The 285,977-nt window shown below is 49.5% G+C and overlaps 3 protein-coding genes and 2 non-coding genes across 14 annotated transcripts; 3 read left to right on the top strand and 2 right to left on the bottom strand.

The window, feature by feature from the left end:
• The first annotated feature begins 131,057 nt into the window (after positions 1 to 131,057).
• LRRN2 (leucine rich repeat neuronal 2) lies at positions 131,058 to 134,171 on the top strand. The gene has a single exon (XM_045536074.1). The coding sequence runs from the start codon at positions 131,339 to 131,341 to the stop codon at positions 133,475 to 133,477; it is 2,139 nt and encodes a 712-aa protein (XP_045392030.1). The 5' UTR covers positions 131,058 to 131,338; the 3' UTR covers positions 133,478 to 134,171.
• A 15,686-nt stretch (positions 134,172 to 149,857) lies between these two features.
• Positions 149,858 to 208,559, bottom strand: MDM4 (MDM4 regulator of p53). Of its 8 annotated transcripts, none has more exons than XM_045536524.1 (11): positions 208,416 to 208,539; positions 204,028 to 204,140; positions 201,897 to 201,971; positions 198,614 to 198,747; positions 197,039 to 197,094; positions 193,005 to 193,072; positions 192,176 to 192,275; positions 189,467 to 189,627; positions 185,985 to 186,134; positions 184,461 to 184,541; positions 149,858 to 149,998 (listed from the first exon to the last, which is right to left on the bottom strand). In XM_045536524.1, the coding sequence occupies exons 2-11, from the start codon at positions 204,103 to 204,105 to the stop codon at positions 149,984 to 149,986; spliced, it is 918 nt and encodes a 305-aa protein (XP_045392480.1). In that variant the 5' UTR covers positions 204,106 to 204,140; positions 208,416 to 208,539; the 3' UTR covers positions 149,858 to 149,983. The 8 variants fall into 8 exon arrangements, with proteins under 8 accessions (XP_045392480.1, XP_045392477.1, XP_045392473.1 ...); XM_045536521.1 differs by lacking the exon at positions 149,858 to 149,998 and adding an exon at positions 166,131 to 166,324; XM_045536517.1 differs by lacking the exon at positions 149,858 to 149,998 and adding an exon at positions 179,886 to 181,325 and having other exon boundaries at positions 208,416 to 208,559.
• A 4,788-nt stretch (positions 208,560 to 213,347) lies between these two features.
• TRNAK-UUU lies at positions 213,348 to 213,420 on the top strand. The gene has a single exon. It is a non-coding gene; the product is annotated as a tRNA-Lys (tRNA).
• A 474-nt stretch (positions 213,421 to 213,894) lies between these two features.
• On the bottom strand, positions 213,895 to 213,967 carry TRNAK-UUU. The gene has a single exon. It is a non-coding gene; the product is annotated as a tRNA-Lys (tRNA).
• Positions 213,968 to 224,976: 11,009 nt separating this feature from the next.
• PIK3C2B (phosphatidylinositol-4-phosphate 3-kinase catalytic subunit type 2 beta) lies at positions 224,977 to 285,526 on the top strand. Of its 3 annotated transcripts, none has more exons than XM_045536044.1 (33): positions 224,977 to 225,383; positions 244,411 to 245,434; positions 248,761 to 248,861; positions 249,463 to 249,617; positions 249,920 to 250,040; positions 252,649 to 252,760; positions 252,911 to 252,990; positions 253,331 to 253,394; positions 254,813 to 254,959; positions 255,586 to 255,619; positions 256,729 to 256,924; positions 257,979 to 258,101; positions 261,625 to 261,792; positions 262,349 to 262,460; positions 263,591 to 263,733; positions 264,930 to 265,118; positions 266,330 to 266,423; positions 266,591 to 266,685; positions 267,201 to 267,381; positions 268,156 to 268,263; positions 268,948 to 269,040; positions 269,866 to 269,995; positions 270,845 to 270,981; positions 275,195 to 275,364; positions 275,827 to 275,983; positions 276,372 to 276,481; positions 277,403 to 277,604; positions 278,029 to 278,153; positions 279,152 to 279,269; positions 280,601 to 280,682; positions 281,084 to 281,190; positions 282,797 to 282,925; positions 283,453 to 285,526. In XM_045536044.1, the coding sequence occupies exons 2-33, from the start codon at positions 244,499 to 244,501 to the stop codon at positions 283,639 to 283,641; spliced, it is 4,908 nt and encodes a 1,635-aa protein (XP_045392000.1). In that variant the 5' UTR covers positions 224,977 to 225,383; positions 244,411 to 244,498; the 3' UTR covers positions 283,642 to 285,526. The 3 variants fall into 3 exon arrangements, with proteins under 3 accessions (XP_045392000.1, XP_045391999.1, XP_045392001.1); XM_045536043.1 differs by lacking the exon at positions 224,977 to 225,383 and adding an exon at positions 242,109 to 242,235; XM_045536045.1 differs by lacking the exons at positions 224,977 to 225,383; positions 244,411 to 245,434 and adding an exon at positions 246,836 to 247,258.
• The last annotated feature ends 451 nt before the right edge of the window (positions 285,527 to 285,977 follow it).

Below are 285,977 nucleotides of genomic sequence, written 5' to 3'. Positions count from 1 at the left end.
GCAGATTTCCGAGTCTTCCTCCTCTTTTCTCCAAATTTCTGCCCACTGTTTATGTCTGTTATCTTATGCATTTCTTCCTTGGGTCTAACTGATGCTGAAGATGAGGTTACATTACTGTCTGATTGTGAACTAAATAAACGCAAGGAGTCACTTTTTTCTCTGCACATCAATTTTCACACTTGTAAACTGGAGAGGAGAAGGCTCAAGCAGAGTAGTGAAAGTTCTATTAGATGATTTCTAAAGCCCTTTACGATCTAACAGCCAATGGACTGAAAATTCTGTCTCCCTGAAGAGGAGCTTGTGTGTTGGGGGACCCATCTGTAACAAGCTAAGGACCAGGTAGGCACAGAGGAGTGGGCAATAAGCTTAGGAACAGAAAAACATGTGGAGGAGAGAAAGGATTTGGGTTCCCAAGCAGCTGAGGAGGGCCAGGAAGCAGAATGCACGTCTACCTGCAGAGCAGCACTAGGACGGAGGGAAATTCACGAGAGCAGCCTGGCAATCTGGCCTCCTCACACCTGGACTCCAGGTGCCTGCGCATCACGCTGGTGCCAGTCTCCCTGCAAACAGGCTAGATGTGTCGTGCGATTGTGCATATGGTCTAGTGGGTTTCCCCGCACTTAGAAAGCCTAGCTTCACACTCTGTCTGTAGTCCAGTGAAACCAAGAAGCAGAATTGCTGATCCCCTCTGGGGATAGAGAAGGTGGGACATCACAACCCAGGCAGCTCAGGGCCAGATGCCGAGTGAGCACAGCTGGAGACATTACACCTGGGGTGGGGGTGGGGGGACAACGAGAACCTCAGAGTCCATCAGCAAAGCAGCCAAAACAGGACCAAAGGAAAAGCATGCAGCGGGTGGCCCAGTAGACAGTCTTAGGGCTCCTTGCTTTCAAACACAGCTAGACCCAGGGCCGTGGTTTCCTGCGAGGAGGAAGGTGGAGGCAAAGGACACCCACATTCCTGAGGGTGAGGCCACCAAGCAGAGCTCTGCACTGTCTCTCTCGGCTCCACAGTTTCAACAGAAAACCTGAGCAGGATGTGGACTTTGGTGGCACAGAGCGGGTAAATGGGGAGCCCCTCTGACTCTCTGGCAGAACTGGGACAGCATGTCTAAAAGTGTGAGACGAGAATCGCTCATATCAGAATAGCCTGAATAGCCTGGCCTGCTAATGTAAAAGTGTATATTCCTGGGCTCTTGAACACTGAATCTGAATCTTTGGGGGAACTGGCATATTTTTAGCAAGGTATCCAGTGTGATCCTTATGCCCAGCGGTGTTGAAAACCACAGGAGCTCTTTAAGTTCCTGACACATTGTAGATACTCAGCAAAAATACATTGGAAGAGTGAATGCGTAAATCAATGTGTGTGAGAAAGTTCATTCCCAGTGAACCAGGAAGTAGCAGAAGTGACTAGAATGAGAGCCAGGGTTTACTGGACCTGAAAATGGGTGCAAAGGCGTCCAACAAGGTCAACATTCTCCTGTACCACGTCTCCCGGGCTGCACGCTGGGTTGTTGCTTCAAATCGAGCCAATTCTTTCTTTGGCCTTGAAAAGGCTACTATTCATCCTTGCATTAAATTTTTAAGTTTTGACTATTGTATTTTTATTTCCAGAATTTCTATATGTTCTTTTTGACAATTACATCTTTTGTTGTATAGTCGTACTCATATCATCCTGGTGTTTATTTCTTCTTTAATGCTTTAACATTTTAAATGTACTTATTAAAGTTTCTTCCAAATTGTTTCATTATTTCTGGATATTAGGGTGCAAATTCTTTGATTTGATGTGTCTTCTGACTATCCCTTATGGTGGTTTGTTTTCTTCTGTGATTTAGTATTTGATGGTAAGCCGCCCTTCAGTGGGAATTAGCTTCCGTGGGATTCCTGTGTGCCCCGGGCTGTGGAAGTATCTGGAAGTGCCCCTTCCCACAAGGCATCTGCAGGACCCTACAGGTTTCAAAAGTTTCTGGCTAGTTTTTATGTTAATTTCTCAACTCAGGTGCCTATACATGTGAGTAGAAGGAACTTAGAACTCAAGCCTGCCAACTGGTGCAGGGTACCCATTTTTTAATAATAACCCTTTATATATCCATGGCCAGAGAGAACATCAAACTTTCCTCATCAACTTCCAAGATGGTTTGTAGAGCTTTTATTACTCTTTTTTTGTGGATACACCAGCTCTCGGTTGATTGCTCGATTACTCTGCACGGGGCCTGCAGCCAAGACTCGTCTCCCCAGTCGGGTATCGGAACTCCAGCCCCAGCTGATTTGAAAATTCCAGGAGCCGTTCTGGCTTCAGCGACCGCTAACTACCCTGACTTTGAGTTTCCTCTTTGTTAGTCTAGCACCGGGGATTCTTCTGTCTTGATTTTGAGCTTGGCTGTGCTTTCCAATTTGCTTTAGTTCCTTTGTATCCAGCACTTCCATGTGTTTGGAGAGGGTGGGGGCTGGGGGGCAGAGTGCTGGCCGGAAGTCTCAGCCCTGGCTTTCACAGGGCACGGCTCCTTCTTCGGGCTGGGAAGAGGCTCAGTTAATTCGTGTTCTGTTTTGTTTGATGGCTGTTCAGAAGGAAGCAAGGCCCAATTCCCTTAGAAGTCAGATGATAAAACGAAGACTTTTCTCATTGAAAGGAAGGAAGCCAAGTGGGCAAGGGTAGACAGAGCCGAGGAAGACTGGCAGGAGTACCTCTTCTAAAGGGAAGTTCAGAGCTACCTGGAGTAAGTTGAAAATGGAGCCGCTGTCTGAGGCTGGGGCCGTGAACAAAGGCAGAGGTGCGGAGAAGATAATTGGCATCAGCAATCACAGGAACCGAATCTGCCCGCCCCACGCGGTGAACAGGCCTCAGGCTGCCCGGAGGTGGCGGGGAGAGAGAAACAAATGCTCAGAGAAAGGGAATTTATAACAGTTTTGTTAATGACAAAGCATTCTATTTGTACTGCGGAGGTTTCATTTCTGTTAACCCTCCTCTGACAGGAGTATCTCATAGCTTCTAAGAAGAAAAGTTTTGCATGCCATTAGCTAATTGAATAAAATCGAAAACAAAATAATGTATCCAATGTTCTATCCTTTCTCTTTTTTAAAGAGACAGAGCTTCGCTGTGTTGCCCAGGCTGGACTTGAACCCCTGGGCTCAAGGGATCCTCCCACTTCAGCCTCCCCAGTAGCTGGGACGAGAGGCACGTGCCTCTGCACCCGGCTTGTATCCTTTTTTCCATCACCTGTGCCCGAAATAGTCCAACCACTCCCCTTGTGCTTCCCTTAATCAGGCCACATCGATCACTTGGAGGTCTGTCTCTAGGGACAGGAATTAAAGAGCAGCCGTTGACCTTTAGAGGAGGCCGGTCCCCCTTGAATGGTGGGAATGTCACAGAAATCGCAATGGAGACTCCGAGCCAGCAGGAGTGGAGTCTATCTTGTACAAACAAGGCCAACGAGGTAGTTTCTGGATCCTTAATACTAAGGTGGGTGGGGTGAGCTACTAAGGCAGACGCTGGAAGAGTTCAGGAGAGGGGTGAACCCCAAACTCCTGCCCGCTCGCCCTCCCCACGCTGGCGGCCGTTAGCAGTAGTAGTGAGCGAGGTTTCTGAGGGAGCTAATGACTGATTCTATTCTTACCCAGTTTGTATCACTCCAATCACCGCAGCACAAGCAGCCTGATTATGGGAGCTAAATAAATGCCAGGGACACAAATATGCTCAGGGGGACGGGGTGAGGGGAGGAGAGAAATGCTGGGAGAGAAGGTACCCCACCCACTGGCTTAAAGCAGGCAGGAAAGGAGAAGATGCTTTCTTGGGGGTGACAGGAGAACGGAAGGAGCTTGTGAATCCTGCTCTGCAGGGGCGGGGTTCAGAGGCTGTCAAAGCAGGGAGGAGGGTCCACTCACTCTTTATGCTGGGAGGCCACGGGTTGAGCAACTGTTGTGATGCCTGGTCCCCAGGGCTGCTGAAGGCCAGGGGATCCCGGGACTCTGTCCTGCTCCTGATGATGATGGTGATGATGATGATGATGATAGCAAACGCTTCCACAGTGCTTACCATTTGCCAGGCACTGGCAAAATTACATTTTACATGTAATAACTCATCAATCCTCATAACAGCCTTGCAAGTCAGGTACAGGGAGGCACAGACTGAGTAAGAAACTTCCCCAAGTTCACACAACTAGTAAGTGGTGGAGCCGGGTGGAGCCTTGGCAGACTGGCTCAGGTGCCCGTGCTCCTAACCACAGAGCTCTGCCGTGTTACATACGGAGATATGCATCAATATGTATGATAATATCAACAGCAATAACTGCTGCTGGGTGTTTGCTCTATGCCAGGCGCCGTACTAAGCATTTTATACGTGTGCGTGATCATGTTAACCCTTAGGACAACTCCAGAAGGAAAGTAGCAATATTACTCCAACTTTGTAAATGAGGCAAGACAAGAGTCTTAATGGTTGAACAACCTAGAAAAAGTCACCTAGTTAATCAGAGGCAGTGCCAGGGCATCAGCTCTTGTGTCTAGGGCACATGAGCCCCTCTGGAAAGAAGAGTGAGGTGGGACACCTAGTCAAGGGCCAGGGAAAGAGCTTGGTTGATGGTGGAGGAAGGTTCCCCTCCGTATTCAAACACATGCCCACGGCCATGTGAGGCTACACTAATCCTTCCCGAGTTACTTCTGGAAGAGAATGGAAGGCACCAAGGAAAGCTGTTTTTCTCAGCACTATTTTTCTTTTGCTAACCCCCAGTTTTTTGGGGTCTGCGAATTGGACCAAATCCCATTCTTACCTGTTTTTGTAAATAAAGCTTTATTGGAACATAGCCATGCCCACTCATGTATGTCGTGTCTACGGCTGGTTTCCTGCCATCATGGTAGAGCTGAGTGTTGTGGTGGAGACCACATGGTCCACACATCTACAATATTCACCCTCTGACCCTTTGCAGAAAGAGCTTGCTGATCCCCGTCTTAGAGGTAAAAATTGAAGGGATCTGCTAGTGGATTGGATGTGGGAGTAACAGGAAAGGGAGGAATCCAGAGTGACTTGTAGGTTTGGGAACATGCAACAATTCATCTGCCTTTTTTGAGCCCTCCACCCTGCATGTGCCAAGCATTGTGCTGCCACATGCTGGGGACCCTGACATGAGGAGTACAGTCTTCAGGAGAGAGTGCATATAAACATGAGGGCAGATGAAATAAATCCTGGCTGAGCCAGGGGAGCTCAGTACAGCAGCCATGAATGGTGAAGACAGCAATGAGCTTGTTTTTATTTCTTATCTCAGATACTTAAGCAACATGATAGGGTCTTCCTCCTTCCGCTCCAGAAGGTTATAAACAATTAAGAGCAAGCCGATAAATCAGGAAAGGATGGAGTATTATTTGCCCATCAATTTTGAGAGCACTTTATGTGCCAGGCACTGTGCTAGGCCTTGAGGACAAGACAGACACGGTCCCTGCCCTCATGGCGCTTTCTTGATGGCAATGGGAGGGCAGGAGAAAGAGAAGAGTGGATAAAGGGGAAGAAGTTTCGAAAAGATGAGGGAGTGTATGTCTGTATTCCTCCAGGAGAGTAAGTGGTGACGGAGCAGGTGTGAGGGACTCGGAATGAGAAGAAAAGTCATCACATAGTCAGCTCCTGTAGCCATAAACTTTTCCTAGGAACATAAACGTAGTGAAATCGCCAGGCAGTATTGGATGCCGACCTAAGGGCTGAAGTCATGAATTTAAAGTAAAAGCAGGTTCAGTGTGAGGTTTTCTTCCAACAACATTGCAGTGCTCAGGAGTGGGCACCAAGATGGCCACGTGCGGTGACAGTTTGAGGGGAGGTACCCTCACAGCCGGGAACGCCATTAGGAGTGCAGGGTGTGAAGTCTATTACGGAGCATCAGCATTTGTTAGCTGGAGGAAGGTCATGGGTCATGATATTGGAAGTATTGATTAAGTCCAGGGCTGCTGAGTAAAAAACCCTGTTTCCTGGTGGAAATCTTAAACCCTTATCTCTCAATGACAGGCTGTAATGATTTTAATGCAGCTAAGACACTTTAGTTCACAGAGATGATTAGCATTGTCAATTAGGGCTGGGTGCATTGATTTTCTCATTAGCCTTTGGGGTTTTGGTGGCCTCTTCCCTTGTCAGGCTCTGTAGGACAGCCTGCCACCCACAAAGGGGAAACCCTCATCCAAGTGGGGAGTCAGACAAAATATTATCTACCTTAAAAATTGCCTTGAGCATTATAAACGGACATATGCTGATTTTTCGATGTAAGACCATGACCTTTTTTGTAAGCATAGATCCAGTTTTCTTCCCCTCATCTTTCTTTCATAAACCACATCCATGAGACATCAGCTAAGATTTATTTTTATTTTACCCAACAACTTGAAAACACTTGTGCAAGCTAAATGCAGAGTCCTTGGGATTTTTGTAATTTCCTTCCCCACCTTACTCCTGCTAATCGTTTACAGACAACTCAGCCACGCCTAGAGAGAAAGCATTTTTTTCTTTTTTCTTCTTTTTTAAGTAAACTGACTGTATAGGCTCTTTCCAAAGTAGACAACCTAATTTTTATAGAAACAGCCTTCTTTTTGTTTTTTTACTCGCCTTTCCTCAGTTTACATAGTATTTAATTAAAAGTATGTAATTACAAAGAGTACAACTGGCATAAACAGGGCTTGGACCAAACACAGCTGGCTCTTGGAGGCAGGCAACGGGGGGGACGGGGAGAGGCCCAGCGCCAGGCCCTCCGGGGGCCGCAGTGACCTGTCTTCTCTGAGGGGCTGAGGGACCCAGTGAGGGGTGACCCGGGGAGCTTCTGCTCAGTGCGCTCCACACCGGGAGAGCCCGAGCCTCTCAGACGGGGCCACGTCGGCAAGTGACTGTACGGTGGGATCTAAGCGGCACAGAGGACTCCTGTCCCCAGGCCTCCCACGGTCGTGCCTAAATGCCGACACAGTGGCTTTCTCTCTCGAGGCCTGGAATCGCCCCTTTTCTTGGGCATCTTTCAGACTATAGGTCGCCCTTGGGTGAGCCGGGGGACGCGTTAAGTTTCCAGCTTATAGGAAGAGTTGGTCAGATTAGCTTTCTTCTCGTGGAGGAAGCTGGCAGTGCTAAATGTCTAGAAACACGGCCTTTACTAAATAACCAGCTTTTATCCACGGGTAGAGGCTGGCTCGGGGGCGAAGCCGCGCTGCTGCGGGCAGAGCCGGCCTCCCGGGCGTGCAGCCGGGCCCAGAGAGGAGCGCCACCCGAGGGCCGCGGCGTTTAGGGGATGAGTAAGCCCTGTTGCTGTGGCCCTTGACTGCAGCTGCTGCCAGAACTGGAGACCAAGCTGCCCATCTAGGCATGCCCCCGGCACCCGGGCATTAATTAAGGGGGCTGGTGATACTGGATCTCTGCGTAAACAGAGGGGCAGATTTCTGGCTCCAGTCTGCAGGATTCTGGCAATGAGAATCTGCTGCGGGAGCAGGGCCAGTGGGCCTGGACGTCGCCTCTTCCTGCACGGGGACCTCAGACCTCCGGCTTCTGCATCCTGGGGAACCCCAGCTTTATGGCAGGAAATGGAGATGTCCAGGTACCAGGGAACAGGCGGTGGAACGGATGTCATTCCAGAAACCAGAACGTTCTGGAGGTGGGAGAATGGAGGGACTAAAAACATTAGTTTTGTGGTCAGTCATACTAGCTTAGAGTCACAGCCCTACCTGTTAGTGTCTGAATAACCCTGGGCTACTTAGACAGCATAACTCTTTATAGCTGTGCCTCAGTTTCCTCATCAGTAAAATGGGGGAATCCACACCTACCTTAGTGGGTTGCTAGAAGAATAAAATGACATCAAAACACTTAGCACACTGCGGGCACGCTGGAAGCTTCCCATAAATGCTAGTTTCTTGGAGCATCAGGAGAGAGATCTACGGTGTGGAGAGGAGGGGTACATAGGTCAGTGGTCAGACTCAGGGTCCTCCTCACTGCTGCCTGTGCCTTGCTGGAGGACTAGAAACCAAACCACTCGGCCCTCCAGGCTGTTTCCCTTTCCATACCCCAGGAAAGCACCTTCCAGTGAGAAGCCATAGCCCTTGGCAGCAACACCGATTGCAGTTTGGGGGCTTTGGGGCATCAGCATTACCAAATAGAGACCTTGCTAGGACAACATTAGAGCCACCTGGCATTTGGAAATTTCTGGATTAGCACACAGGATCCTCCAGTGACAGCCCAACCCAACATGACCTTCCACAGTTGTCTTGAAATTCCTAGAGGCTTGAGGGTGAGGTTTGTAAGTCTCCCTTTTGGTTCTACCTTTGGCCTCCTTCATCCCAGGCTTCCCCAGGTCTAAGCCCTACGTTATGGTTTTAAAATATTTCTGCAAACTTTGTTATACTCTTTCCTTCAAAAGGTGGAGCCTATTCCCCTCCCCTGGAACGTGAGCAGACTCAGTAACTCTAATCTAAAGAGCAGAAGGTGGTGGGAGTGATGCTATGTAACTTCCAAGTCCAGGTCTTAAAAAGGACAGCATCTGCCCAGCTCTCTTTCTCCTGGGTCTCTCCCTCTGGGGGAAGCCCGTGGCCACGTCATGAGGACACTTGAGCATCCCCAGCAAAGGCCCACGAGGAGAGGAACTGGGTCTTGTTGCCAGCAGTCGGCATCATGGTGCCTGTCATTTGGGTAAGCCACCATGGAAGTGGCTACCCCGGCCCCAGTCAAGCCTTCAGATGGCTGCAGCCCAGGTCAACATCTGGATTGCAATGTCTTGAGGGACCTTGAGCCAGAACTGCACCCCCCACACCTCTCCTAGATTCCTGACCCACACGAACTGTGTTTATTATTTTTTGTTTTTATTATGTATTTTTTTTATTCTTGTGTTAAGCTGCTCAATTTGGGAGTAAACAGCTATGCAGCAATAGATAATGAATACACCCATCTCCCTGCAGTTAAATGTAGCTCAGATACCCTGCGTTTACCACCCTGGCCATTCTGTCTGCTGTCCCGGGTGAAGGCAGCAGGGGCTGCCAGGTCAGAAGCAGCTCTGAGGACAAAGAATTTCAGTTCCTGGAGAAAAGCTGGCCCAAACTTTTATCCTACAGGGGCTCGGCAGAGAGGCTGCCAGTGATGTGGGCGAGTGGCTGCCTCTTCTCAAAGGAGGGGGATGCTCCTGGGATCCAGAGCATAGAAGTGGAACACCCAAAGCAGACCTGGTTTCCAGAAGGGTCTCCGATTGGATGCCTGCTCTGCATCAGCCACAGCTGGGATGAACACTGGAACACCCATGTTAGAGCCCCTCCTCTCTCTGCCTATGGGCAACAGTCTCAGCCCACCCCGCAGTCCCCATGCTTAGCCAACTCGCTTGTGCAGAGTAGAGGTGTATTCAGTAAACGTAGCCAGGAAGCTGAATGCTCTGAGTCCTAGCCAGACCCATCCACCCTTCTTCTCCCACCTCCTCTCCGCCAGATGTTGGCGTTCTCCAGGGTTCTGACTTCATTTTTGTTTGGGGGGGGGTGGAGGGTGGGGAAGTACAAGGAGAACATTCCTGAAAAGTGGCATCTTTCATTTTTGAAAGTAATATATTACATGTCAATGTGAAGGCTGATGGAAATCAGAACAGATTTCACATTGTTGCAAAAACAAACAAACAAAAAAAGCAACACTGTGAGATGTGGAGAGACCGTTATCAAAGGATGGGTCCTTCTTCACATACTTGCCCTTCACCAACCAGAAATCTAACCCCTGCCCCAGGCAGGCACCCTCTGATGTTAGAACCTGAATACTCCTCTTTCTTCACCCCTCTTCTCACTGGACCTGTGATACTCAAACTCCCCCATGGCTCCAAATACCACCTGCATTCTGGTAACGCCCCAGAAAATATCTCCAAGCTCATTTCCCTTCTGAGGTTTCCGTCCCATGCATCTGCTATGGATGTGGACAGCAGCCAAGGCTATCCACAATTTGGTCTGAGCCTCATCTTCTACTCCCTAACCCTAAATCCCTGTTTTAGAGCCCAATTATTAGAGATTATCTATTATTCCCTATGGCAGCAACCCCAAGTTGCCAATCAAAATTCATCTCCCTCTTTCTTTCTAAGAGAATCCAGCTAAAAGACCGTGATTCCAAGCCTTCTTGCAACATGCAGCCATATCACTAATTTCAGGCAGGGATCTCTAAGCAGAAGTGAAATGTGGAAATTCTGCAAAACTGTTTAGAGGAAATCGACTCAGTTGGAGGAAGGAGCCCTTGTCCTCCTCCCCTTTCTTATTTCTGCTGCCGAGAGTTGTAGAATTGGGATGTGATGTCTGGAGCTCCAGCAACCATTCTGGATGATGGGGTGACCTTGAGAATGAAAGCCATGTGCTAAGGATGGCAGAGCAGAAAAATAGAATGTTAAAATATATATGGCACTATTGTGTACCAGGTTCTGTTCAAAACATGTTTCCTGTATTAAATCATTTGATCCTCACAGCACTTCTCATGGAGAGGTAATTTTATTATTCTCATTTTACAGATGGGGTAACAGAGAGGAAAGGTAACTTCTTGAAGGGCTCATGGCCTGAGAAAGAAGTAAAACCCAGGCAGCGTGACTCGGAGTCCACGTCTTGCACTGCCTGGGTTCCTGATGGCTGAGGAGTGACCACACCAGCCCTGGGCTGCCCGGCCCTGCACTTCTTTTATGTGTGAGAGAAATAAACCTCAGGCTTGCTTAAGCCACTGCTATTTTGAGTTTTCTGTGGTGTTGGCTGCTAAGCCTCTGCCTACCTGATTCATTCTCCAAATTGATTTTCATGCCTCCGGGCCCTTGTTCAAACTGTTCCTTCTGCCTGGAATGCCCTTTCCCTTGTACACTCCTCTGTTAGCACATCTCTTACGCAGAACAACAGCACAGTTGCTTGTTTACCTGTCTGTCTCCCAGCTAGACGGTCACCTTCCAGAGTGTAGGGACACTGTCTCAGATTTTATACCCATAAAATTTAACCTGGTCTGGCACATAATAAGTGCTCAATAAATGTTCCCTGAATCTCACTCAATTGGAGAAAAACCCCAATCTTATACCAAAGAGGATAAAATAGTGAGACATCAGATATGTTGGGGTACACTACTCCCCTTCGCCTTCCCCCACCAACCAGTGCTGCCCAAAATCCTCTTCCTCGCTTATTGGTCCTTGCATAAAGTTTGCCTTTGACTCCACAGTGAAATGAAACTTACTTTTAATGAGTGCTCTGTGTATGATGGACATTGTAGGTGTCATTTGATTTTCTGCAACACTGAGAGGTGCTTCGGAGATGAGGAAACTGAGGCTCAGAGAGGCTAGGTGATGCTCACAAGGTCACAGAGCTGGTAAGGGGGAGACTTGGGCGAACTCAGGACCATCCTATGTGATACACCCATATTAGTACAAATGATAGCCTGTTGTTTATATATTGCATGGCGGTAAGAGTACTAGGCTGGGATTCCACAGGCCTAGTTTCTCAAACTCCTGGCCTCAAGAGATCTTCCCTTCTCGGCCTCCTGGAGTGCTGGGATTACAGGCGTGAGCCACCGCACTGCACCGACACAGGCCTAGTTTCTAATCAGGCCTCTTCACTCTCTGGTTTGGCCTTAGTTTTCTCAGCCGTAAATCGTCGGGTGATCTCTGAGAATCCTTCCAGCTCTAACAGTGCCTGACTCTATGACTTAAACTAACACTAAGTTTAAGTGATTGAGAGTCTTTTTTATATAGGAAAGTGAAGAGGGCACGAGGTACACAAAGGAAGCACCTGAATATGGAGGGAAGCCTGGTGCTGATTCTGCGAGACGCTGACTCTGCTTGGCTGCCTGGATCTCAGAAGTCATCTAGCCTGTCCCTGCTCCTCGTATCATATCTGACATGTCACCTACCTATCTGAGCCAGAGAGAGGACAGCAAGAAGGGCATCTGCTAGGAGAAGCCCGAGTGTGTAAACAGATCTCTGTCACCAGAATCCCTGGGGACAGAGGGTTCGTCCATCCATCCATCCCTAGGATGGCAGTGGGCTCCCACGGACCTGTGTGTATTGACATTCACCAGCGAAGCTCCTGCTGCATCAGGAATTCCAGGGAGGCTGTCACCTTGGGAGTCTGGGAGAGGTGTAGTGAGTGTGAACAGATACAGTGTGTGCTCTTGGAGGAACCAGAGTGCTGGAAAAATCCCCAAGGGGGTTCTAAAGCCACAGAATGCAAAATGCAAACAGGCGGACAGACAAGAAGGCTGCTGCTTCTTTCTGATCCACAGCGCTCTACAGCTGCAGTCCCCACCCCTGGGCCATGGTCTGGTACCAGCCTGTGGCCTGTTAGGAAAACAGGACCGGGCATCACAGCCTGAATTCCACCTCCTCCCACCCCCTCACCATGGTGCACCCCCCTCCCATCTCCCTCCCTGTCCCTGGAAAAATTGTCTTCCATGAAACTGGTCCCTAGTGCCGAAAGGTTGGGGACCGCTGCTCTACAGGACATCCCTGAGCTCCTCCACTGGCACAGGGGCCCACTCGGACCCATGGGGCTTCTACTGCAAGAGTCCTGAGTTCAAATTCTGCTTTGATGATACCTGTCATCAGGATTTAAAATTTACATTTGTTTCTCCAGATTGCTATTATACACGCAGAACTAAATGAGATGATTCTTCTACTCAAATATATCCTCTCTAGCTTGCTACGCATATCTCATAATAACCAACACTGACATCGCACAGCCGTTTACAGCTTATAAATCTCTCTCACATCCATTACCTCATTTGGGCTTCCCTCCAGCTCTAAGACAGAAGAATTATGTCAAATCATGTGAAATTGCTGATAGGCAATTGTTCTTGACCTACAGAAATGACACTCGTATGGCTCCTGTTTGTGCTGTCGTCCTCGCTTCGCAGATGAGGAAACCGAGGCTTTTAGTTGCTGTGTAACTTGTCCAAGGGACTCTCTCTGATTCTGATCCCAGACATCCTCTGTTCATCCCGCAAGTGCTTATCGAGAGCCTGCTCTGTGCTGGGCACTTGCTGGGAACTAAATACACACAGAGGGCAGAGCACGCTCACCCTGTCTGCGTGGGCATCTGCACAAAGTCCCGGGCTGGGACTGTCACCAGAGAAACGGGCACTCGCAGTGGGAATGAGCACGTAGTGGGCAGCCACCACTTGCCAGGCCTGCTTCCGCTTCTGCATCTCTGCTTACGTATTATTTAATATCTTAAATATTTACATTTTATTATTTTAAAACCTAATTATTGAACACCTCTCACAAAAATCAAATCACGGTAGATAACAGACTTAAACCTTAGGAGTGAAACTATTAAAATTCTAGAAGAAAATATGGGAAAGACTCTTATAGACATTGGCCTAGGCAAAGAATTTATGAAGAAGACCCCAAAGGTAATCACAGCAACAACAAAAATAAATAAATGGGACCTGCTTAAATTAAAAAGCTTCTGCACAACCAAAGAAACTGTCATGAGAGTAAATAGACAACCTACAGAATGGGAAAAAACTTTTGCATGCTACACATCTGATAAAGGACTAATAACTAGAATCTATTTAGAACTCAGGAAAATCAACAAGAAAAAAATCAAATAACCCTATCAAAAAGTGGGCAAAGGACATGAACAGAAATTTTTCAAAAGAAGACAGAAGAATGGCCAACAAACATATGAAAAAATGCTCAACATCTCTAATCATCGGGGAAATGCAAATCAAAACCACAATGAGATATCACTTAACTCCAGTGAGAATGGCCTTTATCAAAAAGTCCCATAACAACAAATGTTGGCATGGATGCAGAGAAATAGGAACACTCATACACTGCTGGTGGGACTGCAAACTAGGGCAACCTCTGTGGAAAGCAATATGGAGATACCTTAAACAGATACAAGTAGACCTACCATTTGATCCAGCAATCCCATTATTGGGCATCTACCCAAAAGAACAAAAGACATTCTATAACAAAGATATCTGTACCTGAATGTTTATAGCAGCACAATTCACAATTGCAAAGATGTGGAAACAACCCAAGTGCCCATCAATACATGAGTGGATTAATCAAATGTGGTATATGTATACCATGGAGTGCTACTCAGCTATAAGAAACAATGGTGATATAGCACCTCTTGTATTTTCCTGGAAAGAGTTGGAACCCATTCTACTAAGTGAAGTATCCCAAGAATGGAAAAATAAGCACCACATGTACTCACCATCAAATTGGTTTCACTGATCATCACCTAAGAGCACATTTAGGAATAACATCAATCGGGTGTCAGGCAGATGTGGGGGGGAGGGGATGGGTGTATACATACATAATGAGTGTGATGCGCACTGTCTAGGGGATGGATACGCTTGAAGCTCTGACTCAGGGGGCGGGGTGGGGGGGGCAAGGGCAATATACGTAACCTAAACTTTTGTACCCCCACAATATGCTAAATAAGAATAAAAAAAGATATATTCAGGCATTAGGGGCTCAATAATAAATAAATTATATTTTAAAACAATACTTATATGTTAATTAATCCTCACACCAACCTCCTATTTTACAGGTGAGGAAACTGATGCTCAGAAAGGTTAAGTTACATGCCCAAGGTCACACAACGGGTAAGTGACCAAGCCAGGTTTGAAGCCCAGGCAGTCTGGCTCCAGAGTCTGTTATACAATAGCAAATATCCTGCACCTGCCTGGGTGCATCTGGGCAGACATCTGGGAGGAGGTGGGCTGTCAGCTAGGACCTGGAGGGTACATAGGGCAGAGTCCATTTGGGCAGAGGGGGAAGGAAAGACATGCTTTTGGGAATCAGCCTGGAGCACAAAATGTTAGGGAAGGAAGTGGCAGGAGAGGAGGGTGAACAGATAGGCAAGGGACGGGTTATGTAAAGGGTTTATATTTTATCCTGTAAGCAATAGGGAGCCATTAAAATTCTGGTCAGGGGAGTGACATGATTAGATTAGCCTGCTAGCAAGATCACTCGGAGGGCAGAGTGGGGGACGTACTGGAGGTGGGAGGGAGACTAGAGGTTACTGTGATTTGGGGGTATGGGTCCATCCACAGACCCCTTCTCCAAGCCTGCTTGTCCCCAGTTCTCCTACCTCGTCTCCTCCAAGTCCCTGGCCATCTGGCTAAATCATCAGCTGCCGCTCGCGGGTCATTTAGATGCTTACCTCAGGCCATCTCTTCTCCTGGGAAGAGGAGTCGCCGCACGCTGCTGGAAGGACGTGCCTGCCCTGCTGTCTTCCCAGGCTGGCCCCGAGGGCAGCACTAATGCCACCGCAGTCCACTGCTGTGTGATGTCGGCATGCTGTTCAGAGCTACCTGTAGATCAGGTTCCAGTTGTCCCTCCACAGTCAGCAGGCCATGGGGGACTCTCCATGAAGCCACAGTCTGTGCTGAGGGGAGGGTGGCAGTGTAGCAGGAGTAGCTGTGTGGGGAGGGGAGCCACGTGCCCCTTGCTCGTGCCTTCAGGGCCTGCTTGCCCCAGTCCCGACTAGCCTGCCTCCACCTGGTCACACGGCGGTGCCGGGCGTGCCCTTCTTGGCTGGTTGGTCAGATCACACCTGGTTCTCCATGGGCCACTCGGGCTGCGTGGTCATCAGGTGTCCAACGTTCTCACGTTCAGTCTGTGAGGTCCAATAGAAAGTCGAGAGCTGTTTCTCACATGAAGAGTGACACGGCAAAGGGGTGACATCGTTATCCCAAAACCCCAGGGTCCCCCAGCTCCATGATTCTCCCGTTGGTGCTTCCCAATGGCTCCATGGCGAATCCTGACCGCCACAGACAGTGATTGTCATGGCATCTGCGGGGTCCTGAGAGGCTCAGGACAGAGCTGCTTGCGTTGCGACATGACAGAATCTTCTCTTGCTCCGGGCTCCTCTCAGCGCAGAAGCTGTTGGTGGTTGCATTGATCTCTGCAATTCCCCCATAGCAGTGGGAGGACTCCAGAGACTTCCGCGTGGTCCTTCCTATGGGAACAGCCCTTACTTCAAGGATTAGGAGCCAGGTGGGGACTCTGCCGGTGGCCGAGGTTATCTATTCCAATTGTTTAGTCGGAATCTGAGAAAATAGCCAAGGGATGGGGTAAGTGCAAAGACTGAGGCAGAAATCTATTTATCACCTGGCCCCCAAAAGCCTCACGTTGGCCAGTGGACAAAGGGGTCCTCTGGGTCCCCAGAATCAATGTTCTACCAGAGCCAGTGTCCAATGATCCTTGAAAGATCTGGGTAATCCAGGGGCCCTGATCAGTGTACCCTGGTGAAGGGCTGCAGGTCCCTGTCGGGAAGGCGAGGACCACAGCGCATTCTTGTGCTGTTGTTCCAGGTCCTTCCCTCGGGAGTACTTGTCCCTGCCACCGTCAAAGTCTCCACGTCTATGAACTGATCAGGGATAGGAAGAGACCAGGGGCCACGGTCCTCCTCCATATTTGCCTGTCCTGGAGTTTTCAGCCGCTAAACAAGTAGTCAAAGAGGAAGAAGAAAGAAAAGGGCAAACGTCTCCCTTCTGCGCAGGGCGAGGTTGCAGGCTTCCTTCTGTCACTGCTGCTTCTCTGGACGGTCTTCGAGCCCCCGTGTGGCGCAGGCACCAACGGCCAGGCCTCTGTGCTGTACGTGAGCTCCTGGTGGACTCTGCGGGGACCCTGCATTGCACATTTCCCGACCCAGGGGATCTGTCTCTGGCTTGCCTTATCTCTCCACCACCCCTCAGCCCCCACCAAATGTCCTCAGCACGGGGCCTGCAGCTGCCAGGACCCCTCGGTGGGCAGGCAGCCTTCCCTGTGTGGGGTCTCTGACAAGGCAAGGTCAGACCAGCTCTCTCTGCTTTGTCCAACCAGCTGTCAGGGAACCCCTGGGTTGTCACCGCGCCAAGGGGCGGGAGTGGGCTGCTTTACTGTTCTCTCCCGCCCCCCTCCCCACAGCTCAGCCCCTCACCTTTCTCCAAGTCTCCTCTCCCTGGCTCAGACCGGCTAAGCAGACACTCAACCAGGACGTGCAGTGGCTGTCTTGTCTGCTTCTGTCCCTACAAGTGACTCCCTTGAGATGTCCCTTCTCCTTCCCCTCCCATGCGGGTGTGAAGGGGTGAACAGCTTCGCATCTGCACTGCACTCCCCAGAGGCTAACAGGTCTCTCTCAGGCACCCACCATACACCGTGGGGACAGGTGGGGTGTTGTTGGTACCCCTCTGTATGCCCTGCATATAGGTAACTCTAAATTTAGAATGCGTGACACTCAGCATCTTCTATTCTAAGCTTTGACCTTCACTATAATTCCAGACAGCGGGACATGCCGTATTAGACATCCTGATGAATACGGGAAAAGTAAACTCTTCTGGGTCTTCTCAGAGTAAATAGGTAGATCTCACATAAACCCATTTCTGTCTCCCGAGTTCTACGCGTCCCTTCCCCACATCCAAGGGGTTTCTGGCTTCTCAACTCCCTTTAGTGGGAATCAGCGTGAAGCCTGTGCTTCAGCCAACCGAACGCAGCATTGAACCATTCCCAGTGACTTAGGAGGGGACATTCAATATACAAGCTCTAGCAAATGTCCCTGTATCCTCAAACACAGGCACTCTAATACTCTATTGTTCTCTCCTTAGTTTTATTCTTTCAGAATTCATTCCTACATGAATTCCCCAGATTTTTGGTGATTCAAATTAATAGCATCATACAATACTTTCAGTTGTACGTTTTCTCCTCCAGAGTTTAACTATATAATTCACCACCACCACCCTGTATGCTGGGACTTGTCTCTAGTTATTTTTTCCAGTCTGAAGGTAAAAGGGGTAGTGGCTCCTCCCCTTGCAAGGTAGCTCCATAAGGTGGGTCCGTGTAGAGTTTCCAAGCAAGGCAGGAAGCAGCCTCATCAGAGGGGAAGGAGTCTCGCTTCTGGCAAGAACTGCTCAAGGCAAGAAAAGTTCAAGGTACTCTAAGCCTACAAAATCTTTCCATATATCCTCATTCCAACTGTTGGGACCCAGCTCTTTCCTGATCAATACTGTATCTTTCACATTAGAAGTGTGGAGAAGCTGTGATTTTTAACTAGGTTTATAATTTGCCCACCTCATCAACACTTAAGTGCACATGTAGTAGTAACATTCATCAGGTGTCAGGCAGGTGGGAGGGGGGAGGAGGGGTTGGGTATATTCACACCTAAGGGGTGCGGTGTGCACCGTCTGGGGGATGGACACGCTTGAAGCTCTGACTCGGGTGGGGCAAAGGCAATATACATAACCTAAACATTTGTACCCCTGCAATATGCAGAAATAAAAAATAATTTGCCCACCTATAGGATTGAACTTTGTGATTGGTTTTGGCTATCTCGGTCCTGCAACTGTGAGCTGTAAGAACACCATTCAGCCATAGAAAGTCCCTGCGTTTCCGCCTGTGCCTTGGGCTGAAATTCATGAATTTTGAGTTTTCCATTCTCTCCTTAAGCTTCCCAGTGCTGGCAGAAGCAACTCTACTGCCAGCCCTCCGTCCCCCATCCCACACCTAGTCCTTTATCTCCTCTTCTTTTCACACTCTGCCAGGTCCAAGCTCAGGCTTGGCTGCAGGTGGTTTACCTGGGGAGTCCATCGGGAGCAGAGGACAGAGCAGGGAGAGCAAAACAGGAAAGGTGAAAAATAACAAAATTAACAAGATAAAGCTGCTTACCACAGTGGGCTCACTCCCACGGGGGGTCTTCTGAAAAGTGTTGCAGAAGGTGCCCCAGAATTGTTGTTGGAAGGAGAGGAACTCGAGTGTGTACCCACTGCACCATGAGGCAGGAGAGCAGAGAAACACCGGCACATGCACAGAAATCAGGAGGGCCCGGGGACAGGGCGCAGGCACCTAGAGCACGTGCCACAGGGCGTCCACATCTCCACACCCCTGCCCGCAGGGGGCTTTCCAGCCCAGGGACCACTAGCGATAACATAAGGAGCTGTTTTGTCACTTGAGCCGCAGGCTGCCAGAGTGCCTGGCTGGGTTTCCACTGCCTTCAGCTCCAGCCAGGCAGGTAACGAGCCCTGACACCCCGACATTTCTCCCAGGGTCTGTTTCTGCCACCATTTAAGATACCAATTTCTATATCTGTTCGGGTTCCTGACTGCAAACATCAGGGCTGACTGAGACTGATGTAATCTGAAAAGGGAATTTATTGAAAAAGCACCGGGTAGCTCATAGAACTGCTGAGAAGACCAGAGAACTACGTTCAAATAACAGGCAGGAGAGAGGGCAGCAGACCTCGGACAAGCCAACCCTCCATCCAGAACTTACTAAGGGTCTTCCAGGGACTGGCCTGGGGTTGCTGAGACTTGGGCAAACATATCTGGGAAGAATTGAACAACCAACCACTGAGTGAGAGAACAGAGAGCCCCGGAGGGCTGGAGTCCTCATGGAAGGGGGGTGCCAGCTGGGCAGGTGGGGGAAGGAGGCCTAGGAAGCTCACCTGCAAGTGCCCTGCATGCACGTCTGGCCGCTCTTACCACGGGGAGGGCTCCTCTTCCTTCTTGGACCTCCGGCCATAGCCCCATCCTCTCATACACTTCTGTTCCAAAGGAGGTTAGTAGAATTAATAAGCTCAGCCATTCAGACTATAAACCTACTTTGCTACATGGAAAGAAAATCTTTAAAACCTGAGCACATTAAAGCCAGTGGAGTCATTTATAGGTAACAGCCTGATCCTTGAAGCCAGCCTGCAACCACATACTTTCTCCATTAACGTATAATGCCTCCCCGTCCCCTGAAGCCCCTCCTTCCCACTCGAGGCACCTGGGTCCCATCTGCTGCTCAGTCCTGCCTCACACTGGGGACTCCACCTGGCCTCAGTCAGAGCGAATTTAAGGAGCCCTAGTCCCAGAGCTCAGCCAGGCCTCAGTCACCCAGACCTGCTCCGACTGCCAGGGCCTTGTTTGTGTCCAGGTTCTCACCAAACGCCCCTACCTGGGCCTGAATATCTGCCTGGAAAACCTGGCAAGAACCCAGCTCCTTCAAAGTGGAGACCCAGCCTCCCTCCCACGCATCCTCCCAGGAGTCTTAATTCCATCATTCTTTCCAGAAATCTTGCCCAGAGCCCAGCCTGCTGCTGGCCACCTACCCCTTTGGCTCCTCCTACAGCACCCCCACCCTGCCCAGCCCCACACCCCCCACTCACCACGGTCCAGCACTGCTGGGCCCCTCCCTGCCTCCCTGTGCGAAGCTTCCCTAAAACCACCCCATGCCCGTGCAGCACACTTGGGGCACCCTCCCTGGCGGGACTCCCCCAGAGCCTACAGCAGGGCCTGTCCACCTCTCCCCGCAAGGAGGGCTGGCTGCTCTCTTCTGACCACTCCTGGTCTGCCGCCTCCCACTGTTTACTGAGTTCTAGGCTCCCATTTACAACACAGCTTGTTTCTTTCCTGGTGCCTGCCTGCTTAGAATTCATGCTGGCCCTAGATAATGGCTCTTTTGTGCTGGTCTCCAGGAATGAACAATCCATTGATTTCAGGTAAAAGCTGCTCTCTCTACAAAAGAATGGCTTCCATGGAGTTGTTTATTCATGTGAGAAAACAGCCTTTCTCTTTTCTGTATGTTATTACATTTTGTTCATTCACTTAATTCATATTTATTGAGCAACTATTATATAATCAGGTGCTGTGTTAAGTGCTAAGACTACAGAGGTAATTAAGGCACGGTTCTGACCCTCAAAGAGCTTGTAGTCTTGAGGAATAAAGTCTTATATCAAAAGAAGTACCAAACAACATGCCAAGTGCTATTTTTATTTCAAGGACAAGCAGAATATGATTAATTTTTAAAATTATTTTTATTATGGTAGAGGATATTTGACTAGGATCACATACCCAGAAAAGATTGGAACCAGGTCCTAGGAAGGCTGGAAAATGCTCTAAGTCTCGGCCTCCTAAACAGCACCCAGAGGTGGGCAAGGGGGGCAGGTCCCTCATGAGGGCAGACCTGATAGGAAGGAAGCTGAGAAGCCTCCAGAAGTGGATGGAAGTGAGAATATGGGCTCAATAAAAACAACTGAGCCCAGGGCATGTCAATCATCACTGTTCAGCAATGACCTCTGTCATGGAGAATTACTCTAGGTCTCAGAAATGCATTTTCTATGATCAGAAACTGAATGCAAGGAGAGAGTCCGAGAAGTTAAGGAAAAGGTAGTTGGTTAATTCCCTGATGTCTTTAGAAGGAGTATAAGATGAAGTGGCAGGAGCAGGCCAAGGTGATGTGCACCATCTTATGTGACACAGACCAGAAGAATTAACATCTTGCTCAGACAGACCTACTGTCTGGGGCTAGCGCGAGGGACCAAAGACAGGGGAGAGGCCAGAAGGCAGCTTGAGCCTGGAGTGACTTGAGCCTATGACCCTTCTGGGTCCCACCCAGAGAGAATTCAGAAACTGGCCTCTGGCAAGCGTAAACATTCTCCCAGGACAGCGTCAGGGCCAGCCGGAACCCTGCCTGGCTGTGGTGCCCTTAGAGTAGGAAAAACAATGAGGCCTCTGCACCCAGCAAATTGTTTCAATCAGGAAAACTGTGAGTTAAAAAATAAAAGTGTTTCTGTGACTAGACTAAATAAACTTGAGCTTCCTTAGACTCAGAAATCTGTTGATGTTCTTCTGTTTTTATGCTTTGTTGCTTTCTTTGATAATTTCCCATCTGTCTTCTCTTAGTTTCTTAAGAAAGTTGCATTTGAAAATTCCAGATCAGAGAGAGGCTGATAGGGGACGGCCACGTCGGGGCAAAGTCAGGCCAGCCCCGCGAGGAGAGAAGAACGCCCCTAGAGGCGAGGTGCAGTAGTGCAGGAACTAACCTTTCCCCAAGAACTCCCGATTCTTTGCATCCCTGGCCCTGCCCCTACATGGCATTAGAGCCCCCGTCACTGTGACAACCAAAACTCCCCATGGGCATTTCCAAACACACCTAGGCAGGAACTGTACCCCACCCCCCAGGTTGAGAACCACTGAATGGAATGTGAAAAAATCAGATAAAAATAGAAAATTTAGAAATCTAAAGAAAACTACAAGGAACACTGAAATCTGACCTGCCGTCTTCATAGCAGGGCTGTTTTCCAGCACCCTCGCGAAGACTCTCTCCCTCTTAGGTTTCTGTCTGGACCACTCCATCCGCCTGGTTGTTCACTCAGCCTCCAACCAGTTCTTCCCCCTCCCCAGTATGGATCAAAATTGTCTGATTTTCATTTTCTCAAAAATGTGTTTTTTTTCCCTATCAGTGTCCACATTACACCTTAGACCTTCCAGGTGTCCTGCCTGCTTGTCGTCAGTTCTTGGTCCATCACATGATCCAGTGTGTGTCTAAAGCCCACCTTGTTTCCTCTCCAAAGCAATAGATTGGAGTGTCGGTCAGGAGCACCAAGACCTTGAAGGCTAGAACAGCAAAGTGTGGGTCAGGAGGAAGCCTGGCATGCTGGAGGGACAGTGACAGGCAGTTCGGCCGCAGGCTTCACTGGGTTGCACTGGGAGAGACGGTGGGAGAGGCAGGCTGGAGGCAAATGATGATGGTCTCACTCATTCCTCACCTGGACAGTGGGCAGCAGGAGAATGTCCACCCCTTTGCGGTAGAGCTCGGAGGTACGGGCCTCTGGCGATGGTGACACCAGAGGAGATATCAATCCCTGGGGAACGGAGAGGAGGAACTTAGCTCAGAAGACAGTGCCAGATGAGAGGAGATGAGGGTATTTTCTTGTGTGTAAGTTCTTCTGGAAGTCACCTGGTTAGAATTGGATGCCTGACATGACAATGAACACGAGGAGCTACCCTAAGGGAAGGGGCCCTGGAGAGCCCGTGCTAAGAGTGGGGCACAATAATTGGACTCAAGGTGACCGAGTCATTGGCTACAGTGCCCACCAACACACAGAAATCCTCACCTAAAAAAATTCTCTCTCAGAGAATAGACCACGGAATCATACTAACTGCATTTGCTGATGAATTCAATCAGGCAATTGGTTTGACTATCTCCCAATTACCATTTTCTCTTAATTATAATATGCATCTCTCCCCTTTCCTACACACATTTTAACATTTCTGAAACAAGGATGTGTCTTAAAATAGATCTGCATGTTTATTGTAAAGTTTCTCTTTTTTTGAGGCAGCTATTAAATCAATGATGCATCTTATAATCAATGGCATATTAGAAGGCAGGAAATAGTGTAATTACCAGAATTGATTTCCCATTTCGATGTTTATAAGATCAGATCACTCACTGGGCACCTGGAAATACCTGTGCATGCAAACCTGTTAGTGGACAGCCTCAGCAGACCCTGCACCTACACACATGTGTGCTCGCCACCCACTCCCACCTTGGCGGCGTCAGCCGGCTGTGGGGTTTGGATGCCATCAGACCCTCAAGGAGCCCAGAGAAATGCACAATGTGCTAAATCCCACCCTCCCTTTGTAAATGTCACGGAGAAATTGCTTTTGGCCCACTCTGCTGCTGGCTGTGCTGCTGATTGGTCTCAGTGAGGGGCAACGATGCTGTACCTGGCAGGAGACAGGGCCTGGCCAATGAGATTCAGGCAGGCAGATTTAATGATCGCTGCCAGCACAGAAGCATCCTGGGAGCTGGGCTCTCCCCATCTGGCTCACCAGCCCCGGTGCCCTCAGGGGCTCGGCCGCTGCAGAGCGACGCAAACTGCTTAAACGTCTGCTCTCGCTTCAGGACCTGGCCTGGTTATCCTCCTGTGATGGCTGATTTTCTGTGTCATCTAGGTTAAGGGATTCCCAAAGAGCTGGTAAAACATGATTTCTGGGTGTGTCTGCGAGGGTATTTCCAGAAGAGATTAGCATGTGAATCAGCGGACTGAGCAAGGAAGACCCACCCTCACCAATGTCAACGGGCACCAGCCCATCTTGAGGGCTCAGATAGAACAAAGAGGCAGAGAAAGAAGAAATTTGCTCTCTCTTCTTGAGCTGAGACATCCGTCTCCTGCCCTCGGACACTGAAGCTCCTGGTTCTTGGGCCTTCAGGCTGAGTCTGAATACCTCACTGCGTTCCTGGTTCTCCAAGCTTAGAAACAGCACATCACGAGACTTCTTGTGTGAGCCAATTTCCATAATGAATCCCCTCTTATCTGTCCTCTGCCCATCTATCTATATCCTATTGGTTCTGCTTCTTTGAATTAGTTCTTGACTAATTCCCTTCCTATCCCTTTTCCTAGAAGGAGGGAAGGATGTGGGTGACGAGGTGGTCAAGACTCGTCCTGGGGAGGAGAGACAGGATGATGGATTGTCATTTAGCCCCGTCAGCTAGGCTAAGGCAGTGGAGAACGTGAGCGAGCGGTCTGATGAAGCAGCAGGGCCTCTAAGGGGAGATTGCAAGAACTTTCCAGCAGGGTGGGCTCCCTGCCCCGAGGTTGGAGTTGAAAGGAGAAGTGGGACCCATTGGATGAGCCCCTGTTCTCCCTCTGAGGCCTGTGGAATTCTAAAGCAACGCAGGCTCAGGCTATGGTGGAAAAAAGAACGTCCCTCCCAGCACAATTCCGCTCCGGCCCCTCTGCCCAGGACATCCGCTCCAACCTAAATTTTGTGGCCAAGGAAATTTCTGGGACAGAGCATTTTGCCTCTGCCCAGCTTCCCTTTGAGGGGTGGCTTTTGTGTGTTGGTGGGGGGGAGGGTGGGGTGAGATGGGCAAGGAAGGAGCTTTGACCAAGATGCAGACCTGCTCACTCGGACCCCTGTCCTCCAGGCCAGGGAGGAGGGAAACTGAGGAAACGGAGCAAGCACTGCAGCAGCTGGCTGAGAAGTGGCAGCCACACCCCGCTGCACAAAGTCTGCAGAGAAGCCCCAAGGAGATTGATCAGCCAGCATCTCTGATTTGTAATTTCACTTAATGCTATTAAGGGGGCAGTTTGGGCCATTTGCTGGAGAGGACTGGAGAAGTTCCAGAATCCTTGGCTAATGAATCCCTAGTATTAATCCCATTAGTCGTCTACTGTCTGCTACGTCTGACCAGGTCTCTCCTTCTCCCCTTCTCCCTTCAAGCTCCCTGCCCGTGGAGAAAACTCCCTGACCCCCACGCTCATGGCGTGTTCCCATAACCCCACACAAGCCTTGCTCACCAAGCTAGTTTTACCAGAAATTGAACAGGCAGCATAGGCTGCCAACCCATACAGGGCAATTGGGGTGATGGCTTCAAGAGAATCATAGAGTCTCAGTTTGAAGAGCTCCAAGAGGTCATGGAATTCCTTTTTTGCCTCTGCAGCAGTGTTAATAATCTTTAAAGGGCACACACACAAAAAATCACCTTCTGCAGAAGGAGGGTAAGGCTGAGGTACCTGAATGGCTAGCAGACATGCTTAACATTTTTATCCAGGTGGGCCACGAGCCATACCTTTAAAGTTCCTGTTTGACAGCATCTCTGACGGGTGGTTCTTGCTCTCTGATAAGAAAGCTCCGCCCTCTGAACCCACAAGAAGTCAGTCTAACCTTTATCTCACATGGACACTCTTCTCACATTTGGACCTAGGCTCCTCAGGCCTATGTGGCACGGGAGACAGATCACCAGCTGTAGAGTCACACAAATGTGAGATGACATTCCAGTTCTGCTACTTAGCTGCTTTGTGATTTGGGGCATACAACATCCTGTGGATGGTTGGGGCCCCTCCCGCTGGCTGTTATGGGTCCGAGCCCCCTGGTTTCTGACAAGAGGGAAAGCTCCATGGTAATCAGTCTGTAGCCTGCTCCAAATTTAGGACACACATAAATGACTCTGTTTCTTCATTTATGCAATGGGAAAAATAATGGATTGGGGACTTCTGCTTCTGGGGCAATGGAATAGACATACTTTCCCCTGTCCCTCCTGCTCAGTGCATCTAAACACCCTGGGCATTACCAATGACACAGACCCAAGAAGACTCTGAAGGTGGAAGGCAAAAGGAAAGCCAGCAAGCGACCTTGGAGCCTGAGCAATGACACCACAGTCAGGCCCCTGGGTTTTCTTTTTCCTCATACATCCCATCAACAAACAATAGGAAAACATCTGGACAAATCACCCCCATCCCCAAGGAAAGGACAACAGGGAAAAAGAGAAAAATGAGGGAACATGTAATGAAGAAAAGCGAAAGAAAACTTTAACAATTTTTTAATATCTTTAGAAATGTAGGAAAATATGTTGCATCTATGAAACGGAAATAGGATTCTATAAACGAGAACATTCAGAGAATAAGAAAGCATTCTTGGAATTAAATATAAAAGTTTAAAAGTGGGTTGGAAAATAAAGTTGAGTAAATCTCCTAGGAGTCAGAATAAAAATATAACAGATGGGGGGGAGGGTAAATAGAGAAGAGTTAAGAAAATTAGAGGATTAATTCATGAATAACAGGAGTTCGGGAAGGAAGGAAGAGATGGTGACATTAGCAAAGAGATAATAATTAAATAAAAAACTTTTCCTGAACTACAGGGATATGGATTGCCAGGTTGACAGTTTTCATATTGACATATTTCCCCGTATATGAATAAAAAAGCAATAGGGTACCTCTTTGAGAAGCTTCCAGAAATAGAAGAGTCTAAATGCTTCCAGAGAGAAAACAAAGCAAAACAACAACAATAAAGCTTACATAGAAAGCATGAGGGGAAAGACTAGGAGAGACTAGAGCAATACCTTCAAATCCTAAAGCAATTGGGTTGGCCAATTATGGCCTGGGAGTCAAAGCCAGACTACAGCCTGTTTTTCTAAGGCCCCTGAGCTAAGAATGATGTTTTAATTTTTAGTGAGTTATACAAAGAAAAACATGAACAAAAACAAAGAAAAATATGTGACAGAGTGATGTGTGGTCCCCCAAATCTAAAATATTTGCTATCTGCCTTTTTTATGGAAAAATTTTGTTAGCCTGCATTCTAAAGGAGAATTCTTTTCAAATCAACCAAACTATTAAACAAGTATAAGAATACATAAAGCATACTTCCCAACTTGTTCTATGAGACCAGTATTACTCTGATACCAAACTAGACAAAGACATCACCAAAGAAAGAAAACTACAGATCAATATCCTTCATGATCATAAATGCAAAAATACTTAACAAAGTACTAGCAAACCAAATTCAGCAACATGTGTAAACGATTATACTCTGTGACCAAATGAGATTTATCCCGGGAATGCAAGGTTGATGTGATGTACTAAAGTCAATCAATGTAATATGTCATATTAATAGAATAAAAGATAAAAACCCTATGATCATCTCAATAAACAAAGAAAAAGAATTTGACAAATTCAACAGCCTTTCATGATAAAAACACTCAACAACCTAGGAATAGAAGGGAAATCCTCAGCCTGGTAAAGGCCATCTATGAAAAACTCACAGCTGACATCATACTTAATGGTATAAGACTTGATGCTTTCCCCTTAAGATCAGGAACAAAACAAGGATGTCTGCTCTCTTCACTTCTATTCAACATTGTACTGGAGTTTCTGCCAGGTCAATTAGTTAAGAAAAAGAAATTGAAGTAATCCACATTGGAAAGGAAGAAATAAAACTATATTTGCAAATGATATCTTATATATTTTTTAAAATCTGAAGAAATACACTAAAAACTACTAGAAACAACAAATGAGTTAGCAATGTGTCAGGATGCAAGATCAATATGCAAAAAAAATTGTATTTCTAAACACAAACAATGAAAAATCTAAAAATTATGATTTTAAGAAAACAATCACATTTATAATCACAGCAAAAAGAAGAAAATGCCAAGGAATAAATTTAACAAAGAAGTGCAAGACTTGTACACTGAAAACTACAAAATATTTTTGAAAGAAGTTAAAGATCTAAATAAATAGAAAGGCATCTCGTGTCCATGGATTAGAAGACTTAATATTGTCAAGGTGGTAATACTCCCCAAACTGACCTACAGATTCAATGCAATCACTATCAAAATCTCAGATTCCTTTTCCATAAATTGACAAGCTGATCCTAAAATTCATATGGAACTACAAGGGACCTAGAGTAGTTAAAACAATATTTAAAAAGAAGAAGAAAGTTGGAGGACTCATACTTCCCAATGCAAAACCTACTACAAAGTTACAATAATCAAGAAAATGTGGTACTGGCATCAGGATTGACATATAGATCAATGGATTAAATATTCAAAAATAAACTCTCAAATTTATGTTTAATTGATTTTCAAAAGGTGTTAAGACAATTCAATGGGGGAAAGAGTAGGGGGTTTTTTGTTTTTTGTTTTTTGTTTTACCAACAGGCCAGAGAAAACTAGATATCCATATGCAAAAGAATAAAGTTAAACCTTTATCTCACACCATTTATAAGAATTAACTCAAAATGTATCATGTACCCAAATATAAGAGCTAAAACTACAAATCTTCTAGAAGAAAACATAGGAGTAAATCTTTCTGATCTTTGGTTATGCAGTGGTTTCTTAAATATAACATCAAAAACAAGTGACAGAAGAAAAAATAAAGAAATTGGACTTTATCAAATTTAAAAACTTTTGTGACGTCAATTTTATTTTGGGATATTGGTATTTTAAAAGAATCAAATTAGTTAACAACATTAAGGAGGATATGTTCTAAAACTACTGTATTTATAGAACTTAAAAGATGTTACATTATTCAGAATAGCAAGTCTTACTAGAATATTTATGTTTGTAATTTTGGCAGGTTTTTTAAGTTTAAAAGTAGTGCTTAAACTTTATATTTTGATTTTTGGGGGGTCTATGTTGTAAAATTCATTTCCTTCTCTTTTCTCCCACCTTTGTTTATAAAAATATGTTTAGATATTAAATTTATTTAAACATTAATGACCTTGTTAAGGGCACAATTAATCACATTTGCTATATATCTAATAGTCACAGGCTATCAAAATGGTTAACTACACTGCTAAAATAAATTAGGCAAATGTAAATGAGATAAGTATAATGAAATTGCAAGGCATTTTCTGTTAAAAAAAAAAAACCTTTGTGCATCAAGGACACTATCCAGAAAGTAAAAAGACAATTCATAGAATGAGAAAGCAATTGCAAGTCATATGTATCCAAAATATATAAAGAACTCTTACAACTCAATGATAAACACACAAATAACTTAGTTAAAAAACTGACAAAGGATTCGAATAGACATTTCTCCAAAGAGAGTGTCCAAATGGCCAGTAAATACAGGAAAAGATGTTCAGCTTCATTAGTTATTAGGGAAACGCAAATCCAAACCATGAGATACCTCTGTATGCCCACTGGGATGGCTAAAATAAAAAAGACAATAACAAGTGCTGGTAAGAATGTAGAGAAACTAGAACTTTCACACATTGCTGGTGGGAATGTAAAATGGTGCAACCACTTTGGAAAATAGCTTGGCAGTTCTTCAAAATGACAAACATAGGATTCCTGTAAGACCTAGCAATTCCACTCCTAGGTATACACCCAAGAAAAATGAAAATATATGTCCACACAAAAACTTGTACATGAATGTTCGTAGCATAATTATTCAAAATAGCCAAAAAGTAGAAACAACCTAAATGGCCATCAACTGATGACTGGGAAAACAAAATGTGCTACATCCATGCCCTGGAATATTATTCAGCAATAAAAAAATGAAATACTAACACATGCCCCAACATAGATGAACCTTGAAAAAATTATGCCAAGTGAAAGAAGTTAGTCACAAAAGACTGTGTATTATTATACGATTCCACTTATGTGAAATGTCCAGAATCAGCAAGTCCATAGAGACAAAAAGTAGATTAGTGGCTGCCTGAGGCTGGAGCAGTGGATTGGGGGAAGAGGGGTGAGCAGAAATGGTGAAGGACTGCTAATATGTACAGGGTTTCTTTTGGGGTGTTAAAAATGTTCTAAAATTAAACTGTGATGTTGCATAACTCTGTGAATATACTAAAAACCACTGAATTATACACTTTAAATGGGTGAATTTTATGGTATGCAAAATATGCTTCCAAAAAAGCTGTAAAAATACATAAAAAACATTTTCAGATATGCAAGATTTAAAAAAATTAACCTCTCACTTATCTTTTCACAATAAACTACTTGCAGATGTATTCTGCCCAAAGTACTGAACAAACCAAGAAAGGGGGATACGTGGAATCCAGGAAAGAAGAGGTTTAACACAGGAAACAGGCAAAGGGAATTCCCAGATTAACAGTGAAGAAAAGCTCCCAATGACAGTTTGTAGCAAGATTAGAGAGCTACATGTAACAGAAGGAAAAGGGGCACCAGGAGGAAATCCCCAAGTAGAAAGAAAAGAAAAAGAAAAAGAAAAAAGAAACAGATAAACTACCTGATGTTTGCACATATTATAGTGACTTTTATTGTTCTTCCAGGAAGTTTGAGAATGAATTTGTGACAGGTACATGGAAAACTAAGCAAGCAAACGAACGAACAATGAGGCAACTATTAACTCCAGGTAAAACATAAAGTATTGAATAGTTTTATTGTACCTCCTAGACTGATAGTGAATTACATTTTTACGATCATGACATCGTAAACACGGAGCATTGATTTTACCCGTAAGGTGACAATACTGTATTGAGAGGATGACGAGAAGCAATGGAGTGAATACATTAGGTGGCAGGAGAGGAGGGTGTCATGTAAGACAACACACCCTTCATCTTCCATATAGGAACAAAAAACAACTGAAAAACCAAGTAATAGCAGTCTAAGCTGGGGAGTGGGGAGGAGAGAGAAGAAACAGGAAAGAGTTGAAAGCAGTTGTTTCTGAGAAGCAGGAATTCAAAAAAGTAGGGAATAGGATTGCAATTGTTTCATTATAGGTGTAGTGATACTATTTAATTTAAAAAACAAAACCAAAAAATGATACTCATGCATTAGTTTGGTTTAAAGAAAAAGGAGAAATCGTTTTTCAAATAAGGTAGGTAGCGAAACCAGCGCCAGCCTTTGCCGAGGAGCCCTCGGCTGCAGCGCTCCCACCTGCTTCCCCTTTCCCCTCGGTCCTCAGCAGTTTCTCTGCTCAGTAACTGACTTAGCCCCAGAACCGCCTGCTCCTGTCCGCCTCAGGATGGTACGTTTTGGCATCTGCACGGGGTCCTCTTGCAGTCATCCCGGTCCATCCCCTGTCTCTCTTGCCTCTTCCTTCTGCTTTAGAATCCTGACATGTGCCGGGCCCAGCCAATGAATCTGCTCCAGCCCGGCCCTCTTGGCTGCCCCACTCCCCTCGTAAGTCCTCCGCATGCATCCAGTGGCAGCTGCCAGCCCTGCCTCCCCCTGCGCCTCCGAGTGGGCAGCACTGAGCACGGCTGTCCAGGGAGTGGGATGGCAAGATGGCACGATGTCCTCTCCTGAGATCTGAGTGCTGCATCTGCGGATGAAGCTGAAGCCACAGACCACTTAGAAGCCACCAGGTCACTCCCTTGCTCATTCTGAGTCTTCTAAAGTCGTGGGTCTCTCTCAAGCCAAGTCTCCCCATTCCTGTACTGATATCACTGCTATTTTTAGCATGAATGCAGCATGTTTTGCTATATAACATTTTATCTTGTTTTTTTTTTAATCTTTTTTTAACTCATTTGTAAATCGAGGGCCAAGGGTAAACACTCTGAATGACGTACAATGTAGACCCAAAGCAGAAGTTCTCAGGTGCAGGCTGCACCCTGGCTCCCGTGGAGAGGCATGCTTGGGCTGAACACGGCTTGGAGTGCCATGTGTGTGCTGTGTGAGCCAGGAGAGGGACCCTGGTGCCTCACTGTCTTGCGTATTAATGATGGATGTGGGAGGGGACAGATATTTGGCTTTACAATCCGGTTACCTTGCCAGCATGAGAATAGCCTGTTCCCCCATGAAAATCATGTGAGGAGTTTGCATGTCAGTATTGGCTCCAAGCTGAGTTCTTGAAGCCCTTCCTGTGGTGCCAGCATTTTGCTGGGGTGCCCGAGGGAGAGCCTGCAGGGTCATTCAGCAGCCAATCTGACCTGTCTCTCCTCAACCAGTCTTTGCATATCTGATTTTGTTGATCTTTCCCTCTTAGCTTTGTGTCATTTAGTCTTCATCCCAGCCACTGATTAAGACACTGAAAAGTCAAGGCCAATGCAAAAGCCCTGTTGTATGCTGCTTGCCTTCAGGATGACAATAACCAATGCTGTTCTGTCTATTACATCAATAAGGTCTCCATCTAACATACTGTCATCTGGCTTATTCTTCTAGTTTGTCCACAAAGATAGTTATGGGAGCCTTTGTCCATTCCTGCTAAAATCAAAGCCCTACATTCATCAGGTCTAGCCACAAGGCCAGGACATGGCAAGTAGGGACTGGGCTAACAGGCAGGAAGTAAGGAAGGGGTTCAGGAAGCCATGTCAGGCTGTGTAGAGATGGAACTTTTTGTAAAAAAAAAATTTTATAGAGATGGGGTCTTGCTATGTTGTCCAGGCTGCTCTTGAACTCCTGGCCTCAAATGATCTTCCCACCTCAGCCTCCCGAAGTGCTAGGATTACAGGCATGAACCACTCTGCCCACCCTGAGATGGAACTTTTTTTTTTAAGTTTTTATAGAGATGGGGTCTTGCTATGTTGTCCAGGCTGGTCTTGAACACCTGGCCTCAAATGATCCTCCCACCTCGGCCTCCCAAAGTGCTAGGGAGGCATGAACCAGCCTGCCTGGCCTGAGATGGAACTTTTAATTGCCCCAGGAGTTGCATCAAGGGAAAGAAGAAAGCATAGCTGTGAGGAGAGCCCAGATCATTAGCCTATTAGGGTAAATTTGTTTATTAATGTGCTTATCAAATCGTTCCCTCTAGGAGTAGAGAGAACCCCAGACAGCCTTGGCACCTAAAAATAGAGACCACTAAAAGTGGAGAGGGGACAGAGAACAGAGAACTGGGGGATGAAACCCCCCAACTCCTTTCTCTCCACCCCCCACCCCACCCCCCCACCCCACCCCCGGCACCTAGTTTCCTCACCTGTAAGAAGCTCATCTCAGGATTGTGTGGTACGTTAGTTACTTTCTTGGGAATATCAGTTATTTTCAGGCCAAAGGGAGAGGACAGTACTTAACACATACAATTGAATTCCTCATTCCAGGCTCAACACGAAAAGGATTTGGGGGCACTTCAAACCAGACACAAGGTGACACAACGCTCCACTCTCATTCAACTCAGGCATGACTCACCTGTGAGATCTTCCCAGCCCGCTTCCTTGTGTCCCCTGTATACATTGTCATTGTACTCATCGCAGTGGATTTGCAGACGTTTGTTTACATGCCTCTCACGTCTATGACAATGTCAGCAACTTGATTGAGTGCAGGGACTGTGCCGCTCGTCTTTGTATTCCAGGGCCTGGTGTGCACCTGGCATCTGCTACCCACGAGCACAATGAAGCCTGGGACCTGGAGGGCCCGGATAGAGCTAGGGTGACATCATTCCAACTGCCCCTCCCTCTTTCACTCAACCCAAGTCAGTAAGCCCAGAGCAGAGCATATAGTAGATGCCCAGAAAGCAAAATATCCACCTGCCCGTGAGGAAGGTCCAGGAATAACGCTTATACCAGACTCTGCCTGAGCGGCTCAGCCCTGCTCTCAGCCGACCAGGCCCAAGGAGCCCTGCGGCACACCACCACAGCCCTGCCCTCGCAATGACAGTCATCAGCACGGGTCAGAAGGGGCTTCCTTCAGTCCAGGAAGTGAGGAGCGACCCTTGCAAGGCTCCTCGGCACCCCGTGGCGTGGAGGGCACCCTGCCCACTTCGCGCTCACCAGCGGTTCTGACATTCGGCCCTGCCGATGGTGATGTCCCTGCCTTCACAAAACCCCCGTCCTTAGGGAGGCAGATGGTAGCAATGACACAGAGTGCACCAGAGGTGGGGAGGGGCGGCGAGGGGAGCAACGAGGGTGAAGACTGGGGAGCGCTGGGGCAAGGGGGGCTGCGCTGTACGGTGGGATCACAGGAGCCTCCGTTGACACCAGCTTGACCCACCCCCCCACCTCCGCTCCTCCCTGGTCCCATCTGCTCCGCTCACCCTGCTGGGCACGCCAGCTTTCACGCTCTGTCTCCAGCCTGCCTCAGGGCCTCCCCCACTGCCTGCAGTGCTTCCCCTTCACCTGCTCAGGTGCCACCTTCTTGATGACACCTGCCCTGACCACGTTAAAGTTGCACCCCCTCCCCCTCCCCCTTACCCTGCTCCGTGTTTTCCCAGGACACTTAACACCAGACGGTGCACATCAAGTGCTCGCTACTGTGCGGTCGCTCACTGCCCTTCTCCCCCTGCCTCGTGCAGGACCCCGTGCTGCTTTGCTTTGCTCGTGCATTTCAAGTGCCTGGAATAATGCCCAGCACAGGGCGGGTGCTCGACGGGCACTGTAGACATCGCACATCCACTTGACCCTGAAGTGCACACTCTGTACCAGACGCTACCCTCCGTGGGCAAAGAAGACCCTTTAGAATGGTGGGAGGGGAGGGGGAGATGCCACCCAGCTGCCTTGGGAGCTGTTTCGGTCTAGAGCTGATGGGAAAGGGAGGGGGTGTGGTCAGTTTGGGATTCTCCATTGACCTGCCACCTTGCCCTCTGCCCTCTGCCCTCTTCACTCCAAAGGGCACAGGGTTCGGGGCCTTTCTCATATCAGGAACCTGGAGTGGGACCCAAACAGGGAGGGCACGACCGGAGACCTGGGGCAGAGTCAGAGTGGGGCTGGGAGCCACGGCCAGCAGCCGGGCGAGGGAGCGGGCCTGCGGGGTGGGTAGGAAGTGAGACGGGCACAGAACCTCCTGCAGAGGCCGAGGGAGGGGAAATCCCTGTCCTTATCCACTCCCTCGGGGATTTTGTAATGAGCCTTGTGATGCCATCCCATTTTCAATTCTACAAGGCTCCTGGCACTCTCAGCGGTGTGTCTGGGAGAATTAACTGCCTGAATGCCTAATGACAGACAGGAGGAGCAGAGAGCCGGGGTGTGTGTGTGTCAGTGTGTGATGGTGGGGAAGAGGCAGTGCCGTTCTCTCTCTGCGACGCCTTGTGACTGCACCCCCAGCTGTCCATCGTCAGAGCCACCATCTTCCCGGAGCGTCATCCACACCTCCGCCGTTCCTGAGTCTCTGGCCAGGACTCTGACCTCTTGGTTTTCCCAAGCAGGGCTTTTGCAATCCCTTTTCCTCAAGCTTAGCACTCATGCCTGCCATGCCCGGGGTGTCCTTGACCTGCTGTGACCCACTCCAGGCTGACAGTCACTTCCTCTAAGGGCCCCAGTCACTCTATCGCCGACACGTGTTCCCTGGGGCTGGTCAGAGTTAAGTCCAGCGTGGGGCATTTCTTCCCTGTTTCCTCTGCTTCTGAGCTCTGAAATTATCCATTGAGCAAATCAATAATTCATCAGATTATCCATCTTTAGTCTGAATTAGAGCTCATTGCCGCTGGCTAGACTTTGAAGTCCTGCCTCACCTGACTCCACCCCAGCCAGCTTTCCAGTGGAGTCCAGCCCGCCGGCTCCCGCCCGATCATGCCGGGCCCTTCTCCCCACACTGCCGCCCTGCCCCCAAGTCTTAGTGCGGTCTGGTCCCTGTTCAGAAGCCCCGTCCTTCTCTCTTTGTTGTGCTCCAGGTCACTCTTCAAGGTCCCATTCCAAGCCCAGGCTTCGCCACGAACGTCCCTGGGCTTCTGCAGCAGACAGAAGTATTTCCAATGAGGAGCACACAATTTTGCATCTACTCGCACTCGATCTGTTCCCTATTTGCAAACTCTGTCTTCCTGCAGAAGAAGACAACAGAAGGGCAACACGAGGGCAGGACGCCAGACTCCTGACGTCCCCTCACCACACCAAGCCAGCACACTCGGGGAACACTTGGTGAAGTGGTGCAGCCTCGTCTCCACACTTCTTTCTCGCTCTATCCCTTTCTCTGAATCCAAACTCCCTTTAGCCCGTCAGCCCTCAATCTCACTTTCCCTCTGGGCCTTGGGGATTAGACATCCCAAGGTATATGATCAGACTCTGGGTTCTAGAAGGTCCTGCTGGCTGCAAGCCTGCTGAAGATGTCAATACCAGTAAATACCGACCAAGTAGTAAGGGGCCACTGCAGCAGCCCAGGGGAGAGGTGGCAGGAGCTGCTCCGCGGAGCTGGTGACAGAGACAGAGAGAGGTGGGTGGACAAAGAGACCATCAGAGGGTGAGCAGACGACCCATTGTCCAGCCCGCTACAGTTTGCAAAGTACTTTTGCATCCACCACCTCCTTTGCCTCTCAACTGCCCGTGAGATGTGCTGAGCAGGTGCAGTTGTCTCGGCTTTATGGTGATGAAATGGGGCCGTGGAGAGGGGAGTCAGCGGCCCAGATTCACACAGCTGCTCAGGACAGGGCTGGGTCTCACATCCAGATCCTCCGACACCACACCCGGGCCTCCTTCCAGCCTCCTGTCACCAGGACTCATGCGGGCCCTGCCATGGGAGGGCCTGGAGTTAAGCTGGGGAACCCTGACTCGTTACCTGCCTGAGGCTGTTTACACAGTTCCAATTGATTCGTTGTAACCCGTAATTATTTTTGCTGAATTTTTTTTTCACGCCCCATTTGTTTTTTACTCTCCAGCAGACAGGCTACAAGAAAAGCAGCTTGGAAGATACGTGGGAGCAGGAGAAACTGTCTTTACTTCTGGGGTAGAAGGTGAGGGGGTTCTAGATGCTGGTTTCCCGGCTTGCACTGCACCCCCCACACCCCCGCATTGGTTGTAAATCCCCACTTGTCCTTGCTGGAACTGGAGTGGAGCCCAGTCTCTTTCCCCCCACTGCAAGACCCCATCATAGCAGTCCCTATACCCATTGCCATGCCCCCTCCTTGAATAAAGTCTGCCTTTCCATCTTTAACATGTATTTGAATAATTTTTTTTCTTTAACAGGGTTGGTCACTCAACTCAGAGAGCTTGGGGAAAGGCTTCTGCCCATCGTCTGATCTACAGCGTCCCTTTGAGAAGGTCAAGGCTGCTCAGTGTCTGTTCCCTCCAAGCCAACTTGCTCGTGGTCAGAAGAGGTCCTGCTATGTCTGGGTGGCTGTGTGGGTGTGGAGTGCAGGTCTCCACCTTGGGACCCTTCACTCACTCCCCTGTACTCTCCCCCAGGGTTCAAACACTCCCCAGTGCCAGCTGGGCAGAGCCAACCTCCCCTCTCTTGGGAGCCAACTCCTTCCCAGCGTTGGTAAGGGGGGTTTTGTTTTGTTTGTCTTTTACAATCACAGGGGAAACACATAGAAGCTGTTAACCCCACCCCTGTGAAAGAAGCCTCAATCCCAGTTCTCAGCTTGGATGGCCTTCCCTGAGCGGAGCTGGGGCAAAGCGGGAAATAGCTCTCATCCTTTCGTGACAAGCCTGTAGTCAGGAAAACAGACGCAGTTAATTTCTCAATCTAGCTGTCCTACCCCACTGCCACTTATAGGTAACTCACAATTTGTAAACCTCACTGTTGGTAGTCCTCACTCTTGTTATCTCAAGTTAGTTATTATCAGCTACATTTTACATGTGAAGAGGCTCGGAGAAATTAAAAAAACAAAAACAAAAAATTTACCTAAAGACACACAACTATTTGTGATCGAGTGGGGAGGGATTCAAACCCAAGCCTGACCAAAGGCTATTTGCCTCTTGCAGCCACCACTGGCTGGAGTTAAAGAGTGATCTCCACCAAAGGTATCCGCATTGTCAAAGCCTCGGAAAGGCTGTAAGGAAAGACATGCCCAAGGAAAGTCTAAGAAGGTCAGTGGACTGGGGCACTATATGCTGGAGGCAGCCTCCAGCGTCTTTCAAACCTACACCAGGTCAAAAAATAAATAAACAAGAAGCACAAAGAAGTATTGAACTCTAGTTAATGATATGACACTGAAGCATTTAGAGGTTAAGTGTGTAAATGTCTGCAACTTCCTTTGAAAGGTGTCCAAACATAAGAACAGCCTGGTGAATGGATATGGGATATGGGATATGGGGTAAAGCAACGATAGCAAAATGGTACCTACAGAATCCAGGTTGTGGGTATGTGCGTGTTCACTGTGCGATTCTTTAAACTCTTCTGAATGTTTACATTTTTCAGAATAGCACACTGGGGGAAATAAATCCCACAGGGGGTAGTCACAGCCACCTCCTGTTGCACACGACCCTGGCTGGAGGGAAGCTCAATCATCAGTCACAAGTTCTTTCCCAAGTCTCCTGCCGGAAGAGTCCTGCACTAGACACTTAAAGATGCAGAATGATGAACAGGCAGTCCCTCCCTGCTTTGTGGAAATTTAGGATACCTGGGAGGAAATAGGACAGAATCATAAAGTCAGCAGTCGTAAGGACAATGAGCTCTTTATTTTCTCCTTTCATGGACGGAGAGCGGGAGTGCAACTTGCCTGAACTACACATGTCCAAAAGCCTTTTCTATTTGACTCTGATGCACGGGAAGGCCACCATGGTTAAAGAGACAGAACTGGGCAGTAAGGGAAGGTGACCCGGGAGCCCCTGGCGGATTACAGAAGATCCCACAGTGGAGAATCCAACTGCAGGTCCCTGAAGGTGTGTTGCAGAGCAGGAGTGGTGCCTTTCAGTGGCCGGTTGGTTCAGCGGCAGCCAGGCCCAAATCTGCCAATTCCTGTCAACTTGCACAAGCCATTGTTCTCTTTGAAGCTTCATTTCCTCTTTTGTTAAGGACCCTAAACTATTGCCTGCAGGCCAAATTTTGCCTAGGGCTTGTTCTTATATGGCATGTGAGTTAAGGGTTTTTATATTTTTAAATGGTTGGGAAAAAATCAAAGGAAGAGCAACATGTTGTGAGATGTGAAAATTATATATAATTCAAATTTCAGTGTCCAGGAAAAAAGTTTCTCGGATAACAGCCATGCTCGTTTGTCTCGGCTACGACAACTTTCAACCTGCAACAGCAGAGCCAGGTAGCTGCAGCAGAGATGGTGTGGCCTGCAAAGCCCAAAACATTCCCTCTCTACTTCTGTACAGAAAAAGTTTTCCAACCTGGTGTGTGAAACGATCCACCTACCTCACTTCACAGAATTGCTATGAGAATTAATGAGATTTGGGCTTAGTAAACTGGAAGATTCCCTAAGATGCAAGGTGTTACTACTGCCCTGATTTCATTTTCCTCAATACCATCCTTACAAAGGAGGGAGAATCTGGAAGAAATGTCTTCTATAACAGAAACAGAAACTAGCGTTGAGAAAGGGAGGCATGCAGAAATAAATGCCCCTGTTTTACCCACCAGGCTGCCCACAGCAAGGGCCTTCGCTATGCACTCCTGCCAGGCTGCAAATCTGGGGGTGTACAATCCTGTCTGAAAAGGTCTGCAGGAGAGGACCAGGCATTTTTGAGGAATTTAGTGAGCCAGTTGTTAAGCACACCATTATTAAAATCAATTACATAAACTTAAAATTCAATAAATGATATTAAAAGAAAAGGTAATAAATACTCAAATTTCACCACTACCTAATTCTTTGACTATATTTTATTAATATTTATGCTCTTGAGGTTATTTATGTCTATTCTATCCACATGGTGAAAATATTATACTATATAATGGTGTGCTACTGTGACTCTCTTCCTGGCTCTGCATTCAACAATGTCATATTTAGTATCTTGGAATTAGTCGTGGTGGGAGTATTTACACCTTGGCAAGTGGCAAACCCTACAAATCAGGCATTTGCCCACCTCAAAGGGGCTGTTAAACACTTTCACACACTGCTGGGACCGGTGGCTCCATTTACAGCAGATTCACAAGGGGGAGAGTGAGGAGAAGTGAGGAGAATGACGGGATCGAAGGCAGACACTATGGGGAGCAGAAGAGGAAGACTAGATCTTTGTTCCAAGAAACCTTTGAACCAGAAGAGGAGTACTTGGGGACCAAGGCTCCAGAACTTTTCCTGGGGAAGCCCAGAGCCTTGACATGTGCAACATTACCATCCACATTCTTTGGTTACACGTCCAGAATGGTGACGTCTGAAAGAATCTGGTTGCATAAAGATGGGGACACCAAGCCTCGGGGACATGAGGACTTACCTGCAGTCCACCAGTGTCTCAGAGCCACTTGACTCCTCCCAGACTAGGTGTTTCCAGGACAGTGATGGTATTTTACCAAAACCAGCTGGTGACAGGAAAGGGACACATGAGGAGGCCCTGCATTGCTGCTGTCCTCCTATCCGTGAGAACCTGTCTCCCTCCGTCCCGTCAGCAGGTGTCTGGAGGCTTTGTCAATCCAGAAGAGCCTGACCACCCGCACCCTCAGCTCGTCGTCCCTCATCAGCCCTCTTCTCGCAGCCCTTCAGTCACCTCCCTGGGCCGGCACAGGCTCATGAAGAGCACGGGGAGTGTTTGGCACATGGGCGAGGTGACTGACTACAGCTTTGGGAAGCTCAGATAGCTGTCTTGTCAGGCGAGCTGTCAAAGAGTGTCTTCATTCTCTAACGAGGGGACTTTGCCTCTTGACTTTCTGTACTCCTTCCGGAGCAGACCAACAGAGATGTGTACAAGGAGACAGAGGTAGCAGCATGCTGGGAGTGGTCCACTTGGTAAGCACATGAAATAACTTTAGAGCATCACTTCCCTTCGGTATCACGTAAAGGAGTAGACTTTTGGAAAGTCATGTTTAGAAGCAACCCAAGAGGTCCTCACATCCAAAACTTCATTTTACAGATGTAGAAACTGAGGCCAGGAAGAGGAAATGATAAGAGCAAAATTCCATTGCTAATACGTGCCGGTGTTGGATTCAAACCCAGGTGTGATATTCTGATATAACAAGAAATACACATTTGGTTTCTGCCCCTGGTTCCTGGTACACACTTCCTAAAACTTTTGGAATCTCTGGCGTGATAAGAGCATCTCCTGTATGCTAATGAGAGAACTGGTGGCTGGGGGCTCCCAGGTAGCTTCAGCATGGGGGCTGGTCACCAGGAAGACCAAGCCCAGATGAGAACCTTTGGAAAGGGGAGGACGCTGAAGGTTGAGTAGGTCACTACTGGCGATGACGTAATCAACCACACCTATATAATGAAGTCTCCATAAAAGCCCAAAATAACTGAGTCCAGAGAGCTCCCAGACTGCTGAGCACATGGGCGCCTGGCGGGCAGTGCACCAGGAGAGCACAGACGCTTCACAATAATCCGGGAAATGTAAGTGTTTCCCCGAGTTCTGTGAGCTGATCTAGCAAATTAACTGAACCCAAGGAGCAGGTCATGGGAATGCCCAATTTATAGCGGGTTGGTCAGAAGCACACGTCACAACCTGGGGCTTGCAACTGGTGACTGAAGGGGGAGCAGTCTTGTGGGACTGAGCCCTCAACCTGTGGGGTCTGACACCGTCTCCAGGTAGATGGTGTCAGAATGGAACTGAATTACGGGACACGCAGTTGGTGTCCACTGGAGAGTTGCTTAGTGGGTGAGCGAAAGTCCTCACGCATCGGTCACAGAAGTGTGCTGTAGCGAAAACAATGTTTTTCCTTCAGACCAGGTCAGTTTGCAGTCTGTTCTTTTCTAAGAACCAACCTAGAACTTGGTTCTTGACATCAGATACAATGTGAAATTCATGGAACCATTACTTTTTTTTTTTTTTAAAGTAGTCTATTATATATATTCCTGGAAGGATGCTGAACACTATGAAATGAATCTGATGAACACAGTTCCGGGCATTTACAGCCTGGCTTAACAGTTCAAAGTCGACAGATGGACATAGACAGAAAAGGGGGTGTATGCTTAGACAACAGATATATGGGCAGAATTTGCATTCCACGGTGGTGAGAAACACAAGCTTGGTAGCGTGAGAAAGGCAAGGGCTTGGGAAACCGAGACCTGAGTTCAAATCCTACGTCTGCTATTTATTAGCTGTGTGACCTTGGGCAAGCTACTCGGCCTCCCAAAACCTCAAATTCCCTGACTATAAAACACAGACAGTAATATTCACTTAACACGGGTGTTATGAGGATTGAATGGGATGTTTATAAAGTACTTAGGGGGGTTCCTGAACACCTGCATCCCCCCTCCTTCACAAGCAAAGGCTGGGGGAAAATTCAGTAGCCCAGACTCTGACCCTGGGTGCTCTGAGCCGCTGTCTCTTGCAGGCCTCACTTATTCTTCTAGCTTGGGAAAGGCCTTGAGTGCCAAAAATGACCAGAATTTTGAGAAGAAAGGAAGGGACGCAAAGAGGATGCCATGTGCTGGCTCATCTCGTGGCTCTGGTGAGCACTGGTGAGGAGTGGGTGTCGCCTACAGTGGCCTGTTTCCTTGATGGTCCTTCCAGAGTTGGCATGCACCCATTTCGGGCTTGTGGAGGTTCATTCCCACAGGACAATTGCTTCTGGGCTATTTCTCTGGGCTCTGTGCCAGGCAGACTCTGGCATTCAACCCAGTTGAAGCCGGAGCGCAGAGAACTAAAGACAGGACAGGTGCTGCATGTCAATGACCAGAGGGAGATGGAAAACACACTCTGCTCGTCCGTGTAGACACTGGCTTGGCCTGTTGCAAGCCAGCTGGAGAGAGATGCAGAGGTGTACACACGCAGAGGATGGGCAGGCATCTGATGACCACGTCTGGTCAAGAGCTTTCGTCCATGGCAAAAAAGAGAAGAGGCATGTATGTTTGGGCAAATGTGACTGCAGCGTGTGTGTATGTGAATGTGTTTGTGGCACGGGTGTTTGAGTACGTGCTGTGTGTTGTGAGAATGGTGGGTGGGTGTGAATGTGTGTGTGAGCGGTAGAGATCCAAGATGTAAATAGAAAGCAAAGATGCCATAAGCCACAGGCGAAAACCGTGTAGACGAGTGCTTTTAGCGTGAACCTGTGTGTGTGCCTGTATGTGAAATTGGCATACATGTTTGGTCTGGTGTTCTCTGTGTTTAAAAATATATATGAGTAGATGAGTTAGTGTTGTATGTATTTGCACATGAGCTTGTATGTGTAAGTGTTGGGTGTTGCTATGGTCTGAAAGTTGATATCTTCCCAAAATTCATATGTTGAAACCTAACACTCAATGTGATCATATTAAGAGATGAGGCCTTTGGGGAAGTGATTGAGCTACGAGGGCTCTGCTGTCATGAATGGGACTAGTGCCCTTATAAAAGAGGCTGAAAAAAGATGCCTTGTCCCTTCTGCTGTCTGAGGACACAGCAAGAAGCCACCACCTTTGAAGCAGAGAACAAGCCCTCGCCAGACACCAAATCTGTTGATACCTTGATCGTGGACTTCCCAGATGCTAGAGCTGTGAGACCTAAATTTCTGTTGCTTATAAATTACCCAATCCAAAGTATTTTTGTTACAGCAGCCTGAGTGAACTAAGACAGGTGTGTTATGTGTGTATCTATGGAAATGTATGTGCTTCTGGCCGGGGCTGGGAACATAATACTAGTGTGAGACAGTAATGGATTCCTGTCTTCTTACAGGCCCACGATTCTATCTCCTACGGTCTGTTGTAATTTACCCATTGTGAGTGAGATCCTCAAGGTCTCGGTAAGTCTAGTAAGGCCTGGACCCTGACACTGTATCCACTTGCCACTCAAACCCAAGCCACCCAGAAACACCCCTCCTGTTAGGCCCCAGCACTGGGAGGAGCCTCCGAACCGAAGGCTGAAGGATCCAAAAGACAGTCCGCCTCCCCTCAGTCTGCCCTGCAAAGAAGAGGTCCTGCAGCTGAACCTAGACAGTCATACCAGCTCCGTTTTCAGCTCCGCAGAGCCCCCAGTTTCCCACCTAGGCCCTAAAGCGGCTGGTTGGAAGGCCCAGATAATTTCTCACTACCTTGTCATCTCCTGAAAGCTGCTTACTCTAACAGGCACCCCCTGCTCTGGGGATGACGTTCCTTCTTTGCTCATTTCTCTCTGCTTTTGTCTAATGAGGTGCAGGAGGCTCTGAAACTGACAATAGAATTACCTGGGACTCCAAAGTCTGTCAATCTCCATTAAGAACCCAGGGAGAGAATAGTCAAAGCACTGGGACACCTTGGTGCTGTTATCGCATCGGGGTTCACTGAGAGAGCAAACAAACAACCTTCCCCGACAGATGCTCACCCTGGGTGATGAGTCACCCTGGCTTCCAGCCCAGGCTGAAGCCTCCACCTTACCCCCCAACTCCGAGGGGCCCGAGCCCCAGGATACGGGTGCACCTCACTGCTGGGCACTGGGACATCAGCTAGGCTCACTCCTTCCCAGAAGACCTGCCTGAGTTTGGCTCAACAGCCCTCTCCCCACTTTAATGACTTGTGGAAAGTGCAAAGCTCCCTTAGATTTCCATGATTTTCTGGGTAACTTAAACGTCCTCTTGATCACATCTGGTTTTGAACTGCTGGTGAATTATTCGGTCCATGGACCATCTCTCTGATCCCCCACCCTCCATGTGCTTTTTTCAGTTCCCACAATTCCAACCCACTGTGGAACTCAGTCTTTTTCCTTAACTGATGAAAAAAGACCACTCAAAGGTTAGTCTGTTCAATAATGGTGCTGGAACAATTGGACAAACATATGCAAAAAACGAAACTCAGCCTAAACCTCCCAACTTATACAAAAATTAACTCAAAATTAACTTTAAATGGATTATATGGATCATTTTACATGTGGATCATATGTAAAACATAAAACATCAAGAACAGGCCGGGCGCGGTGGCTCACGCCTGTAATCCTAGCACTCTGGGAGGCCGAGGCTGGTGGATCACTCGAGGTCAGGAGTTTGAGACCAGCCTGAGCAAGAGTGAGACCCCATCTCTACTAAAAAAAAATAGAAAGAAATTATCTGGCCAACTAAAAAATATATATATATAGAAAAAATTAGCCAGGCATGGTGGCACATGCCTGTAGTCCCAGCTACTTGGGAGGCTGAGGCAGAAAGATTGCTTGAACCCAGGAGTTTGAGGTTGCTATGAGCTAGGCTGACGCCATGGCACTCACTCTAGCCCGTGCAACAGAGCAAGACTCTGTCTCAAAAAAAAAAAAAAAAAATCAAGAAGAAAGCATAGGATAAAGTCTTTGTGACCTTGGTTAGGCAGAGTTTTTTGATGAAATACCGAATGCATTATTGATAAAATTAAAAAAAGATAAATTAGATATTATCAAAATTTAAAATTTTGCTCTGCAAATGACACTGTTATTAATAGAATAAAAATACGAGCCACAGATGGGGAGAAAATATTTGCAAATCACATTTTTGACTAAGGATTAGTATCCACAATATATCAAAAACCCTCAAAACTCAACAATAAGAAAACAAACACTCATTTAAAAAAATGGACAGAAGATTGGAACAAGCAATTCTCCAAAGAAGATATAGGAATTAAAAATAAGCAAATGAAAAGATGTTAAACATCATTAGTCATTAGAGAAGTGTTACATTAAAACTATAATGAGATATGACTACAAATCTATTAGAATAGCAAATAAATAAATAAATATGACTGATAATACCAAGTGCTGGTGCAGGTGTGGAGCAACTGGAACTCTCATTCATTGTTGATGGAAATACAAATGGTACAGCCATTTGGAAAATAGTTTGGCAGTTTCTTATAAACTTAAATATACATCTACCATATGACTCTACAACCCCACTCTGCTCTTATCAAGAAAAGTGGAAACTCATGTTCATATAAAAACCTGTACATAAATGGTTATAGCAGCTTTATTCATAATTACCAAAAACTGGAACAACCCAAATGTTCTTTAACTGGCAAATAGATAAACCATGGTACCTCTATAGAGTGAAATACCACTCGGCAGTAAAAAAGAACAAACTACTGCTTGATGCAACATGGATGAATCTTAAAGGCATTTTGCTAAGTGACAAAAGTCAGATCCAAAAGGTTGGCATATTGCATGATTCCATTTATATGACATTCTGCAAAAGGCATAACTGTAGTAACAAAAAAATAGATCCGTAGTTGTCAGGGGCTAGGGGTGGGAGAGTGTCTGACCATAAAGAGGCAGGTCAAGGTCATTTTGGAGTAATAGAATTGTTCTTTATCACGACTGTGGTGACAGATTCATGACTCTATGCTTTGTGGAGACCAATTGTACTGTATACCACAAAAAGTACATTTTACTGTATGCAAATTTTAAAAAATTGACCAGAATGTTGGGGGAACCCCACGTGGAATACAAACTAAGAAATAAGCCAAACTGTATTACAAGTGAATCATAGAATTATACTGAAAGACATAGAAAATAACCTAAGTAACTTTGGAAAGCAATTCTGAGTGCGTACTGTAAGACTAAGGACAGGTACTGTAGTAAGTAAATTTGCTCCTCACAGAGGTGGGGCTTAGTAGTTCTGAAACTGCTTGATGTGGGTACATACTAGGGTTGAAGAACAAGTAATTCTCATCAATCGCAGCAGGTATATTCTATAAATCACTGTAAACACTGAATTAGCGAATACCGAAAAATTGCTCCTAGAGGAAATACAGGGTTAGGGTCCTGTGAGCATCTGGTCACAACATTTTTTATCAATCAGTACATAACCTCGTGTGTATTTCTGTTTAAAGACACCTTATTTATCATATATTGCTGATTCATTAACACTGAACTCACACCCGGCAGTGCCATTACTCACGCTTGAATGAAGCTTCCCTAACCCAGGTGTTTCACTGTAAGACACGTCACGGCCTTCTTGTGCTTAGGAACATTAGACAGCTCTTCAGCACCACGCATGGGGCTCATTTTAAATGGCAAAATCACCAACAGAAAGCAAAAAAAGTAGAAAACGTGACACTAAATAGACTGCGAAGAGGACACTTTACAGTATGACAGCTAAAACAGGAAGGCAGAATGGAGCCCTGTTTGACCTCAGCTAGGAACAAACACAGTGGGCAGATGTTTTTGAAGCTCTGGGCACATCTCCAAATGACCACCAAAGTGCCATGAGTATTGATTTTGGGGTTACAGATTTTGATTAGTAGGAGAATTTGCAAATAGAGAATCCGTGAATAAAGAGAATCAACTGTATGCTGTGGATAATGAATCAACTGTATGCTGTGGATAATGAGAGCCAGATGAGGGGGACGGGATATCAACCCAACCACCTCCCTGAGGTCAGTTAACGTCTGCTGAGGGCACTAGACTCTCTGGAGTCAACCTCATCAACCAAGCATTCCCCACTCCTTTTACAAAGGCAAAAAGTGAGACCTGGGAAGCAAGTGACTTGTCCGGGTCACCCCTTAGACAGTCCTTTGTCTCCATTTCCTATAAGGACTCTGGGTTGCCTAGTTCACCTCTCCAGGATCTAGGGCCCTGAAGGCTGAGTAAGGGTGGGGATGAGGGTGTTAAGATGCTTGAAATCCAGTCCTCAGTTTACCCAGATGGCACGCTCTCCTACACTACCAATCGGCCAGAAAGAAACTCTAAACAGTGAGTGCAGGGCTGTCTCAGGCCTCTTCTCCTTTGCCAGCATTCACTCTCCAGGTAATCTCATCTATTCTCATTACTTTAAGTACCATCTATATGCAAATTTGTATCTCCAGCCAAGACCTCTTCCTCTGAACTCCACACTCCAATTTCCAGCTGCCTTCTTGATGCCACCTGGATATCTAAGGGGCTATCAGACCTAACATCTCTCGAAAGGAACTTTGATTCCCTCCCCAACCCTAATCCTTCTTCTTTCTTTCCCAGCCTAGTAAACGGTGGCTCTACTTGCTCAGGCCAAACCTGGGGCGTCTCCTTGATCCGTTCTTTCTCTCACATCCTATGTACAATCCAAGGACTTCCTGCCACCTCCATTGTGCCACTGCATTTGCAAACCTCCTGAACTGGGTTCGCTGCTTCCAGCCTTGCCCTGCACAGCCTGCCAAATGACAGCTAGAATTGTCATAAAATGTCATGTTGTGTCACTCCTCTGCTTAAAACCCTCCAAAGGCCTCCGTCTCACTCAGAGTGAAACCCAAGACCTGTAGACAACCCCAAGGCCTCAGCGAGCTCTGATCTCTCTGATCTCCGACCCCACCCCTCACCCTGCTCCAGCCACTTGAGCCCTGGCCGGTCCTGAGCAGCCAGGCACCCTCCCACTGGGCGTGTGCCCTTGGGTTCCCTCTGCCTGGGAAAGCTCTCTCTCCAGAGAGCAGGCTTGTGGCTTTTCAGCACTTTCCTACCTGATTCTGGACAAGCAGGAGAAGATCTGGGTGGGAAACCTTGGCTTGCCAGGGGTAGTCGGGCCTGCGCCTCCAGCCTCACGCTTTGCTGAGCTCTGCCTGAACGTCCCTTCCTCAGAATGCTCAGACCCCGTCGCCAATACTGCACCATCCCCGTCACTCTTACCCTCTCCTCCTGGTTGTTCTGAACGCTCCTTGCCTCCTTGCCGCCTGCTATGATATGTGTGTGAATTGTCTGTCTCCCTCCACTAGGTTGGAGGCTCGTGGCTAGTGTGTCCGCTGCTCTGTCCCCAGTAGCTGGCATGCTGCCGGGCACGAAGTCGGCTCTCCCAGGGAGACGGCAGCCAAGGAGGACAGCCCTGGATTTTCCCCAGGGGTGGAAAGTCTCGGCCCTCTGAGGGCCCCCAGAAGCACCCACCCCACCGCCAAGGCTGTGGGTGAAACAGGCCAGACTGTCCTAACAGCCTCGACCCAGAAAGGGCCCCGAAACTTTTAACGCGACAAAATGACAATGCAGCGGGTTGGGGTTTGGCACAGCTTCCGGTTCCCCCACCCCCCCATGGAATCAGGGGCCCCTGAGGCTGCAGAGGATCCTATTCCCCCCACCCAGACTCTGCCCCTCTTCCTGGAGCCAACTTCCTCCCACCCCCCACACATGTTCCCAGAGCTCATCTGGAACCTTCTGATTTGCATCTCCAAAGAAATAAAATACATTCCACTAAACGCTGTTTATTTTCCTCTGTTTGCCCGGGGCGGGCCTGTTGTGGCTTCCCACGCAGAGTGGATAATCAAGGCGGTTTCCGTGGCTGGGGAGCTGGGGACCTCAGGGGCCTCCACAATAAGAAAGAGGGGACCGCAGCTCCAGTTTGAAAGGAGAAGCGGGGAGAGGAAAGATAAACCGACAACAAAACCTGCCTGACACAATTATAGCCACATTTGCATAACAGAGACCGAGAGCTCCCTAGAAGGAGCGGTAATTAGATTCTCCAGTGATTAGGGACACTTTCCAGCCGTGGGGAGAGGAGATGGAAATCCAACCTTGAAGTGGAAAAAGAATGCACCGAATTCGGGATCGCTGGCGGGTGGCGGGAAAGGAGGGATCACAGACTGAGAGCTCATGGACTCTGGAATGACCCACAGACCTGCGGGGGAGTGTGCAGGCTGTACCCCAAAACAGCCGTGCCACCTCATGCCCCCGTAACCTCCCCATACCTGGTAAATGGGGGTTGGATGCTTAAAAGCGCCACCACTGGGAGCCGTGTGGAGGGAACACATGGGCAGGATGCTCACCTGGAAGACACCTTCCCCAGTTCCCTTCCCAGGGTGGGTCCTACAACGCCTGGCTGTGTCCCGTGGGAATCTATGGTGCGAAGTCGACCCCTGCACAAGCAGGTAGCTTTGGCGTTGAGGAGGCAGTGACCCTGGGGAGGGACAGAGGTGGGCAGTCTTGTGACTGGGGCGTATGAAGCAGAGGGAGGCCCAGGCGTGTGAGGAGACATGGTCTTAGGTCAGCTCTTTCTCTGCCAAGCCCCGATTCTCACTGTCGCCCCTTAAGAAAGTGTGACATCATAGGGTCACCCTGGATGCCATACTTGTGCATCTATAAAAACCATTTGCAAATGTGCACTCCCTATTATTAGCAACCAGTCATTGGTATTGTACCTCCTGCTGTCCGGGTTACGAGCTCCTTGATGACAGAAAGCAGATTTTTTATTATTTTTATTATCATTTTTAATTCCCGGCACTTGGCACATAGTGGATGATCAGGAAATGTTTAATGCATGACAATCATTCTGACACTTCCTCTCCAGTGCTGTGGGATTGGCTAATGGCAGGGGAGTCTTTCGAATCAGACAATTGCGGTCTAGGGCCATCATGACTCAGCAAAGGATTAAGAGACTCGGGGCTGTAATCCTCCTAGATGACTTCTGGGCAACGTCAGGATGTTGGAACCAATGCCCTGGGTTTCCAAAAACAGAGTGAATTGCAAAGAGGTTTCTTTAAAAGAAAACAGATTCATGTCATCCTTACCTCTAATCTGGACTCCAACATTAGAACCTAATTGCTATGATTAGAGAAGAATGAGTCAACATTTATTCTTTTTTTAAAGGGATGTGTTTGTGTGTGTGTGTGTGTTTCATTTAAGTTGTGGCTATGGAAGTATTTTTGCAAGTCAAGTACCAGCTGAAGCTAAGAGTTTGTGTTCAGCTGGTTTCCATGGTAATCTGTCAGCTTCCTTCACTTCCCTCTCTCCCCCCCTGTTATGGGGATACTCCTTTTCTAAGCAGGAGGGCCAAGATTGGTAGAAGAGAGAAAGCGACATTATCCACACCAGCCTCAACTGCTCCCAGACCCTGCAGCTGAGGGGTCACTGCAAACCCCGCGTGTCCATCACTGGGGAGCAGCGCTCGGAGCTGGGGGACAACGGGCCGCCCGCTCCCAGGTCACCTCCACCCCAGATTCCTGTTCGGCCCCGCCCCACCCTGACAGCCAGGCTGATGCTGTAGGCACAGCTGTGCCCAGGGACTTAATTACATGCTTGGGATTCTGTTCTCAAAGACCAGGTATTAGTTTTTAAAATAGAAAGCTGGCAAGGGGTTAAAAGGAAGACAAGAGCCGGGGAGAGGGAGAGAGAGGGAGAATGACAGAGACAGAGTTGGAAAAAGAGAACAACCTTTTGTTGTTTGGAGCAAACAACAGAGAGGACAGGTAGAGGCACAGGTCAGCAGACTGGGACTCGGGCTCAGAACAAACGTGGGTTTGGCCTAAACATTTCCCACTTTGCAGCTGACCCATTTGATAACACAAGGCGTATAAACTCATAAAACCTCCCCCTTTCCCCTGCAATATATAAAAAGAGGTCGCCAACCTTCTCTCTTAATAATTCTGATATAGTCAGTTATCTTCTTAGAGCAAGAAAATACATCTGAAGAATCACAGACTTCGGTTGTTTAAGCTACACAGCCAGGAACTGCTCTAAACCCATTTTGTGTTGATTAACTCATTCCATCCTGGCAAAAACCCCATGATGTGGGTACTATTAAGAGCCACCATGTTACAGAAATGGAAATGGAAGCACAGAGAGGTTAAGTAAATTGTTCAAGGTCACACAGCAAGCAAATGGTAGAGCCAGGATTCAAAGGTTCTGGGGTTTGTGATTGTAAATGTGACACTAAAGTGGCTGGAAGAGAACTTAGCAAACATCTCATCCACCCATCTCATTTAACTCAGAGGAACCCAAACCCCAGGGTTTGTGACTTACCCAAGGTCATACAGCTTGTGAGCAGCACATGCCATGGGCAAGTGCCCAGGTGATTAAGCCACAGCGGCTCCCACCCCTTCTGGAAAAGGTCAACGGGGGCAAAGTTCTTGCCTCCACCCCAGCTGCTGCCCGGTCCCGAGTTCCATGGCCCTTCCTGTCTTCCCTGTGAAGTGCCCCTTCCCAGATGTCCCCTGTCAGCCTGTCTAAGTCTCACCTCCCTGGGTGAAGGGGAGGAGGCTCTGCCCAGCAGTCCTGCGAAGAGTGACAGTGCCGCCCACCCCCCTGTCATCTCTGCCTCGCTTGTCCCTGTCAGACGCCTCCCAGCTCCCAGCTGTCTGTCAGCAGCTGCTCCGGGATATAAATAACCAGCCGTTGGCAGAGGTGCCCTGGCAGGGGGGGAGGGAGGAGCAGAGGGGGCTGGTGACAGGCAGTGAAGAGACACGAGGGTCCTCATTGGGCCTCAGATATTCCAAGCTGCTCCTCAGAGGGGTTATTTGGGGCCGGGAGGAGGAAACGGAATCTGGGCTTAGCAGGAAGCAGCTGAGTACAGGGGTGGAGGCCGGCGGGGCAGCCCTGTCATCGTGGCCCAGGCCTTCCAGCCACCGGGAGCTGGCGCAGACCGCGCTCCAGTCCTTCCCCCCATCCCGGGCTTCTCGAGGAAGCCTGTGGGGGCTCCTCACCCACAGCGTTTGCGGGGTGTGAGGATGCTAATTCTGCAGAGAGAAGACAACGCTGGAGAGGAGAGGGCCCCGGAGGCCCCGTGTGAGCACAGAGTGGGGGCAGAAATAAGAAGGAAAAGGAAAGTTTTAGCAGAACTGGAAGGATCAGAGAGTAATTTCAAATTCAACTAACATTTATCAATAATCAAACTAACATTTATCAGACCTCTCCCAGATGTTGGGTGTTTCCGTGCACATCACCTCATTTCATGGCCGCTGTAATCCCAGGGGTGGGGTCAGCCTGTTTTACAGATAAGGACCTAGGAGTGATAAGGAGAAGGAGAAAAGGCAGGGCTGCAAGACACCCTGGAGACCATCAAGTTCAGTCCCCACCTTCTGCTGCGGAGGCACAGAGAAGTTCGAGACAGGCCCAAAGATGCACAGCCAGGCAGTGGGGGGGGCTGGCGGGATGGGACTTGACAGCATCCCTAGGCCACCAGCCCCCGCTGCCCTCCTCTCGTTATGTGGTTGACAGCTGCAGGATTGCTACGGCAAGTCACCTTTGGAAAGTCACCTGAGTGCCCCTCTTGCTCAGGTAGAGTTAGGGGAGGGACCTATTTTCCTGGCTCCTCGGCGGCCACCCTGCTAACACCTCTTGAAATAGTGACGGTTTTCACACTGCAGTGTGCATCACAGTTGCCCGGAGGGTTGCTCAGAGAGCCGAGCCCTACCCAGAGTTTCTGAATCAGTAGGTGTATTGTTTGTATTTTTAACTTTCTCTATATTATGATGTTTTGATGTTTAACAACTTTTCTGGCTGGAGAGACTGCTCCTCCCTGAGCTAGGCAAATTCTAGGAGAGAGCAGAGGGCTCAGCCTTGGATATGCGAACTGGCCAACCCAGAGCTGGAACCCCTCTGTCTGACCCTTGTACCCCAGGAAGCGGCATTCCTCTGCTCTCACTTGAGTTGGGAGACCAGCCTGAGCAGGAGTAAGATCCCTCCCACTCCCCATCTCTATTAAAAATAGAAAAAAATTAGCCAGGCAACTAAAAATAGAAAAATTAGCCGGGTGTGCTGGCACGTGCCTGTAGTCCCAGCTACTCAGGAGGCTGAGGCAGGAGGATTGCTTGAGCCCAGGAGTTTGAGGTTGCTGTGAGTTAGGCTACACCATGACACTCTAGCCCAGGCAACAGAGTGAGACTCTGTCTCAAACAAACAAAAAAAAATTCCTCTGCCCTAATCACGCCAGGGCCAGTACCAGGCACCTAGGGACCACTTCTGTAGCTTAGAGCTTGTTGAAATTATCCACAGCGAAAGCCAATCCTAAGCTACTCGCCCTGCCCTGCCTCGCCCATGGAAACCCCAATACAGGCCAGGGCTCCTGCCCCTTCTGCCCCTGGACCACCCTGAAATGTCCCCCTAGGTCCCGTGTGCCATGCTGCGTCTCCTGTCTCAGGGACCTGTGAGTGTGGCAGACTTGGCCTCTCCGCGTCTCCTCTCGTGGCCGCACCTGACCGGCTGTCACATAACAGAGCACAGAACCGTAGGTCTGTGTGGAGCCCGAGGATCTGCAGTTCTAACGAGTTCCCGGGTGACGCTCCTGCCGCTGGTCCGGGGACCCTGCTCTGAGAACGGCTGGCACAGAGGGTTCACAGGTGGATGGGGAAGAAGAAGGCAGACTCGCACAGGGCCCAGGGAGCCCCTCGAAAAGAAAAGGATCCAGACACTGATCTCTTACTTACTCTAATTCAGGAGGGCCCGATGGACTGAGCTGGTAATGACCTTAGACTTCACTGTTGAGAACAGACACCAGGAGGCCCCGAGGGAGCTGCATCCTGACGGAGCCTGTAGGCAACGCTGAGCCAGGTGTGCTCCACAGACCAGCGGCACCAGCATCCCACGGAAGCTGCTAGAAATACCAATTATTGGGCCTCACCTAAGACCTACTGAATGGGAATGTCTGAGGGTGAGGCCCCCCAATCTGTGCCTGAAGAAGCCCCCCAGGGGGTTCTAGTACGAGTAGACCGTGGGCAGCACAGCCCCGTCATCTGTCCTCACACTGGAGCCCACATCACCTCGGGCACAGAGCGGGGCTGTGGCTAGAAACTCTCCCAGACTCAGCTGCTGAGCTGGTGACCTGTGGGGACAGTGGCGGAGCAGGTGAGTACAAGCTCATTCACAGGACATGGGGGCCCAGGGGTGGCACGTCCCTGTGTGGGCGTCTGACCAGCGAGGGCACGGAGACAGTAACGGGACAGCCTGTGTGAGCCCAAGGTGGAGCTGACATTTCGGGAGCAGTGATGGGACCGGGGACGGGGCAGGCTCTCCAGTGACCGTTCACTGGCCCCTCACACCGCACAAGCCCTGGGGCTTATCTGTCCATTGCCAGGGGACACGCTGGGGGGGGGCAGACATCTTGAAGGGCATCAAGAGAGATACTGGACTTCCTGCTCCGTGGGGCAGATGGTTGCTTAAAGGACTGATTTAAGTCTCAAAGATCTGTGACCTTCTTTGTACCCTAAGCTGACGAAATATGTCACACTGGTTATCTTTCCATAAATTTCGTGTTTTATCTGGGCCTCTAACAGAGAGTCGGCTCCTGGTGGTTGCAACTGAGCATTCTGACTGACGGTGACCCGCGGGTGAGGGCCGAGGAAGGAGGTCACCGTGGACAGGGGGCCCGGTCCAGCATCGTCACCCTGCCCTGAAACACTGCAGATTCCGAACCCAGAGGAGTGAAATGGAAGACGCCCCCGAGTACCTGGGGGTGACTGAGCCTCCCTCTCCCCACACCTGGCACCCACCTGCAGTTCCCAAGTGCCTCATGCCTCTGCTGAGGCCACCGCCCCAGTCTGGAACACCAGTGTCCACCCTGCCCAGATGACAAACACCTGTGTCTCTTTCAGGACTTGGCTTGGGGTCTTTCCTCTGACGATTTCCCAGACCTGCCCTCAGCCGGTGCTGCTCTTTCTCCCCATGCCCAGCTCGGCCCGCCTGTGCTCCTGTCACAGCACGACACATTCTGCTGCTGAACCGTGAGCTCCCTGAGGGCAAGGGCTGCCTCCTCTTTCCTTTTAAACTCAGCACCTCGAACCCTGAGCAAGACAGATACCACCCAGGTGGAGCTTATAATCAGGTGATTTTTTTAAATAACAATATCCAAATAAAGCAGTAAGCCCTCAGTGATGAGCTTTAAATGCCTGATAGTTTACCAATCACACTACCAGGACTTTAGCACCTAACCTGCTTAAAACAGACACTCGTGCCTGGGGGAGCTCCCGCCCCCAGGGAGTTCCAGTCTGGCAGAGGTGACACGTCTCTTGCCCTCGGGGAATTCCCAAAAGGATGGGTAAACATAATATATCAGTCATGACACTGTTTCCTGCCATTTATTGGTTTCTTTCTGTGTGATAGGAAATGTGGCCCCTGAAAGCCCAAGCCTAAATTGTCCTCCAGGGCACAGTGCAGAGAGAGTCCCACATCCTAATGTCAGCCAAGCCACTCCCTGTAGGCAGGTGGGACCCGCGGGAGAGGGGAGAGCAGGCCACCCCTTCGATCTACACAGAACGGGTTTACCAGAGGACAGAGTGCTGCTGGCGGGGGGGGGGGGGGGGGGGGGACAGCAAGTTGTGCTGGACAGAAAAATGCCACCCCCAGGGCTGCTGAGGAGGCTGGACCCATGAACCTGGCACAGAACACAGACGGGGGGGCACCACAGAAGCCAGTGCAGATCAGCACTCCTGGGGGTTCTTAAATGCTGAGAGGAATCCTGGTGTGTGAGGTCACATGGCGTTAAACCGGGAAAGCTCACAGGCAGAGAGAATCTTGACCAGGGATTGGAAGACAGAGAGCAGCAGGTCTTTCGGGGAGAGGAGGCTGATGGGTCCTTGCTGATGCAGGGGACAAGGACGGGGTGTGTCGAGGGAATACCTGGAAGAAGGAGAGGGCGGCTTCTCTCCAAGGGTGCTGGGACCTGAGCCCCCACCACTCCTGAAGACCTAGCCCGAGGCCCTTCACCCCCCTGCCCCAGGGACAGCATGGGACACTCCCCCTGCCCCAGTGGTTGCTCCCAGCTCTTGGGAACTTGCAGCCTTAGAAGAGAAACATGCACAGCTTTACTCCTTCCAGAGGGAGAAACAGAGAAGGGGGGTTTCAGTCCCATGGAAATTAGGAATAATGGTGGAGGGAGTGGGGAGGGAGGGTCAGGGGAGAGGGAGAGAAAGAGAAAGTGTCAGTGTATGGCCTGGTTAGTATTCGGTTGGGCGAGGGAGACAGACACACAGGTTTTCAGCCTGTGAAAGGAGCAGAGCATGGGGTGGAAGCGAAAACAGGGGCTGCCCTCACTGTTGTCATGGCAACACAGACAAATCCAACAGTGCCCGTAAACACCACTGTGTGTAAGCCTTTTACTAAGCCCAAGCCCCAGGACAGAAAGGGATGACCAGGGACAGCAGAGCCCCAGGTGTGAGGATCACCCCCAGAGAGCCCGCCCCTGTCCTGGCTGGGCACTGCACTGAGGCCCAGGGCCACCTGCCAGGGCTGAGGATGGGGCTTCCTTCCAGAGCGCCCCTCTGGCTTGGAGCAGACAGACGGAAGCTCCTCACACCAGTGCCTCATCCACGGAGAGGAATGCAGCAGCAGGCACGCGGTCTGCGTGCCAGGCGTGGCGGCCGTGGGCAGCAGGGGAGAGGTCTCCAGCAGGTGGGGCCACGAAACCCCAGGGGCTTGCCGCAGGACCACGGGCACAGCCTGCGCCATCCTTCCCCGGATGGGGTGTGCTGGGCTCCAGATGGACCCCAGGGAGGCAGATCTTCCCTCGGCTGGGGGAGGAGTCTATGCCAAGCACCCGCAAAGCCGAGCCTCCCCCGCTCGCCTGGCCCCCACTTCCTCAGCTCATCCTTGCCTCTCTCCCCGCCCACCATGTCCCCCCTTCCTCTTCCTCTTCCCCTCTCTGCCGTAGTCTGCCTCGTGTTCCCTGGGTTGCGCTCTTCTCCCTCTTCTCCCTCCCCACCTGCCTTCTCTCTGTTTAAATCAATACTGAAGCCAGAGGAGTAGGTGGAAAAATACTGCGCTGGGGACAGCAGGGAGGAACGTTTTGGCGTTAGGCCTTTGTCTTCTGCCACAGCACAACCGGAGCAGAGATCCTGGGAACATTAGCGCAGGGTACAAGTCACCCACGCGCCGGCACTCACAGCATGCACGGCAGCCTGACCACCCTTGCCTGGGCGGCAGGAGAAGAAAAGTCAGGGGACGGGAGAGGGGTCACACCCCTCTTGTGTACCACCCTACAGCTCACTGTGATTCCAGGCCCACAAGGAAACTGGAACTTTCCTAAGTTTGTTTCATCTTGGGATCAAGGAAACCCTAGGTATTCTGCCATTTGTAGTTTGACCAAAGCCAAAACTGAGTTATCACCCCGACTCCCCAGTTGAATTGTGTACTGATTGCCATGGGGAGGGGGAGGAGGGCTGGGTTCTGGCTCTTAGGGAGCTCCCACAGTTGCCAGGACACCTGCTCCAGGCCTGTGTGCTTGATGGCCCCCAAGCTGGGGCTGGAGGGGAGGACACGGGTCAGTCTCACATCTGGTGCTATGTGGGTTGGTAGGGAAGACTTTCTTTAGAGTTGAAACTCAAGATCAGTAACCGGGAAGGGTCCTTTGACTCCTATCCTGCTAAGACAGGAATCCTTCTCATGTTGTAAACCTACCCAGGGAGATAGAAGCTATTCCTAATGGCCCATAAACACTTTACTGAAGCTCATGGACCCTTCTCTTAGGGGAACAATTACCCACTGAGAAGTTCCTGTACCGGGGACAGCTACACTAGGCACAGGCTAGCTGAAGGGTGTCCCAGAATGTCACCATGGCCCCCCAAAGGGAACTGTTGACTCAGGAGACTCCTCCAAATAGACTCAGATTTATGTCTAGTCACCTTCAAGTCTCCTGGGTCCCAGAGTATGGGCTGAGGGTGGTAATGAGTGGGGCTGTCCCCCCAAGACAGTCCTGCTCCAGGGCCCCACTCTGTGGGGAAATATGGGTTCCTGGGCCCCCTGGACAACAGGGGTAGGGTGACTGTCAACCATTAATTAACAGCACTTGAGGCTGCATGTGCTGCGTGCATGTGTACTGTGTGTGCATGCACTTGCTCTCACTGGCTTGCATGTGATTAAAGGATTCTTTGTTTATCTGTGCATGAACGTCCATGGGTGGATTTTTTTTTTAACAGACAGGGTCTCGCTCTGTTGTCCAGGCTGGAGTGCACTGGTGCAATCACAGGTTACTGCCGCCTTGAACTTCCGGGCTCAAGTGCTCTTCCTGCCTCCGCCTCCCGAGTAGCTGGGACCAGAGGTGCACACCACCACGCCTGGCTACCACAGGTGTTTTTTATCGGCATGGCAAGGTGTAGCTGTGTGTATGCTTTGCATATTCGTGTTTGGGGAACTCTATGTAGGTACAGATGGATTCTGGACAACTGTGTCTGTGTGTGTGTAGAATGACTGAAACCCATACCTGCTACACAGAGAAAGAGAAAGAGAAAAGCAGGCTGGCCGGCACGGGCCGTGAGAGCATAGCCTGGGTAAGGCCTTATGGAGTACCTGGCTTCCTGCTCGTGTTCAGCGTGGTCTATCCCTGCTAATCATCATGATTGTGGTCGTTATAAAATCCTAGACGTTCCAGAGCACTTTCACTTTTCAGAGCTCTTTCTCATCTATTATCTCATTGATCCTCATAACGATTTCACGGAGATGCCTTTCCTGACTTCCAAGATAAAAGCTCTGAACTCAGAGAAGTTAAGTGACTTGCCTAAAGTCACAAAGCTCATTAGATTTGACAAAGTACTTCCTAGATGTTTCCAGCGGGTCAGATGTCATCTTTATCAAAGAGAAATGCCACACTGCTTTGCAGCTCGCTTATCTAATACATAACCGGTCCAGCGTGGTTCTAATACAGCCTGGAACTTGCCCCGAGCTCGGGCCAGGGTGAGACGTGAGTGCAGCTGCCATGCAGGATAGGGGAATAAGTAAAAAACTAAAATGCCTGGGAAGAACCAGCCCCCACAAGACTTGTCTCCTGCACCTCAATGTGAATTTATTTGCATGTACCCTCTCCCTGGGTCCCCTGGGTGTCCTTTTCCTGCCCATTAGCACCCTTGTGGCCGGGCCTTCTCCCAGAGCTAGAAGAGGGAGCAGGCCCAGTTCCTGCTCTCCACGCTCTCCTCATGTGGGCACGATACACGTACAAAATGACTTAACACAAAGAAAACACAGAAACAAACGCAGAGTAGTAACCCAGCTGTAGTAGCTTTACACAGGCGTGCAGGGGGCGGACAGAGGAGCAGAGAAACAGGGCCGGGGTGCTGAGTCAGGGCAGCGGTGTTCCTGGTGTTCCATGTCCAGGAACTGGACCTACGACCCCAGGCCCTCGCATGCAGTGAGGCACTGTGTGGATGCCTTAGGCCCCACGGACTTTGACCCGTGGCCTGAGGCTCCCGTGGGGTCTAGAGCAGGAAGGTAAAGGGGCAGGAGACCAGACAGATTGTCCCCGAAGAGGGCCAGAACAGGCGCTTCCAGATAGGCCTTGGGCCAGCCACCTCCCGTGGCCAGAGAAGCAGTCAGTGGCTGCCAGCAGGCTAGGCCTGCCTGCCAGAGCCTCACGCTGCACCAGGACTCGTCCTCCGTTCCACAGAGCTCTCTCTCCCTTAGATCAACTGGCCCCCACGGTACGAGGGGGGACACTGAGCCCAGAGCACGCGGACCCGTGTGGGGCCACACTGGACTCCTGGTAGCCGGCCCTCTTGCCTCCTCCTTGCAGCGCTCCCGCCCCACTGGCCTCATCTGAGGTCTTCTGGAGGTTGATTTAAATCAAGCTTTTATAATAATAATAAAAAAAAAACCCATCCCTACCTTGCATCCCTCGGTTTATTTTCCCCGGGCTCCAGTTCCCTGCTTGTAATTTGGATCGCCCCGAAAAGATATAAACATCTCTCTGCTTGAAGAGCCTCCGAGGAGCCAGCGGCTCTCTGGCCCTGCCGTGGTCAGAGAAAGCACGTGGGGGTGCAGGGGAGAACGCAGCCCTCCCAGCCCTGGCCCTGAGTCCGAGTGTCCCCACGGCAGGACTGAGGCCCAGGGGGCTGGAGGGGATGGGCCCTGACCGGCTTGGGGGCCTGCAGGGGCAGAGGATAGAAGCCCTTCTGCTCCCTGCCCGTGGCTGTTCCTGCAGTTTATAGCCGAGCACCTAATTTATAAGCTGTTTTTACTGCTGTTGTCAAACAGCCACAAACCAAAGAAATAAAGTAGCCAGGGGAACAATGTCTCCCCTCCACCTCGGCCCTCCCAGCCTGTCTGCTCTGTCAGGGCCTCTGGGGGCTGGACAGCCGAGGTCCCCAGTGACAGAGCCCCAAAGTGATTCCCTCGGGGCCCTGAGAGGCGGGTGGGGACACCCAGGGAAGAAGCTCCCAGGTTCCCTCCAGAGAAATGAGGACGTGTTCACACCTCGCTGCCTCCTGGCTGGGTGTACCTGGAAACTGCTCGGAGAAATTTATGTGGCTACCTCGCTGACTTCTCCCTGGTGCCGAGGGAGAAGGGCCGAGGGTGATGTCCGGCGGAAGGAAGCAATGACAACATCATCACCCCGGGGCTGCGTCCTGCCCAGGGGCAGCCCAGCCGTCACTCTGCCCACCCAAGCCCTCCTGGCCCCTCCTGCACATCAGCTCCTGGTGGCCAGACTAGCACCTGGCCTCGCGGTGCTGTTCCCTGTGGAATGGTGCCTGGCTCGTGTCTTCTGCAACACGATACCTCAGGGTGCTTTGATGTCCCCCTTCTCCTCACTGCTGGGCCAGGCCCACAGCTGGCAGGTGATCAATGAATACATGAGCGATTGAACTGAGTGATTCTGGGAAGGAAACGGGGCAAGAGCACAGGAAGGAGGCAGCAGGTGGGCAAGAGGGTGGCACCCCAGGTACCCCTGGTGACACCCATGACACTAGGGCTGGAGACGTTAGCCATTTCTGACAGTGACTCGTCTATACTCTGCTTCTGTGGTGGGCCTGGAACACGTGGTGTGTTTGGTCAGGCGTTGAGAGCCCCAGAAGGTCCCTCTGCAGTGAGAAGTGTCACAGTGCAGCCTCCTGTTAATCACACTGGAGGACCACAGAGGAGAGGGACCACAGAGAAGAGGGACCCAGATCTCCAGGAATGCGGCACAGAGGAGGCAACGCTTTGAGCTGAGCATAGAAGACTGGGTTTCCTGGCTAGAGAATAGGAGGCAGCTCTTTCAAGCCATGAAAAGCAGGGTAGGTCATGGTTACTCTGCCGCTGAATCCCGTTTGCTATGGCTCACACGGATAACCAGCTCTAGCCACAGCTCGGGATCAAGACCGCCCTCTCTCCATAGCCACTCAAGGCTCATCTGGATGCATTCAAAAACCCCTCTCCCACAGGAACACTCATACACTGCTGGTGGGACTGCAAAAGAGTGCAACCCCTGTGGAAAGCAATATGGAGATACCTTGAACAGATACAAGTAGACCTGCCATTTGATCCAGCAATCCCATCATTGAGCATCTACCCAAAAGAACAAAAGACATTCTATAACAAAGACATCTGCACCCGAATGTTTATAGCAGCACAATTCACAATTGCTAAGACGTGGAAACAACCCAAGTGCCCATCAGTACATGAGTGGATTAATAAAATGTGGTATATGTATACCATGGAGTGCTACTCAGCTATAAGAAACCATGGTGATATAGCACCTCTTGTATTTTCCTGGATAGAGCTGGAACCCATTCTACTAAGTGCAGTATCCCAAGAATGGAAAAATAAGCACCACATGTACTCACCATCAAATTGGTTTCACTGATCATCACCTAAGAGCACATTTAGCAATAACATCAATCGGGTGTCAGGCAGATGTGGGGGGGAGGGGATGGGTGTATACATACATAGTGAGTGTTAAGCGCACCGTTTAGGGGATGGACACGCTTGAAGTTCTGATTCGGGCGGGAGGCAAGGGCAATATATGTAACCTAAACTTTTCTAGCCCCATAATATGCTGAAATTAAAAAAAAAAATCCCTCTCCCTGGAACTGCCAGCCTCTGGCACTCTCCTCTCCGCATTCTTTCACCCAAACACAGATGGACACAGAACCCCTCCCCCTCCTCCTTCTAGCCCAGGCCTCCTTCTGCTGACAGGACTACACCGGGTTCCCCCCATCTCTCTTCATTACAGCCTTTTGCTCTTAACCAGCGTCGCTCCCCACCTCTCCTACCCATCCACCGCAGCCCCCGTTAGCCTGACACTCATCCAACAACTCTGTGTGGGCCCACTCCGTATAAGGAGAGGTGCTGACGAGGTAACCTTGACTGACATGTCATCTCTGTCCTTGAGAAGTTGAGTAGAAAAATCATGGCATGATGACCAAGAGTGATATCAAAGACCCCATATCTGAACCACCTCGTTACAAGGAAACCGGGAGAGGTTAAGTGACTTGCAGCCTCTCAGAGCAGCACAGCAAAGCGAGGGCTAGACCGTTGCAACCTTCCTAGAATTATATTGTAATAGGTATGGATTTGGTGTCAGATAAGACAGACCTGGGCGTGACTCCTGGTGCTGCCATGTCCTGGCTGTGTGACGCTGGGGATGTTACCCAGCGTGTCTGAGCCTTAGTTTCTTCCCATGTAAAAAAGGAGCCGATGCCTTGCTTATAGGCTGATTGTAAGCATCGGGGTAAGATGAGGTAAAGCGCCGGGCACTAGAACGAATTCGGTAGATGGTAGCTTACAGGAGTGGAAGAGAAAGGAGAAGGAAAAACAATAATAGTAACTATTAATAACATTACTGTGTCAGGGACTCTGCATGTGCTTTCTCACTCAACCCTCTGAAGCAGGCACTTTCCATTTTTAGAACAGTTGCAGAAAATGAGAGTCAGAGAACGCAAGGAACTCGCCCAGGGTTACCCAGCTGAGCTGGGGAGAGGCCCTGCCTGTGCCACCTTGGCCCACTCTGCCTCCTGTGCAATTCCTCCGACTTTCAACATAGAAACATTTGTCGAGTCCCTGAGGTTTACAAAGCACTCTGGGAATACGGAGCAGAATAAAGCAAAATCCTTGCTCTCTAGGAACTTGCAGTTTAAGGAGAAAGGACATAAATATTAAAAGATAACTGACAGTCCAAGTCAATGCCAAATTGGTCCCATGTGAGTTCCAACCCAGGAAGGATCACAGGAAGTTGGAGTAATCAGGGAAGGCTTCACAGAGGAGGCAGGGACTCCAGATGGGCTTTGAAGGATGGAAATGTTGGAGAAAAATGGGGATATAGGGATAGACAGTCCCGCAGGTAGAAATGGAATAAGCAATGGCCCTGGGGCAGGATTAGTCTCAGTATGGAGAGGGGTTATTGAGTCCCACATTTCCATAACCATCTTTTCATTCACTTGCTCATCTCTTTACTCATTCATTCATTCAACAAATATTTCTCGAGCACCTACTATTTGTCAGGCATTGTGCTAAACCTTGGCAAGAACACAATTCTCAACTCAGCCTAGTTGGCAAGAGCAACAGTGCGATGTGAAAACACTAAGAGAGAAGAGTACAGGGTGCTAGACAAGTACAGGAGGGGCCCTTCACCCATCCTTGTGGGGTCAGGCAAGGTTTTCTAGAGGGAGTGGTGTCTAAGCTGAAACACAAGGGACACATATATGGAATGATTTTAAAACATTCATAGTCACCACCCTCATGATCAGCATTGTCAAAATAACTTCCATTTCTTGGGGCCTCTCTGAGTGTCAGGGACTGGATTAGGTACTTTACATGTATTCTCTTCTGATACTCGTGGCAACCTTATGAGCTAGGGGCCATTCATTACCCCTATTTAGAGATGAAGAAACGGAAGTTAAGAGTGTTTACAAGACTTGCCTGCAGTCACATGGCCAGGAAGTGGTGGGGACAGGCCTCAGCCTCTGTGTCCTTAGCCACCCACCGGGCGAGGGGCCTGGAGAAGTGTGCTCAGTCCCGCTGGGTGAGTGCGCGTGTGTTGGGAAGGTGTGTGTTTAACCCACTGACAATGTTTCCAGTTTGAGTACTCCCCGCATAATGACAGCTGCCACACCCGCAGAGGCTCCGCCTTCCTGCCCCTGGAAGGGGCTGATCCTTCAGAGTGGGAAGCTGGTGTTCCAAAATGCCAGAGCACCGCAAGGCAAAGAGCTTTAGAAGGGCCAAAGACATCTCTCTCTCTCTCTCTCTTTTTAGCATTTGCTACCCCTCAGCCCCTCCCGAAGACCTGGTGCCGTGGGAAATAGAGAGTGGAGGCACAGACCCTAAGTTTTTGCCAGGACAGTTCAGGGGAAGTCCCACATCCTATAGTCACCAAACTCTCCCAGTTAACAAGCCAGAACTGCCAACCCGAAATCAACTTACGGAACTCGTGCTCCAAGAGAGGCAGCGTGAAGTAGCAGGCTGGGTTGCAGACAGGTCTGCCCTTGGCCATTGTGGGGTCTCAGCATCCTCACCCACAAAATGAGGGGCTCTGTCCAGGCAAGTCTAGTCTGTTTGTAAGGAGATGGGGAGAAGGGTGAGGTGCTCTCCTGGCTCATTGTCTGCCTTCCCGGGAGCCCCACAAAATCAGGTTGCAAAAGATGGGGTGAGCCTAGATGAGGGGACAGCGAAGTGTGATAGAGCAGGAAAAAGCCCATGTCTTTCCCTTCCAGAGATTAGCGGGGGAAGAGAGAGCTGAGCTCCTGGGTTGTAGGGATGGGGTGAGGGTGACTAAATGAATCAAGTCTTGGAATGGCTCTTGCAGCCGCCTGGGAAGGAAGCATTATGTACTCCATGCCAACTGCAGGGCGGGGCCCGGGTCACCAGGAGCCACACCACGGGTTCAGGAAATGCAGACTTGGCCCCAGAATAAAGCAACCACAGAATGAAAGTCCTATGATAATTGAATTCAGGATTGTCCTTAAACTTGAAGGCGAAGCTGATTAGGCTTAGGATAAACAAATAAACAAAATAAGTTTATAGTCCTACTTCCCAGGGAAGATAATCCACTTAGAATACATCCCCTAAGAGGAGGCACAGGCTAGAAATATACAGAGCTCCAAAACAAGATTATGATGATTTGGGAAAATGGATTCATTGTAGGTTAGAATAAGAACTAAAGTATTTTAACTAGATTCCGAATACTTGAGAATGCCAGAAGAATCTTGCCCTTCCAAAACCACCCCGAACATCATGCCAGAGATCAAAGGCAGACCGGGGGCTGACAAACAGTGCTAACATAAAAGCTGAAGTTTCTTTTTTAAAAAAAAATATTTTATTTTGAAATAGTTATAGATTCATGGGAAGTTGAAAAAATAGTAGAGAGAAATTCCGTGTACCCTTCACCCGGTTTTCCCCAATGGCAACATCTTATATAACTATAGCACAAGAAATAACAAAGCTGGGAAACGGACATTGGAACAATCCACAGATGTCACCAGTTATACATGCACTCATTTCTGTGTGTGTATGTTTTCTATGCAATTTTATCACATGTAAAGATTTGTGTAATCACCACCAAAATCAAGACGCAGAACTATTCCATTCACAAAGATCCGCTGCGCTATCCCTTTATAGGCACACCATACCGTTGCTCCCCAGGCCCTGGCAACCACGAATCTGTTCTCCATCTGTATAATTTTGTCATTTTGAGACTGTCATAGGAATGGAATCATGCAGTACCTTTGAAATTAGCTCTTTTTCACTCAACATAATGCCTTTGAGATAGATCTGTCCAAGTTGTTGGGTGTGTCAATGGTTCATTCCTTTTTGCTGTGGAGTAGTATTCGGTGGCAACAATGTACTACAGTTTGTCTAATCGTTCACCCACTGAATGACATTTGGGTTGTTTCCAGTTTAGGGTCATTAAAAATAAAACTGCTATGAACAATCATGTACAGGTTTTTGTGTGAACATGTTTTCATCTCTTTGGGACAAATGGCTGGATCATATGGTTAAGTAAGTGTTTAGCTTTTAAGAAACTGCAGCTGGGGGCAAAGGGACAGACTGGAATACCTGGGAACTGTGGGGGTCTCCATCGCATGGTCAGAGGTGTCTGCTAAGGCTCGGCTGGGGCCCGGCGGGGAAAGGCACAGACACTTACTGCCCTAGAGAGACTGAGGCTGACACAGGTGGGAAATGATCGCCGGCAATTGGAACGAAGAGTGATCTAAACTCCAAAGCTATTCAAAGCAACCCAGGGAGAACTCAGAAACACATTTTAATCAGCAGAGTGATACTGGCCTCCAATAAACCCCTAGCAATGCTAGAAAGATGGGCTTCCTGGAATGATTTTCAAGCCATAATAATGTGCTGGTAAATCCGAATCCTGCACATAAAGAGCACAATCGAAGAGGCCTAATTGTTCACTAAGGAGTTCTGTGGTCCAGCCCAGCCCCCCGCCCCCCCCCACCCCCGACTCTGCCTCACCTGACTGGAGGAGCTGCCACGTGGAGGGCACTGGCTCATTCATTTACTCCCTCAATAAACATTTGTTGAAGCCCTACTATGTGCACAGCACTGTGCTAGGCCTCCGACCAGAACAAAAGAAGCCCGTACCTGGACAGGTGGTCACATTTGGAAGTGAAACGTAAGTTCCGCCAAACAAGAAGACATTGAGGGCTGAGGTCTTGCCAAGTTCTAGGATACCCTAAGAAAATGTGCATCTCACCCGCTAGGGTTTTAACAGAGGGCAGACCACAGGGTATGCTGACAAAGCAAGGGTCAGGGACCTTAGGAACAATGGCTAACACCTATTGATCACTTCGTCAGGTGCCAGGCACCTGCTCTGTGCCAAGCATGGTGCAATGATTTAATACCCTAAGATTTATGCAACATTTACTCATTAATTTCCTACTATGTGCCAGAATGAATACAGAAAGCCCTAATTTCACGGAACGGGGAGTGCTACTTGGACAAGAGACAAAAGCTTCCTTGAACAGTCCCAGCTGACATGGCCAACGCTCTTCTGACTTCCTGTGCTAGACACTGGGGCAGCAGCTCAGTGACTCTCCAATGGGGAGGGTTTGGGAAGCTTAATCTCCAATGTGGGACTTACGTAGCATTTGAAAAAGTACATTGAAAATGATACTATTGTTCTATACTTGGAAAATAAAAATTGTTTTATTTTCATAATAAAAAACTAGAGTAAGTTGGGCTTGATAAAATGGTCTAGTGCAGATACAGAGAAAAGCACTAACTTTCTATTGAGAACAAAGTTCTGGAACAAAATGCAGCAGAATCTCTGAAACGATGTGTGGTATTCTATGTTTATCACAAAGAGAGTTTGAGTGAAAAGAAAAAGAAACATTGGTATTAGGGGGCTATCATATTCACCCTGACCCTACCCACTTTCTCAGATGATAGACCCTCTCCCCAAACAAAGTCAGAAAGCACAACCTTCAGAACCCCAGGCAGGGGGCCTTAGATGCCTCTTGCCCCGTTTTTCTTTGATTAACACCGTCCCCTTCCTCCATGAAATAAATTCTTTGTGAATTTCAGGTTGTTCCCCTTTTCTCTGAAGGTTGTGCAAGGAAGAAAAGCACATGTCGTTTTGGAAACCGCCTGGATCCAGACATGGCTGAAAACTCCCCTGTGTGGGTGGATTTGTCCGAGGGTCTGCCTGGCTGGCAGGGGTCCCGCAGCACAAAGCAGCCCCTTCGGCACACGGCACATGCCGTAGTCGGTGAGCAAGAAGGTTAGGTAGTGGGCAGCATAGGGTCTCCATCCTGAAGCACCCACAAAACAGCATCTGGCAGCCCCCAAAATGTTCTGAACTTCAATCAGTGGAAAAGGAGCAAGATCAGCTTCTTCTCTTTGTCCTTAAGAAAAAAAAAAAAAGATACATTCCAGATAATTTCACCGTGATGAAAGAGGAAGAAGCGCTGAAGTAGCAAAGGAAATAAATTAACGCCATCTCAGCTAAAATCACACACAATTAAAACCTGGATCTGAATGTACTTTCCTGTGCAGAGAGAGCAGCTTGAAAATGACATGCATTAGTCATTCATTCCAGCCACCCGACTCAGTGTGTGGGGATACCACATCATCTCTGAAATGGCAGGGCGGCAGGGAAGGAGAGGGGGGCTGGGTTCCTGACCCTGGCCCTCAGCTTTCTGTTCTCCCACCTGGAGTCTGAAAATCCCACTGCTCTGTGGCGAAGGCATCCCGGTGAGCCGGGTGGGCAGGTGGGAAGGGGTCTCTCTCCAGAGGCCATTTCACCATCTTCCCTTCCAGGGTGGGGTCTGTCCAGGCAACAGCAGGGGCCTGGGGCCCATGAAGGGATTTGGCCCAATAGCCACTCATGCAGAAGGCACAGCAATGGCCCCAGCTCCTAGATGCTCTGTCCGGGGTCCTGACCTTCAAGAAGGTGGCCCAGCGTTTGGGGTTCCCCCATCTCCTGCCCTCAGTCTCCCTCAGCTCAGGAAGATGGGAGTTTCTCCCCTTTTTATTCCCACTTTTTTTCTTCCTCTTTTCTTTTTTCTTCTTTTAGAAAAGAAAAATCTCCAGCAAAGGAGATGGATTAATATACCTGAAAAAAAGGAGACAGAAAAGACTTCACAAACCAAAAGGTCCCCAGGTGGCCGCATACAGAGGCTTGTGACCAGAGATGGGCTGTTCCTCATCTCCCCTGGGGTTGACGCAGGAAGGAATGTGATTCGTGGCAGGAGAAGCAATAAGGATAAAATACAAGGATGAGCTTTCTGACAGTCAAGATTTTAATCCCTTTGACAAGTGGCTCTCAGGGATTGTGGGATCTCTTTTCCAGGAGAGGCGGGAGAGTCATGGGAGGGAAAAGAAAGGGAAAAAAACCCAAACCGAAACCAGTGGACTTGGAGTCAGAGGACACACGGCTGAGTCTGGTTCTGGCCTCTTGCTAGCTGGGGAAGTGGCCCCTGGAAGCCTCATCAAGAGGGAATGAGACCTCCAGACCCTCCCAGCACAGAGTCAGGGCTCAGTTTTACCCAAGTTGCTCATCATGCAGGCCGGCTCCTACGGACAGGGGAACGGACCGAGCTGACCTCTGCCTGAAGAAATGCTTCATCTGGGAACAGGACTGTGCTCAGCCCTCTCTCCCTCTGTCCATTCTGTGGCCTGTGTGTCAGGATCCAGGCCCCAGGACGCTTGCCTTAGGCTGCCCAGCAGGGCTGGGACTAGGGTGAGGTCAGGGAGGCGCTCACTCTCGGGTCCTGCAAGTGCAGAGTCAGCACCTCAAAGTGAATGCTTAAATTAATGCCTACGTGTGTGCCCCAGGCATCTCGTTGGCGTGGTTGAGTCCTAGCCCTGCTGCTCAGCCCTCAGCCTTTACTGTTCAATGTGTTTCTGGACAGGAAGAATGCCACAGCTCCTGATAAAGCTACAGTCCCCAGGGGGTCACATGGACTCAGTTTTTACTGATTCACTTCTTCCTAAGCCTACAGAGGTGAGAGGAGAGGACAAGGCGAGACAAGCCAAAGGCATAAAGTCAACAATTTTTGATTGATCCAGGGACACTTCACATGTTCACCCCCTGCCCTGAGCCCTCCTGGGTGGGGACTGGCATCCAGGGGATAGGGGCTGGGAGGGGGTGGGGGGATATATGGGAGGATTCTGCCCTATGCAGAGAGAGTTTATGGGAAATCTGTCCTGCATGGGACGCTCTGGGGAAATAGCAATGAATGATACAGTTCCCATGGAAGTTTATCACTTGGAAGCAGGAGACCCAGGGAAAGTGACTTTTCAGGCAAAGTGCAAATGATTACAAATAAACATAAAGTATTAATAGCATAAACCAAGGCTGTTCTTGCAGAAGGGAAATGGAGTGGAGTGATCAGAACCAGGAACAAAGGATGGAAAGGTTTCTGGAAGGAGATGAATTTTCTCCACAGTTTGTAGCATTCCTCGAAACGTGGTCTTTGGACCACCTGCCTCAGAATCACCTGAGGAGATGCTCAAAAATGCAGTTCATGAGCGGCGCTCGGGACCTACCCAGGAATCTGCATTTTAGTCAGTTCTTCAAGTGTCTCTTCGGCACACACAGTTTCAGAAACACAAGTTTAGAAAGTGAAAACAGACCGCGGTGGTAGCTGCCGGCACAGACCGCAGGAAAGATCTCTGGAGCCCCCTGCGAGCTCTAAGATGTATGTTGGAATTAATTCAAATATTGGAAGGAGGACCATAAAGACATCTTTCTGTGAGAGAAAAATACGAAGGGAACTACAGGGGTCAGAGACAGTGCAGAGAGGACAGGATCAGGGTCCACAGAGTGCCATGTTCTCTGTCATGGGAACCATTTCTGAAGTGAGATGTTCAGAAATGAATAGAATCTGGTTGGAAAAGAAGACAATCAACAGATGTAATGTATTCTAAATGTGGGATAACCCATGTGTATTTTATTTGTAGGCTTTGGAAATAAATATTCAAGGTCTGATAGTGACCTCTGTAAAGATACACACTGAGCACCATGACTCAGTACACACACATATGTTTGCATGAAAATGGAAGAAAAGTATTAATGAAATATGTTCCTATTTCATTTTAATTTCAGTTTTTAAATTTTATTTAAAAAATGTATTTATTTTAAAAAGCGCCTCCTGTAACCCACTAATGGGACTTCACCTGCAGCTTGAAAACCATAGAATCAGATGGGAGGTGGGTGACGAGCACTTAGGGACAACGTCTGCTTGACAGCTTGTGAGTTACAGTGAGGTGGGTCAAAAGTCAAGTCAAAAGGTCTTTGAGGGTCCCTGGGACTGACCTCTCAGGAAGCCTAACCGTTCTTTCCTGGATCAAGTATCTTCTAGCAATTTCCTCCCTCAGAAAGCCTTTCTGGATCCGCACTCCAAGAAGTGCTCTCCAAGCCCTGTCAATGTCCCCCAGTCCTGGCTGGTCTGCTTTCAAATGTGCCATGGGGCACAAAACACTTGTCCCAGCTTCAGACCTCTGAGCGTCTCCCTCTTGGCAGGTACAGGTTCTGGGTGGAGGAAGGGGCACCTCCCCAGTCCTTTCCATGGCTGTCTCTCCCCAAAACAGCATTTCCCTCAGGAATCTTTTGAATATGTTAAATTAAGCAGAATGGGATTTGGTTACCCTATTGCCTGGTTTAACTGTTTTAGATACTCAGATTCAGTTTAAGAAATACAGAGTACAGGTGTATCATTTGCAGTGGATTAAACACGGTGTCTATGCTTATGCCTATGAAAAGTTGGGCACCGGGACCTTGGTGAGGAATGTAATTTCCATTATCACGTTGTTTCTGGGCAAAGACAGATTCAACCTCCATCACTGTCACCTGCAGTCCCTTTTCCAGGAATATAACCCAAGATAAACTTGGGGACTCCTGCAGTTCCACACAGCTCTGCCATCTGCAGTGTACGTCCTGCGGCCTTTCTGGTTCTCTGGGGTCCAAGGGTATTTGTGGATCCTAGGAGCTCCCTGAGGGCAGGGGCTCAGGGAAGATCCCAGTTTTGTGGGGCCCTCTTAAGAAAAAAAGCACAAAATTACAATTACAAAATTAAGTTCACTGGTGATATTTACTTAGAACTAGAAAGAAGATCACAACCATTTGCACGAGCCTTGGAAATTCAGGTCCCTTTCTTCTGACATTTCTTCATTCAGTTTATCAGAAATGCTTACATAAAAAGGCTTCCTGTTTATAAACTGGCTTCCCCTTCCCATCTAGAACATTCTACAACTCCCAGCTCTCGTAGCCCACTCTCTTCCAACTGTCCTGTAAGTTGAGGAGCACTAAAGCTAAGCTCTGTAAGCTTCACCTTGAATCTGCCTCTGGTAGAGACCCTGTGTTCTGCTTTCACTTGTCGTTCCCCAATAGCCCCGAGTACAAGGCTGTGCACGTGGTAAGCACAGGCACAGGTCAAAGAGCAGTGGACACACCCAGGCCAGTGTGCCGCAAAGCAAGGTCCATCCGGTCACCCAAGCCAGAATCACCTAAAGCCTTCATCCAAAACGCAGACTCCAAGAACTACAGAGTCCGACTCTGGGGTAGGACCTGAGAGTCTGCATTTGTACACATGCTCCAGATGATTCTGAGCACCCAGGCGCTCTAGGGTCACACTCTCTGCCTGGTGGGGTCACTGGTGGGACGACAGTCCTCAGTGTCTCCCAAGGTCCCACTCTGCATCTCCTGAGGTGGGGGCTGAGCAGGGACTGTATCCAGCAGTGGAATGTGGTACCACAATCTCCCGCCTCCCTTCTCTGACTTGGCTCATGTGACAGACTCCAGGAGGAGCCCTCCTCCCCTCCCACCCACCCCCACCAGTTCGGCATCCCAACCCCTACCCGAAAGAGCCACTGGGAGCTGAGCCAAGCATCTTTTCTAGAGGCATGTAATCCCAGCACCCCTCTCCCCAGATGCTCTGATGTCACAGGGTTCCAGGCTTCCTGGTGGAAAATTGTGCATGTCCAAGCCCAGAGATTAAACTTAGAGGGTGAAAGGTCAATAACAGGATCATTAAATCCTCTGGGTAACTACCTAAGAGCTTCCAAAAGACTGTGAATTGAGTCCCCAGCCTTTTCCAGGAAAGTATCTGACTCAGAATGGCATACCATTTACTGAGATGCATTACATGCCAGACATGTGCAGTCCCCATGACATCGCACAACAATCCTATGACTATGAATTAATACCCTTATTGCTATCCTCATCCTAAAAAAGTGCTAGGGGCAGTTGGCTTGGTGTTTGGACTCTGCCACTGGATGACCCTGAGTTCAGATCTCAGCTCTGTTATATACTAGTTAGGCAAACATTGGACCTTATTTTTCTCCAGAGTCCTACATGGAGGAATTTTTGATGACATGATGCATAAATGTGCTTAGCACCCTGCCTGGCATGTAGTAGGTGCTCAATAAGTATTAACTGCTATTCTTGAATTAATATTTTTACCCAGGAAATAATCAGAGCTCAGGAAAATTCAGTACGCTTCCAGAAGCACAGAATAAGTGGACAGAGTAAGTCGACACGCAGACTTTCAAACCCAGATCGCTGGCTCTAAAAGCTATGTTCTTTCCTCAATCCCATTGGGTGGTAAGAAATTCAGAGTCAGCTCAAGAGAAGGCTTCCCCCACTCTCTCCCAGCTGATGCAATTCCTTTATGCCTCACCCAGCTTGTCTTACAGGGTCTGCATTCAGGGATCAGCCACTAGGCAAATGTTACTTGTTTTCGTCCCACTTATCCTTTCAATAATCGGTTATTGAGCACCTACTGTAAGGCACTAGTCTTGCCTCGATGCTGTGTAAGACCGTCTTAGCCTCTAGAAGTTTGCCCTCTGGTTGGGAGGCATGCACACAGGCAGCACGCATAGGTATCCGGATGCTGGGGCGCGGGCTGGGTGCTCGCTCAGGCCGTGAAGCTGGTAAAGGACTGGTAACATTTCCCCCTTTTCACAGTCTGTACACGTTGACATTGGCCCTCAGGCTGGAAAGGTGGCTCCACTGACTTGACAGGGGACCCAAACACTCAGGCTTAAAAGCCTGGAGTCAAGTGGTGACCCCTTTCACCCAACCAGTCAGTCTCAACGTTCTGCCAAGTCTTCCTTACAAAGGCCCACGCATTGACTCTCCACTCTCACTGCTCCCATTGCCTGGGTTCCTGCAACGGCCACCTCCACTAACCTCCCATCTTCCTGCCTCTTTCATCCCAAATCACCAGAGTACTGGGCCACAGCTACACTGCTGAGCCTGGCAACTCAGGCCCTTCATCAGCGGCTCCCACTCTGCATACCCAATGTAGCATCGTGTAAAGATGAGGGTTCACATTCTGCCTGTAGATCTTGGGCTCCATCCTTAAACTTCCCAAGCCTCCATTCCCCTGTCTGTTAAATGGGGGTATTAGTCAACTCAGAGGGCAAGATGAGAGATAAGCGAAAATGCCTAGCATCCAATAGTAGTTCTATAAATTTCCTCCCTTGCCCCCTACCCTCCAGATAGCCCATTCTGCTCTGCTTGTCTCCACTTTCCTGCCTTTGCTGGTCTCCATTTTCTCTTCCAGTTCAAATCCTATCCCTCCAGCTGGGCTCAGCTGGAAACCCCACTCCTCTATAAAACCTTCCATGAATAACTCTAACCTATGATGGCGTTTTCTTTTTTTTATTTCTATGGCACTTCCATTGCCTTGAAATGTTAACATTTGTTTCATACAGTTCCAACTTGTCCCTTTAAGCTCCTTGAGGCCATTATGCTCCACAGCAGGGGTGGAGGGTAGCGACTTGGGGGTGGTCGAGTGGGAACTTAATACATGCTTATTGAATATATGAAGGGGAGAACCCCCTCTGTGCATTCAGAACACACAGACCTTCAAGTCAACTTCCCAAAAGCCTTCAGGCATGGCAGGAACCACTGGCTATACCCTTGGAAAAGACAGAGCCAGACAGCTTTGTCCAGGTTCTGTCTGGAGCTCAGCTCGAAGGAGGCACTGAGCTCAAGCACTGGATGAAGGAAAACAGCCCAGGGAAGCCACACCCAACACCTGGGCCTCCACCTCATCCCTTCCCCTGGCAAGGCTCTGGGCAAGACCCATCAGTGGCGTGGGGACCATCCTGGAGCTAAGCTTCAGCTGTCCCTTCTGAATGGTCCAGGCTAAAGGACCCACAAAGGCTTGGCCTTGGGCTTTTGTCCCAGAAGGAGACCCACTCTCCTAAGCCCCCACTAGTGGCAGTGACCCAGTTTTTTTAAGCCACCAGGCAGCAGCCTAGCACCCACCTTCAGCACCCTCTTACTTTCCTTCTCCACTCTTCATGATGCCCAGCCTGCAGGGTGGGGGACCCCAAAGCCAAACCCGTGATGGGCCTGCCAGTTCCCACCCAGTCTTACTGAGACTGACCTCCTTTACTGAGAGTCAGGATGGAATCTTCCAGAATGCTAGAGCTGCCCAGCTCAGGATGCAATGCAGGAAAGGCCTGAGAACTCACTCAGGGGGTGTTCCACTCCATTCTTTAGAGTAAGAGGTTCCTGTGCCCATGGACAAATTCTAACCCACCCTACATTCCGTAGTCCACTGTTAACGTCAGGAGGGTAGCACTATGCAAAGCAAAAATGACATCTTAGGTGCATGCTGAGCCTATGAGCTGCACCTGTCCTCTAAAAGCTGCTGAATTTACCGTCTGTCCCCCTGGCCTTTGCAAGACGGTCAGAGGCAATTATCAGAAGAGCCATCCCCTCTGTCCCCGGGACCCAGGTACTGCGTCTCTTCTTCTCTCAGCCAAGCCTTGTCTCTAAAGGCACAGGGACAGCTCAAGCTTTAGCATCTGGCCCCACCCAACTCCTTCCTCTGGGGCTTGCGTGTGTTAGGCAGAGGGGGCCTCTGGCCACTCAGGAGTTAAAATGGCAGCGGGACTGGAGGGGGTTGGCGTGGCTTGCAGACTGGGAGGAGGCGACCGGAGTGGGCCGGGGAGGTTGGGAGAGCGGCGGAGAAGCGTGTGAGGAGGGCGAGCGAGAAGCCGGGAGGAGGGGCGCGCGCGGAGGGGGCGCCGGGCGCCGCGCGGGCCTGCTCGGAGCGCTTGCAGACGCGCGGCGCGCACGGGGAGCGCCCGGCTCTCGCCCGCCAGTCTCCGGCCACCGCGCGCGGAGGGCGCGGGGAGGGGGTGGGGACAGATTGTGATTCTGCCGTCGCCCCCGCCGGCTGGGCCCGCGAACCACTCCCAGGATAACTCCACGTTGGGGAAGGCGCCCACCGAGCCTGCCCCGGCCTGTGCGGGCGGCGCGCGCGGCGGGAGGGCGCGGACGAGCGTCCCCCAGCCCGGCCCCGGGCGGAAGGCGAGCGGTGCGCAGAGGCGCGGACGGCGGACGGCGCCCGCGGGGTGAGTGTGCGGCTCCGGGGCTGGCCCGGGCAGCGCCACTGAGGCCGCTGACGAGGCTGCGGGGTCCGCGGCGGGAGCGGCGGGAGCGGCCGCCTGGGGCACCCAGCTCCTGCCCCCGCGGCCCCGCGGCTCCCCGGACCCGGTGGGGGGCGGAGGGAGGGGGAGGGGCGGGCCTCTGCCTTCCGCCCAGATGCCCGCAGGGGAGCTGGCGACTTGGGAGAGGGGGGAGGCAAGGACAGCTGGAGAATGCAAAGAAGGCGGCCGACGGCACGGGCTGGATCCGAGCGGCAGGGGAGGGGGCGTCTGGGCCTTCCCCCGAGAGCCCCGAACCTTCCCAAACTGTTGCTGGGCAGAGCGGGGCCCTGGAGATGTCGAGGAGCCGAGAGGTGGCAGAGAGGTTAGGGAGGGCGTGACAGGGGCGGACTGGCAGGCTGGAAGCGCTCCAGAGCCTCGGGGACTTTTCCCTTCTTTGGAGCTTGGGTGTCTGTGCGGTGGGACAAGGTGGCTTTGGGTCTGACCGAAGTATCTGGAACCAGGAGCCAGGCTCCCTCCTGGCCGACTGGCTGGGGTCTGACCGCAGCCTGGGATGGGACATTTGGGATGGGGGATGGGCCGGCCTTGGGCTCAGCCTGGGAGCGCTGGGAGTGGGAAGCGGAAACGGAAGGGTGGCTCTGAGCCCGGCGCAGCACCCAGGAGACCGGATGGGTTGGCCAGCCACAGGTGGGCCGTCTGTCCTGCCGGCGAAGGGCAGGGCGGCTCGCAGCTTCTGGCTGCCCGGCCAGCGAGGAGCCCGGGCCCGGGGACCTGAGCTCCGTCTGGGGCTGAGCTGAGGAGCTAAGGAGGTGCAGGAGGCCTGGCCCCTGGGCATGGGCCCTAGGGGTGTCGCTGTGCTCCCCCTCTGTCCCTGTCCTTCTTCCCCCACCAAACGAGCAGGAAGGAAAATGTCAGCTGGGCTTTGTGCTCTGTTCCTCAGGCTGCCGCAGCTCCCATCTGTTGGAGCCAACGCAGCTTCTAATTGGGCGAATGGCAGGGTTGGAGGGGGTGGGCTGGGCACAGCGCTCCGTTGCCAGAGATGGACTGGCATGCCCTCTGCTTGAAGACCCCAGGAGGTGGGTAGTGGAGAGAACAGCCTCCCCGGGTCAGGGCAGTAGAGGTGGCTCCCTGCCAGCGTGGCCACCGTCACTGGGGGAGCTCTAGGTTTCTCCACGCACCTGGGCTGATGGCAGGCTCCGTGCCCCGCTCCCCACCAGCCTGGGATGGGCTCTGGCCCCGTGTTCTCTCCCTGAATAAGGCCAGGACCTCCTCCCACTGCCCACTGCTCTTAAAGATCCCTCCAGAAAAGAGCACTGGGCATGGGCTGGCCAGGGCCCTGCACAGGGCACCGAGGTCCCCTTGCCTGTGGGCTCTGTTGCTACCAGAAGTCACATGTGGGTGGCCTGACCCACTTTCCTGGCCGGGTGCTATTGTGGGCACAGGATGGAAAGAAGGGCACTGCGAGGGGTCCCACCTCCTAGGCCTTTTTCCTTCCCCTGGGCGGGCTCAGACTGAGTCTCCTCCCTCCTGCCTAGGGGTCCCTCCGAACCTGGGATGGGACCTCATTATTTAGGAAGGATGGACTAAAGGCCTCAGTGCCTCAGGGATTGAGAAGTGTCCAGGTATGGCACCTAGGAGACCCCCAAATCCATACCCTAATACAGCCCACCTACCCCCAGAGAGACGCGGAGTGGCACTGAGCACGCAGAGATCAGCTAAGACAAATGTCACCCGGACTAGAACAGCAGTTCTAATTCTCCACAGTTCTTCCCCATGCTCTTTTTCCTGTGTCGTCGCCCTCCTCTTCCTCCTCCCTCTCCCTCTCTCTTTCTCCTTCACTCCTCACTCTCTTTCCTCCTCCAACATCTCTTCATCTCCTTTTCCCCTCACACAGCTCTCCCTCTTCTTTCGCCCTCCTTCTTCCCCAGACATATCCCTCCCTTCCTTCCAGGTCTCCGTCTCCACCTTTGCCCCGCTCCTCCTGTAAACTGCAGCTCGAAGCTCTTCCTGACAGCGGGAGCACACGGGAGCACACGCACTGTTGGCTTTGCTGCATCCCCTTTGCGGAGGAGCCAGGCTGGCGGGCCTGGCAGCTGCGTTTGCCTGGCCCCCGTGTCCCCTGCACCCCGGCATTTACTCACTTGCTCCCTACTCCCCACCCCCTTATTTTTTTTTATTTGAAAGGAGAAAGAAAAGCCATTGCTTTTTTTAAAAATTCATTCATTCAGCAACTATTTACTGAGTGCCCACTATGTGCCTGGCACTATTTTAGGAGCTGAGGATACAGCAATAAACAAACCTCTGTGTCTCAGTCAGACCACACTTAGATCTGGCCTTGCTAGCTGACTAGTTCTGTGCCCACCAGGCTCTTTCAAAGGCCCACAGCTTGGGGGGGTGGCGGAGGGGAGGGGAGGAGTTTGAGCAGTGCTAGTGAGTTATCGTCATTGTCACACTGAGTGACCTCTCACATGCCAGGCCCGTCATCTCCTTATGATATACCAGGCACTGCTTAAGTCATACTGTCCTTAAGACATTTCTGACCCCAGAGGGTGGACCAGTTCATATGGCACCATTCATCTGAGAGGGCAGGGCTGAGAAGGCTAGTGCTTCAGAGAAGGGAGAAAGAAACAAAGTTATTATTGAAAATCTACTATGCACCAGCCGTGTTGGGGGCTTTACAAAGGTTGTTCTGTTCAATCCTGACAGCCTTCTAAAATCTGCACTACCTTCCCCTGTTTTCCAACTGAGGAAATTGAGGTCTGGAGAGGATAAACCACTTGCCCAGGTCACATAAGTCTCCGTTTTAAAATCACTGATTATCTGCAGTACATTTGGTCCCTGTGATGACTGTGACATCTGGTAGCTTCTACGGTTATACTGCAACTTACATTTTAACCTAAGTTTTCAGCAGTGGGCCTCATCTCCCAGTTAGAATATTAGAATAGATAAGGATTTGCTGAATGGTTGCATGAATAAGCTTTCTCAAGTGATCAGGGCAGGCTTCCTGGAGGAGCTGGGATGCTGGAAGGGGAGGTAGAAAGGGCAGTTACTCTTCCTGATCCCACACAGGTGTGTGAGAAGCTGTAGGCAGGCAGCGCCTCCCACCTGCATCCAGGTAGAGTTGGTGGGAAATTGCTGTTTTCATTCAGGGTCAGGGTGTAGGAGCTCGGTCTATGCCAGCGTAATGAATCAATGTCACTCACGTTCTTAGCCTCCTCGAATAAGTCTGGACTCTATAAAAGCTCTGAGGCAAAAGACGGGGGCCGGAAGCTTTCAAGCCTGTGAGGGCTGGAATGGGGCAAGAATGGGGAGAGTAGCCAAGGAACAGAAGGGAAGGAAGACAAAGGCTGAAGATGAACTGAGAAATAAAACACAGAAGACAAGGGACATACAAAAGAGTCACAGCCAGATAGGACAGACAGCAGTGTGTGGTTGGATTGCTGAAAGAGGACAAATCAGAAGGATGCCTGTATCTTCTATTTCCCTGGGGCCCTGGGTCTTGCTGGTCTACATCTGAGAGGCTGAAATTTCACTGAGTTAGCTGCAATCCGGTGTTTGCTTATTCAGTTAGCCCATCTTTTCTAACCACCTACTATGTGCACGGCCCTGTGCTTGGTGCTAGGAACAAAGAGACAGATCAGATGTCCCTGCCTTCAAGGAGTTCACAGGAAGAGTGTAGATGCTAGAGCCACACAGCTGGAATTCAAATCCAGGCTCTGCCACTTCTAGCAGAGTGACATTGGGCAAGTCATTTCACCTCTCTGTGTCTCCGTTTCCTCATTGATAAATAAGATAATAATAGTACCTACTTCATAGAGTTGTTATGAGGATTAAATAAGTTAGTCCACGTAGGGAGCTCAGAACAGAACAGGGTCTGGCACATAGTAAGTGCTATGTGGGCATTATCGTCATTATTACTGTTTTTAGATGGGGGAGTCAGTGCTGTAGACAGCAATGAAGCAAGTGTTAGAATACAGGGATAAGCAGATAAAGAGGTGACTATCTCTGTATGCAGATTAGGAAAAGGTTGCCAAAGGACATAATATTTGGGCTAAGACTTGAAAAAGAATCAGCCAGGCGGAGGTGGTGGGCCTGGGGACACTGGTGCTGAGGGTATTTGGGGCACAGGTTTCATGTATGAAAAGGCACCACGTGTATATGTGTTTTCCTTTATGGATGTCACTGTCACCCCTGACATGTCCCCTCAGCCTTTTTGCCTCCACTGCTGGGAGCTGGGCTTCCAGTGGGGCTGGCCGGCTGCCCAGAACATCCCCAGTCTTTGGTCTAAAACTGTCAGCCTCTGGGCAGGGGACCTGGTGCATCCCTACTGGGGTTGGTCTCATGACCTTGGCCTCCTACACGTCCTAAGCCATCATCAAGCAGACTCTGCTCCAAACCCGGAGCTGCCACAGCCTTGCTCCCTGGCTTCTGGCACTTTCTGGGAATTCGAGAGACACGGTGGTCTGAGGGAGCTGCCTTTTAGGAGGTGAGTTCCACCAGATTTGGTTTGGAATTCAGTTTTTCTCTGTATGTTTCTTCCACCCACACCTTCCCTGCTGCTAAGCATTTGATGGACTTGAAGTGAGTTCCAAGATGAAGCTGCAGGCAGAGGGTTCCTGGGGCAATAACTGTTTCTCAGCCTCCACCTCTCACGTTGTAATGACGCTAATTATGACACCTACCACTTATTGAGCATTTACTATGGGCCAGGCACCGTGCCAAGTGCTTTTCCTGCATCATCCCATCAGGCCTGCAAAACTACCCCTATTAGGTAGGTAGGTCCTCTCATTATCCCTAATTTAAAAGTGAGGAAACAGAGTCAGACTTGCTCAAGGGCGTATAGCTAGGAAATAAACCAAAAAGTAAGGTGAGGGATTTAACCCTTCTCTCTGACTTCAGGACTTCTGCTGCTTCACCCCTTGGAATATAGTGTTCCCTGGGCCCAGCGGGTGCTCTGGGGTCATTAGTCCATTCTCCTCCCTCCCTATGGTAAGAAGTTCCCCAAGCCAGCCCTGTCCAAGCCAGTGGCTGCCTTTCCCCTTCTTGGGATCTTCCGAAAGGGTCTCCCTGAACCCCCTTTTCCTCCTGCTCCTGCAGGACATGATATTTCAGATCCAACATTGTTTCCTTCTGTCTCAGCTAAGTGTCTCCGGGCTGCACGGACCCAGTGGCCTCAGAGAAGCTGGGCCTTAGGAGTCAGTGCCCACGGACGTATGTGGGAACAAGGCAAGGGTGACTCGCTGGCAGATATGAAAATGGCGCACAGACCCCAGCGAGGGCAGAGGGAAGGCTTGAAATTCATGCTGTCGGTGGGATGTTTCTAGCAAGGCAGGCTCGTGTATCTTGGGAAGAACAAGGACAAGTGTCCCTATTTACAAACATCTCGCAAGGCAGATCCTTCACGAAAAAAAAAGAACACATGGAAGAAAGGGACGGTGATTATTAGGCAACCAGCTTGGGTACCCCAGGAAAAGTAGGTCTGTCTTATCTGATCCTTTCAGGGGGAAAGAGAAAGCAGGAAGAGAGAAGAAAGGCAGGAAAGATTATGTTCCTCTTTCAAATGTTCTCAAAATGAGCCTTCCGCGGTGGCTGATGGAAAGTGTCTGTCTTTGGCCTGGCAGGGCAGAGGTGGTGATGCCCAGAGGTGGAATGACCACAGAGGGGCAGCTGGTGGGCACTCTGGGCATTTAAAAGCTAGGCAGGAGGAAGGGGGAGGGGGAGAATGGGACGCTTTCCCCATCCTCCCTGGGAGGAAGTTAGCCCAGACAGCTCCAGGCCTCTGAGCTTCAGAAGGTGCCGCCCCAGACTTGGGCCCAGGGGTTGAATGGTGGAATCGCGCGTCTCAGGGGGACCTACAGAGGCGTCCTGTCCACTGCTCTACTCTGAGCCCACGGTTGCCTCAGCCGTCCCAGACACAGGGTGGGGCTGGGCCTCTTCATTCAGCGAGTATTTCTGAAGCACGTTGCCAGGCACTGGGCTGGAGACACCGTGCACAGCAGACAGACCTCTGCCCTGCAGGAGCTTTCCCTTCACTGTCTGAAGATACATTAATATAAAGTAAATGGCATTATAGAGAGTGGTGAGTGCCAACGAGAAAAATAAAGCAAGGAAGGGAAACAAGTGTGTTGGGAGGAAGGGAGTGTGCCATCTTGTGCAGGGTGGCATCTGAGGAGAGATGAGGGACAGACAGCAGTCAGGGCACGAGAGCAGAGGGAGCAGCTGCCCAGTGGGTCTGTGTGTTGGGAGGAGGGGAGTGTGCCATCTTGTGCAGGGTGGCATCTGAGGAGAGATGAGGGACAGACAGCAGTCAGGGCACGAGAGCAGAGGGAGCAGCTGCCCAGTGGGTCTGAGGTGTCCAGGAGGCTGTTCTGGCTGGAGGGCGGCAGGAGGGCAGGTTGGAGAAGGAGGAGGCGGCCTGGCCTGGGAGAGCCCTAGAGCCGGGTGAGGAGCTGGGTTTTTCCTCTGAGTGAGCTGAGAGATGGGCCCTTGCAGGGCTGGAGCATGGGGTGGAAGCCCTGGGGTGTCGGCCATGCACTCCGGCGTTGGCCCCCTGGCTAGCCAGGAAGTGCTGGCTGACTGAAGCTGTTTCAGTGAATCCGTATGTGCCCCAACCGGGTATTTTTTGAGCATTGTCCTAAGCAGTGCGGGGTGTGGGAGAATATAAAAAAGCATAAGACACGGTCTTTACTGGGAAGGAAACCTACGGATCAGTTGTTGGGGAGGCAGAACTTATACTCACAAGAAATAATGAGGGAATAATACCAGACAGTATTTAAAACGAGTGCTAAACTGTGTGATTTAGACTATAAATGTTATCAGAACTGTGAGCTCTGTGTGGGAGTATATAGGGAACGCTTCCTCAGGGGGGTGCAGCGGATTTGGGCCTGGAAAACAGAATGGGCTCCACTCTGCAGAGGGGAGGGCTCTTGCAAGGACTTGGAGCTGGTGCTGGAGCGGGGGGAGAGGGCGGCCAGGCTGGGGGGGAGGGCACCCAGGTGGGAGTAAGGCTGCCAGCCTGGCCGCTCCCAAGCACAGGGACTCCTGTCTCTGGAGCAGTGCCTGCTCCCCCATCTGGGTTTCTGATGCGCCCTTTGTTCTCCCAGGGGACAGAGAGAGCAGCCCTTCACAGAGGGAAGTCCATTACCCCGGGTTCTTGTCTTCTCCTGCCCAAGGCCAGCTGATCTCTGATCTTGAAAGTCCTCTTGTTTTGAGAGGGTCCCTTTCCGGCTCTCTAAGCGTTTCCCTAGATCTGGGTTCTTGTACTTGGTTGCCTTCCACCGCCCCGCCCGCTGGTGTCTGGGGCCCAGGTCTCTGGAATCCCCTCGGGCTCCATGTGCCTACCCAGGCTGCAGTCAGCCTCTCTTCTCCCTCCTCCCATTGCCCCGGCTTCTCTTTGGTAAGTTACTCCTGGAACATTCCAATTAGTTTCATAGATAGTGAACTGGAAATGAAATCACGCCCAGATGAACAAACTTCTTCCCCCCACATAAAGGGTGTGTCCTCTCCCTGGAGTTTGAGGGTGTGAGCTCAGCTCCAGCCGTGGGGAGAGAGGTCCTGGAGCGGGTGGACTGGCATCTGTGGGTGCTGCCCTCACCCACCCAAGACACGGGCGGCGACGCTCTCCTCCCTGCCCCCAGCCCCCAGGCACGGAGCAGCAGCCGGGAGGCCCATGGGCAGAGGGTCACTGCTCACAGCCTGCTCCCCTCCTCTGGGCCCTTGGGACCCCGAGAAAGGAGGGCACACTGGCTCCACCCAGGGACCCTGGCACAGCCACCTCCAAGACACAGAGGCTGAGCCTGAGGCTTTTATCCTCCTGGCTCAGAATCCTGAGGAACTGGAGCCAGTTGGAGCTGGGTTAGAGTCCTTGTTCCCCAGCCACCTACCCCTGGGTGTTGTACATAACCCCTCTGAGCCTCAGTTTCCTCATATTTAAGCCTGAATTACTAACAGCCACTTCATAGGATTGCTGATAATAGGAGCTAACTGTGTATTGAGTGCTTATGAGGCGCCAAAAAAGCTTTACTGCATTTATGTCATTTAATCCACGTAACGCTGTGAAGTAGGTATTATTTTCCTCCATTTTGCCGTTGAGGAAACCAAAGCCCAGAAACGTCAACGTGCTAGAGGCCACACAGCCAGCAAGTGGCAGAGCAGGGATTCAGCCCCAAATCTTTCTGACTCCGGAGCCCTGGTTCTGCACCACCACATTAACTGAGCTAATCTGTGTCAAGTGCCTGCTACAAAGTAGAAGCTCAATAAATGCTCCTTCCTCTTCTCCTCAATGTCCCCAGGGCCACTTCTCTGGAGAACAGCTTCCCCTACTGCATCCCGTTTCTTTCCCGGGATCCCCTGGGACATGTGATAGCAGTAGGACTGGGAATGAGCTGCCAGTTTATACCAAGGAAAAAAAAATAAGGCTGAGAGAGGTGAGTAATTTGCATAAAATCAAACCTGCCCGCCCCCCAGCCCGTGCAGCATTTATCACCCCTAACAAGCTGCAGGGCCGTGATTAATACCCAGGGCACCTTTCTCGTGAGAGCTTTGTCATTCAGCCCCCCTGGGGCCCAGGCGGTTGGCAGAGGGTGTCTTGCAGAGATGAGAACCAAGGTTATGCAGTACAAAAGGCGAATGGTAGGTCACCACCTCCCCGGGCAGGGGAGGGCCTGTCTTACCTGCAAATGCTGCAGTTGGTCGCTGTGGGCCTGGAAAGGTGCTAGCAGGAAGATTCTGAGATCTGGGCTTTCTGAACTCAGGTACTGTTTCTGGAGTTTGTAATAAACAATCTGGGACTCCTCTGGATGGATCTAGAAAGAGGACAATGTTGAAGGTCAAGGTATGAGAAAAAAGGATGGTATCTGAACTTTATGACTGTTAGATTGGTATGCCTTTTGTGACAGGTAAAGTGTTCATGGCTGGGAAGACACGCACACATACATACACACACACACATACACACACACACAGAGCTCCATTTGACCTTACCTGGAAATAAAAACAAGAACAGATGCCTGCAGGGTCATCTGAGTTTAGGGATATATAGGAAATGGAGAAGAGGGAGCTGAGACAGGACAGTTCCCCCAAAACAGTCCTCATTCTTTCCTCCCTAAAGACCCCTTTTGTGGTGGACATAGAGACCCATCTCTGCACAGCCCACCAGAACAGCCTAAGCCTGCCAACATTCATGCTTGATGGGCAGACCCCAGAGTTCCTCTATGTTTGCTTGCAAGGATCCCCCAGGGAGAAAATAAGTACCTAGGTCATAGCACTTCAGAACTGGTGGGAGCCCTCAGGTCATGCAGCTTTCAAACATTTATAGAAACTGATCCATTTTTCAAAACAAAACTATGTACATGTATGGTAGGCAGCATAATGCCCCCAAAGATGTCCATGTACTAACTCCTAGAACCAGTGGCTATGTTATGCTGCATGTCAGGGAGGATTAAGATTGCTGATCATCTGGTCTTAAAGAGATTATCCTGGAGTATGTGGGTGGGCCCAGGCCCAGTGTGGTCCCAGGGGTCCTTTCACTGTGGAAGAGGGAGGCAGAAGTGAGAGTCAGAGTGACGCCACGTGAGAAAGCCTGGACCTGCCATTGCTGGTGTTAAAGAAGGAAGGGGCCGTGAGCCAAGGAGTGCGAGCAGGCTCCGAAGCTCTCCAGGCAAGAAAACATCCCCCGCAGCCTCGGGAGAGGAGCACAGCCCTGCTCACACCTGCTTTTAACTCAGCGAGACCTGTTTTGGACTTCTGACCTCCAGAGCCATAAGATAATAAAATCGTGTTGTTTTAAGCCACTGCGTTTGTGGTAATTTGTCACAGCAGCGTCAGGAAACGAAACCCCAGCCAAAAGCCAGCGGGTAGACCAGAGCCCCCTCGGCTGCCTCCTGACCTCCAGTGGCCCTGGAGGGGTCACTTCCTAGCTCGGTGGCTCTGGGGAACCTGGTTCGAAACTCGCTGTCTGAAATACAACCTGCTTGTTTTCCGGACGGTGACATCGAGGCCCAGAGCAGTGGCTTTGTCTGAGGTCGCACTGAGTTACTGGATGAGCTGGAACTCCAATCCAGGGCGCGCTCCCGGCTGTCAGAAATCCCGTGTGCTCACAGGAGTCCTCCCATCTGCTCGTGCACACAGTAAACGTACGCGTGCAAAGGCCGAGCACCACGCCAAGGGCTGAGCAGAGGCAAGTGAGCTCCCGCTCGGGAAGATGAGACAGCACTGCTTGAATTCCGGGCCTGCCCTCAGCTCCTCACTGGGCCTCAGTTTCCCGCAAACATGGGGAGCCAGCCCAGGCTGCTCAGGGCTGGGCCCCGGCACCACCCCCTCTGGGCGGAGACACAGCTAGCTGCACCTGCCCTCCCCAGCCCGTGCAGCATTTATCTCCCCTAACAAGCGGCAGGTGGGCCGGACCCCTGGCCTTGGGGAAGGGAGAAAGGAGGAGGCGGAGCCCAGCGCCGTGCCTGAAATCAGCACCCCAAAAGTGCGTTATCTCCCCTCTGCCAGGCGTTTTGACCTTCCCAGCTCTCCTCGCAGCACACCTGAGCCACCGGCTGGCCCCCAGGGCTGCCAGCTCCCCTGGTGTTGGTCTCCATGGCAACCCACATTTGCTGTTCCGGTTTCTAATGACTTATTGGCATGTGTAGTAATTTGCAGAGCTTGGCAGGCAGAGCTAGGGGAGCCAGTGAGGAGGAAGGGGAGGCAGGGAGGGAACTTGGCAGTGGGGAGGGGGGCTCAGGTTTTGGGGACAGAGGCACACTGCTCCTGCCCCGCCCAGTCCTAGTCCGGGCTGAGTAATAGCCAAAGGAAGGGGGCTGCTTTAGGTCTAAGGGCCTCGCCGCTCTGAGGAGCGTCGGCTCCCTCCACACCCCTGAGAGGGAGACAGATGGACAGACAGATGTGCACAGCTGCTCACCTGGCAGGCAGACTCGGGCTTGTAGGGGTGCTGAGCTGCATTCAGCCGTGGCAGGTCAGACAGCTCATGTTTTCTACCACTCCCCTGCCTGCTCCCTGGGCCCCGAGAACAGGGGTACCTCCTGGGCCCAGGAGTAGCTCGGTCTTGGGGCGGGGATGTGGATAGCATGTCCAAGGACAGGTCCCCTTGTGGCTTCTGGGCTTCTCACGCTCAGAGAATCGAGCAGGGCAGTGCCGGATGAAATGCCACATTGCACAGGGAGTGGGCACGGGGAGAACCAGCCTAGCAACCAAAGGGGCAGAGAGGGGCAGGGGCCTGACTGCTCCCTGCTTCTCTTCAGCAAAGCTTACCAACCTCCAGACTACTTCCCCAGGGCAAGGCAGTGGCTGCCTCACGCTGTGTTGCTGCCGTCTTCCTGTACTCAGCTTCCCTGCCTCTGTCTGTGCCTTGGTCGCTCTCCATGCTGTGCTGACTGGAAGGTTGTGGAAGGCAATCTGTTGTGTTGAAAAGAGCACCCTCTTTAAAGTTGGATCTACCTGAGTTAGAGTCCTGTGCCCGCTGCATATCAGCTCCATGACCTTGAACATGTCTCTCAATCTCTCTTTGAGCTTTAGTTTGCTTACCTGTAAAATGAGTTTAACATACCCAGCTCATACTTGTAAAATGCTTGGCATCTAGTAGGCACCAAGAAATATTCAAGAACTTAAAAAATTATCTTTTACAGCTGGGTGCGGTGGCTCATGCCTGTAATCCTAGCACTCTGGGAGGCTGAGGCCAGGAGGATTGCTTGAGGCCAGGAGTTTGAGACCAGCTTGAGCAAGAGTGAGACCTGTCTCTACAAAAAAAATTAGAAAAATTAGCTGGGTGTGGTGGTACATGCCTATAGTCCCAGCTACTCGGGAGGCTGAGGCAGGAGAATCACTTGAGCCCAGGAGTTTGAGGTCGCAGTGAGCTATGATGATGCCACTGTACTCTAGCCCGGGCCACCGAGTGAGACTCTTTGTCTCAAAAAAAAAAAAAAATCTTTTAATTATCTACCCAAATAAACAAGAGTAATGTGATTGATAATTTAAAGAATTCTAGTGGACTTGGTAGGTTTTCTTTTTTAATTATTTGAGAATCATCGTCATTTGTTCAGTAAGTGTTCATTGAGCATCTACTATGTGCAAGGTGCGGGGTCTGTCCTGGTGTTTCATGAGCTTAGGTTGCCTTTGCATTCTCTGAGCTTACAGCGTCTGACAGAAGGAGAGGGAGGCCCCAGGAGAGCTAGGAGCAGAGAGAGGGTGGCCCTAGGTCAGCCATGTAAGTGGATCCTAGGTGGGCATCTGAGACGTGGCTGGCCCCACCAGAAAGGGCTGCCTTGTGCAGGCTGTGTCTGGGTGGTGCTCAGCGAGCTGCGCTGCCTGACTCGTAAGAAACGGCGAGTCTGTTTTCAGAGCTGGATGAAGTGGACAAAGGAGCCAGTGGGTGGTCGCTCCTCCGCTCTCATAGCTGCTGCGGAGGCTTGAGGGGGACACCAGTGACCACCCCACTGCCAGCTGGAAGAGGAGCAAGGTGCACCTGTTCTCACCTGGGCATCTGAGCAGATCATGGCTGCCTCAGCCACTGCTGGGGGGCCGGGGAGGAGAGTCGGGGTGGGGGAGAGGGAATTTGGCTTCCATCTCTGCCAGCAGATGGACTTCTGCCTGCAGCCAGAGTCCGTCTGCTCTCCTGTTGGCCTCCCCGCAGCCTCCTCCAAGACGGGGCGCCAGAGATGGGCAAGCAGAACGTCAGCGATGGCTGGGCCCTGGAGAGCATCTGCCGGTTGCTTTCCTACCCTGCTCATTCACATTATAGCACATGTATGTGATGATAATGACTTGGGGACTCTAACTGACCAAGGGCTTAGGGGTCACCAGTAACCCGTCTGTGGCTCCCTGACACCAGCTGGGAAGCTCTACCTTAGCCAGTTCCTCCAACCTGTTCTCATCGATGAGAAAGTTAAGCTCCAGGGAGGCGAAAGGACTTGCCTGAGATCACAGTTAAGCTCCAGGGAGGCGAAAGGACTTGCCTGAGATCACACGGTGTGTTTGTGCCACTGGGACTAGATAGAAAGATCCTAACTTCTGCCCTCGTGCTATATCTGTTACCTTTTCTCAGAAGGACTCTTTCCACTGTCTTTCCTGATCTTTCACCCTGGAGCACCTACTTCCGGTGCAAAGGAATGCAATTCCTCTAGGCTGTGATTCTCCAAACCTCGTAAAGTCGGGCTGCATCTCCCTGCCCCTGCCTTCCCATTGGCAGCTGTCCTCTTCGTTCTGGGAAGCCTTTGGCATCTGCCTGTAGACATCCTCCCGTTCCGAGTCTGCCCGTCGTCCTGGGTGAGATCAGTGACTGCCCGGACAACTCGTTCCACCCCCCAGACCCACCAGCCCCTTCCCTGGCTCCCCTACCTCCACCACTCACCCCCAAGGTCACACTCTGGATCTTACCATCACCTGAAAATCACCCTGCTCTCTGGTCACCCCCTCCTGGCCTCCCAGCCTGCTGGTCTAAGAACCCCCCACACCACCAGGCTTTAACCTCACTGGGCCTTTGGTCCAGCTCTACTCTGTTGCCACCGGTTACCCTCCTCTGCCTCCCCTTCTCTCAGTCCAGACAGACTCCCGGGTCCATCATTTTAAGAATCCTCTTGATGATATCTTAAACTGTCTCGGCCCTCTGTCTTTTTATTGTCCCAGTTTGGCAAAGTCCCAGTTCTGCATTAATTGCTTTATCTACTTCTTCCCACCTACCTTCAGGAAGCTGAACCTGCTGGGGATAAACACACCAAAGGAAGCAGATTGGTACTTGTACACACTCACCATCACCAACCCAACTTGCTCTTCCCCGAAGCGTCTAGTGTGCCTACCACATCCCTCTGGCCCGTCTCTCCTGACTCCCCACAATGACTACTTCACACCTTCCTCCCCAAACCTCCGCCTCCACCCTCACGCTCAGCCGGGGACCTCACCTCCCACTTCACGGAGAAACAGAAGTCATCAGGCAGAACTCCCCAGCCTGTCCCCGCCAAACCCGCAAACTACCTGCCTCTGCACAGCCCTCTCCTCCTTCCCTCTTGCTTTAACAGAGGCTACCGGGCTGCCGTTGCAGGCCGATTCTTTCAGCACCTGTGTTCTAGATCCTTCTACCCTCAGCCTTCTGGGGAGCACCCTTCCCACCGTGCTCCAGTTTCTCCCGTCTTCAGCAAACAAAACACGAACAAGAACCTTCCTCCAGCCCAGCCCCACTTGCTGCCACCGCCCCATCTCTTGTCCTTGCGAGCCGAATGTCTTAAAAGAGTCGGCCACATCAGCTCCCTGCGTTTCTGCACCACCCACTCCTTCCCCGGCCCCTCTCCCGCCTGGCGTCCTCCCGTCCCTCCCCTGAAACAGCTCTCCAGATCTCTAAAGCCGGGGAACATTTTTTAGTGCTCAGAAGCATTTTCCACTCCTTTTTGACACTTTCTTTTCCTTGGCTTCTCCAACCTCGTATTCCTGGCTTCTCTGGTTACTCCTAAGTCTTCTTTGCTGACTCATCCTCCTTCCCGTCTCGATCTTTAAATGTTGGCGTTTCAAGATCTTCTGCCTGAATACTCTGTCCCTGAGCCATCTCAGCCACATGCGTGGCTTCCGTTGTCGTCCACAGATGACACCCAAACCTCTCATCTGCTGCTTTTCTTCTGAGCTCCAGATCGTTTTATTCACCTACCTATGACTAAGTTGGATGTCGCAAGAAACCTCAGACTTGGCATATCGAAAGCCAGAGTCGTGATTCTCCTCCTAAATCCCAACTACCTCCCCACCCTCTGCTGGACCCTGCTTCAGTGTAGCCTGTTTTGTGAATGGTGCCACCTCAAACCAGTCCCGCCTGCCGTAAACTGGGTGTCATTGTCGTCTCTCCCCTTCCCTCTGCCCCCTTACACCCAGCCCACCACCAGGCCCTGTCTACCCCCGAAACAGCACCTACGTCCCTCCACCCCACTGCCCCCGTCTCACCCGCCTCCTGGACCACGGAATCATCGTCTCATGGGTATGGCTGTATCCACTCCTGCACCTGTCGGGTCTCTGAATTGCTGCTAGAATGGCCTTGTAAGGACACAGATCTGGCCTAGTCACATTCTCCCTACTCTGAAAACTCGTCAGTGATTCCTGTGCTCCTTGGGATGCCCAGCGGGGCAGCCCCTGCAGCGTCCACCCCCGTCCTCGTGCTCTGCACGCTGCACGTTGGCTTCTTTCAGTTCCCTGACTGCTGGGCTCCCTTTGGCCTCATGGCCCTCACATGTGCTGTTCTCTGGCCCTTTGTCACCCTTCCCATCCCGTGCTCCCCCTCCCTAAATCCTAGTTCCCTTCAGATCTCAGCTCCAGTAGCCCTTCCTTAGAAAAGCTCCCCTGCACCTCCAGAATGTAATCAGGCCCCAGTTAAACACTCTGACAGTGTCCTCCACGCTTCTTTCATGACACATCATGACATCTAGTTACATACCTGGGTGCTTATTAGATAAATGTCTGTCTCTGCCACCGAGCTGGGACCCCACAGGGGCAGAGACCCTCTCTGTTGAGTTCGCCACTGCATCACTGGTGCCTGGCACATATTCAGCACCCAGAAATTCTTGGGAGAGTGAATTCGTCATCGGTGCGAGGGCTTTACACACAAAAGGGATCTCAGAGAAACCTGCAGGGAAGGCCACTCCCCGAGTGTGGCGTTGGTGGGGCGGACGGCCGTGCCCTGCCAGGTCAGCGATAGGAGGAAGCCAGGCTCCTGCTCCTGCTCCTCTGCCCTCCCGGTGCTCCCCCCACTGACGACCTTGCTCATGTTCAAGGCAGAGTCACTGGTGCAGGCTCCTCCTGGCCAATAGCTCTTTCAGGAACAATAGCAATAGTCTCTCACATTTGAACAGCTCTGCACAGCCTACAAAACTCTTTCACATACACTGTGGTGTCTGATTTTTTTTTTTTTTTTTTTTTTTTTTTGTCCTTTGAGCCACCCCTGTGAGGAAGCTGGGGGTGCGTTCTGGTCACCTGTTTCCCAGCAGGGGAAATGGCAGCGCGGAGAGGTTTGGTGGCTTGCCCGCGGCCCCAGGGCTGACAACAGAGTTAGACTTGAGCCTGGTACGCAGGGCCACCTTCCTACGGCTGCATGTCCGTGCTCGTAGGGAAGAGGCTGCTGCAAGTTCAGGGTTATCCGCAGCAGTGGAAGGAGGAGTGGCAGCAAAAACAAAACGGCCCACACGGGGTGTGAAGAAGAAGGTGGGCCTGGAATGTGCTGCGCAGTTTGGTTTGGAGCAGACCTGCCTCCTGTGCTGATACGGCCAGACCAAGTTAGCTTTGCGGGGCCAGCACCGGGCCTCTCGCTCTTCTCGGGGCCTCACAGGACTATGAGGATTCACTCAGTGCCGGGGACAGAGTGCGCTGGGATCCCAGGAGCAGGAGTGCCCACAGGATCCACGGAGCAAGGACAAGGGTGGTCGATGCTGGTGGAAGACAGACAGTGGCTCCTCGCCCCAGCCTCTCAGAGGATAACATCCGAGCTCTTGAGACAAATACGCCCTCCCTGGCTTGGGTCTGCCTACTGTGCCAGCCCTTTCCCCTACCCCTAACTGCCTCCCAAGTGCCCAAGTAAAACCAGCTGCCCCTGGTTCCTCAGCCATCTCGTGCTGCTTCACGCCCCTGAGCTTTGCTCACTGTCCCCTGTGCCTGGGTGCCCGGCATAGTAGTCTCCTCCCCTGGCTGGCTTCGCCATGCTTCAGTGCCCGGCTGCAGTGGTGTCTTTTCCAGGAAACCTTCCCTACAGCCCAGAGAATTCCTCTGCGTACTGAGCACACTCAGCATGTTCTATTAAAAGTCTCTCTGTGCTGGGTCTTCCTGTTCGCTGGATTGGAAGCTCCTCAAAAGCAGAGACTGTGAGTTATTCCTATTGGTCCTCCCAGTGCCTGGCAAGTAGTAGTAGTAGCAATAAAATAATAACATATAGAGGAGGCTTATTACATACTAGGTGCTATTTAAGTGCTTTATATGAATTCTGAATGCTCAAAATAACTATATGATGTAGGTACTATACCTTATTTTCATTACTGTTGTTTTTAATTTTTTTTTAAGTATCGATTCACTGGAGATGCAAAGAAATATGCAGAGAAGTCTAGAGTACCTGTGTCCAGTTTCCCCCCATGTTAACATCCTGTATAACCACAGTGCAATGGCAAAACTAGGAAGCTGACATTGGTATAATCCATAGAGTTACCCAAATTTCACCAGTCGTACACGCACTCATCTGTGTGCATGTGTGTAGTTTGGTGTAACTGCCACCATATTGGGATGCCTATGCCATCACCCTGTGTTACCCCTTTCCAGCCACACACCCCCACCCCTAACCCCTGGCAACCACTCATCTGTTCTTCATCTCTATAATTGTGTTATTGTACAAATGTTATATAAAGGGGATCATAGAATTTGTAATCTTTTGCAGTTGGTTTTTTTCCATTCGGCATAATTTCCTTGAGGTTCATCCAAGTTGATGCCTGCATCAACAGTTTGTTCCTTTAGTCACTGTGCAGTAGTCCGTGATCGGCACGTGCCACGGCTTGTGTAACCAGTCACCTCTGAAGGACTTTTGCATTACCTCGTTTTCCAAGTGTGAAACTAACTTGCCCAGGGTCACACGATGCTCAGTGCTAAGCACCTACTAGATGTTTATTGTGCCACACTCAACTGAGTGAGGGCATCTGATGCTCTTTCCTTAGCCCCCAGCATGGTGTTTTGCTCACAGTAGGTCCACAACAAATGTTGCGTTTGTATTTACACAGCGAGCAGTCGTGACCAACTTATTCCTGTGCCTAGACATTCACGAGAGAGGAATATGTCCCTCTCAATTCCTTACACTTTCTGTTTTACTTAGAATATCAGGAAAAGAAAATTGGGGCAGTAAATATGATCACATACGGGGCTGGCATTTTATTGCTTAAAATGCCCAGAGCTTTTGGTTCTAAATTAATATATGCCATCTTTTCGTGGTGCTTTGCATCTAATTTGCAGGTTGCTCATTTTATCAAAAGGCAAAGCAAACCTTCCAACTCCAGCTTCTCCCGGCACCACCGCCCTCCTCGCTAGCGCCGGGTCAGCCAGCTGTGCTGGCGCAGTCTGCAGAAACATGGGTTTGTCCTGACGGTTCCTACCCTAAGCTGGAAAGTCCGCTGAGGTGTTTTTGCTCGTGGAAGAGGCACGTTCTTCCCTTCCACTCGGCGGGGGCCTCGGGAGGTTTAATTAAGGAGGATTTGTGGAGCTGTTGGAAGTCCTCAACCTCAGGTGTGAAGAGCCAAATGCGATTAAGTGATTGGAAAGGAACCGCAGGTGGGTCCTGGGCATGGCGCCCAGGAGATGGGCCGCTTGCGCCTCCTGCTGTCCCTCTCCGGAGAGATGAGGTGTCAAGAGAGCCGACCCCAGCTCCAGGGACACCCTGGAGATAAGTGGGGTCTCCAGGGTGGAACTTTCACAGGGGGTGTTTGGAAACATGTCTTGTGGCCTCTAAGGGAACCCATGGCTTTGGCCAATCAAGGCCTTACCAAGGGCCACAGGTAGGAGGGACAGATAAAAGGGTAAGACTGTGGGCCCTGCCCTCAAGGAACTGCAAATGGTGTCAGAGCAATTAAGAATAATTAAATGCCAAACTAAATGGCACAGGCCCTAAAGCCAGCAGTAGTAGTTCCTGGAAGAGAGAGGCCACATTAACTGCAATAACTGGAGAGGGGGACTGCTGCTGGGTGTGGAAGAACAGGCCTAGGCACGCGCTTCTCGGTGGCACCGCATGGACTCAGGGAGGACACGCTGTGGGAACGCAGGTACGGGTCCAGTGTGAAGTTCTCACATGCATTGGAAAAGAGACTGTGGCTGGGTGCGGTGGCTCATGCCTGCAATCCCAGCACTCTGGGAGGCCGAGGTGGGAGGATCACTGGAGACCAGCCTGGGCAACATAGTGAGACCCCTGAGAATGGACTGAGGGGCAGAGTGGCCCTGTGAGGAAGCGGGGACAGTGTCGGGGCAGAGAGCCTGATGTGTCTGATTGAGGACCCGTGTTCTAGGTATTCTCACTGAGAGCGAGAGACGGTCACTGGGCTGGTGCTGAGAGTCCCAGGAGAGACGGTAAAGGGCAGGGGAGGGTGGGCCTGCGGAGGGCAGAGGGCAGACCCAGGGGCAGGGTGGGCACAAGGCAGGCACGGAAGACGGGGAGAGAGTCCCGTGGTGGGGTGATCCCATCAAGAGCTCCCGGAGGCTGAAGGCCGAGAAAATGCTGTTGGACTGAGAAGAGCTGTGAGACTGAAAATCAACTCGCAGGGGCTCAGGCAGGAAGGCTCTTGTGCCTGGAAGGAGTAACAGACCAAAGGGGCATTTTTATCGTCGTTTTTAAAGGTGGAGAGAGGTAAGTTAAGGACTGTGCTTCCTGAGGAGGTAGGAAGGGGGAGGTTGGCTTATAAAAGGAAGAAATCTCTTCCCTTAAGTCGAGGGAAGGGGCAGGCCGGGCCGAGCCTGGAGACACCGTGCTGGGCAGAGGGGGTCACACTGCCCCTGTCCATCGGCCTCAGGAGGTCCGGCGAGGTAATCCGCTCAGAGGACAGGACGCAAAGGGAGCACGGTGAGGAGCAGGTCCAGAAAAGGGCTGTGCCGGGGCAGCAAGAGGGATAAAAGGATTTCAGCAGAGGATCGGATGGAGCTGGAATCATGAAGGATCATAGGGCTGGGCTGTCGGCGTTCATATTTTCTTCTGCAGGCCTTTGGGAGGAGAGGAACGGGCTGAGGGGAGACGATTTCTAACTTTTTAATTGAAACAGGGGCAGCAGTGACCTCAGTGACCTTTGCCTCGTTTTCTGGGGCCTAGGCTGCCCCCCCACCCCAACAAGCCTGGCCTTTTCCTGTGGACAAGCTGGCGTGGAGGCCCGTTCCCCCGGCCTTGCTGTCTGGGGGAACCCTCCACTTTCCCAGGCTCGAGGCCATTTCTCCTCGGCCTGCCTTATCACTGGATCCGGTTCTAAAAGAGTCCCACCTGCCCTCCGTTGCTCCCTGTGCACTGTTCTCATTTTTCTCCCCTCCTCGATCTTGCAACAGCAGCTTAATAGCTCCGAGAGGGTCAGGCGGGGAAGATGAATGCTGGCCCGTGGGGACTGTGTCCCGCCTCTCCATTAGAGAGGTGCTGGAGGGCAGGGAGCGGAGGACGGGTAAGCCCAGGAAACACGGACAGACGCGACAAGCAGCTCCCGGGGAGTCCACACAGATCTCCGCTCGGGCTTGCAGCGGGCCGCGATGACTTGGGGGCCACCGACTTGCTGGTCTAGTTAGGTCTGACTTGGAGAGGAGGAGCAGGTTACAGTTCCCGGAAGAGAGTGGGCAGCGAGGAGAAACCAGGATGGGCTCAAAATGTCAGCTGGGGAGAAGCCACCAAGCGCAAGGTCCCCATGTGCACGCACATGCAGATGGCAGGGCCCAGACGGCTGCCACTGTTTGAAGAGTCCCCACTGAGGTCACTTGTCCCAGCTCAGTCCCCTGAGCCACTCTGGGAGCAGAAGGGGGTTTAGCTAAACCAGTTTCCAGTCCCCACGACACCTGGCTGCGCCCTGGGGAGGGACATCCCCAGCTTCTCCTGCACTTAGGGCTGGAGTTTGTGTCTCAGTGTCCAGACGAGGGATTGTGGCAAATTGAGGGTCATCTAACATGTCTTTAAGTCCCGGTTCCCAGCTACTCACCAGCTATTTGACCTTGGGCAGGTTATTCTTCACCCGAAGAGCAATTTTTCATCCACAGAACAGGACTTACACCTGCTCACACAACGTGTTTGTGGAAACCAAGGATGATAACGTGAGAAAGAATTTTGCAAATTCCTCAATGTCCTCACTCTGTTGGAGGCTGCGAGGGAGAGGCAGCAGGGAGCTCGGAGAGATCTCGGGGCTGAGTCACAGGGACCCGAGTTCAAGCTCCAATTGTGTGTGAGCCTGTGGCCGTGGGCAGGGTGGTGAGCTTCTCTCAGTATTGGTTTCATCATCTGCAAAGTGGACATAAGTAAACCGTGCCAGGAAATTATCGGCAGATTAAAGGGATGGTGTTTGTAAAGGGTCTGGCATATGGTAGAAGCCCCCACCTGTGGCTCCCTCCCCCTCCCTATATCTTAGTCCTCCCAGGCCTTCAAGTCCAGGTTGGCTCCTGACATACTCTGCCCGCACTTTCAGATGCCCAACCTGTCCTGGCATTTATCTATGGAAATACCACCTTGTCTGCACCCTCCCCAAGGTCCTGTCTTTAGCCGTGTGTCTTCAGTCTTGGGTTCCTTCTTCCCAGAACAGAAGATGCTTGCTGAAGAACACATGACTGATCAAATCCAGCATCCAGACCCTGCAGGGTCACTAGGCCATTCTGTGAAACTCCACCTCTGCTGGGGACCAGCTTCCCCCAGCTGCTGTACCTCCGGAGCGGCAGGCCACCCGGTGATGTCTGCCCAGCCATCCTGAGGCAGGCTGCCCAGGGGACAAATTCTCACCCCTGATGAAAGGACCCACTCCCTGTCCTGATCCTGCTTAGCCCAGAGAGAGGCCCCCACTCCCCGCTCCAGCTCCTGCCGTTCTGCCAGTGCTTTCTCTACGCTGCAGCACGGCCAACCTCTAACCCTCCCTGCCAAGGGCACCTAGGGCCCTTAGCCACCAGCTGCTGCTCATGGCTCTCAGCAGGATGGCACTTAGGCCAGTCAGTGGGGCCGATGTCCAAGCCCTGTGGGGGCTTGTCTGCTCTGCGGACCACCCGTCTCAAAATCACCTTGGGGGGTGTGAGGTATTAAGATGTAGATTCCCAGACGCCCCTCCAGACCAACTGCAAAGATGCCAGGGTACCCAGAAATCTGCATTTCAGATACATATCCATAAGATTTCTACACACAGTAAAGTTTGAAACCCATTGGTGTGACTCCCCCCTGCCCCATTTTTAGTGGGGCAGAACTCATCATGCAGTGAGGCAAACAAATCATTCACGCAACCTGGGGTGTACAATACCCGCCCATATTACCACCCCCAAGACAAGATACAGGACATATAGAACATTTCCAGCCCCCCTAGAAGGTTCCCTCACACTGGGACTTCTGGCAACATAGACTGGTTGTCCTGGTTTTGAATCTCATGTGGAAGGATCGTTTGACTTCTTTGACTCAACGTTGTGTCTGTGCTGCCCACTCTTAAAAGTGCAAACAACTCCTCTTCCATTCCATGTACTTCACCCATTCCCGATAGACAGAGAGAAAGAGAGCAAGAGAGAAAGAAATCAGATTTTTCCAGGGCCTCCCCCAAATCCTTCTCACTGCCGTTCCCTCCGTCCTCCCCTCCTCCGGCCGTGGGGACCAAGCACTGGCGCCTCCAGGGGCTCAGGAGCCGTTGCTAACGCTGCCTCGGGGGACCTGGGCCCGCTCCCCCGCCAGCCCCGCCACAGACGGCTTCTGGGGACACTCATTTGTTGTATGGATTGCCAGGGAGTCCAGGCACATTCCAGATGAAATTGGCCAATTTAAGCTACAAATGAAAAGACAAATGAGATGGAAATTGCACGGAACAAGCCTGCTCCTCATCAATAGGTATCAGTCCTGACACGCTGAGCTGCGCAACTTAGCGAGGCCTCTCCCTGCAGCTGAGGTCAGAAGGGCTTTCCCGGTGACGGGAACCACCGTCTCCTTCAGCACAGCCAGGCAGAGCAGCCCCGGAGGCTTTGAGAGGGGGAGAGAGAGAGAAGAGTGGGGAAGAAAGGGGAGGCAGGGCAGGCAGAGGACACCAGGCAGGTACCGGGAAGCAAGGCCATATAGACACAGGACTCTGCCATTCCAAAGAGGAAAAAAAATATTTTGGGCGTCTGTGCGCCAGGCGCCAGGCTAGGTGTTCAGACTGTAAGACCTGTCCTTAAGGAACTCCCAGCCCATGGGAGGAAAAGAGAGAAAGTGGGAAGATGGTGACGCCCAACAGAGAAGGCCAGGAGAGAGGGGGGTGCACCTGTGGGAGGGAGGTGGGTGCTCAGCTACTCACCTGGAGAGGAGCAGCGGGAGCCCTGCGGGCAAGCCCAGGGCACTGGAGCACTGAGGACAGAGCAGGGAGGGAAGAGCCATCACCCCCTGGACCAGGGAGGGGCAGCCTTGAGGAGTCCCTGGGAAGAGAGCTCACAAATGCCTTTACGGGCATCAACTCTGTGGTTCCTGGTCAAGTATCAGGGAGTGGGGCTGTCAGGGAGTGAGTTCACCAATCCGCTGTGTGGGGTGAAACAAGACGTGTGGGTGGTGGCTTGCTCCCTGTAAAGAGGGGTCAGAGACCCAAGAGTTCTCGGTCCCTGGGTCTCTATCTCATTCCTTTTCTTTGCTGAGTTAAGTGAATTGCAGAGAGGCTGGAAATGCAAATTTGTTTTCATAGGGACCTAAGCTAAAGTAATAATAATAATAGCAAACACGTATAAGGCACTTACCACAAGCCAGGCTGTTCTAGGCACTTGACACATATTAACTCATTTGCATGCTAAATATGCAAGGGGCGGGGAATCCTACCATGTATTTCAAAAACAAACACAATTGACTTTTGAACCATCCATCACACTCACACCTACCCCCTCAAAGTTGATTATGAACTGTTGACCACCCTGAGAGCTCTGAGCCAATCCTCTCTCTCGGGTGACCATGAGGCAGACTCCCTGGGAGGCTGGGTTTGGCAGCAGTTCCAGGAGCACTTGAATGATTCCAGATCTTAGTGGGCTGGACAGGCTCACCCTTTCCTCCTCCTCTGAGCTGAAGCACTCCAGGCCAGGCTCCTGCAAGGTGCTCAGGCGAGGAGAAGACCCTGGAGACATCCTGAGGGATAGGGCTGGTCACTGGGGTGGGTGTGGCCTGTTCCCTGCCCATTCCCAGAGCCAGAATCCATGTGCACTGCACCATCGTGGGTACTGCTAAGCCCGGTTGCCACCAGAGAACTAGTTTCCATAGTGACAGAGGTACAGTAGGCCCTTGACATTCTCCAGGGATACATCATAGCCTTCACGAATCCATGGATTAGAGACTACCACACAATTTCCCCCATAAAGCGCAGGAAAGTATGACTGAGAAATGTGATGAGGATGGCTAGAGAGGCAAAGTCATCCAACACTCAGCTTGCCAGGAGGGCTCCCTGCTCGGTTCCATGGCACTTGCAGACTAGTGCATGTCAGATCGGGGTCGGTTGTGATGGCAGAAACCACCTTATGGTAAATCTGAGGATGCCGTGTCTGCCACTGTCCAATGACAACAGCAAGGGAGGACTTCCGGTTAACATGGTAGACTAAACACCTCGTGTTGCTCTGTGCCAGCCCCCCCCAAACCACACCACAACAGAGTGAAGGAGCAAAAAGGGTGCAAGCCCACGGGGCAAAGGAGAGGACAACACAGTGAATAAGAGATGTCAGTGCAATTTTGGAAGCTGAGAAGCTGACTTGGCTCGATAAGGAAAGAAAAACCGGGAGACCCTCACCCCACAGAGAGGGGAGCCAGTGAGAAAGGGGCAGATTCCTGCTGCAGAACCACAGAAAGGCTCAGAAGTTGGTGGCATCTGAAGCTAGGGTACGGAGTAGGGCCCCGAACAGGAGAGTGATACCCCAGATCACTCACCCCATTTCAACCCACGCCTGTCTCTGCTTTACCCCAGCAGCATCCTGGAGAGAACTTTACTTTCCAGAGAGACTGAACCCCAAAAGTGCTGACTTGGGGCCAAGGGTATAAGTATGGGTGGAGACGAGGCAGTATATGTTGAGAAATGGGCATTTGCTCAAAGTTTCCAAGCCAGACGGGGAAGCCCCTTGCTCATTTCCTGCACTTGGCTCTAGCTTGGCAGCTAGAGAAATGGTGACGTTTGGGAGACCCCAGAGCCCCCCAGTTAACAAGCTCTGTCCATGCACACGACTTCCAATTGGCTTTTAAATGCCTCACTCATAAATATGAACCCTTGGCTGAGGATTACTCGATTTTTAAGGAAAATGTCTAATATAAAAAAGCATAAACCAAAGTAAACAAAAACCTGAAGAAAGCAAACACTATGCAGGAGCAAAAGAAAACATAAAAACCGCCACCGCACGTACAATTGATGTCCTCAGAGAGATAAGAGAGGATGTTATACCCACAAAACAAGAACATGGTGCTTTTTTAAAAAATTGAGATATAATGCACCCTTTTAAAGTGTACAATTTGGTGGTTTTTAGTCTATTCACAGGTTGTGCAACCATCACCACTATCTAATTCTAGAACTTTCACATTATCCCCAAAAGAAACCTCATACCCATAAATAGTCACTCTCATTCTTCCCTCCCCGCCAGCCCCTGGCAACCACTAATCTACTTTTGTCTCTATGGATTTGCTTATTCTGGATATTTCATAGAAATGGAATCATACGCTATGTGGCCTTCGTGTCTGGCTTCTTTTGCTTAGCATGTTTTCAGGGTTCATCCATGGTGTAGCATGTGTCACTACTTCATTCCTCTTTGTGGCTGAATTTTATTGCATTGCATGGATATACTATGTTCTTAAAATCCATTTATCAGTTGATGATCATGAATGATTTTTGTTTTTAAAGGAAGATGCAGAGAACAAGAATGAGCCCTTAGCAATTTAAAATATGTTCTGCTTCCTTAAATGAAGAGGATTACTTTCCAGATTGCAAGGGTCCACTAAGTGCCCAGCACAATGAATGAAAAAAGACCCTCACAAAAACACAACTTTTTTTTTTTTTTTGAGACAGAGTCTCACTCTGTTGCCCAGATTAGAGTGCCGTGGCATCAGCCTAGCTCACAGCAACCTCAAACTCCTTGGCTCAAGCCATCTTCCTGCTTCAGCCTCCCAAGTAGCTGGGACTACAGGCATGCGCCACCATGCCCGGCTAATTTTTTCTATATCATTTTAGTTGTCCAGATAATTTCTTTCTATTTTTTGTTAGTAGAGACGGGGTCTCGCTCTTGCTCAGGCTGGTCTTGAACTCCTGAGCTCAAATGATCTGCCCGCCTCGACCTCCCAGAGTGCTAGGATTACAGGCGTGAGCCACCGTGCCCGGCCAAGACACGATATTATGAAATTTCAGAATGTTAGGGACAAAGTGAGGATTCTACAAGTGTCCAGAAAGAACGTCCTAAGGACAGGCTTTAGGATAGCAGCAGACTTCTCAGCAGCAACCTAGAAGCACGTCTATCTCAGAACGGTGCTTTCACACACAGGAGGGAAAGTTATTCTCAATCTGATATTATATTTCCAAGTCAAACTATCAATTAAATATGGAGGCCAAATAAATATTTTCAAACATGCAAATTTTCAAGAAATTTACCTTTTTTAAAAAACAATTCGAAGGATATACTTTACCTAAGCAAGGCAGAAAAATAAGAATTTTTAAAGCCCAGGGAGAGACACAAATAGTAAAAATATTTACGGCCAAAGGAAAAAGCCTGAAAAGATACATACCAAAATGTTAACCATAGTTAGCACTGGGAGGTGGAAAGGGGACCGTTTAGATTTTCTCCATATGTTTTCCCATATTTTCTAATTTTTCAATAATACTGTCATACTGTACCTACCAGTTACGATATATTTGTCGCATGTGGATACAGAGAGCCAGAGGCAGGAGGGAGCTATGGAGGAAACAGGAAGGGTAGAGGCTGAAGGAGCCTGGAGCTGTGAGGGCCACTGTGGTGCCCTGCATGCCATCACCCCGCCTTGTGACGCCTCTTTCTCATCAGCAGCCCCTGGGGCTACAGTCCCATCTGTGAGTGTCCGTCTGTCCTGCTAGGCGGAGAGCTTCTCAGGACAGGCTGGGTCTTGTTCATCTTGTATCCATCCCCCGTGCCTGGCGGAGAGCAGACATGGGACCAAGGCTTGAGTGAACGCACAGAAAGAGAAAGGGAGCAAGAAAAAAGAAAAAGAAGAAAGAGGAACCCCACCCCCCACACCCCCACCAAATGCAGACCGTAAACTGAATGAGACCTGGAATAGGGAAGCGATAAAGGTTTTACAGCCACTTGCTGGGGCTGGTCCGCTCCACCATCAGAGAGCTTGCTGGGCCCGGCCACAAAACCCCATGTCACACTCCCACCCTGGCGGCACCTGTGGCCAAGGGCTGGGGGAGCTGGACATGTCCACAGGGACTCGAGAACGCAGAATATATTTTGCACACATTAAAGTTTCAGAATCACTATGCTCAGACCTCAGCTCCACAGCCGCTGGCAGCCCTGCAGCTCGTGTGAACCTCCTGGGGCCCACTTGAGAGCAACTCTCTGGGTGAACAGCTGTGATGTGCCTGTGGAGTGAGGTCGGGGGAAGCCCTGATAAGTAGTCTTTGCCAGTTTTTATCGTGTGAATATCTCCACCAAAATATTCTGATTTGTTTCTCATTTGGATTTAACTTGTCTACAGTAAAGTATATAAATCCATAAATCTTAAGTGAACAGCTTGATGAATTTTACATGTGTACATGCCCATGTAACCACCATGTGGATCCAGAGATAGAACATTCCAGCACCCAGAAGGCTCCTCGTGCCCCTTCTCAGGCAATTAGGTCTTCTGATTCTTAATCCAGTCCTCTTCCTACTGTCCCCACTGACTTGGGTTTGGCAGTATGTCATGTGCTCATGAGTACGGCTGAGAGATTGTGCTGTTTGTTGGGTGGTTAGGCACACAGGCTTTGGCACTGGACTGCCAAGGGTCAAATCCCAGCTTTAGCTGTGTGGTCCTGAGCAGATTACTTAATCTCTGTATCTTATATTCCCATTTATAAATGAGGATAAAAGCATCACAGGGCTGTTGTAGGTTACATGAGTTAATATAAGTAAAGTGCTCAGGACAGTTCCTAGTACATACTGAGTGTTCGGTAAGGGTCAGCCTGTCGTTTTTGGCAAGGGCGGAGCCGACTTGGCCTGGAAATCAGAGGGGTGTGATGGAGCTGGTTAGAGGTCAAGGAAGGCAATGGCCTTGGGCCTCCTTCGGGATTCCCCAACCTGCGGCCAGCAGAGCCAACTCCTGAAGCAAATAATCCCTGAAATTTAGAACTTCAGAGCTGAGAGGGACCAGTCATGATGTCATCATACACAAGCCGCTGTCCTGCTCTGGGGCTCAGAGTCTTCCACTGAAAAACAAGGCAGCAAAATAAGGTGGACACTGCTGTCCCTTCCTCAGAAGCTCTGACCTTCTGAGGACCAACTCCCCTTGCTGAGGGAAGCTGCCCAAGGGACAGACCCCCAAGTGAGGGCGAGAGGCAGGGGGATGACACCACCTCCCAGCCAGCGCTGTCTGGGGAGATGGCTTCTGAAATGGACACAGGTGCAGGACTGCCCTGGGCCAGCTCTGTTTTTCGTGCAGGAGGCAGACACCGGCCAGGGACAGCAAGAGTAGCTCCAGCTGCCTGATTAGAATTACCTGCGTGGGAGCCCGTTCCAGCTGCAGGTTTCTGGGCCCCGCCCCCCAGACCTGCAGAGTCAGGGCTGAGGGGGGTGCCATGGTGATTCCTGGGCACGCTCAGAGCTTAAGAAATGCTGCATCTGGGGGGCTGGGATCCAGGAGGGCGGGGCGGCGCTCAGAGTAGAAATAGCTACATTTATCCAGAGCCGACTCCGACTCCGTGTGTGGCACTTTCGATGTCTCTCATCTTTACAACCACCACCCTGCAAAGGAGGTGTCACTACTCTAACTGCACGGAAGACTGAGACCCAGAGCGATTCACTTGCCAAACGTCACACGGGTAACGAGACAAGGAGCCAAAATTTTAATTGCTCTCCCCACTGCACAGCTCTGCCTCCGCGCTTGTGTACTCAACACCTGCTCTCACCTGACTCCAGACAGGGCTGCAGGTCTCATTGCCCGTCTCTGCTTTTTGCTTTCTCTCTCTGGCATTGTTCGGGCTCACAGTCTGTTTTGACAGGGCGTGAAGCTGTCCACAACCTTTGTCTTTTCTGCTTCCAGCCTCCTATAGTCTCACTAATTAAAGACGTCTTGAAAAATTCCCCCTGCTGTGTGCCGCTTGGCAGTGCGCCAACGTCCCGCTGGGGAAAGCAGCAGCAGGCACGTGGCACCCTGGCACCTGCTGACACCTGGGCACCGGCAGGGGCCAGCTGGGGAAGAGGCAGGTGAGGGGAGAGAGAAGTAACCCAGAGACAGGCCAGGCAGGCAGTGGTAAATCTTACACCCCACAGCGGGAGGATGGAAGGAGCCCTGGGAGTTGTCCCTGTCCTTAGCTAGCGTCACTCTAGAGTTTTCTGAGGGACTCCCTGGCAGCCCCTATCACCTGCTCCAGGATCTGGCAGAACTTCCCTGGGGACGCCGTCTGTGGCTCACCTGAAAGCCCCTGCCTCCGCGCCTTTGCCAGCCGGTTCCCTCTGCCTGGTGGTGACCACCCGTCTGGTTTGCCCCGGGCTGGGGGTCTTTGGGACGCAGGGCTTCAGTGCTAACACCGGGAAATGGGGATGAGTTCGTCACCCTCCTCCGCCTCCTCCCCATTCAGATCTCAGTTCACATGTCCCTTCCTGAAAGAGGCCCCAGGTTAAAATAGTGCCCAGTCCCTCTCTGTCCTATCACCCCACTGAGTTCCTGAATTCGTTTCTACTGCGGCCACAAGTCACCACACACTCAGCGGCTTAAAGCCACACACTTGTTACCTCCCAGTTCTTTTGCTCAGAAGTCCAGCTAGGTGGTCTCGGCCCCAGGTTTCGAAAGGCCGAAATCAAGGTGTCCGCCAGGCGGGACTCTACCTGGAGGCTCTCGGAGGACCCACTCCTGAGCTCGTGCAGGCGGCTGGGGGACCTGTGCATGTGGGTGTGGGACTGAGGCCCCTGTGTCCCTGCTGGCAGCGGAGGGCAGCCCCAGCTCCCGGAGGCCAGCTCTGGTCCTCTCCGGTTCTTGCGTGTACCGTCCTACATCTCAGAACTGGCAGCAGGACATCGAATCCTCACCTGCTTGGAATCCCCGGTCTGCTTCCGGCTGGAGAAAGTTCTCTGCTTTTAAGAACTCATGTGACTAGATTTGTCCCACCCAGATCATCCAAGACACTTAATTTTTTTTTTTAAAGAGGCAGGGTCTCACTCTGCCGCCCAGACTGGAGCGCAGTGGCGTGATTGTAGCCCACTACAGCCTTGAACTCCTGCTCTCAAGCAATCCTCCCACCTTGGCCTCCCAAAGTGCTGGGATTACAGGTGTGAACCACCGTGCCCAGCCCTAAGACGCTTTACTCTCAACATCCATAGCTTTACTTACATCTGCAGAACACCTTCTGCCATGGATGGTAACATTCACCGGGCTGTAGGGATCAGGGTGTGGACGTCTCTGGAGGGCCATTGTGCCCGCCATGGTTCCTTCAGAGCCCTGTCACTCTGTCTACTTGTAGGCTCACTGCCCACCCCACCCTCCACGTAGGATCCTTGGGGGGAGGAATTGTCTGAATTGCTCACTGCAGTGTCCCCAGTGCTCCTTAAACAGTGCTTGCACACAGTAGTCTGCTGGTGTTTGTTGAATGAGTGAATGAAAGTTGCAGTGACTGTTGGATGCTCAGTAGAAATGACAGCTTCTGGCAAATCCAAGGGGAGCTGAGGGCGGGGGGCTGCGGCAGGTAGGGGAAAGCGCCCCTCCCAGATGCCATAGCCCCAAGCTGTGAGCTGCTGGCTCCTTCCAGCCCTGCCTCTCTGCCAGTGTTCCCCCTCCTCCCACCCAGGGTGAGACTAGCAGGACCCCAGACCCTCTGTCTCTCCCTGCCTGAGGCTCTGAGAGGGCAGAGCCCTTGCTGATTGCCCGCCCTGAGGGGCGGTGAGAGGTGGAGGCAAGGCCTGCCTCGCCCACACTGGGTTCAAAGCCAATCCACCTGGGACTTCAAACAATTAATTTCCCCAATCTGCAAAACGATCAGCTTCTGAGGGAAAACAATTAGCCCACTGCAAATTGTAATTGTCATCTCACTCCTGATTTTAATTTGGACTAATGAGGGCTAAGTGATTCTCTCTCCCTCCTCTTCCCACTGCCCCGGGCCCTGGGCCCTCACCTGCCAGCAGGCATTTAACCCTCCACTGCCCACCTTGCAGCAGAGGCTGAGGGAAGTTTTCGGGCTGGCACAGTGCCCAGGGCAGGTGCCCGCAGGAAGGAGGGAGGGAAGAAGAGAGCACCTCCAGCCCACAGGGGAGCCGCCTGTTTACAAGGCTCATAGGCAATCAAAATTTTATTGAATGGAATTGACTACGGGCTCACTCCTTGTCACAGCCAGTTACCTCTGGCCGTGCAGTCTCCGGGGACCCAGTTTCCAGGAGTGTCTGCCTGTCTCCTGCTCTGCCCACCTGCCCACTGCCGTCTTGGGGAAGGCCTGATTCCTTGCAGCTGGGCGAGGGTGCAGCCTTGGACTGTTCAGTCTAATCCCAACACCTGGGAACAAACTAAGGCCTAGAGAGGAGAGGGACTTGGTCAAGGTCACACCGGGGTCGAGGCCCAGCAGGAACTCACGGCCCTTCATGCTTTCTTATTGTCGTTTGCTTACCTGCCTGTCCTCTCCCCCGACACTCCTTTCTTCTCTTGGTCCTGTTTTGCCCAGCACAATGCTTGGCATATTCGCAGATGCAGGGAGGAAGGAAGAATGCATCCCAAGGAGTCCCGGTCGAGCTCTACCTGCCCCACACTCACTTAGCCTCATTTCCAGTTGATTGGTTTGAGTCATTCATTCACATCCATTCATTCATACACTGCAGCTGTGTGCTGAGAACCACGCCGGGTGCTGGGGTACAGAGATAATTAGACCCATCCCTCAAGGACCTCCCAGGCTAGTGGTTTCCAAACGTGGAGCTGTTCAGCCCCGAGCCCCCAACCCTAACCAGGTCGCTCTTCAGCGAGAGCCAACCCCTAGGTGCTGAGCAGCGGCAGGAAGGGACTCAGCCGCAGCTCCCAGCTTCTGCGCCTTGCTGCAGAGTGACCCGAAGCTGACCCAGCGACACAAATGAGGGGTTAAGTTTGGAATCAGAAATCCTGAGTTCTTGTCCTGGCTTTGACGTTGATGTGCTATGTGGCCTTCCACAAATCCCTCCCCCTGCTTTCCTCCTTCCTGAAGCCAGGGCCTTGGCTCTGGTCCTTCCACCTGACTCTTGGCGACTCTGGCAGAACCCATCCCTGCTCCAGGTGGCTGCTCTTCGCGTGCCAGTGGAGGCTCTCAGCACACAGCTGCAGCGAATGAACCAGCCTAACTGGAAATGAGGCTGGGAGTGGTGGTGAGAGACCAACCTTGTGGTCACAGGTCCCTGCAGGTGAAGACCCTCTTGAATAAAACCCTCAGTGCTGCACAAGAGGACCTTGTTGGTCTGGTCTACAGAGGTCACATCTTGGGTACCATTCATCAGTTCAGTGGCCATGCTAACGGGAGGTGCTGTGGGCATGGAAAGCTCGTGGAACTTTCGGGAGAGGAAGGGATTTCCCTGCTCTGGGCCTGTTTTCCTGGGACCCCTGGATTGGATCATCTTTCAGGCTTCTTCCAACTCTGACACGCTGGGATGCAGCACTGACATCCGCCCAGCACTGAGGGCAGCCCTGTGAGAGGCCGCGGCTGTATCCGCACCCTGCCCCGGCCCCTCTCTGACGCCTGCAGGAAGGCGAGGCCAGCTGCTCCTTCCACCATTCTCCTCTCTGCATTTTCCCCACCGCCTGTTCCCACACACCCCGCCGACCCCCAGCCCCATCAGCCCTGCGCTGTCTCCCTGTAGCTCAGCTCAGCTCACCTTTGGTGGCTTTAGCTGGGCTCACCTGCCAGGAGTCCCTAAGTGGTGGAGGTGGGACTTGAACCTAAGTCTTTCTAATCCACAGTCCATGCTAGCACTGTTCAATAGAAACAGAATACAATACCACTTGGCATACTGTCTTTAAAACGAAAAAGAAATATAATACAAGCCACATTAAAAAAGCAAAAAGAAACAGGTGAAATTAATAACATTAATTGACCCAACATCAAAAATCTTTCAAAACGTAATTAGGAACCAATTAATGAGATATTTTATGTTTTTTCATATTAAATCTTCAAAAGCTGATGCGCATTTACATGTACAGCACATCTCAGCTTAGACTGGCCACTTTTCAAACGCCCAGCGGCCACACGGAGGAACCATATTGGAAGGCCCAGGTCTTTGTGCTCATACTGCTCCTTCCTGCTGAGTCATGGAGTGACTCAGCATAAAGCTCAGCGCCATCCAGCCGGCTCTGCTTCCCTGTGACTTCCTGCTGCTCCTGGGGACCAGCCCTTCTCCTGTGGGCGCTGTGGGGGTTGGTGCTCCTCTTTCTTCCCTCTCCCCTGCCCACCTTCCCCTCCTCTGCCTCTCTCCCTGCCTTGTTGTCAGACAAGAAACCTTTAAATAGGCGAGATAAAGGTGACAAATGTTCCTCATTTACCTTCAGGTTCTATCTGGTTTTTTTGGCCCCGTTGAATGGCACCTCTATCAAAACATCTCATTTGGAAATGTCAGAGTGGCGTTTGATAAGTCATCAGTCACTCTGACGGTGGCTGGCAGAGGAGGGGAACAGTGCTGTGGTATCTAATATACTGTGGAAGGCATCTTTTGCAATTGTGTAGTATTTTATTTATCCAACGTGGCGTGAAATCTCTCGGAAGGAAAGAAACTATTAACCCTGCCAGACCAGTCTCCTCAAGGCCTTTTGCCCTTAACTTTCTAGCCTTTTTTTTTTTTTTTTTTGCCTCCCTGCTTCCTTTCCTGGAGTTAGAATCTTCCAGCCACATCACTGCAAGTCAAGTTCCTGGGACCCTCCCCTCCGACTCCAGCCAGAGTCAGCCGTCCTCGTCCTCGTCCTCGTCCTCGTCCTCGTCCTCGTGGCGGCTCTGCCACCCCCGCGGGAAGGGCACCAAAGCTGCTGGGTTGAGGCAGGACCTGGCTGGGAACCACGAACCCCACCTGAGTCCTGGCCCCGGGGTCTCATGCGGGACGGAGCCCCAGCCTCCTTCCCTGGACATAGGCTCGCCCTCCCCAGCCCCCCCCAGTCTGCTGTCCCTGTACTAACCCAGGTGCCACCGGCCCTATTTCCCCTCAATTTCAACTCCAATAAGAGTAGTATTTGTGAAAGGAACATTCACTAAAAACTAAAAGAAAAAAACAACACGCATAGACACAAAACCCACCCCAAAAAGCATAGAAACAAATCTCATGGTTTTGGGTCACGTGTTTCTGATCCAACATGCAAGCAGTCAAGGCCCTGAGATGAGCGGGTTTCGTCCACGCAGCCTGGGGCCGGCCCCGTCCCTCACTTCACCCGTGTCGGGAGCCCCCCTGCTCACCGCGTAGGTTGTCCTCCCCCACTCCTCCCTCGGGTCCTCCCCCGCTTCTGGGGCCGAGGCTCTGGCCAGGCACGTGACCCAGCAGGTGGACGGCAGGTCTCTAAAGGCCCCGGGTGTTACTGAGAGGAAAAGATCACGGTGCTGGCAGGGCCATCGCGAAGTGTCCTCATCGGTACGTGGGGACGGCGGGACCTGCCTCGGAGGGTGGCCGTGACGGTTACGCCTGTGATCGTGCAGGTGAAAAGAGCTTTGTTAGCCTGAACCCTGGCGTGCAATCCTGCGACCCACGTCCACACGTGTGGCAGGAAGGGCTGTCCAGCGCCACTGTGGCTACTGATGCCACCCATTCTCCAGCTAGTCTTTAAGGAGAAATAGCACACGTACACACACACACACGTATAGGGACACAGATACACACGCATACATACACATATAGACATGCAATATACACACATATGCAATACACATACATATATACACATATACACACACACATATATACACATACAAACACACACACATACACACACACAGTTTTTCAGGGAGAGTCTTTCCTCCCGTCTCCCCTGGGTGCTGTGCTGTGATTTCTGCACAGTGTCTTACAAAGAACTCTCGCTCCAGGGCCAGCCTGGCTCCCACTTAAGCTCCGTGCAACTTCTCGTGTGGCTCTGGGCAAGCAATTCGTCTAGTTTCCTCGTCTGTAAAATGATTCCAGGATACCACTCTCGCAAGAGTTAGACCTAACACTGTCGTGCTCACGACTGTGACTCCCCTTCCTCCTCCCTGCCCTGTGTGCGTCTTCTCCCCGTCTCTGCAAAGGTGCAAGGTGGCAAAGGTCCCCAGAATGATTGGCAGAAGCTCTCTGCCCTGGCCCCGAGGCTTGGAGTAGACAAGTACAGAATCCAGATGGGGTGGGCACATCAGCCCTGTAGCCATTGCCCCGCTACACACGTGCCTGGTCTACCCACGTGGTTAGGCCCGTTCCAGCAGGACCCAAGCCAGCCACCCGTAAGGAGGGACGGCCAGGCTTACAGGAAGCCTCTGTAAAGGGGACCCCTCTGCCAGCCGTGGGGAACCACATCATTTCGTCTTTTACCCCAAGCCACATTTGTTGAGCACTGACCGCGTACAGACCCTGTTGCCAGGCGAGGGGGAGCCCAGGATGAAGGAGGCGCAGCCGCTGCCCTTGGGAAGCTCCGTCTAGGCAGACGGACACGCCACGGCTCCTGCCAAGCTAGGGCAGGTGCTGCGGGAGCAAGAGCAGGGAGGGAAGGTGTCACAAAGGAGATGACAATTGAGCTGGCATGTGGAAGATAATTAAGAGCTCCCCAAGCAGAGAATGAAAGGACATTCTAGAACAGGTTCAAAGACCTGAAAGCTCAAGAGAGCAGCCAGCTCCTGCACTTTGCGGGGGAAGGGCGGGGGGGGGCCTGGAGAGGTGAGCAGGGACGGGACTGGGGGGACGCTATCGGCAGCCAAGCCCTCTGAGGAAGGAGAGCGAGTGGCCTCTCATCACGAGGAGAGAGAAGGGGGGAGGCTGCAGGATGCAGATGGAAACTGAGCTGTCAGCAGGAGCACTGTGGGCGCAGCTCATGGAGGAGAAGGGACCGGGGAAGGGTCCCGTGAGGATTGAAGGGTCTGGCCACCGTGTAGGGGAAGTGGCTCTGACAGCCATTCCCATCTTACCAGGCAGCCGTTCCCCTGGGGCCCCCTTTTCTCTGATACTGCAGTGGTGCAGCAGGTGGGTAGAGTGTGCACGTCCCACCCCTGCCTGCTGGGAAAGGGAATCATTTACTGAGTGCCTGCTGTATGCCAGGCACCACACAAGATTCTCGCCAGGAGTATCCAGTTAACCCTCCAGATAACCCTGCGAGCTGTTGTTCTCATTTTATAACGTAGAAGCTGACACTCAGAGAGGTTCACTACTTTGTTCAAGGTCACACAGCTAGGAAGAGTCCGAGGCAGGATTCGAACTCAGGTTTTTTATATTCCAAAGGCTTTGTTCTTTCCACTATGCAGTGTGGCGCATTTGGTTCCCAGCTTCCTGAACCTGATCTCCCTCTGGCCCCTAGTGTTCTGCAGGAATTTATATGACATTGATGCTGCCTTCATCATTAGAAGGCTGTCACCAGGGTGACAGGGAATGGTAGATAGCGAGCTGTCACAATGGGAAAAATGAGGCACTGAGGAAGGCACTCTATCACCGCCTCTGGATTGGAGGCAGCCCCGGCTCTGCCTGGCACGGATGCCCTGTCATGATTCTGCTTCTGCTACACCCCCAAACTCATCCTCACCCCCTCTTGAAGCAGGAGGAGTCCAGGCCTCAGAATCCACCCTGAGCTCCAAAAGATGGAGTCATCCTTATGGAAAGAGGCCAACCCATCATCTTCAGGAACCAGGCAAGGACTAGAGCAACACTTAACATTCGGGGGATCCCAGACCCCGCTGAGAAGCTGATAAAAGCTATGGACCTTCTTGCCAGAGAAACGCTCGTGTGCACACACACCATGTCTGCACGCGGCTTCAGGTAGCTCCTGGACTCTGCAGTCCAGCAGAGGCCTTCAGATTAGGGCAGCTTTCTCCCTGGAGACGCCTGGGGATGCATTTATAATAAACCTAGTTTCTGGCGGCATCTCCCCTGCTGACCCCTTCCCTGTCCTGAAGCTCCTGCGTAAACCAAAGGAAATGGTACTGGATCAGCGATTGTTTTAAAAGAGTGTGTTGGCCATACCCTGTATGGGGGAGGTCGGAGCCACTGGCCACAGTGAGAGCTTTGAATTATCTGTCTATTTAAATCGCTCAGGGTCCCTCATGCCCAGCACCGTGGGAGTGGGCTGCCCAGACCATTGGGAGTTGGCTCCGTGTCTGAAACTCCGCCGGGCTCTGAGCCCCTCAGGATGCTGGCTCATGGAACCCTTGGGTGCTCCGCCTTACGCAGGGTTTACTGGAAAGTGCTGTGTAGGAGAAGACCCCAGTGCTACGAGGCCTTGAGCTCCTCCCCCGCCTCCCCTTCAGCTACCTCTAGAAGTTCCGCGCTGGCAGGAAGCACGTATGCTCTTAATAGAGCTGCCTAATCACTTGTTTAAACTAGACATTTGGTGGGTAATGACTCCTGGCTGGGACCAGAGAAAGCCATCAGCTGTCCCCTGCAGAGACTAGCCCTGCCGGACCTGGTCCCTGCTGGCGGCAGGGGCAGTCCTCCCTGAGGCAGAGCCAGCTGTGCGGGGAAGCACAGAGGGTACACGGGGGCTGTTTAGAAGTCAGGAAAAGAGAGCCAACACCCCCCTCCCTCCCTGAGCCCCTGCTACGCCTGGGCACAGGTAAACCCAGAATGCGAGGGCCGATGGAGTCGCGGAGCGGGGGAGGCAGGGAGCCCGGGGTCATTTCTCAGCTCGGCCAGTGGTACTCACCGGGCAGCTCCTGGCGCGGGTCAGCCCTGTGTGCACCTGCACCTGCCTCCCCGCTGGAGGAGACAGAAAATCTGGCAATGCCAAAGGCTCCCCAGTCCCAGAGGTGCAGCTGTAAAGCCAGCAGATTTGCCGTTTACCCAGAATTTTGAGGTCTGGGGAGAGAGGCACTAGAGAAATATAAGTTACAGCCATGTTAATTATTATTTTTTTTATCATTATTATAGGGGAGAATGTTCCCCCTGTTAATTGCCTGGGAAAATGGCTGTGAAAATGAGCTGGCACCATCCGGGCCTTGGGCCTGGGAGAGCAAGCTCTGGCAAATACAGCCTCCGAAGTCACCCCCCTCCAAGCTGGTTCACCTGGTCGGCCGCTGCGCCCCTCTGCCCGCCACCTCCCCAACACACACGTGCGCTTGTGTGTGCAGACGCACACGCAGGCTCGCATATATGTGCAGCCCAAGTGGCTCCCACCCCTGCAGCGTTACAGAGGGGTTTGGCCCTTGTTCCTGTCTCACTGAAGAAAACTGGCTGAGTCATAGCAGAGCTATGTGAAAGGGCGGAGGGAAGACCCCTGCTTTAGTTCTGGAACATTCTGCTTACAAACATTTTCACACGCATCCTTCCCTAGGCTCCCTCACAGCCAGGCCCTTGGTGTGGTGGTGAAAAGTGAGGGCTCCGGCATTGCAGTGCTGGACTTGAACTGGGGCTCCGGCATGTACTAGCTGTGCAACCTTGGGTAAGTTGCTTAACTTCTCTGAGCCTCCATTTCCCCTTCAGTAAATATACTACTACTACTCTTGTAGGGTTATTGTGTGGATTAAAAAATTTTTGAAAAAGCTTTGTGAAAGGCCTGACACAGAGTAAGCGTTCAATAAATGGTACCTATTAAAGTTCAAAGCAGATACTCTCACCCTCATTTTACAGATGAGAGAAACTGGGGCTCAGGGAGATTGTGTCAACCTAAATAACAAATGGAGACCGGGACTAGAGCATTGTGACAGGCATCTGCATGCCATAGAACTGTGTGCATACTCAGGACAGTAAAGGAAGACAAAGGTTTTTAGAGGGAAGAATGAGGAGGATTACATAACTGTCTTTGAAATAATTATCCTTGGCTACAAAGATCAATAACAAGGGTGACACTTGTCTGAGGTTGGACAAGCCGTTGCTGGACAGATGTCCTTGCAGAAATATTTTTGTATGAAGCTGTGATGGCCTTTGTGCAAGATGTGGTTTTGCAGTCTTTTGTGACGTTTTTGTTATCAGACACCCAATCATGAGAACCCTGTCTTTATAGTCATCCCGGCTCTAGTCGTCAGGGTTTTTTGTTTTTAACACTGGCAAGTGGTAGAGCTGGTAGTAAAACCCCTGGATCTAGACCCAGGTTAGATCGCTTAATGCCAGACCCTCACGCGCTGCTGTTTTCCTGGGAGACTTGCCTGGTCGTGGTGGGGGTCTAGGTGGTCTCAAGTTAGCCTTTTGCCTCCGCCCCCCACAGCCAGCTCTGTCCTCCTGGCCGGCCTCACCCACATAACCACCCGGGTGGGGACTTCTCAAGGTGTCACCTGGTGCCCGCAGCTGTGGCTTGGTCTCTGCCAGGGGGGGCAAGGGAGTGGGGATAGGTGGTCGAGACCCCAGAACCAGGGGAAGCTCAGGGTCTCCCGGGGGTGAAGTGCAGGGGTGGGGGAGGGAGAGCAGAGCTGCGTGGCCCGTTCCATGGCTCCATCCGCTGCAGCTCCCGAACGCCCTTCCAAGGGAAGAAGTCCCACGTTCTGGAAACGTGTTTCTTCCTATCCCATCGTAATAACGCATCCTTAAGTTTGGCAGGTTCCATGGTATGAATGTTTGTGTCCCCCAAAATTCATGTGTTGAAACCTAATCCCCAGTGTGGTGGCATTCGGAAGCGGGCCCTTTGGGGGGTGATCAGATCATAAGAGAAGAGCCCAGGCGAATGGGATCGGTGCCCTTATAAAAGGACCCCAGAGAGCTCCCTCCCCGCTTCCGCCATGTGAGGACACAGCAAGAAGACAGCCTTCTGCCCATGAACCAGAAGGGGGACCTCAGCAGACACTGAGCCCGCAGCTCCTTGATCATGGACGTCCCAGCCTCCAGAACTGTGAGAAAGAGATGTCTGTGGTTTGCAAGGTACTCAGTTCATGATGTTTTGTTAGAGCAGCCCAAATGGACCGAGACCATGGCAAATCCAGCCGCTAAATTTGCTTTTCAAATACAATGTGATTGTGAATTTATGGTATATGAATTATATTCCAAAGCTATTGCTAATATATAATTATATAACATATACATAATGCATATATACTTATGCACATACAACATATACATATGTATGTGTGTATATGTATATGTGTGTGTATTTAAATTATATCTATGATTTGCTAGGAGCACTGATTCTTACCCCTTGCTAGTTGTGTGACCTTGGGCCAGAGGCTTAGCTTCTTTTAACCTCAGTTTCCTCATCTGCACAATGGGGATAATAATATAACTCAGCTGTTATCAGAAGTAAACTCAGTGATGAATGGCAAGTGCCTGACAGAGCGTAAGCCCTTAATGAAATCAGCTGGTTTTACTGCATTCATTGTAGCTACACAAGGCATATGTCGACACCCCCTTTTTAGAATTGAGAAAACTGAGCCCAAGAGGACGTCTGTCCATATGGGTCTGGACAGGCACCTGGTCTTACTCACCTCTGTGGTGCTGTGCACGGGGTGGGGCTCGGTGACAGTGTGTAGAGTACAGGGCATTTCGGCCCTTGCTCAGTGAGCCCCGGCACCGGGACACACAGCCCTGGGCTCCCCAGACGTCCGGGAGGCTGAGAAGACTCCTGTGGCCTGGAGCCTGCTGGAACCCTGGCGGCAGGCGGGCGTCTCCAGAGCTACCCGGGGCCTGCACCAGACTCCCCTCCGCTTCCTCGCACGGGAAGGACCCCCACAGGCAAGAGCTGCGGCTGCCCTGCCAGGCACGGCTGTCTCGGGGAGGGGCATCCATCAGGCTCATAGAGCCCAGAAGACCCTCGCCCGGCCTGGGAGCAGGAGCCTTGTGGGGGTTCCCACTAAACAGGCAGACGCACAGCTCCTTGTCTCTGGACTTTGCCAGAAGCCCCGGAGCCCTGCTTCACTTGGCACAGATCTGGCATTATGGGGTCCTCAAAATCTACACGTGGCCTCTTGGCAAATCTAGGCTTGCGTCTCTGCTGTGTGCTACTTACAAGACCTGGGGCAAGTTATTTAACCTCTTTAAGCCTCAGCGTCCTTACCTGTAAAACGGGAGTGCCGGTAGTTCCAACTCCAAGGGCGAGGGGGACCCAGTGAAATAACGCAGGAAAGCCCTGAGCTTCGTCCCGACAGGAACGTGCTGTGGTTGGAGGCCTAGCCCTGAAATCGCACATGACAGCTCTGTGTGAACAATAATGCATGAGACCAGCGGTGGTGATTATATTCCCCGGGCTATGCCTGCAGGCCTCCCGCCAAGGCCTGATGCTGGGGGGTGCTGCGGGGTGGGGGCAGGCAATCACAGTCGGGGGGGTCCCCTGCACTCAGTGAAGGCTTTCAAGAAGCAGGAGGGAGACCAGAAAAAGCAAAGCAAAGAAAACCCCAGCACACTCTCCTCAGTCCTCCCCGAGCTCCGCAGCTCCTGGGGGAACTGAACTGCATAATACAATGGGATTTAATAAAATGCCTTTAACTCACAAAGTTTGTCTGCTGCCAGCTCCTTAATTAAATTGCCTAATGCTGCTTTGCAATGGCAGCACAAACTCCTGTGTTTAAAGAGCACGGTGTTGCCATGGCTCTCCCCGACAGGACACGCTGGGGTGTGCAGGAGCATACAGATGAGGCCTGGGGGTCGGGCCCCTTCTCCAGCGTCCTCCCTGCCACTCCCTCACCGACTGCCCCCCCCCCCCCACACACACACGCAGTCGCACATCCCGCTCTGGTTTTCCTGGGAAGGGATTTCATCCTTGCTAAGGATGCTGAGCCAGGGCTTTAGAACAGGGAGACTCAGGCCAGAGCTGGCCAGCGGGTGTGGCTGCGGTGGGCTGCAGACACGGCCCCCGCGCTCAGCACAGCCCTGTGGGGCCTGGGGCAGCGGGGCTCTCCCCAGCCACTCCCTCCCTGCACAAGCGGCACCTCCATCTCCCCGGGCGCAGCGTACGACACGCTTGTCTGTGTGTGCCCGACCTGAGAAGGGCTGGGAAGCCCTGGACCAGAGTCTGATTGGCTTGACGAGGAAGGAGTATGTTCTTTCACATGTGGAGGGCAGAGAAAAGAGAAACTCGTTTGCTTTGGATTTTCCCCTTCCGAGGCAGTGGTTCTCAGTCCTGGCTTCCCATCAAACCAGTTGGGGAATTTTCCCCCAATATTTATGAAAAATTTCCAACATGCAGCAAAATTTAAGGAATTTTACAGTGAGCAAGCGTATACCCACCACCTAGATTCTTTCATGAACCTTTTACTAGACCTGCTTTGTCACCTCTCCCTGCATCTGTCCGTCAATCTATCCTATTTTGGTGCATTTCAAAGTAAATTGCAGACATTAGAACACTTCTCCCTAAATACTTCGGTACCAACAACTACGGGGTTCACTTTTTGTTTACAGGTTTTTTCTTTTGACATAGAATTTACTAAGAAATCTTGGAAAGTTATTTTTTATATACCACACCTGGATCCTCCCCCTCAGAGACTAATGTAATGGCTCTGGAGCGGGATGTAGGCATCAGTATATATTTTAAGAGAGTCCCATACGATTCTATGGTGCAGCCAAAGTTGAAAAACACAGAGTGGCTGGGAGCAGTGGTTCACACCTGTAATCCTAGCACTTTGGGAGGCCTAGGCGGGAGGATCCCTTGAGGCCAGGAGTTTGAGACCAGCCTGAGCAAGAGCAGGACCCCATCTCTACAAAAAATAGAAAAATTAGCTGGGCGTGGAGGTGCACATCTGTAGTCCCAGCTACTCAGGAGGCTGAGGCAGGAGGATCACTTTGAGCCCAGGAGTTTGAGGTTGCTGTGAGCTAGGCTGATACCACGGCACTCTAGCCCGGGCAACAGAGTGAGACTGTCTCAAAAAAACAAAAACAAAACAAAACAAGAGAAAATATATATATTTTTGTATAAATATATAATTAAGCCCAGAGAATAAGGCTGAAAAGTACCTTTAAAGTGTTGTCCAACTCTTTCATTTTACAGGTGGGAAGTCTAGGGTTAAATGTCAGCAAATAGGATCCCTGTTGAGAACAATAGAAACACGCTTCACATACATAGTATCTCCAGAGATGCAAAGTGAACTCGCACCTGTGATCTGACTGTACCTTTAGAAGGGTCCCGTGCGCAGGCAGGAAACTTCCTGCCCATCCGACCCATGGCTCCTGCGTCCCCTCCCACATTCTCTGCACCAAGCAATGAGCCTGGGTCATATTCGGATAGCACTTACAGCTCATCGTGTATGTTTCACACTCATGTCTTCATTTGATCTGTATATCTCTGTGCAGAAAATAGATGGCAGTAGTCTTATCCCCATTTTTCAGAGGAGAAAACTGAGGTTCACGGAGGTTAAGCATCTTGCTTGAGCTTGCACAATTTGGAAGTGCCAGAGTGGGGACCAGGACCCAGGATCCCCGTGTTGCTTTCCTAGGGCTGCCATTAACAAAGTCCCACAAATTGAGTGGCTTAAAACAACAGGAATTTATTGTCTCACAGTTCTGGAGGCTGGAAGTCCAAAATCAAAGTGTCATCAGAGACATCGTCCCTCTGAAAGCTGCAGAGGAGGATTCTTCCTCGCCCCTCCCTAGCTTGCCGTGGTCGGCCGTCCGTCGGCGTGTTCCGTGGCTCACGGCTGCAGCTCTTCAGTCCCCGTCTCTGTGGCACGCGGCATCCTCCCCATGCGTCTCCCTCTTCACATGTCAATTTCCTTTTCTTGTGAAGTTACTGGTCGTGTTGGATTAGGAACCTCCATAATGGCCTCATCTTCACTTGACTACATCTGTAAAGACCCTATTTTCACATACGGTCACATTTACAGGTACCAGAGGTTAGGGCTTCAGTACATCTTTTGGGGGGACACAATTCAAGCAGTAACAGAGCCTGACTCCCAGGCCAGTGGCCTCTTACCACATGCTGTTTGCGTACTGTGCTCCCTCCTCTCTGCTGTCTCCTCCACGTCCTTGTTACCAAGGACCAGGTGCTCCCCTCTTCGCTGGGAGCACCGTTCATTTTCTGCTCTTCCCAAAGCATTACAAGCTACGAAAGTAAAATCATAAAATATAGGTGGGCTTTTTATCTTTTTTATTTCCAGACAGTAAAAATCATTAAGGCTTGCTCTTAATTAGTTTAATTTCAAAGCTTCTAAATATTGATTTAACCTACACTCTTTTGTACTTGCCGCAGTCACTGAATTATGCCTGTTATTGATCATAGATGGAAACATTTCCTTCCACCAGGCTCAGGGCCCTGGGAGCCGCTGGTCCCCCGGCGGGTGCACTGGGCCCGGAGGGCACGGACGGGTGCAGAAGAGAGGGAGCCTCTGCCAGATTGGGAAGGGATTTCTCTTGAAGAAAGATGGCTGAGCCTACTCCAGAGGCCAGTTTCTTTCTCTTGGGTTGGCCCAGGCCCAGTGGAGCTTGCATAAGAAGAAGTCAACTGGAAATAGCTCCATTCCATTCCGGGCTTGAGGAAGGAGCAGGAGCGCTGGGCGCTGGGTTGCGGGGAGGAAGGAAGGTGGTGTGGGGTCGGGGTGTTTAGGACATGGGCTTTAGGGCCAGCCAAAACCAAGTTGGATTCGTGGCTTTACCAGCTGAATGTTCTTGAGTGAATTACCTAACCTCTCCCATCTGCGAAGTGGGGCTGGTGTTTCCCACATCACAGTGCTGGTGTGAGCATCCGGTGTAGTCACTACGGGGTCAGGCACAGTCAGTGGCCATCGTTACTCTCACTGCCCTCCCACTGGGAAAATGAGGGCTGGACTGTGAGCATCCTGTGTCTCCTAGCAGCGGCCCCATTACTTGTTTGCTGTGTGATCTTGGGCAAGTCACTTAATATCCTTCCCACTAAAATGGGGGTAATGGTGCCGCTGACTTCACAGGGCTGCTGTGAGAATCACGTATGTCTTAGTCTATTCCTGCTGCTATAATAGAATACCACAGACTGGATCATTTACAACGAACAGGAATTCATTTCTCACAGTTCTGGAGGCTGGGAAGTCCAAGATCAAGGTGCCGGCATCTGGTGAGGGCTGCTCTCTGCTTCCAAGACGGTGCCTTGGACGCTGTGTCCTCCAGAGACGAGGAATGCTGTGTCCTCACATGGCAGATGGTGGAAGGGCAGAAAAGGACCAAACTCCCTCCGTCAAGCCCTTTCATAATGGCATCCATCCAGCCCCTCGTGACTGAAACATCTCCCCAAAGGCCCCAACTCCCAGCACTGTGGTATTGGGGAATCAGTTTCCAACACGTGGATTTGGGGGCTACATCCAGACCACAGCAACGCAGGATCATGGCTGCAGAAGAATTTTAGATTATTATTACGGATGGCTGTAGTCGTGACTGCCTTCCTCACCCGCTTTGGCTGCCTTTGCCTGCAGTGTTGTGTCCAGAACATTCTGGCTCCACCTGCGGCTCCAGCATCGTCATCACATCACCCATGCTCTGGGGACCCAAGGGGAGCCACGCGCTGCCTGGAGTTCATTTCATGTGTTTTAATCCCAGGACCTTTGCTCCCGGTGTCCCCTGTACGTGTACAATGTCTTCCACCGTCTGCGCACCTACTGGCGGCAGATTCCGGCAACACTCCCCCCCTCGAATTTGCTTTCACAGCTTTGTTGAAGTACAATTTGCATACCATCAAATTCACCAATTTTTAGTGTGCAATTCAATAATTTTTAGTAAATGTCCTCTGAACGTTTGCCCAACTTCTACCCACGGCAGAATCGTGCTCTTTTCCCCAGACTGTGCCCTGTCGCCCTTGCTCTGTGACAACTGTTACCGTGCCCAGAGCACTGGCTTGCTTTTGTTTTTTAACCTGTGAATCCCTCCACTCGCGTCACTTTGTAGCCCCAGCAACTCACATACGTACCGTGCCTGGCATACAGTCAGGGCTCTATTAATGCTCATTGGATAAGAGTTTCCTTGTAGCAGGACAGAGGAGTCCAATCTGTGGGGGTATAAATAGCTCCTCACATATATATACATTTTTTTTTAATTGGGCATTCTAGGTGCCACTGTTCTTGGTTGGTAGAATTCTGATCTCAGCTGGCAGGGATGCTACAGACGGTCTAGCCCAGCGATTCTCAAACTTGCGTGTGCACCAGAACCACCTGGAGGGCTTGTCAGACACAGGTGACGAGGGCCCACCCTCAGGGTTTCTGATTCCGGAGGTCTGCAGCGGCCCAAAGACCTGAAGTTCTAGCAAGTGTCCAGGGGACGCTGACCCTGCTGGTCCAGGAACGACAGTTTGAGAACCGCTGCTCCCTCATTTTACAGATAAGGAACCCAAAGCCCTAGAGAAGGAAGAGGACATAATCCAAAGTCAGGCCCCAGGCTGGGACGAGAGCCCAGCCCTGCCCTGTGCTGTGACCACGGCCACAGCTCTCCGCACCCTGACCGTCGCTGCTTCCTCTTCCGGCTTTGGAGAAGCTGGGTGAGGGCTGGAAGGTAGCGCAGAGGCTGCGGGGCCGGGGAGGGGACAGCCAGGGCAGGCCTGGAGGAGGTGGCAAGGACGCACAGGCCATTCTCCTACAGTTAGGCGGAAAAACCCACCACCAGGGCCGCAGCTGCGGCCATTTATCTCCGGCCTGCCCGAGACAGCTGACAGAGGGACAAGGCAGCCAGCCCGCGCTGAGACCACGGCTCCTTCCGCAGCGTGATTTATCTCTGAGCTGCATCTGGCAAACCTGCTGATGAAATGAGTCTCCTTTTCTCTCCGCCTCATCAATTTTCATTCTGATTTCATTTTCCTTTTCCGCTGGAAGGGGCTTGGCCTTTCTCTGCGTTTGGCTGGTCTGCTCCCCGTGCGCCCTGCCCCCTTTCTCCTCGGGGCCAGGGACCCAGCCCCCCCCCCCCCCCCCCCGCCCTGAGGGTCCTGCCCTCTGCAGCATGACGCGGTGGGAGGGAACTCCGTCACCTCCCAGCAGTGCTGGAGTCCCCATCAGTGCTCCCCTGACTGTGCCTGGGGCGCTGGAGCCACGCAGGGCATGGTCAGAGAGAGAGGGGAGACAGCATCGAGCTGGGTGTGGGTTGCTGGGGGTGGAGGAAGGAGCAAGGGGTCGGTCAACTCTAGTTGCAGCGGGCGTGGTCAGAACAGTCCTCTTGGAGGTGCAGCAAGCACTGGCTCTTCAGAGATGGAAAGAACTGCCTAGGGAAGCAGGTGAGGAAAGGGACTTCTGGGCCAGGACCCTGTGTGTGCAAGGACATGGGACGGGGAAGACCATTGCCTGCCCCTCTCTGAGGTCTTCCCTCTCCTTCCCCCGCCCTCAGCTCTAGCTCCCAGAGAGCCACTGTGGCTAACGGGGTGTCCTGGGGGGTTGGCTGCTGTCGGGAGCCCTATAAAGACTGGTTTGGGTCTGCTGAGCACCTCCCCCCTCATTCCCTAGGAAGGGCGGCTGGGGAAGCCCCTGGGTCCACGGCTGGCCTTGTCTGCCCACCTGGCTTGTGACTGTGGCCAACGTGGAATGTCGGTGGGATGCCATCAAGCTGGGACATTTGGAACACTTCTGGAAGGAGCCCTCTCGGCCTTCCAGAGAACACATGGGGAGACAGAGTGGGCACTGAGTTTATCGGGCGAGAGCTGTATCGGACGTGGGAGATCTATGAATGCACTGAGTCCTAGAGCTGTCCTCAAGGTGAGACCTAGGACCCCTGCCGCAGACCCCGGGAAGTGCTTCTAGTTGACAAAGGAGAGGGCAGCTCCTATTGGGAAGAGTGTCAGCCTGCACGGGAGAGGTTCCTAAGGACGAGGTGCTGCCTTAGAGACCGTGTCCCCAGACAAGGTGGTCCAGAAGCCCGGGTATGGCCCAGCCAGAGAAATGTAGATAACATTCTCTGGATAACATTCTCCAACAAATTAAAGTGGATAAAAAGGGAAAGAAACTGGGCACTTTACACACATCTTGCTCAGGTTCCCCCACGAGGCAGGGCTCGCCCCATCTCACGGACGAGGACTCGGCGTGGGGGTGCTGACGACCACGCAGCAGCAGGACTTGGGGGCAGCGCTGACGCCAAAGCCTTCACCGTAACCACAGCCCGAGCGCAGAGAGGTTGGTGGAGTCCGAAGCAGTGACCAGGGAAGGGCTAAGTGGCCATGGAGTGGCCAGAACCAGGGAAGGGGAATGGGGGGTGTGTCCAGGGAAGACAGGCTCTGGGGTGATATCTGCCTCCTTCCCGTTGGCCAGGGAGGAGGCAGGAGGGTCCGAGCCCAGACACTGCCTGCCTGCCAGACGGGGGACCCACCTGCACTTCCGAGCTCTGAGACAGCCAGCCCCCACCTCCCTCCTTGCCCTTCTGTCCTCCCTCCCCTCCCCTCCTCTTTCCTTCCTTCTCCAGATACTCTGAGCTCCCACTGTGTGCCAAACTGTTGGAAGAACTGGCAACTTGCAGCACGGCTCCTGCCCCTGAGGAGCACACAGTCTGGCGGGGGAGACAGCCAGCCAGTTTGTGACAGAGGGACGCTCGGGCACCATAGGAGCCCAGAAGAGGGGTGCAGGGGTGCAGAGGAGGCTTCCCTGAGGGTTGGCAGAAGCCCGGGCAGCGGGCGGCCGTGGGTCCCAGCCCGGCACTGCTGTCCGTGCCCGGCAGGCTGGCTCGGCTCCCCTGCAGCCTTTCTTGGTGCAGTGAACTCAGGCAGAAATGACTGTGCGTGCTACCTACTGGCACCCTCCACTCCTAATTAAGAAATAACGAGGCAGGCTCCCTTCCAGGCATCAGAGCTCTACCACCCTCCACCTGGGCCGGCCAGGACACCTGGGAATGCAGAGATTTCTGCCTGCAGAGAAGTGCCCTCCCTTCCAGACCCAGCAAGGGGTTTTTATGGAACCCTGTCCCCTCTCATTCCAGGGAGGGGAGGGCAAGGGTGGGCACCCGGCACCCAGGAGATGCCCCCAGGTTTCCTGCCCTTTTCTCCCTCAGCCCCTCCCCACCGTGCCACCCTTGGAGGTCAGGTGAGCTTCCGGCCCCAGCATCGTGGAAACAGCAAGTGCTGGTGAATGAGACGCAGGTGGGTTGGGGCCCCGGCTCCTCCACATCCCAGCTGTGGCGCTTCACTAGGCTTAGGTTTCTCAGCTCAAAAGGACCTCCCTCGCAGGGTCGTGGGGAGGGTAAGATGAGGCACGTGATAGAAGTCCTGGTGCCCGCAGGCCCTCAGGAATGCCACGTCTTCCCTTCTGTGACCTCGCTCGCCGCCGTCATCCCAGTAGCATCAGCTAGAATTGAAGGGACTCGCCTTACTGAGAGATTCTCAGCAGCATAGTGTTTTTCAAGCTTTTATAGCTACATCCCAAGGCAAAAAGTGGCCTGCGTCGTGTCCTTGCACACGCGTGCGTGTACGTATGTAAAACAGGGAAAAAACTTTTCCAAACGATGCTTCATCTGCTACATACAATGCATTTTGACATTTCTGTTCTATTTCATTTTTTTAAAATGCAGATTGTGACCCACATTAAATGGTTTTCGTGACTCACCAATGGGCTGTGACTCACAGGTCACGGCAGAGCACCTCTCAGCCCTACAAGGAGAGTGCACCGCCCAGGCTCCGGGTACAGAAATCCGTCTCAAACCCCTTCCGTGGCGGAGCTCACAGCCTGGAGGACAGGCTGGCAGCGTAACACTGGGAAGGTTACGCTACGTGGTCTGTTCAGAGTCTCTGGGACAGCTGTGGGCGTGACCACCCTTCTCTGACAGAAGGCATCACAGAGGAGGTGGCATCTGGGATGGGGTTTTGTAGCTGAAGAGGAGTTTGATAGTTGAGGCTGGGGACGGACATTGCGGGTGGAGTGAGAGGCTCGAGGGTGGGGGAAACAGCGTCTGGTTCAGCGGGAGCGTGGCATGAGAGGGTCACCCTGGGGTGAGCGCGAGAGCCCAAAAGCGAATGCTGTGAGGGTCAGGAGCGGAGTTGGGAAGAGCAGGTGGCAGGAGGGTGCTGGCATGTGTGCGAGGTGGGAGAGGGCAGATCAAGAAAGTGGAGATTCCCAGCCGTGGACGGTGGTGGACGGTGGTGCTCACTGACAGAGGGGACCAGGAAGCACAGGCAGGTTGGTGGGAGGAGGTGCGGGGTTTGGGACGAGCTGAACATGAGGAGCCTCTGAGACCCAAGTAGAGAGGTCCAGGGGCGGTTAGGAGCTCGGGTCCGTCCTCTCCTTCCTGGCCACCCCTGCTTCGTCTTCCTGCCTAGGGCCCCAAACTCCGGTGAGGAGACCTGGGTGACCAGGCGGCAGGTCACCCGCCGTCTTCCCAGCTCACGGCAGCACAGCACTCCCGGCCCCGCCGTGAGGGTGCTGGCCAGCGCCGGGCCCTGAGTTGTGGGGCGGCTTTTAGATATGGGAACTCGAACAAAAACGAGGAATCTGTCTCTCTCCCTGGAGACCGCTGGTTAGGCCTGAGAGCCTGGGAGCTACGGCCCGCTTGGAAGCAGGAGGGCGAATTAAGTGAATTGAAAGTTCCCTCCTGCCAGAGCAACCTAATTCCAAAGACGCCGGTCCCAAGTTGTGATGGAAAAAGAGGGGGATTCTGGGCTGCAAAGATGAAACTGATGGATGGTGACAGAAGTCAGGACCGAGGCTGGACGCGACTGGGGAGGGGCACGTGGGAACCTTCTGGAGCGCCGGGCATATTTACAGCTGGATCTGGGTGGTGGTTGTACTGGTCTCTACACATGGAGAGATTCACCGGGTTGGGATCAGTGCCCAGTGTTACTCTCCTGTACGCAGGTTATACCCCAACAATGTTTTGTAAAAGTGTGTCACAAAAGGTGAGAGATGGGAAGTGCGTGGTAAGACGGAGCGAGAGGCCCCGTGCTGGGGGATGGGGGGCACAGCCGTACTCCTCCCAGCAGCGCGTGACCTTGTCCCCATTCCCTCGGTGAGGGCCCCAGATGTTCAGAAGGTTAAGTACGTTGCCCAAGGTCACGCGGTGAGTGGCAGAGCCAGAGATGGCAAAGCCCAGGTTCCTTGTGCTCCAGCGTCCCCCCCGTAAGCCACTGATGGATGCAGGCTCCGGAAGGCTAGATAAGCGCTGAGGCCTCCCCCAGCCCCAAGGTGCTGGTTGTGTGTGATTAAATGAAAGGCAGGGGGTGAGGGGCCGCGCTCACCTCCCCGGGAGGAGCTGGAGGCCAGGTGTACAGATGGAGGCTGGCCTTCCTCCTCCCTCTGCGTCCCTCCCACCCAGCGCTTATCTGCCGGGGAGGAGGCCGGAGTTTATCAACGCTACACTCGATTATGCTGCCCATCTGTCTCTGCAGCTCAGGGGGACCTGGCACTGACGCGGCCAAGGCCAGGCAATCGATCACCACCTGCCGTCCTCCCTCCAGACCCTAGGCTCCTGGGACTGGGTGGGAGGCCACCAGGGAGAGAAGGGAGGGTAAGGGAAGGGGGAGACTCTGCACCCACCTATTCCAGGGGCTGTGCTGAGGGCAGGGCGGGAGAAGGAGAGAAGGGAGAAAACAGCTCCAACTCCTGAGGACAGCATCTCCAAGCCCCTTCCTTTAGAGCTTTGCCAGAGGTCTTAGATTCCTAGGGGGTGCTGGGGATCAACGCCACACTTTCTGCTAAATCCAGAGGAGCAGCCTGGAGAGGGAGGTCAGATGGGGCTTGCAGAGCCAGCCCTTCCAAGAGAAACTCGCCCTTGGAGTGGGCAACCAATCCTGTGTCTTGGACTGTGGATCCAGGACTTTCTGTCTCCCGTCCGCGAAGCCTACGGCTGGCCAGGAGTCACTGCACAAAAAAGGGGGCAGTCCCCAGCCCCTAGTCAGAAGACAGGCTGAGGTCTGTGTGCAGCTGCTGGCTTGTTTGTCCCTGTGGTTCCAGACCCAGCCACACTCACAGAGGAACAGTGTCCGTCCCCACACTGTCCCCCAAATGAGTGGCTCTAGGCAGGAGTCAAGAAACAGGGGCTGAGGGGCCCAGCAGACGGCAGGCAGTGGGAGGAGCTGAGGTTCATCTCTGGTTCTTCAGGTCCATCGCTGAAGGGATTTGCAACCGGGGCCACCACTCTGTGCCAGCCCTGCCCTCTGCTCCTGTAAAGCAGGCGTTGATCCGCATTGGCTGGGCTGGGTTTGAATCCTGGCCCCACCACAGAGAAGCTGTGCAACCTCTGACAGGTCACTTAACCTTTCTGACCCTGTTTCCTCCCTGGCAAAATGAGACTAAACAATCCCTTCTTTGCCTATACACAGGATTGATGGGATTAAATGTAACGTGCATGTGCTCCACACCGTTCACTGTTTACATCCACCTGCAGGTACCCTCTACATGCTCAATCCTACACTTGGGGCTCTGGGGACACACAAAGCATGCAAGTCAAGGTCCCTGATGCAAGGAGCTTGGAATCCAGTTGGGGAAAATGTACATGTGGTAGTCTGAACTCCCGATCACCCCTGGAGCTTGTAGATGAAAGACAATTAGCTTTCTCTGCAGCTCCCCGGTAGAAATTGCTAATCAGCCTGCGTGAGTGGGCCATGTGCAAGGCAGCCTTAAATGGTGCTGGCAGGTGAGTGGGCAGCTCTGAGCTCCATCCTGGAAGGGGCTGTGAGCTCAGCAGTGAGGGGCAGGATTTGTCTGGGCTCTTGCCAAGCCTTGGGGTCAGAGGTGCTACGCAAACATGAGTCATCAAGCTACTGCCTCTCTCTGGATCCTAAGGCCCCGCCCTGGGCTCCCGGTCCAGGAGCCTCCAGCTCTGCCTCATCCACCCAGCTCCGCCAGAGGAGGCAACAAGGAGGGAACTGCCTGGGGTAGACGGGAAGGAGTCCCTGGAAGTTTTCAATCAAGTTTTAAATGGTCCCCTGGTCCCCCTAGTGCAGTTGAGCACTGACTCAGCACTCAGAACAAAGGTGTTGGCGGAGGAGAGGGAAGCACGGGGCTCAGGTAGGGTCTAAGGTCTGCGAGATGCTGGGCCTAGCTGAAGACCCCTCTCCACCTTCTCCAGCCCTCACCTCTCTCTTCCTCCACTTTCCAACTGTCCTGGGCTCCCCTAATTGCTTAGCATTTTTGGTCCTGCCTGCCCAACCAGAGTGGCACTGCCACAGGTGTGACCGTGTTAGCTATTTCTGCCCACAGCTCCCCACCCTACCTTGGGGCAGTACTGGGCCCATGGGGTAAACTGAAGGGAGGTTTGTTGAGCCCTAGGATCCCACTTCTACTGTCCCCTAAGAAGTCCTATAGCTGGAGGGCCTCCCAACCCTGAGAGATGGTAAGAGCCGGAAGGGAGCTAACATTTATCTAGCTCTTTATGTATGCAACACACTCAACTTGTTTAATTCTAATGAAAGTCTCATTTTACACAGAAGGAAGCAGGTGCTCAGAGAAGTCAAGTCACTTTGCCCAGGGTGCTCTGGTGGTGAGTGGCAGGGCAAGATGTGGGGTCCTGATCTATTTGCTGGTGGGTCTCCTCTGTCACACCAGGTCTAGGCGGGAGTCAGGATCTCTGACACGTAAGTGTGGCAGGACCACCGGCCTTAGATCCGGTTCCATGACAGGGACCTCCTGGCACTCAGATTGTTCCCTGCTTCCTGTCCACCTAGTAGAACTCCACAGAATTCCGTCCCCTCTTCCTGACCCCCGCTCACTGGCTCAGGTGGCTGGGTTCCCCGGGCCTCCCCTCGCACACGTGTGCAGGCGCGCATGCACGTGTGCACGTGTGTTTGTTTACCCTGAGTTGTAGGTAGTCAGTGCACACACACCCCTACGCAAAACCTCTGTGCCTTTTAAGTCACAGTTGTTTTTCCCACCTTCAGAAATAGCTGCAGGGGAAACTGGGAAGTAGTCAAATGTAAACAGGCAGGCTCTCCTGCTCAGGGAAGGGTACCCTGCCTGCAACTGCTCCCCTCCCCAGCCCCAGCGTCCCGGAAGTGGGATGAGGTGGGCAGAGCCCCTCTGGAGGGTCATAGGAAACACAGCCTGAGCTTTCTGCAGCTGCCTGGTAAGGAGTCATCACCCTCGGCATAAGAATGGGCACCCAGCCTGCTGCTGCTGCAGCCTGTGCACCCCAGACCTTCCAGGGGCCTAAGGGGCAGGCCCGGGCCAGACACAGGGGCAGAGATGTGAGGTATAGACAGCACAACCTCTGGACTTGGGTTGATTCTTGTATCTTGCAGCTATGTGACTTCAGCCAAGTTCTTTAAGCTCTGCCGGACCTCAGTTTCTTCATCTGCAAATTGGGGGTATTAATGCTTATCTCATAGACCTGTTATGAACGTTAAGTGAAATAAGACATCCAGAGTCTTTGGAGAGTCCTGGACAACGGTAGGTGCTCAGTAAGTCTTTGCAGGCTCCCCTGACACCAGCAGCAAAAAATCCACCTGGAATCAGCCCTCCACTCCGAAGTCCGACCAGACTCAAGAAGGGAACGCAGAGTCTGGTCACCTTTTGTTTCCATCTTTGGTTCTAGGCCAAGGCTGGACTTGCCTCCAGGTCAGTGCAGCCTGGCCCTGGGACCTGAGAGAGAAGCTGGATTGGTTGCCCACACCCAGGACGGAGAAAATGGCAGTGGCTTGGATTCTAGATTGGAAGGGGCCCTGGAGCCACAGAGATTTATTTATGCAGTAAACACTCACTGGGCACCATCCCGTGCTACGGGCACAACAGTGAGCAAGACAGGTCTCTGTCTGGAGAGAACTTTCCACGTGATGTGGTCAGGACCATGACAGAAGGAAGCATGAGCACTGTAAGAGCATAAAGCCAGCCCCTTGGCCTGCCGGGGGTGGAGAGGTTTTGGAGAAGCCTTCTGTAGGAGGTGACTGAACTTGAGTCTTGAAGAACAAGGAGAAGGTGTCTGAGGGACATTGAGGAGGAGCCATGGGAAGGGGTGGCATGTCAGGGTAACTTCAACCCGAGACGTTTGTGCACAGCGGGTAGGTGGGGTGGCAGCAGGAGAAGCCAGGGGAAGGGGCCGGGCCAGCTCACGGAAGGTCTTACCTGCAGGGCTGAGGAGCTCAGACCCAGGCTTTGTAACCCCATTCCTCCTCCTGGGCAGCTCCACCATGCTGTTGGGAAGCGGAGAGCCCCTGCCTCCAGGGTGGGGAAGTTGACAAAAGCCAAAGCAGCACCCCCACCCAGGAGAGCCTAGGCACAGGACCACCCCCACTTCCCCAGCCTGCCTGGATATGAGGTCGGGTCCACTGTCAACCTCTAGGAGTCCTGGGGAGCCCACCCCAGATTTTAGAAGCTGCACTTGTTTCCAGCACCCCCCTACCCACCTCCTGCCTACACCGCCAGGGGAATTTCTGGAAACTATCATTTTATCTTCCATTTACCCAAGTGAGTCAAAGAGGGAGGGAGGAGAAAGAGATAAGAAAGGTTAGAGAACCTATTACACATCCCTCTGGGCTCAGGACTCTGAGGGTGACAGTAATTCCAGCCCATCCCCTCTCCTTCTGTCCCAGACACACACATGCACACACTTTCCTTCCCTGAGGACTCCCGGTCACTCCACAAGCAGGTCATAGGAAAGGACACTAAAGCCTTAAGGACTGCAGGACACAACCCAAGGGCGCTGGCTCTGGCCCTGGCCATGCCTTCTGCAGCTCCCTTGGCTCCCTGAGTCAAAAGGCCGGGGAGGAGGGAGGAGATACTGCTTCTGGGCCGCCTCCTTACCTCTGGTCCTCTTCTTCCAGGGCTGCCCCTGACAGGCGTGGCCATGCGTGAGCAGGCCCCGCCCCGCTGGGCGAGGATGAGGAGCTGCACCCGAGCAGGCCGGAAGTGATGCTGCGCCGTCTCCGTGTAGAATGACTGCCCCGCGAGGGCGGCTCCCCAGGCCCTGGCAGGGCTGCTGACGCTCAGCCTGCAAAGCACGCAGAGCGGGACTCCGGACTCTTCCTGTGGATGTTCCCCTGCCCTGCCGCTCCACCATGAGGCTCCTGGTGGCCCCCCTCTTGCTAGCGTGGGTGGCTGGTGCCACCGCCGCCGTGCCTGTGGTACCCTGGCGCGTGCCCTGCCCCCCTCAATGTGCCTGCCAGATCCGGCCCTGGTACACGCCCCGCTCATCCTACCGCGAGGCCGCCACCGTGGACTGCAACGACCTGTTCCTGACGGCGGTGCCCCCGGCGCTCCCTGCAGGCACGCAGACCCTGCTGCTGCAGAGCAACAGCATCGTGCGCGTGGACCAGAGTGAGCTCGGCTACCTGGCCAACCTCACAGAGCTCGACCTGTCCCAGAACAGCTTTTCGGATGCCCGCGACTGTGATTTCCATGCCCTGCCCCAGCTGCTGAGCCTGCACCTGGAGGAGAACCAGCTGACCCGGCTGGAGGACCACAGCTTCGCGGGGCTGGCCGGCCTGCAGGAGCTCTATCTCAACCACAACCAGCTCTACCGCATCGCCCCCAGGGCCTTCGCCGGCCTCGGCAACCTGCTGCGGCTGCACCTCAACTCCAACCTGCTGAGGGCCATTGACAGCCGCTGGTTCGAGATGCTGCCCAACCTGGAGATCCTCATGATTGGCGGCAACAAGGTGGACGCCATCCTGGACATGAACTTCCGGCCCCTGGCCAACCTGCGCAGCCTGGTGCTCGCAGGCATGCACCTGCGGGAGATCTCCGACTACGCCCTGGAGGGGCTGCAGAGCCTGGAGAGCCTCTCCTTCTACGACAACCAGCTGGCCCGGGTGCCCAGGCGGGCACTGGAGCAGGTGCCCGGGCTCAAGTTCCTAGACCTGAACAAGAACCCCCTCCAGCGGGTAGGGCCGGGGGACTTTGCCAACATGCTGCACCTCAAGGAGCTGGGGCTGAACAACATGGAGGAGCTGGTCTCCATCGACAAGTTCGCCCTGGTCAACCTCCCCGAGCTGACCAAGCTGGACATCACCAACAACCCGCGGCTGTCCTTCATCCACCCCCGCGCCTTCCACCACCTGCCCCAGATGGAGACCCTCATGCTCAACAACAACGCTCTCAGTGCCTTGCACCAGCAGACGGTGGAGTCCCTGCCCAACCTGCAGGAGGTGGGTCTCCACGGCAACCCCATCCGCTGTGACTGTGTCATCCGCTGGGCCAATGCCACGGGCACCCGTGTCCGCTTCATCGAGCCACAGTCCACCCTGTGCGCAGAGCCGCCAGACCTCCAGCGCCGCCCGGTCCGCGAGGTGCCCTTCCGGGAGATGACGGACCACTGCCTGCCCCTCATCTCCCCCCGCAGCTTCCCCCCCAGCCTCCAGGTGGCCAGCGGAGAGAGCACGGTGCTGCACTGCCGGGCGCTGGCCGAACCGGAACCCGAGATCTACTGGGTCAGTCCAGCCGGGCTTCGACTAACGCCTGCCCATGCGGGCAGGAGGTACCGGGTGTACCCGGAGGGGACCCTGGAGCTGCGGAGGGTGACAGCGGAAGAAGCAGGACTGTACACCTGTGTGGCCCAGAACCTGGTGGGGGCAGACACTAAGACGGTCAGTGTGGTTGTTGGCCGTGCCCTCCTCCAGCCAGGCAGGGACGAGGGACGGGGTCTGGAGCTCCGGGTACAGGAGACCCACCCCTATCACATCCTGCTATCTTGGGTGCCCCCACCCAACACGGTGTCCACCAACCTCACCTGGTCCAGCGCCTCCTCCCTCCGGGGCCACAGGGTCACGGCTCTGGCCCGCCTGCCCCGCGGCACACACAGCTACAACATCACCCGCCTCCTTCAGGCCACGGAGTACTGGGCCTGCCTGCAAGTGGCCTTTGCGGACGCCCATACCCAGTTGGCTTGTGTATGGGCCAGGACTAAAGAGGCCACTCCTTGCCACAGAGCCCTAGGGGACCGGCCTGGGCTCATCGCCATCCTGGCTCTCGCTGTCCTCCTGCTGGCAGCTGGGCTAGCGGCCCACCTTGGCACGGGCCAGCCCAGGCAGGGGGTGGGGGGGCGCCCTCTCCTTCCAGCCTGGGCTTTCTGGGGCTGGAGTGCCCCCTCTGTCCGGGTGGTATCTGCACCCCTTGTCCTGCCCTGGAATCCAGGGAAGCAGCTGTCCAGATCCTCGGAAGGGGAGGCACCGTCACCACCGCTGTCTCGCAACTCCTGAAGCTCAGCCAGTTCTCAGCAATAGAGAAGTAACTGGGACTACTTTTTACCAAAAGGGAAGCAATCTGGGCCAGACACCCTGCCAGGAAAGTGACATGGACCACGTGCTGGAGGCCTGGCAGCTGGACCAAGACAGACGGGGCTTTGTGGCCCCCAGGGGTGCTCCTGTGGCCTCCAAAAAGTTGCCCTTACCTTCTGGGCTGCTCTGCTGCCGTGCTGAGGAACGTCGACAAGGAACAGGAAGGACTCTGGTGAGAGCCTCCCACCCGCCCATTATCGACCTGCCCAGAGGCTCCTGGGCCTGGCTTGGCTGTCCCCCGCTGTCCCCCGCGGTGTCCCCAGGCCCTGGCGCAGGATGCAGCCCCGCTTCTTCTCTTTGTACAGTCCCAGTTGCCTGCTTTTTCCCCTCCTGGGCAACGGCGGAAGGAGGCCTCTCCTTTCTGTCTCGGGGACCGCCCTCCAAGGGGGAGTGACCCCAGCCACAGCTGAAGGACATTTGGGGAGAGGGATGCCCAGGAACGCCTCGTCTCGGCAGCCCGGCTCGGCACTCTGAAGTGGACTTTCTATAGGCGATTTTGTACCTTTGTGGAGAAATGTGTCACCTCCCCCAACCTAATTCACTCTTTTCTCCTGTTTTGTAAAAAATAAAAATAAATAATAATAATAATAATAATACGGGGGAAAGGAAATGAAAGGAAAATAATCCTCCGAATCCTGCGTCTCACTGTCGAGCTCTCTGCTCTGGCTTCTCTTCAAAGCCTGGAGGGGGCGGGGGACGGCTGGGGTACTGTAAGAGGGGGGACGGGGACATGGCGACAGAGGGGACAGTTTTTCCTTTTTGGCTTGGATTCCGGCCTCTGGCCCTGCTCTCGGTCCCCAGACAGGAGAGCCGGGGAGAGAGGGAGGCCGAGGGTGGCCAGGGCAAGCGGGAGGGAGGCAGAGCAGGAGGCCAGGGCAGCGGTGGGCGAGAACAATGGAGACGCACGCAGAGATGGAGGGAGAACGGAAATTTCCATCAGCAAGCCTTGTCGCCCCTTCTCCTTCTCTGATAAGCAATTAACATGCCAGAGCATAGGAAGCACTTCCCGGCCTATTTCTAATTAAACAAACCCAAGAGGCAGAGTCATGCAGAGAATTGCAAATCATCAAGACAGCAAGAACTTTGGCTCGATGGGGCAGGAGGGGGCAGGGGTGATGGAGGCTTTGGGGAGGGGAGGGCTGTGGGATAAGGAAATTGCTGCGTTTATCTTTCTGTTCCATTTTAGTGTAATTTGCAATGAGCCGGCTTGCTCTTGCAGCGTGTGTAATGTGGAGAGGAACATCTGCCGGGGAGCCGTCAGAGCTGAGGGCAGAGGGCGGCCGTGGGCCAACTGAGGGGCGGCACGGGAGCCAGAGGCCGCCAGGCGACAGCGCTGTGTTCCCGAGATGGGCTGGAGAAAAGCACGGTTTCCTGAGACCGACAGAAGCAGCACACGAGCCCGAGGGTCCCCCGTGTTACAGAACACGTGTGGCAGACTGGTTGGAGGCAGAGCCTAAGACGCCATCAAGGCTGCCAATGTAGACACAGGCGGAAGCCAGACCGGTGACGGCCCGGGCCCCCCAGACCTAGAGAGAGAACACTCGCCCAAAGCCAGGGGGCAGTGCCCCTCTCTCAGGAAGCGCGCAGGGCAGGGCTCTCTGAAGACCCTCAGCAAACGGCCAGCCAGAAGCCGCTTCCCCTTGGGCAGGGCTCGCACACTTCAGCCCGCACCCCGAGGGCTAGTTAAGCACAGATGGCTGGGCTCACCCCCGGCTTCTGATCTGCTAGAGCTGGGCGGGGCCGAGAACTGGCGTCTCTAACAAGTTTCCAGGTGACTCTGGCAACACTGAGAACCACTGGGCGGAGGCCTGTGGCTAGGACGTCTCGCTCCTGCCCTGGGCCCCAGCTTTCTTACAGCGGCAGTGTAGGGCACGGCTCCAGAGGAGAGTTGGGATGGGACTGGGGGACGGTCCCCCTGCTGCTCCCCACTCTCCTGGCGGGTTGCTCGGCCCCCATTTCAGTGACCCACTGCCCTGAGGTCAGCACAGGTGCTTTTCCCCAGGGGCGTGTGCTTGGGGGAGGGGAAGGCAGAGATGCTTCCTACATCCACACACTTTTCCTGCGGTGCCCAGCTAGACACCCCAACACCCCACAGGGCCCTTGCCCCGTGAGCTTTGGGGTCGCCACAGCCATGCTCTAGGCAGCCTTGCCAATGGCCTGGAGCTGGCCCGCGGTGGTTTAGCCTGTCCTCCGTCCCCCGTGATCCGGAAGCTCTGCGGTGGGGAGAGGCGGGACAGGGCCTGTGCTGATCGTGGAAAACTGGAGTCACCTGGCCTTTTTGCGCAGAAGGTCTGCAGTTGCTGCCGTTCTCGGCTGGCCCCCATGACACGGAGAAGCAAGGTGCTGTCCCTTACATAAGCACCCAGAGCCTTGTGATGCTCTCCCATCGCCACCCCCACTGCCACCAGAACTTCCCAGAGAGCCCCGTGCTCAGTCAGTAGCAAGCAAAAGACTTGTAAATGTGCCGCAGTTGGAGAGAGAGTTCCCAACCCCGTGGGACCATTTGCTGCCTCCATTTCCCCGCACACTCCCGGGTTACGTACAGGAAACCGAGAGAACCACTGGAAGCTGCGAGCCCCTGGGGAGGGGAGAAATCACGCAGCCCTGAGGACGCAGCTCTGGCTCCCAGGCTCCCTGGTTCCTGATGTGCTGCTGCATCTCAGCCCCCGTGAGGCTCACAGCTGCTTGAGCCCTTGAACGTGAATCCCTTCTTCTGGGGGCAAAGGTCAGTGACGGGGATTTAATCTGTCTTTCAACTGAATTCCCAGGTCCTGAACCCTTTAGCTACACTGGAGAAGTTAGATGGGGTGGGGAAAGGAAGGTGGCTCATGATGTCTTTTCTCCTGCAAAGATAGGTGACACTGCAGGGACAGAGCCAGTTGGGGAGGGGCAGAAAAGGCACTTTGTGGGTTGCTGTGTCCGGGAATAGCTGGAAGCCGAGCAACGGAGCGTACGCAGCCTCTCCCCAGCACAGACCTGGACACGTGGCTCAGGTGTGTTTCCAGCCAGGGGAAAGACAGTGGGACCGTCCCCTCCCCTGTCACAGCTCCATGTAGCTATTAACACAGCCTAAGGTGACATCTGAAGTCTCAGCTTTCACACCAGACCAAGCGTGTGGGCAACTACGCATGCTGGTTTAGAACACACGAAACAGCTGTTAAGCCTGGTCTCTTCTGTGCATTCAGATTGCTTTTTTCTTTTAATCCTAAGTAGAAAATAATACTTATTTCTGTTTAAATTTTAAACTGTTACTTAGGGCCTATCATTTCTTTTTCTTTCTTTCTTTTTATTTTTTTGTGAGACAGAGTCTCACTCTGTCACTCCGAGTAGAGTACAGTTGTGTCATCATAGCTTCTGGGCTCAAGCGATCCTCCTGCCTCAGCCTCCCGAGTAGCTGGGACTATAGACGCTCGCCACAACACCCGGATAATTTTTCTATTTTCAGTAGAAATGGGGTCTTGCTCTTGTTCAGGCTGGTCTCGAACTCCTGAGCTCAAACCATCCTCCCTTCTCGGCCTCCCAGAGTGCTGGGATTACAGGTGTGAGGCACTGTGCCCGGCCAGGGCCTATCATTTCTATCTGTTGAAATGATTTCAAATTTTAGTCCACCTGTAAAGTGTATTCATTTTCCCTCCCTAGTGCCTGCCACTGGCAAATTCCATCCTGCCTTCTAAGTCTTCACCCGTGGCTGGGATGGGTTGTGGAGCAGACCTGGGCAGGGGTCGGTTCCGTGGCTCACCAGCCTTCCCACCAGCCGGACACTGGTTCTCTGATGTAGGAGCTAGGGATACAGACAAAAATCCCTGAGCCTATGGACCTTGCATTTTAGGAAGGGGAGAAAATTGATGAACAGGAGAAATAAGTAAAAATATATAATCTGTTCAATGGTAATGAGTACTATGTACTATGGAGGGAAAAAAAATCAGGGAAGAGGATAAGGAGTGGGGACATAAATAGAATGTTCATGAAAGTTCTTCTTGAGAAGGTGACGTGGGAGCGAAGCTTGGGGGAGTGAATCAAGCAGTTATCTGGGGGAAGAGTGATCAGGCAGAGAGAACAGCAAGGGTGAGGGCCAAGAGCAAGGAGGCTAGCGCGGCAGCCGAAGCAAGAGAGGGAGGAGGAGGAGTAACCCAGACCTGAGGCCAGAGAGGCAGCCGGGATCGGGTTGGGCCTTGCAGGCCACTGTAAGGACTTCGGCTTTTCCTTCCAGTAAGAAGGGGAGCCACCGGAGAGTTCTGCGCAGACGTGGCTTGATTTGACTAAAGGGGATCCCTCGTTGCTAGACTGAGACAGAGCAGGGGCTTGGGGTACACAAGGGCAGGAGGGAGCGGCCAGATCAGAGGCTACTGCAGTCATAACCTCAGTTAAATTCTCTCTCGAGCTTTGCTAGGGATGGACGCTAAATGCACCTGTGTGTTTTCTAAATCTATCCTTGCTCCTATTTTTGAAATTTGGAGCCACATTAACTCTCCTGGAGGCTTCTGACTCCTCCCCATTTCCCCATGGTTCTTCAAAGCGGTTTGTGAAGATCAAGGCTCCACCACCACGTCTGTAAGCTCCACCAGCGTCCCACAGTGAGACTGACACTCATTCGGCGTGGTGCGGAATGATCTTTATTGGTCTTCAATCCCATCTTCATCGTGCTTGTTGCAAAAGCACATCACTCCGGGGAGGCGGCAGTGACACGGGCAAGCCACTGTCCTGCTCTTCCGTCAGCCATTAACACTGCCTGTCCAGGAGTGATGTCGTGTTCCTTCCTGGTGATTTCACCAGAACCACCCTCGTGTGCTCCTCAGAGGTTTCGCAAGTGTCAGCTCAACCCATCCTTTAACCTACCAGTGTGATTCTTACCCATTTGCCTATTCTTTTGCACCTGTCATTTGTTTAAGAACATCTCCCCGCTTTTTGTAGACTGGCAATAATGGCTAGCATGGATTGAGCGCTTACTGCATGCCAGCCACTGTGCAGGGATTTCATGGGCACCATTTTATCTCATGCACAGCCACCTTGTCAAGCGAGTGCTGTTATCCCCATTATACACATTCAGATATTAGGGCTCAGAAAGGTTAAATGAGTTATCCAAGGTCACACGGCTGGTAGGTGGCAGAATCAGAATTCAAGTGCTGTCTGATTCCAAGGGCTCAACCACTCTACTCTATTCAAATTTATATAACTTCAAAGTGTGTCCGAAGTTTTCCGAGACCACGGGAACTTCTCAGATCTGCGAGCATCAGAGCTCCCCGTGCGGCCACTTTTATTTTGAGAGGCTGCCCTCTTTTTTTTTTTTTAAATTCAGGATAATTTGCGACTTTATTGTCAGCACTTCAATTTTGAAACCTCTTGAACTATATTCTCTTGAGAACCACAGCTGGTGATTCCTGTCTCTCAAGTTCTCAAACACGCTTTTACAGGTCCGGCTACGTACCCTCACCTTTCATTCCCTGGATCCTATCAACTCTAAAATTCCACAATGGCTTCCTCTGGAGGCTCTGATCACTCCCCTCACCAGGTAGTCCTTTGTGGGTCAGAATTAAGTCCAGAGCAGCTTTTGCCCCTGGGCTTCCTTTGCTCCAGAGCTCAGATGTCAGTTGGGCAAGTCAGGAGCTCATCAGAGGCTCGATGCTGAGCTGAGCCGCGTACCAAGCAAGTACCTAGATGACAGAAGTCCCTGCCACTGCTTCCCCTGGCTGCTGTGCCGACTCTATAGCATCAGTTGGACCACGTGGCCCTGTGGTCCCCTTCTCGCTAAGTGGCCTGGACCACTCTCATACCACCGCACCCTCCTGAGCCATCTCCTTTTACCCACACCCAAGGCTGGTTCTGCCGAGGTGGCCTTCAATGGCCCTGTTAGTCATGCACCAGTCTCCCGCCCTCCTCTCCACTGCAGACTCCAAATCCTTGTGCTCCTCTAGGTTCCTTTTTCCACAGCCCCAAGCCAAGAACCCACAGTGCCCCTCTGCCTGTTGTAGAAATTCCCAGTCGCCAGTTTCCGGCCCCACCTTCAGCACCTCTGCACACAGAAAGAGACCAGGTGTGTCTTGCTTCTAGAGGTCTTCGAGCTCTAAAAGAGTCTTTATTTGAAAACGGCAGCTTCCTTTGCAACAAGAGAACACTAGTAGGTCGAGGGAGCACTACAGAGCGGTTCCTCAACTCCCAGTTGCCACCCTAAGAAATCAAAGGGGCCGGGCCACCAGCCCGTGCGGAGGGGAGAACAGCCCAGGCTGCACCTCAACCAGAAGAGTGACGTGTGATCTGCCGTGGCACGTTACCAAGCTCACTGATAGCCACCTTCTCATTTGCTCTTGGGAATGTCTCAGTGAGTCAGGCTGAACAGGTAATATCCCCATTTTACAGGTAAGGAGCCTGAGGCTTGGAGAATTTACATAACTTACCTAAGGTCACGCAACCGATAAGGGTAGCGCTGGAATTCGAACCCAGGTCTTCTCATTTTGAATTCCTGTGCTCCATTCACTGACCCACACTACCTTCCACATAAGGAACAAGGAAGTAGATGGCGTGCACCCCTCTCAGGGGTGTAACGCTGGACAGAAACGGTCAGGTGCTAACTATGGAGGACAAAGAGGAGACAGTGTCACTTACAGTGATGAGGATTATAGGAGCTGGGTGTGGCCGGCAGGAGCAGAGTGGTCCCAGGGGTGGCGCTGAGCGAGGCCGGGGAGCCGTGCTGAGGGGCATGAGCCTGGCTGTTGAGTGCAAAGGGTCTCACTTGGGAAAATCCCAACTCTCATGGCTGAAACCAGCCCTGGCGTCATCTGGTTTGGGCGCCTGTCTCCTCATGGCCTCGATACCACTATCTCCACTCATTTCACAGCGGTGGAGGGGGAACAAAACCTAGGCGTCCCGACTCAGAGCAGGGCTATACTGCGAGTCACTGGGAGACAGTGGCCATTTCCCCCAAGGCCTGCGCCAGAGCCAGTGGTTCGAAGATGGAGCATCCATGGGCCTCTGTGAATCGCTGTCAAAATTTTCTGTGTGCACGTGTGTGAAATTTTCTGGAGAGAGGACACCTTTACATGTAATAAGATTCTGAAATGGGTCCAAAACCCAGAAAGGTCAAGAACTACTGCTTAGAGGGTCTAAGAATCATACTCACAGCTGCTGAATTCAAGACTATCTTTGGGAGTTGCCAAGGGAAACAGCCACCCACGACAATTTGAGGGTCTGTCAGGGAGGATTAGATTGATGAACATGCACGACTTCTACACCTAAATGGGATTCAGATTTACATAGAGAGACATTTCCTTTAAAATAAGGAAAATGAAGTGAGTTCTCAGTGTTTTTATTTGCAAAGCAAGGGCTCCTAAGTGTGCTCTTAACCTTCAATCCAAGCTTCAAACTCTCAATCCACTACAACCTACAAGCTTCCTGGAATTCTGCCGCACTCCCCCACGTCATCTCTGTGGGTCCCCGACCCCTGAGAGCCACAGTAGAGCTCCCTCAGCCAGTCGACAATGCTTGTCTGACCACCATGTGCCCACGGAAGGCAGAGGATTCAGCCAAGTGCCATGGGAAACCTAGTCAGAAGCCCTTCCCTTCTCTAATCTTGGGTAGATTAGATTCACCCAAATATCATACGAGCCCACTGCAAAGAGCTGTGTGCACACGTGTGACTGCATGTGCTTGCACACACGCCACTTTGAAATGTGCTGTGCAGCTCTGCTCCAGTCCCCAATTCTACACACCATCTGCCAGAAGCTATTTTAAGCACCTAATAAAATGGTTTTAGAACGAATCCTGGGGTGTTCTGCCCTTTGCTTCCCCAGAGCAAGAGTGACTGGGCTCCAGATGGAGCTAAATTTTCCTGCCAAGCAAAGAGGAGGAGAAAGAGTCAACCAAGGGCGGGCAAGAGACCCCAGAGACCCCCCCACAGGCAGTATGGTGCATCTCAGCGTTGACTGCACTTACTATTCCTGGGCTGATAAGTAAACCCCTCCACCTCATCTGTGAGTGGGGGCTACTAGTACCTTACTCAGTGGTTCTCAAACCTGAGCATGCATGAAAACTGCCTGGGGGGTGGTCAAAACACATTGCTGGGCCTCAACCTCAGAGTTTCCGATTCCCTAACTTTGGAGTGGGGCCTGAACATCTGCGCTTCTAACACAAATTCTCCAGTCACTACTGGTTCAGGGACCACACTCTGAGAGCCAGTGATCGAACCCGTGAGCTTGTTGTGAGGATTAAATGAGAAAATATGTAAAGCACCGGCACATAGTGAGGCAGAGGTTCTCAGCCTTGGCTGTGCATTAGAATCACCTGGGGAGCCCTAAACGCCCTGATGTTCAGCACTGCAGACCGATTAAATCAGAGTCTCTGGGGGAGAGACGCACGTTACCACTTTTTTTTAAAGCTCCCAGGTGACTTAAATGTGCAGCCAAGGTTGAGAGTCCCTGCACTAAGAGCTCAATAAATGTAAAATGCCCTTTATGAGCTACCCAGCAGCCCTCTTCTCAGGGCCTCCCCTCCTCCTCCTTCCCCAGGTCCCATCGCTGCTCTGGCTCCCGGGGGAAGGTCTGAGGGGAAGCTTAACCTTGGCTTTGGCTTCCTGAGTGGGTCCCAAGGACCACGTGGATGAAGAGAGCTGGTCTTTCACCCAGTGGCTCATCCACTCAGCCAGATCCGCCTTCACTCATTCTTCACAAACAGGCTGCCATTGCCGTATCCCCCGAGGGGAGCGGGCCTCCAGGGATGAGCAAAATCCAGCCCTGTCCCCAGGAGTTTGTAACATAGGACAAGAGACGTAGAATCACCGACTCTCAGATCTGGAGGGTTTCTCCAGGCCCCCCCCACCCCCCACAGAAGCTGTCCCTACAGCCTGCCTGTCATCTTGTGCCAGCATTAATGCTTTCAGTGGCAGAAAGCTCATTACCGCCCAAGGCAGCCCATCCAGCTTAACAACGCTACTCGTTATAAGAAAAAGTTCATCCTTAGACGACAGAAACCCACGGCCCTGTAACTCCCACTCATTAGCTCCCAACTCTGCAAGCTCCTGTCCCGGCCTCCCCTCCCACATGACTGGACCGCAGCTACGCGGAGGGTCCTTTCACGGTAAGGAGAAAACACAACGTGAAAATCGAGGTGCCTCACAATTACCATCAAAGTGTCAGAAGGGCAACGCGGAGGTCCTACCTGTGAATATTCACTCTCTGGCTCTCACAGATTGTGCTGGGAAACGAAAAGTCAGAATACAAAAATAGTCTCTAATGAACTGACCACACTTGACCTTCTCCTGTCACTGATACGTCCTTCCGGTTTAACCCCAGCCTCTGCCTGACCCAACCCATCACATCAAAGGTCTTTGTCTGCCAATCGTGGGTGGCTACCATCACACAAACAAATACGAGCCCATTCCAAAGTGCAATCGCATATCTTGCCCCGCTAAATGCAAGTTTAAATGAGGCTGACGAAATCAGTGTTAGAGAAGCTTTTATGTCACCACAAAGCCATCTGGGGGAGACCAATTAAACTGAAGAAGAGAAAATCCACAAAGATCATGACAGAATGGTTACCTCAAAAATAAATGATGTGGGCATCAAAACTTAAGAGGTCTGTGGGGAACGGATGAAGCACCCACCACAGTATTTTTGCAAAACAAAACAAGATCTCTGTAAGATCCGGCTGCAAAAGTCCAAGGAGAAGTGATAAGTGTTTCGCTCCAGAGATCTACCATGTGGTTAAGGAGTCCAGTCTTACCCAAGGAAAGAATTTCCAGATAATGGCAAGAGTACAAGGCAGCGATGATCAAGAGTTAGATTAGGGGGGACGCAGATTAAGAGCCCAGAAGAGGAGGCCCAGTGAAGACGACAACAGTTAGTGAGGGCTCTGTCGAGCAGGAGGAACTGGGCTTGTTTTTGAAGGAGGACATGTGCCCACCGCCACCACCACTGTCTTCCCGCCTGTCTCCTCCATGGATACCTGCCACAACCTAGTCAATAGGGGCCCCAAAAGCTACGTCTCACATGCCGAATACATTGAGGAATAAAACTGTGATATTTATGGTCAAGTTGTCAGGAACACAGGCATGCAATGGACCAGGCCATGTGGCAAAAGAAGGCCAAGGGCAAGAGGGGCCCCCTGAGGTGCAGGAGGAGGGCACCCCTGGGAAACCACGCACACCCCTTGGTGCCCTTGGCCCAGCCCATCTGGGTGTCCTGCCAGCGGGCCCTGCCAAGGGGCCTCCACGGGTCTGGCTGTTTTAGCCAGAGGAGGGATGGGGAAGGGCAAAGTCACATTTGAGCACAAGGGAAATCAGTGGCCGTCAGCAGCCTTCCGCTCCACACTGACACCCCCCTGTATGCCCAGAAGAGGCTTCCTGCCTGTCATCCCATCGCCTGCCTCCAGCTGGACCCCAGAGACAGAGCAGGTAGGAGGAACAGGAAGTTAGAGTCTCCCCAGGTGGGTGTGAGACCCAAAGCAGCATCTTATTTCCTGTCTCTCAGCCGCCCCACTATTTTTATGGAGAAGGAACAGGATAAGAGTAATATCAAGGGGAAAGTAAGTTGAGAGTACACGCACAGAGAGGGGAGGAGAGGCGCTGCATGTGTGTGGAGGTGCAGATGGGGGGACCAGCAGCTGTGGTCCCGGCCATGTTGGTACCAGCTAAGTGCCCAGCGGCTTCTCCCCCATCCCCTCCAACTGCCTCTCCAGGGAAAGGGGTCCCTGGGGAACCAGTGCCTGGCCCTGAGGTGGCTCGGATGAGAGGAGTCTGAATTGGGCTGGAGCTGTCCCTTCGTACACTATGTTCTCTCAGCTTGGAACATTCTCCCCCGACACCACCCTCCTTCCCCTCCTCTTCATCTGGCTAATTATACTCATCCTTTGGGTCTCAGCCTAGATGTCACTTCCACCAGGAAGCCTTCCATGACCTCCTCCGATTCTGGGTCAGGACCTTTTCTCAGTTCTGCCATGGGGCTGATCACAGGACTCACGCTGGGTGTGTTCCCTGTTGACTTCACTTAATGCCTAAAATCCTCGGTTCCGTAAGGAGAGCAGAGTCTTGTCTGCGTTCTTCCCTAGCACCTCGAACACTGCCTGGCTCAGTGTGGATTTTATTAAAAGCTTTCTGAGGAGTGAATGAATGCGTGAGTGAATACATGAAGGACTGCTGCTGAGATGGGGGAAGTGGGTGGCTATCGGACTGCCACTGTCCCTCCCACTCACATAACTGCAGAGTGCTCTGAATGCAACCATGTCAAGTTAAAAACTGGCCAGACCTTTGGACTTCTTTCTCATCTTCTGGCTTTTAGTGTCTTCCCAAAATTATGCAAAGCAAAGGTAGGCAAAAAAAAGAAAAAAGAAAGAAAGAAAAGGAGCAGAACCACACGAATGAAACCTGAAACACAAACTTTTGGGCTTCCTTGGAAAGTGATTCCAAAGCTCTGGAGTGTCGGTATATTTAAATTGATCTGGCCTCCCTGCCCCAGACCCTGAGTAATGAAGAGTTTACGGTTTCTTCAAGCCCCGCCCCAACTTCCCAGCTCTGACCAATGATGACGTTCTCCCTGCCCCACCTCACCACCTCCCACCACCCATCTGCGTCCTCCTCCTCTTGCCAGGAGATGGCTGTGATCTATGGGCGTCTGTCTCCCTGGGAGCCAGCTTGGCCCAGAGGCCCCAGGAGCCAGGTGTGACAGTGATGTATCTGTCCAGGCTGGGCTCTAATTGGCCATTCCCCGTGGAGCGTAGAGACTTAGCAAGACAAAAATCTCCCCTGTAGCATCCTGAATCTTTTCCTGAGGCTGATGAACAGCAAGTCCCTGAACTGGGAACGTGCAGAAGGGAAGAGCAATGATTCAGGGGAGAGGAGGGCAGGAAAGGATCCATCCCGAAGTGCCAGCACTCGCCCCAGGGCACCAGAGCTTGTACATTCTGGGAACACAAAGGATTAGGGAATTTTATGTAAGTACCATTGTCATATTGTTCTAAGTAAAGCAGCATGCAGAAGCCGAGAGAACTTCTGCACCTTCTGCCTTTTCACTCCCGGGCCGTCCCCAAGAGGGCGGGAGGGGCAGGCAGGTCTCCGAGCAACTAGAGCTACTGATATTTATTACTTGTCGCGTTTCTTATCACAAGACAGGTGTTTTGCTCACATTATCCTCAGCCCTCCCAACAAGCCCAGGAGGTGAGGAGCTGTTCCTTTAATCTAAAGCAGTAAACAAATTTAAGTTTTTAATAATGAGAATTATTGCTCAGCATTAAGTTCATAATGCCATCATTTTGCTTTATTTTGTTTTGTTTGTTTTTTAATGGCCTTCATTTTTCAGAGCAGTTTCAGGCTCACAGCAAAATTGAGCAGATGGCACAGAAAGTTCCCATACAGCCCTGCCCCCACCCCCCATCGGAGGTCCATTTGTCACAATCGATGACCTACAATGACACATTATCACTCAAAGTGCACAGTTTATATCTGGGTTCATATATAAACTCTTGGCGCTGTACAGTCTATGGGTCTGGACAAATGTACAATGACATGATCATTAAAATACCATACAGAGTAGTCTCACTGCCCTAAAAATCCTCTGTGCTGAAGTGGAGAGTTTTAACCTAATTATGTAGACAAAGAAATTGAGGTCCAGAATGTTTATGTGACGTACCCAATACCAGGTTCAGGATTTAAACCAGAGTCGGCCTGATCCCAGAGCCCAAGCCCTTTCGGCCCTCTAGCACCATCCTCTCTCGTGGCACGGGGTGCAGTGTGGCCCTTGGTTACCCAGCTAGCCAGGGGCAAGGTCAGGATGGAAGCCCAAGGTGCCTGCCCTAGTCCCGGATGCCTCTGGGGGTCCCTCCCTGCCCTGGTGGCCAGCCTCAGGCATTGATGGGCAGGTGACCAGGCCAGTGGCCACACCACAATCCTGTGACGTGGGCAGAGCAGCATTTGTCTCCCCAGTCGGCAGATGGGAAACAGGAGGCTCAGAGAGGTTCGGTGATTTACCCAAGGTCACACAGCTGGGACTGGAATCTAGGCCTCTTTCCGCTCCCACACGTAAAATTGCTTTGCTATTGACAAAGCAGCAAGCATTTCTCTGGTTAGAGGCAAAACACCAGGCTGCAGAGCTATGACCCTTGGGGAACACAAGTACCTGGGATGAGAGAGCACACAGGACAGTCTTCTTCCCCTGCCTCCAGGCGGACGGGCCCAGCAGGGCACACCTGGGAAGGTCTCTGAGGATGCCGACTCTTCAGACTTCGTCTTTCTTTCTTTTCCTTCCTTTCCTTCCTTTCCTTCCTTCCTTTTCTTTCTTTCTTTCTTCCTTTCTTTTCTTTCCTCTCTTTCTCAGACTCCCTCTCTCAATGGCCACCCTGGGTCCCTCAGAAAAGGGACTTGACAGCACCCAGGGCAGAAGGGCAACATGTGATGGCGGGTGAGGGACAGCAGGACACCCTGCCCTGGTGGCCAGCTTCAGGCATCGGTGGGCCAGTGACCGGGCCAGTGACCACACTCTTCCCCTACAAACACTTTGGCTGCCGCCCCCTTCCCCATTTCAGGACTTGAGAAGGTCAGACAGAGCATCCAAGACCTTTTGTCGCCCTCATTCCTCTCTGTGCGTCGGGAGCCACGTTAACTCTTGCTTGGAAGGGGTGGGAGGCAGTTAGCGCGGAGTCACCGTTCACGCGAGGAGGGCGCGACTGGGCAGCGGTGAGCCCGGCACGCAGAGGCCGCGCAGGACCTGCCCGCACAGCGCCGAGGCCACGGCACCCCCTGGGTTTCCACGTAGGCGCAGCCTCTTGTTTGTCTCTGCACTGGGGGCGGGGGCGGGGGGACCATCTCAGGCGCAGAGCTCAGTTCAGTCTGGAAGGTGGGTTTTCCAGCGAGATGAAATTCAGTCCCACCCAAAGTGAGAACGGAGGGACCCAGAGAGCAGAGGCTGAGAAGGGCGCTCAACAGCTGGTGCTCCTAATTCTAGAACATTTCCCTGCTCTATTGCAATTGCACATGCACACAACCCGCGGCTCCACTCTAGAAGGGACGATTGCCAAGCATCACCCCACAAACCAGCCCCCCAGCCCGTATGCAACCTCTCCCACCTCCCTCGCTGCCGCAGTCCTTAGACCTGTAGACCAGAGTCATGCTTGACTTGGGCCAGACGCAGGAGAGTTTGCTGTTCTTGCCTCTCATACTATTTCCTGCTCTGAGCGAAGTTCCACGGTCATTCAGCCAAGCAGGCCAGAGCAGGGGAAAATTTCTGTTGCCAAAACAGCTAATGCACAGTGAGGTGGCACTAATAGCAGTACAGTGTCTAGACTGGAGGTAGTGTAACTCTCTGCGCTGGTCTGACCCCACCTTGCTCAGCCAAAGGGCCACATACTAAGGACATTGATAAACTTGAGTTCTTCCAGCAAGGGCCCCAGCATGGGAGGTCTGGAGGGGACCCTTCCACCCTTGCGGCCTGTGACAGCCACCTTCAGACAGCTGCAGGATAGTCGTGTGGCAGTAGGAGGAGAATGGCTCTCAGAAGTTTCACAGAGGACACGTAGAATACTGCATGTGAGTTACAGGGAGTTTCGTTTCAACTTGACATAAGAAAATTTTCTAACAGCCTAAGCTGGCTAAAAATAGCACAGGGTACCTTGTGAGGTGGTGAGAGCTCTGTCACAATATATATTCAGACCGTACAGCACAGTGCGTAAGAGCTTAAGCTGCAGAGGCAGGTACACCTGGCTTCAATTCCTGCCACTGTCATTGACTAATTGTGTGACTTTGAGGAAGTTACTTAAAACTCAGTTTCTTCATTGGTCCCTAAGCATAATGATACCTCCTGGGGTTCTGAGGCTTATCTGAGACTAACGCATATACAGTAGCGCACCTCACAATAACAGGCACTTGATAAATCTTAGCTGGAACTGTTATTATAAATCATAAGCAGGAGCTGGATGGCTACCAGTTGGGGATGCCAACGAAGGGACTCCCCTAATGGCTGGGGATGGGACTAGATCATCTCTGAGATCCCTTCCAGCTCAATGGATATGCCATTCATTCACTCATTCATTCATTTCCTCTTTCTTTTTTCTCATTTGACAAATGAAACTTCTCTGTGCAGCCTATGCTAGACCCCGAAGATACAAGGGGTCAGAGACTGCCTCACATTCTCCTCCCTTCCTCCCAAGACCTCTGTAATTATTCCTGCCTTCAAGGCCTCCCCAGCTGATCAGAAAGATGAGCTGTTGGCATGCAACATGCACGCACACACTGCCACACTGCCATGCCCTCATCAGCATGACAAACACTGAGCCCTGCGCAAAGCATAAATGTGTCAAGACTCGGCTACTCATTCGTCCCTGTGGCCGGCTCTTGCTCTCGTACTGCTTCCCGGGCTGTCTCTGGACCTTTTTGATGATGCATCCTTGGCAACAAATCTGCCTGCCACAGCCTAGTTCACCAGGTGTCTTTGGGCAAAAGGACAAACAAGCAAACAAAAAAACATCTGCAGACTCCATCATTACAAAAAGGGCTGATTGGCAGAGATCTTCATTCCACCAGGAGTGTGTGTTTCAGGAGGATAAATCATAACCTTTCAATGGATGGGACCTGAAACAGCCAAGCTGGCTGGTCCCCCCAGGGGATGGCACCAAATCAGGAGCTCAGGCTGGGTCTTTGCCATGGAATGTTGGGCATTCACCAGTGGCAGCAACCATGTTAGTCTTGGTGAGTCCACGTGGTTAAGTGTATGACCAGCCCTCCGCTGAGCCACAGGGGCCACTCTGTCCCTCAGCTCACTGAGCAAACCCTGGCTCGCCAGAGAAAAAGCCTAATAAGCATCCTTAAAGCGGACCATCTTGTCTACCTGATTAGCAACAGGAGCTTGGTGAATCTCCACATGAAACACAAATATTCTCATATTCTCTGCCCACTCCAAGAGGCCCATCCACATATTAATATCTTTGTTCCTAAACCTCCTTGTCACCAATCCTTGACCCTCACCCCCTCAAAGTGTTTGACCTCCTGCCCCGAGCATTAGCAAAGCCCACGGATTAGTGAGAGCCCCACCTCGGGCTCTCCCTCCTGCCAGGCAAAGAGGCCGACAAGTCGTGCTTCTCAAAGTACTGACCACTTGAGGACTTGTGTTCTCTATTTCGGGGGCACTCCTGAGTGCCGTTCACTGCGAGTGGGTGCCAGCATGTCACCAAGAGCGCTGCAAAGCAGTCTCGGTTGTTCCTCCCCAGCCAGCTCTGCCTGCGGCCCTGGGTGCAGGTGGGAACAGGCAGCAGCGTGGCGGGAGGTGAGCACACTCAGAGCCTGAGTGACTTGCTCATGCGATTTACACGAGCTATTGGGGTCTGCTCGGCCCAGTCCCATTCGCTGTCACTTGTACTCGACTACGGGGTGAGGCTGGGTATGCTTAAATGTACGACTTGGTCGGTTTGACGGGTAGCTTGTGTTGCATGCTCACGTGGCATCCAGGGGTCAGAGGTTTAGTCCATCAGGGCCTGCAAAAAGCCAAAACTATTTCTCAAAAGAATAGTGACCTGACAAAGAGACCATGTCGTTGCTCCCAAAGCCTCAGGGCCTCCCCTGGGACTCTGCCCTTAAATTTAACACAGGTTCCACCCAGGATCTCAAAGTCAGTCCTCCAGATCCAAGGAGACCGGCTTTCAGCCAAGATGGCATAACTGGGCCAGGATTCACTCTCCCACCTAGAACAACTGAAAAATAGACACAGTGTAGGAAACGACCCTTTATAAGACGTGGGACAGAAGACAGTGAGAGACAGCGGTCCCTGAGAGACGGGAAGTAAATAAGGTCATTGGACGAGGGCCCTGGCTTGCTGGCTTAAGGGAGCTGCCAGCCACTGTCCCAGTGGAGCCTGATGGATGCCCTGAGTCGAGGAGACAATGCTGGGGGACAGGCCGCCGGAATCCCCGGGAAGGAACGCTGAGAAGGCGAGCTCTGCACGGAGGGACAGCTCGGGAGAGCTAAAGCTGAGTGGCACTCGGCGAGTCCTGTGAAGAACCCGTGTGAGGCCGGGAAAGAGTCGTCCAAAAGGATGAAAGGAAACAACACTCCGCCCTCACACGGCTGGGAACAGCCCCTTCCAGCCTGGAGCACCCCAGGGTCCACGGTGGACAGAGCGCGTGAAAGTTCTTGCCTCAGCACTGGGCAGTGTGTAACTGGCCCTAAACCACGGTTTCTCAACTTTCTCAATTAACATTTGGGTCAATAGTTCTTTATTGTATAACTATCCTCAACATGATGGAGACAGAGCTTCCAAACACATGAAGCAAAAACTGATAGAATTGCAAGGAGAAATGGACAAATCCACAATTATAGCCCAAGATTTTAATACCTTTCTGTCAATAATTGATAGAACAAGTAGCCACAAAATTAGCAAGGACACAAAAGATTTGAACAATATCATCAACCAACTTGACCTAATAAACACATTCTACAACACAAGTATGCATTCTTTTCAAGTATACATGAAACTTTTATCAAGAGAGATTATCTTCAGAGCCATAAAATAAAAGTTAGTAAAATTCAAAGGCTTTAAGTTATACTAAGTATGTTCTCTGACCACAATGGAAATAAATTAAAAATCAATAACAGGAAGGTAACTATTAATAGCAAATCTCTAAATATTTGGGAACTCAATAACACACTTCTAAACAATCCATGGGCCAAAGAAAAGGAAAATTAGGAAATATCCTGAATTGAATGAAAATAGAAACACAACATAGCAAAAGCTGTGGGGTGCCACTAAAGTAGTACGTAGGGGCAAATTCATAGCACTAAACACCTGCTTTAGAAAAGAAGGTTTCAAATCAGCTCTTCAACTTCTATCACTGCCCATCGTGACGATCTGCTTATATCTCCCCCACAAGATTGCAAGGGCTCTGAGGACCATATACACACGTATCTCATTCATCCTTGGTCTGTGGAAGCTAACACCTGGTCCACCTCAGGCCTCCAGAAACACGACTTGACTTGACTAGAATTCCACCTTCACTGGTTCCCTGTCACAGTGGCCAGGAGGATGCCCTCTGGAGCTGGGCCTTCTAGTCTATTCCATTCCATTTGGAATAAACAAAATTCTGGCCCCCCAACATGGCCCAGGGAGACTCTGAGGACTAGAGGCGGGCCCAACCCCTGACAACCCACTGAGCTCTTTCCCACCACAGGGCTTTTGCACGTGGTGTTCCCGCCTCCCTGTGTCTGGCTCCTCTCGCTATTTTGGTTTCAGCTCAGGTCTCCTCAGAAAGTTCTGGGACAACATGCACCTGATGTTTCCACATGTGCATTGCCTATGACCCCTCTTCTGGCATCATCAGCAGATCTTGCTTGGGATAATCACCCCTCTCCTAAGGAAATGGCCCCGGTGAAACTGTCAGTCAGGGTTCCCTGGTCTCCATCCTGGTCTCCCCTGGCCAAAGAGTGGGGGCCCCCTGTCCCTAAACTGTGACTCCTGAGCAGAGCGTGGCAAGCACAGAACACTGTCAGGAGACATTTGTCCCCGTGGCTACCCAATGAAGAGACTGGTAGTGCCTGCCATAAAGAGACCCAAAATAACCTGGTTCCTGTGCCTTCTTTTGTTCTTTTTCTCTTTTCTTCTTTTCTTTGATACTATGAACTCCCTTGTCCTTCCAGAAATTTGTTTTTGCTTAAGTTTTCCAGAGCCAGTTTCTATTGCTTGCAATAAAGAACTCTGATACTAGTGTCCTCTTCAGTCATTATCTGTTTATTCCCTTGGTAGCATTTTTCAAAATCTAAAATGATTTTTTTAATGATTGATTACATGTTTAATTGTCTGCCTCTGCCACTAGGACGTAAGCTCCATGTCAGCAGGGACATTTTCTGTCTTGCTCCCGACTGTCCCTAGCACCTTGCCCAAGCCTGGCATATAGCATGGACTCTGGAGGAAGGCAGGACCACGCCACGGCCTGGATCTTTTTCCTTTTTTTTTGCCCTATTTTTTAAATTTTAAGATGGGGTCTCACTGTGTTGCCCAGGCTGGCCTGGAACTCCTGGGCTCAAGAGATCCTCCCATGTCAGCCTCCCAAGTAGCTGGGATTCCAGGTGTGTGCCGCTGTGGCCTGTGTCTTGCCATGAGGCCCACTTGCTCTGACTGAGCACTGAGCTGAGTGAAAGAGAGGAAAAGGAGAGGGCTACGGGAACCAGTGAATGAGCTTCCACCTCTCCCAGGAGATCAAACTGCAGCTTTGGATTCCAAGCAACAGATTCCAACACCAGGTCTCTCCTCACCTCTCCCTTTGATCTCTACCAATCCTTGGTAAGTCTTGAGCACCGTCTTGTAAATCTTTAATTACAAGAAAATTGCAACCCAACCAGCGAACACACGAGCAGTGTTGATAAATATTTAAAATTGCTACAGCAGCAGATCTGAAGGGATTAAGAGAAGATATATTGGAGTGACAGTTATTAAACACTAAATCTCAGTAAATGTTACTGAGCAGATAAATAATGCAAACTCCTGACAGCCACTCTGTTGCTGACAAGACAGGAGAGACATCTGCTCAGGGACATGGTGTCGGGGGAGGCGGTGGGTCCTCACAGCCTGTGGCAGGGGTGCTGGAGAAGACAGGACAGCCATGGACTTAGCTACCTGGCCTCTGGAGGGCTGCCCTGCCTCACCGTCCCTCAGCACCTGTAGCTCCGTGGAGGGGTGGCACATGGTGGCTGGAAGGAAGGGAGAAGTCTCCAGAATGAGTAATTTGGAGGGCTCCAGCGGCTGGGCTGTCCCTTAGAGCTGTCCATCAGGCCGCCCCAGCTCTGACTCCTCCCGGGGCTCTGGAACGGGACCACTTGGATTGTCACCATCACACAGCCCTTCGGAAGAAAGGAAAGCAGCATTGCCTCATTCATTCCTTCACTGTCACTGCTTTCATTCTCTGCTCATTCTCGATTCATCATTCAGCTGTTTCTCCCACTTATGCACTAATTGACTCATTCATTTATTCATACATTCGTTCATTTATGCATTTATTCAATTATTCATGTATGCACTAATTTACTTATTAGTTACTCACCAATGAAACATTTATTGAGCACTTCTTATAGCTAGGAGATAGAAAGCTGGGGAGACCAAGGCTTTGCACTTGAGATCTGAAAGCCTAGGAGGGGGTAGGGACTAAGATCTGAGAGCCTATGAGGGGGTGGGGAAAAGAAAGATAAAAATATTACAATGTAGTAGACTCTTGGCATTTGCAGATTCCATATTTGCATTTTGACTATTCAGTGAACACGCACAAAGGCCTGAGACTGTCAGAGATTTGCACTGTTGTTGACACACAGCTTTGAATCACACACGTGCCGAGGCTGGTGTGTAGAAATGAAGAAAGCACCTGATGAGGTCTGGAGAAGTCAGGGAAGGCTTCCTGTAGGAGGAAACGCTTGAGTGCTAGCTCTATGCCAGGCACTTTGCTGTATGAACTCATTTAGTTCTCACAACAATCCCATTGCCCATTTTAAAGATTAGGAAGTTGGAGATCAGCTTGTCCAAGGTCACAATAGTAATGGCAGAATAGAATCAGAACCAGAGACTGACTCCAAGGCCAGTGTGCTTTCTTCCACACTCAGCTCTACCTGGGGGCCTCCATCATCTACCTCTGTACAGTGAGGAAGAGTAGGAAAATCTCCTGCCCCCAAAGACAGTGAGACAAAGTCATTTTATTTCTCTGAGATACAATTTATATTCAGTAAAATGCACAGATTTTAAGTGTATATATACTTCAATAAGTTTCAAAAATGTGTACATCCATGTAACCAACATCTAAAGCAAGATATGGAACATTCCCATGGCCCCAGAAGGTTCCCACCAGAGGCCAGCACTCAATTTCTATCTCCCGAGATTCGTTTTGCCAGTTCCTGAACTTCATATAAATGGACTTAACGTGCCAATGGCTTCTTTCCCTTAACATACTAAAACAAGGTTTTAAAAGGGGACTTTTGTAGGAAGATAAGGGCAATCCCTCAGAAATATCCAAATGCAATGAAGTGATACATCAGCAAGTTCAGGTTCAGTCGTGACTGCACTGTAGAAAAGCTTAGGTTGGTCAGCACGGCCCAGGCCACCCAAGTCCCCCATTTCTTTTGCTTGCCACAACCCTCTGGGGGGTGGGTGTTAACCACACAAGCTCAGCGCCCAGGGCCCCAGTAGTCTGGGTCTGGGAAGCCTCTGACCTTCCTGGGCCTGACCCCTTAACTCTTCTCAAGGCGTGAGCACCTGGGCCTACGGGGCCAGTGCGGCATCTGCTCACCTCCTGCTGGGCCGCAGCCTCCTGGGTGAGGAAGGCTCACTCCTGTCCAGCCTCGAGATCCTCGCCTGCCTGCCTGGCTGTCCTGTACGTGCCTGGCTTTACCTTCCCGACTCCAGGGAGCAGGAATCTAGACTTCAAGGAGGCCCAACCTCTTCCTCAAGGGCCTGGGCTCCCATCGTGAGAGGCTTTCTAGGAGCTTGGCAGCCTCTAAGGTGGACACCATCTCTCCTGGGGTCTTCCGGCTTCACATCAGCTTCTCTGCGAGTCAGCGCCTTCTCTGTGCTTCTCGTCTCTGTCAAAGCCCACGTTCCCATTCCGGGGTCCCACCACCTCCCGGTTTCCTGTGTGAAAAGTGCCTGTCCCCTCCTTTAAAGAGCAGGGACCGCTGAAATGCCTTGGCTCACTGAGTGAACACTGGCCCGGAGAGCCAGCCCTGTCGATTGGGGTTATGATATCCAGCTGTTCTCCAGGGAGAAGAACATTCCCCAAGGCTCCTCAATTAGATTCTCACTGAATGGGGAAATTACTTTTATATGTTACATCTAGATAGCAAAAGCTCCTGACAGAGGGGGACTGGGCAAGGCTGTGAGAATTCCCCAAGTGTCTGCAACAACAGAGACCCCCGATGTGGCCAGGGCTGGACCAGGTGCAGGGAGGGGGCAATGACCTCTGGCCGCTCCAGTGTCTTCTCCTACAAAGGGCTGTAGCTGAGCCAGAGCTGCCGGGGACGACTGGCTGAATCTTTTTAACTGACGTCCTAGACATCTCGGCGGCCATTACCTACTGCCCAGGCCGTCTCCACCCCAGGGTGGCTCAGTACTGGTGTGCCCTGTGGCATCCTTCCAACGCACCCCTCATGAAGGACTCGCGCATTGTCCCACCAGTTGTCTGCCTCCTACCACTTACCCCTAGAAAGGAGGAGGGGCTGAGGCAGGATACAGGTCCCTGTTCCAGTGTCCGTCAGTCAGTCAGCAATCATTAGGGAGCCCTTCAGAGGCAAATGGGGATTTCATTCACTCTGATCTTTAACCGGCTGTGTTCTCATACCATTTCCTAATTGTCTCTGTCTCCGTCTTTCTCTCTCATGCAGCCATTCATTCGACAAAGATGTATCGTGCTTGAGAAGCAACCCATTACTATAAACAATGCTAACTCTGTGGCCAGATCCTCTGGGTTTTAACCCCAGCTCTTCCACTAGTAACTTTGTGATCTTGGGAAACTGCATCTCAGATACCTTGTCTGCCGCATTCCCACTTCTGATGGAGAAACTGAGGCTCTAAGAGAAATGACTCATCCAAGGCCACACAGCATGGTGAGGACACGAATGGTATCTGTGAGCTGGAAAGACTTTCAGAAGAGGATGGCTCTTGCCTTGAATATGAGTTTGGGGCACCGCTCTGCCCTTCTGCTCATTTCCCAACCACTCACGGCACCCATGGGGGGAGAAGTCTCTGTCCCTGGGGCTGGGTCTCAGGGGCAATGCTGACCATTGCCAGCAGCCAATGCTGCTCCCTCCAATGCTGGAGGCTGAATTTCCTGCACTCAGAGTAGTGCAGGGACGGCACAGGGCTCCTCTGCCTCAGTGGCTGCACACTCCCGGGCCAGCACTATGAAAGAGGACTGGCAGCGTCTTCCCCCATAAAACACCTTTGTGGACTTGCAAACACCACACTTTAAAGCTGGCTCTCTACACTGGACCTGCTTGAGGAGGCTGTGTCAGTTGGTCATAGAGGAATTGGCCCCTCCACCCCAAAAGACCCCTAAAGCCTGGGTGGCACAGCAGTTGTCACCACCAAACCTAGACGTCTAGGCTGAAGTGGGAGGATGACATCAATTGAGACAGTCCCTGCCCTCAAAGGCAAAGTGTCCTGTTTGGACATCTGGACAGTTGTGCATGTGTGCACTCAACAAACCTTCAGATGTGTGGGTGCCTAAGGGGCTCCTAGAGGATCAACTGCCCAGCAGCCCCTTTTCTAGAAATTGCACATCCACATGGTAACAGCAAGACTCCCAGGAGCCATGTGACCTTCTCCTCCTCTGACCACCACACTGTTTGGACCAGCTGCACATAACCCACCTAAGCTGGGCCAATCAGAGTCCTTCCCTGAGAATCTGGATTTGGAACCAAGAGATTCCAGCATAGACTAACTTTCTCATAAACAAAAACGATGTGAGCTCCAGAAATGTTAGTGGTAGCCATTTTCCTTCATGTAGTCAAGAATACAGAGAAAGCCAGTTTTCAGCAAGAGAAAAGAATGAGTCAGACCTGAAAAGCAGAGGCCCAGTTGCATGCATGCCCTTGGGTTCCATGATACCCTATGATTCTTCTAATAAAATCCCTATTTTTGCTTAGAGTTGGTTTCTGTTACTTGTAACCAATAGTTAACACAGTGTAACGTAGTTGCTCTCGACCAGGGGTGTTTTCGTTCCCCTGGGCACATTTGGCAATGTCTGGAGATATTTTTGGTTATCATAACTGAGGGCAGGAGGGTCTACTGGCATCTAGCAGGTAGCCAGGGATGCTGCTAAACATCGTACCGTGCACAAGTCGGCCTAAGCCCCTCACACCAAGGAACGATCCAGTCCCAAACATCAAGAGTGCTGAGGCCAAGGAACCCTGGTGTAATTCAATGCACAATGCATGTCTAAGACAGGAGCATCATCATGTAAAAATAGGTTCTATGTCTCATTCTCCATTTAGCAAAGATACTTTCATTTTAAATGATAGTATTCTGGTGGTGAGAATTCTCATACCTTGATAGTGGGAGGACTATCAGTGTAACCTCTCTAAAGAATTATTTAAATATATGTATTAGGGGCCTTAACATGTTCACTCTTAGGTCAGTAATTTACTCTGTAAAATTTATTCTTGGTAGAAAATCTTAATTCAGAGATATATACAAAGACTTATACAGAAGGATGTTCACTGCAGCTTTATTTATAATGGTGAAAAATTGCAACAACATAAATATCTAACTACTGCATATTGGTTACATAAATTATGATACATTCATAGCACAGAAAATATATGTAGCACTCAAAATTATGTTTATGAGATTATTTAATAACATAGGGAAATACTCATGTTAACTGAAAAACCTAAATATAAAGTTTTTAAAATATGTATAAGCACAGAATAAAAGGCTGTAGGGAAATATATCAAAATATTAACTGTGGGTATCTCTAGGGACTAGGATCACAGCTAGTTTTTATTTTCCTATGTTTAAAAAAAATATTTCCAGCCAGGCACAGTGGTTCACATCTGTAATCCAAGCACTTTGGGAGGCCAAGGTGAGAGGACTGCTTGAGGCCAGGAGATTGAAACCAGCCTGGGCAACATAGCAAGACCCAATATCTACAAAAAATTTTTAAAACTTAGCTGTACGTGGTGGCATGCACCTGTAGTCCCAGCTACTTGGGAAGCTGAGGCAGGAGGATCGCTTGAGCCCAGGAGGTCAAGGTTACAGTGAGCTATGATCGGGACATTGCATTCCAGCCTGGACAACAGAATGAAACACTGTCTCTAAAAAAAAAAATTTCCAATATTTTTGCAATGAACACGTATTACTTTTATAATTAGGAAAATTTAATACTACAAAGGAATCCTGATATCAGAATTATAGATAGCTCAAAGTCATTCATTAAAAAATAAATATATACATTAAGGGCCTACGGTATGCCAGACATTGTGAACAGGGGCAAATAAGGCTTTATTATTAATAGTTAAATAGCTGCCATTTGTTGAGAGCTTATTGTGTAAGTGCTAGATGCCTTACAATGCTGATCCCGTGATCTCTGCCTAACACTCCCCAGAAATTTCGTTAAGTCTTGGGGTTAAGGTCACATGGCTGGTGAGCAGCGACCAGGATTCACATCAGATTCATCCACCCCCAGAACAAATCACCTGTCTGCTCCCTGCCTCAGTAGCCTGGGTCCTTTCAGAACCATAAGGGGGGCAAAGCGGGGGTCACCAGGGTAGATTTTAAGGTTGAGAGAGCCAGACAGAAAAGAGCATGCCTGGGGCAAAGTAGACCACAGACTGGGCATCTGGCAGGAGGGCCAAGGGTTGGGTTTGCAGTGTTAGGGAAGGTGGAGGGGCCAGGGCTGGGGCAGAGGGATAGGCACTGGCATAGCTGTGCTCTGAGGTGCCCACGGGAAAGGAGCAAGAGAGGAAAATGCAAACCATTTAAGAAGTGGGGGATTAGAAAGCAGAGCATTTTGACACAGCTGCAGCCAGAGAGGAGAACATCCCATGCCCAGAGGCAAGTCGATTAGAGGAGGTTCCAGAAACTGCGGGGCAAGTACAGAGGGGAATGTGTTTCTGCTGCAGACCAAAGCTCAGGGCACTTGGGGACCAGAAGGAAATCAGGGGACCTCATGGGTTGTGAAGGGCTACCGAGGTTGCCTCCTCCCAGAAGGAACAACAGAAAGGCACCTGCTTCCTTGGTGACCAGGAAGCCCAGGGCAGGCTGGGTGTGGAGGGAAGAAGGGGAAGCTCCAGAAGAAAAACTGGAGACTATTGGGAACTCGGGATCCCTGGATTAACTTTGCAAAAACTAAGTAATAAAACTGGCTGTCTATGCCGGAGCAACCTGGGTAGCTTGGAACTGGGAGGGACCAGTTTCTGCACTTCCAACAGCTGGCTGACCAAGTCAATGCTCCACTCAAAGCCCAGGTCACTGCTAGTGGTGGAGACACCCTTGCACCTTCAGTGACAGAGACAGAAGCTCATCATGCAGAAATATCAGGGCAGTGTGAGCTGACTGCCACTCACAATCTGGTTGTTTGCTTCGGTACAGACATTTTCTGGTTCAGAAACTTCCAGGAGGCAGTACATGCTAGGAGTCCAGAGGCCTGAGTATGAGGCCCAGGTCTACTGTACGTCATAGGATCAGACACGTGTCACTTGACCCTGAGCTTCCACCCACATCCTCATTTGTGAAGTGAGAATGGCAGTGCACCCCTCCCCTCCCCCGCCTCCCCACCCCAACCCTCCCAGTGCCTCGTGTCTGCTCCCACACAGAGGAGGTGAGAAAAGAGCCTAGTTCACAGGGCAGCGGTGAGAGTCCAACAAGGTGACACACAGCAAACTCCCTTAGAAAAAGCGTGGCACAGAGTAAGTGCTTAATGTCATTGCTGCTGCTGCCCCTGTTGTTTTTAGGCTAATTTGAGATAACAGATGTGAAAGTGTTTTGAGAAACACAAAGCACTCCATGTTCGAATAAAATGTGTTATTTCCATTCCTCCCTCTTCCTGTCTCATTTCTCAAAACGCCCCTCCCCTCCCCAGGCAGCTGCTGTAGGGGACTACGAACTGCAGTCTCCCACACGGCTCCCCGGGGCTCCCCTGCCCCCAGAGCCCCGGCCCCTCACCCTCCCACCCGCTTCATCTGGCTGGGTGGCTCCCGCCTGGCCCACCAAGCCCAGCCCTGCCTCCTGTCTCCTCGACGCCCTCCCCGGCCCCCTAGACTGGGCTGGGGTCTCCTCCTCTGGGCCTCCCCAGCACCTGCGCTGACCCCGGGCTGCACACACTGCAATTATCTGTATTTTCAGTTTTTGTTTTGTTTTGTCTTTTTCAGTCTGTTCCTCTCCCTCCCCAAACCCACCATGAGCTCCCTGGGCACAGACAGGGGGTCTAATTTGTCTTTGCACGCCCAGAACCTAGTGAAGTCCAGGCACAGTATGTGCAAAATGTAAAATGTAAATGTATGTGCATTTGAATGAATGAGTAAATAAGAGAATGCATATGAAATCACTTTTTACCCTTTTTTTTTGAATGATCATTATTAATAGTTCATTCCACAAATATGCATTGATCACCTACTAATCTTTGCAAGGCCTCTACCAGGCGCCTTGGGCAGTGCATAAGAGTCCCTGCCCTCAAGGACTTTACAGGGGAATCAGAAGTCCTAGCGTAACTTTGTTACCTACAGATGACAATGGCATAAATATATTAACATACATATGTGCTCTAAAAGAGGCTGGGGCTGCATGCGTGGAAGGGCCGGCAGGGACAGCTCCCCGGCGGCTTCAGGAAGCCTCCAGAGGAGGAGCTGGCTTGACTCTGCCTAGTCAAGCCCGGTGGCAGGATCCAGCCCTCCCCCAGCCCCCCGGCCCTGTACTCCGTTCTCTTCCTTCAGCGTTGGGAACTCAAGCCAGAGATCACGCCCTGCCCTGTTCCCAGCCGCTCCTGGAGGCGGGCGCCCCCTCAGCCTCCCAAAGGCTGCCATCCCTGCCCCCCAGGAACCGTGGGGAGCCCTGCCCTGAGCCTCCACAGGGTCACTCTCCCTCTGCCCAAGGCCTCAGGACTTAGAGTCCTGGCTCTGCCACTTACTGGCTGCGACTTGACGTGTTTACCTCTCTAAGCCCCAGTTTCCTCATGTATGAGATGAGGATGACAATAGTGACCGGGGAGAGGGTGACACTTAAATAATAGATATGGAGAACCTGGAACACTAACAAAGAGCCGTCAACAAATGTAAAATATCTTTACCTCTAGGACCCATAAACTGCAGTGCTTTGCAGCCAGCAGTGGGCCCCTCTAGGCCCGTGGGTGTGTTCGTCAGACCCTGCCCCCCTCTGGTCTTCAGAACCTGCCTGGGCTCCCAGAAAAATAATGCCAGTTAGTCAAACGCAGACCTCCTAAATGTCATAGGTACATTTAAGAATCTCTCCCATCTAGCTGGGTCAACAATTAGTCTGTAATTACATTACAGATGCCTAAAAAGAGAGAACGGTCCCATTTTAGCCTGGGACTCCACGAGGCACAAGAAGGCAGGGACAGTCACCCCAGATGAGGAAACCAGGCCCAGAGAAGGGAAGTGATTTGGCCAAGGTCACACAGCAAGCTGGTGGCAGAACCCAGACCGGGTCTGCTCTCTCCTCCCACTGCGAGGTTACCGTCTGACAGGCGGGCGCCGAGAGGCTGCAGGCCCCCAGCGATCCAAAGCCACACCTAGAACCATCCTACCTAATTCAGGTATTGGTTAGGTCTAAAGGAGAGACTTCTGGGAGATGGTCAAGAGTGCCTAAAACCCCCGGCAGATCTAGCTCTCAGCTCCGCAGTTCACAAGCTCTGGACCTTGAGCGTGTCCTTTTCGCTCTCCAAGCCCCTTTCTCATCTGTGGAATCAAAAGTCCTTGCAGTCTCTAAGGTTCCTCCTGCCCCGACTCTCAGGGGCTCCCTGGCATCAGGCTCTCTAGCCAGGCTCTGCATCCCACTGACTTGCCTTTCACAGGACTCAGGCCCCAGGAATATCCTCCTCCCGGCACTGTCCCCTCCCCGCTGCCTCCTGCTCCCGAACAGACCTGTCTGTCCACCCCAGTTGTCACACCACTGCTGGCTGTGGGGAGGGAAGAGGCTGAGTCACAGCAGCCTTGCACATATTAGCAAGTTTGTGGGCCCACAGCCTTCACCGCCGCCCACCCACTGCTCTGCCACTGTGTCATCCCCAGTCCCCTCTCCCCTCCCTGCACCCCACCCAGCAACCACACAAGCCTAACAGGTTCCACGGTAAATGGCTAGAAACTCCTTGCACCTGGACCCTTTGCTGGTGGGAGGAGGGGAGGGGGTGCCCTGACCTGGGCATCTCAGGGAGAAGATGACTGAGGAGTCTGCTTTCTGGGTCACCTCTCAGTTCCATTTGTCCTGTAGCCTCCCCCTGTGCAGGAGGCTGGGAGGAGCAGTCACAAGTCACCCAGTGTCTGATGCAGAAACCCAGGAAGGCTGAGGGCTTACTCAAGTTCACACACAGGAGCCTGAGGAGGAAACCTCTCTGTCCCAACAGGAGCTAGGCCAAGTCACCAGTGGCTGAGCCCTCCCCGCTCCGATGGCCAGCTCCAGTGTGGATTCAGGGAGAACTCACATGCCAAAACTGGCAGAGGTGGAAGTGGGGTTGGCAAAGCGGGAAAACGATGAATCAAAGAGCACACCCTAAAGAAGGCATCGGATGCACTACCGTGGCCCCTACTGGTCCTTTTACGGAAACTTTCATTAAGAGAAAGGGTCCCCACAGCTGTCAAGCTGTGGTATTCCTTAATCTGCACCGGAGACTGCCCCTCTGGGAGCAGCTGACACATATCAATGCTGCCTCCATGGAGTCCTCACTCCCCAGGGGGGCTGGCAGCAGGAAAAAGATGTGGAAAAGCCACAGAAAAATGGATGATGAAAGAGAGGAAAGTTGGGAGCAGTAGGGTGTGAGGAACACAGGCCAGGGACAGCACCAGGCTCCAGGCCATGCTTGGTCCCCTTGTGTCTCTCCTTACTCCCAGCCTCAGTGACAACTGGTGTCCTCAGCTCGTAACATTGCACTGAGCCTGCTGCCTCCACGCACCTGACTCAAATGAACAGCCTCCTGTGACTTCCCTCCATCCCCGTTCCCAGGAACTCACAACCCTCACTGACCACGATCCTTTTCTTTTGGGCCTTCAGCCCTTTGCAACTGCAGCTTCCTTGCCTGGAATGTCCTTGGGTTGGGTTTCTGTCACTTGCATTCAGGAGTCTAACATAAGAGAATGCTCACATAGGAGTGCAGAATAGATCACTGTTAAATGTGTGAACTCTGGAGGCAAACTGTCTAGATTCGAATCCCTGTGCTACCCCTTGCTAGCTGTGTGACCCCCAGCAAGTCATTTAACTTCTCTGTACCTCATCTGTCAAACTGGGTCATAACGGTACCTAACTCGCAGGGTTGCTGTTAACCGGTTAACGTCCATAGATACCTGATTAGAAGAGCCCACTGTGTAAGCACAGCCCATAATTACTGCTCTGACCACATCTCGCTGGACCAGAGGTCAAGGGCTTCTTTCCAAAGCAGCGGCAAGCCCAGGTGGGCCACGGTGCTGCTTCCTGGGGGGTCCCTTGTGTGTTGTCCTCCCAGGGCCACATCTGACAGTGGGGAGGAGTGGACCAGCCCTTACCGGGGGTCGGATTAAGTATGGGAGGAGGGCAGAGGGACAGCAGGGAGAACTGGGCAAGGTGGGAGTCCGCATGTGGGACACCTCTGGACAACCTGGTCCTCTGTGTAGTCCCAGGGAAAGGGAAGCCTGCTGGCTCTGCAGGGGGTAGGGCTGGGCTCTGCTCAGTGCTCCTTGCAGGAGGGACTTCCCACCCTCACCGCAGCTGGCTTCATCCTGAAAAGCCTTAGGTCAAATACACTTTGCCACTGGAAGATTAATTTCTTTCTGAAGCTTCCATTTGGTCTATTGGAGGAATTCACATTCCTCCAACTATCACAACTTTGCTCTATGTTTCAAGAACTCATAACCCTGGCCTTAATTTGCAAATAGAGCATTCTCCCTCCCCGCTAAACCTTACCTTATAAAGCTTCCTCAAATGGAGCAAAAACATTTTCATCTGCCCTGTAGTGGAAGGTAGGAAAGCAAGTAGGGTACGGGGCAGGGGATAATGCAGTAAATTCTGCTACAGCATGAAAAAAGGAACAGCATAAAGTATTATGAATGCAATGCTCTTCCCAGTGAATTAACACCAACAATCCTCTCCTGTCTGGTCCTCAGTAAATATTTGTTGAATGAATGAATGTTAATAGCATATGATTCTGTCTTTCCTGCTCTGATAAATTATAAAATCCATGTAGCCAAATCAGCATCAAACCTAGTTTATATGCAATCTTTGCTTTGGGCCCCAGGCCAAAGTGAAAAAACTATTTGTTAAAAAGAAGTGAGAATGTCCATTTTGGACCACTGGGTCCCTGTATGTGGCAGGCACAGGGTTGCCTGCCCTGGTGTTGACAGTGGCCTCTCCCTCTCCCTCTGGTGCCCAGGTAAACCAGGGTTAGGCTGCCCCTACTAGGTGCAACTGTGTTGGGACCCCACAGGCAGCGCCAGTGAATGACCCCCATGTGCAAACTCACTGTTCTGCAGCTGGGCCCAAAAGTGTGCAGGAGGAAAGAGCAATTCCTTCAGGACAGAGTCTGCCCTCAGCTGAGCCTGGTTTTACTCAGTGCAGATATTTAAGTCTCTCCATGGCGCTGTGACTAGTCAGTCTGTCCTTGGTTAGAATTCCGCGGGGAAATCACACACAGAACCCGGTCGCTATCTGTACACAAGGCATACTGAGAGATTCTAGGGACAATCGTTTCTGAGTAAATTACCTAAGTGCAGAAGCGTCTGCCCAGGGAGCCGGGGGAGAATGGAGCAGGGACAGGAGGTGGGAAAAAGTGACTCGCGCATTAATCACAAAGCAATCAGTGGATGACAAGGGGCCTTGGAGCCACTGTGTCTGTCCAGCTGGACAAGGCGTAAGGAAAGGTCACTGCTGTCCAGGAACTCCCATCTGTCATGAAGACACCTGCTTACCTGGCTTCCAAGTGCCCGGCGTCCTGTGTTCCCCGCTCGGCAGAGATGCTGCCCAGGCCTGGCTCATTGTCCTTGATTCTGCCCTGCCCCACCTGGCCCAACCATGGAGGAGGGCGTGGCTTTGGCTAGTTAACCTTCAGGAGGCCATTTACTGGGTGTGGCCTACGTCAGTTCCTGAGAACTACAAACTCCTCTGCCTATGCCCTGTATCTTGCCCATTGTCAGGGTCCAAGAAGGAGAGAGGGCACAAATTCTCACTGCTCTCCTACTGACTTACTAGCCTGCTCCTGCAAGTGTCTGCCCTCTCCTGGCAACCTAGCCCCACCCCTCCATCCCCCTGAGCACAGAGGTCCCTGCTGGATGGAGCTCCCTTCTCACCTCCACTGGCCCTCTCTGAGCTGTGCTCTACCTGACCCTTGCAATCAAAACCTGTTTCTAGGGTCAGGCCAATTCATTGCTGGCATTATTTTCAGGGCAAGTGTGTTTTGTCTTCCAGGTCATTTCCATTTTAACAGGGAACAATGTTTCTGCTCAGGTGTAACCCTGGGCAGGGGATTTCAGCAGTGCTTCCAGGAAGGAAAAAGAGTCTTGACTAGAAGGGCTCTATTATGCCTCAGATCACACATGGAGTATGAGCTTTGAATTCAGACACTAGATTTAAATACTGGCACAACTCCCTAGTATAACTTTGGGTGAGTCATTTAACCTGTGCTAGTTCCTCATCAGTAATGGAGATAAACATGTCCACCTCACAGAGCTAACTGAGGAAAGAATTTAATGAGTGTATATTTTAAGATCCTGGTACAACACTGAAACCATTCTCCTTAGTGTGGTAAGGCCAGCACTTCCAGCACTGGGGAGGGGTGAAGGTAAGGGATGCCAACTGTCCCTCGCAGCTGAATACAATCAGGGCAGGCTATTAAAGGAGAGTGGTAATGCATGGTAGTAATAACTGTTCTTTTTAAAATGCACCTGTTTGATGAAATAAAGGTTGCCAACCCTTTGTAAATCCCCATTTGAAATATGTATGGTTTTTATTGTTGTGTTGTTTTAAATTTTATTCCTCTGTGACAGTCAAAAGTCTGGAAATAAGTAATCTTGTTCACGATCCCCAAATTTTGTGTTCTTAATTGGTTAAAGGAGGTCTCCTAGCCCACCAGAGTGCTCCTTGTCCGAGTGGAGGATGGGAAGCTGACTTGGGCAGGTTGGGCATCCAGATACTGAGGCTGAATAGAAAATGGAAAAGAAAATTATGACTATGGTATGACTCCTGGGAATGCCAGAGGGTGGCTGAGATGAAGTGAAGCCAGAAAAATCCCCTTCTCTGGTGTAGCCTCTGAACACACTGTGTGTTCTGCTACATGGCTTGTGCTATGGTCTGAATATAGTGTCCCTCCCAAATTCCTATGTTGGAACTTAATCCCCAATGTGATAGTATTAAGAGGTGGGACCTTTAGGAGGTGATTAGGTCACGAGGGCAGAGCCCTCACGAATGGGATTCGAGCCCTTATAAGAGGCTTGAGGAAGCCTGTCTGCCCCTTCCACCACGTGAGGACTCACAGAAAGCACCATCCATGAGGCCCATGAGGAATGGACCCTCACCAGACACTGAATCTGCCAGCACCCTGATCTTGGACTTCCCAGACTCTAGAATTGTGAGCAATAAATTTCTGTTGTTCATGAGTTCCCCAGTCTAAGGTATTTTTTAATAGCAGCCCAAACGGTATAAGACAGCTTGTCAACAGCCTTTACCTACACTGTCCTCCCTCTCCATAATGGAGAAGTTTCTGAGGCTCAATAAAACCTGGCCAAGGATGGCATGCAGGCCAAGAAAGACAGACAACAGGGCTTGGGACCATCTCCCTTCCCAAGGGCCCACTCCAGCACCCACGGTGTAGGGATGTAAGCAAAGCCGGCAACAAGAGGGGTTATAGACTTCAGAAGCCAACCACTGACTAGTATCTGGTAAACTGAAGTGGAGATTTTCTCGCATGTCAGATACTAACATTTGCAGCCTGGGTTTTCAACTCCCCCACATCAGGAGTTTGGCTGGTGAAGCCGCCCCACCTCCTCCACATTTGACAATCCTGTGCTAAACGTCAGAAGTGATCAAGGGTGCTGCTTATTAAGGCACAGCGCTGCTCAGCCTCTCCCAGAAACCACAGGGACAGCAAATGCCCTGGAGTTTTGGGTTTCATTCTAAACGGGTGGGACATCCCATCATGGCCCCAGAGGGGAAGGTGGGTCGAGTCCAGTGGAGGCTCTATGGGCACCAGCATGCTAAGTGCTGCTGTCCTGTCATACCTGCTCTCAGCTGCATGAACGGGAAGGAAAGAGCAGGGGGAGGAGACACATCCTGATGGCTTTTAAAGGAGAGTGCATTTAAACTTAAACTCAGAGCGTAGCTGAACAGCTGGCCTGGAAAATTGGTTGTTTAGCTCTGCAGTTTGTGTCAGGGACTCACTGGCTGAGAGAAAATAAAAGCAGCTTGATTTTGTAAACTGCCAATATTATGAACCAAGACAAAGGCCTCTAGGGAGCAGGGACTCAAGCAACTTCTTTTCCCTATTCCTACACAACACAGGAAATGGCAGGAACCAGCTAAGGAACAATTAGAGTTCTGAGCTGTTAGCACTACAGGCACTGGCCGGGCTCTAGAGTTTTCACGTTCCCAGCTCTGCCTTTAAGGAATCACAGCCCCAGAATTCCAGAATCTCAGAACCAGAAGCGACCGAAGATGGCACAGGAGTCCCCGCTTCAGGTTCCCTGACAGATGGTCCCCTGGCCTTTGTGGAGCCCCGTGCCCAAGGGAATGCTCACTACTCCTCTACCCAGCCTGCTTGCTCTCTGCCAGCTTACACCAGTGGTAAATCCCCTCTTGTCTGAGCCGAAACCTGCCTCCCACTCATCAGCCATCACAGTGGCGTACGCCATGGCACCTTAGATGGCAGGGGCCCCTCAGAGACCCTGCAGGTCACACGCCACCCGAATTTACCTGAGTATTTTGTTTGCTTTTTTTCTTCTTGACCTACACCTAGTGTTTTAAAACTTTTTGGAGCCAATATTTGTAACAAAGATATTTCCAAGAAAAATCTGGCCTTGTGGATTCTCTTGGTGTATCAGAAAGGCTGGCCACAATCACCCCACACTACTACCTGAAAACACCTGGCTGGAGTTGGGTGGTGATGGCCCCTGTGATGTAGGCATGGCTCGCCACTGTACCCCAGTACCCAGCACTCCCTACTGTCCCTAAGGCAGCAGGCCTCCTTGTCTATGAGACCCCAATGGTCTCTAGGAGTTTGTGAGGCAGACCTGTCCATGCTCCAGGTTTTACCAGTGACCAGGTGCCAGGATCCTCTTGGTCCAGTGTTCATTACTTTCCTTTATAATTTAGTCCCTTCCCTTCCAGAGCCATGCTCACCCTCAGGGATTTCCTTCCTCTTATCCTATCTCCCTCTCATGCCCTTCATTAATATAAAAATAATGAAACCAGCAAAGCAAATTTGTTTGCTGCTCCTTTCCTGCTCATGCATTTAAATCAGTTAACTATCAACCAGCAAGAGGACCACCTCTACTCTACCTTCAGGGACTTTTGGAAATTTTTGGTATTATCCTAATGACTGGGGCATTTAGTGCCTGTGGTCTAGAAATGCTATTAATAAATAACCTACTATGCAAAGGATAGTCCCATTAAAAAAACCAAACTTGTCCATTGAAAATGCCACTAACCCTCATGGGAATAATACTGATTTAAATGGAATGCTGGCTAATTTGATCCTACAACATTTATTTAACCTCTCTATGCCTATGTATAATAAAATGGAAATAACAGATTTCATTCATATACCAGTACATTTCTTTCACAGAGCTGTTGTGAGGATGAGATAAGACAGACACTCGACACACATGAAGCACACAGTAGATGCTGGCGATGATGACTGATTTAGAAATGCAATGGTGAGACAAGAATTAGTTTGCCCGTAGACCTGAATCCTAGTTCTGCCGGAGTAGCTAACCTGCCATTATCAAACTATGTGACCTCGGTCATGTTGTTTCTCCTCACCGAACAACGAGAGGTTGTGCTAGGTTTCTCGAGTCCTGTTCATGCCAAATATTCATGGTTCTGTGATCCTCATAGGATACATGGTATGCCCTTTTGATTTTCCTTTTGGCTTTACTTGCCTGGGCCAGCATTCCCAGGTGCAATGCTGAAAGCCAACTTGAGGCTGTATCTCCTTCCTTGTCAGATTAAAGAACAAAGATAAAGAACAAACCACATTCCTATACAGGAGAGGTACACACTGGCTGTCATCGCTCCCCTGAAGTCTGTGAGGTTTGAGCGAGGCTGTGGTGGTCAGCCACCAAGGCTGTCCCCCTTGCTCAGATGGAGTCTTCTCCCCAGAATACAGGGCTTTGTGATGGGTACCTGTCGATCACCACAGACTCTCACCACGAAGGGATCTAGGGAAGCGGCCACTGAGGCTCTGCAGAGGCCCAGGAACAGATTCCTCCCCTGCTGCCTGCTGGAAGGCAGGCTGGCCCTCACAGGGGTTGCAAGGGGAAGGTTGTACATCAAAGGGAAAAAACAGCAGTTCAGTTCATTTGAATAAACCAGGAAGAAGGGAACTGCAACAGGTTATGACTGAGAGGATGGTTTATAACTAGGTTACAGATAGCCTTGAGGAAATGGAGACTGAATGGCAAAAATGGACAAAATAAACAACAGAAACACAATACTTTTGGTGGCTGGTGTGGAGTTGGAGTACCATTTACTCTACCCTTTTAACCCATTTTTTCCTCCTGGGTTTTAGAGGACTCCCACAAATGATTCCTCAAAACACCAGGAGGATGAATATTTAAATAAAGACTTAACCCTAGGCGGTTATCCTGAAGCACATTCAACTATGTTGTTTTAAAGGCAGAAGGACCATCCTCTTAGCTTTTTATAGGTCACTGGTGCCCTCTGGTGGAGGATAAAGTTACTCTGCCAGGTAGAGGCCAGAGATTTGGTTGGTCATTTCTGTTTGAAGCAGCTGTATGTAATTCCACCCCTTCCTCACGTACCAGCAAGAGGAGGACGGAATGTCAGGTGACGGGCACTTCACATGCATCGCCTTATTTGTCCATCATGCCTGTGTCACAGATCAGGAAGCTGAAGCTTAAGATACACTTCAGCTGTAGTGTATCTGAAGTGAACTGCCTGAGGTCACCCAGCAAGAGGGTCAGTTTCTTTCTCTCTCTCCCCACCCCAACCCAAAAAGGTATGAACTACAAATCTCTCATTCTGTTTCAGGGTAAACATCTCCCGGCCTACATCCCTGTACTCTTCTGCCCTCTACTTCTTTACCTTAAATGGTATCTGGCTTCCCCCCACCCTCCCCAAAGGATCTTGGTGGTCATTTCCCTGCACCTCATGTACCTTCAGTATAGGATGTGGCTTGGGGCCTCCCCAGTACTACACCCAGACCACTATTTTTAAGACACTTTGTTGTCTTTGTTTTTGAGATTTAGATCTATACTTCCCTTCACTCCTACACTGCTGCTACCTGGTGGCCTTCCATCCACTCCCTCATTCATTAGAGACTTTGGATTCCCATAACCTGCACCATCTGGTTGACAGCAGTATGAGACCCGTCCAACACCTCAGCCTCACAGGACCTGGACCACCGCACATCAAAGAATTTCATCTTCATGCGACTTCAGCCACTCACTCTGTTATGCCCCGGGACTTGACCTCACCTGGGATGCTCCACTCTACACCAGTCAGCTTAGACTAAGTTACCCTGTGGTAACAAACCGCCAAATCTCAGTGGCTTACATCAACAAGGGCTTGTTTCTCCGTTCATTGCAGGACAGCTACGGCTCTTGCTGCCTGTCCTCTTCAATCAGAGCCAGGGTGAAGGAGCAACTTAGCCTCATGCGGAGGGAAAAAGGCATTGACTGACCCATGCAACGGTCCCCAAGCCTCTGCTCAGAAGTAGCAGGCTTCATTTCCACTCACATTGCCTTGGCCAGCCTCCTGCCAGTGAGACAGGAAGCCCAAATCTCTCCAAGGCCTGGTAGAGAAAAGTAGCCAATGTTTTGACAATGATACAATCTACCAGAAACTATGAAGTCTTTTATTAGTCTCTCTCTGTTTCAACTTAGCAACCTGTCCTTTCACCCTTGGTCCTCTCCTCTTACACTATTCTTCAATTTCATTAAGGCTCTTTGGTTCCTCTCACTCACCTTCCGGAACTAATGACAACAGACATGCTGAACGCTTAGTAGGTGCTAACTTGACATCTACTATCTCGTGGGTAACTGGAGGCTGAGAAGTTAACGTGTCTTCACCTTCTCCTGTCTTTCAGGTTAGAGCCATCACTTCACTAAGATGGAAACAGAAGAACCAGGCAGAATTGAGAGGCCGGGTCAGGACCATGAATGTGGAGTAACACCAGTTGTCTGATTTTTCTCCTGTAGCACTCAGGGGCTGGGCCCAGTGGTTCTTAACCATTGGTAATTCCCCCACTAAGTGACATCTACCAGTATCTTGGGGCATTTTTTATTGTCATAATTAGGGAAGTGCCATTAGCATCTAGTGAGCAGAGGCCAAGGACGTTGCTGTAACATCCTACGATGCACAGGACAGGCCTCCCTAACAAGGAATTTCCCAATCCAAAATGTCAACAGTGCTGAGGTTGAAAAATCCCGTTCTATGGACTGGGCAGTCTCAGGCAATTGTCCTAGTCTGTTCTCTCCCTTAGCCTCCAGGGTACCTGTTTCAGGCCCTCTCCACTTTCTTCAAACTTATCCCAAACACTTGCTGTTATACTCAACTCTCTCCGCCCAGCTTCCAGCCACACTAACCTTTACAGTTCTTCCCAGATGCCACTGTTTCCTCCTAACTGTGGCGCTCTTCCCTTCCTCTCCTAACTCCCAGCCTTCCTTCAGATCTCAGCCCATTTCTTCAAGGTTGTTCTGAAACTCTTCACTAAATTAGGCCCACCTTCTCTATTTCTCATAGTCTTACAATAGAACATTCACTATGTTAATACTGTGTATTTAACTGATACCCCTAAGCCGTAAGAGCAGGGACTGTGTATTTTTTAGGTACTGTATCCCCAGGATACACGACAGGTACTTAATATTTACAGCACAGGTCTCTCTTGAGCTCTATTTCCATTTGGATGTTCTCACATGCACAAAGTCAACACACCCAAAACTAAACTCTTCATTGTTCCTATCTTCGCCACCATCGAAAACCCACTCCTGTACACGTAAGTCTTCATCTCAATGAATGGCACCACCATCCACAATTGCCCAAGCCATCCTTGACTCCCCCCTTCCCTCACACCACATTCATTCATTCATGAAGTCTGCTACTTCTTCCACCTGAATTTTTCTCAAATCTTTCCACTTTTGAGCTCTGGTTTCAAACATACTAGGTGTAACCACTGACTCTGTAATTCTTAGTTACCTTGGACAGGTTATTTAACATCTGTAAGCCTTAAACACACACCTTGTAGAATAACAGATGTCATGTCAGTATTCTTTCCTGGCCTGTTCCCATTACTGCTCCACATTGTAGCCAAAGCGATCTTTCAGAAATACAAATGTCACTCTCACACTTAAGATCCTTTCATGGCTCTCTACTGCCTTCAGGATAAGATTCAAACTAACTAGCCTGGCATATCACACTCTCATCCCCTGGCCCTCTTACCACTCCAGCCCCATTTCTCATCACTTCCCCAATCATATCATTTGTTCCAGTCACATGGAACTTAAGAGTTTCCAAAAGAAGTCATTCTCTCACCTTTAGTTCTTTCATTTGCTGCTTCCCTGGCTTATGTGGAAATTATCTTATGTACCTAACCCCATTGTTAGACTGTAGGCAACTTGAGAGCAGCTGCCTCATTCCAGGTACCAAGCCGTCTCTGGCTCATATTAACATGTAGTAAGTATTTACTGAATGAATTTAACTCTGATCCTTTATTATGAAGAGGGGCTGTACAGAGCAAGATTATCCCTGAATCCCCAAACCTGTAATAACTTGAACTTTTTCTAACAGCACACACTCTGCTAACAATAGTTTGTAATCTCAGTTACTAGTTTCAGCCTGCCTTTTTCCTCTATCCTCAAGACCTACATTCAGTAAAGATGATAAATCTATAGCACCAGGAATTCAAGGTGAGCAGGATGCAAAAACCCAGGAAACATGTTGTGCAGCTGGAATCACATTACAGATTACCTTAAAGAGGTCACACACAAAATGTACAAAGATCTGAGTACATGAAGCCTGCTTCCTCATTGTTTCTAATGCTCTTCCTTTGTTTTCATTTTTAAAATGTCATCCCTGGCATTCCCACTAGCACCCCACCTCATCCCCAGGACCTCCTCATATACAGATGTACACTATACATCCCTAGGGGGTATCATTTATATGGCAGCCTATGAACAGTGCCCCCAGTCTGTGCCAACTATGTGGCAACCCTACCCCCACCCTAAGCTCAGGACAATGGACCGGATGTTTCACTCACGTTAATAGCTTTGCTGTAAGTGAATGATTCCCTCTTCTTTGATATCCCTCCCAAGAACAGAATCTGAGAGCCACGGATCAAGGGCTTCGATGAAGCCCTGAAATTGAACTGCTACTTCTTCATAAAATGTTGTGCTATTTATAAGAAGAGGTTTCATAAATTTCTTTAGTGTTTCAAAGAGGTCTATAATCACCAAAATTTAAGAACCACTGCTAGAGATCCTAGCAGATGCTAGGCATACAGTTGATTTACACATATTTTGTGACAAACCCTCAGTACCTCTAGTACTAGCCCCAATTCAAAAACACGACCTCAATGTTAAAAATCACTCTGCAAAATCTGAGGGTTTCCTTCAGGATCGGGACCCTGAAAATGAAATATATCAATTACTCTTAATATGTAATTGGGGGAAAATATCCAATGTTGCTGTTGATTTTGAGTCCAATAATGTCCCCAACTCAAACCAAAGATAGTATATAACAGAAAAGGAGATTTTCCCTCTGTATACAAACAAAATTATGTATTTCCCAAACAATGACAACACACAATGGCAAAATGAAAAACATTTAATACACAAAAAAGCACAACAAAATCAAAAGGCATTAAAAGCATTACATAGTGCAAACACCAAAAAGATACAGAGCTATTAACTTAGTGGTGCTTATAAATAAAACTAGGCAAGCATGCATGAAAATGCCTCCCTCTTTCCTCACTGAGTGAGTGAGCTGGCCACTGTTCAAAGTTCTTTTAAATTGCCTTTTTTTCCCCCACTTTATGAAACAACATTTGCTACTCCTGTTGATTGTGACTACCTGATCAGAAATATCTGGAAAGCTGCATGTTTTCTCTATATTGGCAGTGCGTTTTATGCCACCTACTCAAGTCTATGTAACAAGAGAATTTTTGTGCATCAAGACGACAGCAAGGCAGTTTTATCAGGATAGAATCTGCTATCCAAATTTACTTCTCTCAGAACACCTAGAGACAGAAAACTCTTTTCTAGTCAAGAGCCTCACACCAAGGTATCTGAGCTAGAAGCACAGGCGAAAGGGCTTGCAGTAAGCAACGCAGGCTCTGCTAGGCAGGCATAAAGGAGAGCTAGTGCTCAGCTTCCAGGACATGAGGTATTCTCAATCTATACCCCACAGCTTGGTCTACCAAGAGGATAATAGCTTCTTATATCCTCTTCAAGGCAAGTGTAAGTTTTGAAGTTGCTTCCCATATTTAATCCCCACAACAAACTATGAGGTAGAAAGGGTAGGTATTGTACTCATTTCATAGATGAGAAAAATTGAGGCTTTATAAGATCAAGGCCAGGACTCAAGACTTATTCTACCTCTGTCCAAGAGGCACTTAATAGTGCACAGCTACAGACTAAAGAGAGTCGTATTCAGAGGTCGCTTACGACTTCTACTGTGCCAAGTGCTGAGGAGGCCAAAAAACACTTTATTTCCCCTTTAAAACATTTTTGTTGTTGTTGGTTTTAAAACAGAGAAGGAAAGAAAACTCAAAGGAGATATTTTGGTTCTTATTGAGAAGGAAGTGAAAAAATTAGGCAAACTACAGAGAGAAAAAAATAATCCTCCTGTAGGAAGGAAGAGGGAAGGTTGGCCTCAATTTCTTGGGGCTGAGACAATAGGGAAGCTAATTCCCCTATCCCCCCAGCACACACTCAAAGGAGGCCTTAACTACAAGTTGTTACTTTACTAGACAGTAGCTCTGCCCCCAGAGCTTCCCCTCCTCATTGCCAGAATCCACCCTTAACTCTGCAACAGAAACATTCCCCAAGACTGACTGGAAAACGGGAATTTTATCTAAAGATAATATAATTCCAACCATCCAAGGGGTGATACAGAAGGCCTCTGGTAGGAAAACAATATCCAGAAATAGCTAATAACTTTGAATTAAAAAGGATATGAGAGCAACAGTAAAAGATGGAGAAAGAAGAAACATCTGTTGACATCAAAGTACTTAACTGTTTTACAAAAACACCACCTTCAGATAAGAAATCAGATGCTCTGATAAACTCTCAAAGTGTCATAATGACAATGCCAATTTTCAATAAAGCATTTGCCAAATTATAGCAACTGCGCTGAAGAAGGAATGGCTCCTCTAGCACTATTTGGCCTTTTCAGGTATCTCTGAACCCTAAGAAATGGGGAGTTCTACTAGCTATGCTATGCTCCCAGAAGGCATTAAATGAGGATCCCACATAAAGGAAAACAAACTGCAGGGGAAGCAGCACGTTGGATTTCAAATAAGGTACCAAGAAATATTAATCACCTCTTTCTACAGATATGCCTCTTTTTCTCTGGAACATTTTCAGTCATTTAAAAGGTTACCAGTAACGGTGCAGTAAATCCAAGTGTAGGTTTACTGTAATAGCTTCTTTAACAATGCCACACTCATCAACAATGGCATTACTTAGGATTGCACATTTGTTATATCAAAAGATCTCAAAATGCTTACAGGACATTCTCCCACAGGAGAGATCTGGATGCTTCTATAAAGGCAGAATATAGCAATAGCAGACAATAAGGGAAGCTCTGTCAATAGAAAAGCTATCTCAAAATAATCAGGAAAAATTATCCCCAAATTAGGTCTGGGGAGCCACCTTAACCCATTAACTCAGAAACTCATTTCCAGTTTAGCCTTAGGGCCCTCAGTATTTCCCCTCATATGCTAAACTGCAATTTGTCTACTCAGAAAACTGAGAAATTCTAGTCTAGCACAGTAACCTCCACAAACCCTATGGCAGTGCAAAATTCCAGACATTTGTAAACATTGGGCATTTTACTTATGGCACGGAGAGAGCTTGCAGGTTCCTTTATCTTTGAAGTGCAGATTTTAAACACAGCTAGTTCCTAATCTACAGCAATTTTAGCAAAGGTAACATCAGTCTTGATAGTATGTGTGTGCACATGTACACTCCTGAATGGGAGAACTATCAAAACTAATTCTTCTTCAGGATATGAGTCTGAACAATTAAAGCAGATAACTGACTAAATGGAAAACATTCACAGTATCTAAAGCCATATACTTTCAGGAGCTCACATAATTCTGTGGGAAAAAACCCAAATAACTGGTTAACAAGTTTCTTACTTTCTAAAGAGAATCAAGAGGTAACATTACAATAACTTTGTAGAACCCAAGAACATTCACCAATTTCTCATTAATGAATTTTCAAGAGAGCCAACATTGCATTAACACAAAAAAAAATGTTACAAATGAGCTTGACCTTTAAAAATAAATTCTTACAAATCAAATTATACCCCATAAAGCATTACATACATCTAATATACATAAATTATAATTATTGACACAACCATATATTTCATATGCTTGGCAGTGATTCAAGTGATCCAAGTTTGTGGCAGTTTGGCAGCTGGCCTGGCTGGACTCTGATACATTGTTCAAGACTAGGATTACAAACCTATATTCATTTCACAGATAGACTGTGGAGAAATGGTATACCAGTTTAAAGGTTTGGTCTAAGGTTGTGATAAAGTCTGCTTTAAGTATTAAATACAGAAGCACACAAACTACTGTTAACTACAATGCAAGAAGGACGAGTTAATATTAAGAGATACGAGACATTTTTAGCTATAATAGAGAAATTCATTGTCGTTCTAATGATTTGTCATCTCTGCTCTGAACTTTTTGTCCAAGAGAACATGATCATAAATATTAATTTAAATTACAACTAAAATAAGAAATCTGATGCTAATGTGGTATGATTATTCATCAGTCTATGTCATGATACAGCAGAAACACTGGTGACCATATAATTTAACATCCAAATGAAGACACTTGAAAGTGAAAGGAGAGAGATGGAGACAATCAATAGGATACTGAAACGTACGAACAAACCAGCAGTATCTCTAGAAAACCAGAGGAGATGGTCCCCATAACTACAACTAAAAGATGAACAGTAGTATTTGGAAATCAAGCATTTCCTTATACTAGTAAACTCTGAAGATTTCACATAAAAACTATGCCTTGCTTTTAGTGGCAGTAAGTAAAAAAATTTGTACCATGTGGCAATGAAAAAAGAACAAAATCAAGAACAGATCAAGAAGATAGTTTAAAGTTTCCTGCAGGTAAAGAAGTTTGGCTCAAACCCGTGGCTTAGAATGTTTTAAGCAGCAAAGTACTTACTGCTACTGGGAACAGTGGAAAACCCATGTGAGCAAACAGGAAAAGGAGGAAAGCTAAGTAGCATAAGAGGATTCTGTGTTGGGCAAAGATATACCAAAATTACATCAAATATCTGAAACATAAGTAAAATGTTTAATTCTTAAGTTTTACAAAAAACTGCTACTTTATATAAGGGGACAAGTACAGGCCCCCAATTCTCCCTGCCTACACTCGCAAAAGCACCTGACTGGCAAAAATAAAACAAAATTAGGGGCTATCAAACTATTATAAACAGAGTATTATTGGGGGGGGAACAGAAAATTAATTTAACTTTCTACAGTTTTAGTGCATTCATCAATGATCTAATAAAACAATTAACTCAAAGAATTGGTTCTGTTTATTGGGGGGAAAAACTCTCCTCCCCTGATGCTTAAGAGAGAGCCAGAGACTTGACCTTCATTATCAAGGAAAGAAGAATACTGGAGAAAATGGTTCATGTCCCTCTCTCCCTGTTACTTGTCCTCACAGTGGTTTCCTGATTAGCTAAGAAAGCCTGGCATTTACAGGCCCTTTCTCTTGTGGGAGAAAATGTTAAAAGTCACTGTTTTCTCTCAAGTCTTATTTTGGCTGCAAATTATATTCTCTAAAACCACTTATTAAAAGATCTATATTTTAAGATTAGTTGTCCCAAATTCAACATGCACCATCATTTAAAGTATCTAATAAATAAGAAGAAGGTAACAAGTATTGTTTAAAGATACACTAGTCAAGAGTCCTGGATTCTTTGGGCTGCAAGAGGTCACAGGTTCATATGTCCAATGAGCCCCCCAAAAAACACAAAACAAAAAAACAAAACAAACATTACAAACAAAACAAAAAAAAAAACAGACTTGGATTCTAATAGTAATTCTACCACTAGCTGTGTCATTTAGCCTCATATGCAAAATAAGAGGGATTGAATACATGAGTGCATTACAGTTTTAAAATTCTGTAATTTTAACAAAACTTACTCTCTGAAAACTAACTGCAATAATAAACGGAGTTTGTTCTGTCTACTCTTTGTTTGGTGCCTAGAAAAACACGAAGGAAAAACCCTTCCTTCTCGGACAGAGCTTCCGAAAGTGTGATCTGTAGAAACTTTCCACCAGAGCTTCCAGGAACAACAGTCCAAAGGCAAATCCCTGGCTCAGACCTCAGGAATCAGTCTCTAGGGGGTGGAACATTTTTTTGACAGGCAACTCAGGTGATTCTTATGAACCTTAAATTTGACAATTCTGGGGCCTTGGTCTTCAAAATGACATATTCATACCCCTAAGGATACACCAAGATTTCCCCAAGAGGTAAGCAGACACGGATAGCTATAAGGAAATCAATTTGAAGATCTTCAGTTTCCATATGTATTATGCTAAAATATGTGCTCTGATAGTGGCCTCTTCAGATCTACCATTTCTCTATATAATTCCCTTTCCACAACTACTATACTCCAATTCTCAAAAAAAGGGCTGCCTCTCACCCCTTCAGCATCTTACTAGGGGGCATTGCCTCAGGGTATAAACAACTCCAGAGGCACCAAAACAAAACCTGAGCAACTCCTAGGAGATAACAAGGACTAAGAGATCAAAGCAAAGAGAGCTTTGGTTAAAAATTCTGTGACTTCTCTTTTTATCTGTTTATTTTAGAACTGATAATTGAGAAGGCTGGGCCAGAAACTTAGTTTTAATTCATGTAAATGCATTAACATAAAACATTTTCTGATAGAAAGTTAAGTCTGATTCAGCTGAGTAATTTTACAATGAGAACAGGCTTTGCCAGTTTATATGACAGGACTTTTTCTATAAATTTAATCAGCTAAATCTACAGCTCCAAGGCTTTGATAAAATATTTATCAGGGTGCCATGGCTCACACCTGTAATCCTAGCACTCTGAGAGGCAGAGGCGGGAGGATCGCTTGACCTCAGGAGTTTGAGACCAGCCTGAGCAATAGTGAGAACGCATTTCTACAAAAGTGAGGCATGGTGGCATAAGCCTGTAGTCCCAGCTACTCAGGAGGCTGAGGCAAGAGGATTGTTTGAGCCCAGGAGTTTGAAGTTGCAGTGAGCTATGATGACACCACTGTACTCTAGTAGCCAGGGCAACAGAGTGAGACTCTGCCTCAAAAAAAAAAACTCTTTAAAGCATATATATAACATACAACATATTGGACAGTATATCCTTCATAAGTACTTAAATTCTTAAAATTTAGATGTCAAATTAAAGAAGTGCAAAAGGAAAACTAATCTAGGTTGAGAGCCATGAATGATTAAAGGACTGCCTTCAATTAAAGGAGCATGAGGGAATATTCTGGGGTTACAGAAATGTTATACAGCTTTTTTGGGGTGGTTACTCAGATTTCTACAACTCATCGGAAGGGAACACTTTATTATATGTTAATCATAGTTGAATTTTTAAAATGTGCATGGAAGAAATCTCTTGTTTTTCAAGACTCTTTCTTTTGGCTTCTCTGAACCATGTAGCCTGACTGCAATATAAAGTGATCCACAGCACTTCATAACTTGACTAATCAGATTATTTGTATTTTCACTGTTAGCTCTAATATTTTTCTAATAGCTACTTTGGATCTTGATGCCTAAAAACATTCCTAACAGCAGGGTAGGGTAATACAAATAAGTAAAGAAAGGATTAATCTTTAAATAATTTGATAAGTGAATGAATAAATGTATTTTTATGTTTGCCTTGGTAGTTGTTCCCTTCCAGATCCTCATCTTCTGGAAGGAGAATCAAGTGACTTAGGTTAGACTTGGTACTTAGGTTAGTTTAAAAGAACTCACTCTCAAATTTCATGTAAGTTTAGAAGCAAAAATGTCCTGTAACACAGATGTTTACATGAATAAATGAACAGTTAGTTGCCATTGGTCACACTGAGTAAAAAATGCCCAATACTGATATTCTGATACATGACCTGGCCCTCTTAATATTTCTCTGTAATTCATTCATTCAGCTATGCTATAAAAACCTTAATAACCAACTGAATCTCCTTCTTGCAAATAGGGCATGAAGCCCCAGACTTCTTTAGTCTTCTGGCACAATGAAAACAAGTGACAAGATGGCCTGTCCTCCCATGAATAATGTTCCCGTCTCTTGGTCTTTTCTCACATAAGCTACATGGCTTCAAGAGATTCTGGCAATCCTCCATGTTTTCTGTATCAGTTCTCTGTTCAGAAACATTATCTGATTGTTCTCCGGTGCTTAAGATGGTCTCTTGGCTTTCAGATTTGTGAGCCAAATCCAAAAATTCCACCGAGCTGCAAGGATCAAAAAGTTTGGAGTTTCCTTCCTTTATACACACATCTTTAGGTCTAACAACTGGAGCAGAAACGGTTCTTCGGCAATCAGGGACATCAATTCCTTCATTTTCCTTCTTTTCAGGTATAGCAGTGATATCAGATGTGGACAGAGAATGGGTTAACTTAGAACAATCTGAATACCAATCCTTCCTTAAGGCCCAGCAACGAAAGCAGTACCTCTTGCTTGGAGAGTTAAATTTCTTGCACTCAGTACACTGCCACTCATCCTACAAAGATAAGTGCAGCCAATTAATACTCACCTGGGGGTGAACATGATGCTGAGAAAAGGGAGGGTAGGCTGAGTTCTCATCCTCTCACGAAGCTTATGATAGTCCAGACATTCCACACCAGCCGTCTACACTAGGATCTGAGCAAATTCTACAGCCATGTGAAAGAAAGTCTTTGCAAGTTTTGCACTGATAGTGCCACAATTGCCATTTCCAAGCCAAAATCTGATATGGCTATTCTTTAAGAAAGTTATTTTGGCTTTCTATCTCACCTGGGGAAAATTTACATTGTTTGATTTATCCTGCTACCCCCTCTTTTGGATTACTTTTTTGTTTTGTTTTTTTGAGACAGGGTCTCACTCTGTCACCCTGGCTAGAGTGCAGTGGTGTCATCAGCACTCACTGCAACCTCAAACTCCTAGGCTCAAGTGATCTTCCTGCCTCAGCCTCCCGAGTAGCTGGGAGTACAGGCACTCACCACCACGCCCAGCTAATTTTTCTATTTTTTCTAGAGACGGGGTCTCACTCTTGTTCAGGCTGGTCTCAAACTCTTGAGCTCAAGCAATCCTCCCACCTGGGCCTCCCAGAGTGCTAGGATTACAGGCATGAGCCACCTCACCCAGCCTGGATTACTTTTCTTTGCACAATGTACTCCTTTATTGTGCAAAAGGCTGAAGAATGAAGATGAGATAATCTTATTCTTTCCTAGTAATTAACAAATGTTATAAAATTTGGCAAAAAGTGGCCAGGCACAGTGGCTCACACCTATAATCCCAGCAATTTAGGAAGCCGAGGCAGGAAGATGCTTGAGGCCAGAGGTTAGAGGGCAGCCTGGGCACCAAAACAAGACCCCGTCTCCACAAAAAATAAAAAATTAGCTAGGCATGGTGGCGTGTGCCTAGAGTAGCCTATAGTTCCAGCTACTCAGGAGACTGAAGTGGAAGGATCGGTTGGGCCCAGAAGTTCGATGCTGTAGTGGGCTATCAATGCACCACTGCACTCCAGCCTGGGCAACAAAGTGCGACCCTGTCTCAAAACAAAACAAAACAAAACTGTTAAAAAGTTTTAGAAGTGATTAATCAAGGCTAAAAAAAAAAAAAAAAAAAAAAAAATTTAAAAAGAAACTTTGGTGGTGCGCACCATCTGAGGGAAGGACAAGCTTGAAGCTCTGACTCGGGTGGGGCAAGGGCAATATACGTAACCTAAACATTTGTACCCCCATAATATGCTGAAATTAAAAAAAAAAAGAAAGAGAAACTTTGGCAAAAAGGAAGCCAAAACAAAAGATTTGAAAACTACTAAATTTATTCAGATTCTCTCACTGCTCTCAGGCTCACAGTTTCCTGTTTACCTAAACCACACACTCCAAAAGAAACAAAAAAGAAACAGAACAACTAAATCACACCCTGAGAAAAATGAATGTTCTTATCCTTGAATGCCAAGTAATCTTTCCCTACTCTCCATATTCCAATTACGAGACACATGATGTCAATGAATTTTAAATGCATTGCTTAATTCAAAGGTAGGTACCTGGAACAAGTCAAGAGTATTTAATGTGGATAATTACCCTGGCTTTGATGGGATCAATGATTTGACACATGCTGAATTCAATTACTTTTAGGACAAAGGCCAAGCACTTCAAGTTTAGAAGTCGTAACTTAATTGTCTAGACTTGAGAGGCAGGGACACAACCATTTGTTAAACTGGGATGTTCTCCAGAGAGCCTCAAAACACTCTTTCCAGTTTTTCTCCAATCTCATCTGAACTGCTATAAAAATACTCAAAGGAACTTCATAAAGATTTGGAATTCGTAACTGATGGTGTGCCATAGTTTAATTGGCATCAATTTTTCTTTTTTAGTAGTACATAAAATAGTACTTATTAAATTCAATGGCATCTTTGATTTGATGAAATACAGTTTGTTTGTTTAATAGGTTTTCTGGGCCCAAGTAGCAATAGAGGTCTGATTAAGTTGGCAACATTTATCTCTATTTGTACTATGGTCAAGAACGCTTACTGGTTGGTCCAGTATGTTTCACTATTACTAAGCTAGGCACACATAATTTGCACTGAATTACCATAATGGTCAACAGTGGTGCAATGGGGGTGGGGGGAAGAGCAATCTAAAAATGTTTCTATCCCCACGCAGCAAAATGTAAAACCTCCTTCTTATCCTTTCCCCACCGCCCTTTTTCCCACAGTGGGAAAGAACTAAATAGCTGTGGGAAGAACTAAATGAAAAATAGGGAAACAGCATGCAAAAAGAAAAGCAAGGCATATATTTGGGTCTAGACCTGAGTTGTCAATTGACAACAAATCCATATGTATTACCAATATCAAATCTTCTTTAATAGGCATCTATTTATATTAATCTGTGTGGAAATTAAGCCATTTTCCATTTGTTTCTTCTTAAGCAAGCAATGACAGTATGTTTTCTTTTTTATAAAGAAACAGAGTCTCGCTCTGTTGTCCAGGCTGGAATGCAGTGGTGTGATCACAGCGCACTGCAGCCTCGAACTCCTGGGCTGAAGTGGTTCTCCCATCTTAGCCTACTGAGTAGCTGGGTGCATGCCACCATACCTGGCTAATTTTTTTTTTTTAATTTTGTAGAAACGAGGGGTCTCACTATGTTGTCCAGGCTAGTCTCAAATTCCTGGCCCCAAGCAATCCTCCTGCCTCAGCCTCCCAAAATGCTGGGATTACAGGCATGAGCCACTGTGCCCAGCCTCGATATTATTTTTATACTCAAAGAATTTTAGATAGCCTATAGGCCTGTCTTTGGGATTACAGAGAGGTGTTTAGTTGGGGAAAGTAGTGCAAAACAATTCTGAGTAACTCTGTCTCTATCACATCATGTCCAAAGAGTTTTGATGACAGCAAGAAAGGCACACAGAGGCATTTAAGTCATTCTTTTTCAAGGTAGGGAGACGATCAGATCAAATTACCCCCTTTCTTCTCAAGTTCCATTAAAAACCTCTAACAAGATGTAAAGAAACCAACATCTCTTAGCAACTAGGAAAGGCAGACAGAAATAGGGGGGAAATGGAAATAGCATTCTTCCACCAAGTCAATTGCTGGAATTACATCATCTGAAAATGTGGCCAGTGCAAAACAGCTTTTACTAAAGATTCATACCTCAGAGTTAACTTCTATGTCAGTATCATCACTTAAGGACTTAGAGTCCTCAAGGTCTTCATTTTTTTCCACTTTAGTCATCTGTGAAGGCAAAAATGTCTCATTAATAAGGTTTACGTGTTTTAGATGAGGCTATCACCTAAAAGCAGAAAAGAAACAACAGCTTCAACTTAAAACTCACATTCTGCCTCCATCGGTACACTTAATGAGAGAGCTTAAATGCAAGACCAAAAACATGATTCTGTACACACAGGTGACACTTCAGTGGCACCAATGATTGAAAAGCACCCAGATGAGTTATCAAATATCTTCTGCATTCAGAAGAGAGAAGATGCCCATATTTATGACTTTCAAGAAAATAAACAATATCAGAATAGAAAAGCTACAATTATTAAATATAGAAAATTTTTATCTGGGCATATGGGAAGAATAAAAAATTATTTAAAAATTTTACTTTTCACATTCAAAAGTAAAACTAGTTATATGATACTCTGCCTGTCCTAGAAAAATATGCCCATAGAAATGGAAACAAAAAGGTCAAGAAGTGTGGGGAATGTCTTCTGAATTTTAAAATTTAGAATCTAAAAATTTTTAAATTAAAACCGTAGTTTTATAGTATAGTAAATGGAATAAAAACAACTATGAAACAATTACAAACCTCTGTATAGCAACCTTCTCATAAAAGTTCAAGTATTTTAAATGCCATCTCTCTCTACAGAAGTTTTCAAATGTCACTTTTGTCTTCATTCCAGCCACCTGCAATTCCTTCTAATGCTACTCTTATAACTAGTTTAAAAGAGCCCAACCATCTATCTGCCCACAGCAAACATACCAGGACATCCTTCAGGAACTCAAATCCCTATGAAAATCCCTTAAATAAAGAAATAAATAAAAAGGATGACCCAATTTAGGTCTGTTTTTCTTTGCTATATTTACTCAATGGATGATTACTGAGACTGTTCTATGTGCTGGGTACCGGATCCACTGCCCAATTTAAGACCTGGGCACATTTACTGTATGACTCTTCACCTTGATGTGTTCACACCAAATGCACTCAGAGTTCTAAAAGAGGAAAGCTCTTTTCTCCTATTTTAACTCTAAAAAAATCTATCATCTATCTTTCCATTTAGGTATAAAATGGTTATAGAAGCTACTGAGATTTCCAAGAAATAAGGATTTTTATCCTACAGGCTGTTGAGACCACTTAGAGCTTTGCCTTATTAACAAGGCAAGGTTTCCAGAAGACAAAACTTCACAGTGAAAGATTAGATAAATAGGGGAAAAAAGGGGGGGGGAGATAGTTTATTGGTTCTAATGAAGTAGGAGCTTCACCATGAAACTCTATCTTATTTTTAAGGCAGCCTTGGTTAATTTAACGTGAATCTTATAACTGGATATCAAAAAATATTAAAAAGTAAAAAGAGGGATTATGTAATATGTTGTATGAAGAGACATAAAGAGACCTGAAGAGATTATACCATGAGCACATAAATACAGCCAACATGAAATTTTCCCACAACATACCTTTTTGTCACTCACTTTCCCTACTTCTTCACTTGTTTGTTCAGTATCAGCAGATTCAACTTTTATTCCAACACCTAACTGCTCTGATACTGACTCATTCAAAAACCACAAGTCATCTGTAGTATCTGAAACAATGGCAGTACCCACATCCTAATAGAAAAAAACAAACATGAGTTTGTAGTCAGAGGCTTATCAGAGATGTTGAACCAACACAAATGAACCCAAAACTCAGTTATCTTCACACTGCATCTCCAAAGAACATCTTGCCTTTCTTCAATGGACTCGTGTTAATTCAATAGATCCAAGATATGTACTTGGCATCTACTATGGACAAATTAACGGATGAATATAAGGGTGCCTGGCAAGGAACTTTCTATTTTCACACTAAATTGGGTATAGTACCTGAGAAACAGTACTGAAGAGCTTCCAAGGTAAGGACTCATAGTTGCCCAAGTAGATAGAATACATTCCCTACATTCTTTTCACAGATCACACACTCTGAGAAGCTAGAAAAGATACCATTAGTTTTGACGTGTTCTTTCCTTTAATGGTCAATGATGCTTATTGAAGAAATACGAGAAACACTGATGGTAACCCAAACCTTTTGCCATGACACCGTCTGAATTCTTAAACACCTTTAAATATATAAAACTAATTTTCTGTGTTCATCTTTAGACATTTTATTATATGCTTTTCTACAATACTCATGAGACAATTTATTATTTTGCCACCATACATATTCATTTATTCAACAAATCCTCAATAAATGTCTGTTATATGCCAGATACTGTTTTAGATATCAGGTGATGGAACAGAGTGGTGAACAATACAAAAGCCCTGGGCCTTACATTTCAGTGAGGTAAACAGACAACAAATATATATATACAAAACGTAAGTAATATTTTTACAAAGTACAATGGAGGATATTAATAAACATAAAGCAGCAGAGTGGCTGGGGAGGGGATATTACTGGTCGTGTGTTTTGGAGGGCCACCACTTACAACAGCTGCAAAACAAAAAGTGAATGTATACCACTGGAACTACATAACATGACAGCCTTGGTGACCAGAGATGACCTCTTTGAGGAAATTACATTTGAGCAGAGTCCTAAATTTTGAGAAGGAAATGAAAGGATGTGGGTGAAGAGTATTCCAGAAAGAGGAAAGAACAAATTTAAGGTGCCTGAGGAAGAATTTTGGGGTTACAGCATCAGAAAACAGCCTGGTGTGCCTAAAATGCACATGGTGAACAAAGAAAAATGACAGGAGGTGAGGAAGGAGGGGGCTGAATCAGTTATGGCTATGGTAAAAAGTCTACATTTTATCCTACTTGCTTTCTGAAGCCACCAGAGATACAATATGGCAGTGATATAATATAACTTTACCATTAAAAATTTACTCTTAGCCTGAGCAAGAACAAGACCCCATCTCCACAAAAAACAGAAAAATCAGCTGAGCATGGTGGCACACGCCTGTAGTGCCAGCTACTCAGGAGGCTGAGACAAGAGGATCGCTTGAGCCCAGGAATTTGAGGTTGCTGTGAGCTATGATGACACAACTGCACTCTAGCATGGGAGACAGAGTGAGACTCTGTCTCAATAAATAAATAAATAAACAAACTCTTTAAAGCCAGGCATGGTGGCTCACACCTATATCCTAGCACTCTGGGGGGCCAAGGCAGGAAGACTGCTTGAGGTCAGAAGTTTGAGACCAGCCTGAGCAACAGTGAGACCCATCTCTACTAAAAAGAAAAAAAATTAGCTGGGCATGGTGGTAAGAGCCTGTAGTTCCAGCTACTAGGGAGGGTGACGCAGAAGAATCGCTTGAGCCCAGAGGTGGAGGTTGTAATGAGCTATGATGATGCCACTGCATACTCTAGTCTGGACTAGAGTGAGACCCTGTCTCAAAAAAAAAAAGGGCCGGGCCGGGCAGCGGCTCACGCCTGTAATCCTAGCACTCTGGGAGGCCGAGGCGGGTGGATCGCTCGAGGTCAGGAGTTCGAGACTAGCCTGAGCGAGACCCCATCTCTACTAAAAATAGAAATAAAAATTATCTGGACAACTAAAAATATATATAGAAAAAATTAGCCGGGCATGGTGGCGCATGCCTGTAGTCCCAGCTACTCGGGAGGCTGAGGCAGTAGGATCGCTTAAGCCCAGGAGTTTGAGGTTGCTGTGAGCTAGGCTGACACCACGGCACTCACTCTAGCCCGGGCAACAAAGTGAGACTCTCTCAAAAAAAAAAAAAAAAAAAAATTTACTCTTTAAAAAGACTGAACTATTCTATGAACAAAAATAGAAACAGCTAGAGCAGTTGTGGTATGAGGTTTTATTACAATACCTGTATGAAAAATGATGATGGCTTGAATTAGGGTATGACAGTGCAAGCAGTAAAAACTGGTTATAGCTTAAATGTATTTTGGATAAAGAGCTGATAACCTGAATGAGGGCTCTGACAAAGAAAAGGAAATCAATATCTCCTTAATATTTGGCTGGAATAACTGGGTAGATAGAAGATGAAAGAAGAAAGTCTAGGGAGTGTTTGATTAAAAAGATAAATAAATAAATAGCCCAGGCACAGTGGCTGATGCCTATAACCCCAGCACTCTGGGAGGCTGGAGTGGGAAGATCACTTGAGGTCAAAAGTTCAAGACCAGCCTGAGCAACATAGGGAGACCCTATCTCTACAAAATATAAAAAACTTGCCAGGCGTAGTGGTTCCTGTCTGTAGTCCTAGATACACAGGAGCCTGAAGCACGAGGATCACTTGAGCCCGGGAATTCTAGGCTGCAGTGAGCTATGATCAGGCCACTGAACTTCAGCCTGGGTGACACAGCGAGACCCCACCTCTTTAAAAGAAAAAAAAAAAAAAAAATCAAGAGTTCTGGTTTGGGCTGGGCGTGGTGGCTCACGCCTGTAATCCTAGCACTCGGGGAGGCTGAGGCGCGTGGACTGTTTGAGCTCAGGAGTTCAAGACAAGCCTGAGCAAGAGCTAGACCCTGTCTCTACTAAAAATAGAAAGAAATTATATGGACAGCTAAAAACATATATATACGAAAATTAGCCGGGCATGGTGGCGCATGCCTGTAGTTCCAGCAACTCGGGAGGCTGAGGCAGGAGGATCGCTTGAGTCCAGGAGTTTGAGGTTGCTGTGAGGTAGGCTGATGCCATGGCACTCTTAGCCCGGGCAAGAGAGTGAGACTCTGTCTCAAAAAAAAAAAAAAAAGAGTTCTGGTTTGAACATGTTAAATGTCAGATCCTTTAAGTGGAGGTATTAAGTAAGCAGCTGGACATGGAAGTTGGGCATTTAGGGGAGAGGTCAGGGCTAAAGATACAGATTTGCACATCATATACATTCACATGGTATTTAAAGTCACAGCAGCAAATAAGAATTCTTAGAGAATACAAAGTGTGGTCAAGAGTAACCAAGAATGTTACTCTTTCAAAAGAAAAAAAAAAGTCCCCCTTCAAATGTGAAATTTACCTGATTTGTCTGTAAATCAGTTGAGCCATTACTTCTAGGGGTATAGTTGTTTCTCAAGTTTCCTAAAAACCACCAAGGCAGGCCAGCTACATCCCATTCCTCAAAACCAAGGTCCAGCCTAGTTGTCTCATCTTGGGTTAAATTTTCTATCAAGTCTTCACCTATAGAAGTCAAATGATAATATCTATATATGTAACACTTAACCAAGACTTTCTTCAGAATACTTACAACTTCTTTATAAGATAGGTAAAAAGAGATTCCTATTCTCAGTAAGAAAGAACTAGAAATTAAGTATCTGTCTTAGTGTCAGAGCCCAAATCTCCTCCCCTGTTTAGGCTTCATTAGCAAGTAATGACACTAGAAGTAGATAATCACTTGTCAAGGAATCTAAAGTCTGAAAGCATCTGAACAATGACATTGTTCCTAAAGGATTCTGAATGTTCTGAATGGTCATTTACTGGCATTGTAAACATTCCTACCAACTGTAGTAACTTAAAAGTTACTTACTCTAGTATATAATGCCTCATAATAGTTTGATTCACTGCACTGCAAATGGTGATACACAGTGGCCTAATCCTTGTGATTGACGCAAGGTGGTACAGACCATAATGGGCAATCACAAGGTTGTCAATGCAGTCTCACTGGTGCCATATATTTTGGGACATTTCTCAATAATTCATATGTTTTGGTAGGTAACAACCATTATAAAACACTTAACTAGGTTGTCCAAATACATACATACATATGCCATTTCTGGATCAATGGGCTCTTTTGGAGTTAAGTATATAGAAATACCACAAATATTAAGGCCCCACATATTTCAAGTAAAAGATCTCGAATGACATTCAAGGCATTTACTAATATAATTTGTTGTTATCACATGAAATTCTTGTTTCTCATCCTCCAGTCTTTTCTGTTGTGCTCTACTCTTTTCCTACTTTCTCGCTCTCTTTTACCTCTTCCCAATGCATTAGGCCTGCTGATGGCAACCACGGGCATTTAAATATGCTAAGGTACATATGGTTCAAAGAATTTCTGCAATAAGGCCCTCTCTTCCCGGTTCTTCTGGAGTCGAGAAAAGCTGGGTTGAGAGGGCAAAAAACAAAAAAAGAATTTCTGCAATAAATGAGTCCCTGTCAGAATATAAGCTTACCCCATCCACTTATAAATTATGCTTATCCTACCTACTAAAAGGCACATCTGTGGCCAGGGAAATTTCAACTACATTTTTATTTACTCATTGCTGAAATTATTAGAAACCAAATTCCTAAGATGGTGCCATATTAAAGTATTTTCCTCTACTCAAGCTCTACAACTTATTGTGAAGGGAATGAAATTAGGTCAATCTTTTCATAAATAAAAATTCTGTCCTATCTATAGTCCTTCTTGAAAATACTAAACTAGTCCCAAAATTTCCATCACAAACTACATATAGTCTCTTAAATTGGCTGTTCTTTTAAACAGCCTTTTGAGGAGAAACAAGGACCTGGATTTAAAGAAATAAGATTACACACTTAATATCATATACAATGAAATAATTCTGAGGTAACTAGGTAGCCCAAAATTCAGTTTATGTTCAAATGCAAATTAAAACAATTCAACATAATGAACTGTTTCAAATTTAATTTAAACATTTAAAACAACTTCAGCAGCATAACTTTCTGGGACATAGCTTGAGACCAAACCCGCCATTGGTCCAAGTGTGAGCCAGGTGCCTAGACTAGAAACTCTCATGACGTAAAATGTCTTTGGGGAATTTGATTTCATACATCTTTGCCAAAAACAAAATAAAACAAAAAAACCTCACATGATTTTAGGAGGTATTTTACAAAGTGGAGTTTTAGGGCAAATATCAGTTAACCCATTTTGCCTATATCAATATCTAATAGGATGGCAAAGATGCGGTGACTACCATCCAAGGAAAAAGAAACTACAGGTTAAATATCACTTATCCAAAATGCTTTGGACCAGAAGTGTTTTGGATTTCAAATTTTTTCAGATGTTGGAGTATTTGCATATACATAATGAGATACCTTGGGGATAGGACCCAAGTCTAAACACAAAATTCATTTATGTTTCATATATCTGTATAGCCTGAAGGTAATTTTATACATTATTTTTAATAATTTTGTTCCTGAAACAAAGTTTTGACTGCAACCTGTCACATAAGGTCAGGTGTGAAATAGTCCACTTGTGGCATCATGTCAGTACTCAAAAGGTTTCAGATTTTGGAGCATTTTGGATTAGGGAAGCTAAACCTGTAAAAGGCTTCTTATTAACTCATTCTTGGCCCTACGATACTAAGTATATCTTATCTCTGCAAACTTAAAAATCTATGAAAATTAGCTTTTGCCTCAAGCAGACAAATCAAAATAAAAATTCTAACCAAATCAAATATATACAGGGGTACCAAGATTAAAATGGCCAAGGCAACTTAATTCATATATAGACAAAATTCACCAGGTAACAAACTGATAAAGGTGTAGCTATCTTCTATTAGCATGCCAGCTAATGGAAGGGTCTCACATCATCCTAGTAATCATGGGTTGCTAAAAAAGCACTACCATCTTCATAGTTAACAATGATGATAAAAGGTTTTCAGAAAAGAATGAGAAATTATGACATATACCTCTCTTCACGTGAAGAGACAAAAAAACAAACAAACAAACAAAGAGAAACAAGTCTACACAGCCTTAACCTAAAACATACCTGTTCTAGAATTCCTGCATTTATGCTGTGAGGTAGGCAGTGTGGGAATATCGCCTTCTTCAGTTCTTTTCCTGGGATTGGAACTTTCCTCAGCACTTTGCTGAAAGAAGGGAAAGGTGTCTATCAGTGTAGCAGAAATAACTGAGACCAGGGGATGTAGCAGTTCCATTCTGGCTCACCAGTTAGTGTGTAACACAATGGGTTACACACAAGAAAGAGAACTCTGGAGTTCACAACAGTCATCAAGTAAAGGCAACACCTCTCCTCAACCCACTGTGAACAGAGCTAGGAGAATCCCAAACCTGGGGGGAAAAACAGATTTTGGCCTTTATGCAAAGGTTAACAACAGGCTATCTGTATAAAGCCTCTAGCCTACTACAAAATTAGGCATAATTCAGAAAACATGTGAAACCCTCACCATCTACCATGATCATCATAAATTTTCCCCAGGTTTGAGGAAGCTTTAGGAAATGGCCTGACATGAACTTAACTGCAACAAACCTGTTAAAATCTAATAAAGCAGTTTCCTCAAACACATACACACACCACACACACACAGACATACACAGACACACACAAACCCAAAGAAAATGCAACTGGAAGAACTGAAGATCAGAAGTGCTACATCCCAAAGAAAGATTCAGAGACTGGAACTCTGTTATGGGCAGAACAGAGAAGGTTCACTCTGTCCCTGGTCTGTGAGCTCCCAAGAACCTTTCCTATTAAATTCTTACCACATTCATGGAAAGGTCTTGGGAGTCCAAGATCCATAGGTACAGAGAAGGGGCCACTCTGTACAACAAAAGAAGTCACCGTGTGGTGATTTTACCTTCAGTTGGTCTTGACTTGGAATATCCATACTGTGATCCTGTGCGAGAGCGAGAGTCTGAGCAGCATCTGGATAGCAAGTAAAACAAAAGGAAAACCTTCCCTGGTAATAACCATTCTTTCCACACAAAAAGGACCTCAGAAAACAACCCTAGAGCTAGGTTTGGTCCCTAGAGATGTACTTCTCCATGTCCGCTGGACAAGGCTCTTATTTACAAGAAGGAAAAAATCAAAACTGATAAAAATGACAAAGACCAAGACAGGCCATATTCAAAATATATTACCAAAATATAATCTGGGGAAAAGTGAAAAATGACCAAAAATTGTTTTTCCATAGCAGGCTTTCAAAATTTTACATGAAAAGTGTTTCCAAGCAGGAAATAATGGAGACTATTTTTGTCATCTCTTCCTGTATTACCAAATTTGCCTAGCTTATAAACAACAGAAAGTGTTTGGCTTTTTAAATTTAATGTTGATTTTCAAGTGTTAAAGTTATACAGGATTATGAGATCTTAAAATCTGGAAATCTTCCCAAAACTTGCTTCATAAAACAACAGCGTCTTCAAGTAAACCTACATTCTAAGTGTCAATAATAATTTCATGGTTTAAATTCCCATCGCCTATATGTAGATTAGATGTTTTTCATCAAGTCTTTTTTCCCCAGTTACTATAAATATTTCCTAAGAAGAAAGAAGAGGCAGATAAAAAGTTTTTCTCAAGGCCAACATAAAGAAACAAAGAAAACAATAACCCAAACAGAAATTCTGAGATACTGCATTGGTCTAAGAGAGAAATGTATTCCAAGGACTTAGAAATTTTTCAAGCAGAAGAGAAACACTTGACTACAGGAAAAAAACAAGCTGCAGGCAATTTAATAATGTGGACCATCCATTATGTGAGGCTACATGTAACTGAGATGCACCCAAATAAGTCTGTTGTGGATCAAGTTCATCAACCACTACCAGGTTCAGAGATAGGACATGTGGAAAACATCATCCTCATCTAATAAAGACTGCTAAAGAAAGAAAACAGATCCTACAACTGGTCTGACAATTGAGTTGTTTTGCACAAAGTAAACATTTTAAAACTTGTAATTATAAAAAACATTATTTCCAGGCATTTTTATAGATAAAGGGAGACAGTGAAAAGTTCAAGAGATGGCATTTTCTGGCCACAGCAGTCTTCAAAGCAAGGTTCCATTAACACACAATACAGGTGCAGCAGTCCTTTAATAAAGTAATTTTATTACTAATGTCATTTATATTTCTAAAGCCTTACTACCTTACTTAGGTTAAGACAATTACGAGAAAAAATGAATCATCTGGGGAAACCACAATGTAAAAGAGAAATTTTAAAATAAATATAATGTTTATCATATCCATTTCATTTTATTAGTATACAAGGGAAAATTTGGAGAAATGATTTAGAAAGAACCACCTTCACTTTAAATAATGGCATTTTCTTCAACCATCAAAATAAAAGGTTTAACCCATTTGCAAAGGTGTAAAATAAATTATATGAACAGCACTTTTCTCATTTGTCCTTTCAAACAAAACAAACACATGCAACCCAATTTATGAAAACCAACAGAGATGGCCAACCACAAGCACCAACACAAGTGCAAGTCAGAGTAGATAATCAGAATTACTTGGGGGCAATTCCCTGGTTTTGATCATTAAACTATAGTTATGTAAAATGTTACCATCTGGGAATCTAGGTAAAGAAAATATAGGAACTCTATATAATATTTTTCAACTTTTTTGTTAAATCTGAATTTTTTTTAAATGAAAAATTAAACAATAAAAACATTTTAAAGATTTGATGTTCAGAGGAAAAGAATTTGTAAAAAAAAAACTGGGGGAACAAATTCTGTTACAAGCAAGGGTTAAGAAGACATCATTATATGGCCCATAGGAAGAAATCTCTGTTCTACCACTTATCAGTGGTATCTGATCTTGGGTAAATCCATTATGTTAAAAAAAAAAAAAAAACAAAACCTCAATTTCTTCATCTACTGACTCTCCTCACAGGATTGTTGTGAGGATCAACTGAAATGTTTGCTTATAGAAATGCTCTTTATAATATATGGCATGTTAAATTATGCAGAAAGTACAAGAAAGAAAATGAGAGGGGAAAAAAGTAAGAATTATATCCACTGTAGATATTCAGAGAGTAGATCAATTGGAAAACAAATTTGGGGATGGCCAAAGCGGGTAGAAAAAGGAAAAAAAATTTTACTGAAAGAGTGAATGAGTAATTATAGAACCCTCCATTTCAAGCTGTCAGTGACTATCCCAGGAAAGCCATACTATTTCACAAGTGACTGAATTCCAATAAAGCTGCCATATCATTTGCAAGGCCTTCCCTCTCAAACAGAAATTTACAGCCATATGAAGCGGGTGAAGTGGGCAAATGACTCAATGAAACCAACAGGCTTCAAAATTCAATGTAAGTTCAAAATCATGTTTCCACATGAGAGCAAAGTCTCTTGCCCAGACTTTAACAACTAAATCTTCACTGAGAGTGAAATTCTTTTCAACCTATTTCAACCTATTTCAGTAAACTATCAAAAGATAGCCAATCTAAAGAGATTACAGGCCGGGCATGGTGGCTCACGCCTGTCATCTTAACACTCTGGGAGACTGAGGTGGGAGGATCACAAGCTCAGTAGTTTGAGACCAGCCTGAGCAAAAGCAAAACCATGTCCCTACTAAAAATAGAAAAAGTAGCCCTGTGTGGTGGCACTCGCCTCCAGTTGCAGCTACTCGGGAGGCTAAGGCAAGAGGATCATTTGAGCTTAAGAGTTTGAGGTTGCGGGTGAGCTACAATGATGCCACTGCACTCTACCCAGGGTGACAGAGCAAGACTGTCTCAAAAAAAAAAAAAAAATGACAAACTTGGGCTTTCTTCAAAGCAAAATATTACCTAAAATCTAAATTGAAGCTCACAAAAGGGCTTCATGTAGTAGAGGGGGGAAAAAAACTTTCATTATTTGAAAATGAGTGAGACAGAGTTACACTTCAGTTGTACCCAGCTTATTCACTTATCTCTAACACACCACCATTTTGGAGACCTCAGACCCCAAAGCAGCCATTTTCCTGCACATACCTAATAGATAAATTCAAAGAGTAGTATTTAGAAAGGTCTGGAATCAAGCAAAAGATTAGACAAACTGGCATTCAGATAACAGAAAGCTAACACAATTAGGTGAAAGGTTCTTGGAGGATCTTTATAAGGGATAGATCAGACTAATACCACCTGAGCTCACAGAATCTTAACATGACTAAAAGAGGGACAGGCAGACCTTATAATGAGTGTGATGTGATAAAACACATCAAAGTACAAAGCACCACCTATAAAGCTTTCTTGGCAAAAAATTTAAACTTCAATCTATTTAAGCACTACTAATTTACTGAAAATGGGGGGATAAAGAAACATATTAAACACAATCACAAGGATACAATTAGCAAACTCCAGAATGTGGAAAATTCTACAGAAAAAATGACTCAGTTCTTCAACAAATAAATGACATGAAAACAAGAGGGTTAAGTTTATAAATTAAAGGCACTTATCAGATACAACCAAATGCAATGTGTGGACTTTGGGTCCTGATTTGAACAGGCCATATATATTTTTGAAATAACTGGGGGAAACAATACATAAACTGCTAGGATTATGGAATTATTATTGATTGTTTATTATTAATTTTGTGTGTAACAATGGTATTGTATGTTTGAAGGAAAAAAGACCTTAACTATTAGAGATTTTTAAAAGTATGTCTAGATGAAGCAAATGTGACAAAATGTTAACAGCACGTCTAGGTCAGCATCTCTCTATCCTCAGTATGTTTGAGATTTTTCACAATGAAAAGTTAAGTAGCACAGTACTGACGCTCTTGTGACATGTAGTATATATTCCTCCCAGTCATGCCAAAGACAGCACTCCATTTCCACCTTCGCCCTCCTTGCTTTCCCATCGTTTGCCCCCTTGAACTCAAAGCTATGACACAGACTGCAGAAATATGATGTGACGTACCTGTAGTAGCAGTGGCTAAAGTGACAAGATTCTTTCTTAGCATATCATACAGAGGGCTGTTTAAGAGATAAAACAAAAAATTAACAACTCCAAATGCTACTCTGAAGGCATCAGTGGTTTTCCATTAAATATTAAATAGACTTCTGGTATGTTATCTCCCAGCTTTCTCTACAAGGCAGAGAGAGGAAGAATCTTATCTCCAGAATAGATTTTAATTATTTAAATATTAAGAAGTTAATGCCCAGGCCCTTGTGTTACTTTGCCCCCATTAAAAAAAACGGATTTACATTTTATTTCACTAGTTAACAGGAATCCAAGTGGGGAGATTTCCTTTGGAAACTATTCCTTCCTTCTAGGAGTTAAGTTTTAGATTTTAATTGGAGAGTGGGGGTGCAGAGGAGTCTTAATTTAAGACAAAATGAGCTTAGAAGAAAAAGTCATCACAAAGCTATAGAGAGAGAACACTGGTTTCTAATTACTAATTAGCTTTTGACTGTATAAGCTAATGACCATATAACCCATGCAGCTGGAGAAAAGTTAACAGGTCAGATGAACTCTGCTGTGATTCTTATTAGGCTCATCATCAACCTCAAACTGCTCAGCAATTCTACATTTCTCTTATCTGCTCACTCTTCCTCTCTCTCCAACAATTATTATACAAAATTCTAAGCTGGTCATATCAAGTTCCCTCCTACCCAGGCCTATACACATGATGTTAAATCTGCCTGAAGCTCTCCTTCAACCTCCTCTAATCTAGTGGTCCCCAACCTTTTTGGCACCAGGGACCAATTTCATGGAAGACAGTTTTCCCACAGATGGGGAGATGGTTTTCGGGATAATTCATCGTGCAGTCAAACCTCTCTGCTAATAATAACCTGTATTTGCAGCTGCTCCCCAGCACTAGCATCACCCCCTCAGCTCCACCTCAGATCATCAGGCATCAGATTCTCATAAGGAGCGTGCAACCTAGATCCCTCGCATGCGCAGTTTACAGCAGGGTTCATGCTCCTGTGAGAATCCAATGCCACTGCTGATCTGACAGGAGGCGGAGCTTATGCAGTGATGCAAGCGATGGGGCAGGGCTGTAAAGACTTTGCTTGCTTGCCCGCTGCTGAGCCTGCTTCCTGAAGGGCCACAGAACAGTACCAGTCCGTGGCCTGGGAGTGGGGAACCACAGCTCTAATCAACCTTTTAATTGTCCTTCAGCTCCCAGCTCAAATTTCACTGAAAGAAGCTTTTCTTAACTCCTAACACTCTAAATCCCACCCACTTCCTGCTTCATGTACCTCTTTTCTGTGGCACTTATCATAGTGTAATTTTACCATGTACTGGTGTGATAATTTGATTAAGATGGGGAAGAGTATCCACTGTCTCACTACTCTGAATAGTCCACAAAATCAGAGACCATCCATGTTGCTCACTACTGTATTCTCAGTGTCTCACAGGCTACCTAACACATAGACCTTTTGCTTAAGCACTTGAGGACTAAAGTAATAAAAAAAATTAATAACCTACAGAGATTAAGTGGCTAAGTATAAGCCCCCAAAAAGATTCACAAATCCTCACTCTTTTTACCTTGGGTCTTTGACGGAGAAGCTCTGACGTCCTAGTAGCTCTCCCAAAAGATCTCCACCACAATATACCATATGCTGCTCCTGCTGATCATAAAGTTGCTTCACCATTATATACTGACCTAGATAATGCATGACCTGTGTGGGAACAAAATACCATGAAATGATCTGTCCACTGGCTGCCAAAAACACAAATTAATTATGAGGAGGTAAGGTAAGTTAGTTTTCTTTCTTTCTTTCTTTTTTTTGAGACAGAGTCTGGCTCTGTTGCCCAGGCTAGAGTGCCATGGCATCAGCCTAGCTCACAGCAACTTCAAACTCCTGGGCTCAAGCTATCCTCCCGCCTCAGCCTCCTGAGTAGCTGGGACTACAGGCGTGCACCACCACCCCTGGCCAGTAAGTTAGTTTTCTAGAGAAAGACATAACACATTTACAAGACTGCCAGTGCTTGTGCAAGGGGTTCTACAACAGGAGAGTTGCTCCCAACTACCATGTCCATCTAATCATTATTTTTCTGCCAATTAACACACTCAAACTTTTTAGCACAGAAATGTACTGATCTGACAAAGAGAAAAAGTGGTGAATTCACCTGATAGCCTCTTAAAATTTTCTCACCAGTCCAAATAAAGGGGTCTGTTCTATTACTAGAAATAATAAACTTTAAATTCGCCTGGATCATAAAATATTTTCCAAGTCCAGGGGCACATAAACAACCCATTCTAGGCTTTTGATGTGTGTTCACCTAATTCTTTTTGGCAAATAAAGTCAAAAAGCTTCAACATTCAATAAGCCTTCAGCACTGTAAGTACATAAAACATAGAATCCAAATGTTTATCAGATAAAAATTTAATCTATCTGGCTTTTTTCAGAGTTCACAAAATGGAAGGGAAGACAATCAAGTTCATCATTCAAAACTTAAAAATTATCTAAAATGTAGATGAAGCATGTTAAAGTTATCAGAATCAAAATCTAGACACTAACGTTAAGAAAACACTGACAGAGCTGGGGAAGAGCATGAAGAAAGAGAGGATTCTCATGCTTGGATACCTGATAACAAAAACTATCACAAAAGACTGCCAAAAACCACAATCTTTGCCATCTTGTCAGATCAATAAATAAAACAAAACACAACACAACCTTGCACAAAGGCCATCACAACCTTACACAAAAAATACTTCTACAAGGACATCTGCCCAGCAACTGCCTGTCCAACCTCTGACTGGCATCATCCTTGTTACTGATCTTTGTAGCCAATGATAGTTACTTCAAAACAATTATGTTATCTCCTCATTTTTTCCTTCAAAAACCTTTGTGGGCCTGGTGCAGTGGCTCATGCCTATAATCCCAGCATTCTGGGAGGCCAAGGCGGGAGGATCACTTAAAGACAGGAATTCAAGACCAGCCTGGGCAACATAGCAAGAACCCATCTCTACAAAAAAAAAATTAAAAAAAAAAAAAAAAATTAGCCAGGCGTGGTGGCATGCACCTGTTCCCAGCTATTCCGGAGGGTGAGATCAAAGGATCACTGAGCCCAGAAGTTTGAGACTGCAGTGAGCTATGATCACCCCACTGCACTCCAGCCTGGGCAACAGAGCAAGACCTTGTCCCAAAAACAAAAAAAAATCAAACCCCTTTGTCTGCCTGAATACACAGAGTTTATTATGGCATGGATCTACTCCCACTGCAATGCTCTATTTCCAAATAATTATCTGTTTTTTAGAGAGCCTCTGTTTGTTATGTAGGTTGACAAGCATTTCCTATAACCTTTAATATATCATCCAATTTGGTACCTTTTGCCAATGAACTTGGCTGAATTTTATGATTAACAAAAATAATTAAATCTATTGAAAAGAAATGTTTTCTACATATGGCAGATTAAAAATTTTTTTACTTAATAATTAAGTTCACTTAATGTCAGTAAAAATTTTGTTGTCACAGATCACAAGCCAACCAAGGCAGTTATCTTTATCTTTAGGCCTCAATGTCTCAGAAATTATTAGATATCTGCATGAAATTTTTCCAACACTATTCCCATTATATTGGAGTAATGATGTTCCCAGGTTCCCATTGTTCCTCCCACACCCTTCCTTCCCCCATGTCCCAGTATTAATGGATTAGCTGAGCATTCACACCTAATCAACTACTGAGTAATCTAGGGAGAAATTAGTCAGGAAAAACATCTACTAGAAGAAACAGTTCTACACTTATGTCTATCTAACTTTCAGAAAAAATAAATCCACTCTAAGTATATAAAACAGGATTTTCTAAAACACTGCTCTAACTTTGTATACAAATACTACTATTCTCATTATATCATACTGCCTCAACACATACACTGAGAACCAAGATTTAAAACTAAAAATCAGGAAACTCCCCTTCATGCGCTAGGTAAAGGTTCATAATAGAAAGTTTATTGTGTAAACTTAGGAAAACACTGCCATGCTAATGAAGGAGATAGCATAATTCATCATAACAACTTTAATGACATAAAAATCCAGAATTTAATAATTGTTTGGGAAGAAGTCTTACATACGTATCAAAATTTTAGAGATACAGTCCAAAATGATGCACTTGATTTAAAATAAAATGTAGATATGCTAGAAAAATAGGAAATGCCTCTAGATTTGTTTCCTTGAGAGGTAATGGCTCAAGAGTATGGCAGTGCTGATAGGTATGAAGCTTTTAAGAAAAGTCAAAAAATAAGTACATAAATAAAAAGGTTGATAATTTTGTTTTCTCTGTTTAGGAACAGTTAGATATCTACCCTACTAAATATAAGCCATTCCAACAGATTAACATTTTAGTATTAAGTCTTTTCCACTTAAAGAATTTCAATTTGGTTTTGTTTAAAAAAAACCTTCAAAAGTTAAATAAGTTATTTAAATGCATAAGTGTTTAAAGTAACTCAGTGCTCAGAAGACTGTCTGACATATTTATAATGAAAACTACCACATTTAATTCCTGCCTCATAACACAAGCTATAAATCACAGTGTCATTTTTTTAATCTGTATGTGTTTTACATTTTAACTCTTGGATCAATGAATTCATGGTTAATATTATGTTTAGCTTATAAATGCTTCAAAAACAAGGAAATGAGAAATCCAACTTTTTTTTTATTTCATTTGAGAAATCAAACTTAACAGTCTTTAAAACACAGCAAAAGGTGCCCCTCCAATACTTCAGAAATGGAACTTCCTTTCTTAGGACTGATTTCAGAAGTACATACTTGCTGACTTCTATTTCTCAACAGTTCTTAAAACAGAATTTTCTTTGTCTGATGGCTTACCTCTTTAACAGTGAACATTTCACCTTGTGCACCTGCTGCCTGCAAAATCTTCAAAAGTGGCAGTTTTGGTCGTACCTGATGTAAACATAAAATAAATCTGCTATTTTACATTTCGATTAGGTTTCTGAAATCCTTAGAACAAGAGAACTTCCTTAAACATGTTTTTTACAAACAAGCACTGATAGAAATTTATCACCTAATAACGTACAATCTTCCAATGCATAAAGTAACTAGAGATGATCAGAATACTACTTGCTGCCTTTCTGAAAAATCACATTTTTAAAAGATAACACATTCACACTAGGATGGCTACAAAACAAAAAAAAAATTTTTAAGGAAAATAAGTGTTGGCAAGGATGCAGAAAAATTGGAACCTTTGTGCATTGCTGGTGGAAATGTAAAATGGTACAGCTGCTGTGGAAAACAGTTTGGCAGTTCCTCAAAACGTGAAACGTAGAATTACCATGACCCAGCAACGCCACTCCTAGGTATCTACCCAAAACAACTGAAAGCTGGTTCAAAGCCCACCCAGCAACACCAAAAAAAAAAAAAGAGAGAGAGACAACGTAAATCTGGGACTAAACTAAGTATTTTGTACATCAATGTTCATAGCAGCATTACTACAAATAGCCAAAAGATAGAAACAACCCAAATGACCATCAGTGGATAAATAAACAAAATGTGTTACAACCGAGAGATAGTGACTCTTTGTTTGCTACCTCTTGACTCTGACTGTGGAGTCTTTGGCCACACAATTTTGTTTTTTAAATTTCACATGATCAAATTTCTCTCTCTCTTACAGGCTCGTCAAGTTTTGTCTTAAGACATCCCTCATTCTAAAGTTTTCACAAATATTTCACAAATATTTCACAAATATTTTCTGTTTTTTATTTCACTTTTTACATTTAAATCTTTAATCCATCTAGAATTTGTTTTTGTACAACGTTTGAGATGTCTTGTTTTCTTCCGGAGATAGCCAATTATCTCAAAATCATTTACAGTCATGCATCTCACTTAACAAGATTTCAGTCAACAACAGACCACATATACCACAGTGGTCCCTTAAGATTATAATGCAGCTGAAAAATTCCTATGGCCTAGTGACATACTAGTGCAACACATTACTCACATGTTTGTGGCATTGCTGGTGTAAACAAACCTGCTGCACTGCCAGTCATATAAAACTATCACACATACAACTATGCACAGTACTTAATACTTGATAATGATAATAAATGGCTATGGTTACTGGTTTACGATTTTACTATACTTTTTATTTTTAGAGTGCATTCCTCCTGCTTATTAAAGAAAATAAAAGTTAACTGTAAAACAACCTCAGGTAGATCCTTCAGGAGGTACTCCAGAAGACATTGTTACCATAGGAGGGGACAACTTCATGTGTGCTACTGCCCCTAAAGACCTTCTAGTGGGACAAGACGTAGAGGTGAACAATGGTGACACAGATAATCCTGACCCTGTGCAGGTCTAGAATAATGTGTTTGTGTCTTCATTTTTTTTTTGTTTGTCTTCAGACAGAGTCTCACTCTGTTGCCTAGGCTAGAGTGCCATGGCCGCAGCCTAGCTCACAGCAACCTCAAACTCCTGGGCTCAAGTGATCCTCCTGCCTCAGCTTCCCCAGTAGCTGGGACTACAGGCTAATTTTTCTATTTTTTGTAGAGACGGGGTCTCGCTCTTTCTCAGGCTGGTCTCAAACTCCTGACCTTGAACGATCCTCCCACCTCAGCTTCCCACAGTGCTAGGATTACACACGTGAGCCACCGTGCCCGGCCTAAAGTTGCTTTTTAAAGAAAACAAATTAATTATAACAAAGTGCTGGTGACAGAAAACAAATATAACCCGGACCCAAATTCTCCACTAGTTACCTCTACCCTAAAACATGCTAGTTTTCAAAATGTACCATTTGGAGCAATCTGGAACCTCCAAATATTTATTTAGTCAATGGTCAATTCAAATTTATGAATGCTGGTACTGCTTACCCATTGCTCTAATATGTCATTTTTAATATAATTATTTCTGCTCTGTATAAAATCCAAGTCAGTAAAGCCAGTTATATGCCTTAATTCAATTTTTTTAACTTAAAGAAAAATAGGAATATCCAAAAATGATTTACCTGATTGATTTGTCCTGAAGAGATCCTACAAGCACTGTCAGATGTTGAACACTGGGCAGAGGTGGAAAATGATGTCATTTTGGCAGTGAAGAAATTGCAGTCTGTGGGTAAAACTAAAAGAAAACAACATTCATAAAATTGATTTCTAAAGTAGAAAATTCTCTTTGGCGTTTATCCAGCAGAAGTAAAAGACACATATAACACATATAACAGAACACCCTACACAAATGCTGAGGTTATTCATATCTTCTGATCACTTTCTAGTTCAGATCCTGCAAAAAACTGAAGAGCTTAATTAAGAATCACCTATGCTTCCCTCAGATGAAGCCTGAAACAGAAATACGTTCAGGCATGCTCCAACCTCCTCACTGAGGTTAACAAGTAAATTGTTTTAACTGAAAGTCAAATTTACAATCATTACCTCCCCAATGGATATCAGCTAGTTCTTTAGTATCTCCTCCTCCTCTTGGCCAATGTTCAAGAGCACCCTCTAGAAGACAGACCCAGGGCTGGGAATTTACCAAGATAAGTCACAGATTTAAGATTCCAAGAAGACTTCCAGGAAAACCTCTGCAACATGTTGGAACATGTCTTGAGAAGGGACCACAGAAAATGAGAATCAACATTTTCAGTGTCAATTAAAGCAACTTTTAAATGTACCAAATCCTGGCCAGGTGTGGTGGCTCACACCTGTAATCCTAGCACTCTGGGAGGCCTAGGCGGGAAGATTGCTCTAGGTCAAGAGTTTGAGGCCCGCCTGAGCAAGAGCAAGACCCCATCTCTACTAAATATAGAAAAGAATTAGCCAGACAACTAAAAATATATAGCAAAAATTGGCCGGGCATGGTGGCACATGCCTGTAGTCCCAGCTACTCGGGATCCTGAGGCAGGAGGATTGCTTCAGCCCAGGAGTTTGAGGTTGCTGTGAGCTAGGCTGACCCCACGGCACTCTAGCCTGGGCAACAGAGCAAGACTCTGTCTCAAAAAATAAAAAAAATAAAAAATAAATGTATCAGCAATTACATACCTACAAAATGGGTTAAACCAAGATATACATATATTATTAAGGAAAAGAAGTTACTATGAATTGAAGAGTATGGTTTACTTGAAATTTTTCACGTTCTACCTTTTCACCTTAAAAAAAAAAAAAAAAAAAGCCACAGAGAAGAAAACTAGATTGCCCAGGCTGTTTGTTCTTGAACTCCTGGGCTCCAGTGATCCTCCTGCTTCAGCCTCCAGAGTAGCTGGGACTACAGGTGCAAGGCACCACACCCAGCTGGAAAATAGATTTTTAAATAAACTTGCCTGAGTTACCTTCATGCCTTTTTATAATAAATAGGCAACAATAAATTAGTGAAATTTATGACTAACAAGCCCCATCAGGGAAAGGGAGCGTACAAAAACAGTTTACAAATATACTGGCTGACGTAAGGAGGTCCCTCACTCGTCTGAAGAGGCTTATTAGCCATAACAAAGTATCAATTCCTCCCCTCCCCCATCATCTTCCCTTCTTACTGACACAGGAAGTCAAACAGGACACAAGCACAACTACAATTTTAAAGCCGCCTTTTAACTGGCATTTCAAACCTTATAAGTATAAAACCAATTCCTGATCTCCCCAAATCTGCGAGACCTGTACTCTTCCCTGTGTCAGTAAGTGGCAACTCCATCCTTCCAGTTACTCAGATCAATAACCCTGAAACCATTCTTGACTCCTCTTTCTCTTACACTCCACACCCAGTCCATAAATAAATTCTGAAACTATTATCTTCAAAATATTTCCAAAATCTAGCCACTTCTCACTAGTTCCATTATTATTACACTAAATCCAAGCCACCTACCTCTTAATTGCATTAGCCTCCTCAAAGAATATAGGAATAACAAATCTTTTTCTCCTATACTCTCACACAACAATCAATACAGAAGACTTTTGTGACCGCTGGACAACCAAGAATTGGGATTTCTCCCCACCAGCAACCAATCAATTCTGTAGCCAACACCATCTGGGTGTCATGGAATTTTACATGGAGAGAGTGTCAGATCCTACAAGTTGAAGGCTCAGTACCATAAGACTGTTCCCCACTTCTGATGCCAATCCCAAGCCCCAGGTTGTTTTACCTCTGCTTCTGACCGACCAGCTATTAAACTGGGGTTCCCATGACCCCCTCCTTGAGTTTAATTTGCTAAAGTGACTCACAAAATTCAGGGGAAACACATTTACTGATTTTAAGGATAATACAAAGGACACCAGTGAACACCAGATGGATAGGGCAAGGTATGGGGGAAGGGGCACAGAGCCTCCACGGTCCTCTCCAGGAGCACCACCCCACCAAGAAGCTCCTTTTTGGGGTTTTTATGGAAGCTTCATTACCTAGGTGCAATTGATTGTATCAGTTAAGTGATCAACTTAATCTTCAGCTACTCTTCCCTCCCCAGAGAGGTTGGAATGGGGCTTAAAGTCCCAACCCTATAATCCTGCCTGGGTCTTTCTTGTGACCAGCCCCCCATCCCGAAGCTACCAAGGGGCAGCCAGCTAGTTGTCAATTCATTAGCATACAAAAAGACATTTATTACTTTGGAGACTCCAAGAATTTTAGAAGTTGCATGCCAGGAAATGAGGGTGTGTGTGTGTGTGTGTGTGTGTACTCCACAGTATCATACCCCCTAAAGGTTTTCTTGCTTCCACCCTTGTCCTCTATTTTTTTGGTTTATGATTAAAAAATCATTTTTTTTTAAGTTTTTTTTTTTTTTTTTGAGACACAGTCTCATTCTGTTGCCCAGGCTAGAGTGCCGTGGCGTCAGCCTCACTCACAGCAACCTCAAACTCCTGGGCTCAAGCAATCCTCCCGCCTCAGCCTCCAGAGTAGCTGGGACTACAGGCATGCACCACCATGCCCGGCTAATTTTTTCTATATATGTTTTTAGTTGTCCATATAATTTATTTCTATTTTAAGTAGAGACGGGGGGTCTCACTCTTGCTCAGGCTGGTCTCGAACTCCTGAGCTCAAAGGATCCACCTGCCTAGGCCTCCCAGAGTGCTAGGATTACAGGCGTGAGCCACCACACTGGGCCCAAAAGGATTTTTTTAACAAAACTCCTACAGTGTCAGGTTCTGTTCAGTAGCTTGCTACTGCTCTTAAGATAAACACATGGTCTAGCCCCTCAGCACATTTCCAGTTTTATCTTGCCCTATTCTTCCCTTTGCTCCTTGCATCTCAGCCATGCCTTTCCTTCCTACCTCAGAGCCTTTGCACGCATTGTTCCCTCATTTGGAGCACTGTAAGTTCTGTGTAAGACTGATTCACCCTAAACCTTCAAGTCTCAAGTTAAATGTCACCTCCTCAACAGTCATCAAGAGATGCTAAAACCATTTAAGTGAAAGTCAAGGGTCAGGTAAACACATGAAGCAGGCTGACCACTTGGACCCTCCCAACCTTATCACTAGAAGAGGGTCATTAACACATCATGTACTACCTGATGTGAAGCAACAGGAAGCAACCAGCACCACCTATTAAATATTCTTGACCAAAAACTAAGAAAGAATCTAAATCTAACTACAAGTTCAACATAACTAGATTTCATCATTAAAAAAAAAAAGAAAGAAAGAAAAATAATATATGAGGAAGGGGGGAACTAAACCTAAATTGAGATATAGTAATACTTAATACCAAGAGGTTCCGAGTATCTCTGACAGATACTTGTTCCACGTGCCAAACTCCAGGGCTTGGAGTAACTTCTTAACACAGATCTTTCCTAATGAAGGAACAAAGCAGCAGCACTTTCGCGAGGTGTCGCTTTAAAACAGCGGTTTTCAAAGTTTAGCGTGTACAAAAACCACTGGGAAGTGTGTTGACTGAAATACACTTCCCTGAGCTCCATCCCCTGAGACTCTTCCGGGAGGTTTGGGTGTGGCCCTAAAATGAGCATTTTTCAAACACGCACTCAAGTGCCCCAGAGGCAGACGGTCCGCAGCCCTAAAAATCACTCTCTTATAATCTTAAGACGCGTCAATGTGATTCTGCCCGCATCCCTCTCTCCCACCCCTTTCTCCAAAGTGCCTCGGTAGTCCTCAGATTTTGCGTCCAGTTAAACACCGTCAATCCGACTACTTCGATTTTAGGGTTTGTCACCTGTCGGCCGAAACTACAGCACGTCACTCGACCTCCACTTTTATCTTCCGCAGGCCCTCATCGCACGGCCCTTCCCCCACCCGCCCTCCTTCCGCCGGGCGCGACCGTCCCCAAGCCGCCACCCACGCCCAGGCTCCACCCGCCCGCTTACCCCCGCTCCGAGGCCGGCGGAATTGGCGGCACCGCTGCCTGCCCCTCACTCTCCACTACCCGCTCCCGGCCTCCCGGCACCCCGCGGACAGAACCCGGAAGCCACACCTTACGGTCGCTCCATGAGTCGCTCCCCCGCCGAGTCCGGGGTGGGGTGGTGGGGGGTGACAGTCACAGGCCCTAAGGCCTCAGCAGCATTTTGAAATGGCGAGGACTGAGGGCGCAACTTCCGGTCTCCCCAAGCCTTTGCACACGAGAGCTTCCGGTGAGGCCTCCGGAAACCATAGATGTGGCAATCAGAGGACTAGAGAGCTAGAAAGTCTGAGCTCTCTCTCTCTCTACCATAGAGTAGCTCCTAGTTCGGGGAGAGAGTCGAGGGACCTGGACGACTGAAAGTCGTGAAGTTTCGAGAGACAACATTTGGGGACCTCGCAAGGTTCTGTAATATTTACACAGACGATACTTACAAACGTTGAACACATTTAAATCGTGTAGTTATAGTTACTTAATTTTCCCTGCTGTAATGTTGTATGGTAGTGTATTGAATTGTATACAAGTATAATGAATGGTTGTATAGTAGGTGTATTAGTTTTCTAGGGTTGCGATAACAAAATACCAGAGTGGCTTAAACAACAGAAATTTATGTTCTCATAGTTCTGGAGGCTAAAAGTCCAAGATCAAAGTGATAGGAGATCAGGAAACAGAAGGAAGAAAGCTGAGAGCATAATCAGAGGCATCCTTCACTTCGCAGCCCCGCCCCAGCGTGCACGCTCATCCCCAAGGGTGGCCCAGAGCGGGGGAGCAGAGCATCATGGTGTTGAAGCTAAGTGGGGGAGTTAAGGCCAGTATATACACAATAATTCAAGAAATGTGGTAAGTGCTAAAAGAGAGGTGTCAAGAAGAGTGCAATGCAGTTTACCTGGATCACACAACTAGGTAATGTAGTCTAATCTCCTGCAGAAGGGCCTTCAACAAACCTCTCAAGGCGGCTGTCTTCAACCTCTGCTGGTGCCAAATGGCATTGCCTGCCTCCAAATACCTCGTTTCATTTATTTCAGGATGATTCTAAATGTTAGAGGATTTTCTGGGCTGAAATATGTTGCCTTGCGATTTCTATTGGATTTATTTATTTTTATTTATTTATTTATTTATTTTTTAATTTGAGACAGAGTCTCACTCTGTTGCCCGGGCGAGTGCCGTGGCGTCAGCCTAGCTCACAGCAACCTCAAACCCCTGGGTTCAAGGGATCCTCCTGCCTCAGCCTCTCTAGTGGTTGGGACTGCAGGCACGCACCACCACGCCCCGATAATTTTTGGTTTTTTAGTATGGGGGTGGGGGGCGGGTCTCGCTCTTGCTCAGGCTGGTCTAGAACTCCTGACCTCAAGCGATCCTTCCGCCTCGGGCTCCCAGAGTGCTTCAGGATTACAGGCATGAGCCACCGCACCCAACCTCTATTGGTTTTAGTTTTGCACTTTGGAGAACGGAATAAGCCTTCCTTATTTCTATTATGACACTTTTTAGTTATTTGAAGACAGCTTCCAATCCCTATACCCAACCCTCCCCCTTGTTTTTCTGCAGGCTAAAAATCCCCTTGAGCCTTCAGCTATCTATTTGACATGGCTTCAAGTCCCCTTGCCTTCCTGGTCACCATCTTCTGGACAAGCACCCAAAAATAGATCCAGACCCATGCAAAAGAAAATAGAGCAATGACCTTCTTTAATTTGCACATTGTACCTTGCTCTACTTGCACAACCTCCTGCATAGCTGGGAAATCCAGAGTGCTGTACAGGAACTGAACAATTAATTACTTTTTCTTTTTTTCTTTCTTTTTTTTTTTTTTTTTGAGACAGAGTCTCGCTTTGTTGCCCGGGCTAGAGTGCCGTGGCGTCAGCCTAGCTCACAGCAACCTCAAACTCCTGGGCTTAAGCGATCCTACTGCCTCAGCCTCCCAAGTAGCTGGGACTACAGGCATGCGCCACCATGCCCGGCTATTTTTTCTATATATATATTTTAGTTGTCCAGATAATTTCTTTCTATTTTTAGTAGAGACGGGGTCTCACTCTTGCTCAGGCTGGTCTGGTCTCAAACTCCTGAGCTCAAAGGATCCACCCGCCTAGGCCTCCCAGAGTGCTAGGATTATAGGTGTGAGCCACCGCACCTGCCTAATTACTTTTTCATGGTTGCTCACAGAGAGCTTGAAGTCAGCAACCACCCCTCTCAAAAAAAAAAAAAAAAAATAGTTGCTTTTTTTTTTTTTTTAAGACAAGGTCTCACTCTAATGCCCAAGCTGTAGCACAGTGGCACAATCATAGCTCACTGCCGCCTTGAACTCCAGGGCTCAAGAGGCCTTTTCTATTTTCTTGTAGAGAAAACGAGGTCTTGTGTTACCTAGAGCAGGTTTCTCGAAATGTTGGCCTCAAGTGATCCTCCCACCTCTGCCTTCTAAAGTGCTGGGATTACAGGCCAGAGCCACGCCCCCAGCCTGGGGAGGGAGTGCATGGCTTGGGAGCACTTTCTTAGGTGGATTACTGTCAACTATTTCCCCTTTCCCTTCGTGCAATACTTTTTTTAATTTAAAAATTTTCCAAACAGGAATTTGTTTTGTATCTTTTAAAAAGTGCCTGATTAATTTAGATCCCTTTCTGTTATCTGCTGGAGACTTGGAATTATGATATGCACATGCAATTCAGTTTAAGATCAACAAGTATTTGTTGAGCACCTACTGTGTTACAAGTACCAACCTAGAGGATTCCAAAACAAGTATGACTGGGAATCTGTCTAGTGGAAGAGCCAGACTGTCCATGTGAAGAGAATGTGGTGAGTGCAGTGATGGATGAGCGATAGTTAGCCTCCCCTGGAGGGTCAAGAGAGATTAGTCCTTTCAATTTTGCAAAATATTGATCAACATATTTAATTGGTCTTCATTTAAAACTCTGGCTGGGCATGGTGGCTCACGCCTATAATCCCACCACTCTGGGAGGCGAGGCAGGAGGATCCTTGAGGTCAGGAGTTCGAGACCAGCCTGAGCAAGAGTGACCCTTGATCTCCACTAAAAATAGAAACAAAAAATTAGCCGGACGGAAGTGGTGGTGAGCGCCTGTAGTCCTAGCTACTTGGGAGGCTGTTGTGAGCTAGGTTGACGCCACCGCACTCTAGCCTGGGAAACTGACCAAGAATGTCTCAAGAGAAAGAAAAAAAAGAAAACCTTGATAAATATGTTGATTAGGTCATTGTTAAGAGTAGTGCTTTTCTCATCATGGTTCACACTGGTTTGTGATTGTTCATCTTCCAGTGTTGTTTTTAAAACCACCAGTGATCTCACCTAATAGTGTTAACATCTGGCAACATTTCTCATCTTTTCCCCGAGGATTTCATAAGACTTGATCAAATGACTTGCTATAATAAAAAATAAACCGTAACTATAGTATTTCCCTTTTCTACCAGTCAGATAACCTTACCAAAAAAAGAAAATTGTAAATTGGCTTAAAAACTCATAACTGACTCTTAGTGATCACCATTTCCTTCTTTAAGAACTATGTTCACAAACCGTTGATTTAGTAAAGCGACAGGAAATCTGGGTTACAGTCTAGCTATTTCTAGAAACCAGAAAGTTAACACAGTTCTGCAGGTCTTCAGTTTCCTAATCTGTAAAATAAAGTGGCTGAATTAGATGATTTTTTATGGCCCCTTACAGTTTAAAAAAAATTAGAAGTCAATATTATTGGTCTATAGTCTTTCTGAAAAACAAAATACAATGCACTACTTTATACATACAAAAATGTATAAAGAGGAATATAATCTCCTTTTTCCACAACTCTTGCTAAGGAACAACACTTTGCATATACAAAGCAGTTTCCTGTAGTCCCCTTCTCCTATGGCTTCTCCCTCCTGGAACCCCCAGAGGGATTCAAAGAGCACCCTTAACTTCAGAACCCAGGCTTTGTAGAAGCATTTATCCTTTCAGTTTTTCAATACACATGTATGCACCTTTTTCTCAAAAAAACAAAACAAACAATAACATTGATTTGAAATATTTCATAACTTAACAATATTTTGCAATTTTTCTCAAGTCCTATCTTCCATAACACGATTATTAATGGCTGCATAACGTTCCATGTTAAGGCTGTATCATAATTTATATAGCCATTTATATCATTTCCGATTAAAATCCCACGACGATCTCTCCTGTAGTCAGATCTTTTTATACATCCCTAATTATTTCTTTAGGACAAATTCCTAAAAGTAGAATTGCTGGACCAGAGCAATCATTCCGAAAGCAGTTAAGGATGGAATTAAGGGAAAACAACGTCAGCTAACAAAGACCCTTTAGTGTCCCACTCTCAAGGCTCCACTGTGGGTGGTTTTCAAGGCTAGCTCGTAGCAGAGAGCAGTGCTCAAATAAATTACGGATGGCTGCGGAAGGGAAGAGCCTCCAATGCCAAGGTCACTCCACTCTGTCTCTGCTGCCATGTTCAGCTTTCCTGTCTCTCTGCTTAGTAGGGCTTCTGCCCCCACAGACACCGCTGCTGACCTCCTCCGGGGATTGCGCCGCTTAAATTTACTTAAAAGCCTTCAGGGGACCTACTGGACGATCTCACTTTCCCTCCTTTTTCACACTATACTACACGGCTCAAACCAGTAGCTTCAAAAGAGCATATTTATGTTCTCTCTTAAACAGATTCATTTTTTTCTGTGTCCGGGTAGATTTCGGTACTCATGTCCATCCTGTTGTCATTGGTAAAATAGATCTAATATCACTGCAGCGCTTCAAAAGTGACACCTCATCGTTCTCTTGGTCCTGAACCTGTTAGATTACAAACCAAAGAAATCCTAACTAATAACGGCTATTAGGCACATAAATATCTCCCAATTCTGAATTAGCTGGTAATGCTGATGAAAAGCGCAGAATTTGGACTTTCTGTTTTGTGCATGAATCACAAGGTCTCTGGAATTTAAAGCAGTTTCAAAATACATCATGCAATTACAGAAGGTTTCTTAGTCTTATGTAAGGCATTACAGCACAACCTCCTTCCTGTGAGAGCCCGGATAGCTCAGTCGGTAGAGCATCAGACTTTTAATCTGAGGGTCCAGGGTTCAAGTCCCTGTTCGGGCGTGTTTACACCTTTTTTTTTAAAATGACAACTAAAAATTGTATATATTTATATTGTACACTATGATGTTTGGAAATACTTTGTGGAATGTCTAAAGCTAATTAGTGAGTGCATAACTCACATGAGCCCTTTTTTTTTTTTTTGCGATGAGAACACGAGGTGCTTCGCTTTAACTTTCTTTTTTTTTCCTTTCTCAATTATTCGCAAAATGAAGAAACAAATTTCTTCTCTCTGGGAAACCGTGCAAAACCTCGATACTTGTCAAGAAATGAAATGATTTTACATGGTTGCTTCTTTATTTACTCCCTGAGAACATGCTTATCTAGCATATTCTGAAATCAATGAAAAAGAAATCGAATTTTCCTTGTTTGTTTTTAGAAGTTGAATTTAATTTAAAATGGAAGTATGTTGTCCTCAGCCTTCTCAGCATGGTGTGGTAATATTTGGTTGGTAACCTAGAGCGCAAAACACTCACACGCCCGAACAGGGACTTGAACCCTGGACCCTCAGATTAAAAGTCTGATGCTCTACCGACTGAGCTATCCGGGCGCTCTTAGTAACGACTTCTCCTCTGTTTATTTAATATAACTCTAATAGGTCACCTGCCTTTAGCAAGTTAAATTTATATTGTAAATAGATTTAGGGGTTTCTTTTCTTTTAGCAAGATAAAGCAAAACAATCATTCACTTTTCCTTTTCTTCTTGTTTCATTTACATAAGACACGTGATCTTCAAGCGCGTTCATATTTCAATAAGTTGCCAATATCTACTAAACTCTCTAAAACAAAATTAATGGTAGTAAATTACAGAAAAACAGATAACCAAGATGAATATTCAAAATTCAGACATAAATTTGCAACCTATTTTTATTACACCTCTTCGGTCTTCCGTCGATTGCTTCCCGATAGGCACTCTTAATTTTAATCATTCTACATCATCTTTCCCATAAATGAAAAATACATTTCCATTCACCAGATGATGTAGCTGTTAGATAAGCCTACCTTAGCACAAAAGAAGGAAAGACACGTTTGATTCATAAATGAAGGAGCTAATACTATAGGAAAATACTATAGAAGTGACTGTGGAAAAGTGGGTCTGAATTTAGATTGTGGGAAAAGGAATTTAGATCTTTAACTTGGATTTGGATTGAACTTTTGCCTTTCCTCTCCTTTCAGGCAAGTTGCAGTTTTCAAGACAGACTCACAAGATGAATCCTTCCCAAACAGTATGAACCAGTGGGAGCAAGATGGAGTATTAAGAATAAAAATCTCCAGATCAGCCTAGTTTTTCCTAAAATTAGTTTCATCAACCCTGACACATAGGGTGTGGAACATAGGATTATAAAATTTCAACAACTGATAAGGAAATTCATTTCTTGTTTCTGGGAATTAGAAGCTTCTGAACACAATGAACGACAAAATAGCTCAGCCTCAGCTGGAGGAATTTTTCTTTCCTACAATTGTCTGATTCTTTTAGAACAAAGACTAACAAATTGTGTGATCCTAAACAGCCTTGGCTTTCCACATCTATAAAATGAAGGAAATTGATTAGATGCCCTCTAAGATACCTTCTAAAACTAAAGTTTTACCATTCTCTTACTTTTTCCATTGTAAGAATAGAAGGAACACACCCAAAATGTACCCGGATAGAATGATTTAATTCAACAAACATTTGTTGATCATGTATTATGGCTTAGGCTCCATGCTAGCCCTACAGATGAGTAGGGTATGGATCCTGCTAACAGTCTAAGAAGGAGGACACAAAAGCAAACAATTTTAACATAAAGTGGAGTGACAGGCGATGAGGATAGACAGAAAAGAGGGGTTTATAAAATAAGGGGGAGGCCTTGAGTTTTCAGTACAGAAACCACATGACCAGAGTCGAGTTTTAAAACAAGTGGCTGTCAGAGGTGTACAGAGGGAAAACGTAATAAGCTAAACACAGACATTTATTTCTTTAGCCATATTTCTCAAACACCCACTGTGTTAGATAAGGAAAAGCTTCTTGCTCCATTTCTATGAATGAAATGTGGAAATAAGTTATACCACTAAGTTTTTAAGGGAGGGAAATGGTGTCTGTCCAGCCCTCCGTAAAGGGCCAAGCAATAGATAAAGAGGCCTTGGAGTTTTTTTCCTGCCCTAGGGTTTTGTTACATCACATTCCCTTTCCTGCAGGATAACAAAACCAGCTGTTTAAAGTTAAATAGACTGAATGAGATTAACCAATCAATAAATTGTTTATTGAATACCTATTATTTCCACAGCAGTCAGCCACGCACAGTGCAGGAGGAAAACAGTAAATCTGGAAGAAGTGTGGAGAGTGCAGTTGTATTCAGTGGATGGTGAATAACTCAATCTGGCTGGAGTGGAGGAAGGTAGAGGTAGGGCCACATTGGGGACAGCTGACCAGGCTTACATCGGGCTAATGAGAATTTTATCCTATAGGCAATAACAAGCTATTACAAATTTGACTTGTTAACATTACAAAGTACACCTGATGTAGCATGAACTGAATCTGCTTCACCAGTATTGCATTAAGACCACCACCACAAGTGCTATCTTGAATCCTATTCAGTATAAAATCCTCACCTGGAGTGCTTCTTGAACCTTCTCTTTATGTAGACTGTTGAACTTAATTTTCCCACTAGAGGGCAGGCTAAACTCACAGATTCTATATTTGGGCGTTCTAGGTCTTAAGCTTAATTTATTTCCCCCACTAATTTTTTTAACCTTATGTGTGTGCGTTGAGAATACCTGAGATATACGCACTTAGCAAATTTCCAGTGTAAAATGCAATACTATAGTCACCATGCTATACATTGGATCCCCCAAATTTATTCATCTTACAATTAAAAGTTTGAACCTTTTGATCAACATCCCCCCACCTCCCAGTCCCTGGCAACAACTGTTCTTTCTGTTTCCATGAGTTCAATGTTTTTTGGATTCACATCTAAGTGAGATCATATAGTATTTGTCTTTCTGTGTTTGGCTTATTTCATTTAACATAATATCGTCCTGGTTCATCCATGTTGTCACAAATAGCAGGATTTCCTTCTTTTATGGCTGAACAATGTTCCATTATATAGATGTATCACATTTTCTTTATCCAATCATCTGTTGACAGATACTTAGGTTGTTTCCATATCTTGGCTATTATAAATAGTGCTGCAATGAACATGGAAGTGCAAATATCTCTTCGACATAACTGATTTCATTTCCTTTGGATATATTCCCAGAAGTGGGATTGCTGGTTTGTACAGTTCTATTTTTAATTTTTTTGAGGAATCTTCATACTGTTTTCCATAATGGCTGTACCAATTTACATTTCCACCAACAGTGTACAGAGTCCCTTTTCTCCACACTCTCACCATCACTTATCTTTTGACTTTTTAAAAATAGCCATCCTACCAGTTGTGAGGCTATTGATTATCTCATCTTGTTTTGATTTGCATTTCCCTGATGATTAGTGATGTCGAACACCTTTTAATACACCTGTTAGCCATTTGTATGTCTTCCTCAGGAAAATGTCTATTCAGGTCCTTTGCCCATTTAAAAAATCAGATTATGTTTTTGTTGTTGTTATAGAGTTGTATGAGTTCTTTATGTATCTTGAATATCAACCCCTGATCATATAAATGGTTTGCAAATATTTCCTCCCATTCTGTAGATTGCCTTTTCATTTTGTTGATCCCCACTAATTTTTAAAAATTTTTTTATTTTTATTTTTTAGAGACAAGGTCTTGTTTTGTAGCCAAGGCTGGAGTACAGTGTCCTGATCATAGCTCATTGTAAACTTGAATTCCTGGGCTCAAGTGATCCTCCTGCCTCAGCTGGGATTACAGGCATGAGCCACTGTGCCAGCCCCAAATCCAGACTAATTTTTAAAAAGATGTTTTTTACCCTCCTACTCATCAGACTCACCTGTCTTTGAAAAACATCACCATCAACTCTGTATGGTTGAGGGGGACAAGGGGGGAGTTGTGGAGCCTTCCTAGAACTCCCCAGCCAACACCAAGTATAGCTGACTACTCATAGACCCAGTCTTCTATCATCACTATAAACAGTCTCTGGAGCTGACACCATTACAAAGTACTAGGAAGATGCACAGCATGGAGAAGTTGTTTTGAGAATCCTCTGATGGTGTTTTGGCCTAATGACACCAAACTAGAGCAGCCTGGGTTTCAGATAGGCCCTCCAACCCCTCTCCTATCTCCCTTCTCTCTGTAAATATGGGGGGCTAGCAGCCCAAGAATCTTGCACAGCACCAAGAGCTCAGACACTGGGATAAATACTCCCTGAACTCCGCAGCCCTCAATGCCGTGGGTCACTGAAAAGGTATAGGGAAGCAGAATTGACTTCAAAGCCAGTAAGAGCCACAGGATTGAAGAAGTCAACCTATTCACAAAACATTTACAGAGCACCCCTACCCAATCTCCAATATCCATTCATCTCTCAATGACATTTGAATCTTTCTAAAAAAAAGTCTACTGAAGGATTTTAAAATAAAATGTTACAGACATTGAGTTTTTTTATTTTAGCTTGAATTTGTTTTACAGATTAGTTATTCCTAGCCTAGAGCTGAACTCTGAGAGACTGTATCAATAGCACAGGTAAACAGATTCCATCACCTTGTCCCATTGATTTTAGCTATTTGCTCCCTGATCATTAACCTAGTTCTTATTATTACCACTGAAATATTAAACGCTCAGACTTTTTATTCTCCAACTCAGTCATTCTTTCTTCCTGTATACTAGATCCAGGTCTTCATTTGCTCACTCATTCACCAAGAATTTATTGAGTACTGGCCTTGAATCAGACAATGAACTAGGCCTAGAAATTCAAAGGTAAACAGAATAGAGATTTTCTTGTCTTTAAGGAGCTTATAGTCTATTGCCCTCCTCTTCTGTCCCCTCCCCAATTCAGAAAAAAAGTAGACAAACAACGATAACATCTGTGATTAGTGTTACAATCCAGGTAGCTATTGGGTGTGTCTGGATACTCTCAGGAGGCACTCTAGGGAAGCTTCCTGGAGAATTAGTTGTAGGGTATATTAGTTTGTTATTGCTGCTGTAACAAATGGCCATAAATTTGGTGGATTAAAGCAATGCAAATTTATTATCTTATACTTCTGTAGATCAGAAGTCCAGTGTGGGATTCACTGGGCTAAAATCAAGGTATCAGCAAGGCTGTGTTCCTCTCTGGAGGCTCTAGGGGAGAATCCATTCCTTGCCCTTTGCAGTCTCTGGAGGCCATTCACATTCTTTGGCTCAAGACCTCCGTCCTCCAACTTTAAAGCCAGCAATGCTGCATTTTTCTGACTATTCTTCATCATAACCCACGAAGTCAGAGAGATCTGACTTCAGCTGGGAAGGGCTCTCAGCGTTTAAGGACTGGTGTGATTAGCTTGGGCCCACCTGGATAATCCAGGAAAATCTCTAAGTCTCAAGGTCCTTAACTTAATCATATCTGTGAAATCCTTCGGACATGTAAGATAATGCATTCACTGGTCTCAGGATCAGAAAGTGAACATTTCCCCCTCTGGGAGGCCATTATTCTGCCAACATGTAGAAAGACAGCCACATAAAGGGAAGAGGATAGAGATGGGGATCGGAAGTAGGAGGCCCTTTGCAGGCAGTGAGTAAAGCTTGTAGCAACTTCCCTAGGTGACACTACTGTGTACTCGAGGAACTGCAGAGTTCAATAAGATCAAAGATGGAGTTTTCATAGGAATGTGGGAGGTTATTCATTTAACACACACATTTATTGACTACTTTGTGGCATATGCTATTCTGGGGATACGGGGATGAACAAGACAAAGTCCTCATCCGCTGAGTCTAGAGTGAAAAGCAAGGGCCAATTATAAGAGCCCTGGTAGACTTTGGGAGCTTAAACCTTAAGAGTTTATAGGGGGCCGGGCACAGTGGCTCACACCTGTAATCCTAGCACTCTGGTAGGCTGAGGCAGGAGAATTGCTTGAGGCCGGGATTTCAAGACCAGCCTGAACAAGAGTGAGACCCCGTCTCTACGAAAAACAGAAAATTTAGCTGGGCTTGGTGGTATGCACCTGTAGACCCAGCTACTTGGGAGGCTGAGGCAGGAGGATCACTGAAGCCCAGGAGTTTGAGGTTGCAGTGAGCTATGAATGCACCACTACACTCTAGCCTGGGCAACAGAATGAAACTGTTTCCAAAAGAAAAAGAATTATAGGGAGCCATCCATTTATTCATTTGACAAAACTTTATTGAGCACATGCCACATGCCATGCACTGTTCTAGGCTCTAGGAATACAGATGTTTAAAAACCAACACCAAAACTCTCATGCCATACATGCTAGTGGATTTTAAGCAGGGGAAGCAGATGTTTGCTTTGGAAAGATCCCTCTGGCTGTGGAGCGGAAGAAAATATTGGAGAGGGAATAAGATTAGAGGTAGCCCTGTCCCTTTACTCCCCCTTCTTCAAGATCCCCAGACTTTGCTCAGCTTCACTTCCCTCCTTGGGCACCTTCTCCTTTGTCAGGAGCCCCCTTTCCCCTTTATGCCTCCACTGTACCTATTTTGCAACCCCCACCCTGACCTAATGTTCTATGTCTGGGCTTCCAAGCACTGCAAAAGAAATTGAAAACATTCAGATTGTAGCCGCAACATATTAGACTATCCAATGCCAGCTATAGCCTCAGCTCTGCTGACAATTCCATTTTCTCTCTCTAAGGAGCCACAGCTCTCACTCCTTTCAGTGACTATTTTAATCTTAACCACTTTCCTTAAATTCTCAATCCCATCTTGACCCTTTCTCAGCACATGGCTTAGAGACTATTAAGCAGCAACCAACATCTAGCCTCTAGGTCTATCAGTTTACAAATGCACCTGTCCTCTCAAAGATACCGGAGGCAACTCTACCCTCCTACACCTGGGTCCCATCTCCTCTCACCTCTTCTGGGACATTTTTCATTCATCACCATTTCTCTTTCTTGTTGATGTTCCTCTCAATATATGAACATGTTTAAGCCTTTCCCATCTCAAAAAGAAAAAAACAAGACTCTTCCCCTTGATCCTGGATTTCCCTCTACCCATTGCCTCATGTTTCTCCCTCTCTTTAATTGCCAAGCTTCTAGAAAGAGTGTGTCTCTCATTCTTTAACCCTCTGGAGCTTGGTTTAACTACGACCACTCAACTGCTCACACTCCACGCACTCCAGGGACTTTCCCGCCAGCCCATAGGGCAGTTTCCATCCCCACTTTCCTGGATATTCCTACTACACTTGTTATCCAGTCACTCTTTCCTGACACCCTCCTCGCACCCTAGTTTCTGACACTCTGTGGTCTCCAGTTTTTTTTTCTACCTCCTTGGTTGTTTCTTCTGGATTTCTTTGGCAGGCCTCTTCCTTCCTTTTTATACCCACCTGGGTGACCTCATGCATGCCCCTAATTTCACTCACCACCTATAACCTAGAGTCTAAAGCTGGTAACACTAGTCCATCACTTGTCTACACCCCCCTACTCTGAGTTTAGTTTCTGTTGTTTTTTTTAGAGACAGGGTCTCACTCTGTCATCCAGGCTAGAGTACAGTGGCATGATCACAGTGAACTCCTGAGCTCAAGAGATCCCCCCTCCTGCCTCAGCCTCCCAAATAGCTGGGGCTACAGGCATGCGCCCTGCTACTGCCACCACATCCAGCCAATTTTTAATTGTTGGTGGGGGTGGGGTATCTCAAGGGTCTTGCCCACGCTGGTCTCAAACTCCTGGCCTCAGGCAATCCTCCCACCTCAGCCTCCCAAAGTGCTGGGATTCCTGGTGTGTTCATGCCCCACCTGAGTTTAGTTTTGTAAAGGAAAATAAAAATCCAAGACCATCCACCCCCACACTCCTTATGCAAAGGTGAAGGTCAAGCCTGGAGGCTGAGTCATGCAACACTCCCTACCAAATGAATAGCTGTTACTAACATTACGCATTAGCCAGATCCCCGGGGAAAGGTAGAAGGCCTCAGGCATCTATGAAGGCAAGCCACCACAGATCATTCATAAGGAAATTATTTGCTGGCCTCCCATAAACGAAGACATGCAAATTGTAACTTGGGGTCTTTAGTTTAGCTCCTAAAACTAAAGTCTGTTTGATCACACACTAATAACGTTGATTACAGGTCTATCTTCCCAGGTGCAGAACAGGGACAAGATCAATCATTCTTCTACCTACCCAGGAACGTGTACAAAGTTGATTCTTCCATCACTCCCTTTTTCACTTCAAACATTCACTTTACCTCATATAAAATGTAGATTTCCTGGGCCTCACAGGAATGTAACTATTTGCCTCACTGCCCACCCTTCCTCCTCCTCTTTCCTTCTGTATGCCCTCTCCCCATTAAATACTGAGGTTCCCAAATCCCCCTTTGGAAAAACAGTCATGGATGTATCTGTGGTTTTTGTTTTTTCCAGGTGTGTCCTCAAACTTTTGCTTAATAAACCTCCATTGATTACGATCTTTGCCTCAGTCACTTACTTAGGGTTGTCAGTTTCATAAATCCACTGTCTACTAGACATCCCCACCTAGACATTCCACAGACACCTCGAACCCAACACGTCCAAAATTAAACTCAGGATCACTCCTCCAACACGTGGGCCATCTTACCAATCCTCCTTAACTTAGAGAACAGCACCACCTGCTACCAATTCCTAAGGCTTCAAGTGGGGATTGATTCTAGATTCCCCTCCCTCCTTAATTCCTTACATTCAATACATTATCAAATGTTATTGATTTGACTTGCTAACTATCTCTTGTATCTGTCCATTCCTTGCCATCCCCATGGTCACAGCTCTGGCACAGTTCTGAGAGTCCCCAGTCTCCCACGTGGAATGCAGCTTTGGCCTCCGTGTTGCGCTCCCAGGCCACACTCCTGAGCTGCACTGGTCAGGTCCTGGCAGAAAGTAAATGGCACACTTCAACTTGAGCGGTAATTTGAGGAGTTTAAAAGATAAAGAGATGATTTATAAAGGGTTGGTAGGGTACAGGAAAACCACAAGGAATACTGTGAAATACACGGGGGCCAGTAGCAAAGCAATGTTTCCACCCCCAGGCCTGAAAAGTCAAAGGAAGGGAGTGATTGTCTGAATCCAGAGAGAGAGAGAGAGAGAGAGAGAGAGAGAGAAATAGGGAGAGGGAGGGGAGGCAGAGAGGAAGGGAGAAAGAACCACCTAGTGGAAGCTGCGATCTTTGGTTGAGGGTGGCAGCCAGCCCAGTGACCCCAACAGAGGGATCCTGAAGAACAGATATCCAGATCTCCCTCACCCTCCTCCCCCTGGCAGCCTTCAGAACCAAGACCCAAAGATACAAGAAAAACGACCCATCTTTATGTGTAGGTTCGGTGAAGAATGGACTGCCATGTATGGGGGACACAGAGTATAAGCCAATGCTTGCAACCTGAGCTGGGGAAACCCGGCGTGCCCTGTCACTTCAGATTCTTCTTGGCCTCTCTGTGTAGCCTTTCTTCTTCCCAGGTGTGGGGCAGGACGGTTTCTGGGATGGGAGTCTTCTGACCTAAGGTAGGTGAGAGAATTTCTTTATGGCTAGTTCTTATACAGAAAGGTGGGGGAATAGTAATTATTTTTAGGGTTTATGGCTGGCTTTGACAAGAAAGGCTTCCTGTTTCTGTGGCTCACCTGGGGGAATTCTAGTTTCTATGGCTTGTCTAGGGAGAAGAATGAGGGGCTAGAGACAGGAGGGCAGGAGATAACAGAGAAACTTTACTTCTGAGGCCTTCACTTTGGGGTACCATTTTCTGAGCCTCAACAAGATACACAAGCCTAGGTCTTTCCTTTCATGGCCTTCTATTGTCTCACCCAGGTTGTCTACAATTCAGTGTCCTTTGCATTTGCCCAGATTTCTTCTTATATAAGAACAAAACAATCTCCCAATAAATCCTTCTGAATTGTGAATTCGCTTTTTATATTGCTTTCTCCCCTATGTGGGACTTCCTCTAGTTGTTCAAATTCCGTTCCCAATAAATAGTTATCTTTTATGGAGCTCTAGAGTCTCTTCCCATTTTGTCCTTCTATGACTCTAGGATGACTTATTTTGTTTTTTTAGAGACAAGGTCTCACTCTCTTGCCCAGGCTGGAGTGCAATGGTGTCATCATAGCTCACAGCAACCTCAAACTCCCAGGCTCAAGGGATCCTCCTGCCTCAGCCTCCCGACGAGCTGGGACTATGGCTGCAAGCACTGCCATGCCTGGCTAATTCTTATTTTATCTATTTATTTTTTTTGTGTGTGGAGATGAGGTCTTGCTATGTTGCTCAGGTTGGTCTCAAACTTCTGGCCTCAAATGATCCTCCCACCTTGACCTCCCAAAGTGCTAGGATTACAGGCATGGGCCACCACACTGGCCTAGGATGACTTTTAACCATTGTCTCCTGGAAAATTGTATTTGGGTTTATTGAAGAGTTTCGTATTAATGAGAAAAATTTAAAAGGCCCACATCTTTTTAAAAATGGCTTTGTGACACTCTTTTCTTTTTTTTCTTTTTTTTTTAAACTCTAGTGAACTCTACACAGTCTGGAATAGTAGCATCCTAACAAATATTTCCTTGAGGCCAAGGAAGGGGAAGTTTGGCAGCTGTTTCCATGGGAACCCTGGCTGGGAGTCAGGGGCATCTGAGGGAGGCTGAGTGTCTGGAGACCCTGCATGCCCGAAAGGGATGCCGAGGACGGGGGCTCAGAACCAGGTGTTGATCTTCGCAGTCTGACTGGCAAGAAAGAAAGAAGAAAGGAGGGCGGTGGGGGAGAACAAGATTCACGTTTTGAGGACAATGTACTTTGAGATCAGAGATCATAGTTACTATGCAAACCAAATGCAAACGAGGAGCTGGCCAACTATTGGTTTCTTTTGGGTGGAGCCTTTAGGAAAATTCTTCTAGAGACCACTGCTCAAAGGAAGGTATTTAGAGTCTAATTTTAAAATATAACATATTGTATGAAAGGTTTTTTTTTTTTTTTTTTTTCCCCTATCCTAGTTGGGTTGGAGGATCCTCTAACATCCCCTGCCCGCTCGCTCAGGTTGTTGACTGCTATTTTCTCCGGGCTGCAGGTCGGAGGATCCCCCACCCTCCCACCCCGGGCAAATAGAAAAAGCGAATGAGACTAAGTGTGTAGAGCGTGGAGACGCTTCCCTCCGCGCCCACCTCCACCCTCAAGATAGGAGTCCTCCCAGGCATGCTATCATAATTACGGGGTAAGTTCCTCCACCCGGTAACTGGACCTCAACAGTCATTTCCAGCAGGAGGATATGGCTTTCCTCTTACCCAAGGCAAGGGGTTCCGGCAGGGAAAAGTAACGACCATCTGCAAAAGCCCTCACCCGAGTGGGGAGTGGAAAGCTTGGCTCCTGCGTTTGCAGAGCACAACTTGACGCCAGCGCCCTTGTCTCTCCCCACGCAATGGCAAGGCGGGCGGGAGTCGGAGGGGCCGGGACAGAGGGGAGGGCGCGCGGGGCGGGGCGCGGTGGAGGGCGGCCGGGGTTCCAGCAGCCGCCCCGCCCTCGGCTCGCGGCGGGTTCGGAGCTGCGGCTGGAGCCGGGGCCGGCGGCTGCCTGTCCGGCAGGGTCGGGCCGAGCCTCGCGTCGCCGTGCAGTGCGCCGGGTGTCCGGGAGATGGCTTCTCCCCTCTCGCCGGCTGCTCCCGCTATTGTCTCACCCGGGGTGGCCTGACTGCGAGCTCGCGCACGCTCTCGGCCGAGAGCACTGCCGCCCCCCGCCCCCAGCGGGTCCTCGCGCCCTCTGCTGCCTCTGCCCCCGTCCCGGGGACCCCGAGGCCGGGAGACGGGAGCGGCCGGGAGGAAGCGGCGTGCGACCGGCCAGGCGCACATCGCGCTGGTGCAAGAGGCGCCTGGAGCCGCAGAGCGAGCCGCGGGGGCGCTGAGCGAGCAGCCCACGTCGCCGAGCACACGACACGTCGGGTCTTGCAGCACAGCCAGCAGCGAGCACAGGTAGGACACGCGCCCGGCCGGTTGCACCGGCCCCGGGGTCTGCGAAGCGCCCCCGGGGCGGAGGAGCGGAGGTCGAGGGGCTCTCGCTCCAACATGGCAACAGCCGAGGTGCAACAATGGAAGCGACCGAGGGTCCTGGCGCGGGCCGAGCGGCGGACGCCGTGGGAGCCTGAGCTCCAGCCCGCGGCGCGGAGCAGGTTGCCCCCCGCCCCCTCCCCGCTCCGGCGGCCTCGGGGCCTTTCGGGCCGCGGGCACCCCATCCCCACCCCCTTCTCTCTAAACACACTTCCTGGCTCCCAGCTGCTGGGCGACCTGAACCAACCAATGGCTCTGGGTTTGTTTGTTTAAGATGAGAAATAAAAAGCAAAACCTGCCCTGAGCTGGGGTTAGTGCCTTCCCGTGCAGTGGGTGAAAAGTCAGCATCTGGCCTGGGGAATATATACATTTTTTAGCCAGGCACAGGGTAGAATTGGCTTCTCCCTTATAAGGCTACTGCAGCAAAAGGAGACAGAAAGCTTGGAAGAGGGAGAGGGACCCTCAGGCCTGAGTTCCGCGGCGCTCAGGGAAGGCGCTGCTCTCCTGGCCTGTACTTGTCTCTCATTTTCAGCTCCCGACAGCGGTGGCTTTGATGTTGGGGAGCAATCGCAGAAGGAAACCCAAGCAAAGGCGGCCAAGCTGGTGTGGGGTGGGATAGGGTGGGGAGCCCAGGGGCTTGGCAGGCTCCTGGGTTGTGGGAAGAGGTTACCAAATGTATGAGGTTAGTTAGTACACACACCCTAGTTGGCTAAAGCTGGAAATTGTGTGTGTGTGTGTGTGTGTGTGTGTGTGTGTGTGTGTGTGTGTGTGTGTGTGTTGCTATCTGCCATTGCTCTTGCTCCTTCAGGCCAGCCTTCTCTCCCTCTATCTCCCACCCCATTTTGGGGTCTTTGTGGCTTCCCTGCCCCAGTCCTACCAGTCATGCCTGGGATGGAATCCCTATTGTCTCTGGCTGTCCTGATGTTTTTTCTCAACTCTGTTGGGGAGTTTTGTACACTGGGCTGGCTGGTCCCAGCATGGCATCAGATTCTTTAGCACACCACTACCCAGGCTCCCAGAAGTGGGCCAAATCTGCTCCTCCTCTCTCTAAACTACCTGACTCTCTGGGATGAGGCCAGGCAGATGTAAGCAATTTGCACTGAATTCCAGCCCTGAATCAGTACTGAATGAAAACTTGCTCTATTACTGCTTTAGGCCTTGGAAAGATATTAGGAAGACAAATGGACTGGAGGTGGAAGCCTTGACCCCCAAATACTCCCCCCTCCCCACATTCCAGCTGTCGATCCCAGAGCAGAGGGGCAATGAGCCTTTGGAATCAATCGCAGCTCCTCTGGAGCCTGGCAGTCCCATCTGGGGTTGTGTCCATGGAAAAATTAAGTCGAGGCACATTTTATAGCCCTGCCTGGCAGCCAGCGTCTGAGGAGACAGTGGCTCTGAGCTGGAGCCCTGGGCCCAGGCTGTGGCTGCTTCTCCTTTGGCCTTTGGGTGAGCCCAGGGTTTGATTTCCATGGCTCTGAGCTTACTGCTGAGTGTGCATGGGTATATATGTCTGATCAAGCTCTCAGCCCTGGTCAGAAGGCAGCTTGTCCATTTCTGTGTCCACTGGAAGCATGGGTGAGGGAGGGCCAAGGGGGTGTGCTGGGTGAGGAAGGGTCAGTTTATCTGGGACCCTAGCCCTAGGCTTTTCCCTGGGGAGCTCCTCTGGGCTTGTCTGGTGATCTGGAATGCTTGTGATCTTTGCCGTGTCCTAGTAGCACTCTGGCAGATACTCCACACCCTTGTGGGCCTTTAGTTCCCTCTCAGTGGTGTCTCCACCCTTCCTAGGCCTGGTGCTTTGCAGGTGTCTCATGTCTGTGGTCCTTCAGCCTGGACAGCCCTGCCTGAGCCAGCAGGGAGAAAAACAAAGGGGTCTTCGTTCCCTTTGGGGGTTTGTAACTGGCCATTAACTGCAGGCTCCTGATGCTCCCAGGATGTGAACTTGGACATAATAATGTGAAATAGCAGAGAAACAGTGTCAGGAGGCCCAGCTTTGGGTCCTAATGTGAGTTACTCCCTAGCTATGTGAGCATGGGAATTTGTGAACCTAAGATTTAGTTTGCATATTTGTAAAATGGGGGGGAAAAGTCTCCATGGCTCACAGGATTGTTTTAAGGATGAAATACACTGCTTGCCGTGAACTGGGTGCATGCTTTTGTCATGTAAGCAAAAGCCTCTGAAAACTGCAGAGTACTGTACCAATGTTAGTTATTCATCCTGGGTGGAGCCTCCATCCTAAGGGAGGGAGAGCTGTCAGGGTGGGGTGGGTGGGGTCTGCAGGGCATGGAGTAAGGAATGCTTTGGAACTCTTCCTTTCTGGCTAAGGGAAGAGTGCTGTGACAATACCAAGGTAACTCCTGTATTCCTTGGGTATTTCTCTTTAAATAGGTTTGGCAGAATGGGACCTGGGAGAGAAGGAAAGGCTGCTTAATGATATTCATAGGGAATTGGGGAGGGGCAAACACCTTCCCGAGGCTGGCTGCTGCCAATAGGCAGGGCAGTGCTGAGCTGGCACATAATATAATAGCCAGCACTTACTGATGTCAGCTAGTGAACGACAGAGGTGGGATTTGAAGCAGGCAATTTCACTCCATCGCCTGCGCTCACTGCCTCGATGCCGCTATCAGAGAGAGATTGGGTCATGGGAGAACACAAAGGCGCAGCTGAGTTGCAGAATTCATTGTAGTGGATTCCTTGAATGCCCATAAGATGTCACCAGCCTGGGCTATGCCTTAGATAATAAACTTCTCCAGGATAGGGGCCCAGGAGGATAAATTTCCTCCACGCAACCCCAAACCAGCCTAGTACCTCCTTAATCCCCAGTTGTTTGGGGGTCAAGGCACATACGTGTGAATTCCCTGGGCCCCTGTCTTGGCTGCTTTTCTGTGCTTTTTCATTTCTATCCCTACCTTCTAAGGAAGGAGAAGACGGGATAATCTGATCATGTCATTTTGCCACCTTCTGAGCGACTCTAGTATGAGGTTTGGGATTTAGGATACCCTGGGGAAATTAAGGCAGATTTCTTGTTTTGGTATTTCTATATCTGCTTTATTTTGCATCTGTTTTATAAAATGAAACTTGAGCGACTGTTCTTGCATTTCCTGTGATGTCATAAAGCGTTAGAACTGAAAAGAACCTTCTCAGGGAGATCTCTTCCCTGAGAAGAAGTGACTCTCCCAAGGTCACACGGTCACTAGCAGTGATGGAACTGAGTGCTCACCCACAGATCACAGGATGACCCGTGAAAGGATCTACCCTTCAGCACTTTGGAGTCTTGTGTCCACCCTATTAGTAGCTTTGTTGTTGGGAAATTCTCTTCCTTCAGAACATTGGTGCTGGAATCCACTCACCCCAAATCACCACGCTGGTTCTTCTGCTTTCGCTCTGGGGAGCAGAGCCCCTCAGCGTGTAGGGAAGGGAGAGCAGAGAGGTTCTCAGATCCTGGGGCAGAAATAACAACCTGTGGCTGAAAGAATCTTTAGCAATTCACATCCCCTTCCCGATAGTGGAGGCTCCACAGTGTTTCAGAGAAGGCTCTTTGGAAAACTATTATCCTTCTACCTTAATTGTATCACTCCTACCACCATTCCTTCTTCAAAACATTGCTTAACTCCCTTCTTCCTAACCTTCCTGTTTTAACCCCTGCCAACTCTAGTCACTTCAAGACTAATCATTGTCATCCCTGCAGATTTCTCTCAGGCACCGTTTTCTTTTCCTCTGGACAGCTCTTCCTGCCATGCTTTCTGTCTGCTTCTACATCTCTACTCCTGTGGGTCCTGTCCTAGAGGTCAGATTCTACATCATCTCCTTTTCTTATTTTTTTATTTCAGAATATTATGGGGGTACGTGTAATGCCTTTGCCTCGCCCAAGCCAGGGCTAGAAGCATGCCCTTCCCCCGTACAGTGCACACCGCATCCGTCAGTTGTGAGTTTACCCCCCACCCCCCACAACAGAGGTGGGTGCCCAGGATGGGAGCTGCTTCACACACGTCGCTGGGCCCCACGCCGGGCTAGGCCAGGCCCACCAAGAGTAAGCTTGGCTGGAAGCTTTCTCTCCAGCCAGGTCTTTCTCTCGGACTAGTTGGCATCCTTTGCAGCAAACCAGTAGGCATAAGGGTGAGAGAGAAAAAGTAGAGGGCCAAGGAGATTCCATTTTGAGGAAACGCTATAGTTTGCCTTGGCAGGTTGAAGGAATAGCTGTGATCTCTTCTTATCTCAGGTCACAAACTAACTGAGAGCCCAGATGATAGGAATGATGGGGCCCTTCAACCATTGACATCTCCCAAGAGCCCTGCTGTTCTGCAAGCAGAGCATCTGCCACGTTCCTGACTGGCCGTGCTGTTACGTCTTCCAGAGGGTGAAGGAGGTTGCAGCAGCACCAGTGCAGTGGATTTAATTCTGACCAAGGAAGGAGAGATTGTTTGCAAATTGGATGTTATGGGAACCTGGGAGAAGGCAACTATATTTTCCCACAGAACACTATAGCCAGGGATGTCCGATTTTCACTCTAGACTTTAAGGAGGCAGATTTTTTTTAAATTAAGAAAGAATGTAGATATCTCATAAATATATACAATTAATTGATTTATCAACTAAAAATAATATGAATAAATAAAAGTTAAAAATTTAAAAAATAAGTTAAATTCCATTAAAAAAAGAGAGAGGCTAATCTGATTGCAATGGTGTTTACAACTGATTGGTGACTAGTTACAGACTTCTTTGTTCCTTCTGTACTCCCACTGCTTCACTTGACTAGCCTTAGAAAAAGAGAGAACGAAGATACAGTTCCTTGATAAGAGACTTTGAAATAGAGAGTGGTTCCGAAGAGTTGGCACAAATTCTCAGAGTACGCTTTTGACTAGGCCGTTGCAGATGATTCCAACAAGGAAGGCAAAACAGGAGGCACTGAAGCAAAAGTTCAAGTACCAAGAAAGGCAAGAGCACATGATAAAGATGGTCACCAGCACTGAGTGTCAGTCCACCTATCGTGTTTTGAACATAATCTTATAGTTTCTTCTTCTTTCCCAACCTTGGAGGAAATGGATGATGATGAAATTGTCTCTTCTCCCTTTATAGATGAGAGAACTGAGGGTTAGCAAGATTAAGGAATGTGCCTCAGATCGTACAATTAATTAGAGAGGAGCCGGAGCTTGAGTGTAGGTCAAGACACCTCCAGAACCTGTGTTCCTTCTGCGCTATGTTGAAGGGACCTGTGAGAAAAAAAATGCCCACAAGGTCCAATCCTGAATGAGATGGTCCTTCCCCGAGAGCCAGGTAAAGTCATCTCTGGCTGGGTATGGCGGTGTGCACCTGTAGTCCCAGCTACTTGGGGGGCTGAGGTGGGAGGATCACCTGAGCCCAGAAGTTCAAGACCAGCCTGGCGAATGTAGTGAGACCCTACCTCTAAATAAAAATTAAAAAGTCCCTATCCTAGTGGAGTTTGTGTCTGAGAAATCTTAGTTCTCTAAGAATAGTTAATAAATAGCTAATCGTTCTTAGTTCCCTAAGAATAGTTCCCTAAGGAGTTAACCAAGCTTCTTTATTTTACTGACAGGAATTCTATACTGGTAGTTCAGGGAATTACTTAGAGATATACTCTGGGTGAATTCAAGGAGAGTTTGAGAAGGACTCTTGTGATATTCCTATAGATAATATAAGGTGGAGACAGAAGGTGAGTTAATTAATGGTTAATTATTCATTCAAGAAAAACCAGGCTAAGTGAGGTAACTCACACCCATAATCCCAGCACTTTGGGAGGCTGAGATGGGAGAATCGCTTAGGCCAGGAGTTGGAGACCTGCCTGAGCAACACAGTGAGACTCTGTCTCTACAAAAAATAGAAATATTAGCCGGGCATGGTGGCACACACCTGTAGTCCCAGCTACTCAGGAGATTGAGGTGGAAGGATCGCTTGAGCCCACAAGTTTAAGGTTGCTGTGAGCTATGATGATGCCACTGCACTCCAGCTTGGGCAACAGAGTGAGACCTTGTCCAAAAAAATAAAAACTAAAAATCTAGGATGCCTATGCTCATTCATTCTTATATTCATTCATTCATCAGATGAGGGCAATGTAAGGTCAGCAGATAGGTAAGAGCATGGCCATTGAGCCAGCTTACGGGGTCCGAACTCTGCCTCCACCACTAACAAGCTATGTGACCTTGGGAAAGTTACTTAATGTATCTGTGCTTTAGTTTCTTCATATGTGAGGTGGGGGCAATAATGGTAGCAGAAAAAAATTGTAAAAATTAAGAGTTAATTAATGAACTATTTAGAGCAATGCCTGGTACATGGAAGTGGTGGCTTAGTAGCTAGTGGTTGTTAGAATTATATCATTCCTCAGCAGCAGGCTGTGCTAAACCCTAGGGGTACAACCTTGCATTCAGTGTGGTCCCTAACCTTGAGGGAACCACATTGTCCCTCCCAAAATGCAGGGAAATGGATGAGTTTCTTCATGGAGTGGGGTAATCCTAAAACTCAACATGAGTCCATTGTGATATGGTGCCCCAAGAGTTCGTATAATCTTAGGCAGCATTTCATAGAACTATAGAAACTAGGACCAGAGTGCTTAACATTTTGGAGGTCTCTAAACTCTGAGAATCTGATAAATGCAATGGAGTGTCTACCTGGAAAAATGCATTGCAATTTTGCAGTCCTCATCCAGCCTTAGAACCTCTGATCCTACGACAGAGAGCTGTTGACTCTTCTCCTCTGGGCTGGTCAGACCACCCGGACGGAGAACACAGTATTTAACAGTTTTGTACTGAGCACGTACCTTGTGTAAAATGTTGTGCTAAGCATCGTGGAGTAGACAAAGATAAATAAAAGGTGATCCACGTGGGTTAAAGGCTTGGTGGAAAACTGTTTTTTTGTGTAGTGTGGTGTTTGTGGATACATGTTGAAATGGTAAAACTAAGAATGTGGCTGGTCCGAAGGCAGTGAGTTATCTCATCTGATTGTTCACAGTCAGTTACAAGTGGAACTCCCTGTTCCACTCTTTCCCCCCTTCTCACTACTGCACTTGACTAGTCTTAAAAAAAAAAAAAAAAGAATGTTACTTAAAAGATGTGTTGGGGTTAAGTGCGGTGGCTCACGCCTGTAATCCTAGCCTTCTGGGAGGCTGAGGTGGGAGGATCGCTTGAGCTCAGGACTTTGAGACCAGCCTGAGCAAGAGCAAGACTCTGTCTCTACTAAAAATAGAAAAAATTAGCCGGGCATGGTGGCGCATGCCTGTAGTCCCAGCTACTCGGGAGGCTGAGGCAGAAGGATCGCTTGAGCCCAGGAGTTTGAGGTTGCTGTGAGCTACACTGATGCCATGGCACTCTAGCCCGGGCAACAGAGCGAGACTGTGCCTTGAAACAAAAAAAAAAAAAGGGGGGGGAGGAATGGGAGAGAGAGACTGGTTATGGTATGGTTCAGTGGTTCAGTCTAGAAAGAGCACTGGAGTGGGAGTCCAAAGACCTAGATTCCCACCTCTGGTTACACCTCTGCCACTGACTAGCTGTGTGACTTCACACAAGTCATTTCCCCCTGTGGTCATTGGTTTTCTTAGCTATAAAACTGGAGGTTGGGTTGTTTATTTGTTTTGCTTTTTTTTTTAATTTTTTAATTTTTTTTTCTTTATTGTACATGCTGCTCCATGGATTGGAGCTTTTTTGGTTTTTTTGAGTGGCCTGGGAGAGTGAAGTGTTCTGGGGCGTGGGGGGAGAGGATGGAGGTGTTTCAGAACAATCACCAACATCAGCTTGAACATTTGGTGGAATGTGGTTTGCTCGGTTTCCATGGCAGGATGGGGAAAGGACTATGAATTTTGGGCTCACACAAGTTTCAGTTTAACTCTTGGGTTTGTCATTTACAAGTTGTGTGACCTTGAACAAATTACTCAATCCCTTTCCTGTTTCCTAGTTTCCTCATCCATAAAATAAGGATAATAATATCCACATTTAAGGATTGTTATGAGGAATAAATAGGACAATACCTGGCACAAAATACCAGGGGGGGAAAACAAGGTCTGTTTCCTTCCTTCTGTTTCTGTGATGCTCATATTCATTTAGCCTCCCTTCCTTCTCCCCTCTTCTCTGACTCCCTTCTCTTTCCCTTTCACCAAAACAACGTGTCATACCCTCACTCCTGTCACTACAGTGGCCTGCACTCTTTCAACAGACCCTGTGATGGCATTTATATACGCTGGAAGGTGTTTCAGCACAGTTCCTATGCAGTAGGCTTGTACGTACAGCCACACCCGGCTGCACTCATGGGCCACAAGCAATGTCAGCTATTGGCTGCTGGGATGGCCTCTGACTGTTGCTACCCTGGGAGACCCTGGGTAAGGGTCACATGGACAAGGGCCCCATGAAGAAGGGGCTGGGGCAATGTAAGTGTGCTACACTGTGCCAGGCAGGTCACCCTCTGCTGAGTGTCCCCTTTGCTGAGTGTATAAGGCTATTTTAAGGAGACTTCTGTCTCCTTGGGACATTCCTATGCAAATTTGGGATTAGGAGGTCAGAGAAAGGTGACAGGGCATGTACAAAGCAACACCAAAACTAATTGATTCCTTGCTCTAGCCCCTACACTCAGCCACAGTCACTTTCTGCTTTGAAAATCTTCATGACCCCGCCAGGCACAGAGATGCAAAATGGTTAACACCATCTAAGACAAAGGTATTTGCTCTTGTCCCCAGACTCCAGGGCTTGCATGTCCATCTGTGTGACACAGCAGCAGCAGGGCGTTAAGGAGACCCTGAGCATGAAAGAAGAGAGGAGAGGTTGCAAAGGTTAACCAGGGAGGGCTTCAGAGTGTCTTAAGTTGGGGTGGAAACAGAAGGAGAGAAAGCAGGAGGAAGGGAGAGGTGCCTGCAGTGGTGGGTGGGACTTTGGGGCCCTAAGACTCAGGTGTCAACGGGAAGTAGGGCATGGGGAGTCCATATGAGGCTGCACATGCAGGTGAGAGGGACTAGGGGAAACTGACATGTCTAGGGGGTGACCAGGCTGGCATGGGGTGTCCTGGCAGGGATCCCCTGTGGTCTGGTGCCCTCAGGATCACCACCTGCTGCCCCTTCCCCGGTGCCCTATTGGGGTGTACCCTTCCTGTCGCTGGGGATTCTGGGACTCTGAGAGGCTGTGTCTGAGTATCTTGTTTCCCAGTTTTCTCCTAGAGCCCTGCACCCCGAGTGGGGTTTCTCCTTTGACCTGGGTAAAATAGAATCCTTGGTTTCCTGCTGGGTTCGGTATCCTTGACTGACCCAGGAACAGGATATCTTTCCAGCCTGGTACCAGGAAGAGTGGAGGCTCCCAGCTGGGCTACCGGGGAAGGCCTGCTGGCCACCTGGATCAGGTTGGGATAAGAATAGTCAAGGCCAGAGGTCGCAGGGGTCAGTGCCTTAAAGGGCCAGGCTACCTGGTGGGCAGCGATGGTGGGGATTGTGTTCTACACAGGGGCAAGTGATGCTGGGCTCGGGAGCTGAGATGGGGGTCGGGGGGCATGGAGAGGCTCGGCCTATGCTAGAGATCCACCCCTACACTAGAGATCCACCCACCTGCCTTTTAATGGATCATTCCTCCCAGCGAAAATTAGAAATCTTACCATTTCCCGGGCCTCTTGGGTTGGGCACTCCTTTCCTCAGACTGCTTTTTAAATGCAAATATCCCTGGGAGGGACTAACACCTTGGTCTCTAACACCCCTGTGTAAATTAGTATCAGATGTTTGGTGTTTCATTTTTCTTCTTTTTTCTGCACTGAAAGATGGGGGCTGCTTGAGAGCCTGCCCTTTGCTTTCCCATGTGTCTGGGAGCCCAGCGGCCAGGTGGCATTTGGGAAAAGGCTCTCTTGAGCTCTTCTGTCCGAGCTTCCTCAGCCTGCTGCGCCCAGCATGCTGGAATGCGGAGAAGGAAGAGAGCCTGGGGACCGGCCAGAGCTATGCCCTGGCTCTGAGAGGTCCTGTTTTCCTTTTTCTTCCGGGTTCATCCTTCTTTTCTGATATTTCTTTGCCAATGGCACTAAGAATGTGACCTTATGGGGTCCAAGCCAGCTTCCTCTCTTCTCTGAGAGCTGATGAGGGAGTGAATGAGTTGGAAGGGTGTGTGTGGGGGGTGTGTGGGAGGGTGTAGGGGTGCAGGGTGTGTATGGGAGGGTGTAGGGGTGTAGGGTGTGTGGGAGGGTGTAGGATGTGTATGGGAGGGTGTGGGGGTGCAGGGTGTGTATGGGAGGGTGTGGGGGTGCAGGGTGTGTATGGGGAGGGTGGAGGGGTGCAGGTGTGTATGGGAGGGTGTGGGGGTGCAGGGTGTGTATGGGGAGGGTGGAGGGGTGCAGGTGTGTATGGGAGGGTGTGGGGGTGCAGGTGTGTATGGGAAGGGTGGAGGGGTGCAGGTGTGTATGGGAGGGTGTGGGGGTGCAGGGTGTGTATGGGGAGGGTGGAGGGGTGCAGGTGTGTATGGGAGGGTGTGGGGGTGCAGGTGTGTATGGGGAGGGTGGAGGGGTATGGAGAAGAAGCACGGGCTGGGGGAGGGTGTGGGCATGTGTGTAATGTGGGGGATGGTGTGGATGTGTGTGGGGTTCGAGGGGGAAGGTGTGGGGTATTTAGAGGCGTGCAGTTCATGTGATTACCGTGGCTTTGGGTCCCTAGTAGTCTGTCAGGGATTGTCCTGATTTGGGAGTTAGCATTAACTGAAGATACTCTGCTCTAGTACCGGACCACATGTCTAGCTTGCTGGTTTAGGAAAGCCGTGGTGGCAGAGGGACAGCGGGTGGGGCTTGTGGACACGTGGTGCAGAGCCTCCCAATCCAGAGGGAGGCCAAGAGCTTGCCCCCAGCGTGGTGTGGGGGCTGCTGGGCGCCTTAGCCGGTTCCCATGGACGCTGGCTCGGCCGTTTTCTGCTTGACTTCCTTTGGCCTCCTCAGAGCTGAGCAGGTGGCTGTCAGCTGCCGGCAGCCCACCACCCACGCAGCCTGGCCCTGCCCGTCGGCTCCTGCACCCAGGCTCATAGGCAGTCCCCCCACCTTTTCCACAGATGCACCCCCACGTGGGGGCCGCTGGCCCTGTCTACTGTGTGTGTGATCATCCTGGGTACCAGCACCTGGGGTCCTTCTGAGGACAGAGCTCTGGCACATCTGTGGTGAGTGTACAATTGTGGAGGGAGAGCACAGGGCTGGGGCCAAGACAGTTTCTGGTATCACCACCATGCTCACCTCCCCACGTTGGGTCTGTGGCCCCTGCCCAGCTCTGCAGTGGCTCCAGTGAGAGACCCAGGCCCTTAATGGGCCTCCCTTTCTTCCTCTGTGACAGAAAGGAGGGGAGCTTGTCATCAAGAAGAGAGCGAACCTTTCAGAAGTCTGAGAAAGGTGTGGCTGGGCATGGTGGTGGTGGTTCTTGCCTGTCATCCCAGCACTTTGGGAGGCCCAGATGGGAAGATTGCTTGAGGCCAGGAATTCGAGACCAGCCTGGGCAACATAGCAAGACCCTATCTCTACAAAAAATAAAACAATTAGCAGGCATGGTGGTGCTTGCCTATAGTCCCAGCTGCTTGGGAGGCTGAGGTGGGGGTCAGGGGCGATCGCTGAGCCCAAGAGTTCAAGGCTGCAGTGAGCTATGGTCAAGCCACTGCACTCTAGCCTGGGAGACAAAGCAAGATCCTGTCTCAAAAAAAAGAAAGTCTGAGAAAGGTGCTACCAGAAAATATCCAAAGAATTGTTATGATTGAATGAATTGGAGACACTCGATGGAAGCATTGGCCCACGGCAAAGATACCCTCCTTCCAGAGGGTGGTCTCACTGGCATTATTTGGTGCCCTCTGGTCAGTCTGATGCCTTTGCGGCTACCCTGACGTCCATCCCCATCCCCTTGCTGTGGAGATGGGCTCATTTGAAGGGCCCTGATGGGTTGGCCCAGCCCAGCTCGAAGACTTGGGGAGTCAGGACCCACTGTCCTCTCATCTCCTCCCTGCAGGGAGCCCTCTAGGCAGGGCAGAGCCTTGCTGGTCTGTTAGTGCTCACTTTGGTGCCCTGGCTGGATGGGAACAGCTGTGACCTGCTTTAGGGACTCTGCCTAATGTGCTGGCCTCGTCCAGGGAGCCGGCCCCACCCACACAGGAATCTCGGAAAACTGGATTCCCAAGGGCACAAGACGGGGAAGCTGAAGAGAGGCTGCAGGTGACAGGTGACAGTCTGGGCCTGCAGGAAGCAAACGGTGTGTTGAAGCAAAGCTGAGGAGGAGGAGGATGGGGGGCGGGGGCTGGGGGGAGGCAAGGACTAAAGAGAGCTGCTGTGTCCCCATGTCCTACCCTGCCCACTCTGCGTCCTCCTTCAGAGGAGCTTCCTTCCTACTCTGCAGTATCTGCAGAGCGTCTCGGGCGTCCTAGATGTTGTTGATTGGAAATGTTGAGGTGGCTTTTCTGATTTGGGACGGGCTGGTGTGAGGGCTGTGTGTGAAGAAGTTTCCTCACGAGTCCCCTCGGTTGGAGGCCAAGGTTGGCAAGGAGCAGGCATCTGGGGACCTGCCCTTTTCCTCACCAGCATCCTGTCCCACCACCTTTCTCTGGGAGGCTGAGGAAGCTGGCAGAGTCCCTTAGAGGGAACCTGGGCTGGACTGGACGGGCTGGTTCCTGGGCCGCGGGGTGGGAGGGGTGGGAGGAGAGAGTGGGGAGTGTGAACCAGACAGCGAGATGTGGCTGCTCTGGCTCCTGGGACGATTCCTGGGTTAGAAATCCTCACACTGCCAAGACTTTGCTTCCCTCTTTGCCAAACGTTCCATTCAGTTGATTGCCAGCTCTTGGTCCCTGGCCCCGAGATCTAAATTGCCGGCTCTAAAGGAAGGAAAGTTTATGGAGGAGCCACAAACCGCCTCACCTCTTCCATCCCTGTCTCTCCTCGTACTCAGAGCCCAGAATCTGCAAGGATTCTGTGTGTGCGTGTGAACAGAACCAACTGACCAAGGATGTTTCTCGGCTGGAATGGGAGACTCCGGGGCTCTGAATGAAAGACAGCAGGGCATGCGAACCTGACTCTATCTAACCGTGTCCCGGCAGGCTCCTAGCACCTGTGCCTCTGCTTGTCTAGGACCCAGAAAGACTTTTTATAAAACTCTTGTATCCACTTTGGCTTTGAATTCATAGAGAGTCCAAGGAATAGAGGGATAGGGGGTAAGTCCTGGTAGGAAATGGTGAACCATGTGGGGCTGCTTTAATTTGGCTAAGAAGATGCTAGAGAGGGGATGCATGAGTGGAAAGAAAATGCAAGCAATTATTTATCACCTAACATTTGGAGCTAAATGAGAGCTGCACAGAGGGAGCGGAACATAGGCTAGATAAACGGAAGACCTTGTTGGTGCATGTGATTCAGTGATGGACATCAAAGAAGCTTATAGAACTGTATAAACCCTGTGGGTTTTAAATAAGGAAGCAGGGATGCACGTCTGTTGGAGGCAGGGAGCTGGCCTACTTGACCTTCTTGATTTACCTTCCTGCCGGAGGAGCCAGATTCCTGGCGGGGCGTGTTGCTGTTCCCTGGTAGAGGTGGGCTGTGGGAGGGGCAGGTGGAGCTGGGCAGCAGGTGTGGAGTGAGCTGTGGGACATGGGTCCCTGGCTGCAAAACCAGTGGGATTTGCGGTATGGATGAGTGTGGGTGCTGGGGGGTGGACAGAGGCAGGGGTCCCCTCTGAAGAGAAAACTCTAGAAGCCAAAGGGGTTAAGTCCTTATGGCTTCCAACCCCTTGACCCTGTCTGCCGTGAGAGGAGGTGCTGAGGGTCCCTTCCTAGGGCAGTCCTAGAACTGAGCTCTCTTCTCTTAGGAAAAACTGCGAAAAGTCAGGAAACCCAAGGCTGAGACCTGTGTATTTCTCACCACCTTGTTTGAGAGCTCTCCATTTTCCCTGCTCAGTGAATATGGTTCAAGACATGTAGTGCCGTCCCACCTATGCCCCAAGGGGGGATTTAATTATTTATGTATACATCTATCATCTTTGTGAGATTATAAGCTCCCTGGAATTGTGCAATGGTCGTTTGAATACTCCTAGTCTTTATGTATACATGTGCCTGGCATGGCATGTAGCTGGTACTCAACACCCACTGGGAAACACGTCTGTGGTTCAGGATGTAGGGAGGAGATTACCAGACTTATTTAGATTCTCCCGGTCCCAAGCAGAACAACTCTGATATGGTGCCCTCCAGAAAGACAGCAGGAAGCCTTTCTAGCCACTAGCTTCAGTGCTGGCCCCTGGGGCCCCTCCTTCTCCGGCCTGGGCACTAAATAGAGCCAGCTCCACTGGAGGGAATGCCCTCTCCTTTCTCTCCACCCTTTGACTCTGGGCCATTGTGTCACTCTGCTCTGATCCCTTTTCCTCCCCTGCCAGCCGCCCCCAGCCATCTGCGGGCAGCTGTGTGGACTAAGTTTGGTGCCTGGTGCTGCTTAGACCCTGGCACCCTCCTGCCTGGCCATAAGCATGTCCTCTTCCTTCCTCAGCTGACTGCCTGGTGCTTTTTGGGGTCCCTTTACCCAGTTCCTTGTCTTCCTAAGAGTTCTGAAACCCTAGTTAGTGGGATCAAACCCAGCTGCACGTGTGAATCACCTGAGGGGGCTTTTGAAACATGCTGAGTCCAGGGACTCACCCTACTGAATCAGAGCCTCCAGGGGAAGGGCCAGGAATTTGTGTGTTTGAAAAACTTCCCAGATGACGATCTCGGTCATTCAAATGTGGACTGGATGTTAGATAATATTATTGTGTCAACGTTAAATTTTGTGGGTGTGCTAATGGCATTGTGTTTATGTAAGAGGATTTCCTGGTTCTTAGGAGAGTCAGGCTGAAGTTTGTAATGATCAAGCAGAGAAACAGAGAGCAAATGTGGGGAAATGTTAACAATTAGTGCGCGCAGGTGGTGAAAGGAAACTGGCTGTCTTGGACCTTTCAGACGATTTCCATCTGCTCTCTAAGAGATGGACGCTGGGAGGGAACGCAGCCAGGGTTACCAAGCTGCACAACACCAGGAGGCGCCATTCACATGGTTTTCTTTGTTGTTTTCAGGGGGTTTCCATTCACATAGAACACAGCGTGTGGGGTGTTCGCTGGAGCTGTGCTGCATAGTGGTGGCCCCTGTCATCTGCTCCCGGATGGGCTGCAGATCTGCCCTTCTTCTTTCCTGGGACCTACGTGGCTATTTGCTTTTTTTACAGAATCCCTAGTAGCCCTTGAGGACTAAGGGAATAGAGCGATTTCTAATGTGTCAACCCAGCAGAGGCTGAAAGGGAGGAGGGAGGCAGGAAACATGAGACCCTGATTCCTAAAATACTTTTCTGTGTCTCCTACCTCTGGAAAATGAAATCTGGGGCTCGAGTTCTTGGAGGAAGCCAGCCTCTTCCAGCTGCTCCCACCTTTCTCCTTGGCCTCTCCGGACTCCCTGTGCTGGCTGCTGTCCGAACCTTCGCTTCACCTTGGGGGTGGCTCTCCTGGTCCTGCGGGGGATGCTGTCTGCCCTGCCTTGTCACCACCATCTCTCAGCGTCAGAGTGAGCTGACTGCTGAGCTTTTTGGAAGGAGCGGCTGCCAGTGTGGCCCGGCGCGAGATCTCTCCATGGCCGGGCTTCCTTCCCTGTGTGGCTGAGACAGTCTAGTGCTGTCCTGGCCCAAAGCCAGGGAGACGGTGGTTAGAAAGGGGTAGCTCGTCTTTCCTCCATCTGAACTGCAGTCTGGAAAGAGTAGCGGGCCCTTCTTGGATCACCCTTGGGCCTTTCCTTCTATTTCCTATCACTTTCGGGTCCTCTGAGACATTTGAATTAGGGGAATCAGTAGGTCTGAGTCAAAGAATCCCAGAGCTGGAAGGCACTTTGTGTGGTTTTCTTGTCCATTTGTGCACCTGCCTTGCAGATGCCAAACCCGGTCCTGTGTTGGGAGGACCTTAAGGAAGCACAGCACCCCCATCCCGATCATCCGTCTCCACGTCTAACGACACTTCGCCTCCAGAAAGCTCTGTCTTCACATTCTAGTTCAAATACATTTTTCTCAGTGGAAATAAGGTGAATTTGGAACTCAAGGAGCTTAGTGGGGGTGACAGTTCCTGGAACATGTAATTTTGAATGCAATATTTTAAGACCATCTTTGAGATACAGTTTGCTATTGGGAGCATAAAGAAGGGGTCCAGTCTGGGGGTTCAGAGGCGGCTTCCTGCCGAACACGCTGTCTGAGCAGTGTCTCAGAGGGTGAGTTGGAGTCACACAGGCACGGCCAGGAGAAGGAAGACTTGACCCAAATCACAGAGGTATCAGATACAGGGTGACGAATGGTTGATTTTGGGGGGAGGGGGGGCTGCGATGAAGGTCTTATGGAGGGATCAGAGAGTCTTTGCAGGACTTTAAACAAGGAGGGGAGTGATCAGATTTACATTTTAGGAAGAGCCCTCAGGCTGCGGTGTAGAGAAAGCCTTGAAAAGGGAGAGCTCAGTAGGAGGAAGAACTTAGAAGGCCATTGTAATAGCCCAAGTGAGAGAAGATAAGGGCTCGAATTAGGACAGCCGCAGTTAGGGTAGAAAGAAGAACTAGCTTTGGGAAGTTGTGCAGAGGAAAAGTTGGCAGGGCTGTGCAATCGGATATGGGGTAAAAGGGCAGAGGTAGGTGTCCAGGGTGACAGTGAGGTTTCCTGCTGGGGCACCTGGGTGGTGCCAGTTACTGCCCTGGGGAGCTGGGAGCAAGGAGCAGGTTGTAGGGAGGAGAGAAGATGATTGTTCCGCTTCGGACATTCGGATTTTGAGATACGAGTGGGCATATGAACTTGAAGGAGAGAGACACATTTGGAATCATCCACATGTGAGTAGTATGAATAGGAAACAAGAATAGATGAGGTTGTCCAAGCAGAGGGTGTAGAGAATTCACAGTGGGCTGAGGGTGGAATCCTGAGCCAACACCAACAGGTCAGGGTGGACGAAGGAAGAGGAAGACAAAGAAGGAGGTGGAGAACAAGGGAAAAATAGCGTCATGGAAGCCAGAGGGGAGAGGGCTAAGGAGGAGGGGAATGGCTGGCAGGGTCGAATGCAGCAGCAGCGTGTTCAGGCAGAGAGCAACGCCTGCCGAGCTGGGCAGCCTGGGTGCTGGTGCAGGAGCAGTGTCTGTGGGATGTTGGGGCTGACACCAGATCACAGCGAGTTAAAGAGTAAGTGGGAAGGGAGAAATTGGAAACATCAGCTGTCGTCTACTGTCTCGGGAAGCTTGGCTGAGAAGGGAAGGAAGAGCAGAGAGGACAAAAAGTCAAGGGCAGCCGGCGCGGTGGCTCACGCCTGTAATCCTAGTACTCTGGGAGGCCGAGGGGGGAGGATTGCTTGAGCCCAGGAGTTTGAGGTTGCTGCGAACTGCGCCGACTCCACGGCACTCACTTTGCTGTAGCCTGGGCAACAAAGTGAGACTCTGTCTCAAAAAAAAAAAAAAAAAAAAAAGAATCTATCTGAACCATTTTTGATGTTTTCAACTTTTTAATGGCGAGGAATAATGTTTCGTATGTTTGTTACCTGCTGGGTGAAGCAGTACAACGAAATGAACAATTGTTGATAATTTTTTGAAATCGTGAGCTTCTTGGCTGTGGGTGCTAAAGGTCAGAAGTGACTACTTCACACTCACGTCACCCAGCCTAATCGCAAACACATACAGACATAGGTCCGTGGTTCTCCACTCGGCTATAGGCAAGAATCTCCTGGGGACGTTTTAAAAATACCATTACCCTACCGCAGACCAGTGAAATCAGAATCTCTTGAGAGTGTCTGGGCACCTGCACTTTTAAGAAGACTGTGTTTCTCATATGCTGCCAGGGCTGAGAACCGCGGGGCCAGGCTGACCTTGTTGTTGCAACCATTGGTTCAGTACTTCCCAGCTGTTTTCATGTCAGGCTTCTAGAAAAAGGGACACCAATGCTAGAGTGAATGGAGGGGCTGCCGGTAGCCAGAGGCAGCAGGCCTGGGGGTCCTGTCCGGCTTTCTGAGGGCCGAGGGGGAAAAAAAAAATCAGCATTTTGGCACACCTATAACCCATCAGGCCCCTGGGTCTCACCTGTCGGTAAGTTTTGTTTTATTGCACACAATGGTGTATTTTGGGAGGTTCCCAGTGCAAGCTGAGTAATTATAAGGTATGTTTAACAGGGCTCCATTGTACTCTTCATTTACAGTTTTATTGAGGTATAATTGACATACGACAAACTAATACATATTTAAAGTGTACAATTTGATAAGTTCTGACATGTGAATGTACCAGCGAAGCCATTACCACAGTCAAGGTAATGAACATACTCATTACCCCGCAAAAGCTCCCTTATGCCCCTTTGTAATCCACCCCTCTTTCTACTCCTTCCCCGCATAACCACTGATTTGCTTTCTGTCACTGTACAGCAGTTTGCATTTTCCAGAATTTTATGTAAGTGGAATCATGCAGACTCATATTCCTTTGTCTCTGGTGTCTTTTACTCAGCATAGCTATTTTGAGATTCATCCATGTTATTGCATTTATCAAGACTTCATTCCTTTTCATTGTTGTATGGTATTCAGTTGTATAGACACGTAACATTTCAAAAAATCCATTCACCTGTTGGTGGACATTTGGGTTGTTTCCAGTTTTGGGTGGTACGGATAAAGCTGCTGTGAATATCCGTGTGCAAGTCTTTGTGTGGACATGTGCTTTCATTTTTCTTGGATGAGTAGGAGTAGGATGGCGGAGTCGTATGACAGGTGAATACCTCTTGGCTGATGAGGGTGCTTCTCTCTCTCCTGGGGGAGAGATGAGGAAAGGAGTTAGGGACCAGAGATGGAGACATGTATAGATGATTGGGTGGGTGGATGGATGTATTAGATAGATGGGTAAAGTGGTCTTGGTATCTCTTTTTCCTTTCCGTCTCTTGTAGACACAGAAGAAACAAGCACTGGCCCAGATTATGTCACCTAAATCTGAATGTTAATATCTTTTTGTGACGCAATGACTGATATTTCTCCCTCTCACTTGCAGGTGCCCAGACACCATGTCACAGCCCCCTAGACCTGACATTGGCAGGAAGTAGAAGACTTCCTCGTCTCCTCTGTCCCCCATCTTCGCCATGTCTTCGACTCAGGGCAATGGGGAGCACTGGAAGTCCCTGGAGTTGGTGGGCATCAGCCGCAAAGAGCTGGCGATGGCCGAAGCCCTGCAGATGGAGTATGACGCTCTGTCCCGGCTCCGGCACGACAAGGAGGAGAGCAGAGCCAAGCAGAACACAGACCCCTCTCTCATCAGCTGGGACGAGCCTGTCTTGGACTTCTACAGCAAGCCCACAGGAAGGCGGACTGACCTCAAGCTCTTACGCGGTCTCTCTGGCTCCGATCCTACCCTCAACTACAACTCGCTCTCCCCACAGGAAGGGCCGCCTAACCACTCTACCTCCCAGGGCCCCCAGCCTGGCCCAGATCCCTGGCCCAAAGGCTCCCTGTCTGGGGATTATCTCTACATTTTTGATGGTTCAGATCGGGGACCCTCTTTGTCCACAGGACCGGGGGACACAGATGACTCTTGCAAGAAACTGTCCCCGCCTCCTCTGCCTCCTCGAGTCTCTATCTGGGATACTCCTCCCCTGCCTCCCAGGAAGGGGTCCCCCTCATCCTCTAAGATATCCCAGCCCAATGACATCAACACGTTTTCTCTGGTTGAATCACCGCCGGACAAACTGCTGGGGCATCGGATCCTGGAAGAGGAAGAGCTGCCGGGAGGTGGGGGTCAGGGGCGCCTACTGGGGTCTGTGGACTATGATGGTATCAATGATGCAATTACAAGGCTCAACTTGAAGTCGACCTACGATGCAGAGATGCTGCGGGATGCCACCCGGAGTTGGAAGGAGGGCCGAGGGCCCCTGGACTTCAGCAGCAAGGACACCTCTGGAAAACCCGTGGCCCGGAGCAAGACGATGCCCCCTCAGGTGCCCCCCCGCACTTACGCCTCCCGCTATGCCAACCGAAAGAATGCGACACCTGGCAAGAACCGCCGGATTTCTGCGGCTCCAGTGAGGGCCTTATTGTGTTTCTTCTGTCTTCCTTCTTTCCATGTCACTCAGAAACAAGAGCTAGTTCCTTTTCTTCTTTGCTGATCCAAATCCAAATCTGCCCAGTCCTCACCCCTTTCGTCCGCCCCTGCCCTCTACTTCTGCCATCAAGACCGGGCCCTGGTTGGGGACAGGCCCACGGGAGGCTTGGCTGGGGGGACACCCGTAGAGGTACGGCTCCTTTTCAGGGCCAAGTTTCATGTATCTTGGCCAAAACGGCCCTTCTGGGGGCAGGCATTTGGGAATCCCGGTTCCGAGCGTGTGCCCACTTCCTGAAGAAAGGACCGAGTTAGGAGAGAGGGGATTCATTACTGACTCTGGGGCTGAATGGCCCTGTGGACTCGAGCAAGTTGCTTCCGCTTTCTGAGGCCCTGCTCTGCCAAAAGCGCTGCGTGGCAGTGAAGATCATTCACAATATTAACCGCTCGTTTAGTGCTCGCTGAATACCAGAACCCGGTCCAGATCTCCACAACAACCCTTCCTGATAGTCCAAAGCCACACAGCAAGAAATGGCAGAGCGAGCATTCAGCCCTGGCCGCTCTTGTTCCAAAGCCCTGTCTCTCTTTCTCTTGCGCTCTCTCTCTCTCCCTCTCTCTGTCTCTCCCTCCCTCTCTCTCTCTCTCTCTCTCCCCTTCTGTTTTTTATTGTGATAAAATACACATAACATAAAATTTACCGTCTTCACTATTTTTAAGTGTACAGTTTAGTGGCATTGAGTACATTCACATTGTTTTGCAACCTTCACCACCATCCATCTCTACCCACTCTCTTTTCACAATGAAAATACTTAGAAAAGATATGCAATATGGCAATAATTTTACTGTTATCAATGCATTGTGTAAAATAACACGATATCTGCACTGAAGCCCCAGGTGGGTTCCAGGGCAGCTTTGATCTTTTTTCTGGTTTAGAGCAGTATCAGCAGCATCTCCGTGGGTGGGACCTGGAGGCCACTTTGTGTTTTGCCCTTGGCCCCGGGACACCCTGGCTGCGGGGAGTCAAGGCACAGCCCACGGCTGGCGACTTCTGTGGCAACTTAGCATCCCGCGCAGTCCATCCCTGTTTCCTCCGAATCTATTGTTTAGCGGCACAGGGGCTTTCCCACCTGCGTCCAGCCTGTGGGATCCTCCCCAACTCTGAAGAGCTACACAGTCCTTCCTTCCTCCGCCTCTGCTCAGAGTCCCCCCAGAAGCAGAATCTGCTCCTGGGATAAGCCACGTCCCTAGAGCTCAGGGCTTTTTAAAGGCTCTGCTGGGAGAGGTGGGGCTGTTCCCGCTATTTATAGGGCCTGGGAGATTCCTGTTCCCGGCTCCAGGCTCCTCGCACAGAGCTGGGCCTGCTCACTGAGTCAGGGCACCCTGGTAGGTGGTCACCTCTGTTGCTCCCTCTCTCTCCTGACCCCCCTTCCTCGTCCCCCGAGTGCCATCAGAGTTCTGAGAGGGAGCTCAGTCCAGCGTCGTCTCCTTGAAGAAGTGACGAGCAAAAAGCAAAAAGCTCTTGCCCGTTCTTAGTGGGGAAATGCGGCCTTGGTCCTCCCCTCCTCAGCTTGGTGCAGGGGCTCTGCCTGCCGGGAGGGGGGGCCCCTTGGGCCCTCGGCCTGTACCACCGCCCCGCCTTCATCGGGCTGCCGGGCGGAGGGACCCTCCTTCTCCCAGGCCTGTGGAGCCAGTTCTGGAAACGGCTGGCTCCAGATGCCAGCCCTGTACCCCCGCTGCCAGCCTCTGCCCCACAGACTCCCCCAGCCAGCATCGGGTGATGCCACCAGGGCCTGCCAGCCGGGCAAACGTAAGTGGCTTTTGTTTTCTTACGGTGCCAGTGAGTGGTACTAAAAGGGCATGAAAATGGCCTTCAGTAGTCATTCTGTTCTCTCCTCCCTCTCGCCCTCTCTTGCCTTCTCCCCCATCTGTCTCTGTCTCTGTCTCACTTTCTCTCTCCCCCCACCTCTCTTTCTCTCTCTCTCTCTTCCCCCTTTCTCTCTCACTCTCTCTAATCCCTGACAGTGGTACTATTGTTTTGACTGGGACACAGGCACGAACTTGGCAGAGCCAGGGCCTCACATGCCAACTGCCCCCGTGGCCGCCCTCCCCTCTGTGCACCCCCGCCCCCCACCGCCCTGCACTCCCAGGGGAGCCAGGCTAACGAGAGAGGGTCACCCAGAGGAAACCATGTGGATATTCAAATGAAAAGCTCAGTTCCCACTGTCTGCCCGCAGGGGCAAGGCAGACATGAGAATAGCCACCGGGTAGGAGGAGAGGTATGAGGTGTTGTGATGTGCCCAGGCTCAGGGCCGAGCCGATGTGCACAGGCCGGAGCCGCAGGCTCCCCCCGGAAGCAGCTGTTGGAACCGGATGCAGGCTGGGACTCCATCTGAGCAGAAGCTCTGTCCCGGTGTGGCCTCCCCAGCTGCCTGTCGGGCAGAAACCTGTCATGCACCAGCTCCTCCTCCCCCTTACTTCCTCCTCCCTAGGACTGGGCTGCAGGCCTTGTTTAGGGCTTCTTTAGGCCCCCCCTGGGTGACTGAAGGCACATCTGGGAGGGGAGACAGCTTGGGACCTCGTCTGAGAATTCCATACCACATGCATGTTCTGGGCAAGGAAGTGGGGTCAGCCAAGGCCTGTTCCCCGACATTCCAGCTACTCAGAACAGGCAGACTTGGGAGCCAGGAGGAGCCAAGCTTTCTATCAGGTTCTTTCCTGCCCAGGCCACTGCTTTGACACTTTCTTCCTCAAATAGCTTGTACCAAGAAGGCACATGTGTCTGAGTCACTCCTCCATCTAAGGACTCTTGGTCTCTCTCTGCTTTGGGTCCCTGGGGTTTATTGTGGATGTTGAAGCTTTTGCCCAGGGCCAGCCTTCCCTGGGGACCATCTGGGCAGCCCACTTGCCCTGGCTGCGGTGGTGGGGCTGGGAAACCCCGCTGCCTGCCCGCTCTGGGAACATCCTTCAGCCAGCCCTTGCCGCAGGAGCGGCCTAGCCACGCTGTGCACTGCCTGGCCGGCTGCTGTGAGCTTAGCAGACTCTGGGAGGGGCTTTGGCCACACGCATGTCCCTCCTACCCAGGCTTCCGTGCTCAGAACTTCAGCTCCTTTTTCAACTTGGCTCTTGGTCTCCCAGGACAGCAGATAAATGTATTCCTGGCTACCCAGTATTTTCCTGTGCCCTTTTCACTGAATGTTGAGCAGATGGAAGGTCTTTACACCTAGCGTTTTAAGAGGTTAGCCCTGGGAGTGCCTGATGGGGAGGGGACACCAGGGGGAAGGCACTGAGTCAGCTGCTCTTCTCTTCAAGGTGGGCTCCCGGCCACACACCGTCGCCAACGGCCATGAGTTGTTTGAGGTCTCAGAGGAGAGAGACGAGGAGGTTGCTGCATTTTGCCACATGCTGGACATGTAAGAGTTAAAGAAAAGAATGGGGCAGGGGAGTTGGGAGGGCTCTGGGGGCTGGGAGGAGGCCACCCATTTCAGAACTTTCTTTAGCAGGGAAGAAGCACTATATTAAATAAGCCTCGATTCATAGCTATGGGATGCTTCCTACAAGTGTCTGCAGATTTTTTGGAATCTTAGAAGTTTCACATTTTTAACAAAATTCATGAAACCTTGGTCAAGCAGTCACATTATCCCGACCCTGTTAGACTCTGGCCCTCAGTTGCCCTTAAGAGCAAATGAACCCAAGCTGGAGATAAGAGTGTTATCTGGAACTAAAAGAGAAAGGAAATGGATTCACAAAAGTTTTCCATTAAACTTAGCGTGGAAAGCTTTGTCATTTTAAAACTATCCCCACTGTTCAACTGTGGGAAACATTTTGCAACTGTAGCAGATGTGTCAGGAACAGGTTTCCCAGAGCTGCTGCCCCAGTGCCCCCGCCCTGGCCTGCAAACCCAAGGGCTGGGCTGAGTGGGGACAGAGGGGCCTTGAGCCTCAGGGCACAAGGGTCCCAGCAGGCCTCTGCCGAAGGCACAGTGAGGGTGTTTTTCCCTCCCTTCCCGCACAGCCTTCGATCCGGCTCTGACATCCAAGACTACTCCCTCACCGGGTATGTCTGGAGCGCTGTCACCCCTAGCCCAGAACACCTTGGGGATGAGGTCAACTTGAAGGTGACTGTGTTGTGTGACAGCCTTCGAGAGCCTCTCACTTTTACCTGCAACTGTAAGTTCCTCGGGGGGCGGTGAGCATCCCTTGAGGGGGAGTGGGGATGACTGTGTTCTGGACTGTAGGGTCCTTTGGTCTCATTTCCCACCTCAACTTGTGGCCCAGATGAAGGGCGGTGGGAAAGCTCCTTTGGGGGCTGGCTCTAGGGCCGGCTTTCTAGTGCACAGTCACTTTCCCCAACCCCAAACTACTGGCCTGCTTCATCTAGCTGGTGGTGGTGCTGGAGACGGGAGATCGGGGTGGGGAGGCTGCGCCCTGCCTGGCCGGCACCCACCCTCGTTGCTCCCCGACGCCCGCAGGCTCCTCCACTGTAGACTTGCTCATCTACCAGACCCTGTGCTACACCCACGATGACCTGAGGAACATAGACGTGGGCGACTTTGTGCTAAAGCCCTGTGGGCTGGAGGAGTTCCTGCAGAAGTGAGTGACCTGGTGGGGACCCGTGGGGTAGGAGGCAGCACCCGCCTTCTGGGCGGTAGAATGGTGGGGGGTTGCTCGGGGGTGGTGCTGGGCTCGGGGCGGGAAGCTCTGCCCCAGTCCCGCAGTCAGGATTCCTGCTTTCTGGGCATACTCTCAGCCACGTTGCACTTTCCCCGGGAGCCTGTCTTCCCAGCAGCGTTGGCTGGCGTCCTGAGCCAGATCGGCTGTGGAAAGAGCTTGGAGCTGGGATTAGGCAAAGACTGGGTCATATATGCTGCTTGTGGCAAGAGGTGTGTGTTTGGGGGCAGGGAAGGGGTCAGGGGGACTGCGGAGGGTTGTACCTCCTGCTCTCGGTTGTGCGGGTGCCTTTTCTTTATGGCCAGGGGCAGCAGGAGGGCTGGGCCGGATCCTGGGGGAGAAGTTACAATTGCTGTCTCTCCCCTGCTCCTGCCAACATGCCTTTTCCCCCGCTGGCTCTCGAAGGTTTGCCTGCAGCTCCTCTCCGTCCAGTGCCCTCTGTGGAAAGCAGCCTCCCTGGAAAGTCTGATGTGGACCAGCTGAGGCCACCCCTTTCCACTTCCCTGGGGCTCTCTGGAGGGCTGGGGTGGAGGCGAGGCAGGGGCGAGGTCACCAGCCCTCAGGTGGGAGAGCTGTGTGGCAGCAGAGAGAGAAGGAGATCTGCTTTCCTCCCCAAGCTCAGGTTGGCTGCTGCCCACCACCTCTGGCACTTGGAGGAAGCAGATGCGAGGATGGTTGATCCATGGCTGGAGCATAGCACTGGCAGTCAGGGCTGACGATTCATTTCTTGGCTGGTTTCGTCAACCTTAGGGATATTATGGGGCCCACTCTGGCCTCTGTGTCCTCCTCTGGAAGCTGAGGAAAAGGACAGGGGCAGGGCCCGGGAGCACCACTGATACATGCTCCATGCGGTACTTGCTTGTGCACACACCTTCCCTAGAGGACGAGGAGCGCCCCAGGCAGCCTGCCCCTGTCAGAAGGGAACAAGGGACGTGGTGGGGAAGGTGGGGCTCCTGCTCGCACCATTACATGGGTTTGGATTCTGGCTTGCTGCTTACTAGTTGTGAAGCCTGACCCTCGGTGTCCTCTGCAAGATGTGGTGAGGGTTAAATGTGGGAATGACCCAGTTAGCAACGAGTGACTGCTGGCAGGGAAGGATGCCCACTCTGACTTGAATGCACACAGAGGAAGGACTTCCACAGAGAGGGTCAAGCAAGCCCCCAGGGGACCTGTGTCCAGGATTCCTGGTCCAGAAGGTTCCCTCCCACCCAATAGAAAAGCACAGTGCAAGTTCCTGACACATGACAGCTGCCCTAGGGTGGGGATGGAAAGGACCCTCCGGGGGTTCCAGAAAACTGCTAGTTCCCAAGGAAGCCCTCAAAGTGGCAGGAGGGGCTGATACTGAAGGGGGAGTGTTGGTCCAGGATGCAGGCTGCTCTCAGATAAGAACCTTGAGACTGTCCCCGGGGAGGGCTGGGTTTCCTGCCACCTCCCCCACAGCCACCACACTCTTCCTTCCTTCCAGACCCTCCTACCAGGCCAGCCCCACAGCCCAGCCCCTCCACCGCTAGGTGTTGGCTGTACTTCATTCTTAGCAGGTCTGGGCCTAGATGGGAGGCCTAGCCCCCTCAGGGTGTAAAGAACCCCCTTAAGTCCTCGACTCAGGCCCTGCGCCTCCCCCGGCTTCTGCACATGCCCCTCCCTTCTGCTCCTTCCTCTCCCCTCCATTTCTGGCCTAGATTCCCAGCTCTGCTGCGGAAGGAAGTCCCTTTCCGGCTTCTGTTACCCAGCTGCTGGGACCCGGCCCAGGCCCGCGGTGCTGGCCTGGAGGTGGTTCTCACTCTGCCCCTTCTCGTGGGTTTCCTTTCTGAGGAAGGTGTGATTTGGGCGAGAGGAAGAGGTTGGATTGCAAAGGGACTCCCTAGGCCTCCTTCTTTGAAACTAGGGGTGTCTCACGTGTTGTGCTCGAGCAGTGGGAATGGTATGCAGGTGGGAGTTTTTCTGGAAGTCTGTAGAAATCTGTGTGCTTATTCACAATCAGGCAGGACCCACAGAAGGAAGACAGAAATAGAACTTTGATGGGGAGGTCTGGAGTCTTGGTGGGTTTGCTCTGGTTGGCCCCAGCACCCCAGGTGGTGACGTGGGAAGACGGTGTCGCTCGCTGAGCTCCCACACTGGAGCCTGAGTGCAGGCTGACTCCCAGCATGTCTCCCTCCGGTTGTCCAAAGCCAAGAGAATGGGGCTTAAATAACTGCCCCCTGAGATGTCCCTCTGCTCCCCGCACTCTCTCCAACAGTCCCTACTCCTGGAGCGAATGTGTGATAACAACACAGGTACTAAATACCTGGAGAGTCAATATTTCTACAGACCAAGGGTTGGGTGTATTAGGTGGCTTTTGTTTAGACAGACCTCTGTTCCTGCCCCCAAGCTCTACCGTGACATTTTCCAGGAGCCAAGGTCGTTTGACAACACAGGTACTACCCCACACTTCCACCTTCTTCCTGTTTCTCTCTTCCCAAGGCCGAGGTAGGCATCTCCCTTCCCACCAAGTCCCTAGGATGCTAATGCTCTTCTCCCCCCACCCCTCCAGCAAGCACGCCTTGGGCAGCCATGAGTACATTCAGTACTGCCGCAAGTTTGACGTTGACATTCGGCTGCAGCTGATGGAGCAGAAGGCCGTACGCAGCGACCTGGCCCGGACGGTTCGTGTGAGGGGTGGTTGATGGTTGCACAGAACTGGGGAGGTGGGATGGGCGGAGGGTGACGTGGGACACATTAGGTGGGAGTGGGATAGGAGTGTTGGGCCGAGAAAAGGGCATCACCCCTCTCTGAATAGGGCACTTCTTACACAGGCAAACGATGACCAGAGCCCCTCCACCCTGAACTACCTCGTCCATCTGCAAGAGAGGCCAGTGAAGCAGACCATCAGCAGGTGAGAGTGGCGCCATCTTGGACATGCTCCAGACAGGGACTGTGGGGGATCCCTTTCTGCTGGGGCTCAGGGATTCTTGCGGGTGTCGGGGGTGGGTTCCACGAAGCTTGTCAGGGAAGATCTGTACCCCAGGGCATGCTTCGTCTCTTCCCTCTGGTACTTTGCTGTCACTGTCTAGGCTAGAAGTGGGGGAGTAGAACGGGACATGCAGAAAGAGTGGGAACCCCTGCAAATCAGTCTGATCCCTGAGCTGAGAAGAGAGAGGGAGAAAATGGGGTTTCCAGGGCACTGGGTCTTTCATGACCTCGCCTGTGGCTTTTCCCTGCCCCCGACTCCCCAGGCAGGCCCTGAGTCTTCTGTTCGACACTTACCACAACGAGGTGGATGCCTTCCTGCTGGCTGATGTGAGTACAAATCCATGGGCTCCCCGGCTGCCTAGAGCTCCTCCCTTGCTCCTCCCAGTCCTCCTGGGATCAGCCGGCGCAATGAGGGATCCGGGTAGACGTTGAAAATCTGTCAACCGAGCACTTCTCTCCATCGTCCTAGCTCACCAAGACCACTGGGTATCGGGCAGTGGCAAGTGTGTGCTCCTCTACAGAAGAAGTAGGTCAGGAACGTGCCGTGGTCCCCATCTCTAGGATGTCTCCAAAGCTGAGAGGCCTAGAGCTGTCTCCCCAGCCGCTGCACTCGATGTGCGTTGGCGTGTGCATCCTATGAGCCGTGCTCAGGGACCTCTAGTTTGAGAGGTTCTGTCGTGCTGGTGTCACACGTAGAAAACCAGGGGAAGGTGGAGGGTTCCAAATGTGGGGAGCCTCAAAACCATGAGAATCAATATTTGCCCCAAGTGTCATGAAGCTAAAGAAAAGCTCACAGTGATCTTCAAAAACAGCTCCTATCTCATTGATCCCGTTAATAGTAGTTGTAGACTCTTCCTTTTGGGGGATTCGGCACTGTGTCTAGTTCAGTTAGTTCCTCACCGCCAGAATCCCTTCACTGGCAGCCTCTGCCGGAGCACCACAGGGATGAGGGAGAGCGCTCTGAACACCTGCACCGAGCCAGGCTGGCCCTTTGCTAGTGGCTGCTGGGGGCAGAGTAGTGCAAGAATTGTCTCAGCCTTTGGTGAGCTTGTGTTCTTGTTAGAAGAATGGAATCGTAACATAAAGCTGTTAGGAGACAGAACAGGATGGTAATAAACGAATTAAGGGCTTCTGGCGTGTGCTAGAGAGGGGGATTGGCCAGAGATGGCTTTGTGAAGGAGGTAGGATTTTTAGCTGGGCCATGATTTAAATTTACATAGGTAACCAGGGCCGGACAGGCGAGGGATTCCAAGTGAGAAAACTGCAGGAGCCAAACTGCAGGAGGAGGGGATGGGTGTGGTATGTCTGCGGACCTCAGATGAGATGTGTCTGGAAACTCTGTGGTGAAAGTTATGAGCAATAAGCCTGGGTGGGCAAGTGGGGCCTTAGCGTGGTCTCTTTGACCTCCTTGCTACTCCCTGTGGGTTGATTTTCCTAAAACTGCAGGACTATGGGGGAGATTGTGTATGCATTTATATGACATAAGCAGACCGTAGCTGACGGAGGCTGGGAACAAGGGGAGGAATGGCTGAAGTAGTCGGGGAGTGTGGGCATGGCCCATTTAATTCAGTGCGAGAGATTGTTTGCTGATGCTGGATATTTGAGAAGAAATTGTGGATTCCATTGGCTACCCTGAGGGTTATGAACCCTCGCTCTCCCTGAAGCCTCTCCTTTAAAGACAAGGGGGTTGGAGGCCCAGAGCACGAGAGCAGAGCCTGCCAGCCTCACTGTGCCGCCTCCCACAGGGGGACTTCCTACTGAAGGCCGACAGGGTGGTCCAGTCCGTCAAGGCCATCTGCAACGCCCTGGCTGCCGTGGAAACCCCTGAGATCACCAGCGCTCTCAACCAGCTGCCCCCCTGCCCCTCCCGCATGCAGCCTAAAATTCAGAAGGTAAACGGGCCCAGGGCACTAGCGTGGGGCAGGAAGAGAGGAATACTCACAGGTAACAGAATTCCCAGGTGCTGGGCCGAGCAGGTGTCCCCTCTCCACCTCCATCTGTCATGTTTAAGTGGTTCAACCACAAGAGTTCTTGGAAAACGGATGCTGAGTGTGTCCCCTCTTTCTGAGATTGAGGGTGGGGTAGAGTCTGCCCCTTTGGAACTGGTTGCTGGGAGCCCAGGCCAGTAAAGGCTTTATTCATCGTCCCCATAGCATCACCTGACAGTTGGCATATACATCAGGGTGCAGGAGCAAACCAGGAGGCAAGTCTCCCCTGCAGTGGGGGCTGTGTGCTCTGCAGGCTGGGCCGGCACGCAGCCACTGTGGTCTGCGGGGGCTCGGCCTGAGGCTTGGGAGGTCTCATTTGGGTGGACACCGTGACTTCCATCCTCCGTCAGCTCACTCTGTCCATCACCGAGGTCGGGTACAAACCATTACTCCATCCTCCCTGGGGGATCTCTGCTCCTCGCATTTCAGCCCAGTCTGGTTCACACACGCAGCTGTGAAGAGCTCTTCTTCCAGCTGTGACGAAAAAGGCCCTGGCCCTGAGGCTCCCTCCCTCTGCTTTCCCCCAACAGGATCCCAGCGTCTTGGCTCTGAGGGAAAACCGAGGTAAGGGAACTACTTACCCTTCTTCTGTACCCAGTGGGCGGCCTCCGCCCGGATTCCTCTTTCTCCCCAGCCCCCTGGATTACGTGTAGGAGTTCGGTTGCCGTGTGTGCGTGTGTGTGTGTGTGTGTGTATGTGTGTGTGTGCGCGTGCGTGTGTGCGTGTGTGTGTGCGTGTGTGTGTGCGTGTGTGTGCGTGTGTGTGCGCGTGTGCGTGTGTGTGTGTGTGCATGCGTGCGTGTGTGCGTGTGTGCGTGCGTGTGTGTGTGTGTGCGTGTGTGTGTGTGCATGTGTGTGTGTGCGTGCGTGCGTGTGTGCGTGTGTGTGTGTGTGTGTGTGTGCGTGTGTGTGCGTGCGCCCGCGCGTGTGTGTGCTGAGCACATTTCTTTCCACAGAGTGTTTTCTCGTGATTTTTACGAGCCATTCCGCGTGGTGTCCCTGGAGATGGCGATGAGGTGGTACAAGTGTGTGTGCCGGGAGGAGGCGCGGCAGAGCTGGCCCTGCCGTGTGTGCGGATGGGAAGATGGGAAGGCTCCCGCGTCTGTCCTCCCCGCGGCTCTCAGCCTCTGCATTTCCAGAATGGGCCTTGGGAGAGGGGGAGACAGAATTTTGCGCTAGGATTTCTCTAGGATTCCCCTGTCGAGCCCTTTGAGCAGAACTTTGCCCGGAAACCTGTATCACTGGCTTCTCACAGTGATTCCCAGTCGTTTGGATTTCCTGGACCTATAAAGTGTCCCCAAAAAGTATTTTGGGGACCAACAAGAGAACTGCCAGCTTTTATTTGGCCAAACAATGACTTTTTTGAAGTAACTGACAATTATTATGACCATGATTTCCTAAAAGAAAGGGCATCTTAACACTAAATAAGTAGTCATATGTGAAAATAAGGGCTGTGTTTAAAATCGAACAACTATCCTCTTATGAAAAGCTTGTGACATGCATCCGCATTTTTCTCATTTCACCTCAGATGGGTAAACTTTGTCACTGCTGTTACAAACCAACTGGCATTTGGGGACCACTGTCCCAGGCCATCCCATTCTAGCCAGTGCCATGGCAACGAGGTGGGGCTTGTCGAGGCCTTACCAGTTCCCCCGTGACCCCTTCCTTTCACAGAGAAGGTCGTGGAAGCCCTGACCGCGGCCATCCTGGACCTGGTGGAGCTGTACTGCAACACGTTCAACGCGGACTTCCAGACGGCGGTGCCCGGGAGCCGCAAGCATGACCTGGTCCAGGAGGCCTGTCACTTCTCGGGGGCCCTGGCCTTCACTGTCTATGCCACCCACCGCATTCCCATCACCTGGGCCACCAGGTGAGCCCAGGACTGAGTCGCCTCTAGGGATCCAGCTGAGTTTTCCCGTCTGCGTGTGACCCCACTGTCCTAAGTCTTGGCATGGATGTGTCGTGGCATGGATATGTTGTGGCATTGTGGTGCAACAGGCCGGGAGCCAAGTGCCTGAGGGAGACCTGGGCTGGGACGTCCCAGAGGAGGGAGAAGGTCCCCAGGAGATGGAGAAGATCCTGCTATTCCCTTTCACTGCTGGCCGCCTCTTCCCTGCCCCCTCCAGATCCATCCAAGGCCAGCTGAGGGAGGCTGGGGACAGATGGCCGGTTCCCAGTTAGAGTGCATGCCCCACGGCCAATGGGAGGGGTGGGGGAGGGGAGGGGGATGACCCTTTGTCTTGGGTTCCCTAGGTCTGCAGGGGTGGGTGGAGGAGGACGTCTATTTGGTAATCCTCCACTCCTCTGCTGCGTCCTCACATCTAAGGCCTGAGGGAATACGCACTGGGCCCCACCCCCCTCCCCCACCCCTCCCTTCCCCTTCTCTCTTTGTTCCTCACTTAATGTATTCCTCTGGGCGATTGGCGGAGAACAAAGGAGGCAGCCTGGGAAACCGGGGCCTTCTCTGACCTCTTCTGTCAGGCACCTGTCATGAGCCACAGGGACCCCCATGTGTTGGCATTCATGTCGGCATATGTCGCCTTCCTCCCCCACCCTTCTCGCCTGCGCGTGCGCGGACACAGAAACGCGCACACGGACACACACACACACACACACACACACACACACACACGCACATGCACACATGACACCTGATGGGCTGGAGCTTTCTGTAAGAAGGAGGCTGGGTGGCCGGTTCCCAATCAAATATGAAAACCACGAGGCTCAGTGTGGAGCCTAAGTCTGAGCAGAGGGACCCCGACTAGTTGCTTATCCCTGAGCACACTTCCTCACATCACAGCCCATCGCTGCCCCCGGAGGCTGAGAGGTTGACCAGGGGCCCTAGGGGCATGCATGCCTAGGTTTGGGTGACAGAGATGGGTTTGGGGAGCTGGGTGTCCTGACCTGCCCCCTTCCTTTTGTAGCTACGAAGATTTCTACCTCTCCTGCGCCCTCAGCCACGGTGGCAAGGAGCTGTGCAGCCCCCTACAGACCCGAAGAGCTCACTTCTCCAAGTACCTCTTCCACCTCATCATCTGGGACCAGCAGTAAGCTCTGCCCCAGACCTGTGCGTCCTGGTGAATGTCCCTGGGCCCAGACAACCAGACCAGACTAGGGATCGGGCTCCCTCCCTAACCCTAACCAGACAGGCCATCCAGCCTCTTGAGTCCCCACTTCCTGACTCTTAAATGGGGGGAAGTATACCATAATTTCTACCTCTGAAGCTGTCATGAGGATGTAATGAGAAGTAACCATAAAGGCTCTTTGTGAACCATAAAAGACCACATAAATATTAGTTGTTAATTTTTTTTTTTTTAGAGACAAGGTCTCAGGCTAGATTGCAGTGGTGTCATTATAGCTCACTGCAGCCTCAAACTCCTGGGCTCAAGTGATCCTCCTGCCTCAGCCTCCCGAGTAGCTGGGACTACAGGCATGAGCCACTGTGCTTGGCCTAGTTCTTAATTTTAATAATATTTTATTGGTTTGATCCTGTATCCCTTAAAGAGTTTAACTAGTCTGAGGGATTCTCATCCTCTCCTTTCTGCCCAAAGTTTCTGTAGACTAAGGGATAGGAGACTGCTTTTCCTTTACAGAGAGAGAAGGGAGGGTTGTCTAGAGGAAAGAATAATGGGCTTGGAGCCACAGAAGGAAGGTTCTCTTTCTAGCTCTGTCTCTAATCCTGTGTTTTCTCTAGCCTCTCTGTGCCTCAGTTTCTGAAACTGAGAAATGGGGACATTTGTTTAACTCAGAGGCAGTTGTAGCACTGAAATGAGGTGGGCAGGTTATAAATATAAATATGAAACCACAAGCACAAGATAGAGTCAGTCACCATTTGTTGATAATTTGGTGTCAGGAAGGTGGCGTCAGCCAAGCAAATCAGGCAGGAAATGGCACAGAGGGCACCTCAGGCGGTGGCAGTGCAGGTGTTTGCACCGTGCCTCGTCTGGGCTGTGCTCTCTCTTCCCTCCAGTCAGAAAATCCCTTGCGTGCTGCCCCAGCTTCACTTCCTCAGTCTGGCTGTGTCTGAGTCCTCTTTGCAGAGCATCACTGCAACTTAGGTGTTTGGGCTGCAGATCACACAGACCTGGCAGGGTGCCCGGGACGCTGAGGATGCTGAGACAGGCGGACAAAGAGCCTGTGGAAATCCTGGAAGGGGTGGGTCATTTTACGGACAGACGTGTAGGAAGACACCTTTTGTCCTGTCCTTTACACTTAGATAATTCTTAGAGCAATAAAGGTGTACATAAAGGTCCTTAAGCAAACAACTGCCAGGGCAGGAGAAACTCCTGCGTTTCACCCTCCCCTTGGGAGTCTCTGGCCTTAATGGGTGCTGTACAGTGTTCTGGCCAGGAGGACCCCCCCCAGATTGGCCTGAGATCTTTTTCCCATACAGTATTGGAGATGTACGGGCAGCCCAGCCTGCCCAGTGGGTCTCACTGTGCTCCCTGCCTGAGATCTCCACCTGGAATCCCACAGGGCTGGTCCCCTGCCCACAGCCTTGGGGAGGGCATCTTAGCACAGCACAGCCAGGTGGCCCTTCATGGTCAAGACCAAAGCATTTGGGAGAAAGTGCTTCGGTGTGGGGTTCAGAGCTCAGGCTTTAGACCCATCATTCTCTGCTTCTTACTATAGGTACAACCTTGGGCAGGTCATTCAACCTAGAACGAGGTGGTAATGGGGCCTACACAACGGGATTGTTTGAGGAGCAGTTAGGACACTGTAAATAAAGGACTGGGCACAGTACCTAGTACATGACAAATGTTTTCTTCTTCATCTTCTTTGCTCGGGAACCCTCTTGGTTCCGGTTTCTCTGTTCCAGGTGTAGTTAACACAGACAAAGTAGTTAACGCATGGGGATACTTGTGCGTGAAAATACTATTTGCTTCAGTGCAGTTTTAGTGCAGTAAGCAGAGTTCCACATAGCAAGAAGTATGCAATGTGTATACGCATCACACAAATACAGCTGTGTTCCCCTTTTCCCTGGTAAGAAACTGAGGCCCAGACATGTGAGTTAAGTTGCCCAGGGTTGTGAGTGGAGGAACCAGGACTGGAACCCAGTGCAGACCAGGAATCCTTCCTGGAGGAGGCAGCCTGTGATGTAATGTTGAACGGGTTGCAGGAAGGAGAGGGATTTCTCAGGCAGGGAGGAAGTTCAGGACTGCAGCCCACATGGTGGTTATCCTGACTGACTCCAGGCGCAGGTCCTCGGGGGAGGTTTTGGAATACCAGAGATACTCAAGGACTGAGGAGAAGAGGGGGTTCTAGGGGTTCTGGTTTCAGTTAGACACGAACCTGGAAGCGCCTTCCCTGGGTGAAAAGAGAGGGCTCAGGACCACCTCCCTCTCCCGTTAGCTATGGGTCAGCTGATTCTCTCCCACTGTAGCAGTACAGGGATCAGCTAATTCTCAAAATAGGCCCTGCAGCCGTGCCTTGTCACCTCCAGCCAAGCCCAGGCCTGGCATGTCTGCTGGCTGCTGGAGGGGCCCTAATTATAGCTGTGGCCCCCCAGGCTAGAGGCAGCTGGGACAGAGCAGGGCTCTGCCAGTCCTGGGCAGCGGGCGGGAGGGCCTCGCTTAGTGGAGATTCCCCTGGAGCAGAGAAGGGCAGTGGAGGGAGGCTGCTTTATCATGAAACTGCTAACCTTGGGGGCGGCCGCCCTGCCTCTGTGCCCTCTGGCATAGAAGCTGCTGGGCTCTGGGCTGGCCAGGAGGGTGTGGCAGTGTGGACTCTGGCCCAGGGACAGCTTCCCGAAAGGTAATGTGTGCCCTCCCTCCCTTTCCACAGCTCCCCTCCCCTCCCGACCTCTCCCCACCCACAGCTCCTTATCCTGGGCTTAGCGGGAGTGGCTGGGCGTGGCTCAGGCGGGCCAGCCCCGGAGAGAACATCTGGGCTCGGCTTGCGGGGGGCTTGTGTGTCTCAGTCATCTCGGCCTTGCCAGTTGGCTTTCTCGCCACCCGAGACTTGGAGAAGCCCCTTCTCTTTATCCCTTTGGCTTTGAGCGTGGGTGGGGGTGAGGGCGAGAGCGCTCACTGTGTGCCCCTGGGGTTAGGAGACCGTGTGAGGACAGGTGGGGGGGCCGTGGGGGAGGGGAGTGGCAGGCAGGGAACGCGGTGCTTCTTCCTGGAGACTCTCAGCAGCGGGCAGTGGGGGAGGGATGGGGACCGTCAATTGGAAGAGGAGGATAAAAGGAGCAGCTTTGGCGACCCTCTGCAGGAATCTTGAAACAAGGAAAGGAAGGCGGCTCCCAGGATGGAGTGTCACCCCTCACCTGCGCGGAGATGGCTCTGGCTAAGCGAGTTCTGACCAGGCGCCATGGGTAGCCTCAAAGTCCGGATGTTTGCCTCACTCCACTGCAGGGCTCGGGGGACACCATACTGTGCTTCTGGGAGCAGCCAGTGGAGGTGTTGCCTAGTGCGGGACCTGTCCTGGTTCTGCCAGAAGGCTTCCCCAGGGAGCATGTCTGACACCCCAAGAGGGAGGCGGAATCCTCGGCCTCATCTGGACTTCCTGGGCCACCTGTCCAGGAGGCCGTGGGCAGCCTCTCCTGATTCGGTTTCCTGTCCTCTGTAGGATCTGTTTCCCAGTGCAGGTGAACCGGCTGCCTCGCGAGACCCTGCTGTGCGCCACTCTCTACGCCCTGCCCATCCCCCCGCCCGGGAGCTCCTCGGAGGCCAATAAGCAGCGGCGGGTACCCGAAGCCCTGGGCTGGGTCACTACCCCGCTCTTCAACTTCAGGCAGTATGTGAGCCCAGGGTAGCAGCTCCTTGGCCTTGGGAGGGAAGGAGGAGGACAGAGAAATGGGCCCAGCTGCTGTGCTGGGCAGTGCCCCTTGGGAGGGTTGGCCAGGTGGGGCTCACAGGTGAAGTCCAGAGGCTCCCCAGGCCCAGAACTAGTGACCAGGACTACTGATGTAACCAGGAGCCACTGGGCAGGACTCGTGGCACGGGACTGTCGTGGGGGCATGGAATAGCAATACGTGGGTAACATATGATCTGGTCTTGTCATTGGAAGGACCTCAGAGGTCATCTAGCCCAGCCTCTGTACCTCAGCAAGGCATCCCTGCCACCAGGTCATGCAGACCAGGGTGTGTTAGCTCAGAAAGGCCTCTTGGAGGGGGGCGAGCTATTCTCGGACTTGGAAGAAGGAAGAGGCCGTGGTCTGTGGGGAGAACGAGAGGGGAGTTGGGTGGTGGCTTCAAATAGAAAAGGCAGATTTTTCAATTGGGGGAGCAGGAGGAAAACCATTTGTTTAACCAGTGGGTTTGGTGGCTCATCCCACCTTCCTTCCTCCTTAGGGTCCTGACCTGTGGCCGGAAACTTCTGGGCTTGTGGCCAGCAGCACAGGAAAGCCCCAGCGCCCGCTGGAGTGCACCTAATTTCCACCAGCCGGATAGCGTCATCCTGCAGGTGAGGCCCGGCCCTGCCCGCCCTCCCACCAAGCCAGACCACTTCAGAGTCGGCTCCAAGTTTTCCTTCTTGAGGTTTGGGCTGGGACAGTAGGAGAAAGTGCCGGAACTCTGGACATGGGATGATGATGTGACTGAAACAGTGAGGTGATGTGCTCAGGCCTGGAGTGGGAGGTGAGCTCTGTGCTATCTACCCCCATCTCCTGCAGGTTAGATTTAATTTCAAGGAGCCTGGAGGTGTGTGAGACGCTCCTCATCCTGGGCTCAGCTTCGCAGAGGCCCTTTTATTGAACTCTCAGCTTCTAAGTTTGATCACATCTGAGTTGTCCGCTCTTGAGGCCTGAGGGGAGGCCCTTCCCCAGCCTGTCACTCAGTGCTTCCACAGCGTGGACCCGTCGCCCTCTGCGGAGAGGGGGAGGCTGCTGCTCCAGCCCAGGGCCTAGCTCCCAGCTCCCAGCTCCCCTTTCTTGTCCTGAGATGCTTTGGTATGAAATACGGAGTCTTAAAGTTGATACAGGATGGAACAGAGCGGTATAGAATGAAGGCTCTATGAGGCAGGTGTTTTTGTCTGTTTTATTCACCGCTCTGTGCCCAGGGCCTGGAACAATACTGAGCCCACATTAGGGCCCGGTAAACATTTGTTAAATGAAAGAAAGTAGAACTCCTTTGGAAAATTGGCTCACTTAGTTCTGATACCCATTTTAGGAGGATGAACATCTGGTGACATAGAGCAAGGACTAGTGTCATAGGCCCTAGAGTTGGTAAGGCTGTCACCCAGCATGTGGTCCCACCTCCTGTCAGGCAGCACTGCCCTCTGGGACCTCGTGGGAGGCTCCCCGGCCTCAGCCTGGTGGCATTTCTGTTCAGAGTTCTGGGCTGGGCTTGTCCTCTTACCTAGATGCATCTCAGCTGAACCCCTTCCTCACTTGTTCGTTTTCTTCCCCTTTGTTTCTTCTTATTTTTTGCTGAAAGTTACAGCTGGAAGGCACTTTAGAGATTGCCAAGTCCAGCCGGGTTATTTTGCAAAGAACCTGAGGGAGCGAGGCAGGAACTCTGGGGTGTGAGAGACAAGCTGGGGACCCGCACATGCTGCCTGTTCCTGCTCCTCACTGCTCTGATCCCATCCCCCAGATTGACTTCCCCACCTCGGCCTTTGACATCAAGTTCACAAGCCCCCCTGGAGACAAGTTCAGTCCCCGCTATGAGTTTGGCAGCCTCCGGGAGGAAGACCAGCGGAAGCTTAGAGACATCATGCAGAAGGAGTCCCTGTACTGGTGAGTCCAGGGCATCCCTCTAGTGGCTCAGGCCCCCCACCAAGTCTGTCATGTTCTTTCTGACCTGTCACCTCCCAGCACCAGGTCCTTGTCCTTCTGCTTTGGGACAGGGCGAGCATTGTCACCTAGGTGGGAAGTGGTAGCAGCCCCTAGACATTTCTCCACGTGCTGACGCTAGGGAAAGTGGAGAGGCCAAGGTCAGGAAATTAGCTCTGAGAATGCCCATGCCCACCCTGGGGACTTGGTCCAGACTCCGAGCTTTGCCCCACACGCCAGATACACTGTCTTCTACTTGCTGTCCACAGGGGCAGCTGGCCCCACCACCCTGCCCCCACCTCCTGCCCCTTCCCCACCAACAGCCTTTGCATTTTTCTGGCCCTGTCACTTTCCAAAAAGGATCAGGTGTCAAAGCAGGCTGGCAGCTCTCAGGGGCAAGTGAGTCCAGGCTGATCTCATCCTTGGGGCTGCTGCTTTCACCAGGGCTGGAGAAGCTCCCCCCTGCACCCCGCCGGCTCCCCTGCCCGCCTCTCTGGCTCCCGCAGAGCCCTGTGCACGTGCGGGGGGAGGGCATGAGAGAGACGGGGCTCATCTCTCTCCCCAACGTGCCACCAGGGCACCCAGCGTAGCTGAGTGACTGTGGTCTCCCTGCCCCCACCCCCCTGCTGGCCCCACTTCATCAGCCCCGCATCTCCCTTCACCCATTAGACACCTGATCTCAGGCGAGGCCCAATTAGCTGCAGGCCCTGTAACACCGACAGCTGGCCCGGGAGGCCCCAGGAGGCCGCTCAGCTGCCCAGACCCTGAGGTGGGGGGCCACTGCCCTCTGGTGGTTCTCCCCGGGAGCGGCCCCCTGGGGCGGGGGCGGCAGGCGCAGAGCCTTTGCATCCTGCCTCTGTCCGCGATGTCCCTGAGCTGGGATCCCAGGTAAGATCTGGGCCCCGGTTCCCGAGCTTTGCTTCACATTGGAATCATCTGGTGATCTTTAAACAATACCAATGCCTGGCTTCCCCAGACATTCTGACTTAATTGGTACCGGGTGTGACCTGGGCCTGGGGAGGGAGTCGCCGAGCTCCTCAGGTGACGGTGATGCGTGGCAGTTTGGGAAGCGGTGAGTTGCGTGTGTGCAGCTTTCCCTCGAGCAAATACTCCGCCCGTGGCTGACCCTGCTCTCTCCCCTGCCCCCTCCCGCGCCCCAGGCTCACTGATGCTGACAAGAAGCGCCTGTGGGAGAAGCGCTATTATTGCCACTCGGAGGTGAGCTCGCTCCCCCTGGTGCTCGCCAGCGCCCCCAGCTGGGAGTGGGCGTGCCTGCCCGACGTCTATGCCCTCCTGAAGCAGTGGACCCACATGAACCACCAGGATGCCCTGGGGCTCCTGCACGCCACGTGAGTTGTAAACCCCCCTCTCCTGGCCACGTGTCCTTGCAGAAGCCAGGGCTCGGCGCTGCCCATCACCGATGAGCCGGCCCCTGGGGAACATGATAAAGTGGGCATGGATGTTCACGGCTTTTCCATTTCTCCTTTTTGCTTTGTCTTTCTCATTTCCCCCCCAGTTGTATCGTGGACATTTTCCAAACATACAACAAAATTAAAAATTGTACAGTGAATTCCCTTATGCCCACCACCTGGATTCTATCATTAGCATTTGCTCAGTCTGCTTAATTGCGTGTCTGTACATCCATCCCTCTGCTCATCCATCGATCCATCTTATTTTTTTATGCATTTGGAAGTACACTGCAGACATTGTTATATTCCCTCCTAAGTACTTCAGCATGGACATCATTAACGAGAGCTCAGTGTTTGCTGCATTTTTAATTTTGAGGCAAAATTTGCATATAAGGACATGCCCAGACTTTACCTGTACGTTAGCTGAGTTTTGACAGATGCCTTCACCTGCGTAATCCAAACCCCGATCACTTAGTTCTACTTCTAACAGCTCTCTCTCCCTTCTTTCCTCTAAAGGGTTCTCTGGGGACACGAGGCTCCCAGTCTCAGGCTCCTGGGCTGCCTTTCCTAGATGGTATCCAGGAGTCCCAGCTTGTTTCCTGCCACTCTCAGTGATCAATATAAACCTATTCATGTGGCCTCCCTTTGGGAGTTTTTAAGGCAATGGTTTTGCTAATCTCTGCCAAACTAATTGTGCCAGGGTATATTGCCTTATATAAAATTCTGTGATTTGCTATTATTTGCCTGGTAAACTTTGCATTAAAGAATGTTAACACAACAAAATAATGCTTTAACCCACATGAGGGCTCTTTGATGATGGGATTTCTGGCACCGTGGGAGTCAAGGAAGAAATCTTAGGGAGTAGGGTTGAGGACTTTGTCCTGTTTTCTTTAAATCATCCAAGGAATGACAGTGGCCACCCATTGCTCCACCATGGCCTGAAGTAGACTTTGACCATGAAGGAGAGCCATTCCTAAGGGCTGCTGTCCAGAAAAGGTGCTAAGGATTCTTCCAGTGGCTTTGGCAGATGATGGCAGACATTGTCTTTTCTCCATCCGTGCCTCTGGAGCCCAGGTGCAAGGATGCTTGGCTCATACCTGTGCCTCCGAGCCCGCAGCTGGGCAGTCAGGGTACTGGGCTCTGTTTTGCAGTTTCCCAGACCAAGAGGTGCGTCGTATGGCTGTCCAGTGGATCGGCTCACTGTCGGATGCCGAGCTACTCGACTACCTGCCCCAGCTGGTACAGGTGGGTGGCTTGGTCTTCTCTCCAGCTCTGAGGGTCCCATTCCCAAGACCCCACATCAGTCTGTATTCTGTCTTTAGAATCCAGAGCCACTAGTGGGACAGTCGTAGGTATAGATTATAGATAGTTAACAAAGCCTCATGTGCTCTTTCTCCCTTTCTCCTAAACAGGCCCTCAAGTACGAGTGCTACCTGGACAGCCCCTTGGTGCGCTTCCTCCTGAAACGAGCTGTCTCTGACTTGAGAGTGACTCACTACTTCTTCTGGTAAAACTGTGTGCAGAAAAGTGGGAGCAGACATGTGCTTTCCACGTGGGAGTATGCTAGTCCCAGGCGTGCAAGGCTGAGGAGCTGAGTTGTCTGGCTCCCATCATGGGGCTGACTTACCGTGTGGCCTTGGACTAGCATCTGTTAGGAGGAACCTCCTAACTCGGGGGTCCTCAGTTCACCCCATGGAGCACAGTGAGGATCATCCTGCCCCTCCTCTCCACCCCCCGTGGCAGAAATATAAAGGAGAAACGAGATGCAGGGGAGCCTTGGGCTCTACTTAAAGACAGATTCTGAGAATCTCTAGAGATAGTAAAGAAAAGACAGTGGACACATTCTGGGGTCTGGGCTCAGGCGAACACCTCTGCATTAGCGATGCATATAGGGGATAATTTACCTCCTAAGTTTGGGGTGTGTTTTGCAGTGAGTTGGATTTGGGTCTGACCCCTTCTCCCTCTGCACTCCTGCCGGTGGTCCCTTGAGTATCTCGACTCCTCACTCCCTCTGCCTTGCAGGTTGCTGAAGGACGGCCTCAAGGACTCGCAGTTCAGCATTCACTACCAGTACCTGCTGGCAGCCCTCTTGTGCTGCTGCGGCAAGGGGCTGAGAGAGGAGTTCAACCGCCAGTGCTGGCTTGTCAACTCCCTGGCCAAACTGGCCCAGCAGGTCCGAGAGGCAGCTCCGTCTGCACGCCAGGTGAGTGGGCTGAGGCTGCTGCCACCCATTTCTGTTCTCGGGTTTCTGTAACCAGTCATTAACTTCCTAGGCATCCTGAGCAGCACCGTGGCACTTGACCATCTCTGATTTAGGAGGTAGGAGCAAATAACTCTGTCTGTAACCTGCAGGCCACAAACAGGCAGTCTGCTGGCTGGATACAGTCATGGGTGTGTTTTGTTTGGCCTGCAAAATACTGAAATTTTTATTTAGCTGTTTGCCTTAAAGGCTAAGCACAGTTGTGTAAGTTGTTCACTGCACAAGAGCACCCACTTGGAATGGACAAATGAGGGCTGAAATCCAGCCATATTTTATTCACTATGCTATGACCCATGGCTCAGGGCTGATGCCGCCCAGAGAGGGCACCTTTATCTGTTTGCACAAAGGCACTGTATTGGCCAGCAGTGTCCCTGGTTGTTGACATTTCAAAGTTGGGAGAATTTATATTAAAGTCTAGGTTATTAGATTTTCTTGGCAAAACCCTGAGCAGCACTTCCCCCTTGAGAGCCAGCCTGCCCTCTCAGTTCACCGTGGCATGCTGCGTGCTGTATGTCACCTGGCTGTCCCCTCCACGTATTTTCTCCTGCTGCTCATGCACTGGCCCAGGTGGGGCACAGGTGGGTGGTTTTCCTTAAGGGTCTGCTGGAGGTTGTCCACACTGAAACTACTGAGAACCCGCCCCTGGGGATGGCTGCTTCTGAGTGGAGCTCATGGGCCCCCGCCTCACCTCTCCCCGCCTTCTCCCCTCCTTTCCAGGGAATCCTCCGCACAGGCCTGGAGGAGGTGAAGCAGTTCTTTACCCTCAATGGCTCCTGCCGCCTGCCACTGAGCCCCAGCCTGCTGGTTAAGGGCATTGTGCCCAGGGTGAGTGACTGGTGGGTTTGGGGTTCTCAGAGTGGGAGGGGAGGGCTCAGTGCAGGTGCGGTCCTCACTGTCCTGGTTATTGAGAGACAGGAGGGAGAAAGGCATATTTTTGGCCTCTTCCCATCCCTAATGTGTACGGACTTTGCCTGACAGCTTGCAGGGTAGAGGAATTGGGTTGGAGGCTGGGCAGGTGTCTTTCCCTGGTGATGTTGGGGATGAAGCCAGGGATGGTGCTGATGGTGGCAGCTGTCATGTGTCATTTATTGAGCATCCTCTGCGCTTGGCACTGTTCCAAGTGCTTTACGTTAGTTGTTGCATTTCATTCTCACAACTCTTAGGAATTCGGTTCTGTTGTGAGCCCCATTTTACAGAGGAGTAAACTGAGGTGTAGATGGGACATGTGACTTACCACAGGTCCCACAGCTAGAGAGTTGTGTGCAGAGTGAACTGAGGGCATGAGAGATCAGGTGCTAGAGCTGAATTCATAACAAACTGAACAGGGAAGATAACGAGAGAGAAGGAAGGAATTTGGATTCCTGAGAAATCGGGAAGAAACAGTGAGCAGGCCGTGGGTGGACCAGCAGCAGGAGGGTAGGCAGCATTTTGGTTCAAAGTGGAGAGGGCATTTTCCTTCCTGGGCGTAGACCAACCTGACCCACATCGCTACCCTCTCTCCCGTGGCAGGACTGTTCCTATTTCAACTCCAATGCAGTCCCCCTCAAACTTGCCTTCCAAAATGTGGATCCGCTGGGTGAGAACATCCGTGTCATCTTCAAGGTGAGATTACTTTACTCCAGCCTGGTGAGACAATGGGGGTAGACAGAAGGAGGCAGCCCGAGGGTGGCAGAAGTAGCCCTGGGATAGTTCTCTTTCCCTTATTCCGTGCTGCCTTTTTAATACACGAAAGACTATCAGGACAAAAAAGGGTTTAGACTGATTCTGCACGGCCCCAGAGGGCTGAGAACGGAGTGTTAGGTGTAGGGTAGCTACTGACAGTTCAATATACAGAAGTGCTTTCCCGGAGGCAAAGCCATCCCAATGCCGGAATGGGTAAGGTAGTGATCTGCTTGTCCCTGGGGATATTCAAGCAGAGGCTGAATGACCATGTGGCAGGGGTGTTGAAGAGGAATTTAATATATCAGGGGCAGGTTGGAGTAGATGAACCCTAAGGTTCCTCCCAACTCTGGTACGTCCACGACTCTGAGAAGTACATGATGGTCTCAGAGCAGATAATCTAGCGGGGGAAAGAAAATGCACACACGTGACTTTGTGTCTTATATATTTGCGGGTGTGAGTTCTAAATCAAAAGTATCGACATTCAAGTTTAAAAAAGGCCTGATGGTCAGAGGGGCCACATGCAAAAGAGGCACGTGAATTCACTTCAGAGGGGGATGTGGGATGGGGGGAAGAGCCAGACACCACCTGGGCAAACTGACCCACGTTCGACCTGGTGTGAGCTGAGCGGGCAGGTCTGAGGTGCGAGGCAGAACCGGGCAGCCTCTCCCTGTCACTGTAGTTTGGGCCACGGTGGCCCAGCTGGGAGATCTGGGGGCTGAGGGAAACAGTGGGGATCGGTTCTGGTCACTCTCCTCCTCCGTCCAGTGCGGGGACGACCTACGCCAGGACATGCTGACACTGCAGATGATTCGCATCATGAGCAAGATCTGGGTCCAGGAGGGGCTGGACATGCGCATGGTCATCTTCCGCTGTTTCTCCACTGGCCGGGGAAGAGGTCAGTCGGGAGCCAGGGTGAGGGTGGTGGAGGGGACACGGGCAGGCCGAGTGCGTGGAGGGGACCCCTTTGCTTACTGCCCTTCTGCCCACTCCCTGGCATGAGCCGTGCTCCTCCAGGAAATGAAAAGGGCAGGATTCTGTCATTAGAAGCGGTCAAATGGCCTGAGGAAAGAAGGCAGGGGAGAGAGACTTGTAGAACAGACAGACTCGGAGACATAACAACCAAACGTGCTGTGTAGACTTTGGATCCTGATTCAAACAAACCAGCTGTAAAGAAATATTCTTTGAGATGATTAGGGAGAATCTGAATATAGACTGTTAGATTAGATTAAACAATGATTGTTAATTTGTCTGTGACAATGACATGGTGGCTTTGTCTTTGTTAATTACACTTGACATTTTTTTGAGAGAAATGAAGTGTCTGGGATTTGCTCTAAAATGCTCCAGCCGGGGTGGCAGAGGGTGGGGAACCAGGGTCGGGTGGGTGAAAGAGATGAACCAAGCTTAGAAAAATATTGATAATTTTTGAAGCTGGGTGATAGTTACATGTGAATCCATGATGCCATTCTTTTTATTCTTACATATACTTGAAAATTCCTCTAGTAAATGCTAAAAACAAAGGGAGCAGCAGCTGTGACCTGGGGAGACCAAAGAGTCACGGCGTAGAATGTGAAATGTGGGGGAATGACCTTCTTTCTACCATTATCCTTTTCCCGTCCTGATCGGACTTTGTCCAGATGCCTTGGAGCTTAATGTATGGGGAAGCTTCCAGCACAGCCCCGTAGTCCTCTCCCTACCGTCCCCTTCCTTCTGCTCTGGAGCGTGATCCCGATTCCTCCTCTCACAGGGATGGTCGAGATGATCCCCAACGCTGAGACCCTGCGCAAGATCCAGGTGGAGCACGGGGTGACCGGCTCCTTCAAGGACCGGCCCCTGGCCGACTGGCTGCAGAAACACAACCCTGGCGAGGACGAGTATGAGAAGGTAGGATTGGGGCGGGCCACGCCCGACTCTGTGACCATGAGATTGCACGTGCACACGGGAGACAGCTCAGCCGTGTTGGGGGGAAGGACGTGCTCTTTTCTGGGTTGCCTGGTGCTTCCAGATATCTAGGGGTGAGTCAAATGACTCTTGTCAGCTGACCAAGAAGGCCTGCTATTATTGGACGGGGAAATCTTCATTGGGTTCCCCTGGCAGATCGAGTGTGGAAGGAAGGGAGACCAGCTTTTGAGAACCTGCCTGTGTCTCTCCTAATTGTGGATCTTGTTCAATTTCTCTTATGTTATCAGAGGGGTTCAGTAGTACTGTCTAGAACAAGAGTTGGTTGGAAGAGACTTTAGAGATCATTTTAATCCAGCCCCTTCTTTTTATAGGTGTGAATTAAGATTCACTTACTTGTTCCTAGTCGTGGAGCTGGTTTGTGGCAAGGTTGTAACTCGAAGCCAGGATCCAAGTTAGATGTGGGCAGAGATGGTAGAAAAGAGGGCTGACTGGTTCCTGATTAGATTAGATTAAAGCAGATTGAGTTGGTCCTGGGGCTTTACTGGCTGGTGGGGCCTTGGAGGCCTGTTGTGGCCTGTGCCTGGTCCACAGCTTCTCCACTCTAGTCTCTGGGTTAATTCGGTGGGGTGGGAGGGAACAAGTCACAGGAACCACACTCATAAGAGAGTGGCTATACACCAGAATGCTAACTTATATAAATTTAACTTAAGGAGATCCAAATATTATATTGATCAATGCATTTGATCCCCGAGGGGAAACGTGTATGGGCAGCCAAATTATAATCAGAACACTGTTTAGTGAATGTGTAATTAAGTAGATAATCTTCAATGGCCTTAAGTGTTTGCGTTCCCCAAGGTTTAATTCCCGGCCTGCCGTGTTCTCTTTGCCCTTGTCTCGTGCTCTCTTGTTACTGCAGCTACCACCCACACGCCGATGACCTCCCAAGCCGTTCCTCTAGCCCTCTTCTCCCTCTAGCCTTAGACTGATAGCCACCCGCTTGCTGTACTTCTCCACTTGTGCTTCCCCCACACCTCAAACTCAGTGTAGGTAAAACTGAGCTGTCTCCTTTGCCTCTAGAAGCCTTTTTGTGTTCGCTATCAGTAAATGGTGTGACTCTCTATGCAGGCACCCAGGCCAGAGCCATAGTTGTCCTCATGCTTCTGTCTTCCTCATTTTTGCTGTACCAAGTCCTGCTGATTCTTCTCCCCAGTTATCTCTCAAATCTGTCCTCTTCTCTCCATTTTCTTACTAACACTTTTGGTCAGCTGTTTGCTGTCTGTCCCCTGAACCACTGGAATGCCTCTCCGCCATCTATAGCCAGCCTCTGCTTGATTTCAGAGGTGGGTTTTTTAAGTGTAAACCTGTTCATGTCACTTTTTTGCTCTGAGTTCTTCAAAGGCTCCCTATGCCCTAACAGATCAGTGCAGCATCCAGAGCATTGCACACAAGCCTGTTGTAAGCCAGCCCTGCCTGCCCCTGTAGTCTCATCCACTGCACCTTCCCATCTTCTAGGTTTTTTTTTAGACAGGGTCTTGCTCTGTTGCCCGGGCTAGAGTGAAGTGGAATCATTGTAGCTCACAGCAACCTCAAACTCCTGGCCTTAAGGGATCCTCCTGCCTCAGCCTCCCGAGTAACTGGACTACAGGTGCATGCCACCAGGCCTAGCTAATTTTTAAATTTTTTTGTAGAGACAGGGCCTCACTTTGTTGCCCAGGCTGGTCTCTAATTCCTGGGCTCAAGCAATCCTCCTGCCTTAGCCTCCCAAAGTGCTGGGATTACAGGTGTGAGCCACTGTGCCCAGCCCTCATCTTACATTTACTTATGTTCCAGCTTAGGGGGCTACTACTTGCATTTCCTCAGTACCTTAGACAACAGTATTTCCTCTGCCTAGAAAGCTATTTCTTTCCTTCCTTATCCCACAAAACCTACCCACTCTGTGCTGTAAATTTCAAGGCCTTCTTCCCTTGGAGAGAGGGGCAATACTGATTCTTTCCTCCCTACTCCCAGCCCTGTATACTCTTTATACTAATATGTATTTTACAGGCATTAAACACCTACCAGTGCTGGAGTTATGATTACTCCCCTGCCAGTGTAATAAAGGGTCATCATAAATGTGATGGAAGTATGTATAACAAGAATACACACACAGGGAAACTAACTCTGCATGTTAATGTTTAGTCTCAGTCTTTGAAAGGTAGCTTCTTGGCTCTTCTAGACTTTCTGCCTAAATAATGCTGGTTGCTTTTTATGGTGACTTCCAGAAGAAAAGAACTAGAGATATTTCTGTCTTGGCCACCTACTCACAAGAGAGTGTACCCCACATCCTACAAGTGAAACCCCTTGTAGGAGAGCACCCCTTTATACTGTGAGACTTCTTGCCAGTAAGCAGCTAACACCTTGCATAACATACGGAGGTGATAAGAGTGGAGGCATTTACCCACAGGCATACAGCTATTTTCTGAGCCAAAAGAGGATTCATTTAAGGTGGAAAGAGCATCTGTCTGTGGCAGGGAGAGGATCTGATGGAGGTGAAGGTCAAGACTGGGAGTTGATGGGTTATACTCCTTATTGAGTGGTTTCATTCATATATTTTTCTTTCTTAGAAATAGTCTTTTTCTTCCAGAAGGTGAATTCTGTGATTTTTTTTTCTTTTTATTATTTCTTTCTTCACTTACTTTCAAACTTTCCATTCTTAGTTTCCAGTGGATTAGTCATCAGGTTGTAACTTGACAAGGAGCTGGGGGTAGGGGGTGTGTGTATAGCTCATTTTGCAGTAGGTTTTGTGGAACAGCCAAGAAGCTGTTGGGCTAGAAGATCCCTAAACCCTGTGGGACCAAAAAGACCAGGAAGCACTGAGTGAACTGGGAAGGTCTGGAAAGATGTGGGATCAAGGAAGGTCCTTGAAGGATGGGTGGAAATTTGGGGAGGGAGGCAGAGAGGATGGGCATTCTAGATCTGGCAGTCTTTCTCTCACTCCCAATTTTGTACATTCCTAGTTGGCTGTGATGGCTATTGCCCTCTGCTGATAAGTCTTTCTTGAGTTCTTGGGAATTCTACTAACCTCAAGAGGAGGATTTAGAAGGCAAGGGGTGTCCATCTGCTGATTCCATGTATTTTTGCTTCCTGGAAAGATAAGAGGACAGACGTTGACCAGACAGAGTAAAATGGATCCAACCCCTCACTACTCCCCTTCTGCTTTAAACTCAAAAATATCTCTAACACATCTTACCAACTAGAGATGTCTGATTTTCAAGTGTAAAACACTCTCTAGAAGTGTTAAGCTGCCTCAGCTCTTCTTCAGGGTGCAGTGGCTTTAATTAGACTAGCATTTAGCTGTTATCAAGAGCTCTGGGAATGGGAGTTTTATTTTGGGGCAGGAAGAAGGAGAATAGAGGCCGAGCGTGGTGGCTCACACCTATAATCCTAGCACTCTGGGAGGCCGAGATGGGCAGATGATTTGAGCTCAGGAGTTCGAGACCAACCTCAGCAAGAGTGAGACCCTATCTCTACTAAAAATAGAAAAAAAATTAGCCAGGAAACTAAAAATAGAGAAAATTAGCCAGGTGTGGTGGCACATACCTATAGTCCCAGCTACTCAGGAGGCTGAGGCAGAAGGATCACTTGAGCCCAGAAGTTTGAGGTTGCTGTGATTGTGAGCTAGGTTGATGCCATGGCACTCTAGCCCGGGCAACAGAGCAAGTCTCTGTCTTAAAAAAAAGGAGAATAGAATTCTGAGCGGGGTCAGGAAGGGATCCTTCAGTTGGCTGCCTCAGTGACTGTACTTGAGTTAAGATCATCACAGCCTGTTGGGAAAGTTGTAAATGTCAGTCTTCCTGCCTGTTAAGGTCTCCCCAGTCTGCACTGGCCAGGTGTGGGTGCTCGGACCAGCCCACTGTCTTTCCAGTTTCCCTGGCAGAGAGAACGTATGGGAGAAGAGAACAGTCAGATGAAGTGGTGGAGATACACATAAAAAACCTTCCCTTTTCTTCTATTCCATAAGATACGAGAGCCGCGGCCGTGTGTCAGTGTGCACATTATTACGTGATGAAGGATGAACAGGCAGGTGGAAGGTGCTGTTGGGGTTCACACAAGAGAGAGAGGCCAGGGCTGGCTGAATCCTGTCTGGCTGTGGCCCCTGGAGTCCCTCTAAGCCAGCTTTGTGTCCCCTCCTCCCATCTCCCCTGACCCCTCCCAGGCTGTGGAGAACTTCATCTACTCCTGTGCTGGCTGCTGCGTAGCCACGTACGTCCTGGGCATCTGTGACCGACATAATGACAACATCATGCTGAAGACCACTGGTCACATGTTCCACATCGATTTTGGCCGCTTCCTGGGTCACGCCCAGATGTTTGGCAACATCAAGCGGTAATGATCCCCCGAAGCCAGGATGTGCGTGGAGGGCAGGGAGGGGAGCAGAAATGGCTCAGAGCTGGGCCTGAGAGCACGGTCCCTGGGCCGAGCAGCTGTGGAGGAGAGAAGACCGATAAAGAGGTCAAGTCCTTGCAAAAGAAGGTGGAGACCAGCTGTCCTCCCTCCCTACTGAGGACCGAGTGAAGGGACATGAGCCCAAACTGCAGCAAAAGGGAATGCAATTGGATATCCAGGCAAAAATATTGCTAGCTCACAGATAAGGAACCAATGAAGGATATGGAGTATCTGTCTCTGGGGATCTTTTAAAAGTAAGGTAGGATAAAAAAAGAGAAAAGTTAGAGCCCGTCTATCCAGGTCCATACGCATGGTGAGGGGTGAGGGAAGCCACCCCCGATGCAGCCCACGAGGTGGACTTCCTCCTCCAGCTGACCTTTACCTGTATGTCCCCTGGCCCAGGGACCGTGCCCCCTTTGTCTTCACCTCGGACATGGCGTATGTCATCAACGGGGGTGACAAGCCTTCCAGCCGCTTCCATGATTTTGTTGACCTTTGCTGCCAAGCCTACAACCTCATTCGCAAGCACACCCACCTCTTCCTCAACCTTCTGGGCCTGGTGAGGAGCTCATCCCCTTCGGAACACCTCCTTCTTACTGTCTGACACCACCTTTAACACTTGCTTCAAAGGATTTCTGGAGATTCACTTCTCTGAGCCCCAACTGAATACCTGCCTGACCTAGATAAAGGCAGGGACCCAGTATACCTGGGGACGATGGTATCTATGCAGGTATCTGACTCCCTACTGGCCCCTCGATTCCTGTGGCTCTCCAGCCACTGCCCACATCTGGCCAATTCCTGTGGCCCATCCAGCCACTCCGGCCATCTGTCTGTCACCCTCTAGAAGGGTTAGGGAGCCTAGCTGTAGAAAATCTCACCTGAGGGTAGAGAAAAAGCAAGAATTCCCCGTTGTTACAAGCACCCTCTCTCCTTCTTTCCATTCCTAGATGTTGTCCTGTGGGATCCCTGAGCTCTCGGACCTGGAGGACCTCAAGTATGTGTACGATGCCCTGAGGCCTCAGGACACAGAGGCCAACGCCACTACCTACTTCACTAGGTAACACCCTGTGCAGAACAGCACTGCACACCCAGAGCAGTCCCCAAGCTGCCCGATTGGCAGGAGCGGGGCTGGGGAGAGGGGAAAGGCTTAGTTCAGACGGTAGAACCTAGAGTTGACAACATGGATGTATGTCCCAATGTTGCCTCTGATTTAGGTAAATCATTTTGCTTTTCTCAGCTTCAGTTTCCCATCTGCATTTGGGTGCTACGCTTTGTGTGTAGGGATATTGCCACCACTCTTACCTACGTCCTCAGCAGGTCTCAGTCAAAAACTGCCTATGGGCTGTGTATAATATGGCTTCTGTAATAGTTTTTAGCTCTCTTGATCAGGCCCTTCCCCCTTGCCAAAACATAGAAAGTCCATGGTTCAGTTTCTCCTTGTTTGACAGTGTTTTGGGGCATGCTATGTATGGAAGCAAGGACTTGTCTATGTACTAATTCCCACAGTTTTGTCCATGGAAATGATGTCTCCATTATATTTTGCACTTTTTTTGGAACTTAGAGAACTAAATATTCTCTGTTGGGTCTAACACTGGGCCTCTCCTTTTGAATTGAAATCTCTAGATTAAAAAGTGCTTGGTTAGGTTCCATTGTACTAAACCTTGAAATTTAGGTTGACAACAATATTTAGACATTTCCACAGAGTCTGTAATTCCTTCCTACCTTGGTTTGACTATCTTGGCTCAGGTGGGCAGCACTCAGAAGAGGTAAGACCCCAGGATTCACATGAGTACACTGCATGAGATAATTGTGTATCAACCGTGTACTCTATGAGGATATTCCACAGGGAAAATGGTTTGATCTGAGCTGATTGTTAATCTCAGGAATCAGGGAATATTCCTTTGGATACCCCAGTCAAGGTGGTTGGAATTTGGGTTCATGGTTACGTCCTTTTCTTTTTATCCTTCTGTATCAACAGGTTGATTGAGTCCAGCCTGGGCAGTGTAGCCACAAAGCTCAATTTTTTCATCCATAACCTGGCTCAGATGAAGTTCACGGGCTCAGATGACCGGCTGACCCTTTCCTTTGCCCCCCGAACACACACTCTCAAGAGCTCTGGCCGCATCAGTGATGTTTTTCTCTGCCGCCACGAGAAGATCTTCCACCCCAACAAGGGCTATGTAAGTGTCTTCTCCAGTCTGGCCCCCTCTCTTGCTCCCCACTGACCCCAGCTCTTTGGGGTCTGGCTGTGTTTTCAGACCCGCGCGGTGGGCACTGGAGCTGACTGAGCCTCCTGGGCTGCGAGCAGTCCCAGACCACTGCCCTCTCCCTTGCTCAAGTGACCTGCTGGAACCAGGGTGCTGAGCAGGATGGCTCTGCCCTCTGAGTCAAGGGTCCTGTGGAACAGGTGCCAGAAATCTTTGCTTTGAGATTCCTGCATATGTGCTAGCTATCATCGTTGTCTCTCCAAGGAGAGACTCTTGCCCTCTTCCTTCTGGAAAGTGCCCCTGCCCCCAACACACATGCACTTCTGTTCCCTTACCCGCCCCCTTCACGGGGTGCAGAGGGCTCGGCAGGGATTCGCTGAGATTTGGGCCTCTGCAGATATACGTGGTGAAGGTGATACGGGAGAATGCTCACGAGGCCGCTTACATCCAGCGGACGTTTGAGGAGTTCCAGGAATTGCACAATAAGCTGCGGCTGCTCTTCCCGTCTTCACTCCTGCCCAGGTAGCTGCCGCCTTCCCTCTCTGCACAGAGGGATGGGGTAGGGGGAGTTAGTGATGGGGGGACAGGACTGCAGGGGCAGAAAGGACTCAGGCTGAAGGCCTGCCGGCTTTACCGGGCCTGGCGTCGCGTTTGAGAACAAGCGCGCCCCCTGCTGGCCAGGCTGTCCTGACACCCGCGTGCTCTGACTCCAGCCGGGACGCCAAGTCTGGGCCCACCTGCCCGCAGGCAGGTACTCCGGGCCTAAGGTGGGGGCAGTGACTGAATCTGAAGATGTTTCAGGGTGAGTCACACCATTTTTCAAATGAATAAGCAAAATGTGGTGTATACATACAATGGAGAATTATCCAGCATTAAAACGGAAGGAAATTCTGACACATGCTACATCCAACGTGGATAAAGCTTGAGGACATTATGCTAAGTGAACTGTGCCAGTCACCAGAAGACAGAACCTGCATGATGTTACTCACCTGAGTTACCTGGAGTAGCTGAGATGCACAGAGAGCGAAGGCAGCCGCGGAGGCCGGGCCGGGCGGGGAGGGTGCAGAGCTTCGGTTCTGCAAGATGAAAGGCTCCGCAGAGGGCTGGTGACGGCGCGTAACCGTGTGAATGTGGCTGGTGCCACAGAACTGTGCACTTAAAAGTGGTTAAGGTGGTAATATTTATATTATGGGTATTTTAGCACAATTTTTTTAAAAATGATTTTTCCAACGAATGTTTACATTGGGTGAGGACAACTGGGTGCTCCAAAGCTCCCTGCCGCCCGGCGGTTGGGGTCTCCTGTCTGGGGTCCATGGCACTGTGCCGGGCGAGGTGCGGAGCGTGGTCAGCCCCGGGCACCGACGGGCATCCGGGAGGAATCGGGTGGCGACGGTCCCGGGGAAGGGAGGCTGAAGGGGGTCAGGTGGCTGGGAATGCAGATGACACATGACAAAGTCTGTGGCCCCCGTTGTCTCTCCCCGTCTTCCCTCCTGCGTGGCGCTGCCCACCTGCCGCGCCAGCTTCCCCAGTCGCTTCGTGATCGGCCGCTCCCGGGGAGAGGCGGCGGCCGAGCGGCGGAGGGAGGAGTTGAACGGCTACATCTGGCACCTGATCCACGCAGCCCCCGAGGTGGCCGAGGTGGGTGGGCTCCTCTCTGCTCCTGGCTGTGCTGGCCGCTGGGGGGGGGGGGCGGCGGGGGAGGCAGGGGAGCCGGGGAGAGGACTTGGCTCCCCCGGGGCTGCAGGCGTAGTGACCAGCGCTCCGGCCTGCAGGGGACAGGAGGAGGCTGGGTCCGGGGTGGTTCGGCCTCACAGGGTCATGCGCGGAAACACAATCAAACAGCAACGCGAATGGCCCAGGGGCACACGGAGAGACACTGACCGGTGAGATGTGACCCCAGGGTGATCAGAGTGACCGGAACCGAGGAGGGCAAGGGCTTCTGCTTGAGGAAAAGAAGGTTTTTGAGCAGGTTGAATGTGTGTATCCACCTAGATTTTTTTTAAAACAAACTGTGTTATAATGGCCCTACTATAGTCATAGGTAATCCTATTACAAATCACCTGACTCCACTTTCCATGGCCCCTTCCTCTTTGTTCATATACAAGCGTGATTTTTATGGTTTTAGAGTGGTCATAGTTTAAATACAATTCTATATTCTGACTTTTTTCCCTTAACATTTGTAGTAAGCATATGCCATAACTTTAAATATCTGTACCAAATTAGTACATTGACGTGCAGTACCAGAATCTCCCTGAACACTTGCTTTTGGAAAGCTATTGAGAGTATGTCCATTTTTCCCACTATTAATGTTCAAATGGGTGTTTTCACACATTTGGGTTTTTTGGTTTTGTTTTCTTTCCCCCTGTTTAGTTAGGAAACGTTCTCAAGAATGGAATGCAAGGTCTTTGTCCAAGGCTGGCTCATGCAGTTCTCAGTGCTTGAGTTGTGTGTGTGTGTGTGTTGACAGGGGAGGCAGTGGTGGGAAAGAACAGACTGATGTGACCTCGTTTTGTTTTTTCTTTTTAAAAAACCTTTTAGTATGAAAACTTTTAAACAGAAAAGACAAATGATATTATTAGTGCTTATATGTATCCATCACCTAAATGGTTAATGTTTTGCCATATTTGCTTCATCTATTTTTTGTGAAGTGTTTTAAAGTAAATTACAATCATCATGCTATTTGTACTCCTAAATACTCACTATATATCTTGAAAAATAAGGACATATTCTTTTGTAACTACAGTTTTATTATATCATTCAGTCAATAGGCCAAATTCAAAATTATCCTATCATCCCCTGAATTTTTTTATAGTTGGTTTGTTGGAGCCATGATCCAAACAAGAACTGGATAATATTACATTTGGTTGTTATATTTCTTAAGTCTCTTTTAATCTGGAACTGTCCCTTTCCTTTTTGTATCGGAGCATTGTCTTATTGAAGAATGGCCCTGTTCTCTGATTGTGTTCCAGTGTGACTTGATATACACCTTCTTCCACCCTCTGCCTCGGGATGAGAAGGCTGTGGGCACCAGTCCAGCTCCGAAGTCCTCAGGTACAGTACCTTCTCCGAGTCATTCCTGCCAACCCCTCTGAACTAGCCCAAGGCTAACTGTTTCTGCTCCTACCAGTTTCAGTGCTTTCCTTGGCTTGTCTCCTGCTCCTTTTCTTACTGTCTAGGGAATCTGGTTTCCCACTATGGCTCCTTACCTGGCTTCCCCACAGGGTGGATATTCAGGTGGTGATTTCACTCTTAGATTGTATAGACCCATCCCATCCCATCCCAATTCTAAATCACGTTCCAGACCCCTCTTGTGTAGGTCCCCTGAATGTCCGGAACCTGATGTGGAGAGGCTGGGGTAAGGGAGTTTGGAAAGAAATCAGAAAGAGCTGCCTGACACCAGACAGGGGCATGGCTGGCCTCTTGACCTTTCTTGGTTTTCTTTGTCCCTACAGATGGCACATGGGCCCGGCCTGTTGGGAAGGTGGGAGGGGAGGTGAAGCTGTCCATCTCCTACAAAAACAATAAACTCTTCATCATGGTGATGCACATTCGGGGCTTGGTAAGTGTGCGCATGTGCAGCCCTCATTTGGTTTTTATCTTTCTTGTGCTACTTTTTGATTGGTTGCATCTTCTCTGCCCCATGTCATGAGAGTAACCACAAAGATTAACTGAGCATCTGCCATGGACCTACTACCATGCCAGGCCTGTAGTATGACCAGACTTTACAAGGTACAGATTCTTATTAGCTGTGGTCTTAGGCAAGTAACCTAATTACTCTGAGCCTCAGTATAATGGAGACAATGTTAGTGCCTACCTCATAGCGTTGTAATGGGGATTAAATGAGATAATGCAGGTAGATCACGTAACACCATGCCTGGTATTTTTATTATTATAGTAATTAAGGAGAGGTCCAAGGGGCCTATTTCCTGGATATAATGATACGGCAACCACATGACATCCTTTGAGCATCATCAAGGCAGTATATAATCACTAAATTTTTGGTATGGATCCTAAGAACATGGTGAATGGAAGGAGAAGAGGACTTTTATTGAATACTTGCAGTATGCTGCACCCTGTGTTCGGTGTTTAGTGTAGGTTGGGGCAGTGGGACATAGCAAGAGGAGTATGAGCCTTGGAGTCAGAGAGACTTTGATTTCACTCTCATCATTCATTCATTCATTCATTCAACAAATGTTCATCAAGTGCCCACCTTATGCCAGGTACTGATACATCAGCTCTGGATACAGGAGAAAACAAAACAAATCCCTGTCTTCAGGGAGCTTACATTCTAGCTGGAAAAGGCAGACAGACAGACTGATAAAATACATAGCATGTGAGATGGTGGTAAGAATTATGGCATGAGGCAAAGCAGAGGAGAGGAGTGGCAGTTTGCATAGAGTGGTCAGGGAAGGCTCACTGATGAGGAGGTATCTTAGCGAAGATGAAAGGAGGTGGCAGTGAGGGGTGGGAGAGCCGTGTTTGTGCATCTGGGGGAGGATTGTTAGATCCCAAAGCCTGGAGTTGGGAGCCTGCTTTGGGGTGTGTCAGAAACTGCAAGGGACCAATGGCTGAAGCCAATGGAGTACAGGTGAGAGGAGTGGTGATGAGGTTGGAGAGGGCATTGTAGACCAGGGCCTGGACTCACAGTGAGGACTCTGGTTTTTCCCTGAATAAGATGGGTTTTGAGCAGAGGTGTGACATGATCTGAGTTAAGCTTTAAAAGGGTCAGGCTGAGTGAATCACTAGTTGGCCGACCTTGAGCAAGCAACTTTATCTCTCTGACTCATGTCTCCACCTCTTAGGGGTTAAGTGGACCGAATGACAAAATAGACACAGACAGTGGGCATGGAAGGAGGATGCCTGGGGACATGATGGTTCACTCAAAACAAACCACATTATGGGATGCCCTGAGCATTTGGATAAAAAGTATAGACTTGATATATCAACAGGCAATCCAGTTGCTGTTTTTGGAGGACACTAACGTTACCATGGTAGATACTTCTATCAGCATGGCGTGAGCTAGGAAGCAGACAAATAGCTGAGGTGTGTGTTGCAGAAAGCCCAGTGTGGGAGACGATCGTGTGCATCAGGATGTGATCACAGGAATGGCGATAAAGAGACGGATAGAAAGATCTTCATCTTTTTTGGGTTTTACTCTGTTGTAGCAACTGCTGCAGGATGGGAACGACCCTGACCCCTATGTGAAGATTTACCTCCTTCCTGACCCTCAGAAAACCACTAAGAGGAAAACCAAAGTGGCCCGGAAAACCTGCAATCCTACCTACAATGAGATGGTGTGTGGGAAACGGCGGGGTAGTGTGGGGTTTGGCAAACTGGGTGTTTTTGCAGATAAAGTTGTGCTGGAACATGGCCATGCTTACTTAGGTATTGCCTGTGGCTGCTTCCGTGTTGCAATGGCAGAGCTGAGTAGTTGTGACACAGTAAAAATTTTTAGGCTTTGTAAGCCATATAGTCTATCCATCCCATTACCTAAAAATTAGTTTGCCAGCACTTAGGGTTGGGATTCCACAGCTGGGGCCGGGGCCCTGTTCTGGGGGAAGGAAGAGCCCACGGGCCTGTACTGAGAATGAGCAGTGGCTGCAATAAAAAGCCCCACCTGCTTGAACTCTGAGCAAAGCTCAAAGTTCACTGACGCTTGCCTTGATTCTGTTTACCCTCTGCGTCCCTTGGACTCTGCAGGGACAGGGAGATAAAACGGTGATGGCCTCAGCCAGATCAAACCACCACAGACTTTAGCATCTCCCTCTCTCACGTTCCCTCTCTCACCACTCCCCTCTCTTTCCAATCTCTACGCGTGTAGTTGGTGTATGACGGGATCCCCAAGGGGGACCTGCAGCAGCGGGAGCTCCAGCTCAGCGTGCTGAGTGAGCAAGGGTTCTGGGAGAACGTCCTCCTCGGCGAGGTGCACATCCGCCTGCGCGAGCTGGACCTGGCCCAGGAGAAGACTGGCTGGTTTGCGCTGGGATCTCGAAGTCATGGGACCTTGTGAGCCCAGCGGAGCCACTGCCTGGGACCCCAGGCTGGTGGCGGGAGCTGGGGGGAGGACGCTTCCTTTCCTTGTGAAAGGGCAGGGCCCTCGGCAGGCCTTCCCCTTGTCCCGATGGATGTGGCCTCCATGGCAGGAGGCAGGGAGAGGAAAACGCGCTCTGCTGTCCCCCTGCAGACTGAACTCGGGGTGCTTGTAATGAGCAGCCCTTGGAGGCTGTGAGGTTGCAACAAAGTTTTAAGTTTACCTTGTGTCAAGGGAGCAATGCCTGGTTTGGGGTGTGTGTGGGGCCGTATGAAGTAGCATTATGGGGGAGGGTGGGTGGATATCTTTATTTTTATTTTTAAAAAATGAAATAGTAATGTTGTCCTAACTGGGACAGGAAGCCTTGCGAGAAGGGACATACATATGCCTCAGAAGGCAAGAGAGGATGACTGTTTGGACTTTTTGTATGATTAAGGTTCTTATTGGACTTTGCCCTAGGTTTTTTTGTTTTTTGTGTTTAGCTATAGGAATTATTTGGGGAGGGGCCCAGTGAGTCCTCGGTCAGAGCCCTCCCTCTCTAAGGGCAGGTCGAGGAGGGTCAGGGAGGGCTGCCCGTGCTGGACCGAGGCCTGCGCCGCTGGGCCCTTCTGAGTTTGCCTCCAAAGGAGAGCGACGTGATAGATACATGTGTAAGGAAGGGCCTTCCGTGCTGGGGTTCTGCCAAGGACCTGTATTCAGGGACCCATGCTCTTCTGGGGGGAGTTTTCCTCTTGTCTTCCCCTACTTTATTAGGACTTGCCCTGAATACCGCCTCCTACCCCTTCCCCCTCCATTCTCCCGTCCTTCTGGGGGTCGTCTGGTCTCAATGAATACGCTGGGGGTGCTCCCCCATAGGCCTCTCCCTTCCTTTTTCTCTAGGGGGACGAGTTGCTGCCTTGGTCCTTAGATTTAGTTCCACCCAAGGGCATCTTGGCCTTGGGAAGGGAGCCCCTAGGCCGCACGTGCCAGTGTGGCCACCTGCTGTGTAGTTTCTGGAACGCCTTCCCCACCACCCCCACTTCTTCGTGCTGCTTCTCTCCCAAACTCCATTTCTGTCACACTTTTTATAAGACTTTCCCTCGTTCTGTGGGGCCATAGACCTATTTAGTGTGGAGCCAAAGGGATGCCCTGTCTGAAGGAAGGGGGCCTGGGGCCGGAGAATCCATCAGAACGATGTTTTTTTTCCAGTGATTTTCTTTGGTCAGGAGGAAGGCGTGTGAGAGTGGCGGCTGTTCCTCTAGAGCTGAGCTCAGGAGCCAGAAAGGAGAGACTGAGTCTCTTATCTCTTGATATTCTTTGTTCCCCACCAGGTGGATTTTAAATTTGCTCTTTTGTGTTCCACTCCATAGGGTTGTCTTCCTTGAAAAAAAAGAGGGAAGGACTTTGAATTTGATATTAACTTTTTAAACTAGAATTGGCTGGATGTGTCCCGTGATTGGGGAAAGGAATAAAAAGAGGATGTTCCGTAAACTGTCTCCTCCCCCTCCAGCTCCTCCCCAATTCCAAGGATCAGAAACCCCCTTTTTGCTGACTCATTCCATAACTGGAGAAAGAGGCTCCATTGACTGAAGCTACAGGGCATCAAGGAAGTTTAAATTTTTCTTTTAAGTTAAAAATGCCAAGGATAAGGCTGGCTGCTGTGGGAGGGGGTTGTGGAAGTGGGGAACTGGTGGTGAGACTTTTCCAGATGATTGGACCATAGATGGGTTACTGGCTTTTTGCCTGTAGCTCATTTCATTTTGACCCTCTACGCTCCTGATTTAAAGAGATCTGTGTACTGTTTACTTCCCACTTCCCAGACTCCCTTGTATCTCCTACTTTCTCTGGAATTGTATTTTCTAATAAATGACATTTGAGAAAAAAAGGAAACTGTCATTTTATTTTTTTAAAAAAATTTTTATTTCCAAATATTAAGGGAGTACAAATGTTTTTGTTACATGGATACACAGTATAATGCTGAAGTTGGGGCTTTCAGTGTGCCCGTCACCTGGACAGTGCTCACTGTACCCAATAGGTAAGTTTTTATCCCTCACCCCCTCCCATCCTTCTCCCTTCTTAGTTTCCAATGTCCTTTATGTCTCTTTGTGCCTGTGTGCACCATCATTTAGCTCCCACTTATTAGTGAGAACACGTGGTGTTTATTTTTCCATTCCTGAGATACTTCACTTAGGATAATGGACTCCAGTTCCATCCAAGTTGCTGCAGAAACTATCACTTTAAAGATTGGTTGAGCTTTGCGCAGTAGCACTCTTGTAGCCAATGAGGTTTATCCAAGGCGAGATGATTGCTAATTGAAAGAATGGCTGATGCTTAAA

Source organism: Lemur catta, chromosome 23, assembly GCF_020740605.2.
Source record: "Lemur catta isolate mLemCat1 chromosome 23, mLemCat1.pri, whole genome shotgun sequence".
Classification (NCBI taxonomy): Eukaryota; Metazoa; Chordata; class Mammalia; order Primates; family Lemuridae; genus Lemur; species Lemur catta.
This window is presented reverse-complemented; position numbering and strand designations above follow the sequence as displayed.

What these genes read in the sequence shown, in the direction of transcription:
- LRRN2 (XM_045536074.1), top strand. Translation starts at nt 131,339, where the DNA reads ATGAGGCTCCTGGTGGCCCCCCTCTTGCTAGCGTGGGTGGCTGGTGCC.
- MDM4 (XM_045536517.1), bottom strand. Translation starts at nt 204,105, where the DNA reads ATGACATCATTTTCCACCTCTGCCCAGTGTTCAACATCTGACAGTGCT. An exon ending in CTTCAGGACAAATCAATCAG is followed by an intron (nt 201,972 to 204,027) that starts GTAAATCATTTT and finishes TGTTTACATCAG; the next exon opens with GTACGACCAAAACTGCCACT. An exon ending in TTTAGCCACTGCTACTACAG is followed by an intron (nt 193,073 to 197,038) that starts GTACGTCACATC and finishes CTTGCTATCCAG; the next exon opens with ATGCTGCTCAGACTCTCGCT.
- PIK3C2B (XM_045536044.1), top strand. Translation starts at nt 244,499, where the DNA reads ATGTCTTCGACTCAGGGCAATGGGGAGCACTGGAAGTCCCTGGAGTTG. An exon ending in ACCTGCCCCAGCTGGTACAG is followed by an intron (nt 266,424 to 266,590) that starts GTGGGTGGCTTG and finishes TCTCCTAAACAG; the next exon opens with GCCCTCAAGTACGAGTGCTA. An exon ending in GCCACTACCTACTTCACTAG is followed by an intron (nt 276,482 to 277,402) that starts GTAACACCCTGT and finishes CTGTATCAACAG; the next exon opens with GTTGATTGAGTCCAGCCTGG.